The sequence below is a fragment of the Neofelis nebulosa genome, chromosome 6 (genome assembly GCF_028018385.1).
Source record: "Neofelis nebulosa isolate mNeoNeb1 chromosome 6, mNeoNeb1.pri, whole genome shotgun sequence".
Taxonomy (NCBI): domain Eukaryota; kingdom Metazoa; phylum Chordata; class Mammalia; order Carnivora; family Felidae; genus Neofelis; species Neofelis nebulosa.
Window position 1 is genome coordinate 42,148,245 of NC_080787.1, and position 287,372 is coordinate 42,435,616.

A 287,372-nucleotide genomic window follows, 5' to 3' on the forward strand; every position below is an offset into this window, starting at 1 on the left:
CTGGCTGCTCAGGAGGTCTTGGTGGGCCCTTTCCTGGCCCTACAAAGGGCTAAGCACAAAGGGTGACTGGGGGCGTGATGTCCCAAAGGTGTGGGAAGCAGATAAATATCTAATAATGTTCCTAGTGCCTTATGACAAGAAGGGAGAGGACCCTGACCAGCACCTGCCAACTCTGGTTTGCGGGTCTGAGGCTGAGGGGCATCATGGGAGCCTCATGGATCGCAGGATGTCAACACAGGAAGGATGCTGGGAGGAGCAAGAGGCTTTCAAATATGGTTTCCCTGCAAGAGAAAACTGGTCAGGTCCCCCTACCTGAAGGGCCTCTCTGTTGTCCGCTTTCGCCAGCCTCTCAGCAGCAGACATGACCCTCTCCCAGATCACACCTCTAGGTTCTCTGCGTCCCTCCTCCCACCCTTAGCATGCCCCCCACGCTCCTCCACGTGTCTGCCTCCTCCTCTGCACCAGGGGGCAGTCTCTGGGCTTCCTCCTGCTTTTCAATTACTTGTAAGCCAAGCCACAGCCCTACGTGGGTCCATGAGGGGGACTGCTCCAAGCCGCGCTGGGGAAACAGCTAACACAGCGGCCCCCCACTCGTTTGTTTGCCCGTGGGGGAAGTTCATTGGTCTTACTGAGCGCCCCAGGCGCACCTGGCCCCTCCCCTCTTTCTCCTGTAGGGACCCTGCAGCCGCCCCTACACCTGGCCACTAGAGGGCACCATGCCCTCACCACCACCCACCGATCCTTCCCTTTCCTATTTCCCTCTTCCTGGTAGAAAAGCCCCATCAGCCTTGGCACAAAGGAACCAGTGAGGAAATTCCAGGACAATTGAAGGGGCTTAAGTTAAAAGGTGTATGAAAGCTGAAAGGTGGATAAAAACGTGCGCCCGGCATTGTGCCAGATATCAGGGATTAAAAGATAAATAAGACCCCTAGCTGCCCACTTCTCAGCCTTAAATGGGAAACAGACAAGAAACGGGCAATAACTATGCAGTGGGGATGAGCCCAGGGAGTTAGAGAAATGTAGCCTGCTGAGGGAACATCCAAAATGTGCCCCTGCCTCCTGACTGGCAAGGGGCCCAGAGAAGATTCCCACAGGAGCCAAGTCTTAAAGGGTGAGCAAGGAGTAGCCAGGTGAAGGAGGGAAGGGCATCCCATGGAGTGGGAACAGCATGAGCAGAGGCTCAGAGGTGTGAAAGTGTTCAGACTGGAATGTAGGGTAATTAGAGCTATGTCATAGTCTAGACAACAGGATCCGTTCCTCTCCTTGCTGGTTGGAGGAAACCCCAACTATGCTACTCTAAGAAACCTAGCAGGGTTCCCTGGCTTTCCCATTGTCCTGCTCCCCTCCTCCTCCTCCTTCTCTTCCTCCTTCTCCTCCTCTCCAGCCTCCTCCCCCTTTTCCTCCTCCTCCTCCTCCTTCCACGAAAGGGGTGGATGTCCAAATTTGGGGGAAAGGAGCTACCACTTGGTCCTCACTGGTGCTCCCTGAATGCTGATCTCTGGTTCAGATATGACGACCATTCCCATTTTGCTCATGTGATAGCCAGGGCTCAAAGAGATCAAGGGGGCTGCCCAGGTTACACAGTGAATGAGCGACAAAGTGAGACTCCAGCCCCAGATCCTATGGTCTGTGCTGGATAGGAGAAGGGACCTTGCCCAAATGCCTTGTCTCCAATAAGGCTGGCATTAGCCATTTTTTAAACAGATTTTTTTAAAGCAGATTTTTAAAAGAAGTTTTCAGATTACGAAAGTAATGCATGCTCATTATTTTAAAAATCAAACAATATAGAAATGCACAATATTGATAGTAAAATCCCTCCTAATCCCAACTATCCCTTTCCAGATAACTACTATTCACAGCTTGGTAGCTATACTTCTGGATGTTCCCGTGGGTTTGCAAATATATATTATTGTACATTTTCTAAAATGGCATTAGGCTTGTCTGCAATTTGGTTTCTTCACTTAGTCAGTCTTGGACAACTCTCCATACCCCATGTGTACTGCTCTAGAAAGTGGAGTCTCTTGTGATCCCCATTTATCTCTGAGGAAGCTGGGCTCAGGGAAGGTAAGTTGCCCCAGGCACGCGGCCCACAAGGGACAGGCTTGTCAGCCCAGCAGGATCTGGGACGTCCAGCGGGGAGCTGCCCACAGCTACACCCGCCCACTCAACACTTTTCTCCCAGCAGCCTTGGCACCGTCGTCAGATGCTGGGAATTTTTAGGAATGGATTTTTGTGTCATTTGTAATAGATCAGAAATATCCCAGCAAGACAGATTGCCTGAACCTTTTGGGTGGTTTTCTGTGAGCTGATAAAGTCCTGTCAGTTGAAAATCAAGGCTCATCCTGCTGGTATGTCAATGATTTCCCTCCCCCCCACCCAGGAAGGCAGCCTTGGGTAGCATCTCTTTTTGGGTGGGAGGTGGCTGGGGGGAGGGGGTAAGGGCAGAGTGCAGCAGGAAAGACCAGCTCACCCAACACCCTCCTGGAATAGCCAAACTTCCAGACTGGAGGAGGCAGGCATCATCAGGATTCAACCAGAAGCATCCCTTCAAATCCCACCTCTCAACGCGTGGTCTTGGCATCACCTGGGAGCTGATTAGAAATGCAGAATCCCAGACTCCAATCCAGACTTGCCGAATCAGAATCTGCATTTTAACACAACCTGCAGGGGTTCCCTTCGCAGAGCCAAGTACGAGCAGCAAGTCTTTGGCAGTATTCCAGAGCCTGTAAAGCCAACCCGTGGTTTCTTTCCTAGATGTGTGTAGCTGATGTACTCGGTATTAGAAACTTAATGAGAGCTAGCAATTACAGGGAAGTTTCCAGGTACCGGGCAGCGCTGGATGTGTTTTGCTTGGATTACCCATTTAATCCTCCCAAGGACTCTCAGAGCTGGGGTCCCGTTACTATACCGAGAGGAAACTGAGATGCAGAGAAGTTACCTAACTTGCCTGAGGTCACATGCCAACATGCAGGTGAGCTGGGACTCCAAGCCTGCCCCCCAGAATGGTAACCACTTTACCCCGCTGTCTGCAGGACGGTGGGAAGACTGACACGGAGCTGTTCTGACAGGCATCTCCGGAGCGGCATTTCTAAGCTCTTGCCAATACATCTTGTTTTATTCTTCCCCCTCCCCGCCTTCTGTGTCCCCAAAGACAGATCACCTTAGAGAAGCCGAGAGAGCTCAGCATTGCGGAGACTGGGAAGCAACGGCAGCATGTTACATTTGCAAAACCCTTTATCATCCATCATCTCCCTTTATCCTCCAAGAACCAAGCGAGATGAGGCAGGTGTTATTATCCCCATCAGACAGATGGGAAAAAGAGGACAGACATGCCGAGTGACTTAGCCAAGGTCACACGAAGCTAAAACTAGCAGCTGGCTCTCGAAGCATTTCCTCTCTCCAGGCTGCCCCCTTTTCTAGAAGACTCCATCCCAGTCTCCCTATCCTGAAGGCAGCCTGTATCTCCTCTCAGTACTTCCACAGCTCTGTGGGGGAACCCAGTCCCCGATGGGGCCTCAGCCTCTCTCCCAGGCTGCCTCCTGCCTGAAGCAATTATAAATCACGGCATATTCCCTTCATTCAGACCTGATGTTTAATTCATCGCTATTCTGGCTGCTTTAATGCAGAATATTTATTCAGAGGAATAGCTTTGTTTTGCCTCCCAAGCTTTATTCTGTTTAGAATACCGTTTTCATTGCAGAGGGGGCTTGCTGTTAGCCAGCTTCTAGGACCCACCCACCCCCCCACCTTTCCATTCCCCAGGAGCAGCCCACCTCTGTCTTCTGTGGGGACCCACCCTGGGGCTGTGAGTCAGCTTCAGCTCCTGACCAGGAGTCCAGACTTTGCTGTTGTTGGTCCAAACACCTGACGTTTTCCATTTGCTCCCCGTCCCTTTCGCCCAGGCCACATGCCTGGTATAATGAACTGCCTGGCTTCCTTTCCCCTTGCTCCCAAACTCCACAGCTGGGAAGGCTTGCCACCCCCCCCCTACTGTGTGCCTCAGGTCCACACCCCAGGTGGACATCAGAAATTAGAGGGACCTGAGCAAGTGGTATAGCTGTCATGTTGCACCCTTGGAACTTCTGCCTCATGCCATTAACCACCTCTTCCACTGCCTCCAGTCTAGACAAACCTAGACCCTTGGACTCCTGTCCTTGAATGTCATGCCAAGGTCTTACCTTTGGTGATAGATCTCCTAGCTGATAATTTCCATCGTCCTGGCTATCAGCATATTTAAAGTCAAGAGAAAATGGCGAAGCCTACTAGGTGTCTGTGTCCAATACACATTCTCCCCCGCTTTTGCAGCAACAAGACCCTTAGCTGAACACCAGGCTTGAAATCCAGCTAACACATTAATGCTATATTACCTAGAATCCCTTGCAGCTAGGTGGGTCCATTTGACCAGGTTCTGGCCAATGAGATCTAAGTGTAAGTGTTATATAGGACTTATGTGAAGCCTTCGTAAAAAGGAGAAAGCACAATTTCCTTAATCTCTTTTCTCTTACTTGCTAGCTGAAACGTGGCTGCAAAGGCTGGATCTCTGGCAGGCATTTTAAGACCATGAGGTGGAAGCCACATGCAGGCTATAGGGGAGACGTAGACAGAAGGAGCTCAGGTCCCTGACTCTGAAGATTCACCCTGTTTGTGTGGTTGGCTAGTCTCTGGATTTCTTTTTGCAAAAGCGATAAGCTTCCATCTTGTTTTAGCTACTTTATGTTGTATCTTTTAGTACGTACAGGTAGTCAAATTGATTCCTAAGTAAGGAAGACACGGCATTTCTTCACCTGTTTCTTCATCTGACTGACGGGAACTGCTTACCTGCCAAGGCCAGTGCCTGAGCCAGTTTCAGATACAACATTTATGGATGTGACACGTGATAGGAATGAGGGACAGGAGAGATCCAGTTCAGGGAAAGGGGGCCTGGGACACAGAATTAAGGGTGCATGGATATCATTCAACCACTCACTGTATGGATGACAAGACTTGAATTTCAGACAGAATTAATCATTAGTCTGCCGTCAGAAATTCAGCCCACCCCTCCACTACCACTTAAGAGGGCTTGGAAAGCCTCAGAGAAAACCTGACATGCTTTCTAACCTCGCAATGCACTGGTCCTGACTGTAGAGTCAGAGCTTGCCTGGGTAGGGCTCTGCTCCTTTCTTCTGCTGGGAGATGTGTTACTTTAAGAAGCACCAGACTGTTCCTTATCATCATACAAAGCAGATGCAGGGGGAAGAATCTATCCTTTTTGGGGTGACGCTGCTCGTGAGGAGGTGAACTGCTTCTACCCTGCCTGAGGCTGGAGGAGGGCAGTTTTTCCATTTTTCTATCCCCAGCTCCCCCAGTCTGTCCATACAGGGTGATGATTAAGCACAGGCACTGAGACCAGACTGCCTGGTTCGAATCCAGGCTCCACCACTTACTGAATGTGACCTCAGCAAAACTGCTCAACCTCTCTATGCCTCAGATCCTCCCATCTCTACAAGAGATGATAATTTTTTTTTTAATTTTTTTTAACGTTTTATTTATTTTTGAGACAGAGAGAGACAGAGCATGAACGGGGGAGGGGCAGAGAGAGAGGGAGACACAGAATCGGAAGCAGGCTCCAGGCTCTAAGCCATCAACCCAGAGCCCGACGTGGGGCTCAAACTCACGGACCGCGAGATCGTGACCTGAGCTGAAGTCGGATGCTTAACCGACTGAGCCACCCAGGCGCCCCAAGAGATGATAATTTGTGCCTACCTCATAAGGTTACTGCAAAGATGAAGTTAGTAAGAAACTAGAGTGTTAGCTATTGCTATTGTTTTCCCATGGATTCTGGATTAAGATCCCCATAGGAAATGTCCACATTGAGGTGCCTGGGTGGCTTAGTCAGTTAGGCAACTGACTTCGGCTCAGGTTATGATCTGATCCCGTGGTTCGTGAGTTCGAGCCCCGCGTCGGGCTCTGTGCTGACAGCTCGGAGCCTGGGGCCTGCTTCAGATTCTGTGTCTCCCTCTCTCTCTCTCAAAAAAAAAAAAAAAAAAAAGCATTAAAAAAAATCAAAATGCTAATGCTGACATTGCATTATTTTGCTCCTTTCCCACATTATCATGTAGTTCCTTGAGGGGAGTGAGCTGGGCTTATCAGCCTTTGTTCTTGAGTCCTTATAATGATGCGTGGCACATGGTTGGTACTCCAACAAGAACTTGTTGAATGCAGCTGGGTAGGAGGGGATTTTGTCCTCATTCTTCAGATGACCACCCTCTCCCCATCTGTCCCCGTCTCTCCTCTCCCTCCTTCCACCCTCTCTCCCTCTGTCAGCCTCTCTTTTGTTGCTCCACCATCTTCCTCTCTCTATTTCACACTCTTGCTCTGTCTTCCTTTCAAACACTTGCCCTGCCCACTCCGGCCTTCGGACTAGCATGCACCTTCCCCTGCCGCCCGTGCCCAGCGCACACCGTGCTCTGCTTCCAGCTCAGCCTCCAGCTCAGCCAGCCTCAGCCCTGCGAGGAGGCCTCCGGTACTCAGCCCTGAGGATGGACACTCCGGCATCAGGGCTGGATGGGACCTTGCGCACCCCCCCCCCACCCCCGTCTTCCAGCTTCCTCACCCTTCAGATGAGGAGACCCAAGGCCCAGAGAACCTGAGGAGGCTGTCTTAGTGTTGCACTGCCAGTCTGTCCCGGAGCTAGGGTTAGAACCTGGGCTTCTCAACTCTCAGCAAGATGGTCATTTCGCTACAGCATCCTCAGCCTGACTGGTGGAAACATAGCAGGAGACCATGGAATGTTTGGTGGGTGAATGAATGAGGAGGGAGAAAACACCCTTCTTCTTTCCTGGAGCCCCTGGTGACCTGCTGGCCCCTGTCCCACTAACATAAGCATAGATGGCAGTGGGGACGGGGCAGTCCCTTTGTACTGAGGGGTCCCCAGAGGGGGTCCTGTCTCCACTGCCAATATACCTGTGACCTCTTGGCATGCATTCTCTCCCTCCACTGGCACCTGTGTGTGTAGAGACCATGTTCCTTGTTCTCTATGGAGAGATCTTTAGAGGTCTGAGGCCATTTTCTGAGACTAAGCCTCTTCCTTGGGAGTCATGGCCCTGGTCCTTGTCTCTGTGGTTCGTTGTCTACTCAGAGCCCTGTGTTCTGGCCAACACATGGCCAACAGTACAGTCACAAAAGTGACTCCTGTTGTGTTCCTATAGCTTGTTGCCAGCTCTGCACATTTTTTTTTTATATTCCACCATCCAGCTTCCTGTCATCTCAAGTTAAGAAGAGATGTCATGAGGAGCACCTGGGTGGCTCAGTCGGTTAAGCAACTGACTTCAGCTCAGGTCTTGATCTCATGGTTCATGGATTCGAGCCCTGCATCGGGCTCTGTGCTGACAGCTTGGAGCCTGGAGCCTGCTTCGAATTCTGTGTCTTCCTCTCTCTGCCCCTCCCCCACTTGTGCTCTGTCTCTCTCTCTCTCTCTCTCGCTCTCTCTCTCAAAAATAAATAAAATGTAAAAAAAAATTAAAAAAAAGAAGAGATGTCTTGACCTGACACCCCCTCCCCCCAGAGCCCAGCCCTTCCCTCTCAGTCTCCCTCCCCTGCGCCTCATCCAGGATGCCCTGAATGCTACCTGGTGCAACAGTTTCTCTCTTAACTGTTCTTGTTTTAATTCCATCCCCTGCAATTGGAGCCTGAATAATGAGTTATTTCACAGGAAGATTGATCTGGGTATTAGGGCATCACTTAGTTTGCCATTACAACAGCCAATTTTGGTTACATGCTCTGCTATGAAGGGGAGAGGGCCAGGCTGCTGGAGCTTTCCGAACCGGGGGCAGTGGTGGGAGGAGGGGTGCTGGGCGAAGGGGCAGAGGTGGTGGGAGTGGGGGAGGGATGGGGTGTAGCTGGCCTTAGCCTGCATCCCTATTCTTGGAATATGGTGCTGGGAAAGAAATTGGAAGGACTGAAAAAGGTGTGATCCTCTCTCAGAGAGGAAGATCCAGGTTTTGAGGCTGGAGATGCCAGGAGTGGGGAGGCCTCCGTCAAATAAACAGAATGAAAAAACCCCAAGTGAAAGAATATTCCAGACTCACCAGTATTTCAAGATGGCTGAACATCCCTCCCCACCACATCCCATACTAGATCCCCGGGGTCGGGGGATTTGCAAGCAACTTCAGGGCGTTCACAGCAACTCCCGCAGGAGCTGAAGTTCTCTTTGAACTTTGTCCTGTGGTTGAGAGCCCACCCCGGTACAGAGGGGGCAACTTGAATGTGGAGTCACCTGAGTTGAAGCCTAGCCTTTGGAAAAGGCCCCCATGCCTCTGAAGTTCATTTTCGTCATCTATTTCACAACCATCTAGTGCAGTAATGTTTGTGAAACGCTTGCTGTGGTACCTGTCCAGTGTTATATGAATGCTAAGCATTATTAGTGGTATCATGCACCACTAAACAGCCAATCTCAAAACCCGTCTATGATAAAATGAGTCTGTGGACACAGAGGGGAAAGTGAGGCAAGGCTACCTTATCGGGAGGCCCAGCACTGGACAAAAGCAATCTCTTTCCACTCTGGTCACTGAGGGACCATCCCCTTCTCCTCTGAGGACCCCAAATATCCCAACGACCCATGCACTTCCAGCCTGGCCTGTGAAAGAGATAACCAGAAGGCTGGTGATGATTTGTTTGAAGCATTTGGGTACCAGTAACAACGGAAGCTGAACAGGCTTTAGCTACATTACCAAAGCCATTAAAGTTAAAAACCACTAAACAACCACAGCTTGCTTCCCATCATCCACCCCACAGGCATCCAAAACAAAACCAACAAGAATGTGTTAGAATAAAGCGGACACTGAGATTTATTAATAGCCTGTGTTTGCACAGAGTTTTAAAAGCAAGACCCCAGGCATTGAGAACCTCACCTACCAGGCACTGTTGAGAAGCCCGGGGGGCCCTTCCAGAACACTCTCAACCCCCACCCCAGAAACCTCAAGGTCGGAAACTAATTTTTAGGTCCTATTATAAGAGACTATTTCTGAGCACAGCGACAGCATGGGGCATAGTGGGTGAGGATATCTTTGACATGGGTGGTCCACAGGGCAGAGTTGAAGACCCTGGGTCAGCAGAGCAGGCAGAAGGAGGGGGGATGCATGTGGAAACTGGGATTTGGGGGTAAGAGAGTCCTCTATGTGTGAGTAAAGGCGCTACGAATTCCGGGGCGGAAGTAGCCAACAGCATCCGTGTCTGCAACCAGCCCTCATTTTGCAATCATTGGGAGGCTCTACAAACAGGGAGGTTCTACAAACAGCATGGGTGTGCTAAAAAGTTTCAGATTCTCTGAATAGCAACCTGCTCTATACACAGAGAATAGCGCAGTCATCAGGGACCTGGTGAGCAGACGGCCACAGGATTCATACCCCAGGATTAAAGCCACAGACCAAGAGACCATCTGCTAGTGCACATAGGAGGGTATGGGTCAGTTTCAGTGTTTTAGTGACATCGTGGGCAGGATGGTTTGCCCAGAAGACCTGCACCATGGACACTTCTCTGTGTGGTACCTGCTGCCCTCGCACTAAAAGGATCAGAGGGCGGGCAGATTCCCAATCCCTTCCCTACAGCTTCGCTTTGGTCCACAGCGTAACAGGGCTCCTCATTGGAGCCTCTGGATGTCTGGCCGTGGAAGGCTTGGAGCATACATTATTAAGAGGGAGGCTGGGCTCCTTGCAGAAGCTGAAGCTGGTGCCAATTGCAACGTGCAGCATTGTTCAGTCCTTCTGGTTTACAGTCTGTTTGGACATCCATTATTTATGGCAGCTGAGTGGCTGTAGACAAGCTGAGACTCAATTAAGATAACATTCCCCTGCACAGAAGCGGTGGTTAATGCTGAGAAGTTATTCCAACTCACCCTTTACACTGCACAGAGCTGGAGATACAAAGAGACCAAGGGGCCGAGTTAGAGACACCCAGAGACAGAGACAGAGCAGAGAACAGAGAGATGGAAGGGGAAAGAGGGAGGCAGACACATCCTGAGCCCAGAGCGAAAGGTGCACCCTCAAAGGCCACCCCTGCCCTCGTCTCTCGCCTCTGTGCTGGAATCCCTGCTCCCCGTCTTGCAAGGTAGGGGCTGTGTCTCCTGGATCTCAGAGGTCCTTGAGCCGAGTCTCCCCATCTCCGTGGCTGCCCTCCCTTCCTTGCCTCATCCTGTCCTCTGCCGGTCCCGCATCGGCCTATCCCCTGAACAGGGGAGGTCTACCATGTCCGAGCACTGTGGACAGAGCCTGCCGGGGGGCAGTGGATGCCGCTGCACCTGCTGTGCTCCCCACTCCCCATGGCAGGAGTAGATGAGAGGTGGGCGGGTGGGGCTCCTGAGAGAGAGGGGCTGAGACAGTTGGAGGGAAAGTAGGTGGCAGAGAAGCGGCTCAGAGAGTTGGGCAGGGTGGGCCGTGAAGAGGGCTAGAAGGGAGACTGCGGAAGTGGGGCAGGGCAGAGGGAAGAGGAGAGAGTGTCCAGGCAGGTAGGGAGACGCCGAGCCTCGCACGGGTTTGGAGCAGGGAGAACCCACGACAGCAATTATGGCACCTAAGCAAGAGGCCATAAGTGAGGTGACTCTGCAACAGCAGCCGGTGGGGCCCTTACTGAGGTGCCTTGCACCTGCTGGTGGGCCCTTTCTTGCACCCCAGCGTCACACGGCAGGAGGACCTTCTGCCCACTCCCTCACAGCCCTACTCTACGCCCTTCACTGCCCGTCACCAGGCAACTTCTCGGCGTGAATTGCTCCCGATTTCCATTTATCTTTGAGGCTTTCAACTAAAGGGATTCGCGAGGAGCCGGCAGGTTCACAGGCCTAATCAGGCCTGATGCATCTCTAACCAGACAGGGAGTGTGCGTCTGGATTTGTCGCCCGACAGGTACAGATGTCGGAGGCTCTCATCCATGAGACGGAATCACTCTCGGGGATTGAGAGGCTGAGCGGGCGTCAGTCAGAGGCAGGCTGCACATTTCAAACAGGGGATGGAGGCTGCCAGCAAAGCCCCCTCCAACAGGCCCAGGTCAGCAGGCCCGGCACTTCGTAAACTGGATTATGGAAGCCCTTCCACCTCAGGGCAGTGGACATCTAAGGATGTTCCCTTTCTGTAGCATTCGTGTCACCTCCTCTCTGTCGGCTCACGGGTCCTTCCAGGCCAGGGCAGGCAAAGGCACAGATGAAGTCTCAGAGACTTAATATCTGGGCTGGAACCCCAACTCCACTATTCACTAGCTGAAGATCTTGGGCAGGTAGGTCACTTCCCTGCCCCAGGTCTGTCACCTGGTCTCAAGGTGTTGCAAGCAGCTGGTGCGGGTCTCTGCATGGTGGCTATGTCTTTTGTGCTCCTGTAGCATTTGGGGCCTCTGGTAGGTAATGCCATGGTCAAGAAGCCTTGGCCCTGTACTTGTTCTCTGTGTGGCTTCAGACAAATGACTTACCATCTCTGTGATCCAGTTACCTCCTGTCTAAAAAGGCCATAGTGACAGTGCTCACTTATTCAGGCTGCTAAGAGAGTCGATACCTGTGAAGCTCCAGGACAGGTGAGTGCACTGTGGGCCCTCAGGAAATGTTGCTGGTTGTTTTCTTAGTGGTGGGGGTGGGGAATATTGTGGCACCACCTCTATGACTTAGAAGGTTCTTGCTCGCTCATCTTACCTCTCCACATCAGCCCAGGAGCCCGTCAGGGGCTTGGACTGTATCCATCTGGCCTGGATCCTGGCAAGAAGGAGACGTTCCATGAAGCCAGTGTGATGAGTTGATAAAAGAGAAGCTGCCATGCAAAGATAATGTGCCACCATAATGCCACACAGATGCATGAGCTCTGTCTGGACTTGGCCTTTTGTCCACGGTCAGGTCTTCGGCAAGTGACTCCTCCCCTCCAAGCCTCAGTGTTCCCAACCGTGATGTGCTTAATACCCTCGCCTCAGAGAACCAACTTAGATGATATCTTGAAGCACCTAGTACAATCCCGGGCCTGTGGTGGGTACTTAAAACAATGGTGGCTGGAAGTGATCCCATGGAGACTCACCCCGGAAAAATGGTGAAGATGCCCAAGAATGTCCCACCCTTCCCTACCCAAGCCACCTGTCCCTTCTGCTGCCCTACACTACTCCAAGGCAGTGCCCCAGGCTCCAAAATGATGCAGCCCGCCCCTATACCCCCAGAGCCCTAGCCAACCAGCATTATTGGAGGGTGGCTGAGAACAGGTAGCTCCCACAGGTATAATTCTCAGGGATGAAGAGGTTCTATGTTTCCCAGGGCCACAGGCATTCACAGAAGGTATGGAGATGCATTCACCAAGTAGCTAACAGGCAAATGTTAATAGTAGTAAGACAATAGGAAGCCATGGGGGCCAGAAAGAATAAGGGGGCACAAGCATTCAAGTTCAAAATTGTGAAACACTGTGTGGGCCAAAGGAAGCATTTGGTGGTGGGCCCCCGGTTTGCCGCCCCTGAGACAAAGGTGTCTGGAATAGTGGGACTGGAGGCCGAGGGTTGAGCACAAATGGGGTAACAGCATGCCCCCGCCTTCAGATCATTCCAGAGCAGCTCTGAGTCTCCTACACCAGCGAAGGGAGCAGCTCCTCCCTGCTCCTCTCAAAGGCAGCCCAGGAGCGGGCCCCACAGAGACAGTGCCCCTCACGCTGCCAGGAAGGCCTGCAGCTCAGTGGCCATCTCTCCTCGGCACAAATCGAGGTCAGTCCTTTCCTTTCCATGTATAAAAAGACTTGGGATTTAAGTGCCAGTGAGTGATATCCGAGCAGCATGACAGCTACCAGCTTAAACTGAAAGCAAGAAAGGAAGGAAAAACCCATCCAGCAGCCATCAAGTCAAACCAGAAGGGTGGAAAGAAGCCCTGTGCTTCCACATTCAATCCTCAGCCACGTTGCCTGGGTCAGAAGGTGCTGGAAGGAGGCTGCAGGGGTGGGGTGTGGCAGGGAGAGGGCAGAGCGGGTGTTGACAGGGCTCACAAGGAGGGGCCCAGGAGGCACCCTGCTCCATCGGGCAGTGCACCCGTGTCTCTCAACTAGACAGACTAGGTTCAAATCCCAGCTCCTCCACCAACTAGCTCTATGACCGTAGGCACCTTCCTTAACGTCCCTGAGCCTTGGTTCTTCATCTGTAACATTGGGGTGAGAACTCCTTTTAGCGCTGAAGGGGGTTCTGCCTGTCACTCAACAGACAGCGATACTCAGCAAGTAGTATCTTTGATTTCTACCCACTGCAAGGTTGCCCACCACCAACTTCTGGCAGGCCATTTGTATCCGGCGGAACATGCCCAGTGATGGCCGCTCAGTGCAGGGTAAGAACGCTGAGCCTTTGCCTGTCATCTCCGATGTGAGTTTTGGTGTCCTGGGAAAAAAATCCAGAAAATGTTTCTACAGCATAGCTTCACTGGTGGTGGATACCAGAGAGTTGGGGCAATCATCTGATTAATAGGGTCCAATTAACAACAGTTGCAGGGACAGCGGCTCACATTTACCAGATGCTTGCCTGCGGGCACTGCTCTAAGCACTTAACCTTCAACCCTGAGGTTTAACCCTCATGACAACCTCATGCATGGGTACTACTGTTACTCCTACTTTATAGATGGGGAAGGTACACAGAGGGAGGGTGAGCAAAATCCCCGAGAACTGGGTGACTTGAGATGGGGACCAGAGTGGGTGGGGAGTCCGTGTGTCCAGGTATAGAGGGAGGGATATGTGGCAAAGGCTTCTGACCAATCTGGTATGTCAGCAGCCGAGCGCCAGGAATAGCACGGCTCATGCCCAGCTCACTGCTCAGAGTCATTTTGGCCTCCGACAGTCTCTTATTTTTAATTCTGTAGGGGGAGTGTGTGGGTCTGGTGAGAACATGGCCCTGCTGGCAACCTCTGCCTCCCCTCCCTCAGTGGGGTAGGCATGTCAGGCCCCGGGGCCTGGGCCCTCCCTCTGAGCCCCCCACTGCAGCGCCTCCTCCTTCCAGATTGACTTGCATCTGGGCTTCCTGGAGGCAGAGAGGGGGCAGAGATGAGACTTGCAGGGCCGAAGCAGTCTGGACAAGTTCCCCAGGAGATGCTCTTGACAGTCCGTGCATTTTTCCAGCCAACCTTCTTGAAAGGACCTGCTCATCCATCATTCAATCCTCTCCTGGATGAACTAGAATTGTCTCGGCAGCCTGACCCAGCTTGGCCCCCCGGGCTCACAGTGACTGTGCCTGGATTTGCCTTCCCATTTTCCTCAACTCTGGAGGAGGGAAGAGCCCTTGGTCTCAGAGCAAGGGCAGCACAAGGTTGTCTTTGAGGGGGTCTGCTGGGATTTCTACCATCTCTTTAGCATCCGGACCAATTGGCAGTTCCTCCCTGGCCACCCAGAGAGCCTCTGACCCTGACCACACCTACAGTGTATGGCTGTCTCCCACTGTCATGTCCTGTCACAGATGCCGGGCTCAGCGTCCACATTGGCCTGTGAATAAGGCTTGAGTCCAGCCCTCCTCAATTCAGCCCAGCATCCACCTGCCCCAACTGTGTCTATGTGTCCTATGTGTCAATCCATGTAGAGGACAGAAACACCTTGGGGAAAGAAAGAAGGAAAGAGAGAAAGAAAGAAAGAAAGAAAGAAAGAAAGAAAGAAAGAAAGAAAAAGAAACAAGGAAAGGGAGGGAGGGAGGAAGGAAAGAAAGAAAGAAAGCAACCCACCCCACATTTGACATCCATTCCGCCCCACCTAACAATGCATCCCCCACCTAACAATGCATCCCCCACCTAACAATGCATCCCCTACCTGACAACCCACCCCCCACCTGGCAACCCATCCCCCACCTGGCAACCCATCCTCCACCTGGCAACCCATCCCCCACCTGGCAAGCCATCCCCCACCTGGCAAGCCATCCCCCCACCTGGCAATCCATCCCCCCACCTGGCAACCCATCCCCCCACATGGCAACCTATTCCCCACCTGGCAACCCATCCCCCCACCTGGCAACCCATCCCCCACCTGGCAACCCATCCCCCACCTGACAATTCATCTCCCACACCTGGAAACCCATCCGCCCATCCAGAAACCCATTCCCTCCCTGAAAACCCACCCCTTCCTTCACTTGACATCCCATCCCCCCACATGACAACCCATTCCCCCCTCACAACCCATTTCCTCACCTGACATCCCATTCCCCCACCAAGACCTTGTGTCCTAAGGGCATTGGGGCCCAGACTGGCTAAGAAAACCTGCTGGGGGCAGGCTGCTGAGGAGGGCAGAAGAGGCTGGAGATAGGGGGAGCTTAGAAAGGATCTGAGCAGGTAAGAGCAGGAGTGAAGCACTTGGACTACACGGCAGGAAAGTCTAAGCTGGGCCTGCCCGTGGGGCTCAGGCCCCTGCCCCTCTGCTCTTGCCTCCTTAGCACCCCCTCACCTAGACCCTCCAAGAGCAGTTGAAGCCACAGCCATGCCAGTGACCTTGAGGCTGCACATCCGGCTTAATCCACATCAGCGTCAGTGAGGAGGCCTTGCTGTCACTAGAGGATATTTATAACCTGTCTGTCAGGCCCCAGTACCTGGCAGCCGCCTGGAAACTAGGCCACAGGAGCCACAGAGGAGGCAGGCTCTGCCCCCTGCCCCCCTGCCCCCCTGCCCCCCTGCCTCCGCAGGCTCCCAGGAAGTGGGATTGGAGAGAAAAAGCCTTTTGTCCCAGCCAGAAAACTTGCCCCGCTCCTGGGGCAAGTTTCTAGAAGGTTTCTAGAAAGGGCTCCATGTGTCCATAAGCTCACCTCTGGGCTGTGTCTCCTGCCCATTCATGAGTCGACTTTGGCACATGCTCCAGCTGGACACATCTTGCCGACATCTCTCCTCCGTCTCGGTGATCAAGCCGTACAAAAACTCTCAGTGCCTGCGGGCAAGTCAACACACCCCAGTTCCATGTCCAGAGCCTTCACCCACACGTGGAGGTGCGGTGTGGTCACTAAGGACTCTGACTGCTTAGGGGCCAGCACGGACTCCACTGTTCTCTGAGTGACCTCGAGTAATCTTATGTGAAATCTTCTGGGTCTCAGTTTTCTCATCTGTAAAATGGGACCAGCAATGAAGGCTCCATGAAGAAAAGGCTCAGAATGGCGTATGGCGCATAATAAGCAATCAGAGCGTGCTGGCCCGTACCGAAAGGTTTATTGATTAGGGATAGACATCCCAGAACCAGGACATCTGGGTTCAAATCCTGGTTTTGCCACTCACTGGTTGAGTAACCCCGTGTGAATTCCTTAACCTCTCTGAGACTCAGTTTCTTCCCCCCTAAAGTGGAGGAAGTACCTATCTCATGGGGTCATTGTGAGGATTGAAGTTCACATGGAAAGTTCTACAAATAGTGCCCAGCACATAGTGGGTGTTCAGTTAGTTGGAATATCATCAGTATCCAATGATCATTATTTGGGGCAGATCTTCCCACCAGACCTCCCTCCCTGCCTCCAGCCTCCACACTTAGCTGGCACAGTCGCTCTCCCCATGTGCTCTCTCTCTCCTCATCCCTCCCAATTCAAATGGGGCACTTCTGTCAGGCCCCACCTCTTCCAAGCAGGCCCCATGACCATTTTGGTGGACTTTGTACTACTTTCCTTCTCTAGTGCCCTAGGCCTGACCCCTGGCATGGTTCCCCTGAGTAAATCCAGTCTCTGGACCCTGAAGCACATCCTCTGCCTGGCTCGCCTCTCCTGCCCACCTCAGGGACACAGAGCCCAACCTCAAGCTGGGCAAACGGCAGTGGAGCCAAGGCTGTCCTTAGTCAGCCTTGTCCTCGCTGAGTCTTGACCTCTCTGCTTCAAGCTGGTGTCTGTATTCCTGGGATGGGGGACAGTGTGACCTGGCCTCCCAACACACACACACACACACACACACACACACACATGCTCTGTTTCCTCCCAGAAATAATTTCACATTCCCACTAATGACATTCCATTTTCTGGATTTTTCAGTCCAACAGAGGAACAGGCCAGCCTGCCTCACTGCTCCCCAGGAGGCGGGGCACAGCCAGGAGTTCAGGAGGAAAGGAGTAGGGCAGGGTGTCCTAGAAGTGGAACCCCTCCTCCCCTAGGAAGGGGTAAGCTGGTGACATCCTGAGGGGGCACCAAGGTGTCTCGTGGGCAAAGGGGAGACAACGGTCTTGCTGAAGGCTGAAGGACATCTCCGGAGGTGGAAAGAAACACCAGAGTATCATTTTCTTCTCTCCCTTGAAGGCCTGATGGACAGTGGTCAACCTTTCTGACCTTGGACTATTTAAAAAAAATTTTTTTTAATGTTTATTTATTTTTGAGACAGAGAGAGACAGAGCATGAATGGGGGAGGGTTAGAGAAAGGGAGACACAGAATCCAAAGCAGGCTCCAGGCTCCGAGCCGTCAGCACAGAGCCTGATGCGGGGCTCAAACTCACAGACTGTGAGATCACGGCCTGAGCCGAAGTCAGATGCTTAAGTGACTGGGCCACCCAGGTGCCCCCTGACCTTGGACTATTAATACTTGCTACCCTCCAGACCATACTGAGCCCCAGGCTCATCACAGGGCTCTTTTGACACTGCCCCCCCACCCCCCCACAGGACTGCCCAGACCCCAGAGTTGCCTGTCTCCCCAGTAGCCTTCACAACAGAAAGCGCCACATTTCCCAATAATCACCTCTCCTGGTTTGTCCCACAGAAGCCACCTTTGGCCAGGCAGCCCTTTTTCTTAGGAGCTAGGGCAAGGCTTAGTGAAGGAGGGGGTTTAGCGGGATGGGGAGGGAGAGCTTCTTTTGCACTCACTGTCTTCCCTGAGGGACAGACAGCAGCTGTCACCAGCCTGAGTGCTCAGCCCTTTCTAGCTTACCAGTCAGCCTGCCCTAAATAGATGAGGGTGGGAAGAGGCCCCTCTTGCAGTCCCGTCAGTGGCCATCTGCTTGGCCCCGGTCACTCTCCCTGACTCTAGTCTAGGATGGCCTGGGAAGGATCCTCACACTGGCATTCATGACTGAGAACCGAAAATTAGCCCCTCTCCCCTTTCTCTGTGAATTATCCCCAAGGATAATGCCTTCCCAAAAGAACGTTTGTCTAATGGAGGGTGCCCAGGCCAGGGCAGAGGGTAAAGAGAGACACCTTATAAATCCAGCCAAACATTAGTCTGTGCACTCCAGCCACATGCAAAGTTGCATCCGGGCAGTTCCTCATGGAATAGTAGGGGTTTGTGCAGGAGTAGGGGCAGGGTATTTATATAGCACGTGACAGCTAAGAGATGCCCTCCACACCAGCCTTCTGTGCTCTCTTGTAAGAGAGCCCTGGAAGTCTGCGAATCCTCTTGTGGGCAGGAACTGGGCCTCAGAGAGACTAGATGTCCACTGTCTCTCAGCCTGGAAGGTTGTGTCAGAGGCCGCTGGTGCCCCACCACATCTCCTTCACCAAGCTGCTGGAGTGTTGGTTGCCAATAGGTCATAGCTGTGCTTTCTCCAATGGATTGTCCTTACTTGACAGGACAGAAGCCATTTCCCGGGGAGACACTCAGGAGGTGAAAGCCCTCTGTCACACCCCCCACCCTCTGTAATAACCCTTGGCTAGTGACACTGCTGTCAGAATATGAAGGCTGGCCCCCTGTCTTAAGGTTGGAAAGACTCCAAGGGGCCATTCACGTTCCAGAATTCCCTGAGGGATCAGGCTCAGGCAAGACCTTGGCCGAAGTGGCAGCTTGGCCTAGATTCTTCTTCAGTCCTCTCCTGCTCCCTCAACAAATCACACACACACTGGAATCCCCAGCTCAGACTCTCCTCCAGCGAACCGAGGGCTAGAGCACAGGGCTTCTGATCCCCAATCTTCATGCTCTTGAGGCAGCTCCTGGGACATCCTGTGGGTGTCTGTTGTGGTGAGAACCCAGCTTTCTGCCAGGATCTCGTTTGGGCTCCTGCTCCCAGAGGAGAAGCCTGGTTCTTAACACTTTCCCTGTGAACTGTGAGTCCGGCACCTCCCACATCCCAGCGCCGGCTCCCTCTGCACGTCCCCCTCCCATCAAGCTGTGGCAGCCAACACCATGACTCATGTCCCATCCTCGGTGGGCCTCCAGATTACTACCCAGTGCCCTCACTTGTTAAACAGTACAGATGGCAATTAACTGCATGATACAAAAATATCCCAACCCTAATTATTTCAGGGAAGAGGCCAGGGACCATTAATAAATGATGAAGGAGAGTCTTTCCAGAGACTTCTTGGCCTGTCCCCACACCAGCCTGCAGAAGGCCGGGGAGTAAAGGGGACTCTTCCCCCACGCAGAAATCAGAGGCGCGGGCTGGGGAGACAGGCCGTAAAGCCCAGGGGTGCCACAAATTTATGAGGGAAAGTTGAGCCACTCATGGGAGCACGGGAATACAAAACTGTCAGGGCCACCACCCTGGTCCTGCAGACAAGCAGGAAGCAAATAACAGTGGTTCCCTGGATGTTTCCTGATGAATAATTGATTGTAGAATGCAATCTTGTGAATGAATTCTAGCATTCCTGGTTAGCCCCTCTACACTTACCCACCTGCCTCCCTTCCCCACCCTATTCCAGGTAGTAGACAAATTTTTTGTCTTCCCCAAGTTGTTAAGTGCCTCCACGCTTCGCCCTGAGGTGGGACCCATGGGGTCTACCCGCTGGGGAGCAGCAGTCAGCTGCTGACTTCCAGCAGCAGTCAGGAAGAATGGGAAGCACACAGAGACCTGAGCTGCTCAGGGTCTGCCCTTTGCTTGAACAGTGTGTCTTTTTTCCAGCAACATATCACAACAAAGCCTAGGAGAGAAAAAACGTTTTTATTCATGGATCCTTTTATGTGCCAGAATGAATGCAAATGCACACACACACATGCGTGCACATACACACACACACACACACACACGCATGGACACACACACACACCCTTGAACAGACAGGGGCTTCCATACTTTGAAAGCCTAAATATGAACATTGATATTTATGGGAGGAGAGATATTTGCTTCACAAGAGGACTTGCAACAGGGTTTCTTTAAACAGCAAGCAGCCAAAGTGCATTGAACACAAAATTTGATTTACAAAAATCTGATTTACCTGGAAATATTCAGAAACCCATGCATGGTAGGGGCGTGGATGTGTGTTTGTAAATGTGCAGAACTTGTCAGTGCCTCTTTTCATCCAGTTGGGGAGAAGGGTGGGCATTTCTGATGGAAGCCCTCCCCAGAGCTGGCTGGCTACACACATAAGAGGTCTGATCACAGAGCAGGACCCTTAGCTAGGACTATAAACACTAGTTCCTTCTCCACCTCCAGCTAGCAGAAAGGAAACCAAACCTTGTATCCCAAGACAACCACAGACCCAGGCAGGACTCTTTATTCTCAAAGAATCCTCTCCTTTTACCCTCCTAGCCCCTCAACGGTGCGGCCTTCCATGGGTATCTTGAGAGGAGTGGCTTAAAAGAGCTTATTAATCAACTCAATCAACTCCTTCATTCGAAAGATGAAAAACCCAGTGTGCATCTGACCTTGGGGCTTCATCCCAGCCATCCCCATGGTGCATGGTGAGGCCGGGACCAATAAAGATGGCTTCTAGGAGGCTGGCCTTGCTTCCCAATCCCCTCCAGCCCTGTGCCTGCCCCTCTCATTTCTTTGCTTTGCCTCCCTTCCCTGCTTCAGGTGGCAGATGTGTTCTTTGAGCTTTAGGTCACCTCTGATGCTCTCTTGATGAGATTTGAGCTCCCTTTCTGGTCTCATTAAGACCTCACCCCTCAGAGGTTATTGCCATGCCAACTGCTTAAGCTGGGGTCCCACAGGATTGCTTTGGAACCCACTTAGAGGATCTGGACACCCAGGGACTTGAAGATGGAACAAGGACTAAGGCTCAGGTATCCCCTAATTTCCAGAGCAGAACTTGTCCCAGCAGACAAACGTATATCTCTTAAAACCTTAGTTCCTTTTTTGTAATAACGATAAGGCTTCTCATAATAGCAAACACTTAATAAAAAGAACAGCTATGCACCATGAGGCAGGTGGTGTTCTAAGCCCTTTACTTCTGGTAACTCATTGGTTCACAACTCTCTGAAGGAGGTACTAGCATTACCCCCACCAGCACCATCCAGGGACCCAGAGAGGTTAAATAACTTGCCTCAAGGTCACACAACTAGTAGGTGGCATAGTAGAAAACTGGACCTGGGAAATTTGACTGAAGAGTCCAAGGTTTGACTCCTTGAACCCTTTAGGACCTGGCCCCTGCTAACATCTCCGATCTCAGGTCCCACCATCCACTGCCCCCCCTCCCCCTCCCTGCTACTGCTTTCCAGCTACAATCACCACACTGGTTCCTTTCTAGGGCTTCTGCCTCTGCTGTTCCCTCTGCCTGGAATGCTTGGCCTCCACACCTTCATGTCCCCCCATAAGAAGTTAGCTTGATGACCTCATCAGAAGCAGCCACCCATAGCTAGCTCACTGCGACTTTCATTCACTAGCATCGATTTGCTTATTTCCTTCAGCATTGCTCGCCACCTGAAATGACCCGACTTCAGAGTTTACTATTGCTGCCACTAAGGTGTAAAGCATGGGGGCCGCCATCTTGCCCCGCCAGTTCATGACGATGTGCCCTCGAACCTAGACCACCTTGGCCTGGCACATAGTGGGCACTTGATAATACCTATTGGTTGATGAGCACTCTGGTCATATACCAATATACACACACACACGGTCCACATGTTAGAATGTGCCCTTGAGCGTATTCACACTGGGCACAGACAGCCGCGTGTCTGTGATATAGTACTCTGCAGTGTAACACTAGATAGAAGTGGTGAGACCAGCCTCACGTACACGGGCTTTTGAGCAGCCAATGCTAAGAAACAGAATGCCTCTGAGGACAGATCCATAATTACCCAGCCTGGAAGAAGGCAGAACAGAAAATAGAACCTCTGTGTAGGAGCCAGAGTATCTCCACCACCTGGCCCAGGCCTTTTGTGTGGGTTGCCTGGAGAAATGGAAGACTTGATTAAAAGAGGTGAGAAACTGGCCCCTGTGAGGGGAAGGGACTGGGGTCACTCTAGTTTCAGAGTTGAGCTTGCCAAATATAGCTGGGCCGGACATGGGGCACCAATGAGGCAGGTCTGAGATCACCCAGGATGGAGTCGGGGGGGAACCCCCTCTCACCCAGGTTCCCTGGCCCCCACCTTATCATTCGCCTGCCAGGACTGTTCTGGGGAAGAGTGGGTGCCATCTGCCCTGAAAAGGAGATGGAGGGAGACAGGCAGCAGGGACCTAAGCTTATGTATGTTCTGACCCAGTGCCTCACCCAAGTTTGGGCATTCCATTCTTTTTTTTTTTTTAAGTTTTTTTTTTTTAATATTTATTTATTTTTGGTAGAGTGTAAACAGGGGAGGCGCAGAGGATCTGATGCCAGCTCTGTGCTGATAGGCTGACAGCAGCGACCCCGATGTGGGGCTTGAACTTACTAACCGCAAGATCATGACTGAGCCAAAGTTAGACACTCAATGGACTGAGCCACCCAGGTGCCCTTAGGCATTCCATTCTGACAAGAGGTATTTGGGAAATGTGGGATCATGCACCGTTCACCAGGAAGAAATGGATCCTGTCTGCCAGGCTGCCCGGAGGGGGATGGGCACCAGTCCCCAGATGAATTCTACCCATTGTTGCGTGCTCGTTACTACTCAAGATAATATCAGTGCTCCCTGGCATGAATAGTAGCCATGAGAATTCTAATATCAGATATGGGAGACCAAGCTGGATGGCCTCTAAGGTTCTGAATGTGCCAGTCTAGAGGTTCTAGAACCCTACACACTGACTATTATCACGAATATGAAGCAGTTGATGCCGATGTGCTCAGTGACACATACAATTAACATAAGGGAGGCTGTTAGCACTTCTACTCCCCGGTTCTATGTGTTATGTATTTAATTATTCAGTAATTCGCAGCTTATAAATACACAGCCCCTGAGCTAGATCTTTCTCCATTGCTGTTTACCAATTGGAGTCCTGAGACCACGCCCCTCACCCATGAAGAGCCGAGCAAGCCCCTGGATTTGAGCCTCTGAGAGAAGTTCCTGTGGCCCCCTGCCCATGCCCATAGGGGCGTTCCGCGTGTCCTCCCCTACAGGCCCACAGAACCGCATCCCCCCTCAACCCGAAAGCTAGGGTTTGTTCCTCTGGCTTCCCCTTCCTCAGAAAGAGTGGTCTGTCTTAACCCACACTTAGTTTGGACTCAAAGCAAATCTCTTCCCCTTAGTCACTTTCTCTGCTAAGAGAGCCGTGCAGGTCTGGGAACCACCGAGAGCGCCATGAATTCTCCCAGCTGTGACAGCCACCCTGGCCTGGGCTGAACTGTGGCCAATCCATCCTTGACGGCAGCGCCCTCCTCAGAGACAAGGAGACCAGATGAGACGTGTGGAAAACCTGCCCCCCATCTTTGTCAGCCAGAGACGAGCTCCTCAGGGAGACCTGTGAAGGTACCAAGGGCCCCAGCCCCTGTTCTTTCATGTCTCATGACATGGGGTGGAGTGTCTTGTGTTCAGCAAACCACTGAACAGTGAAATATTTTGATTTCTACACCTCCCTCACACTGCTGGTGGCTTCTGTCTTCTCAAGTTCATGGCCTGTTTGGGATTCAAAAGTGTAGGAATGAAGGAAATCTGGGGGGTTTCATTCATATCAATTCTGATGGAGGCATATAAGTTTATTGAAGGCTTCCTCAGCCCTGTCACTCACCACGACTGTGGCCTTTGACACAGAGGTTTAACGGCTCTGGGACTCAGCTTGCTCTTCTGGAAAATAGGTGGCCCACCCCACGTCCCAGGCTTAGTGAGGCTTACCTGGCATAGCACATATGAAGCGTTTAGCAGAAGCTGTGTAAAGAAGCATGAGCTCCTCCCTGCCCCACTCACCCCTTCTAACTGCTAAGGACCTTCCTCTTCATGCAGCCTCTGAACAGTCGAGTGAGGTTACCTCCTCAGTGCCCATCTTTCATCACAGATGCCATAGCGTGGCCCATTCAGTGCCCTTGAAACATTCTGTAAGGTCAGGTCTCAGCTCCTCCTCTGTCCCATCTTCCTGGGCTCCAGCTTTATCCCTCTCCCTGTATTTAAGCTGTCATGACTGACCAGAGACCATGACAGTTTTTATAAGGCTAGTGGTTCATTAGCTCCCCTCTCTGTCTTCTGGTTCAGGGGGCCGGCCCAGCTCCTCATCTGAGGAGGTCACAGCCTAGGTGGGGTGATGGGCAGGTCCCAGCCACAGGATACTTATTGGGGTGGGGGTGTCTGGGGCCAGGCTTTCTGACTGGTCCCAAATGTGACAGCTGCTGTGTCTTCAAGAGCATGTTGCACTCCCAACCCCTCTGACCTGGGTTAAAAACTGACAGGGAAGAGTGACAGATAGCAAGAGTCCTGAGGTACCGGTGGGATACGACCCCTAAAGCAGGAAGAAAGAACGCCCTGAGTCCAGAATATAAGCTTCCCTTCTTCAGAGTCCTAGCCCCTGCCTTTTTATGTTGACAGCCATGTTTGTCACCACTGTCACTCCAGCCATGGACTCCTGATGGCTGGGACACCAGAGTGGAGGAAAAACAAGAGGAAAAAAGCAGGGATCCTCACCCCCATGCATGCTCTGATTTATAGGAGTTCCCTTCGGGGTACCTGGATAGCTCGGTTGGTTAAGGGTCCGACTTCAGCTCAGGTGATGATCTTGTGGTTCACGAGTTTGAGCCCCGCATCGGGCTCTGTGCTGACAGCTCAGAGCCTGGAGCCTGCTTCAGATTCTCTGTCTCCCTCTCTCTCTGCCCCTCCCCAGCTTGTGCTCTCTCTCTCACTCTCTCTCTCAAAAATAAATAAACATTAAATAAATAGATAGATAGATAGATAAAGGAGTTCCCTATTCTGCTGCTGTAGCCAGAAGCAGAGGGTTTCTTCTGCAACTCTGCACCAAGCACCTGACTTTAGGTTTCAGTCTACACTAAGTTCTGCTCAGTAGAGACCCAAGTACAAAATATGCCCCACGCACCACCAGTCTGGTGGTGCTTGGACTCCTGGTTTCCCCTACCCCCCTAGTCCACTTGCCGGTACTTACTGTTCGGAGACTTCAGGTAGCTGCACTGTGTACTGTCTAGGTTGTATACTCGGTAAGGGAGAGAGGCGGCCATGTGTTTATTTCCTCTTACCTGGAACTGGAACACAATAAGATTTGAAAGCATTATCAAGTTTTAAAAGCCTTGGTCCTTCTCCTGCCTCCAAGAGGAAGGAGACAAGTCCTGGCTGATTGTCACATTATCCCATCTCCTCATGAAAACACAATCACATCTATTCACTTATTCACTCTCTTAACAAATATTTCTTGAGCACCGGTTCTGTCTGTGCTGGGCCCCTTCTAGACGCTGAGAATTCAGCAGTGAGAAACAGACAAAGCCACTGCCAGACGAGGCAGTCAGAATATAAACAAATAATTAAATATATAATATGTAGGTGATAAATACTATTGTGCAAAATAAAGGAACACCAAAAGATGAAAAGTGCCTTTTTATAAAGTGTGGACAGGCAGAGCCTCTTTGAATAGGTAATGAAATCTAAGGAGAAAGCAGGAAAAAAGTGAGCTCTCTCAGTATCAGAGGCAGAAGTATTCCAGGAAGAAGAAATTGCCAAGGCCCTTTGAGGGCAAAGACAGCATGTCTGGCATGTCTGAGGAACAGCCAGAGGCCCGTGTAAGTGAGCAGGGAATATAGGGCAAGGAAGAGTGCAGTTGAAGTTGAGATCAGGGGTTGGCTGGGGTGGGGGGTAGAGCGTGGAAAGATCACATGTGACCGTGAACGCGATTGTTAGGACTTTGGGCGATGTGGAATTTCACACAGAGGAGTGACATTATCTGACTTACAATTTAACAGGATAGGTCCGACTGCTGTTTTGAGAATAGAGTGGGGGCCAAGAAGGAAGCAGAGAAATCATCTAGAAGGCCGTTGAAATAATTCAGGAGAGAGAAAACCATGTATTGGTCCAGGGGAATCAGATGGAGGAAGTTACAAATGGTTGCATTCTGAATATTTGTTGAAGGTAGAGTGGACCAAGAGGGTTTTGATAGAGAGAGACAGTGAATAGTCAAGTTGGAGTTGCTGTGGAGACCATTTGGCAATCACCCTGCTGACTAGGAATCTCCAAGCCAACATCCCTGACATCATGATGTTCAGCCACTTAAGGAATACTCCCTGGGAGAGGGGATTCACTGCCTCACACAACAGCCTTACCCAGTCCCTTAAATTTCTTTCTTATACTCACTCAAAGTCAATGTCCCTATGTCTTTCTCTCACTGCTCCAGAAGCAATATGGAGCAGGTCTTCACACCTCCCACAGACAATCCTCCAGATTCCCATCAGAGATGTGCCTGGCCTCTCCCTCCATTCATATTCTCCATCAGTGCCGTTTTCTGTCCCTCTGGACATGAGCAAATGGAAGAAGAAGAAGAAGCTCTGGGTGTTCTACCAGGTAGAACTCCTTCTGGAACATAGTTCACAAATTTTGGCAAAGGATTCACATTCAGACCACAGATGTAAATTTGGCAAACACACTCATCTCCATTCTTCTTTCCAGGTGGGGAAAATTAGAGAGTTAGCTTCAGTCTTGCTTCCTTACCACTGAGAAAAACAAAGCAATTAGAAGTGTGCTTCCTTAGACGCCACCTGTCAGCATCCATGTCCACACCCTCTGCTTTCCTGCCCGTTGGAGTAAACAAATTATCTGCACTCCCGTCTCAAACCAGTCCCTCCGCTTTTCTACTATATCCTACCCCTTCTCACATGTTCAGGAACAGGGGTATTCCTAAAAATTGGAGGGAACAATGGAATAGAACTAATATTTTAAAAACAGAATTCAAGAACACTTTATGGAAATAGAAGAAAACTTAAATTTATGTAAAGGTCAACCACGTGCCTGGGCAAGTTGAGAATGATCAACTCAGAAATATAGCCTATACAGTAATTAGACTAGAAAGAAAAAGAAGCAATACTCAAGACCTCCAGACACAATAGTCATAATACCTCTAAAAGTATGAAAATTCTATTGGCAACAGGATATTTGAGAGCAACCTGTAAAGCAAGGCAAGAATGGAGCTTTATATTCAGATAACCAACAGAAAGGAGATGAGTTGTAAGCCAAGGACTTTATATGCAATATAGCTATCATTCAATTATCAAGGCTATTGAAAAATTATATATGCAAAGAGTGAGAGAATCCTGTACACATGAGCCCTTTTAAGATAACCTGCTAGATGAGGAATTCTGTCTGCTCAAGACATGACTGGGGAGTGGGGGGAAAAGAGAATGATGGTGATTGTGTAGTGTATTTAAAGTATATTTAGAGCATGTAGATCTAATAGTTAAACAAGGATTGGGGACAAAGGTGGAAAATAATTTGTAAATATCATAGGTTCTGACCAAGTAGAAAGCATGTAACTTAAAATTCGAGCCAAGAAAGAAGACAGAAAGAGGAACAGGTAGGAATCAAATGACACCATTTAGAATTCACAATCTAGGCAGATAATTCATAGTTGAGATAAAAGTTAAATAAGGGTATGTTAAAAGATATCAATCAAAGGTAACTAGTAGAGCAAAAATGTACACTTTTGTAAATATCAAAACAATTTTTATTAAAAAAAAGCAAGGGGGACATATAGAGAAAAAAGCAAAGTAAGCATAACATAAAATTGGCACCAATATATTTATTAGTCATGTCAATAAATGTGAAGGAGAGGGGCACCAGGGTGGCTTAGTTGGTTAAGAGTCTGACTCTTGGTTTCGGCTCAGGTCATCATCTCCCAGTTCATGAAATTGATAGCATGGAAAGCTGATAGCATGGAGCCTGCTTGGGAGTCTCTCTCCCTTTCTGTCTCTTCCCCTCCCTCCCTCTTGCTCAAAATAGATAAACATTTAAAAATAAATAAATAAATAAATATGAAGGATATTTAACTTGCTTAGTAAAAGAAATAGATTTTCAAAATATTTTACAAAGCAAAATTCCAGTTTCTTCTATATAGGATAGAGACATTTAAAACAAAGTGATTCAAAGGCTAAAGAATAAAAGAGGATAGGAAAAGTTATGCTATTTAAATAGAACAACTCTAAAGAATAGTAGTAAGCTTACTATTAGACAATGCAGAATTTAGACCAAAAAACATCAAACAAGACAAATAAAAACATATTATAAGGCAAAAACCCACAATCTACAATAAAATATATCAGCCATTAATATCTATGTACCAGATTACACAGAAACCACTTATCAATGAAATAGAAATGACAGCAATGCAAGGAGAAATAGATAGAAATAATAACGATAAGACAGTTTTACACACCACTCTCAGGACAAGAAGGGCATGTGAACAAAAAATAAGTCTAAATGGAGAAGACTTAACCAACATTAATGTTAAATTAGATTCCATAAATATGTATTAAATGCTGTACCCTTTAATAAAGAATATACTTTCTTCTCAAGCAGACATGAAATATTCATTGAAATTGATCATATGTTATATCACAAAGGAAACATAAGTAGGTTCCACATTAGAAATATTACAAACAATTCTCTGATTACAATGCAGTAAAAGCAGAAATAAAAAGCAAAAATTTAAAAAGCCCTTCCAGGGGTGCCTGCATGGCTCAGATAGTTAAGCATCCGACTTTTGATTTTGGCTCAGGTCATGATCTCAGAGTTTGTGAGATTGAGCCCCACGTTGGGCTCTGTGCTGACAGCACAGAGCTTGCATGGGATTCTCTCTCTCTCTCTCCCCCTCTCTCTGCCCCTCCCCTCTCAAAATTAATAAATAAAAAAATTAAAAAAATTAAAAGCCCTTTCAAAGATGGAGAAAAAGGGACTAACTTCATTCTCCCTCCTAAAACAATAACATAAAGTCTGAACAAAATATTTGAAACATACAAGACATCAAACCATGAAGGTCAAAGATCCTGAAGACTTGGAAACAAAGGAGATTAATTCTACAATTTTATCAGTTGAGTGCCTGGAGAGAGTTCCAGGCCCAGCTCAGGGAGCCCAGTGGACTGCCTACCTGACTGAAGAAGCTGAGAGTCTGAGGAGATCAAGGGAGCTTCAGCTCACAGGACAGAGTCCAAGAGAGAGGAGAGCTGCAGAGGGTCCCTCTCACGTATTCAACAGAATGCTCATCAGCACACTTGTGTGAGGAAACTACCCGTCTCAGTCCATTCAGGCTGCTATAACAAAATACCATTACTGGGCAGCTTATAAACAACAGAAATTTATTTCTCACAGTTCTGGGGGCTGGAAGTCTAGGACCCAGATGCTGGCATGGTTGGGTGAGGCCCTTTTCTGGTGGTCCACTTCTCACTGTGTAGTCCTCACATGCTGGAAGGGGCCAGTCAGCTCTCTTCTTTTATAAGGCACCAATCCCATGATGAGAGTTCCATGCTCATGACTTAAGTACTCCCCAAAGTCCCCACCTACTAATCCATCATCTTTGGGGGCTAGGATTTTAACATATGCATTTTGAGAGGAAACAAACATTCAGATCATAGCACTACCCAAACCACAGAAAGAACCTTTTAAAAGGATAAGCAGAAACATCTCCAGGTACTGTCACAGGACCAAGAGTAGTGTCTGCTCCAAGCTGCTGAACTAGAAAGCTTCATAATTCATGTAGAATTGTATAGGGTACTCAGAAGGATCTTGCCTCAAAGGTGGGGGATAATTAGCCCTAGACTGAACACTGCATTGGCTTTATCTGACAAATCTTTAATGCAAAACCTGAAAGGACTGAACTCTTTCCACATAACTTAACTCCATCTGAGAACAAAGTTCAGGAATAGTTATAGGAATACAAAAACAAATTAAAATTCATAATGTCCAATAAAAAATTACCTGGCCTGTAGAAAAGCAGGAAAATATAACCTATAATGAGGAGGAAATTCAATTAATTAAAACAAGCCATAACTGGGCGCATTGTTAGAGGTAGCAGACAAAGACATTAAGATAGTTATTATAACTGTAATCCATATGTTGAAAAAGTTAGTAGAGAGACACAAGATGCAAAAAAAAAAAGACCCAAATTGAACAGCTAGAGAGGAAAACTGCAATGCTTGATGTGAAAGTCACACTCGATAGGATTAACAACAGATCAGACACTAAAGAAGAAAAGATTAGTGAATTTAAGACAGCAATGGAAACAATCTAAAATGAAATACACAGAAAAAATCATAATAAAAAAAATGAAAAGAGTATCAGTGAACAGTAGTACAACTTCACTCTGCCTGCTATATCTATAATTGGAATCCCCAAAGGAAAGGATAGAAAAGGGACATACAAAAAAAAATCTGAAGAAATATTAGCTTAAAATACTCAAAACATGATAAAAACTAACTCACATACTCAAGATGGTTAACAAACTCTAAGCACAAGAAACACGAAGAAAACCACTCTAAGCCAAATCATAATAAAACTACTCAAAACCAGTGATAGAGAAACCCTTAAAAGCAACCAGAGAAAAATACACCTTACATGAAGAAGAAAAAAAGACAAGTGTGCTAGAAGATTTCTAGTGAGAAACAATGCAAGTAAGAAGACTGTGAAACATCTTGAAAGTACTAAAAGAAGTAAACTGTCAACCTAGTATTCAATTCCCAGTGAAAGCATCTTCCAAAAACTAATGCAAATAAATATGATTTTTAGGCATGCAGAGGTTGAAAGAATTCATGCCTGTAGAACCACATTACAAGATTTGTTAAAAGAAATCCTTCAGGCAGAGGAAAATTATACCAGATGGAAATATAAAATTTCACAAAGGAATAAACAGCACTGAAAACGGTAGCTTTATGGATAAATATGTAGGATTTTATTCTTATTATTTAAATCCCTTTAAAGTTAGTTACATTTAAGAGAAAACATTGTAGTGTGGAGTTTATAATATATGTAAAAGTGAACTGTATGGCATAGATAGCATAAAGGCTACTAGGAGATAAACGAAAATACACTATGGAGAAGTTGATTCCTATAATATATATGATGTAGTATAGAATCACTTAAAAGTAAATTGTAACAAGTTAATGATGTGTACTATAAATCCTAAAATAACCACTAAAATGGCAAAAACAAAGAATTGTAGATAGTAAGCCAACAAAAGAGAAAATGGAGTAAAATGTTCAAATACTTTAAAATAAAGCAAGATAAAGAGGAAAATAAAAATCACACACATGGAACAGATAGAAATCAAACTGCAAGATGATATACTTACACCTAACCATATCAATAACTCATTACATGTAAATGGTTTAAACACTCCAATAAAAAGGCAGAGATGGCTCAAATGCATAAAAAAGAAATCCCCACTACTGCTGCCTACACAAAACTTGCTTTAAATATAAAGATACAGATAAGTTGAGGCAAAGAAATGGGAAGGGGCATCTGGGTGGCTCAGTCGGTTAAAATGTCTGACTCTTGGTTTCCACTTGGGTCATGGTCTCGTGGCTTGCGGTTTCAAGCCCTGTGTCAGGCTCTGCACTGACAGTGTGGAGCCAGCTTGGGATTCTCTGTCTCTGGATCTCTCTGCCCCTCCCTCACTTGCTCTCTATCTCTCTCTCTGAATAAATAAACATTTAAAAAATTTTGAAAAGGTAAAGAAATGGGGAAAGATAAACAGTGCTAATACTAATCAAAAGGAAGCCGGAGTACCTATACCACTATGAAACTAAGTAGATTTCAGAACAAAGACTATTACCACAGATAAATAATGTACATTATAATCAGTCAAATGAGAGGACATAACATAATTTAGATTCAGGATGTAAGTTGTTGATTATATAATACTATTGTATAGATGCTAAGTTTCCTAATTGATAACTACCCCGCGCTTGTATAAGAGAATTTTCTAATTCTTAGGAAATAATTAATTATGAAGGAGTAAACAGGCACAATGTAATACAACTTACTATCAAATGAGAGAGAGATAAAGCAAATGTAACAAAATGTTAACCATGAATAGATCTGCTTTAGCATATATAGGAATTCGTGTACTACTATTGCAACTTTTCTATAAAATTTGCAACCAAGACAAAATAAATGTTAAAAAATTATATACACACCACTCCCATAACAGTCCTTATATAAAATAAATATCTCAATTTCTTTATTCCATAGCACTTCTGAAGTTCTAATATCAAATATCTATTAAATGTCTGTCATGACCTTCCCTCCATAAAAGTACAAGTTCTCAGGGACCTGAATAGTTGCTATTTTGTACTATGAGGTAATCTTGAATTTCTAGAACTATACCTAGCACTTAGTAGATGTAGAATTATTAATATTCTTGAATGAGTGGACAAATGCTACAATTGGATATAACAGACTCTAGAGTCAGATGATCTGTGTCCAAATCCTTTTTCTTCATGTTACTGGATACAACATGGGCAAGTTACTAAACTTCTCAGGAACTTAGCTCCTAATGAGTAGTTACCTAAAAGGGGTATAGAGAGTGTGATGTCGGCAAAAATGGTGGAGTATGGAACTCCAGAAGTCTGTTCCTCCACAGAAGCAATGAATAATCTGGCAAAAACTGTGAGAATCAACATTTTGGGGAATCTATTCAATGTTATACAGCAAGCACGGGAATGATTATTCAAGAAAATCACATATGAGCCTCGATAAAATAAGATATTTTAACCTACCTGGTACCATCTCCCACTCCCCAACTTGGTAGTGACCTGAAGGCAACAGTTGGTATTCCCAGTATATACCTGGAACCAGAGGGAACAGAAGAGACCTTATTCTCAAACAGTTGTGGTTTTTGTTTTGACCTGTCTGGTGACTCCTGGAAGAGCTGTCTCAAACAGCTGACTTTATTTCATCTACCTCAGAATGATCCCAGGGTTGAAGCAGCTACCCAGGGAGAATTTGTCAAAAATACTTAAAGTCAAATGTGTTAGCTGCTGCTTCCTCAGGCAGGGAATAACAGTTGGGGAAAACAATAGTCTAACTTAAAAGCCTGGAAGAGAAACGCTAGGGAATGAGAATAAGGATTTTGGAATGCTGCCACACATTTCTTTCTGGGAATCCAGAAAGCCATGCAAATACCCAGGGCTCAGAAAAGACCTGAGAAGGCCCTAAGCTCTTATCTCTGACTTATCTTCAGGCTCTGCACAAGCAGGAAGCAAAGGCTGAGATACAGTTGTAAATTGTCTAGCTGAGTGTTGAATACATGTCCCAACACACATACACACACACATGCACACACGCACCATCCACTAAGACTGGGAGGTTTTGTGTTTTTTTTGTTTTTTTAGTTCCAAGTATTTAAGGAAATTTCTGTGAAATCACTAGCTGACCATAAATCTAACAGAACAGACTTTAGTGGCCACACATGACAAACTGTCATAGGATACAAACTACAAAACTAGCTCAGAAAAGCCATGCAACAAACAAACAACAACAAAGGAAATGCAAATCAAAACCACCGTGCAATACCACTTCACACCTATTAGGATGGCTATAAACTTTTTTTTTTAAATGAAAATAACCAGCATTGATGAGGAGAAACCTGAACTTTCATGCATCGCTGGTAGGAATGTAAAATGGTGTAGCCACTGTGGAAAGCATTTTGGCAATTCCTCAAAAAAAGTGAAATGCGGAATTGTCATATGACCCAGCAATTCCATTCCCAAGCATATATCCAAAAAATAACTGAAAACATACATTCAAACAAAAAAAAACGCGTACACAAATGTTTATAGCAGAGTTAGTCATGAAAATCAAAGAGTGGAAACAACCCAAAAGTCCATCGACGGGAATGGATAAACAAAATAAGGTGTAATCATGCAGGGGAGTATTCTTTAGCCTTAAAAGGAATGAAGTACTAGTACATGCTACAACATGGAGAAACCTTGAAAACACTATACTAGGTAAAAGACAGCCAGACACAAAAGATCATATGTTGTGTGATCCTGTTCACACGAAGTGTCCAGAAGAGGTAAATCCGTCAAAACAGAAAACGGCTTACGTGTTGCTCTAGGCTAAAGCAAAGAATACGGAGTGACCGCTTGGCTTGTATGGGGCTTCTTTTGCGGGGAGTGACAAAATGTTCTGGAATTCAATAGTGGTAATGGTTGCACAACAGTGTGAATGTAATAAAAGCCATTGAATTGTACACTTTAAAATGGTGAACCTTAGGTGAATTCTGTCAATTTTTTACAAAGGAATCTGGGATGCTCAGGTATGATGATGCATGTTGAACTTTCCAGGAGGGAGTCTTTCAAAATAAGTGCCCAGGAAATATTAACAGATGAGCTCCCCTCCAACCAGCCTCTGCGGGTCTGAGTGAGAACCTGGTTCCCCAGGCCTTGCAGAAGGGGACGGGGGAAGCAGTAGACAATGGCAAAGCTTTCTTCAGGGTTCTGAGGCCCCATGAGCTGGATGAGCCTGGTCAAGCGTTTCTCTCTAGTAGAGGGTCTTTGGTTGGGTGGAGAATGTCAGAAATTGGTGTTAGTAGGGTCTGAATTGCAGTTGTGCCTCTAACTCTTGTGAGACCTCAGGCCAAGTGCCTTCTGGATGGTGCTTTCCTCTGAGGTAAGATAAAAGGGAAGTAAGAACTCAGGAAGCACAGAAATCCTGGGATTCCACGGCCTGGTAAATATAAAGCAGGAGGCCCAGGGGCTCCGTCCCCTTCCACCCTGCCACCACCTGTTCCGAGGGCCAAGGCTCCTAGGCAGCCCCCGCGCTCCGCGTATTCCAGGCCCTCTCCCACCTACACTGGTCCGCAAACTGCCAAACCCAGGACCGTTGGCAGGTTGCGGAGTTTCGGGGGAGCGGGAGCGGGCAGGGGGAGGAGCTTGGCCTCTGATTGGAGGAGGGCTGCGGGGGAGGAGCGGTGGGCGTGGCCAACGGCTTGAGCCCGGCAGTTGGCGGTTAATTTCGGGCCGCCCCTGGTTCAGTTTCTCCGCGACCGCTCTGAGTTGACTTCTTAGCCGACAACCCGGCTTATACGCACCCTCCCTATCCAGGGAAGATCAGAACTGCCTTAAGGATGCAGGAAAAACCCCGAGACCCAGGATGTGGGGAACTGGGCGCCGCCTCCCTTACCTCAGGTTGGTTGCAGAAGTTGCGGCCTTGGCGTCCCCAGGGCCACAGCTCTGTCCCCTCAGGGCGTGGCTCCCGCGCTGCAGGGCTGAGCCCCTCCCCTCGCCTCGGGCTCACCCTCGCAACTCCGCCCCCTTTTCTCCCTCTACCTCTGTGTTTGGTCTCCCGTGGCAGGATTCCATTCTCCCTTCCTGAGGAGTCGCCGCCTGCAGGCCATGAAAGAGCGCAGGACTCCGAGGACCCGGACTAGCCTAGCGGAGCCGCCCTGCCCCGCCCGGCCCCGTGCCCCGTGTTCCCCGGCGCCGGGGTGAGTGTCCCGGCCGCCCCTCTCCTCTCGTAGGCTGGCTCCCCCCGGGTTTTGAGGGATGTTCCGTTTCTCACCTCCCTTCCCAGCGTGAGGGGTGGAAGCTTGGGGTCAGGAGACCTCCTCTGCAAGGGCCAGGGGCTCCCATCTAAGCTCGGGATGCGGGGGCGGGGTGGGGGGACCAGGGAACCCTTTGCGAAATTTGCTCTCACCTGAAACGCGACGGAATAGTAACGCCTAAGTCAGAACCTCCACGCGAATGGGAGTGTCTTTTGAAAACAGGTGTGGCACACACTGCTGGTGGTTTTAACTTGGCCGCCTCTCTGTGTATCAAGTTTCCTCTCATTTCCTTTTGCTTTCACAGGACTGGTCACTGCCCACGGTCATCAGTCAAGCATAACCAAGAGTGTGGAGGTTATTTGTGCACGCGGTCATCTAGCCACTAGAAAGTCACCTTCCAGGAGCCCGCATCCCAGCAGGACCTTCCCCGGTTCCTGCCTTCCCAGCCTTCACCCCAGTGTTAGCTATCTGGAAAAGGGTCTGCGAGCAGGACCTGGGGCTCTTGTCTTGGTCCGTGCATTGCCCACACCCGTTTCCCCCTCAAGGTACTGAGTACTCTCCCTTCACTGAGGAGATCTGAGCTTGGTCCAGGCAGCAGGAGAAGACACAGCCCTCAGGGGTTAAGGTTCCTTCAAAGTCAAGGCTCACAGGATTCCTCAGGAGAGAGGGCCGGGCGTGAGCAGGAACCCGGCTGTAGGCGTTTGTAGCAGTGAAAAGGATGGGTCCCTTGCCCTCCTCAGAGCTCAGCTCAGACCCAAAGGCTCTTCCACTTACCATCAACATGGAAACTTGGCTCTTCACATGAGTATATTCTCCCTCTTTTGTGCATTATCTTGTTCCTCAAACCGCCCTTCCGTGAAGGCCTGTGGGGTCAAGGGGACTGGCCAGTCACGCAGAGGTGACTGAGCCCCGCAGACCTCAGGTCAGGTAGACAGATTTAATAAAGGCTTCACGACCTTGACTGTCAGGACTCGTGATTGGTGTGCGGGTTCAGGAGATTTGGATGGTCCTTTTTTTTCTTTCCATCCAAACAGGTGCATGGTACTTGTGCCACAGACACGTGGGCAATGAGGGGAGGCTGGGGGTGGGTGGGATTTTGAGGGATATCCCTGGCTCTTCCCCCTTCCCTCTTTGAAGAATGCTCCTCAGTATGTCAGGGAGGGACCTGACACCAGTCGATTTGCTAGACACCCAGCAGGGTTTTCTTTGAGCTTCTACATGGTAATAGGGCAAGAACCAAAGGGACAAATTTATCTGCCAGAATGTCAGGCCATTAGGAAGGATGTGGAAGGGGCTAAATAGTGATTCATATTGAGGTCCTGGGATTTCATTACTGTTTTGAAATTTCATTCTCCTAGTCCTTGATTAAGGATAATGGGAGAATTAATAAGAAATTACTGGTGGGAGGGGGTTGTCTTCAGAGTGGGGACCCAAGAGTACAGGTATCCTGTCAGTGGCCTGGGCTGTGTACCTGGCAGGTGGTGGGCAGCTTTGCTGGATCTCACAGTTGGTAGTGAAAGTCGTTGCAGAAAAAACATTCACTTGCTGGGGCTTTGGATGTCACCCAGTGCCCTGCCCCCTCTTCCTGTCTTGTTTTCCCACATGCCACGGAGACAAGAGCTGATCTGGCAAAGGAACAATCCCTAAGACTCCCCACATTGGGGCCCTTTCTCTGTGCTTTTCTACTCCAGTGATGACCACAGAATATTCTGGGAGTTGTCTTCAGTAAAGACTCAGGGGTCTCCTAAGGAGTGGGAATGGTGGAGTCTGTACAAAGCTAGAGCCATAATTAAGCACTGAGTTCATCGGAGCACAGGGAATGAGTTCATGTGTTCTTGTCCTTGGAGGACTTATAAATTAAAAGTATGGAATCATTTGTAATCAGAATAACCACCTGGCAGGGATATTGATGAACAGAGGAGAGCTTACTTGGAGACCTCTGATCTTTCCAGCCCCAAGACTCTGGGCCTAATACCCACATAATCATTAGTGTTCTGTAATTTATAACAGTGTTATCATTGATCCATGTCGTTAATCATCATGAATTGGTGATTTCTCAAATGCGCTGGGTTATTTGTGTATCAACATAGAGCTCTGTGATTTACAAACACAGAAATCCTTGGAGGTAGAGAGATGCCATGGCCATTTTACAGATGAGAATACTGAAAAAGACTCCACTCCCTTGGAGAGGGTATGCAGTGCACTTGCCCCATTGGGCCTGCTGGCTTACTCCTCTCTCCAGCCCCCACATTTGAGAAAGCAAGAACAAAAAAGCCAATAGGCCTCAGTTTGTCAGGATGTTTAAGGACTTTGAGGACAGCCTTCTACTTTTCATCACACAGGCACTGGGACAGACACAGAGAAGGCATTAAATATCTGTCCAATAGATTTCTCCATGTCTTCCATTTTTTAATGTTACAGGTCCTCTTTTAACCCTTGTGGCTCGCATCATCCTTCCAGATGATTCACTGAGATTCTAATGTCCTTTGCTGTTGTTAGGTAACTTTGGGGCACCTCCAATGATTGACTGATTACCCAGCTCTTCCCCTGACTAGTTCTATGACCTGCAGCATGTTGTTTATCCTCTCCGAGTCTCAGTTTTCTAGGTGGTAAAATGGGTGATCCAACCTGTGTGTCATGGGTGAGGATTATAAGAAATAGCACATGGATGCTTATTCCTCTGTTTGGCAAGTAGGATGAGTTCCCTTTTCCCTGCTTGCACAGTCCTTTGTGTTCTGCGAAGAGCTTTGCTATCTATGGTGCCTCACAATCAAGTAGGGAGATTCCTGAGTCTGCCCTTCCCTAGCTACTTCAAGGCCAACTCAGATTCTGTAAAACTTTCTGAAACACTTCTGTTCTTCTGTGCAACAGCTCTCCCCTCAATAAATTTACCCTGGAATAATCTGGAAAGCCAGGGGCTCATCACCCTCAGCCATTCTCCAGTCATTTGGTGTCCATCCCTTCATGAAGACCTGGAAGAGACAAGTGGATTTGATGGTGGGTCTATGCCTTAGAGCCTCTAGTGTTCATGGAGAAGCCAGCCCTTTCCTCCTTCACTAAGCTTTGATGTCCCAATGGGCCTCTCTTCCTAAGGCTTCCAAAGACTTCCTGGGGAAGTCTTTGCCTTCCCACAGGGAAGAAAAAGAGCATCAAACACATACAGCACAAACGCTCAAATCCCGAGAAGGACCTCAGATTCAGGGGGCCCCCTGCTTGCCTCCTGGCTTCACTAGGGAGTGGGCCTACAGGGACAATCCAGGTGGAGGCCCATCCCAGGCCTCTGCTCTGTGCCCTCTTCTAGATGTGGATGGAAGATGAGCTGGACCTATACAGCTTTGTCCTCCCAAGTTTTCCTCTGATTCTGCCCCTCACCTCTTCCTTACTCGTGCTTGCCTGATCCCTCTCACCTCCCCCCTTCCTTTGCTTAGCCAATAGCAGACTGTGGTCTCTGACCCCTATCCCACCCAGGGTGGGACTGGAGGGCTGAGAGATCTTCATGCTCATGGAACATTCCTGGCAGAGCCACCCTTCCCAGACTCATACTGCAACTCTCAAGAGCCCTATATCCTTTTGTATCTCTCCCAGACTTGGTTGTTCTCTTGCTGTGTGGATATTTTGTTTCCTTTCTCTGGGTGCCTTCCGGCCTTCACTTCTATTTTCTGCAGCAGGTGGGCATCACTGTAATGGCCGAGTGAGTGTGTGTGTGTGGGGGGGGGGGGGGAGGGTATAGTGTGATGGAAACACCAGTTCTGGGGTCTGAAGGTTTCATTTGAGAACCCCTTCTGCTCCATAAGCTCTATAAGAACTTGGAAAAAAAATCCCAAATAAATAACTTACATCTTCAGGTTGGAAAAGCTGTAAACTGGGGAAAGCAGTGATGCGTAAATCTGAGTTTTGGGGTAAGGAATGGAAGGCATGGGGCGCCTGGGTGGCTCAGTTGGGTAAGCATCCAGCTCTTAATTTTGGCTCAGGTCATGATCTCATGGTTCGTGAGTTAGAGCCCTGAGTAGGGCTCCATGCTGGTACTTCAGAGTCTGCTTGGGATTCTCTCTCTGCTTCTCTCTCTCTCTCAAAATAAATAAATCAACTTAAAAAAAAGAAATGGAAGTCATGGTTATCCATTTGAAAGAATTTACTTGAAACAGCGGGATGCTGTACAACCTCTCTAGCCCTGCTGTGGACTGTATATATCTCAAATGTCTCCACTTGGCTTTCTCCCCCACCATTCTGCAGACAAGTCTGGATGTAGGGAAGAAAGCCCAGTTGACCACCCCTGGAATCAGATACTCTTGTCTCAACCCCCTCCATCTTGTTTTCTACCCCAAACCAAAGGCAGAGGGGCTCAGGCAAGAGTATCTTGTTTTCTCATACCTGGCACAGATCCCCATTTTCCATACCTCAGGGGAGATAGAGGGCTCTAGAGCTCAAGAGGAAAAGTCCCAGAAAAGTCCCAAGCTCTGCTTCCCTAATGATACTGGCCAAGGCTGAACTAAACTAACCCTGTTTGCAGAATTCCTCAGAAGGCAGAGTCTCATCAGAACCCTGCAAAAAATGTGAGGATCAAGGAAGAATTAGACTCCTTTACTTGATGGCTGTTGGGGCCCTCCCCACATCCTCCCTCTGCAGTGACCCACAGTCCTCTCCATTTACCTTCATCATGGAAGCCAGGCTCTTTGCATGGGGGTCACCCTATCCCCAGCCACGTGTTCTGCTGTACCTCACTTCTCCCTCAAGTAACTGTGAAGTGTCAGCTCTACCCAAGGGGCCTGCCCAGCCATCCACTGCTGGATGAGGTGGAGTATTCCTCTAAAATTCCTTCTTCATTCCAGTGGGGACTAATGTGATGACTGAGAAGTAAAGACCAAACTGGGAGTCACTTTTCACCATGTTTGTGCTGGAGGGGACCTGGATGTTAAGGAGAGGTGGAAAGGGCTGGTTAGTGGGCTGCTTCAGGTCCTCCTACCATCCCATTGGGAAGAACTCACCACTAACTCAAGTACTGTCCCTAGGTGATTTACCTGGCATCTGGCAGAGCATGAGCATTTACATCCTATAAGGGAAAATGTCTGTTAACCCAGAGAAATGGAGAAAGCGGCTGGGAGGACTTGATGGTAGCCTTTATGTCATTCCAGAGTCCCATTGTTAGATTTTGGCTTTTATGCCAGACTTGGAACAAGGATAAAGGGTGAGCAGGGATTGGGGAAGTGATAAGTGAGGGAGCCCAGGGGTGAGGTCAGAGATTTTTCAGGTCCTCCTTGCTGCTGTTGGGACTGAGGATCTTGGAACATGAAGGAGCATTAGAGGCTGCAGAGGCTACCATGTGTTTCCTGCCCCTTTCTTGCCTCCTGCCTTTTCTCATTGTCATGGAGACCAGGGCTGATTTGTCAAGGGGACAGCATCTCCCCCTCCGAGATTTTCCCAGCTAAGTTCCCGGCTCTGTACCCAGTTTCCTACCACTATTCTGGCCACAGCTGCTTTCTGTCTGGCCTCTGCATTTCTTATGAAGGCAGGAATGATGGCTCCACAAGGCCCACCAGGAACACAGAGCCATAACCATCGGGCCTTGATCTGATTGGAGTACAGGGAGCCACTTCCTGCCGGGGTGAATTCTGAAATTCATCATGCACAGTCTTGCTTGTAATAAGATTAATAACAGTTTCCATGGATATCGAACAGAAGATTCTAATACCCATCGAGGGAGGTTCAAGTGGATGGCGTCTGATGGCTCTGGCAGCCCTGAGATTCTCTGAGTCTGAAATACCTAATATCATCACTAATTCTCTGTAATTTATACTAATGTTTTCAATGATGCATGTCATTAATAATAATGGCTATGATAATAGCCAATCTCAAGTGTGATCTATAGAACTACACAGTACTTCTGAGACATACTTACCAAAGTCCATACTTACCATTGGTACTTTACCAGAAAGGAAACTAGAACCAAGAAATGGCTCTGAATCCAGCTACTCCCACAGAATGGCCCCTCACCCACAGGAGCCATTGTACTTGCCTTGGGTTACTCAGGACCCCCACACCCAGTTCTCTGCAACTGCCTCTCTTTGTTCTCTCCATCCTGCCCCCCAACCCTGTTTAAAAGCTCCCGTGAGAGCCACTTGCCTCCTTCCACCCCTGCTTGATAAGACACAGGATTTCAGTCCTGACTGGGCACGTGTTTGGCACAGAGCCAGTAACACCCCCCCCCCCCCCCCCCCCCCCCCCCCCCCCCGCCATGTCAAGTTCCTTTGGAACTTAAAACCTAGCTAATGCTTCCAGCCAGAAGTGCCGCCTTGGGCATGTGGTTCTGGCCAATCCATCCATCCATTCATCCATCCATCACCTCCTGGATAGTGGGTTCCCCGAAGCTATACGTTATCTTAAAATAAATGAAAACAGACCCATCTTGTAAAATCAGAGATCCAGAAACTAGCTCATGTCCCTGCCCCTCAGGGAAACATAGAAGGCCCTCAAGGGCATGCACAGTGTCCTTTACTTTTATTTTGCTTTCTTTTAAAACCAGGCACAGTGTGGGGCACACAGCAGGTCAGCAAATGCATGTTGAATGCATGCAGCACTGATTTCTCCACCTCTCTCACTTTTTCTGCTGGGTTCAGTCTTCTTGAATTCAAGGTTCACACGCCAGGGTTCAGGCCTTTGACATGAAACCCAGCAAACTGTGTTTCTATTCACCTCTGCAGCTCTGCAGGTACCTTCGGTACAAATCCATTTATTGAATGTTTATCCAGCTCTGCCACTCACTTAACTATGTGATGTTGGGCAAGATATTTAACCCCTCTCTACCTTAGCTTCTCCAACAGAAATGTTAATAATAATACCTACTTCACTGTGTTGTTTTGATGATAAATTGAGATTATATTAAAAACAAAATCTTAGAACAGTGCATGGCACATAGGAAAATCTCAATAATGTCGGCTATTATTAGCAATTTAATTTTGCAGTTCAATATCCACTTGGAAAATGCTAACCTTTTGTCAACTTAATGAAGGGATAAAACTTTCCCGTAATTAGTCTGGGTAGGTAAGGCAACGGGCCCATCCTCGGTAGACGGGCAGAAATTGTAATCCTCCAGAGATCCCCAAAAGGAATGGGTGGAAAGTATGTAACAGGGATTACTGGGTGTAACTGAGATCTCAACTCCTTCTTCATAATATTCCTTCTCAGACAGTGAATGAGACACCTGCTTTGTATCAGGACGTACCCAGTCGGTGATGGAGGTGTGAGGCTCTGAGGTTTTTCTTCCCAACGTGGGAACAGCATCAGGAAGTTCAGCTAGCAGAGGTAACAACGGTTCAAGGAACAGGGGCTATCTTGAATACAGCATAGGGAATGTCCAGGGGAAAAATCTCACTCCCGCAACGTGTATAAATGCTAGACTCGCTGCTGGGTGTGCCAGGGAGCACCCATGAACACATGGCACAGAGGAGGTGGTAAAAGAAGAGGGGGTGTGCTCATCGTCACTTAACCAAATGGGCAGCTGGACGGAGCGGCCTGAGGCCGTGGGAGGCTGGTCAGTGGGCTGACTGGCTGTGGACCAGATGGGTTTGGGGATCCCATGGAGATGGGTGAAATTCCAGCTTCACCCCCTCATCACTAAGAAACCAAGCGGGTGCCTGCAGGAGGCACCGGCAGTGCAGAAAGGGATTAGGGAATCAGATCTCTCTTGCCCCAGCCCCACAGAGACTCCAGATGCGGGCCCAGAATCCTGGCTCTCGCTCACATTTGACTGCTGGCTAAAGGAACCAGAGGCTCAATGATCCCAACAAGAACAAGAAAATAGCCAGGCAGGAGCCTGAAATCTGCACCCATTTGCCTAGAGTTGGTGAGCTGAAGAAAGATGCCAAGTGTCCAAAATGAGGCCACAGGGCAAGATGGCTGTGCCCGTCAGAAGATGCTAAATGGCCATGATGGGCATCACAGGGTAGCTTGAGACATAAAGGGCTCCCCTCTACAGTCCGTTGGGAAACACAGCAATTCCCTCTGCCAGAGGCTGCAAGGAAGGGAAACCCTGAGTCTTGTAGTAAAACACTGACCAGCTGTGAGGTGGGAAAACTTAAATAGATCACAGAAGATCAGATCACTAAGATCTTGGGTTTAAGGCAAAAACAGGTATTTTTAAACTGTGAAGGGAGCCGTGTTCCTTTTAGGTGTTGGGAGAGCAACATGGATGGGTCTGATTCTATTACGCAAAGGTAGAAACCTCGGGTATTTACCCATGAGAAGCCTTGTCACAACAAACTTCCTGCTGCCAACCGCATCGCAGGGAGCGGCTGGGTTTGAGGATCGAGGTGTGCTATTTAAAACCATGCGTTGGGTTTTCGCCCGCTGTCTGCCAAGTCTTGTCTTTTGAAGAAGGGTGTCGATTTTACCAGCAGCAATTTGTAGCTATCACAATGGTGGCGAGAACAGAGGAAGCCCCGCCTGGCTCAGACCCTCACTGCAGACAGACAGACAGACAACAGAGAATAGAAGACACAGAAGGACTCAGGCCCTGCTTAGGAAAATTCAGTACCTACAGACTGTGGGAGAGAAGTTATTACTGGTGTTGGAAGGGGAAAATCTGAGACAATGACCTTCCTTTTACCTGGCTGGAAATTATATCCCTTTTAAAAAAGAAAAAGTGTGTGTCATTTCTCTTGGAATTTCAAGAGTGTTATGATGGCAAAATGAAAGCATCTCCTTTGAGGGGAAACTGAAGAATGCATCATTATCAAGAATTTGGGGAGGGGTGCCTGGGTGGCTCAGTCAGTTAAGTGTCGGACTCTTGATTTCTGCTCAGGTCATGATCTCCCGGTTGGTGAGATCTAGCTCCGCATCGGGCTCTGTGCTGACATCTCGGAGCCTGCTTGGGATTCTCTCTCTCCCTCTTTCTCTGCCCCTCCCTTACTGGTGCATGGGCACATTCTCTCACTCTCAAAATAAATAAACATTTTATTTTATTATTTTTTAATGTTTTATTTAGTTTTGAGAGAGAGAGAGAGAGAGCATGAACAAGGGAGGGACAGAAAGAGGGAGACATGGGATTGGACGTGAGCTCTTTGCTGACAGCAGTGAGACTGATACAGGACTCGAACTCACAAACTGTGGGATCAGGACCTAAGCCGAAGTTGGATACTCAACCGGCTAAGCCACACTGGAGCCCCAATAAACAAACATTAAAAAAAAAAGAATTTGGGGAAAGGGGGGTTGGACTATTGGTCAGAAAGCTTAATAATTAGGTTGGGCTACCTCTTCTTTGCAAAAGATCAGAGAACTGAAGCTTTTCTCAATCAGGAAGAAGGATCTGGGTGGGTAAGCCATACTCCTGGTAGGGACTAAGAGTTTAGGAAGAAGAAGAGGTGGGAAGATGGGTGTGGTCATTGGAGTGAGCTGTTGTGAAGCTTTCTATCTTATGAGGATGAAGTTAACAGGCTTTCAGGGCAGAGGGGACTAGGTGAGACTGGAGGTAGAAGGTTATTAAGCAAGGGACCTCCTAGACATCACCAGGGCAGGAGAAGGGGTGATCACAAGGATGATCTGAGCAAGACCTTCTGAAGCCTGGGGGGATCTTCCTGGCCAGGGGAGGGAATGCATTACAGGCCAAGAAGGGCCAGAAAGGCCAGTGCGAATTCAGAGGAAACCACTTAACAAAGGGACCTTTGCCTGGAGTCAACATTCTGAGAATTTTACCAGACATGGAGGCCAAACCAATTGCTTCCAGATTAGGCAGTAAATCTGAGTACTTCCATCATTCTAAAATATAATCTATAATGGACTGAAGGGAGGAAGAGAGAACTGGTGAGGCAGTGCGATGATATGGGAAGAGCGAAGGTTTTTCAGCCAGACTTACTGTGTGCCCTTGGGCAAGTTATTTAACCCCTCTGGGGCTCAGGCCCTTCATCTGTAAAATCAGCATAATAATATCTACTTTGGGAGGCTTCAGTAAGAAATGCCTGTCAAGTACCAACACAGTACCTGGAAACTGTAGGTGCTTAATAACTGTTAGTTTCCTTCCCCTCCCCAAAGCTGTGCTTGAAAGTCGATCATTATATGTCCAGTCGGACTGTCCAATATGGTGACCAGTACTAGTCACAGGTGGCCCTCAAGCACTTTACACATGGCTAGTCTGAACTGAGATGTGTTCTGAGTGTAAAAAACATACTAGATTTCCAAAACTTTGGTGGTGTGGTGGGGAACTAAACTTAAATGTCATATTTATAATTTTATAGTGATTACACATTGAGATAATAATATTTGGGATATATTGGATTAGCTAAAATATGTTATGACAATTAATTTCACCTGTTTCTTTATACTTGCTTTAATGCAACTACTGGAAAATTTAAAATGACTGTGGATCACACCATATTCCTATCTGACAGTGCTAATCTAGCCATTAGATGTAGCTAGGGTTGGGAAGCTGTGTTCCAGAAGTTTATTCGTTTTTATACTTTGAGTTTATGCTTTGGTTCCTTGTTCCAGTTTCCCAGGAAAAAACCCTTTTGAAAAAGTGTCATTCAGGGCTCAACCAAATGGGTGGAGGGACCTGTGCACCCCTGGTGGCTAAGTGTGGTGGTGGCCACAGTACAGGAAAAAGGAGGCAGGGCTGGTATTTGAGATAGAGAGGTACCAGGTGGGACAGTCAGAATAGCTGCAGACGGACCATTCCTTCTTCACCTGGAGCTTCACTCCAGATCCCTCTACCATTCTTTATTTCAGAAGGACGACCCCATTCTCTCTTATTTCAGAAGGCTCCCGTCGTATACACGAACTTGGCAGGGAGCAGGCTCCCACCAGGCAGTAATAAACACAGGTGCAAGAGAAAATGTCACTTCAAAGCCACCTTCGGAAAACCGCAGTTTCCAGAGAAATGAACAGCAGACATTCACAGATATGAGAATGTTCTTTTTTTTCTCTCTCCCAAGAAGTGTGGTTGGTTTTGTTTTTTTAGACTGTACATTTTACTGTACATTTTTTTTAAGCAAAGAAAGTTGGCATTTATATTCTGACCACAGGGATGTTGCTTTCCAAAAGCCCCAGTCAGAAACATGACAAACAGAAGTGCAAGTACATATCATGTCACGACAGAGCTTGGGGTCACTGACAGGAGTAGACAGTTGGTTCCTCCTCTTCCGGTGTCCACCATTTTCCCTCTGGGTGTCTGAACCCAAAGGCAAAAAGAAAGGTGGTATTTGGGCTCAATTCCTCAATGGCTACATTTAGAAAGACTGAAGGAGAAAGGTTCAGAGAGAAAAAGGAGAGAAGAAAAACTCGGGCAGGGGAAGAGGGAGGGAAGGAGAGATTTCCTTTCTAGTCACCCAATTTTGTGGTTGCCACCATGATGGGGGAAGACATGTGCTCTGGCCCCAGGACTGGCCTGGAAAATCAACTTGTGTCGGGAAGAGACTGGCCTGGTCTGTTAATGACTTTGTCAGGACCAGAAAGGGACTGGGGAAGGCAGAGAGTCACAGGAAGGACAAGTATGAAGACAGGAGAGTAGAAGGGAGGAGAGAGGAGGCAGGAGGGATCTGGGTCAGTGGAGAAGGACAAAGACAAGGGATTTGGAGGCTCCCGGGCTGGAGCCAGAAGGCAATCCTGCATAGACAGTTCCCCACCAGCTCCTGTGTGTTCCAGGTGGGTTTGGGGGCCGCCAGCTCAGCTCCGGGTCTGAGCCTATTAGAATCCTTCAGCAGAAGGGGACTCACCTGGATGTTGTATGTGGTGTGGTTGGCAAGTGGAAGAAGGGAGAAGAACAAAAGAGAGGCTAAAGATCAATGGCAGAGACTCAGAAGAGCAAAGGATGGGTTGGGGAGACCGAGGGAGAGGTAGTATGTTGGCAATGAGGAGAGACCTGAAAGATGGAGAGCAAGAGAGACAGAGATGTAGGAGAAAGCCCTCGAGATGCTTCTCATGCAGTATCTCCATGGCCATATGTCCTCTGCCCCCTCTTGACATGGTCTGGGGTGTGAAGGTTAATGCCCCTTGTGGAAAGGAGCCCATGTACCCTTCCCATCGCCATATGTCATTTCCACAGATGGATCCTCCTCAAGGATGTCATCCAGGAAAGGCGTCCCCCCATGTGCCACCCTGAGCCACCTTCCTCAAGGACAGACAAGGGATGGACTCTGGACACAGAAATGCCCGAGCCAGGGTGTAGACAGCATAATGAATCCCAAACACCACCCCAGGAAGTGGCCTGACTTGGTCACTAACTCACTGTGTGACCTTGGGCAAGTCCTTTATGCTCTGGGGGAAAGGGAGAGAGGGCTAAGGATGAGATGTTTGCAAACACCTCTTCAAACTTCAAAACCCTACCATCCTAAAAAGATTCAGATTCTCCCCCTCCAAAACCTCCAGAAGACTTCCTCTGTGTCCAGGAGGAAGCATAGCGACGCTCTGTACCAGCTTGTGCTGTTGGTACTGCTGATCTGGAAACCATAACATCTAGAGGCATGGAAGAGTTCATTTGTCCTTAGAACTTAAAGGGAATCCCAAGAGCTGGTACAATCCAGTATTTTGCGAATTAAGAGACTGAGGTCCAAAGAGAAAAAAGGTCTTGCCCAGTATGATCAGCTGGTTCTCCGGTGGTGGCTCCAGAACCCGAATGGAGAGCACTGGACTCCAAGTCCAATGCTCCTTTGGCCATCCCACTCTGCTTTCCTCAGAAACCCTCTTGGCCTGTCACAGGCTCATGGGGACTTTCTGTCCCAGCTTCCCCTGAAAGAGGTAAAAATCCTAAAGCAATTCCAAAGGTTAACATCCTTTATGCCCTTAGGTCTCATAAAGCCCTTCTCCCTTTCCCACACATAAGTCCTGGAAGTTAACCTTCTGGCTTAAGCTGATGTGACGGCTGAGGGGCATCATGTTTAGCAGAGGAAGCTGGGTCAGGCATGGCGGTGGGGGCCCATCCCTCCCCAGTGCTCAGGTGGTTGGGAATAACGAGGAGTCTGGGCAGGGGATGCCCTAGTCTTCCTTCCAAACAAGTGTGGGACCAGAATCACTCCCTTCTCTTGTCAACTGACAGTAGATAATCTCCCACTACCAGGGCTGCTGGGAACCCGCTCTCGCACGAAGAGTAAATTCTCCGTGATCTGTGTGAATGAAGAGGAGGAGTCTGGGAAGTGGGAAAAATAAGTTGAGGAATAAAAACAACACTGGAGCCATAAGCAATCCAAAGCCGCTTGCTTACACGCTACATTCGTGATTAGAAAGGAGGGAGTCCGCCTTTCCAAACACTCAGGGCTCAGTCCGACATTTTAGCGATCGAGTCCGCTTTCCCTGAGCACACCCCGGCTGGGTGGGGGGGGGACAGGCCTGGAAGGGGGTGTGGGTGGTGGTGGGGGCGTTGACAGGGAGACGAGACTGTCCCTGGATGTAAACATCACCATGGAAACTCCACAAAGACTTGCCAGTATAGATTCTTTCCCCTTTATCCACCCTGCAAGGGTGAGAGGAGGAGCCCCCCCTCCACCTCCCGCCCTACGGGCCTACACCGTGCTCTCCATCACCCACTCGGAGCTGCCAAATGTTCCCCGGGCCCCCACCAGGTCACTCTCCTCAAAGGGCAAGAGCATGCCGTTGACAGAGAGGCTGCGCTTTGTCCAGATGTTCGAGACCCTCCGAGGGGGGCTGTAGCCACCCGGGGCGACCCCTCCGGCTGCCGCAGCCGCAGCGGCAAAGTCCCCCATGTCGAAGGAGTGGCTGCGCTTAGCCTTGCCCTCCAGGGGCAAGGGGAGCAGGCTCCTGGCCCGAGTGGCAGGCGGCCCCAGCAGCGGCTCTCGGTCCGAGTGGTGGCCCCTGGCTGATGTCCCAGACCCTCTCCCGCCCGGAGTCCTGGAGTCCAGCAGCTCCTCCTTTCTCTGACTCTTGAGGTCCAGGGAGGCAAAGGCCCCCATCAGGCGGTCAAGGTTGGGCTTGGGGCGGGGAGCAGGCGGGGGGAGCCTCCAGGGGCCCCGTCCCAACCCTGCAGCCTCCCCGCTGCCCAGGGAGCTGGAGGAAGAGGAGTCGCTGCCTCGGGCCAGGTTGGCACTGAAGTGCACGAGCTCATTGCGCACCACCACCTTGGGCGGCCCCGGCACGGGCGCCCCGCTGGGCGCGCTGGCCAGAGGGGGCGGCGGGGCCCCGTTGGTCTGCGAGTGCACGTTGCTGACCGCGGCAGCTGCCAGCTTGCCTGGGGCCTCCTGGTTGCAGACTTTGTAGCGCACCATGAGGATGACGATGAAGACCAGGAGTGTGGCCACGATGATGCCGCCGATGACCAGGATCATGGTGCCACCCAGGATCTGGCTGTGCATCGACTGGCACTGTGGGTAGTCAGCCTTGGTGAAGAACTGGGCACAGCCCACGATGTTGGTGGCTGTGAGTGTCGTGGCCGTGTCGTCCCACATGGCCAGCACACACAGGTCGTAGCCGGTTCCTGACACCAGGTTGTTGACCACGAAGGCCTTGTTGGAGGCTGGAATCATCCTGGGGTGGGTGGACGCAGAGGGGGAGGACGGTGAGGGTCGGCAGAGGCGGTAATAGAGAGTGACGAGGACAGGAGAGGCAGGGAGAGGGAGAGACAGACACAGGGACACAGAGGGAATGAGGTGGAGCAGAGGAGAGAGGGACAGGTGAAGAGACAGGAAAAGGAAGGGAGGGCAGGTGACAGGAAGTTGACAGGAAGTTGTGAAGGAGTCCGAGAGGTAGGAGGTGAGGGGTGCAGATAAGGAGCCAGAGAGGGACGGGGCAGGGGGTGGGGATGAAAAAGGCAGTGACAGAGTTTCGGGGGTAGAGGGGTCAGCGAGAGGTGCACACACAGACCAGGTGTAGAAATACAAAGGCCAGGGGTGTGGAGGGTGGTTAAGAGATGGAGGTACAGAGAAGAAGGGGGACGCCTCGGGGAAAGAGATGGGAGAGGAAAACCGGGAGGGGCAGAGGGAGAGACACAGAGAGGCAGAGAGGTTAAAGGCTGCAGAAGCAGAGACTAAACCAAGGGAGCCCCCTCCCCCAGCCTGACTCCATGGTTCCCTCAGACTCTGGGAGGTGGTGGGCGCCAGGCCCACCCTGGCCCTGCTCGAGTCCCCCGGGGACTCTACCCCTTTTTGTGTCCTGGAGATTCATCCACACGACCAACCGGAGCCCCTCCCTGGGCCTGCGCTGTGCAGGGAGAATGCTTGCTGCTGCAAACCGGCTAGAAAGGGTCTAAGCAGAAGAGAACTGGAAGCGGGGCGAGGGTGTTGACAGAGGTGAGGGGCACCACACGACGTTGAAGATGGGAGGGCGATTCTGCTTCCCAGAGAGAAGGGATGATTCCTCCGTCATGGGCATAGCGGGCCAGCCTCATCCAGAGAGGCCTGGAAAGAGATTCTCTGCTTGGGGAGGCCTGGACTGGTCCCTCGGCTCTGGGAGGCTCTGGTGGGGCAGCAGTGTCCCATGCTGGGGCCCGTCCACTCTCCTGGGCCTCTCCCGCCTGGCCCCTCCGGCAGCCTGGAGGTAAACCTTGATCGTTAAGGCCCTGTCTGGGTATCAGGCCTTGTGACATCTCGGGAGACCATGCCTGTGTCACCCCATAAACACTCCTGCAGAGAGATTCACCTCGGCCTGGAGGGGCCACGTCCCTCTCTGCCTTTCCCACCGCCCCTCCTCCCAAAGGGCCCTCTGTTCTCCAGTCCCCTACTACTCAAGGGCTCCATCAGCACCCGTCAACCCCTCAAACCAGAGCCAAGCAGCTTAATTGAGATCTCAAATATGAAATACCGGAGCCTGAAAACTTCCACCAGGGAACTCAGCGTGCAGGATCGGAGCTGACAGGCATTTATTGACATCCCGTCAGTGGGCAGCCCCAGAGGCTGTTGCCTCCCTCCTCATTCTCCCAGCCTGCTCTGCTGATGGGGAAGCCACAGGGGAGGAAACTTTGTCCCCAGCCCCGCCCCTGGCCCATAGCTATAAGAGGTAGGGTGGTGGGGCTGGGGCTGGGGCTGCGGCAGGGGGAGGGGGGGGAGGGAGAGGAGGGGGACAGGACAGGGGGGAGGGGGAGTTGCACAATTGCCAGGCCTACAGGCCAGCCCCTTGGGTCTATCTGTTTCACCTGGGCATCACAGCAACCCTGTGAGGATAGGGACTGGTGCTGTCATGACAGAGGAGGAATGGCCAAGACTCAGAGAGGTGAAGTGACTGGCCTGAAGTCACACAGCTAGGACTGCTAGGAGGGGCCACTGGCCTTTAACGCTAGTTTCTAGGCCCATAGTCTGGGCTTGCTCCTTACCATGTGATAAACATGGGGGCATTTTTCCTCATCTCACTGAAAAGCCCGCCCCACCCTGTGGCTTGTCAGCCACCCCTTCCTTGGAACAGTGCCCAGAACACCACCGGGGCTCACACTCCTCCTCCAATAGGATCTCTGGTCTGCTGGGCCACCCACTGGGCAGAGCCCAAGGAGTCCTATGTGACCAGGGCCCCACAGGCCCCACTTCGCTTCCCCTCCAAGCTAATGATGTAAGTTGGAGAGGCAGGAGCTGTATACACCCAGAACACAGACGACAGTAAGAGCCAACACTACGTGTCAACTGTAGGCCAGGCCCTATTTTCTGTCTATTAACTCCCTTAGTCCTACAGCAACTCTCCAAGGTGGCCACTCTCGTGATACTTACTCTGCAGACAGGAAGGAAGAGGTGCTGAGGTAAGAGGCAAACATATACAGCTAGCATTTGGCTCCAAATTCGCGCCACCCAGCACCTTGCTGGGACATGAGTAATGTAAGAGCACGTCCATTCAAGGAGGGGATGGCCCAGCTCGTTTACTGAACACCTGTTGTGTGACAGGGTTTCCACATTCAGTATGGCATTCAACCTTTGCAACGATCCCAGGACACGGGGGATGGACCATGAGCCCAGAAATCCTATCGGAGTTTGGCTGTCTCCTCCTGGAAAGCAGACTACCACTACTGCTGATTAATAATAAAGAAAAAGAGGAGTTAACACCGAGGGCTGGCTTACTATGTGCCAGGCACTGTTCTGAGATCTTTAAGGGGATTAATACTCATAATAACAATTGTCATCTACATTAGACAGACAAGAACCAGAGGCACAGAAAGGTTAAGCTGCCTCCCCAAGGGCACCCAGCTAGTAACTGACAGTGCTGGGATCTGAACCAGGCAGTTGGGCCTCAGGGCCCCCACTCCTGACTACTGAGCCATCCTGCCTCTCAGACACTGCCCTATTTTCCTGAGGCCTCAGGGCAACTTTGTTTGGGCAGGACCCTGCCTGGCCTCTCCCCACCACCCCCCAGTCCCTGCTTCCCAAATCAGGCAAGATCAGAAGGTGATGAAGCCCCAAAGGGCTGTGTTGTTGACAGAAGTGCGATAGGGCGAGGCAGATCCTTGGCACCAGGGATGAGGGGTTGGGCTGGAAAAGCTTTGGACCTTAACTGGCCTGTCAGCAACAAGGCGGAGGAAAGGGACTACCTTCCAGGATTAAGAGCAGGGACGCAGCTCCTGGTTCCTGTGTGTGTGTGTGTGTGTGTGTGTGTGTGTGTGTCTACTTACAGGAGAGCCAGAGCCAGCTGGCTCCAAATAGCCTTGGCAGTCAAGTCTGCCTTTGCCAAAAAAACGGTAATTGCCGAACACTAACCTTGTGCCTGGAAGTCTGCGCACATTATCTCACTTAACCCTCCTGACAGCCCCCGGAGGGAGTCATTATCATCATTCCCAATTTAGGGAAGGGGGACGTTAAGCAGTTGTCGCTTCCCCTCCCTCAGGGGAGTGGTGGAGCTGAGGCCAGATCTGGATCCTCGGGGACTCAGAGCCCACACTTCTAAGCAAGACTGCTTCCCACCCCAGGCAGTCAGGGAGATGAACTGCATGAGAAAGTCATGTGAAATGGGCACTATTCAAACTCTAGTGACAGAACTGAACTCATCTCTGGCCCGGGTGGCCCTGTCTACCTGCTCATGCCCCACAACACAATCAACTGCTGATCCTCCCGGTGAGAGGTGGAGAGCCTGGGTCCCCCTTCACTGCTGTCCATGCCCCACGGGCACTGTGGTGGCAGGTTCTCCTTCTGGACTTCTCCCTGCCTTCCCTCTCCACACACACACTTTTGCTTAGGTCCTACCGTCTCTGGTGTGCCTGAATGCAGCAGCCTCCAAACAGCCTCCCTGCCTCCACCCGTGCTCCCTTAAAGTCCATGCTCAGCACCGCCATCCCCAGAGTGCTCCATCTGAAACAACTCTGGCCATGCCCCTTGCCCACTGAAACATTCTTCAAGGGCTGCCCATGACCTACAAGAGACAGGCCAAGCTCCCGAGCTGGGCTCCCAAACCGGACTGCCCATCACACTCTTGTCCTTCCGTTCACACACCCTCTGACTCTGCCCACGGTCTTTAGGAAAACACCTCGGAATCAGCTGGGTTCTTTAGGGGTAGAAGGCACACACACAAAGGGATATGTTACAAGGACCTCATTACAAAGGGGTAGATTTGGGGATGGGGGACCGCAAGGGAACATGTCATAACCCAGGGTTGATAGCAGCCAAGCTGTTAATCTAGCCCTGAGCATATCAAGGGGAGGTCACCAGATCCAGGAAGGAGAAAGACCCATGCAGGCCAAGCAGAGCTACTCTGTGTGTGGCCCACAGGTCCACGAACAGAGAGTACAGAAATTCAGAGTAAGCATTATGAAAGTTTTCTAGCAATTTGGCATCGGCATGACATCCCAGTGCATGATCATTTTTTGTGATAACTTATTTCCATTACATTCTTATAAAAGCATTGGTCTCCAACAGATTGGGAAACAGCGCAAATCCCTCACTATGACTAGCTTGAGAGGGACTGATCCAGAGTAGGGATTCTCAGCCTCGGCACTGATGACACTTTGGGCCGAAAATTCTTTGTTGTTGGGGCTGTCGCGGGCGCTGTAGGATGATTGCAGCATCCCTGGCCTCTACTGCCTGGACATGAGTAGCATCTCCAGTTGTGATGACCAAAGATGTCTCCACACATTGCCAGATGTTCTCTGGGGCCAACACACTGGAATAGAAAATTTGGTTGAGGGACAGAGGCAGCCAGGGGCAACCTTACAGCACAGGGACTGGCCAAATAAGTATCCTCCTCTCCACCCTCCTCCCCACCTTCTGCTGTTGCTCTCTTTGGCTGACCCCAACCAAAAGCTGGGGCTCATGGCTGCACACTGGTCAGCCTTCCAGGGCACACAGCAGTATAGAAGAGGGGATCTGGAGAGGCCACGCAGTATATCTGGCACAGCCATCAGGTCACAGCCCTCCTTGCAAAAGACACATGCTGAAATCCTCATAGGTTTCTTCTCTCCATCACGGAAACCAGCGACATCTCTGTTAGCAGAAAACATGAATTGCTATTTTAAGTTAAGTTGCCCCAACACATTAAATGTAACTAAGCTCGCGTGTTCTAAAGCACAATTTAAGGCTGCAACCCCAAGCACTTACCCAGGAAAAACAAAACAGGAGTACGTGGCTGCTCCTGGGTTGTTTTTCTTTTTCCCTATTAATATTCGTTTGGCATTCATTCATTCAGCTTCATACTGCCAGACATATCTATAGCTGTTGTCTACAGCTGATGCCGGAGGCTTAGGAGGGAATCATAGGAGCATGCCGGTTATCCCACTATTTGTTGTCAGGTCTGTCTTCCTTTCACCTGTCCCCACTCTGTGTGGCAAGGAACTACATTTCCCAGGCTCCCTTGCCTGTTCCCAGGCTCCTTGGCCCGGGGCTTCCAGGAGCAGTTGGCCAATGGGGGCACTGGAAGGAGGGTGGGAGGAACAGGAGACGCCAGCTGTTTCTTCCTCTTTTTCTGCCTCTGGTGGTGGTTTCCCATCAGTTCCTGAGCCCGCTCTGTGATCCCAGCTCCTGGGGTTCTGGTTCATGCCAGATAGATTTGGATCTCAGGTTCTGGTCATTCCGTCTCCAGTGCTTCCCACCACTGGGTGGGGGTGGATGGGTGGTAGTAGCTGTAGCCAATCCCTGGGTGCCTCACTGTGCCCTGTTGTTGACACCCCTCCCCAGCAATTCCAACCCCTGTGTAGCCCAACCCCTGTACTGAATTCCCCCTTAGATCTAAAGCGAGCTTTATTCTTCTCAATAAATCCTGACTGAATCCTATGTGGCACAGGAGGTAACCTTTCCATGACGAGAATGTTCTGCCTGTTATCATTTTCCCCTTTCACTTTGGGAAAAGACCATCATGGCTTCCTGCCGGCGGCAGCACATCTTGGCCTAACCTCGTGGAAACTCCAGCTTCGGGAAGCACTGTGCCACTTTCTCTGAGTGACTCCCCACTCCCCACATAAGCCGCCTTGACCCCTTTGCATCTAGCAGCCCCTCTTCCTGGAAATCACCTATCTTTCTCCACCTGGTGACCACGGCCCTTGAGGCCTGACCCAGACGTCATGTCTGCCCCCTCCCCCCCACTGAGAGCTGCCCCTGCCCTCCTCTCCCAGCGCCCTCCCTGCATTCCTCCCTTAGAGCTCTTCTCTGGCTCCCTGGAGGCCAGGGGCCATGTCTTATGTCTTATTCACTTCTATCCCCACTGTCAATCATGGTGTCTGGCCCAGAGTCACTGCTGAGTAAATATTTACCCTACGGTTGAGTGAATGAAAGAGCACTATGTTAAATGTTAAGGTCTAGACAAATGCGAGTGAATCTTATTTAAATATGACGACGGCTGGCTAATGGTGACTCTCAGACACCGGCTGGTCCTGCGGAGGTCTTTCCAGAGAGGCATTTTTCTATAGCCTTGAGGCTGACCGCGTGGCCTCCTGGCAACCTTTAGGGATGTGTATGGGTGTGTCAGTGCGGGCACGTCTGTGCATGTGTGAAATAAAATGTGTAGAACACGTCTGTGTGTCTCAGTGCCATCTGAGAGCTGAGTGTGTGTGTGTGTGTGTGTGTGTGTGCGTGTGTAGGTGTTCACATATATATAGTACGTAAGGGTTCTGGTCCCAGGCAATGTTAGTCACTGCCCTGCCCCTCTGCGGCCCAGGCCTCACCCCCTTCAGACACTCTTGCATGTCCCTGACACTTCTGAGGTGACTCCCATATGACCTCTCCCAGAGTCACTTGCAGACCAGGCCTGCTCTTTCCTAACTGCTCCCGTTAAAGGCACTGGGGGCATCCGGGAACAAATGGGAGACACGCTGAGTCTCTGCCTGGGTCTCAGCGCAAAGCCTGCGAGCTGACTACCAGACCTACTCCCTCCTCCCTGGGCTTGCTCTGGACCACATTCCCCCGTCTCCCTTGCAGTTAGGGGATTCCAAGTGGTACATTCTGGCAAACAGGATGTGTTCCCCGCCCCGAACCAGGCCTTAAACGAGAGGGACTGCCTGCCCCGCGCTCTCTTTCCTTTCTGCGGCCAGACTCGGGGTGTGGTGACCCGACCAGGCGGGTGACAGCAAGGCCCGAGGGGTGGTGGAAGCCGCTGCCCGCATCTCCAGGTGAAGAAGGCCTCCTGACTAACCCGGTTTACCGCCCTGGACTCTCAGGAGAGCGAGACATCAACTTTGATTGCGTTTGAGGCTTTCTGTGTTTGCAGCCATTTGTGGCAACCTTAGGCTCTCCTGACTAGTGCAGGCTCTGCAGATGGGACAGGGAGGGCCTGGGGGCTTGCTGCCCGCGTACATGGGTGCCGGCCCAGAGGGCTGAGTGTGTATGTGTGGAAGAGGAAGACACTGGTGCTGGTATCGACGCAAGAAACACAATCTCTGCTTTCTTGGAGTTGTCAGCAAATGCGCCTCTTTTTATCTCCAGCCCCCAGCCCCTCAGCTCCCCCAGCACCACTTCTTTGCAGGTGCATGTCCCCTCGTCCGTGATATACCACGGCTGCCCGCTGAGCCCCAGCACTAATTTGGAGAAGCCACGTCAAGCTGCCTTACTCCACTTCCCCGGCTCTGCACCCTCATTACCCGGCTCTTCAGAGAAGCACCAGCCTGCCAACCTCTCTGGCCGGCTGCGAGATCTCGGGGCACATGAAAGAGCCTCATTAAACCGAGGCAAGCGTCCCCGCTCCCCAGCCTCTCCTTCTTTCTGCAAGCCCCCAAAGGGGCCTGTTTGCATCCTGCACAAACCGCAAGGTGGAAAGGAGACCGGGCCGCTTCTATCCTGCATACAACTTACAGAGTACCTACCACGTGCTGGGCACTTGACAGTCACGGTCTCTTTGATTCCGTGCACGGGCGCTCTCGGTGGGAATAATTATCCCCATGTTACAGACGAAGAGACTGAGGCTCAGGCATACGGGTCACCTGCTCAAGTGCACACTGCCGGAAAATGGCTGAGCCAGTGCTGTAAGCCCGGGTCGTCAGACCGTGGAGCATGAGCCTCCCTATACTGAATTACCTTGAACTGAACTGTGCAGAATCCGACTTTGGCAGGAAGTGAGTCTTAAGAGTCAGGCTAACTGACAGCAATAATAAAAAAAAAATCGTGTATTGCTATCACGACAGCTTATATTTATTGAACACTTGCCGTATGTCAAACACTGTTCTGAGTATGCTACATATATTAACTGATTTAATTCTAATGGCAACTCTGGGAGGGAGGTGTACCATTATCCTCCATGTACAGATAAATAAATTGAAGTGCAGAAAAGTGACTTGCCCCAGGTCTCACAGAGGGAACATGTGCACCTAACCAAGGCTTGAACTCAGCGCTCTCACATTACTTCATGATAGTAATGCTCATGATAGCCCTGAGAAGTTCCTTTCACAATTATGCTCCCATTTTAGAGAAGGTAACTGAATTGCCCCGAGGTTGCACAGCTAATTAGAGGTGGAGGTGGGATTTCAGGGAGGGATGAGGGTTGTCTGGCTGCTTCCTTATGCTCCTGTAAGGTCTGAAGACTGTGAGGGAGCCATGTGGGTATCTGTGGGCAGTTTCCTCACAGAGGGAGCTGCCAGTACAAAGGCCCTGAGGTGGGAACAGTGAGGAAGCTGGCATGGCTGTAATAGAGTGGTGGGAGGGAAGAGTGACAGGAAATAGGGTCATCAAAGTAGTAGCCAGGAGCGAGGTTCTGGAAGGCTCGCAAATACGTTCAGTGCTGTGTTCCAATCCTGAGTGTTGGCTGAGTGCCAGGGTCGAGAAGGATTCTGAGGCTGTGTTCAAATTCCGTGGGACAGAGTAGCATGGGGCAGGAAGGATCTGTGTCTCAGATTTGTTGTTTCTGGTCTAGATCAGAGAATAGTTACAGAGAATTTACTGGAAGTACCGATGCAAGTGGTGGCCACCCTTCTTCTGGTGTCTCATGCCAGACGCCGGTCTTCCCTAAATGCCTGGCCCTGAGTGATAGCAAGGGAAGGCACATGGCCACTCTTTAGAATGGGATTATCATGGAGCTGGCGTGACTGGGTGAGGGCTCCAAGAATCAGAAGCCTCTTACCAACTTCTGACAAGGGCCAGGGGCCAAGGACCAGGCTCTGTCTCTGCCTTTCTGCCTTTGCCACTGCTGAGAACACAGGCCCCCTACCCCCTCCGGGTGCCTTGAGGCCCTCCGCAAGTAAAGAAGCCACATTCAAGATTACTGAGATTCTGAGGCAAAGGCCCCCCCCGCTACCCATTCCCACCACCCTTGGGAGAGCAGGCAGGGTTGGGGATCAAAGCCCTTGTTTATTTGGCCTCTGGGTGAACTCTCTGGCTCTCCTCCCCCTGCGTCTTCTGAGACAGCAGCCAGAGGATCTTGTTACAAGCCAGTCAGATCAAGTCCTTCCTCTGCTCAATGCCCCCAGTGAGGCCTGTCTCATGTGTCAAAGTCCTGGCATGGCCCACAGGTCCCATGTGATCTGCACATCTCCTCTTATTTCCTCTCTTCCTACTCACCCTGATCACTCTGCACCAGGGCCTGGCCTCCCTGCTATTCCTCAAACCTGCCAAAGGTGCTCCTGCCTCAGGGCCTTTGCACTGGCCATTGACCTTACCTCAGTGCTCTTCCACCAGGTGTCCATATGCCCACTACCTCACCGCCTTCAATTCTGCTCCAATGTTACCTTCTCTGATCACCCATTTAACACCACAGGCTCTCCCTCGCCTCTATCTTGGGTCCCCCATGCCCCTTACTCTGCTCCATTTTTACCCCAGTCCACTTTTATTGCCTGAGAGAAAGATGCTGTCATTGGCTTACTTACTATGCTTACTATTTTTTAATGTTCATTTATTTTGAGAGACAGAGAAAGCACGCATCAGTGGGGGAGGGGCAGAGAGAGAGAGAGAGAGAGAGAGAGAGACAGAGAATCCCAAGCAGGCTCCACACTGTCAGTGCAGAGCCCAACCTGGGGCTCGAACTCACAAACCATGAAATCATGACCTGAACCGAAATCAAGAGTCATACACCTAACCAGCTGAGTCACCCAGGCACCCCTTCCTATGCTTCCTCTTAATTATCTTTTGTCTCCTTCCAGTAGAATCTCAGCTCTCCTTCTGGAGACCAGGGTTGTTGTTTTTTTCTGCCTCTTTTGTTCACTGATATTTCCCCAGCCTTTAGAACAACACTTGGCACAAAGTCAGCCCTTAAAAACATTTGTTGGGCAGGTGAAGGAAATGCATGTTCTATATTTGCACCACCAAAGAGTAGCTACATGTGGCTATTTAAATGTAACTTCAAATTAGTTAAAATGGAATCAGACAAAAAATTCAGGTCCCCAGTCACGCTAGTCACATGTGGCTAGAGGCTGCCACACCGGACAGGGCAGTAGGATGCTGCTCTTCCAGAGCATGCTGGACAGCTTTGTTACGTGCTCCAGCAGGAGACAGGTGCTTTCCTGCGTGAGCCCTGGCACCCCAAACGGATGGGGCCAGCCCAGGGAACGCTGTCCGGTTCAGAGGCCACTCCTAAAGGTTTCAATAGAATGCCTGTGTTTCTCTTTCTCCCCACAAGCTCTCTCGGTGACTTTGGAAAGCTTCATCCCTTCTTTCTGGTTTTTCCAGCTTTTCTTGACTCCTCTGACCTCAGGGTTTACTGGGATCCTTCTGGGGTTTCCCTGGGCCGGGCTCAAGCTCGTGTGCTCCCAGAGTGCTCTCTTTGCCTTGCCAAACTGAAGTTTGAGGCCCCCACCCTCTGGTCCTCTGTTTCTACATCGTTGTTCCTGTTTTTCCACTTTCCGCCTGTTAGTTACAGTTCTGTTGCATAAGTCTCTATTAAGAAAAATCCCTGATAAATCCAATCCCGACGATAGATGTCACCCCTCCCAGGAATACCTACCATTAGAAAGAAAGAGAAGCTTCAGAGGCAGCCGAGGGCAGTGGTGATGAGCAGACCCTGGAGCCAGCCTGCTGGGTTCAAATGCTGGCTCGGCCGTTTCCCAGCTGTAATAACTTACCGTGGGCAATTTCTTAACCTGCCTGTGCCTTAGTTTCCTAAAAATACCTCATTTCTGTAAAATGGGGCATTTATAAGCTCTGCTTTATAGGGTTGCTATAAGGTTTAACGAGTCATGATTCACAAAGAACCTAGGTCGGTGTCTGGCACAGAGTAAGCTCCTCTTGAGGGATTGTTATATAAAGGAGTTGGTGATGCTGAACCAAAAGAAACGTATCTCTGACGGTGGAAATGCAGGCCTCGGGGATTTGTGCCTAACAAACCTCACACAAGCTAGAAAGCTGAAGACCTGGGGTGTGCCTGGGTCCTGGCTGGGTCGGTAGGGAGGCATCGTGCCTGCAACACTCACTGCAGGACATGTACCCCCACCCACCACGTGACTCCAAGAGTGTTTTCCAGAAGACAGGTGGTGACCAGTGTTAGTTAAACCCTGGCTGAGTGATTGCAGAGATGGCTGGAAATCAGGCCAAAGTGAGCCAAGCTCCAGCAGGCTGCCTCTTCGCTCCCCTCCCCAGAGGAAGGGCTTACCTGGTGACAGGTGAGGGTCTGACCCGGGGGAGACCCTTCCTTTGCTCTCTGACTCGGGAAGTGTGGCAGATCTGGCTGCCTGTCAGGGTATGGGAAATCGCCAGGCCCCGGGTTTGGCTGAGACTATAGTGTCACTGGGGGAGGCTGGCCCCGCTCCATGGTGCTCTTCCTCTTGGAGGGGTTAAAGTGCTGATACTGGGTCATCAGGGTTCAAAGCCAAGCACCATCACTTACCGACTGTGTGACCTTGGGCAAGCCACTCAACCTCTCCGTAAAGAGGGAGGTTTACAGTTCAACAGGGTTGCTATGAGGACTAAAGAGTCAGCACCTGTGTGCTCTGACCAGTTCCGGGTCCATAGCGAGCACTCAGCATATGCTAGTTGGTACCTGAGGAGTCATCTGGTCTCAATGGGGACGGAGAGATCAAGTTCCGGCCAGCTAGGCAGCATGCAGCCCAGCTCAGAGGCAGCCATCTGAGACCTGATGGTCTGTCTCCGTGTGGCCGCTGGCCCAGCTTGGTGACTCACCCACGTCTGCTGGTTGTTCCAGCCTCCCCTGCCGTCTCCACACACAGACCTCAGGAGCACTGCTGGAGAGGGGCATGGGTCCCTCTGCAACAGACTGTTCTGGCTATCAGCACTGTGCTCGCCACTCCGCAGGGGCAGGCCAGGCAGCCCCTCCAGCTTCTCACAACCCTGAGTGGAGGAGAGTCCTGGCCCACGTTGGGCCTTCTTCTTATGGGCCCCAAGCCACCCGCCTGGGAACACTCAGAACAAGGCGTTATTTATTTATTTTGTGTGGACACATCAGTGCTCCTCAAACTGGGCTTTGCTCTCCCATCCCACGTTGAGCTTTTTGCCTCTGCAGAATTAACATTCCCATTCCTTCCAATTTCCTCAGGGCCCCGGGTTCCACGTACAACCCGGGTGCTCCCCTCCAGTAGCATGCCAGGGTGGGTTTGGCCCTTCTCTCTGGGGCGGTCTGAGCACAGAGAACAGAGTCAGACCCCACCTTCCCCCAATGGGACATCCTACTTCTCTTGAGCCTCTTCCCATTCCCACCCAAGATTGCATCAGAGTTTCTGGAAGCTGCATCCCATCCGTGGCTCCGCACGGTCAATGGAAACGTTCTGTGATTTCCCCCAGGCTGCTATTAAGTCATGTTGTTCCATTCTGTTCCCTGGAAGCAGTGTTTCTACGATTGCAGACTTGTTTCTACCACCGCAGCCGACCCAGCAAGCTCTCCCGCCCGTGTCGGGCCTCTCTCTCTGGGTCTTTAATTTCTCTCCATCTCTCTTGATCCAGGTCTCTGTGGATGGGGAACTTCTCCCTGTATTTACTTGTCCTTCGCTCCCAGCCCCCAAGGACTGGGTTGGCATGTCTCAGAGGAAAAAGCGTGGGTTTCGGAATCAGACAGAAATCTCTCTTTGAGGGCCGGTTCTGCCCCCAACCGTGGGACTCCGGATCACTTTCTCCTTCCGAACCTCTTCGCTCATGTGTGAAATGAGGATAGCAGGACAACCTCCTGTGTGGGTATGAAAAATGAAATGCAGTGGAGATAAGCATGGCCGCCCCCTCCCAGGGCGGCTGGTTACCCCCGTGAAGATGACGATGATAGTTGCCTTTCATCTCCTTGAGGAGCTGAGAAAGCTTGCTCACTAACAATTCATCACTTACAGAAAAAATGCAGAAGGTGTCAGACCAATTACACCTCGCTGTAAACACAGGAGTGTTCAAACAGAAGATTCCCCACCAGCTGCGTCCAAAATGCACCGGAAAAGCTAACTGGCAGACCCAGGTCAGTGCCACCCAGTGATGTCCCTGAACAGACAGTTCCCCGCATTGTCAGATCCATAATTTCACGGTGGCACCACCCAGCGGCAAAGTCACCTGTGGCACCAGCCTTCTTAAAAATGTTATCACAGCGGGGCACCTGGGTGGCTCAGTTGGTTAAGCGTCTGACTTCAGCTCAGGTCATGATCTCCTGGTTTGTGGGTTCAAGCCCTGCCTTGGGCTCTGTGCTGACAGCTCAGAACCTGGAGCCTGCTTCAGATTCTGTGTCTCCCTTTCTGTCTCTGCCCTTCCCCTGCTCACGCTCTGTCTCTCTCTCTCTCTCTCAAAAATAAATAAACATTTAAAAAATGTTATCACAGTACTTGCTTCAGCTGCATGTATACTAAAGTTGGAATGATACACAGATTAGTGAAGCCCTTGCACAAGGATGACGCGAAAATTCATGACGCATTCCATATTTTTCTGAAATTCTGCCCCACGCTACACCGTAAGTGAACCTTGAGGACATTCCGCTCAGGGCAATAAGCCAGATACAAAAGGACCAAAATGGCACAATTCCACTTATACGAAGTTCTGAGAGTGGGGGGAGACAAGAACTAGAAGGGTGGCTGGGGGGAAGGGAAAGGGGAGCTGGTGTTTGATGGATGCGGAGTCACGGTCCGGAATACGGAAAGTTGGGGGATGGGCGGCGGAAGCACGAGTGTGGATGCATTTCGTGCCACCAAACTACACACTGAAAATGGCTAAAATAGTCAATTTCACGTTATGCATATTTTGGCACAATAAAATCAGTGCCCCCCCCCTTCCCTCCGCAAAATGCCATCACAAAGCAAATTCTGCCAGGAGGGTAGGAGGGAGGTTTTGTTTCGATGATGGTGCTGAAGTCAACGCTGACCCTTGATAGAAGAAATCAAGATGATGTGAAACCCTCAGTTATTTCATGGGTGAGTTTTGGGGTCCTGCCTCTCCCCCCAGTAATAATCCCCTCTCTGTGTCAGATGAGAAGCTCCCCGAGGAAGGGAACTGTATCAATCCCGAGGTCGAATCTGTGCTATGTGGAAGAAAGAAAGCTCACTGGCCATGCAATGTACGTACGCCTCTTCACAGCACATCTCCGAACTGCACTCGGTTTTCTTGCTTGCAAAATGGGTTAATAATAGCGATCATACGGTATCTTTGTGAAAATTAAATACAATATTTGCTCAGTACCGTGTACAGTGCTTGGAATACGTGTGTGTAATAAAAATGCTCGGATTTGCCGTCTGAAGATCAGGTTCCATTTCTGGCTTCGCCGTCGGCTAGCTGAGCCATCGGGAACAAGGAGGTCTCGCTCCTGAGAATCTCCGCTTTCTTGTCTGTTACATGGGAAAGATACTACTGCAACTGGACTGTTGGGAAAACCTAGGAAGACGTGTCTCCTCGGACGCAGCATGTTAAGCGGTAAGGTGGTCACGGATGTGAGGTGGTGTTTTTTGTAACAGGGACACTCAGCACCGGTGCACGAATCAGTGATCTGGAGACTGGTGCTTCCTTAAGGGCTGCTCTGAGCTGCGTGCCTGGAAGCCGGACCCCACGACCAAGTGGCATGCCAGACACCTGGCTGGCCAGGCATCATTCTGCTGTGGCCTCGTCCTGCAGAGAGATGTCCTTTTCAGCCAGTGGGCGGAGGGAGCCCACTCAGCACTTCTCCCAGCTGTGTTTCTGCTGATCCTCCCCCGGACACCTCTGCCTCTCACAAGCAGGCTGGCGGGAAGGAATTAAACAGGGGTAGGGAGAGAATGACCTCTGGAGTCAGATCTTGACGCAGTGCGGAGGCTACTCTGCGCAGCCGAGTGGGAGGCGGGGTGGGGGAACAGAGCTGTCCCCCGCCATCAAATAGCCTCAGGTCCAGACTGCATGGACAAGGCTCTAACCCTGGCTTTGCCATGGACTTGCTGTGGGGCCTTGGGCAAGGCACTTTTCTTCTCTGTGCTTCAATGTCCAATTCTGACATTCTAGAACTCTACAAGAATATCACCAGAAGAGGGTGACCGGAGCCAGGCGGAGCAGGAGGAGGGCGGGTGGGGTACAGCCAGCAAAGAGGGGTGGGAGCTTGGGCACCGCGTTCCCAACCATGAGCGCACAGAGGATTTGGCCCGGGAGTGACCCGGGCCGTGAGCTCGACTTCTGACTCCCCATGTACCAGCCGCCTAATCTTTACCCCTGTTACTTCACTTCCCAGAACTTCAGGCTTCTTGCTCATAAAGGCAGTTTGCAAATCTAATTTGCAGAGCCACATAAGGATTAGAAATAGTACATGCAAAACACTGGCATGCAATATGTACTCACTACATCATGTATAAATATAGTGAACGCTTACCTACTTTGTCATGTCTATCATCTCTCCCTGTCTGTCTGTCTGTCTACTGATCTTTGGCTGCAGCAACATCTTTCTCATAGAGAACACTAACACCACCTAACCCATCTCCAGGCAGGAGCTCTTGTAGTGGCAGAAGGTGAACTGTCTGGGGGCACCGGTAGGTCATCTTGGGGGCCAGGGTCTCGGCGCTGAGAAGATGAACCTTACTGTGGAATTTATTCATTAGCCAGAAGCTCTCAGGTGAGGCCGGCCTGGTCTAGAGGTGCCCCGTCCTGGTTCTAACTGGGATTACCTAAAAGAAGCAGTATTTTTTTTAAGTTTATTTATTTTGAGGAAGAGAGAGAGAGAGAGAGAGCACGAGCGAGTGGAGGAGGGGCAGAGAGAGAGAGGGAGAGAGAGAATTCCAAGCAGGCTCTGCACAATCAGTGCAGAGCCTGAGGCAGGGCTCAATCCCACCCATCGTGAGATCATGACCTGAGCCAAAATCAAGAGATGGATACCCAACCAACTGAGCCACCCAGGTGCCCCTAAAAGCAGCAGTATTATTACCTTCTCTGTCCCCACCCCTCCCCGGGCCTGGGACAGCAGCTCCTGTGCCGACAATGAGCACAGAACAGAGCCACTAAATGCACTTTGGTGTCCCTGCAGGATGGCTATGTGGGTCTGTAATCTCATATGGGAGTAATCACGTGAGTCAATTGGGTGTGAGTACATCACAGACTTCCATCTGTAATTTTCTGGGAGTCTCTCCAGCGCTGTTTGTTGGGGTGTATGGGTCTGAAGGTCCAGGAACTGGCTTGCCTTCCTCTCTCACCTGGTCCAGCTGTGGAGAGGCCAGGCTGGGCTGCTGATGGGGCAAGGCTGATGAGGACCCCTCCCGTCCTTCTTCCACAGACACAGGTAGGATGGAAAATGAAGCTCTGGGGAGCTCTGGGGGGAGGGGTAGCCGTGTAAGTGTGTGTCTGTTGGCCAGTGTGTGTGTGAGTGTGTGTCTACTGGCCAGTGTGGAAGCACCCTCAGTGTGTGAGCAGAGAGGAGAGGAGGGTGCTGGCATGAGCCTGTGAGCACATATGAGCATTTATTTATTTATTTATTTACTTTTGAGAAAGAGAGAGAGGAGAGGGGCAGAGAGAGAGGGAGACACAGAATGCGAAGCAGGCTCCAGGCTCTGAGCTGTCAGCACAGAGCCTGATGCGGGGCTCGAACTCATGAGCTGTGAGATCGTGACCTGAGCTGAAGTCAGAGTCTTAACTAACTGAACCACGCAAGCGCCCCACCTGTGAGCTTGGAAGTGAGGTGACCATTTGAATGAGTCAGAGCATTTGAGACAGTGTCCTTGAGGGGGCCTGTAAGGCTCCCGTCATCTGACCCCACTCCCTTCCTGTCCCATCTCCTGGACTCTGCCCCTCACTCCCCCACTGCAGCCACCCAGGCCCCTCACTGCTCCTCGGAGGTTCTCTGGCCTGGGGGTCTGGCCCTGGCTGTTCCTTCTGCCTGGAACTCACTTCCTGCAGACCTCTGCTTGGCTCACCTCCTTCAAGCCTCTGCCAGGGAGGCCTGCTCCGGCTGCCCTAAGACTGCAACTCGGCCACTGCCGCCAGCCCCTTACCCTGCTCTGCTCTACCTGCACAGCACGCGTTGCCTCCCCTACCTATATAATGAACTTGTGTACTTGTGTTGGTTGCCCGCTTGCCCCAGGAGGACAAGGATCTTGTGTTGTTTTGTTCACTGATGCCTCCCAAGCACCCAGAATGGAAGCATTTATATCCTGGCATATTTGCCTCCGGTTTCTCATTTGTAACGTAGGGACGATAATAGAAAGCTCTCCACTTCATAGGGCTGTCGGGCAGATTAAATGAATGAATACCTAAAAGCACTGAGAACAGGACTTGGCGCATAGTTCAGTGCACGTTGGCTATTATTATTATACTCCTTCACGGCGCGGAGTCAGAATGCAACGAGCGATCCAGGCGAAGAAGCCGGCACAGTGGCGGCCACCAGGTGAAGGTGCTCCCTAAACACCTCTTGCTGTATGCCCAGCCACCTTGTAAGAGTTCCCTGACCTCCCACACCCATGGAACCCATATTATCGGACCCCCTCTGGGTTAGGAAGTCAGTTATCAGTATATTCATCACCTTGTTTTAAGTTTATTTATTTATCTGAGAGAGAGAGACAGAGAGCACATGCATGCACAAGTGGGGGAGGGGCAGAGAGAGAGAAAGAGGGAGAATCCCAAGCAGGCTCTGCACTGCCAGCACAGAGCCCCATGCAGGGCTCAAACCGCGAGATCATGACCTGAGCGGGAATCAGATGTTCAACTGACTGAGCCCCCCCCTGCCCCCCCACTTCCTGCTTTTTTAAAAAATCAAGACAGGAAGCAAGGAACCCCCAGCCTGCCCACCCTGGACTGCCAGCTCCCGATCTTATAGGTTGTTAGCAGAATGTGGCGGGCAAGCACGTCCTCTGATGGGTGTGAGTGCAGTTCAGACCACGTGGAACCCCATCTCTGGCCCAGGAGTTGGATGCCTGGATTCTTTTTCCAGTCCTGCAACCCCTAATGGCTGTATGACCCGGGGCAAGTCCTGTGTCCCAGATGGGACTCTGGTCTTCCTGGGCACAGAGAAGGGTTACGGTTAGATCAGTCTTTTCAGGCTGGTCCATTCATCCAAGAAATGTCTGCGGAGCACCTGTTATATGCCAGCGCTGCTGGAGGCAGTGGGGATACAGCACTGGGGATACAAGTCCCTGCCTCGCGGAGTTGACATTCTGGGCAGGGTGAGGGCAGAAAATAAATAATAAACATAATTGGCAAATGAATATGTTATAAAGTGGACCATGCTATGGCGAAAAGGAAAAGCCTATTGGGTTAAAAGAAAGTAAGAGACGCCTGGGAGGCTCATTCTGTTAAGCGTCCAGCATCGGCTCAGGTCATGATCTCACGGTTCGTGAGTCCAAGCCCTGCGTCAGACTCCGTGCTGACAGTGTAGCACCTGGAGCATGCTTCGGATTCTGTGTCTCCCCCTCTGTGTCACTCCCCCGCTCACACTCGAAAACCTCTGTGGGGAGGTGGTCAGGAAGACCTCTTAAGAAGGTCTTATTTGCAGTGAGGGACATCTTACATTCTAGGAAACCATGAGTCTCAGTGATTCTTGGCACTTCTGCGTTCCAGGGAGAGCACTGTTTGGGATCCCCTGGAGTCCCCCATTTCTGAACACACTGCTCCTCAGCTTGCCCAGGGGTGACAAGGCCAGAAGACAGATCAGTCAAGTTCCCAAGAACGATGAGTGATTTATCGCTGTCTTGATTCACATTCAGATATTTTATGGCTCCTGTGGCTCTGACGGAATAAATATGACCTTTTATTCTTCACTTTGCTTAAGACTCAAGGTCAACAGCCCAACTGTGATCCACTGGCTGCTCCCTCCACTGGATGTCCGTGAGCCAGGGAGCCCCGTGGCTGTCAGAGATTCATGGCACCATCCTCCAGCCCCGCACCCCTGCCTGCCCCTTGGCACTGGTTCTGGGCTTCACCCGGCCGGGAAGGCAGTGGCCACCGTGGCTCTGGGGGATGATGGCTCATTAAGGGTAGAGACCAAGCCATAAATCTCCTCCCTCTCTCCTGAGTACACCCCATCACTAGGGTTGAACCCGTGACCCGCGTTTCATTTCAGTCCTGGGAGGAGGCAGCCATGGGGAAGGCCGATCGGCCACGGTTCAAATGGCAAGCCATAAATTAAAACGCCCCAGGGCCCAGCCATCACTTTCTGCAGTGTGGAGAAGAGGCAGAAGGCACACACGCCTCAGCTCGCAGGCCTCACACGGAATCCTCCAGGCCCTTTCTGCAGCGCGGGCCTCCTTCTGCTTTCACAGAAGCTATGGTTTTGTTTGTGAGACGTCACTGGCACTGCCTGGAAGTTCTGCCACCTGCCCAGCTGAGACCCCTCCCTAAGGCACCCACTTGCTTTCCCATGTTTGGGTGGCTGGGATGTGTTGGCCTGGCTCACACTTCCCCTTTCTCCTCGTGGTGGTTCTGAAGGAGAGCGGGCTGATGGTTCTGGGTTTGTTAATAGAGTAGGTGGCTGGGAAGGGGGCGATCTAGAAAGGAAATGTGGTCACTGGTCTCTGTTTTTCTATTTATTTATTTATTTATTTATTTATGGTAAGCTGGAAAGAAAGAAAGAAAGAAGAAATAAAGATAGAAAGAAAGAAAGAAGAAAGAAAGAAATAAAGATAGAAAGAAAGAAAGAAAGAAAGAAAGAAAGAAAGAAAGAAAGAAAGAAGAAAGCAAGCTTTAAAGCCCCAGTGTGGGGCTTGAACTCATGACCCTGAGACCAAGAGTCACATGCTCTACCCACTGAGCCAGCAAGATGCCCTAATTTTGAACATACTACCTATAACTCCAAGACATCCATGTCACCCCTCTCCACCCTAAGTCATGTCTAGGGAGGAAGAAGAGTGGTCAGGAACTCTCTGGAGGATGGCAGGCCTGGGTTTGGATTCTGGCTCTGCCACTTCCAAGATGGGAGACCTCACACAGCTTGCCTACCCTCTCTGATCCTGGAGATTCCTACCCTGTGAAGTGAGCATATTAGTAAGGGCTGCCTCTCGGGTCATGACGTACATGCCTGGCACAGTGGGGAGCACAAGCTAGCTGCAGATTTTTAAGGCATTGAGGTCCAGACCCTGGAGCCAGCCTGCCTGGGTTCAAATCCCAGGCAGAACACCTCAGGAAAGCTACTTAACCTCTCGGCACCTGAGTTTTCTCATCTGTAAAAGAAAAAAAAAACAAATAAGATAATAACAGTACCTTGGTCATCGATGTATTGGAAACATTAAATAAGCTTATACATGGTAGCCACTAGAATCATAACTAGCACATAGTACTTTCTCAGAAAGGTTGGCTCTTGGGGCGCCTGGGTGGCTCAGTCAGTTAAGCATCTGACTTCAGCTCAGATCATGATCTCAAAGTCCATGAGTTCAAGCCCCACATTGAGCTCTGTGCTGACAGCTCGGAGCCTGGAGCCTGCTTCGGATTCTGTGTGTCCCTCTCTCTGCCCCTCCCACACTCATGCTCTCTCTCTCTCTCTCAAAAATTTTAAAAAAAGAAAGGTTGGCTCTTATTGTCATCATCATTACTGGAGGAAAAAAAAACCACTTGCATTTACTTGGCACTTTTGACCTAATTTCCATCCATTGGTTTTGTGATTTATAATCCACTTACTTCCAACCAACGATATAAAATGAGTTGCCACACAAAAGCGCATAAAATGAGACAAGTAAAGTAAAAAAATATACATTTTATGGAAGATCAGGAATCAGGAAGGTTTGAGCTAGAGGCCCTGGGACCCCAGGATGCTTGGTTGTGCCCACAAAGCTGCCACACAGCCCTGGGTCATTCTGTCTTGGAAAGAGCCTCATACGGAGGAGGGGCTGTGGTGGTCTCAGAACAACGTGAGACGGGCAGGTATGTTAGGGGCCTCCAGTCTGGGTGGGACTTGGACCATAGGAGCAGAAAGGGCCGAGGCTGCCTTCAGATGAGGGGTACCCCCAACCCAGGAGGGGCTGCCTTAGTCCACATTGCTCTGGCCAGGCCACATCCAGCACACTGCCCACTGGACCCCACACACGCAGAGGGAGGGCACAACCTGGCACACCTCCGAGGCAGGGGAGCAGGAGACGCAGCACAGAATACACCCCAGGTCCCTTCCTGCTCCAGGGACAAGCATGGCGGCCCTTGACCTAAATCGCCTCCTGTGTCTCTTCATTGACCGTGCTCCTAATTTGACTTTCTGAATCACCTCCTCCAGGAAGACTTCCCTGACCTTCCCAGGACACTCTCTCACGTGTGCTTGCACAGCACTTATCCCAACTGTAATAACTGAATCAGTTAATCCTCAAGTACCAAGTGCTTTAATGTCTGTCTCCCTCGGAAATGTGAATTGCAGGAGGGCAGGGGGGTCCTGTGAGTGGCCCAGACCTGACATTAGAAGCATAAACTAAACACCTCTTCAATGTCTAAAGGTGAAATGCAAGAACGGAAGAAGGCAGGAAAAAAAGGATGTTGAATCTGAAAAAAAAAATGGCATTAGGCAGGCAAGCCCTGAGAATTATCTGCAAACATCACATGGACATATTTTGAAACAAGAATTCATATTATTCCTGATGTGGGTGCAGGCAGAAGGTAAGGGCAGGAGGCAGAGGCAGATGAATTTGGGGGGTCTGTCATAGGAACATTTTTAGCTAGAGCTCCCAACAGTAGTCAGGCTCCTGGAGTAAAAAAGGAGGGGGTAGTTTCTCTTATGTGGAAGTTCTTCCCCTATGGGGCCAGGTAACATCCTAAGGGTGTGGTGGGAGGTGGGGGTGATGGGTGGGAGAAGGGGTGGGCATCATGAGGATTCACAAAGAAAGGAGAGGCCTGGCCTGGATGACCTTGAACTATGCCTTTCTAACTCCGAACCTTTTTCAATCTGTGAGGGTAACAAGAACAAAGCTCATTTAAAGATGGAAGAACAGAGTCCAAGAGAGTTGTGACAGATAAATAGCTGGACCCATCACAAGACCTTGGCTTCCCCTTCGTCTCTCTGGGCATTTTTGAGCCCTGGGCAATATGTCCATGCAGCGGAACTGGGCTCTGAGGTTGCCTTACGACCCCACCCTGAACACGTGCCTCCTCCTGCTGCTGGGACCTCCACTGTGCCCTCCATCATGCACGTATCCTCTGTTGACCAGTCCCGGAGGAAGCCATGTCAGCATCACCCAGGCTTTTGCCTGTGCTAAGTACAAAGAAATGCATCTCTAATGGTAGAATTTCAGGCCCTCTGATCTTCTGTGAAGGAGGGGACTCTAGACAGAATGGGAGAGAGTGGGGTTTGGGTCTAAATCCTGGCACTTGTGCCTTAGGAAGGCAACTCCCACCCACTCACTTTTGCTGTAGGACAGAAGCTTCCTTCCAGCCCCTGCCAGAGGGAAAGAACTGCTGGGCACCAGCCTACCCAACCCGGGAATTTTCAAAGTCTCTCTGTTTCACTCAGACCTTCCTTTGAGCGACAATCAAAGGCTGGGGGAGGAGAGCAAAGCAGCCTTGGGAGGCAGCCCTTGGCACTGGCTCACACACGGTGGCATTTTGACGGGTGGTAAAAATATCTCTGGCGTTCAGTGCCGGCTGCTGCCACCGCCTTAGCTTCCAAGATCCTGTCTCCATGCCCAGGGCCTCGGCAGCCTCCCCACCTGTCCACACACACTCCAGGGGACAGAACGCGGGTCACCCAGCCCCAACCAGCAGCTACCCTCACATCTGCAACTGCAGCGTCCATCGCTGCGGCCAGGCACCAGTGAAAATGCACTTAAGAGCCACTAGAGGAGGAGATTTATTATCAGAAATACTGCAGCACATGCCTAATGAGCTAATTAAACAAGAACATAAATAATTACTCCCTATCAGAGTGAGAGGGTTGGGGGTGGAGAGGGTGGGGGATGGGACGCTGAGCGCAGAGCTGGGACAGTGATGCGTGAGACGTCTGCTCTGCAGGGGGAGACGGGACCCCTCTCCACTCCAGGCTTGTGCTGTTTCCCCAGCCAGGCAGAGGCAGGCCCACGGATTCCGCCAGAAAAATCACTACCTGATTTCCCTGCCCGAGTCTTTCCTACTCACTCCCTTGCCCACACCCTGATCTCCTTCTGCTCTCATACAGAGCCTGAGGGCAAAAGACAGAAGGGATGCTTCTCCCATTTTCTGGATGTGAACCTTAAGGAGCAAGAAGGTCTCAAGACATAGCGAAGACCTCGGCAACCATCTTGTAACTGGTCTCCCTGCTTCCACCCCTAACCACCTGAGGTCTATTCTTCACCTAGCAGCCAGAATCTTCTTTCTTAATCACATCACTCTCCCAACGTTCAATACCCCAGTGGCTCCCATCTTTTTCAGCATAAAATCCAAGGCCTAACCACAGTCTGTGAGCCCCTCCAGGACCCAGCCCTGTCCAGTCCTCTAATCTCATTTACTGTCACTCTTCCTCCAGATGCACTAGAATCCTTGCTGCTCCTCCAACAAGGCCAGTTGTTCCTACCCCAGGGCCTTTGCCCATGCTATTTCCCTTGCTGGACTGTTTTTCTCCTCCCATTGAGGTCTCTCTTCCAATGTCACTCCTTACAGGGGCCATCCCTGGCCACCCATATACAACAGTAGCCCTTCAGTCTGTGTCCCCTCATACTAATTATTTGTCTTCCTAGTGCACATATAAAATGTTTTGTCCCCCTCTCTCATAAGAATGTAAGGACTTTGCCTATCTTGTTCTAGCCCTAGGGTCTTGACAGAGTCTACCCCAAAACTCAATAAATTTTTGTTGATTGAATAAATGAAAATCTAGCTATCAACCATCAAAGTGTGGTTTGTGCCTAGACCATCCAGTTCCAAATCCAGACTTTCCTCGACTGCAGGTCATTCCTTCTCTTAGAACTTGATCTGGCTCCCCAGTGTCAACAGGTGAAAGGCTGACATTCAGGACAGGATAGAGCACTGGTTATAAGTTCTATCTCCACCCCCCCCACCCCGCCCCAAGCTGTGGGGACTTGTCAGTCACATCACCCACCACGTTTCAGAGTCCTCATCTGTCAGATGGCAATGCCACACCTCACAGGGTTAATGTACCAACAAAAAGAACACACAGAATGTTTTTAGGACAGTAACTGGGAGGTAGTAAGGGTTTAGTACATAGAGCTATTTTGTGTGGCATTCAAGGCTACCCACAGGCTGACCTCTCAGATCCTCTCTAAACAAACCTCCTATTATTTTCCTAGACTGGATCTTCTTGAAGTGTGGTCCCCAGGCCGACAGTATTGGCAACCCTGGGAGAATGTATTACAACAGCAGATTGTCAGACTCCACTCCAGACCAGCTGAGTCAGAAACCCAGTCGTGTTGTGCATCTGGGTGCCTACAAATGTGCCGGTGACTCAGATGCACACTTAGGTTTGAGAACCTGCCCAGAGACGGCTCTTCCATGAGGCAGGCCATGCGTGCTGGATTGAGTTGTCAGTCCTGTTTCGTCCCAGCCTAGCCATGGCCTGATGGTGGGTGAAGTACAAGCCTTGCCCCTTGACTTTGGGCTTGGCCAGGTAACTCGCTTTGGCCAATGGGATTTAGTACGTGTGGTGTCACCAGCGGCTAGGCGTGTGGCTCTTCTGTTGGGCTTCCCCTCCTGCATTTCTGCTCTCATTGCGAGAAGAATGAAGAACATACCTTGAACCGCTCCCACCCCTAGCTGGGCTCCAGAATGAGGTATGTAGGGAGGATCTAAACCACAGCCCAGCCCAGCCCAGCCCAGCCCAGGCTGGCCAAGACCAGCCAAACTCCAACGAACCTGCAGACACAGGAGTAAGAAAATGAAATGTTAATGGCTGTAAGCAGCCTAGATTTGGAGGTTCTTTGTCATGCAGCATTACTGTGGTAGCAGCTGACTAATACACCAGCAGCCCTTGTAGGTCCTTGACCAGGTCTTGCCTCTGCATCTGTCTTTACTAGTTCCACCTAAAATAGCTTGCCTTACCCTCTTGCCTCGAATTCCACTTATTTTCTAGGATACACCCAACACTCCACTCCACCTGTTCCCAGAAGCTCCCCTCCCCCCCTCCCGGAACACACCCTCCTGACCCAGGCAAGTGAATTCACTTCAGTTAGCTCATGAAAAAGCTCAAGTGGATAAAGTTCACGAAGCCATTCGTTTATATTTTAACCTTTTAGGCGGCTAATTACTACACTGAAAGGCCTCTTAACTCGGTACCATCGCTAACTAATTACCATGTTACAAGGTTAAGTGTTTAATAGTTCCCTGTGATGTTCAATTTCCCAACACTTATCTCCTTTACGAGGCAGTGCAAGTTAGTTCCCACATCTGGATCAGCACTTCCACCCACAGCATCAGCCCCGCAGCCAGAGAATGAGTCGGAGCCCATCTTGGGAGCCCACCCCAGCTAGAAGTAGCTCTCCCTTGTGAATAGTAAATGAGCTCGTTCGTCCACGTTGCAAAGTCTCCGTGGCCCTGCCTTCACCCTGAGCTGGCGCACCGCAGTCTGTGGTTCATGTGCCTCTGCCCACTCGCCCCCCGCCCCCACCACCTTGGCGACTTTGAGGATGATGGGCATTAATTTGACTTCATGTCCCGAGCCCTCCTGTCACCCACAGGATGCCCCACTCCAATCGCACACACACATGCCAGACCATAGGCCTAATTGGCAAGAACTAAGACATCCCTCTTTGTTTCTCTCTGTCTCACTGTCTCCAGAGATGAAAAAACAGCACTCACAAAGAGGCAGAAAAGCAGCCGGGATCATCTTCTTTCCCAGGCTGGCCTCAGCTACATGTTGGCTACTGGGTTCTGGGATTGAGTGGACAGGTGCCAAGAGGTGTTAATGACACCAAAGCTTTTCACCACCAAAGCTTTGCAGCGGCTGTAGCCTCCCCATCATCCTGTCCCCTCTCCCAGCTTCCCGGCAGAGGCCTGATTTTGTTTGGGGAGGCGACGTGCCTCACAAAGGACTACCTTTCTCAGCCTTCAGCAGAGTCACTGGGTGGGACTTCTGGGGGGCTCTTTACCCTCTTTACAGGGGCTGACCCATCCAGGAGGCGGTGCTTGTTTAAGTTTTGGTTTCCCAGAGGCAGACCCGGAGATAAGGATTTGAACGCGAGTAGTTTATCTGGGAGGTGGGCCCAGGACACTGTGGTGAGTGAGGAAATGGGGAAGAAAGTCCATACAGGGGGTTCCACTAAGCAGGTTACCACCGTAGGCAATTGGGGCTCAGTCCTCCTGGGACATCTCTCGGAGGCGGTGCCTGCTCGACCTGTGGGCTGGGCAGGCGGGGAGGCCCTGAACACAGGAGACATGAGCCACATGTTAAGGATTATGCCATTGACCTACAGAAGAAGCCTCAGTCCTTGAAGGCCAGGGGGCTCCCATACCAGCCTTGAACTACCTCCTTCTGGGATTCTGTTACACAAAAACTCTCCAAGTTCGAATTTGATTAATCCATTGTAGTCTGATCTCCGCCACTAGAAGCACTTGGCACTTTATGAAGATGCTCTTTGTTCACGTCTTGACATCTCCTTCCATTTCGCTACCACGTAGTGAGGTACGCAGGATAGTTAGTATTATTCCCATTCTGCAGATGGGAAGCCGGAGGCTCAGAGAAGGAAAGGGAGGGGAGATAACAAGAACCCATGTTTGGGGCCCCTGATCCCATCCTTGTATTTGTCACTCAGGCTCCACTGAGAGACCAAGAACAGTTACTCCAGCAACTAAAGCGTGCACGGTGCTTGAGTTTCCATTGTGTTTCTCACACTTTACCTCTTGGGAGATAACCCCATTCTCAGGGATTTTTATTTCGATGTTAAGGATGAAGCAAAGTCTCCGAGAAGTGAGATGACCAGGTCTTCTGGCTTCTCCCCTCACCGGAAGTTCAGAGACCAACCCCCAGCCGTGGGATGCACAGTGGCTCTGCCCACCGGTGCTGCCCACACACCTGATTTCCCTGGCATGTGGCATGATGCTGAATGCGCGTCAAAGTCACCAGGGGAGCTTTAAAAACACGGATGCTTGGGCGCCACCCCAAGCTGACTCAGAATCTTTTGGAGAGAGATTACAACTCCCCAAAAGATTCCAGCGTGCAGCCAAGGTCAAGGAACACTGGGGAGGTGGGAACCTGGGGCTTGGGGTCAGGACGCCTGGGTTTCACCCCTTCCCCACCCCTGGTGCTTTCTAAAAGGAGCTGGCTTCTGTGAACCCACCTGAGCAGAGTCTTGTCAGATGAGGGTTTGGAGGCATTCTGATGGCCATCAACACCAGCACTGACCCCCAGCACCAGACACTCCTCCGGACACAGCCCCTCCCTCTGTGAACCTTCTTTGGTTTTTTGCTGGCATGAAATAAATGATATCCCCTCTTCCACCCACTGAGTAACCAAAGGTATATAAAATTAACAAGGATCTGGTTCTCTGGTTCTTCCTTACCAGTGGGGGGAAAACCATATTTCAGAAGCAAGGCAGACTGGATAATCCCTTTACTCCTGCTAATTATTTCTATCTTCGGAGATGTCTCCAGCCAAAGCTGTTTGAGAATGAAGAGGGAATGACAAGTAGAAAAAGTAGTCACCTCTGAGCAGATGCCCTGAAGCTTTTTGAATCTCGGTGGTGTCATCTTCTTGTGCAGCACAAGAAAGAAAGGATGAGAAGGTAGCGATATGATTTGAAATACTCTTGGAAGGCACCCCTGAAAAATGTCTTCCCTATGCACAAGTCTGCTGTGGGTTTTGAAATTCCACCATTAGAGATTCATTCCTTTGGGTCTTTCAGAATTCCCAATTGAACTGCAAAAATTTGTGAGAGGGTTTACATCTTATACCTTTATCTCTTAAAACCCTATTAGATCATTTTTCAATTTTACAGCTCTCTTAGAATAAGGTTTTGAAGACTGGAGCCACAAGAGACAGCCTGGAGAAAAGGGCCTAGAAGAGGGGCAAGAAGGGAAAGTAGGAAGGTTTCTAATAACAATACATACTTATATGTGTCCAGCACTGCACAGTAGAAAATGAAAGATGTGTTTTCAAATACACGATCTCATTCAGTCTGCACCACAATCCCAGGAAATATGCAGAGGGGAATCTCTGTTCCCAAGTACAGGTGAGAAAATAGAGACAGAGGGCAATGAAACAATTTTCTCCTGGTTCCAGGACTAGTAAATGGTGGAGTTGGGGTGCAAACTGAATTTCTGGAAATTCTAGCTGCCTCCCTATCTTCTCTATAGTAATGGGAGTACATTGTGCCTAGCTTTAAAACACTACGCTTCCCCGCCTCCTTTGCAGATAGGTGTGGTCAAGTTATTGGCTGGGGCTTCTGTGAATTTCCTCCCCTTTGCCCTCTTGCTCTCTGGTTTTCATCTTTCCTGCCGTGTGTAGACAGGAGATGTGGAGGCGTCTAGGTGGTGGTTCAGTCAGTTGAGTGTCTGACTCTTGATTTCAGCTCAGGTCACAATCTCAGGGTTGTGGGATCAAGCCCCAGGTCGGGGTCCACACAGATCATGGAGCCTACTTGGGATTCTCTCTCTCTCTCCCTCTGCCCCTCTCCCCTTCTCACATGCTCTATCTCTCTCTAAAATAAAAATAAAATAAAATTTTTAGAAAGGGAGATGTGACAGCTAGAGCTTCAGCAGCCATTTTTGCACCACGAGGTGATCCTTAAGGACACAAACCATGTGCTGAGGATGGCAGAGCAGAAAGCTAGAAGGAGTTTAGGGCTGCTGGTGGCCATGCTGCCCATAAGACCAGACCTAAACTCTCTTCCACTGGACTTCTTTTACATGAGAGACATATAAACCCTAGTGGATTTAAGTCGTATTAAGTTTAGTTTTTCATCCTAATTGCCATTCCAGACTTCTGACTCCAGACTTGTTTTTCTCTGGGATGCCTCTAGCAACTAAGTTACTCCACAATCGCTCACCTGCCCTTATCTCATCTTGCCTTATTTTCTGTTAGCTGGTCCCAGGTGGCTATTTCTGAATGGGACCCAAGGTTCTTACTGGCACTCCTGTCATTTTCCCTCAATCCTACTAGGTCTTAGAAATGTGGGGGGAAATGGGGGTGCCTGGGTGGCTCAGTCATTTAAATGTTTGACTTTGGCTCAAGTCATGATCTCATGGTTCATGAGTTTGAGCCCCACGTCAGGCTCTGTGCTGACAGCTCAGAGCCTGGAGCCTGTTTCGAATTCTGTGTCTCCCTCACTCTCTGTCTCTCCTCTGCTCATGCTCTGTCTCTCTCTCTCTCTCTCAAAAATAAAAATAAACATTAAAAAAAAAAGAACAGTGGAACAACTAAAGCTGAAAGAGACAATCCCAGCAGACTCCCATTGAGTTATCCATCCTTCCCAGAAAGAGAAGTTACAGGTGCCACTCCTTAGCCCAAGTCTTAACAAAAACTCATGTGCTCTTAGTGAGATGTGCCCCACAGCATGGTAACTAGTCCCATGGTACCTGGGACTAGAAAGGAGACCACACTTCTAGTCTGATTTTTTGCAACTTTGGGAAATCTACTCAATTCGTTTGACAATCAGTTTCACCACCTATAAAATGAGCATCTGTCCTGTCCATCCCTCCCTTGTGGATGTCAGCTTTCAGTAACTTAACAGTGTGAACGAAACTTAGAAAACTATAAAATCCAAGGCAGGCTGGTTTTCATTGTGGTCCTGACCAGCAAGCTATAGGGAACTTCCCCCGACCCATGCACCCCTATTTCTTCCTTTACATCTTTTTCTTCTTTCACCTGTGGGAGCTCAGTCAAAACTTTCAGTAGAAGCTGGGTGTCTGGGGAATCAGCTGAGTCAAAGAACCTCTCTTCATCCAGGGGGAGGGTTTTATAGACCTGGGCTCCCCCTCTGTGTAGGGAACACGTGTTTCTCCTATCAGTTTCTCCCCCATCCACAAGGTCTCGGCTTCATTAGTAAATTTCCCTCCATCCCATGGTGGACATGGCTGTATTATCATGGGGAGGGAATGGACCTCCATTCAAGTGTTGATTGATAAGATCCTGATGGGGTGGGACCTGATGGAATTGGCCCTCTTATCCTTTGCCTCGATGGAAGGCAGAACAACAGTAGAAGATGCCCCCAGCGCCAGCACTGCAAAACTTAGTAGGGTGGTACAGTCTTCCCAGGATAGGGGTGGTGGTGTCATGTCTGACATTCATGGAAGAAGACGGCATGGAAAGGGGGGCCTGCAGATGGAACGGGGGTGGGGCATGAAATGGCTGCTGTCTTGCCCCACCTTTGGGGTCTCTCTTCTCATCATCCCCCACTTGCCCTACATGTTGATGACCATGGCATAATAAACAGCAGGGAGGCAAGGCTGGCTAATTCCACACTGTGTTTTAGAAGCATGCTTGCTGTTCCCCTGGCCCTCCTGGGGACAGTTGCAACATCATGCCTGGTGACAGATGTTCTCGATGACTCTTGGAGACAAGTGTTTGTGAATGTCACTTGGGCTGATAATGACACGCAGAGCACTTAACTTTCCATGTCACATCAGGGATGAGGCTAAGCTGGATGGGCTGCTGGCTTCTCCAATGGGAAGGGAGGCTCCCCTCTTTCTGACTCCTCTCCTGCCACCCTGCCTCTTGCCCTTGTGACCCCTCCTGGCTCTGACAATGCCCTCATTAATGTTGGATACTTCCTGAAAGGGCAGGCCCTGGGGCATAGAGATGGGAGAGTCGGCCCTCCCCAGTCACACGGGGAACATGCCAGGGCGCTGTGGGGCTCAGCCATGTGTACGCAGGGAAGACAAATGCCTTGGGAGGTCAGTGGGAAGCATTAGATAACTAGGGAGCTAATTATCTGATAAAAGAGCAAGACCCTATTTCATAGTCAAATTGAAATCCTGAGTTACCCATGTTTTGGGTTTGAGTTACCCATGGCTGCTCCCCCTTCCTGATACGCAGAATAGAACCTGATGTTTTCAGACACTGCTCACAGCATCCCAGGGCTTCTATGGGCCCTTGGTGTGGGTCAGTGGCGACCCATCAATGACTTGTGTCCAGTTCTTGTTGGACAATTTGAGTCTCTGCCAAAAAGCCTGTCTGTGACTTCAGGCCCTGGGGCTCAAACCCCTATGAGATAGGACACCCGAACCCTGGGAGGTAAGATGCCATAGTGGCCCCAACTGGTAAAAGCAGGTGTATTTAGCAAAAGTGATAACCATACTGCCTCAATCATGGGATTAAAAAGATCTTAAAAAGAGTCATAGACTACCAGAGCTAGGGTCATTTAAGTCAAATGTTTCCATACTCACCTAACGTCGGGCTGCCCACCCAGTGTCCCCAGCATGAAGTCAGCAAGGTTCTGCTTGAACCTTTCTGGCATGGGCGGCTTGCTGTTTTGTGGCAGCTCTTACTTATTCTGCTGTTGGGCGGCTCTAATGCTCATTTCCATTCTGTTCAGTTCACTGAAGGTTGATTCAGTAGCTGTGGGTGGGCCAGGACTTACTAGGAGCTGGGGTACAGAGATGAGTACACGTGAAAACACATGCTGGAGAGGAAGAAGGATACAACACTAAATTTCGCAGCCAGATGGACAGCAGTGAGAAAGTACATCAAGCTGCTGCCGTCGGGCTTTTTTCTTGTAATGGGCTGATGCTTACTTTTGTAAGTGCATATGCATGCGTGTGCGTTTGTGCGTGTGTTTTCCAATCTTTTACTCCTGAGTTCTTTGAATAAGCTCAGGGAGTTACGACTTCTTTTCTAAGTCCTCTCCTCTCCAAGGTAACTTTTGTCCATCTCACACCAGCTTCTAGAATCCCACTCTCATCAACTGATCTCTGGACACATTGCAATTGGTAAAATGATTCTTAAGACTGCGCCACCCTGTGCTAAACACTCTACATCGCTGCTCTGACCAGCTCGAATGATTCCGTGGTTAGAATTGTAATCTCTCCCTAGCTGAGCCTTTTATTTCTGTTAACACAATCAAAACCATAGGAGTCTTAGTGGCTCCATCACTTTGGGGCTATAATGTCCTTGAGATCAACTAAAACTCCAGAGCCCATGCTGCACAGAATTCCAGTTGAGCCAGATTTTCTTCACCCTGTGCTTGTTCAATGGAATCCTTGAACCAATGGGAAGACACATTTTCCGCATCATTATCCATGACAAGAGGGAAATGTATCAAGAGGAACAGAAATGGGGGCAGAAATTGAGGCACACGGTAGAGGCTTTGTTGCATGTTCACATTAATTTATCAGTCTGGTTACTTGAACAGTTTCAAGCCCATTTCACCATGCACGCGTGTCTCCATTTTGTCCCAAACACAGTGTGAGATTTTGTCAAGTGTCCTATAAAATTGTGAGGAGCTCTGTTTACGGTTGTGAGTCATAGCCAATGGAAACTCCTGGGATGCTTTCCAAGGGCACTCAGCACCCCAGAGATTCGACTCTTCTTCCCTGTGGGGCCACATGGGGGTAGGGTCTACCGGAGAATCGCTGTACAAGGAGGGTGTCAACCGAGGAGTGCAGCCTCGTAAATGGCTTGGAAGCACGCAGGTCTGAGAGCTGCGGGTCCACAGTGTCTCCTGAAGACAGATCAGTAATTAGGCAGGATTTTCCCCATGTGAATCCACGCTGGGGCCTGGCAATCAGCATTCTCTTCTCAGGGCTTGCCGCCATCTGTTGTGAAATCCTTTCTAGAACTTGGCAGGGACTCCATGCCCAGCCTAGCATCCTATGATTTACGCGGTCTATTCTTGGAAAAGCAGAATATCCGCCCTTTCCCCATCTGAGGCACTTCTCTTTCTGTCCATGCTGCCTCGGGACCACTCCCACAGCTCGAGAACCTCATCTAGTGTTCCTTTAGTCTTGAACGTGACCCTCAGGGACTGGGGACCAGCACTCATGTTCCTTATTTCCTTCTGCAAGGTATAGGGCTTTTCCTACCCAGGTGACTGGGATCCCAATTCTGTCTCTGCTACTTACCCCTGTGCAACGCCTTGGGCAAGTTTCTTATATGCAAAGTGGCATAATCGTAGCCCTCATCTCCCGGGTATAGTAAAGACTAAATGAATCGGTGTGCATAAAGCCCTTAAAACACGGCGCGCGGCACAAGTAAGCTCGTAGCACAGATTTGTGCTATTTGTGCTGCTGGTCTCCTTGCTGGGGAGAGTGGGGGCAAATCCGAAAAGGCCAGGCTGGCCCGCAGCTTCTGGTCTAGTCTCCCTGCAACCTCCTTCCCAACCTGCAGACTGCTGTCATTTTTCCTTCTTGCTAGAACAGGGGGTTAAAAAGCTCCCGTTCAACTGTCTTTAGCTCTCTCCACACAGCACCTTCTCCTCCTCATCTTTGGATACAGGCCTTTCTTCCCTTCTCTTGTACACTTTCTGGTGCACATCAGAAGCCACCATGCAGCCACCGGTGTCTTTTCTTTCTTATGGGGACAGTTCATTGTCTAAAACTTCAGTTTCCTTCCTGGAGTCTCCTTCTTTCTCAGAGTTGCTGTTAGGATGCTGGGCGGCATGAACACAGGGCTGAGTCTAGCAGTGACTCCAGGAGCGGCCTCATTTCAAATCAGTCCTGCTTCTTTCTGGCTGCCCGAGCCTGGGAGAGTTTCCTAATTCTCTCGGCCCTTTCCACGTCTCGCAGTATGCCTGGGAGCCCTGAATGTGACACGGCCTGGAAAGCCACGTGTCAGACCAGAGTGAGCAGACAGCCAAGGTGACCAGCGAGGGCCGCTCCTATCAACTGACTACAGACTCACTCTGAACTTTTTGTTTCCAATTTTAGAAATCTGTCTTGTTAAAGACCGAAGTATGTATTCAGCCCTCCCTTTCCTTTCCTCCCCCAAGCGCCACAGACAAGATAATGGTCTTCCTCTCACCATTACTATTACTTTTACTAATAATGATAGTGATGCGTGTACCCTGAACACCTACTATGTGCATGCACTATCTGGAAATCTTTCTGAGCTCTGTCTCCCCTGGTCCCCATGACTGAGCTCAGAGGAAGTCAGCAGTTTTTGTTGTTGTTGTTTTTATTCCGTTTTCTTTTCTTTTTTTTTTTTTTTTTAATGTTTACTTATTTTTTAGAGAGAGAGAGAGAGAAAAAGCAGGGAAGGACAGAAAGAGGGAGACAGTAAATATAAAGTGGGCTTTGCACTGACAGCAGACAGCCTGATGCAGGGCTCGAACTCACAAACTGAGAGATCATGACCTGAGCCACAGTCAGACGCTCAACCCACTGGACCACCCAGGCGCCCTTCCAAGGTTTCTGATAGATTCATTTTATTTATTTTTAAGAACCTAGTGTCTCCAGGTTCTCAATCACCAAATGCAAGCAGGTTGAACTCCCATCTTGAGTGACTTCAGAAGCAGAGCCCCAACCCCTCCTGTGTCCCTGCCTGGCTTTCTGGGTCCCCTGGGGAGGGGTATGATAGGGGCATGCTGCCTGTGTAATCCTATGCCGGTGCAAGCCTCAGAGCTGGTCGCCTTTCACCTTGACACTTCTCACCAAAGTCAAGACCATATAATAAATTCACAAGTGAAGAAATATACTTATTTTCCAAAGGTCAACCTCACAAGTTATCAAAGAGATGCAAATTAAAACAAGTTCCATTTCTTACTTATAAAATGGCAAAGATGAAAGTAATTATATATTCAATCATTGGCGAAGGTGTGGTCGAAATGGGCACTGTCCCCTTCCATAGGGAGGGGTCGATAAATATTTACACGGAATGTGTAAAGATTATAATTTACTCATGAAACCAGTCATTCAACCCCTAGAAAAATATGCCAAGCACAGCACTGAACCTGCACAAATCTATTTGTGTACAAAGAGCCATGGCTGCACTGCTTTTCATGCTGAAAATGAGAAACCCAAATGTTCAACAATAGAAGATTAGTTAAAGAAATTGTGGTAGAGGCAAATGGAAAATATTTTTACTACCATGGGAACTAAGCAAGTATAATGTTGGGTGCAAAGAATTAAGAAGTACAAACTAGACTGGCCATAAATATCATTTCGAATTGAGATAAAATGTAGAGAAAGAAAACGGGGTAACTTTAGGTGGTGGGATTACAGGTAATTCTCATTTCTCTTTGTCATTGTATTTTTCAAATTTACTACAGACTATTACTTTTATCATTAGAAAATTACATATGTGTATTATTAGGCTTAATGATCTATCTATAGATCTCTTTATATGTGCTCACATGTATATATTTAATAGGGTCTAATGCTGCCTTCTGCACATCCTGAGGGGAGGAGCTGCTGTCCAGACAAGCCAAGCATAGGCCAGTCAGGGAAGTACCCTGGTTTCTATCAGTTTCCATGACGCGCCCCCCTTCGGTCTCCGGGACTCCATTTGGTGAATGAATGCCTTCCTTGTGAGCTCTTCTCTCTCAGGCATCCTGATCCAGAGACTCAGCAACTGAGACAGAGGCCAGAAGAAATCTCAATGCTCTTGACCTCTCCTGCACCATGGACCCTCGGGTGTCTACGAAGCCCATGGGATCCCTTCTCAGAATAATCATTTTAAAGGCACGCAATAAAATACACAGGGTTTCAGGAGAGACCAGGCATTCCTTGAGCAGTAAGATACTAGGCCATATGCTTCTCGGTTAACGCAAACCAAGGCTGGCTGAGATGGGGACTCATCCGAGGTCAGAGCCTGGACCCTCTGGCCTGGATCTGTCCCTCTGTGAGCTCCTCTCTCCCTCCCTCTGAATGACTGAGGGGCAATTCAAGTGCAGCTTTTTAGTCTTAACCTCCCTTTCTACCAGGCCCAGGAAATGACCCCCTTGATCCTCACCGTAAAGTTACAAGGTCAACTTCATTGTCTCCATTTCCAGTTAAAGGAGATCATGCCCAGAGATGTCAGCACAGGTGGGCAAGATGGCCCCACCTCTAATATCCAGGGGGCTACCGTGACCTGCTCTTGCCAATCAGAGCTCATCCAGGGCTTCTGTGGGACCAGCTGGGAAAGGGACAGAGGGAAGCTCAGAGGAAAGAGACTGCATGGGGGTGAGCCAAACCAGAAGAAAATGGAACTTAGGGAATGTAAGAAACTCTGAGAATACAGGACGTTGGTGGGTCCTTTGATCTAGCTGAGCCCGAAGCAGCTTCCTGACTTTTACAGTACCTGGGCCAACACACTATGTCTCCATTTCCCCTTTTTCTTTTTTCAACCGCTTTGAATTGGATTCGATTACCTGCATTCAAATGTCCAGCCTAAGTCAGGTATGGCTTCTCCCCATTTTACAGGTAGGGAAAACTGAGGCAGCCCAGGAGAATTAAATGGGTAGCAAGTGGTGGGGTCATGATCCAAAGTCTACTCTTTCTGGCCTCAAAGCCTTAAGCATGACTACATGCGATTCCAGATGAAGGCCAGATTCATTCCTCCTTGGAGGAGTTAGATCCTTTGGCCAAGAGCTCCCCTCATTGTTCTTGTGTGTCCCCCACCTGGGGCTCAAAACCCAGAAAGTCCAGAGGCTCAGAGCCACATGCCCACCTATCACAGCCACGCCCTCAGAGGGCTGGTCCTTCTGACACGTATCTCTTGGGGCTGCCCCCAGGGCAGGTAGTCGAAGTTATTTCTATGTCCTCTTACCTGCACAGAGGACACAGTTTGCCCCAAGAATCCCACAGGCACCTCTGGGGAGAAGGGGTATAGGTGGGAACAGTTCAACACCCTCCCCATCTCCTCCTCCTCCCTCTCCTGCCAGACACCTCCCTGCCTTTGCCACAGCCCCCGGCTCACCTGTAAATCAGTACCTCATCGTCGGAGCAGTTATACTGCAGCTGGTACATCTTCACGCGGGGCGCCGACTTGCTGACCGACCACTTGACCAGGGCCGAGGTGGTAGTCACATCAGACACGAGCACAGCCCGCTCCGGGGGGCTTTTGGGCGGCTCCCCGCCCCCACTGCCTCCCCCTCCCCGACTGGTCTTGCTGGAGCCAGTGATGTCCGAGAGGCGGGACTTGGGGGGCGCCGTATGGCTGGTGCTGTTGCTGACATGTGGCAGCTGGACGATGGACACCTCCACCATGGCCGTGGCCTCCCCGGCGGCGTTGGCGGCGATGCAGGTGAAGGCGCCGCTGTCCTGGGACGTGGTGATGAGGATGTCCAGGGTGCCGTTGTCGTACACGGCGGTCCTTGAGGAGTTCCCCACCAGGCGGTCGTCAGGGGCCACCCAGTGGATGAGGGGGCCGGGGTCCCCGATGGCCTTGCACTTGAGCGTGGCCGCCTGGCCCTCCAGAACCAGCAGCCTGTGCGTGTGCTGGGTGATGAGAGGCGGCTCGCACACAAACTCCTCCTCTCGCACATGCCAGAAGTAGCGGCCCTTGAGGCCGCCGGGGGAGCCGCAGGTCTCCAGGTCGTCGTCCCGCTGGAGCCTCCGCAGCCAGAGCAGCTCACAGTTGCAGTGCAGCGGGTTCCCCCCAAAACTAAAGGACAAGGGTGGAGCAAAAGGCGTGGCAGTCAGGGCGGAGGCTTGGGAGCGGGCGAAGATGGGGTCCGGGGGCAACTTTTGCAGCCGGTTGGAGGTGAGGTCGAGGCGAGCCAGTTTCTGCAGGTCGGCGAATGTGCCCTCGGCAATGTGGTCCAGCAGGTTGTGGTCCAGGCTCAGCTGGTGCAGGTTGACCATGCGCCGCACGGAGCCCCAGGGCAGGCCGTGCAGGTTGTTGTAGGAGAGGTCCAGGTCCTCCAGTGTCAGCAGGAAGTCCTCGAAGGCCTCGTCGGCGATGCCACCCAGCTGGTTGTTGTTGACGATGAGGTGCTGCAGGTTGACCAGGCCCCGCAGGGTGTCCTCCCCAAGGCTGGGCAGCCGGTTGCTGTCCAGGTGCAGGGAGCGGAGGCTCTCGAGGTCCAGGAAGGAGAAGGGCTGGATGTGGCTGATGGTGTTCCTGGACAGGGTCAGGTCCACCAGCCCCGTCATGTTGGCGAAGTCCTGGCGGCCGATGTGGATGATGAAGTTGCCACCCAAACGCAGCTCCACCGTCCGCCGGTCAATGTCAGGGGGCACGAAGAGCAACCCCTTGGAAGGGCAGAGGGTCCCCAGTGACTCAGACAGGTTCTGGCAGACACAGTACTTGGGGCAGGCGTCGACCACAGCAAACGCCATGCCAAACGCCAGCAGGCCACCAAGCAGGGTCTCCATGGTCTGGTCACTCAGGCCGTGGTGCCTAGAAGGGAGGGACACAAGGTCAGGGTCAAGAGGCCACTTCCTAATGACCCACCAGAGCTTCACTGGTCACCCAAACCCCTGCCTTAGGGGGGCAGCAGAGAATGGCCTGTGCTCGTGCGAGGTCTAACCTCTTCTTCCAACCAATCCCTTTCATACAGTTCCACTCCCCCCGTGCCCTTAGTTATCATCACCTTCTAACAGACTATTTAATTTACTTACTAATTATATTTATGGAATATTTCTTATCTCCCCCACGAGAATGTCAGCTCCACAAGGATAGATTACTTTGATCTGTTTTGTGAATTGCTCTATCCCACACGTCTAGCACAGTGTCTGGAACACAGTAGGAGCGCTATAAATGTGTGGAATGAATGGAGGGACAAATCCATACCAGTGGTTCAAATAATAATCATCAGATTTGAAAAGTGTGTTATGGATGTATCTTGAAGCAGTTTTACTTTCTTTTTTTGTTGTTGTTTATTCATTTTTTTGATAGAGAGAGAGTGTGAGTGGGGAGCGGCAGAGAGAGAGGGACACACGGAATCTGAAGCAGGTTCCAGGCTCTGGACTGACAGCAGAGCCCGAAATGGGGCTCGAACTCACGGAGTGTGAGATCACAACCTGAGCTGAAGTCGGACGCTTAACCGACTGAGCCACCCAGGCGCCCCGCAGTTTTCCTTTCTTAATTGGTTTAGACTTAGCATTCCTTAGGAACAAGGACATGGACAGGGAGAGAGCTGACCCCTGGAGAACTGGTTATTGGGGTTTTTGGGGAACTGGTTATAGGTAAGTTTCACCATGGAGAGTCCATACAGTGGGTGAATCTTTGGGAAATGCAGAAGAGGGGTGAGACAGGAAGCAAAGGCATGAACTTCTTCTGTGCTGGGTCCTCTGCCCAGACCTTCAGGTACATCATCTCATTTGGGCTTTGGGAACATCTGTCATAAGGAAGGGCTTATCTGTGTATATAGATGAGAACTTGTCCACCGCTGAATAGCCTCCTTCAGGTGTTCACTCAAAAGTCACCTTCCCTCCCGACGCCCCACCCTGACGTGCACATCCCTTTTCCTTACTTTGTATTTTCTCCTTAAAACTGATCACGATCTAACCTCCTGTCTGTTTATTTTACCTACTTGTCTTGTTTAATGCTTGTCTTCTGCACTGGCAACAGAGCCCCAAGACGTAGGGGCTTGTTTTTATTCACCACTACATACTCAAAGGCCGAAAGTACTGCCTGGCACATAGTCTGTGCTTTTGCATGAATGGATATCTAGGGAAGGAAGAAATGGCCTTTGACTCAGGTCTTTGTGCTTCCAAATCTTAGAGTTTTCTCACTATTCCATGTTGTACTAGCTGTGGCTCCATTTATGTAGTGCTGAAAACATCAATGGAGTTGGACTTTTGAAAATCCCTGCACACGGGTTGTGTAGCCTCACGCAGACCAGCGCTCTCAAACTGCCTTCTAGCAGTGCAGACTAGGGTTCTGCAAGAAAGGCGTTCTAAGGCCACCGAGTTGGGGACACATTGCCTGCTCTCTCTTGCTCTCGCAAAAGCTCGATATGCGTTAGCAAGTGCAGAAAGGTTGAGAAATTCTGCTGCAGTAAAGAAAATAGATTAATGTTTAATTCTACATTGCTTTGCCTTTTTTAGCTAAAGATACTCTTTTTGGGGAGCAACAATCATTAATATCTTGAGGAAGTAGGGCTCCATAGCTCCCAGTTTGAGAAGCCCAGACACAGAAAAAACAGCCAGCTGATTTGAAAGGCTGTATGGTAAATTTAAAAACCTACTCCAATTAGATATTACTTTATTGTGAAGATGTGAATTTCATTATTGTGTCTATTTCAGGGTAAATCTCCCACCTAAGACCCTTCAAGGGCCAAAGACTTAATCTGTATTCCATCTGGAGAGTGTTGTTTCTGCTCAGCGCTGTCCAATAGAAATGTAATTTACTAGCCATAAATGTAATTTAAATGTTCTAGCAGACATATACAGAGTAAAAAAGAAAAAGATGAAATAAATTTTGATAATATATTTTATTTAAACCACTATATTCAAAATATTATTTCACATGTAATCAATACATACAATTATTAACAAGATATTTAACATTCTTTTATTTGCACTAAGTCTTTAAAATTGGGTGTGTATTTAATACTTAGAGCACATTTTAAGTGCTCACTAGCCATATGTGGCTATTGGCTACCATATTGGACAGTGTTGTTGGAACAGGTGTTGGCTAACTATAGCCAAGGGCCGAATCCAGCCTGCCACCTGTTTATGGAAATAAAGTTTTATTAGAACATGGTCATGTTCAATTCATTTACATATTATCTATGGCTATGTCTTATGTGTGTGTGTGTGCGTGTGTGTGCGTGCTTGTGGGCACACACTACAATGGCAAAGGTGAGTAGTTGCAGCAGATATAATGTGGCCAGCAAAGCCTAGAATATGTATTGTCTTGCCCTTTACAGAAAATGTTTGCCAATATCTGTTGTAGAGGATTTTTTCCCCCTCTTCATCTTGTTCATTACAATCACCCTCATCAAGCCTTTGCCAACACGCCTAATTCCACACAGTTCCGCTCTGGGTTTCCATGAGCAGCCATCCACCCTGCCAGTCCCTGCTTTACAGACCTGAGGGGTTATCATCCGACCCTGAACCAGGTCTCACCAGAGACATCCAGCCCAGGGGTGTCTGCATGTGAAAGATTTCCACCTGCCACCTTCCCTGTGCTCAAATGAGCTCGGGCTTTCTAGGTTCATACTTAGCTGGAGCCTGATAAAACAAACAGGAATCTTCTCCATCTGCGCTGACCCTCTTCTTATATTTTTAGCACAAGAACAAATCTTTGCAAGGGCTGGTTCTGGCCACTACCCTAGTTTATCTCTTACCACCCTCTGTTCCATCGCTCTTCTTTTCCCAGCTAGGCTCAACGTCTCTCACTTATAAATGCCATGCTTGATCTTCCTCCAGGACTTCCAACATGCTCTGGTTTCTTCCTGGCCTCTCTCCCTAACTCCACTCCTGCCTGGCCAAGTTCCTATTCTACCTCCGGGTCTCAGCTTCAACACCACCTACTCCAGGAAGCCTCTCCACAACCTCAACCAAATTAAACCCTTCTGCTATGTGCTCCTTATTCTATGCTTGTCCTACATACATGCTCACTGCACTTTTCATTATAATTCCTTAATTACTCAGCTATCTGCCTTCATAGACCGTAAACTCCAAAAGACAGGGACTTTACCTATCTTGTCCTCCAGTGCCTTGCACACACCCAGCTCATCGTAAGTGCCCCGTAAATATCAATTAAATGAATGAATGAAGTATAGTACTGAACAAAGCCAGTTTCTGGCATTGTCACTAAGGTTCCGAGGTCTGTATTAACACTGTTTAGGGTTCATTTGGTTAGTCAGGTGAGAAGACTATCTTTATGGAGAGGTGCGGTCATGGCAGAAACTTCAGAAACAACTTCTGGCAACCAACAGCTGCACTGCCCAGCATGACTCACCATGGTCATGGAGTCAGGGAGTCCATATGTCTCTGGCTGTTGTGTCTGCTCAAGTAGAGGTGAACAGTACCCCTTAAACTCACTGGGGATCCAGGGACAGCCACACCCAAGGATGTCCCTCCTTGGTTAAGTTGGAGGCATGCATGTGTGCATGTGTAGAGAGGGAGGTAGTGTGCTGAAAGCCTATGGTCCCAAGAGAAAGGCTTCCTCTTTATAAGCTCTTGTCAGTAAACACTGAAGTGACCCGAGGCTAAGCAGCACTTCCAACATTTACACAACACGGCATACATAGGAAGTGGTAATATCTGTCAGGTTCTTATGAGTCCAGGGCCAAGCCTGCTGGTGGCCTGTGCTATATCTCTTTGATTTGCCCCTCTGGGTCCTTCCTTTACCCTCTCTGACCCTGCCCTGTGCCCTAGAAGGCTTGCTGTCTGGGCTGCATCAGTGCAATGTGGACAGACCGCCCCATCCTACTGCATCCTCTGGGCCTGCCCATCCTTGGTCCTGTCACCTGCCCTCTGATAGAGGGTGGCAGTGGCCGCAAGCAGGGAAGCCCCGGGCACTTTGGGATGTACACCCTGCACAGGGCCCATTGTTTCAGACAGTTTTGTCTTTGTAAATTATGTTAACCAAACCTTATTTTTAAAAAGTTTGTTAAGGATTAACAAGTGTCTAATGAATTCAAATCTGTGACATAATAGAGCTGGGTAAATATATTTTAAGTAATCAGCATGGAAGCTTACTGACAGAGAAGGTGACTATTGAATCTTAATTAAAATTGTATTCCGAGAACCATCACTTATAATACTCCCATAGCCCAACAAAAAGCAGCTTAAACCCCAAGTCGGGAGGGAGGCAAGGGGAGCGTGTGGATGCACGTAATTAGTGCACCCCCAGAGTGGGGGCTCCCTCTCCTGAGCAGGGATTTGAGCTGGAAGGAGCCACTAGGTCCCTCTAAGCATGTCTGGATGGGGCAGGTGGCAGAGGGGAGCTAAGAGAGGGAGAGATTAGGAGTAGAGATTTGGTTTCAGGAACAAAGGAGCGAGCGGATGAAAGCAGTCAGGAGGGGCTATGGGATTATTTGTGGGCAAAGCTGAGAGAGGTGCATGGGGATCAGAAGCCAGGCAGTGACATGGATGCTGGTATCAAATGTCAGCATCAGCCTTCATGCAGAGGAATCTATCTGCAGAGGAGCAAGAGCTCGTCTGCTCAGAATGTCTATGAGCCTGGGCCTGGGGAGGGGAGAGGAGGGGAAGAGAGGGAGGGGCGGGGCAGGGGCTGCCTGGAGACGCAGACAGAGGACCCAGGAGAGGAGGAGAAACACTCTACCCAGGACCGGCAGTGCCCACAAGAATCTGCACAACTCTGGGCAGGAACAATGTCTCCTCCCTGCCTGGGTTTCTTCGGGTGGTTTTCCCAGCAACTCTGCAAGGTGAGTGTTGCCCCTGGTCCCTAAGGTATTCCTGTGCAATTAGGAACAGGTGTCCTTGCAGGGCATTTGTAGGGCCCCTTCGCTGGATAACCTTGTGCAGGAGACAACCCACCCTCCCGTACCTTGTGGCCTCAAGTATTGCTATCCCCATTTTAACCACTGGGACTTGAGGTTCAAAGAGGTTTGGGCCGGCCCAAACTCTCCCAGCTACCCCGAGAAAAGCAATGGTTTGAACTGAGGACTGTCAGGCTCTAGGCTGTCCTTGGAGTGGAGCAGGTCCCTCCAGAGGCTTCCATGTGCCTGGTGTACATAGAGAATCCTGCTGCTGCCACTATGGGATCGCTTAGTAACCTGTGACGGCCCAGCTGTTTGACTAAATTGGGGCTCTTGTGTTTCCTGCTTAGGGATGGTGTTCCCAGAGGCAGAGCCCTAACTGGCTCAGAAAGACCCACCTGTCAGGCTTCACGGCAGTGGGTCTCACACACACACACACACACACACACACACACACACAGGACGCACATGCGCACGCACACATACACACATGCATGCACATGCTTAAATATACTGGCAATAAATATAGCGTGTGGAACTAGGCTGATGGTTTGTAATCAGAATCTCCAGATGGGATTTTATATTTAAAACAAAAGGGAAAAAGAAAGATGAGGGCTGAAATCAGAAAACTAATGGACATGGCGGCAGAAACGGAAAGTTCCTGTTCCTTCCCTTGATGGTGAGACCACAGACTTTCCTCCCCACTCCCTCCGGCCCCTGGGCCCTGCCTCCCTGTCAGAACCACCTCGAGCTGTTCCAGACAGAAGAGGCAACATTTAGCAGATGGCTGGCACGATATATGTGATATCTCTCCACCCTGATTTCCATTTAAAAGATACCTTAGCAACCAGCCAAGGAGCCACCCGCCCCTGGAGCCTGTAAATCAAGTAAGATGCCTGCCTCGGCTTCAGGTAAAAAGAAATGGCCCCTCCAGGGTGCTCCCAGCCAGGAAAGTGTGAATTAATAAAAGTGGGAGGGGTTCAGATCTGTCAGGAGAGGCCGCTGCTTGCGCCTTCTTCCCAGACTCCCCCTCCTGGGGCACCTGCTGCTCCCCATAAATCATACCACTCCAGGCGAGCCCTGGAGGGACTTGCTCTGGAGCAAGGGGATGGGGAAAGGAAACCTCACTTCCAGACAAGAGCTGATGGGGCTGCTTTTTTTTTTTTTTTTTTTGGCCTAGGAGTTGGCAGGTGGTGGCCCTGCCCCCAGCCCCACGTTTGGCTCCAGTGCAAGGCTTTCAAGCCCTGTCAGCCCCATCTCCAACAACTCTACCTCCCAGGCCCTCAGGAAAACAGACTGGGGCTTCTTCTAAGGAGAAGAAAAATGAGTTAGCATTAGAGAGCTGATTTCCCAAGCCCCCTCTCTGATGCTGCCCTGTAGAGAGATCCTTCTAGAATCCTGAGAAAGAGAGGAGGGAGCAAGCTTAAGGAGTATGTGCTGGAGAGAGAGAGCTGAGACCTCAGAGTGCCCAGTCTGATGGGAGAGGCATCGTCTTTGACCTCAGGCAGCAACGCCTGTTTTGATGTTGGAGTCACAGCTTCTAGTGTGAATGGGGGAAGGGGAGAGACAGAGAGAGGAGAGAGAAAGAGAGAAAGAGAGAGAGAGAGAGAGAGAGAGAGAGAGAGCGCCAAATCCCAAGGGAGCCCCTCCGAAGGTCCTAGTTTCTTGGCTACAGAAAGACACTCATGCAGGATGGGCAAAATCCTTTGCCGCTCTGTCCCCAAGCAAACCTATGGAGGCAGAGGCCACATCCGGAACCCCCAAAGTTCTGCACAAACTACTTTTAAAATGCGGTCTGCGATAGCACAGGCAACGGGAACGGAAGAGGGTAATAATGTCTCAAACATCAAAAGGGCAGAATGAGCCCATTTAGGCTCTGTTTAAACTTCTATTGTGCAAGATAAGCAGTTGTTAGCATAAGTAAGTTATTAAGCTCAGAACCGCTTCCTCTCTGTTCTCAATGACAGCATTATGCCTCCGTGTTAATGCATCCATGATAGCTTTTATTGTGCTGCAATGTAATTACGTGTTTCTCTGTCTCATACTCCGTTCACCTGGGAACCCCTTCTTGGCAGGGACCATATTTTGTTCAGCTCTGAATCCCCAGGAGCAAGCTCAGTACCTGGCCCAGAGCAGGCATGTGGGACATGCTTGATGAGAGAATGAATGAGTAGTGGACTGAATGAATGAGTGCTCTAGCATGACCAGCTGAACCCCGGGGGCACCTTTGCCACCCCGTCCATTTTGATTTGTTGAGGCTGGAGAAGCGATGCCCCAGAGGGGAGCTTCCAACCAAAGCTTCCCCATGAGAGGGGTGGAGGATACATACCTCGGCTCCTCCCCTCCTGGGGTGGGATGATGCTGAGGCACGTTCTTCCGTCCCCTAGTGGTCCCGGGTGAGCCCCAGATGCCCTTTGCTGCCTCCTGCTCTTCTCACCCGATACTGGCTGTCTTCCCTTCCCCCTCTCACCTCCTACTCCTTTTCCTGGGTGTCCTGACGCCACCGGCCAAATAAGGCACTTGCATTCAAATCCTTGTTTTGGGTCCACTTCTGGGGAACCCAGCTCGAGGCAAACTCCTTAGTGATTACTCTCATACATAAGGTACCAGCTGAGCTTGGGCCGCTGTGGAAATGTCAGCTACACGGAAATAAAAAATGATACGAAAATCACACACGTTCTTGTCAATGAGACACACACACACACACACACACACACACACACACACGTAAAACTAGCAACTTGGTGAAGGAAGAAGATCTTAGCTCCCACACAAAGGACTGGCGGTAATGGATGAATGGCACCTGTCTTCTACCCAGCGTGTTCACGGCCAGCCCTCTGGTCTCCAGACCCGTGCGAGCCACTGTGGGAAGGAACGTGGATGACGGAGGCCCATGTGTGGACGCGTGTGGCCTGTGGATGCCGGGGTTGGAACGCGAACGGAGGGGTGTGTGTGTGCGGGAACTGGCATGTCTGACTGATCAGGCGCCTGCAGGCGCCTCATGTGTGAGTGAGGGGGTGCTGCATGAATGGAGGTGAGCAAGTGAGTGAGGGAACGGGTGTGTTTGCCTGAATGGAGGGCTGTGTGGGTGAAGGAGGGCCTGCTTTTAGGAACGGGGGCCTGGATGTGAATCAGGCTGCCTGTGAGCCGATGGCATGCGAGGCAGGGAGAGGGAGCAAGCTTGTTTGTCCGGCTTTGATGGAAACAAATGCTGTTTTGCTGCCGTGTCGTCCACCGCAAATGTGCTCCTCTCCATGGCTGCCGGTGATCCGTCCCTGCCTAGGGGACACAGACAGCCCACAGGGCTGGCGGCTCCCGGCATCAGTTTAGGCCTCAACCTCCCTCCCTGTTCTTGCTCGTCAGCCTCTATTCCGGCCCTTGGGTGAGTGTGTGGGAGCTCTGGTCTCACACAGAGAGATTTTTGCTTTTGATTCAGTCCTGACTTCCGAGATGTTTTCTCTAAAATACCCCCTGCCCCCATTCTAAACGCTTTTTTGGATTCTATCACCTGAAGACTCACACAACAGTCCTGCTCTGGAAAGCTTGGTGGACCACCCCTTTTGTACCTCAGAGGGAGAATATGGAGGGTATGGATCCACAGGGATGCCTTTCCAGGCACCAGGGCCTGTCTGGTCCTCTCTCCCTTGCTCAAAGCCTCCCCGCCAAAAATTCATGTCCAAGGACCCAATCCCTGCCATCTTAACCCTTTAATCCTTCCCTGCTTTAAATCACAGAGCACCCCTGGGTTCACAGCACCCTGCCCCCAAGAGCCCTGACCTTTCCCTGGTCCCCACACTCGGGGAGCAACCTCCGTGTGTGGTCCTCTCTGGGACTGGGCTAATGAAAGGAGCAGTGGGGTGGATAATTCAAAACGGCAGATAATCCAAAACTCATTTCCATTTGGCTAGGGAAGGTTCACACTATGATTTACTCTCCTCATTATGTTTGGCTCAGGCTAAAATTAAAATTGGCTTTTCTTCTTGAAGCCATCCAGGCTATAGGGTAGGCAATGACTAGATAGCATTAAAGTTCACTCCAGCTGGAGAACATAATTTAGGGTCGATATCTGATGAGGATATCAGACTTGAAGGTCACTAGAGGTAGAAGTTAAATCGCCCTCCTCAGACTGAGGCTCCCTGAGGGCAGGGCTGTGTCTCCCCCTCAGACTGGAGCTCCCTGAGTCAGGACTGTATCTCTCCCACAGACTGGGGCTCCCTGAGGGCAGGGCTGTGTCTCCCCTCAGACTGAGGCTCCCTGAGGGCAGGGCTGTGTCTCCCCCTCAGACTGGAGCTCCCTGAGTCAGGACTGTATCTCTCCCACAGACTGGGGCTCCCTGAGGGCAGGGCTGTGTCTCCCCCCTCAGACTGGGGCTCCCTGAGGGCAGGGCTATGTCTCCCCCTCAGACTAGGGCTCCCTGAGGCACGGCTGTGTCTGCCCTCCTCAGACTGGGTTTCCTGAGGGCAGGGCTATGTTTAGTGTCTCTATCCCAAGCATCTGCTCACAGTTCTGTCTCTGGGACCTGAAGCTAGCCTTAGCATTATCCTTCTGTTCCCTCTATAGCCCTTCTCCTCACCCCAGTCTTGGGGGCTCAGGTGAAGGCCAGACCTCCAAGAAGCAGTCCTGCCTGGTGGGTAGACAGCTGGGGTTCAGCCGGGCAGCCCTGGGCTGAGTATCATGCAAGTTCACAGGCTACTCTGAGAAGGTCTCATTACAAAGGCCTGTGGTTATTACCCTGCTCTGTTATTATGCATTCACCAGGACATCAAGCATGGCATATTTAATCTTGGGCTTCTAATAACACCTCTGATTATTAAAACAGAAAGAATTTAGACAATCAAATCGGCTTCTTGATGGGAGGGTTTTTCTTTTTTTTTTTTTTGCCTGTTTCATCTTGCCTGTTTGTGGTGGCGGGGACAGGCCTGCTTCCCGCAAGAAGGAACATGGGTATAGAGAATCCCATGTTCACCTCCAAGGTCTGTCTGGTCTTTCCTTGAACTTGGAACAGAATCCTCAGCTGATGACCAACCTCGACTTATAAAGTGACACACAAAAGCAAGAGGACTTCTTAGTCGGGGCTACTTTTGCTGTCTTATAACCCCCACAATTTCCCTAGCAGACAGAAGGCCTAAGAAAAAGCCATAAGAGAAAAAAGGCTTCCTCCCACTTTGTAATAAGGGAATGGAACAAGGTCCTCCTGTCCCTTCGTTACGATGCTCTCCTGTGTCCTCCCAGTTCTGGGGACAAGGGGCAGGGACACATTATCCCTCAGAGTCCTTGGAGGAAACGGCCGACAGAGTCTAAGGGCTGCCTGAAGGGAGTTTAGTGAAGGGACGATGTTCAGGGGTGTGGGCAGGGTTAGGGGAGACTTGGAAGGGTGGTGTAGCACCCAGGGAATGGCAACAGAGAGGATTTTATCCTTTTGCCCCCCAGGCCTGAAGGAGTAAAGACAGAGGACAGTTTTAGGAATGTGTTACAGCCATGGGAGAAGAGTCGGGCAACAGGAGTTGTGGGGCTTGTGTAGAGAACACATTCACTGACAAACTGCAGCCTGGGACGGAGCGGGCCCGGGAAGGAAGGGCCTCTCTCCCATGCTGCCCTCTCACCGCCTGCTGGTACCTTCCAGCAGCCAAACTCAGGAAGTCAGAGAACAAGGGGGCCTGCGTGAAGCTGCCACACAGGTCAGCCTCCCCGGCCGCAGGGCAGGGCTGTGGAGAGTGTACTTGGAGGCACAGATAGAAAATCATCTACACTCAGAAAGAGTGCTCTTCTCTCCTGTCAACTTTCCCAATGAGTTGGCAGATAATAAAGCCATTTGGAAGTGGAAGAAAAACAAGGAGGAAGCAGGAGGGGGGCGGGAAAAGGAGGAAGAGGAGGGAGAGAAGAGAGAGATTAATCCATTGGAAGCAATAAACCCCACAGATTCAAGGGCAGTAAATATGAATTCAATTTGGTTTTGCCATTTACAGTGCCGGCCTTCTTAAGCGCTGACAGGCTGATCAGATAAAAGTCACTGTCGCCACCAGGACGGCACATTTAAATTTTTATTGCAAACACCAGGCTCCATTACCCTGGGATTTGCTCTCTGCATTCCTAATATTGTCTTTCTTCGTGTTGGAATGTGAGCGTCCTGACTCCCACGTAAGGACTAGCGGAGCAGGAAGAGCGGGGTGCAGGGTTTCCAAGCCCCGCGTCCCCATCCTGGCCCTGCCCGGGACCCTCAGCAAGCCCCTTCTCTTCCTTGTGCCTCAGTTTCCTCATCTGGGCAATTTGGTTCTGTGTGTGTGTGTGTGTGTGTGTGTTGAAGGGGTCATCTATTCAAGTCCATTTCTAGCCCATTGGATGAGATTTCGGGTGGGGCAATGAAGACTCAGGCCACATGATCACCCCAGCCCGTCAAGAGTGGGAAATGGAAGTCTCCTCTCTGTCTTCAAGTCTGAAAGCCCCACAAAGTTTCTCTTTTTCCTTTTTTCTTTTTCAGTTTACAGACTCATCTCTCCCTTCCCTTTTTATCTCCTTTTTCCTCCTGTCCCCCTTTCTCTCCATGACCTTCCATCCTTCCCCATTTCCCTCTGTCTCTGCCAGTCTTCTTTGTCCTCTCCTTCTTCTCTCCTTTGTCCTCTTCCCTGGAGACTATCTGGAGTGGAGATCTGGAACACTGCAGCCAATTCCTCCCTCCTACGACTCTCTACCCCACCCCGACTCCCCCAGACAGGGGACCTGATTGACTCAGCAGCAGGGACTTCATCATTTAATCAGGCTTCTGCTGAGTACCTGCTGGGACGTGGGCATGCAGGACATGGGAGTGGACAGAACTGGACAGGACATCCCCCCTCTTCTCAGGAGGAGCTTAAAAATAACTACCTAGATAACTGTAACCCAGTGGGGTTGGGGGGGGGCACTGTTTACAGAGTGTCTGGTGAGTCTGGCTCCTTCTACACGTTTTCTCCTTTAAACCATTTGACAGTGTAATACTACTTGCCCATTTTACAGATGGAGAAGCTGAGGTTCAGGAAGCTGACAAAGCTTGCTCAATGAATTAAGACAAAGGCAAGAGGTAGAGCTGGACTCCCAACCCAGATAAACCCTACCCCACCACGGACAACACCGATCTCAAGATAGAAGGATGGCAAAATGCAATGGGAATGCTTCAGAAGACATTCCTCCTAACTAGGGCAATGGGACACTTCTGGAAGAAGGTAGCACTGATTGTGGCCTTACATGATAGGTGGTAGGATTTCAGCAGCTAGGGATGGTTGTCTTAATGAGAACATTCTAGAAGAACACAGATTCAAGGTGTTGTGGTAGTCTAACACAGCTGAGTAATTACAGAATTTTTTTTTAAGGGAAGATCCTTTTGGAGGTCCCGGTTTGAGAAGTGCTGTCTTAAAAAGCTTGACCTAGAAGCAAGGTGACTAGTGGTAAGCATACAGACTCTCCAGTCAAGCCACCTCATGCACTTGAATCCTGACTGTTACTAGCATGGGATCATGGGCAACTGGCTTGACCTCTCAGTGTCTTGGTTTCCTTGTCTGTGAAACTGGATAATTTCACAGAGTTGTGAAGATTAGCTAGGTCACTCCGTGTAAAACACACTTAAGCGGAGCTGAGCACATAGTGAAATCGCAAAACAGGGTCACCCATTATGATTCTTATTCTGTGACTGTCTTTAAGTCACAACTGGCTGTTCTCAAAAGCGTCTTTCGTAAAGAATGGATTTGGGATTGCCACTGAAATAGAAAGCTAAAACGTAAAACATATTCTAGAATTCTGCACACCCAGGGATCTCTGCCACTAGTGGAAGAAATTCTGTTGTTGTAGGTCACGTGTGTAGAAGTTAATGCAAGTAAAGCTGGGGTCAGGAAGCAACGCTTGAAATCTTCCTCCAAACTGGCTGCTCCCATTCCAGGGTCAGGCTTGGGGGTAGTTTGGGCATAGGATGCCTCTAGGCCCAGAGAAGAGGCTGAGATTTTTTTTTAATTTTATTTATTTTTTTTGTACTGGGAGTATTTTCTGCTCACTTGCTGTGCCAGCCACAGAAAAGGAGGACCCTCCACTCCCTCTCTCTGATCGCTTCCAGTTTGTTAGTGAACTCCTTCTCTACCCTGCTTCTTACTACCAATGGCCGCTGGAACAGCTGCTGTGTGCTACGCTCATTACACTTCTGTCACTTAGGTTATGTGTATTTAGTGGGCAAAATCATTAGCACCTATAAATATTTATTGAGCACCTGCTGTGCTGGGCTCCATACAGAGTCTGAATAAATAGTTCCTCTCTGTTCTCTAGGAGACTGCAATCTATTAAAGGCCAGATAGACCCAGCCATGAGGGAAGAGGGAGAGGTGTAGGGGACAGCTGACAGATGATAGACGCAAAATCAGCCCTGCCTACCTCCCCAAACTCAAACTCACAGAAAACAGAGCTGTGTCTCCCCCTCAGACTGAGACTCCCTGAGGACAGGGCTGTGCCTCTCTTCTCAGACTGGGGCTCCCTGAGGCACGGCTGTGTCTGCCCTCACACTGGGGCTCCCTGAGGACAGGGCTGTGTCTCCTCCTTCAGACTATGGCTCCCTGAGGGCAGAGCTGTGTCTCCCCTCAGACTGGGGTTCTTGAGGCAGGGCTGTGTCTCCCCCCTCAGACTGGGGTTTGCTGAGGGCAGGGCTGTGTCTCCCCACTCAGACTGGGTCTCTCTGAAGGCAGGACTGTGTCTCCCCCTCAGACTGGGGCTCCCTGAGGGCAGGGCTGTGTCTCCTCCTTCAGACTATGGCTCCCTGAGGGCAGAGCTGTGTCTCCCCTCAGACTGGGGTCCTTGAGGCAGGGCTGTGTCTACCCCCTCAGACTGGGGTTTGCTGAGGGCAGGACTGTGTCTCCCCCTCAGACTGGGGCACCCTGAGGACAGGGATGTGTCTCTCTTCTCAGACTGGGGCTCCCTGAGGGCAGGGCTGTGTCTCCCCTCAGACTAGGGCTCCCTGAGGGAAGGGCTGTGTCTCCCTCCTAAAATTGGAGCTCCCTGAGGATAGGGATGTGTCTTTTCCCTCAGACTATGGCTCCCTGAGGACAAGGTTATGTCTCCTCCTTCAGACTGGGGCTCCCTGAGGGCAAGGCTGTGTCTCTCCCCTCAGACTGTGGCTCCCAGAGGGAAGGGCTGTGTCTTCCCCTCAGACTGGGGCTCCCTGAGAGTAGGGCCATGTCTCCTCCTTCAGACTATGGCTTCCTGAGGGCAGCGCTGTGTCTCCCCCTTAAAAACTGGACTCCCTGAGGGCAGGGCTGTGTCTCCCCCTCAGAATGTGGCTCCCTGAGGGCAGGGCTGTATCTCCCCCTCAGAATGGGGCTCCCTGCGGGTAGGGCCATGTCTCCTCCTTCAGACTATGGCTTCCTGAGGGCAGGGCTGTGTCTCCCCCCTCAGACTGGACTCCCTGAGGGCAGGGCTGTGTCTCTCCCCTCAGACTGGGGTCCCTGAGAGCAGGGCTGTGTCTCCCCTCAGACTGGGGTTCCCTGAGGGCAGGGCTGTGTCTCCCCCTCAGAATGGGGCTCCCTGAGGGCAGGGCTGTGTCTTCCCCTCAGACTGGGGCTCCCTGAGAGTAGGGCCATGTCTCCTCCTTCAGACTATGGCTTCCTGAGGGCAGCGCTGTGTCTCCCCCTTAAAAACTGGACTCCCTGAGGGTAGGGCTGTGTCTCCCCCTCAGAATGGGGCTCCCTGCGGGTAGGGCCATGTCTCCTCCTTCAGACTATGGCTTCCTGAGGGCAGGGCTGTGTCTCCCCCCTCAGACTGGGGCTCCCTGAGGGCAGGGCTGTGTCTCCCCCTCAGACTGGGGCTCCCTGAGGGCAGGGCTGTGTCTCCCCCTCAGACTGGGGCTCCCTGAGGGCAGGGCTGTGTTTCCCCCCTCAGACTGGCGTCCCTGCAACAGGGTTGTGTCTCCCTTGATGCTCCTTGAAGACAGAGCTGTCTCCCCTCAGACTGGGGGTCCTTGGTAACAAAGTCTTCTATTTCTTCACCATGAGAGTACTTCTTCAGGAACACTCTATTTATACTTCCTCTTTGCAAGGGGCAAATCCCTCCCCCCCCCACTGAACTTCTCATTAACTTCAGGCTAAGCACATTCCCACCCTGTGGCTCAGCTTCTCCTGTGTAAAGATGGGCACTCATTAGCTTTAAAGGTGCTGTGTTGTAATGATGTTGGGCACAGACTCAGGAGTGAGACTCACCCCAGTCTCTCTTCTTCCTCCAATCTTGGCTGCCTTTTTCCTCACCATAGGCACAGCTATCAGTGTGTGGTCCTGTCTTCTACCTCCACTAAGTGGGGGAACTAGGTTTCAAGAACATTTTAAAAGCTTGCCCCCAAACCTCTCTTCTTCTGTGAACTTTGCAGGCTAATCACCTTGCAATTGGCTTCAGTAATTCTGGCTCTTCAAATGTAGATGGAATCATCACCATCTCATGGTGAACATTTGTCCACTGTTAACTACCTGCTAACCATTTTATGCTTTAACCTCTCACCCTTCCACTCACACCTTGTGGGGAGTGTGGTAAATACCCTTATGTTACAGATGAGGCACATGAGGCTCGGAGAGGTGTTCAGTGGTCCCTCTGGGCCCTCAGAGAGCTTTGTGGGCGTCATCAGTCTTGGGACTTTAGAACTGACCACCTATGTTCTCCAGGAGAGTCAACCAATGAAACATACAGAAGGCTCTAGTCAAACATCACTCAGAGTCACTTTATTGTCGAGCATTCCACGGACAGGGAATGGGGAGCTCACCTCAGAGTTTCAGGGTGAGGAGGCCCCACCCTGACATGTCTAAGGTCAGGGTGCTCCCAGGGTTAGAGCATAAGCAGGTGAGACACCAGGGGGCTGGGTGCCCCTGGGCAGTGTCCTTCACACTGGTGTGTGAATGCCTCCTCTTATTCACAATAATCACATGGCCTCGGGATTCAGGGGGCTTACTGATTTGGGGTAGGGGCTCACAATTTTCTGCTATCAATGGAAGAAACAGGATCAGGGCTTGGCTCAGGCAGTGAAGTTCTTGTCTCTCCACAACCCCTGGGGTTTAGTGAGCTCAGCAAGCAAGTGCTCCCCTCCAGAGAGGTAATGGGAAAGTCCAGTTGGACAGGTGGGAGGGCAATCAAATCAACCAGGTCTTCCTTGATGCCCAGTGCTGTGCTCTTCCTCCAAGGAGTGACAGTACAGAGACTCCTGGGTGTCCTCTAATATCCATTCTCTCCTTCTTCCCCAGTAAGAAGCCCCAAGTCTTATTTGCCTTAGAGGCCATGCAAAATAAAGACTACATTTCCCAGCCTCCCTTGTACCTAGGTGTGGTCACATGACCAAGTTCTAGCCAATGGGCTGTAAATAAACCAGTAGGCGGTATTGTAGAGGTTTCCTTAAAGAAAAGGCATACCCTTCTTTACACTTCTCTCTTTCCTAACAACTGAAAAGTAGATGCACAGACAGACCTGAGTACCTATCTTGATCCAGCAGTTGGATTATTTTGTTGAGGATACAAAACAAGAAACTAGAAGGAACCTGGGTACCATGGTGCTACCACATAGCCCTGGACTCCCTGCAGGTTTTCTTTTTAAGTCATATTTCCCTTCAGTGGTGCTGGGAGAAGGAAGGACTGTCCTCTTCTACCTCCTTGTCCCACCACCCACCTTTGCGCACATCAATGCCCCCATCCCTAACTCTGTGCTCACCCTTCTCAGGTGGGAACCATCGCCACATCAGCCTCTTACCTACCAAGAGCCCTGCATCCCCCTGTTAGTTCCTGGACACCCGAGATGCTCATTAGTGTTGCAAGCTCCTGGCCCATCAAAGTCACATGTCAGGAGAGAGGAGCGAAGGCGGGTGACATTTGTTGGTATTTTCAACTCGGGTGAAAAGAAACAAATTGCACTGGAGTTAAATGTCAAAGGCCCCTGAGCATATTGCAAGGGAGGGAGGGGCATTTCCTCATGGGGACAGACTCATCTGTGTCCCCGAATATGTGTGCTTGGGATATGCAACTGTGTCAGAAGCCTGCAAGGAAGGCCCAGTGGGTGGTGTTTGTCAATGTCCAGCTGCATCCCACTGCAGGCAGACTGGGCAATCCCCAAGTGAAGACACTCATTCATCATCCATCCATTCATCCAGAGAGAATTTACTGAGCACTCACTCTGTATAAAATACTGCAGTAGGTGCTAAGGGACACCCAGCAATGAAACAAATATGGCTGGTCCCCAACTCCTGGGAATGGTCTTTAGAGAGCACAGAAGGTGTATAAAGATCTAACGTTAAGAAGAAAATGGCCATCATCATTAGGGGTGCTGTGTTCTTTCAGTTCTCAGAAAATGGATGAGGAAAGATAACCAGGGAAGAATTTCAGAGGCTTTGCTATGAGGCCTGAAGGATGCACAACATTTAGACGTGCATAGATGTGAGTTGAAGGTCCTATGCACCTCAAAGATAGCATCAAGGCATGTCCACCCACATGACTCTTAGCTTTATTATCATTGCTCCCTCTAAACAAGAGGGAAGTGCCCCCGAGGGAACCAGATACATGTGACATAATCTAGCACAGGAAGGGTTTCTGGGATCTGTGAACTTATTCAAAGTGTGTGCTGAATTTTGTGTGACCATGCGTTTTTCTGGGAAGAGCATCCACAGCTTTCATCAGATTCTCTAAGGTGAAGGCGACTTCCCCCAAAGTTGAACCCCCATTCTAGAAGCTGGTGAGAAATAAGGCCTCACTGAATCTCAGACCATTACTTGTCTGACTGTATCTGCTTCATGAAGGGAGGTTGGAGATTTCCAGATATGCTCTTCCTGCACAAGTTCTAATTCCTGAGACCTACATTATGTGACTTACCTAAGAGGCTAAACCAGCCTCAGCTTGGGGTTGGGGGAGTCAGTAGGTGGTAGAAAACTCAGGGGAAGAGCAAGTCATGTTCTTCCCCAAGGAAGAAGCATCCTCTGCTTATGTCTGGCCCTGCAGTGATTGAATTATCAGCCTTTTCACTTAATGAGCATCTCTCTGGACCAGCCACGAGGCCTGTGTTGGGGAGACCAGACATTTCATTACCAGAATTCAGTGGTGCAATGTTGATCCTGGTTTCCTGACAATTATGAGAAGGAGCCAGAGTACCAAGCAGCATGCTTTTGTGAACGTCACCTTGTTCAAAACATACAGGCTCTTTTCCACTCCCCAGTCACATGTGCAGCTCTTAAGTGACCAGGGGAGGCAAGAGGCCCCTTGTAGGAGAACCCAAAGTACAAGAGGAAGGCATTTCTGGGATGCGCCCTTGGGCCTGGGCTGCTCTGGCTGCAGACAGATGATGAGACATATCACTGATTCTTTCCATACTAAAAATTAGTAACTCCACAGGCTGCCGGTAGACAGCCTTCCAAGGACAATCACTCTTTCATTTTGTCATTTCCAAGGGTACCTCTCCCAGTGAAAACAATATTATGTACACCTCAAATCACCATAGAGATCATCATTATTTTCCCTCCTACATAAGGAGAAACAGAAGCACAGGAAAAAGGCTGAACACATTGATAAAAACTCTGAGAAGACTTCCAAAGGGTCCAGTCTTCTGGGAAGTCTTCAGTGAAAGTCTTCTGGAAACAGAAGGCAGGGTACAGACCAGAACTCCTATGTAATGTCATTACATGTCAAACAGTACAGGACAGCCTATTTACCATTTATGGTAGCAGCTATTCTCAAGGGCAGAGTCATAGCTGGTCAACATCACAGGTCCAAGGAAGACCACATCCTGGGTCAACCATGCCATTTATTTGCTCCCATGATCCTGCTGACACCTCAAGCCAGCAAGGATCTATAATTAGCCACAGCTGTCAAAGCCATAATAGCCAATGGTATCAGTAGTCAAGATGATAACACCACTCCCTATCAGGTGAACTCTGGAATATAAGCAGACAAAGTGTGTCACTGTCAGACACGATTATCCGGTGTCTCTCTTCCCTGGCCATGAGTCCCAAGGAGGCTGTGTGTTTTAGATGGTGAGACTATAGGAAGACAGAACCATTAGAGGCCTGGATCTTTATGGTCCACATGGAGGATGGTCATTCTGAAGAGTCACTCAGGCCCCCCATGGATTTTGTGAGGATGAGAGGTAAACCTTTGTTGTGCTGAGGTACGGAGACTGGGGCTGCTTGTTACTAAAGTGTAACTAGCTTGGACTAACTAATAAATCCCTTAACTGCTCTGAGCCTGTCTTCTCTTTAATCACATGTGGGGGAAAACCTGTCCAGCTTTCATCCTAGGGTAATGTGAGGAATGGATGAAACTACAGACAACTGTTTTACAAACATGAACACGTGTCAGGTTAGATCAGAAAATGGGCTGGCACTTTCCCAGAATGGAGGCTTCATTGTCACCTGATGCTGTTTTTCCATGCAAGCAGGGATGACTCTTGGGTATGAGAGGGCAAGGGGGTGGGGGTTGGACAGTGGACATTCTCACGAAACGATGTACTGTTTAGGAGTGGCAGAAGCCCAAAGGGCTCAGCAACCCATGTTCTCTTTCGAGCTCAGCTCAGAGAGGTCCACAGCAAGCTACATATTGGGTTGCAAGTCCTGGCTCCACTGGTAGGTGATGGTCCAGAGCCATGTGAAATAACTCCCAACTTCTTCTATTTGCCCAACAGCCAGATTGAACAGAAACACTAAGCACCCTGCTTCTTTATGCTGACAGACCCCATCTTTCCCGCAAGGCTTTTACTCGGCACAAGGTACCGGCCAGAGACTGTGTTTCCCAGCCCTTCATAGGGTTAGGTGTGACAATGCGACCTTGTGTTCTCCAAAGAAAAGGGTGCAGAAATGACAAGTGCAACTTCTACATCCCTGTCTTTAAAGGGCTTTAAAAAGGGATCATGCTCCTCATTCCAATTCTCATGTATTAGAAAGCAAATGTGCCCTCTACACAGCTATCACTATGCAGGTGAGTACCACACCCATGGGGAGAATGAGCCACAAAACAGAAGGAACCCGGGTCTGAATGACTTTGTCAATCAAAGCTGCCCCGCCAGCCTGAACCAGCTAGCACATTGTGTGAAAGTATAATACACTTCCCTGTTCTTTAAGCCACTCTCTTTGGGGACTCTGTTACAGCAATTTTACCTATATCCTAACTAATACACTGGATAAAAAGAAGCTGCAGCAAATGTTTTACTTTATTTCCCACCTGCTCTCCAAGAACCCACAGGACCCACAACAAAATCAATCTTTCTCGTTTGTGAGCCCGGGTAGAAGGAAAGCCAGGTCCCTCTCCTAGGTAGGCAGGTCGGGGGACTCTGAAGGGTCTAGCGATCTGTGGGCCCCACCATCTAACTATCCTCATTTTCCCCAGCAATCCAAGGAAATTGTCTCTGCTCCTTGGCCACCACATTCTTAACCAAGTGGACAAAGTTTGTGATGGGGCTGTCATAGGAGTAAAGTCTTGGACCTGAGGAGCTGCCATTATAGGGGGTGACAGGTTCCCTGGGTCTCCCTGCCCAGGGTGAGATGAAATAGAGCAAGAGACTCCAGGAGGCTGTGTGTGATGTCACTCCCTTGTCAGTTGTGGTTAAATTGTAAACATGGTCTTTTTTCTGTAAATAGGGATATTTCGGGTATAGACACAAACCTGTGCCCTTTGTAATGAACTTCTCTTCATGCACATCCCACTTTTTCCTGCTTCCTAATGTCTTCCACTTTGTCTCGGCAGGTGTCTCTGTCTTCTCCATTTTTCAGGGCCCAGAACTAATGCCACCTCTTTCCCCTCAAAAAGCCTGCACACGCCCCTTGACCAGATCGATTGCTCCCTTCTCCAAACTCCCTAAGCACTTTTCTCTGTGCTTCTCTGGGGATACTTGGCACTTTGTAATGTGTAGATGGGTTGGTGAAAATGCAGAATAAGGCGTGTGCAGTGGCTAGAGAGGGGACCTTTTCACTAGATCATCTCAACACTTGTCTCGGGCACTCTGCAAGAGGACTCACATACATGATCTTTTCTTTTAAACAGTTTTTTTAAATGTTTATTTATTTTTGAGAGACAGAGCGCAAGTGGGGGAGGGGAAGAGAGAGAGGGAGACACAGAATCAGAAGCAGGCTCCGGTCTCTGAGCTGTCAGCACAGAGCCCGACACAGGGCTCGAACTCACGAACCGTGAGATCATGACTTGAGCCGAAGTCAAATGTCCAACCAACTGAGCCACCCAGGCGCCCCTCACATACATGATCTTGATTCTCCTGTCAACCCTACAAGTCAAGGTACTATTATGATCTCCACTTTGATGATGAGAAACTGCAGCACAGAGAGGTTAAGTAACTTGCTTGTGGTCACCCAGCTAACAGCTGGAGAAGAGACTCCAACCTTGGAAGCTACAGTTAGAATCACGACACAATGCTGCCCTCGTTCATGAGAGGGACGAGCAGGGGCCCATGAAGCTGGGCGTGAGGGAAGTGTCCACGCTGGGCACAAGAGAAGGTGGCTGCAGACAGGCACAGGGGCCAGTACAGAAGCCCATGCAGGCTCCTGTGTGGAGCTGTTTCCTCACAGGGGCTCCTGTGCTGAGGGCTCCTACCACCAGCAGGCATGAGCTTTGAGTTACTCGGCTGAGACAGTGAAACAATTCTGTCAATTAAGTCAAACATCTGGTCAATGTAGCGAAAAATCAGTCACCAGGGGTCTGGCCACAGACCCAAGTGCTCCTTGGAGCAGGTACACTCTTCTCCCGGGAGACAGAAGGAGGCTTCCCTAATTTCCAGACCCTAATTTGCATGCTCCCTTCTGATTGGTTGGTGAGACTCCCATCTAATGCAGTCCTAAGGACCTCCAGTGAGCAAAGAAGGGACAAATCCCGTGGGTTCTAAAATGTTCTTTAGGATGAAGAGCTGAATTCAGCCTGGATCCAAAAAAGCGCACTCCCCAGCCGGGTGGTAAGTTCTGTGCTGCCTGCTGTAGAAATGCAAATTGCCATAATAAATGCCGATTATCCCAATTACCTCTAATTGTCTGGCTTGTGTAGCAAGAGCATTACCATAGGAGAGGCAGATAAGGGAGACAGTGTGTTTAGCAGAACACCCTATCCAGGGAGTTGGGTTACAAATGAAGCAGGTGAGCTGGGCCAGGAAACACCCCGACTCTGTGGTCCCTTGGAGAGATCGCCACAGAAAGAAGAGGGGGCTGCGCAGTCTCCCAGCCGCTTGGGGCCAGCGCTGATGCAGTGACATCTTTTTGCAATGGCCATTAAATGCTATTTTAAAAATTGGCCATGTGCTGGAGAGATAGGGCAGAGAATATATGCTTGCTCTCCACGCCTCCTTCCTTCTGTCCAGCTGAGTCTGTGGGAGGCTGGTGGAGGGAACAACGACATCGTTTTCCATCATTGTAATGTAACACTTGATTCGGCCATTTGTTTAATCAGCCAGCCAGGCATTCAAGGAAGCATACACTATATACCAAGCATATGGAAACACAGCATTTTAAAGCCAAAAAGTGACGTTAGAAACTGCACATACCGTGTGTACAACAACTGTACCAGGTGATTGCATTCCTTTCAATAGCAAATAATTCATTGAACTTCTAACCTGTGCCAGGCACTGTTCTAGGCTCTGGGAACACAGCTGCAAATGATCGAGACAAAAAGACAATGAGCATCAATGATGATGCCTTCACAGAGTCCACATTCTAGTTTGGAAAGACAGAACGAATGAGATAAATAAAAAAAAAAAAGAGTATAATAGGAGGAGGGAGAAAAACAAAGCAGGAGAGCAGATGGAGACTGCTGATGATCAGGCTTGAGATCGAGATGTAATGTAACTGGGTGACTGGAAAGAAGATGACACAAAATCTTAAACTACAGTAACAATGATAGACTGTCCCTGCCTCTAAGAAACACACTCTTTTAGTCAATACCTGAATAAACTAGCGACAATTTGATACAAGACAGAAAAATGTGGTCACCAGCTATCTACCAGTACATTAGCTAAAGTCTTGTCCGTAGCTATGTAGGCTCGTTTTTTATTAGCTTAGGTAGGATCACAAGACTTGCTGGGGCCTCTTAATCCTGTTCCAGTATTGATTAAACCTGAGTAAATGCAAAACGTGCAGTTTGCACATACCCTTGCGAAATTAAAACCTTTCCATTTACTGATCGAGCAATAATTACTATAAAGCGCGGAGGGCACCTCGGCTAAAGCTAAGAAATGATTTCATTTGCCAGTGAAGAGAAAAAACAGGGCCTAAGCCATGAGTGTTAACCCTGGCTTGGCCCAAGGACAGAAGAGGAGGCGGCTTCTCGTGGGTGCTAGTGCCCCAGGCCCACGCCCCTGCCTAGCTGTGCAGAGGCACCTCTACCCTTCCCCGCCCAGGGTTTGAAGCCAGGCTACTTATTCCACTCCACGCTCCCTGCATGCATCACACCATTTCTTGCCCAGGTGTGTTTATTTGCTCACGCCATATCCTCTGTCCAGAACAGTGGCCTGCCCTTGTCATCTAGCCAACTCCTAAACGTCCTCCAATGTTAACTTGGGCTTTACACTGCCCACTCCAGACTGTGTAAACTCCCAGCTCAGGTCTCTACTGCTGCACTTAACAACACTGCATTATAATGATCTCACACGCCTCTGTCTCCTCCTCTAGACTATGAGAGCCTTCAGAGCAAGGACTAGTGTCTATTTCATCACTCTCTCACCAGGACCTGGTAAAGACCCAGTCTAACCAGACATTCAATTTCTGATGAATAAATAGATTAATTAATTGCAGCAGACCCCACTGGTGAGCTGCCCATATCCCTCAGTGCTCAGCACCTCTACGCATACTGATGGCTTCCTGCTCCAAGCATCTGCGACTCTGCCTAATGGCTTTCTCTGGGCACAGGAACTCACTGGGCTCAAGTGGGCAGACCGGAAACGCTGAGAAATTACCTCCCCTTGTAACCAATCTTGGATGGGAGCTGGCAGATTAGTATCCCAGGGTATCTGCACCCTAACCCTCTGGGAATACATCAGGTTACATGGCAAAGGGAGTCAGAATGGCTTCCGCTGGTTCCTGTTCTCACTTCCCTGCTTCTCTACCAGTGCTTCCTAAGGTCACCCCCAAATAAACTACCTACTTCAGATCCTCGCTTTCGTTTGTTTCTGGAGGAATCCAACATAAGACATTAATGAGTCGGAGGGACTAGAGAGATGTCTGACCAAAAACACCTGGGCTCTCCTGACCCACCTATGATTTGACCTAGATCTGACATGACAGCTTCAGGATCTCTGGGGCAATTAAGTTCCCCAGATGATCAAATTTTAGGAATCTGGAGGCTCAAGGGATGCCCTCCCATTCCCAGAGCTGAGGGGAAGCCCAGTGGTGGTCCAAACGGAGAGGTGGCCTGGATTGGATGGGGCAGAGGGGAGGGAAAGCAGGTTCGGATTTGGGGAGCAGGGGTGTGGGATGGGGTGAGATCGAACTCAGATGTGGGTGACAGTCAAGCTGTTTTTTGGGGGGGGTGGTTCTATGCATACTTATTCCGTTACTAAAGAAAATGAAATATCCAAATAAAAGTGGGTCACATTAAGACCATTGAAACAGGAGAACCAGGTCTGGGTGCCTGAAGTCCAAAGAGGGAAAAACTATCCAGTGAAAACAACACCAGCAAAGGGAGTAGGCCCAGTGCTGAGGAGCACTGTGTATGGTGGGGGAGGGGTGAGGCAGGAGAGCTACACCCCGCCCTTTCTGAGGCATCTTTTCTCCTCTCTGGCTTCCTCTGTAAAATGGACCCAGTGTTGGCCCTTTCTTCCTTCCAGGCCAACTTTGAAGTGCACTGAAGTGACATGTGTAGGTGACCTAGAAGAGGGACAGACGCTTACCTGGATAACCATTATAGTGGGTGAAAGGGTGCCCCCCCACCCAAAAAAAAGATCCATCCCTGTCCTAATCCCCAGAACTGGTGAATGTGGTCTTATTTGGAAAAAGGGTCTTTGGGGATGTAATTCAGTTAAGGTGATGGAACCAGTCTGGATTAGCCAGGTGGGCCCGAAACCCAACAGTAAGTGTCCTTAGAAGAGACCCAGGGAGAAGGTACATGAAGGCAGAGGCAGAGAGTAGAGTTCCTCAGCCATGAGCCAGCAGAGGGAGGGAAGGAGAGCCGGCCACAGCAGCACCTGGAACTCAGTCCTCTGGCCTCCAGAACTGTTGAGGGCAGACTCCTGTTGTTGGCAGCCCCCATGTGCGGTCATTTGTCACAGCCGTCCCAGGAAGCCAACACGATCATCACCTTGGTGTTCCTGCTGCTCACTCTCCGTGAGGGCACCCTCTCTGCAATCTGTTCTTTGCCCTGCTCTGACCCCGGCATTTCTTGGACTCCCCTTCCCAGTGGCTTTCTCGGGTTTGGTCAATGGGAGGCACCCACAGGAGACTGGAGGTGGGGGTGGGGGGGATCTCTTCCGGTGCCCTGCCATGGCTCCCAGCTGCTCCCTACGGATGAAGCTCTCAGTAGCACCCTGCTCTCGCCCCTTGCTCTATGGACTCAGGGTGGCACTGTTCCCTGCCCTGTAGTGATCGGGGCGACCGAGTCCCTCGGTCAGCGCTGGCGGTTAGTCACCCACTTGCAGCTGGGCCCCTGCCAGCCGCGGCATCCACCTGCCTGACAGACTGGGAACCCCAAAGCCTGTCCCTTCCTTCTGAATTCTCACCAGAGATGTCCCCACAGCTGGCAGAGTTTTCTTTCTAGACCATCAAACAGGGTGATCGCAGGCCCGTGGATACCTGAAGCCTTTGTCTGGGTCTCTGTTTCCTCACCTGTCACACATACACACCCCCCACCCACCCATCTTCCCTGCAGGACCTCACCTGGGACTTCCCTGCCCCAGCCCTTGGTCCCCAGGGCATGGAGGCTTGGGGTGGCACATCTAAGGAAACACAATGTCCTCCCTCCCCCTCTCCCATGCGACATAACGGAGACCAACAGTGAAATGGTGCCAGTGTTTCCCAGTTAATAACAACTTAAGAGGCTGTTTCCTGTCTGCAGCTTAGAGGGATTCCCTGAGGGAGGGAGGGAGAAAGAAGTCGAGAAATTCAGAAGGCCAGGCAGCCAGCAGCTGGGGGCAGGGGGGCTGTGACTCTCCCACCCCATCCCTACTCCCCAAGACTCAGCACCTGCGGCCTCCTCTGGCCTCGGCCCCTGCAGCATCTGCTATTGCTCTCACTGTTCCGCTCTGGTGGGCTTGGGGCCCACCTCCAGGAGGTGCCCTCCAGGAGGGCACCAGGGGCAGAAGTGGATCACGAGGGACCAGGGACAGGATAGAGGCAGGTGGCGCTGCACCCCAGATACAAACGGGAATGTCACAGCTGGAAAAATGTCAGAGCTCTGGAGCCAGCCCCTCACCCTACCCATGAGGCCAAAGACCAGGAGAGGCGGGGCCACAGCAGGGTGTCTCCGAGCCTCCAAGCCTAAAGACAGCATGTTGGCAAAGGAGAACGTGTCCAGCAGGTCTGGGCCTGACAGGAAAGGGGTGTGGGAGCTTATGACAAGCAAGGAGGTAGGACCTGGGGGCTAGGGGACCCCATGCTTGTGCAATCCAAGTCTGCAGTGCCGAGGATGGAGCTGGCCTACAAATAAATACCTGAGGGTTATCAGGCAGAAGGAATGGACTTGTTTTCAGTGGCTCCAGAAATGGAGCCAGGGAAGCAGGGTACAGGGAGGCAAGTTGGGGGCTCAACATCCAAACGACTTTTACAAAAACCCAAGCTGTTGAAAAATGGACTCCTGGCAAAGTAATGAGCCACCCATCATTGGATACATTCAAGTGAGGGCCAGGCCACCAAGATTCAGGGATGCTGTCATGGAATGCTCTGTAAAGGATGTATTACTCCGACTGCTAAAATCTCTCCCTAAGACGCTGTGAGGAGTGCTGTGTACAGAGTCAAGAGCACAGACAGGGGGTCAGTTGGCCCTGGTTCAAATCCCTGCTCTGTCATTGATGAGCAGTGTGGGTGGGGACAGCTCCCTGAAGCCCCCTGCTGTGAAATGGGGATGAAGATAACAATCCCCCCTTCCTTGGGCTGCTGCAGAGATGGAATGAGTTAATACTGCAGGTAATAGGTTAAGTGCTTGCTATAGTCATTACTGTTCGGACTCGCTCTTTCCGGTACCACAGCCGGAACTGCCACCCAGGCTGGCGGGGGGCCGTCCTCCACACGGACCCAAGGATTCCATTACTGCTTACACTGAGAGAGATGTGCTCTGTATTATGGCTTGTCCCACACCCGCAGCCAGAATATACTTGCCTGAAGGAAGAAGGTGAACAAAACCCCATTCCTGCAAGGCAAGCCTCTTAGGACGATGTCTGAGTGCCCAGAAACCGTGAGACCTAGTTGTGCACTTAGTGACCCCGGTTGCCCCCAGGCATCTCATGTGCTGGTGGGTGTGGTCACAGGGGCTCAATAACTTGGACAAACAGATGCCCCCACCCCACATGTGGGGGCTTGATAAAGTCAGTTAAGCATCTGACTCTCGATTTCGGCTCAGGTCATGATCTTGTGGTTGGTGAGATCAAGCCCCATGTCGGGCTCTGTGCTGACAGCGCGAACCTGCTTGAGATTGTCTCTCTCTCCCTCGCTCTCTCTCTGCCTCTACCCCGCTTGCACTCTCTCTCTCTTCCTCAAAAATAAATAAATAAACTTAAAATTTTTGAAAAAAAAAAAAAGAGATAAGTTTCCGTGTGTGTGTGCACAGGAGAGAAAGAAATTCGGGTTGTGCTATGAAAAAACCTGAATCTTCCCCACCTCTGCCCATCTTCCCTCTGCCCTCCTTCCAGCCCCTCCCATTTCTCTTGTCTTATTTCCTCCCCAGGGGTGGATTGGGTGTCTTTAGGTCAAAACAACTGGTTGAGTCCACCAACTCAGGAATCCAGCAGGTGGGTCTTGGTGAAAACCAGGAAATCTGGGGACGTCTTCTTGCAGTATGAGAACCACTCAATGTCTACCTGAACTTTTCATTCTGCTTCTGGCTGAGTTGATGTCAGAAGACCCCGGATGTCAGCCATAGCGCTGACTCGACAGAAGGGGGAAAATTTGTGGGGAGCAGAGGGGCCAGTGTGGTCATTTTTAGCCTTACAGGGATTCTGGGGGGTCCTGCCAAATATCCTTTGGGAGTGGTCTGTGAAGTACCCCCCCCCTCCCCACACAGATCCAGATTTCCCTGCGATGCACCCACAGCCTTGACCTTCCAAAGCCTAGCACACATATGCACTTCCTTCCAGGCGTATACACCTGCCCCTCCTCCCACACCGCGGTTGTTACAAATCACGTAAGAAACTGGGGCCTGTGGTGCCAGGGAGACCCAGTGGGGAGCCCCTGGTGTATCATGACCCTGAGCATTGTTTGACACAATGATATCGGTTTTCCCCTAGGCCTCTCTCCCGCCTGCAGCCGCAGCCCCCACCTTCAGGTCCCCTGGCAGGCTGACAGTCAAGAACCATGTCATTCCCCAAACCTCATTTTCACTGGCGTCCAACTTCCCATGACTGCGATTCTCCTTGGCCTGCGATCTCCTGTCTCTTTCCACCCCGGCGTTCACACCCTCGTTCCCTCCGGGCTGCGTCGTTCAACAGCTACTTAAGCACCTGTTTCTCGCGCTGTTACAGAAATGGGTCTCACTGGGTGAGATGCTGGGACAGAGGCCCTCCCTGCGCCACCGGAAGACGCACAACACACACCAGGGAGTCTCCACGCCTCTGTGTCTGGCCCCCTCCTGGCTCTCCCAGGCCGGATCACACCTCGCTTTCCTAGTCCCATGCCTCTGGGTCTCCTCCTCTGCCTTCTTTCTCCTTAAGAAAGGTGATCTCCTGGGCCCCAGCCCAGCTCTGGGGCTCTGGTCTCTGCCAGTTGGTGGCCGAGAGGGTGCTTGTGAACTTACAAGCGGCCCCCGGTTGCCACCCCTGGGCGAGAAGCCCTGTTAAGCATCTCAGGTAACGTCATGCCTCCTCACAGCTTAAATGTCAAGTCTCTGGGAAGCTCCTGGAAAGGAGACCGTGTGTGTCAGACTAGAAAGTGCTTCAGCTTTAAAGTCAGAAAAACTTGGGATGAAACTCCAGCCCAGCCATCTGCTAGCTGTGCCGAGAAAGTGACATATTCCACCTGAGCCTCCATTTCCTCACCTGAGCCATGGGGAAAGGATGGCGGCCAATGCCTGCAGGGTTCAGGCTGTGGTTCCAAGGGCATCAGACAGGTTAATCCACGTAATCCTCTTGGCAGCCCAGGAGGTGGGCATCACTATGATCATCCCCATTTTACCGATAAGGAAACTGAGGCAGCAAGTGGTTAAACCACAGCCCAGGGACACAGAAGTAGAGAGTGGCCATCCAGGTCCTCCATGGCCTGAATCACTGTCACATGCTGCCTCTCACACTTGCCCTGCACACTCAGTGGGCTGCAAAAACCCAGTCCCTGGCACATAGCAGGCACTCGGTAAATGCAAGATGGCCTTGCCATTGTTGGTAATTCAGACATGGGGTTTTGGGGCAAGCCAGTGGTTGGAATGGATGCAACGAGGGGAGACTATCAAACCGGGAAAAGAAGAGGGGGCACTTTCAGGGAGAGCATGCCCCTTCTGCATTCATTTTCTGGGGCTGCTGTAACAAATTGCCACAAACTGGGTGGCTTGAAACGACAGATATCGATCCTTGCACAGTCTGGGGGCCAGAAGTCTGAAATCAGGATGTCAGTAGGGCCGTGCTCCCTCTGAGGGCTTTATGCTTCATCCGGCTTCTGCTGGCTCCTTGCAACCCCTGGAGCCCCTCAGCTTGTGACTGTGTCATTCCAATCTCTGCCTCGGTTGTCACATGGCTGTCTTTGTGCTTCTTGGCATCTTTTCCTTTTTTGTCTCTTATGAGGACACCCATCTTGGGGTTAGGGCCCGGCTTAAATACAATACAGGTTAATGTCATCTCGAGATTCTCATTCCAAGTAAGGTCACGTTCTGAGGTTGTGGGTGGATTTATCTTCTGAGGGCCACCATTCAACACACTACACGCTCTTTTGACCCCAGCTGCTGCTTCTTCAAACTTGTTGAGAGGATAATGCTAGAAGACCCTGTGCTTTTCTGGGTCTGCCAAGTAAATGACATTGCACCTGTCAGCCACCCTGCGGCAGGAGGGAGATGGCCCCACCGAAGCTGCCCTTACTCATGGTTGGTGGGGACTAGAGCTTCATGAGGGGACAGTCAAGTGAACAGGAGCCACCAGAGGTCAGCATGGCCCCCGGAGTGTGTGAGAAGCCAGCGTGTGGCCTGGGCTGGGCTGGGGACCCCAGCACCAGCACGGAAACCGACTGACCCAAGCATAACAAGGGCAGGTTGCTGTTGTGCAGAGAGATGACAGCTGGACTCAGAGTGTCCCAGGGGACAGGGAACCGGAGGTAAGCCCAATGGGGCCGGAGCCAGGGGATTGGGCTCAGCACCACAGACCAGCACGGCCTGTGGCCTAACAGTGCCAGCTCCTGTATGAAGATGAGTCGTGTGCTGGGGCCGGTGGGTTGGCGATGGACAAAACGGGGTCCCAGGCCTCCGGGACTGGTGGGTGTCTTGAAGGAGCCAGGGATGTGCACGGGTGGGGTGCACAGAGAGTGCCGCAGGCTGTTCCCACAAAGGGTTTCATCAGCGTTGGCAACCTCAGAGATACTCTTTCCTTCAAGGGGAAGATCTGATGGGAGGTATAGGGAGCAGGATGGTGAGGCTGTGTGAGGAGCCCTGATCCCCTTCCCCAAGTGCTAAGACCGAGGCTTAGTCGGGTAAGCATCTGACTTCGGCTCAGGTCATGATCTCACGGTTCATGAGTTCGAACCCCGCATAGGGCTCTGCACTGCCAGTGCAGCACCTGCTTGGCATTCTCTCTCTCTGCCCCTCCCCCACTTGCTCTCGCTCTCTCTTTCTCTCTCTCTCTCTCTCAAAACAAATAAATAAACTTAAAAAGAAAAGTGGTTGCATGGCTCTTATTTTCTCCACTCTTCACTCTCGTGAGCCCTTAGGCCCTGTTGCACATTCAGTGGGCACTGTTCTCAAGGTAACCCAGGTGGACAGCGCCCATGGGGGTGTTGCCTCTGGGAAGGGTTTACTGCTCCCGGGTTACAGAAGGGGAAACTGAGGTTCCATGAGGGTTGGTGATTTGCCCAAAAATACCCAGATAATTACAGGCGGGCTCAGACGAGCATCCAGGGACTTAGAATCCCAGCCCACTGGGCGGCCTCAAGGGTGATGTGATTTTCCTTGGCCCTAGGTATGCTTGCCTTAGTGGGTTCCTTCCTCCATAAGAAGAGATTAAAAATTATATTTTACAATTGGATTGGTAAAAAAAAAAAAAAAAGATGAAGATAATCCAGACTAGATTAAAAACTAAAATGTCTGTTTCAAAGCCCCAAATTCAGAATGGGTCCAACCAGCTCAGTGTGGTTTTGGGGACCCCTCACTGCCCAGTCCCAGCCTGGCCTGGTACAGCTGTGCTCAGGCCATCTCCCTCCTTGTACCTCAGTCACATGGGGCTCCCTGTCCTGTCCTTGCCCCAGGCCATGGCAGGGGCTAAATCATCAGATGAGCAGGGCTTTTTCTTACCCAGTCCCCTGAGATGTCACCCGCATCTTGTTTGACCTATGCATTTCTCAAGACTCAACTTCCAAGCAACTTCCTAATGATACAGGCCAACTAGGGGCCCTCACTAGGAATTCCCTTTGTATGGAACCATCGTGACATTCCCTTTGAACCTCCCAGCCTCACTGTAAGTCTGAAGGGCGGGGCCCAAGCTCTCTGGTGGGCGGGCCTCCCACCCACACCAGCATAGCCTGGTAAGGAGCTGGCCACACAGAGAGCCCCGTGAGTGCTGAGGGAGCAGGACAGCCCCTAGGTCACGTGCACTGAGCTGCTTGCTATTTCCCATTCCCTGCTTGGAAATCTTGCTGTCTCCTTCTGCTTTCCACCTGGCAAATTTGTATGCCTCCTTCAACTCTCAGCTCAAGCCTTCTGCCTGGAGAAGCCCTCCCTCCTTTACATTTCCAGGCAGAGCCCATCTCTCCCCTTGCCTGCTCTCCCCAGTTCCCAGCACAGGGCCTAGGAGTCGCTGGTGGCCCATGGACACACTCCATCCCGGCCCCAGCCTACACTCAGCAGGGAGAAGAATCAGAGGTGGGTGGGGGCGGGCGGTGTCCTTTTTCTAGCCTGTCTGGGCTGGACCCTGAGGAACATCTCAGGTCAGGCTGCCAAAAGACCTAGACGTCTGGTTCCCCAGAATCTCTTCCCATCTTCTTTATCTTCTTTATTAATTAAAATCACCTTCAGTTCTTAATTAACAGGGAATGGATTATTTAGGTCAGTGGTTCTCAATCCTGGCTGCGTGTTAGACCTTAGGGGAAGCTTTTACAAAACTCCAAAGCCTGAGCTTCCAGCAAAACAATTGTGTCAGAAATGCTGGGAATTGTCCCAGTGTTGGTATTTGGGGGGTTATTTAAAAAAAGCTTTTTGGGTGATTTCTAACTACCAGTGGGATGGAAGAATAGTCATCTAGGTGGTGGGTTTTCTCATCAAAGCTGGCTCCCCTTTGTTCTCAGGATGTCTTTGTTTTGGCTCATTTTCTGAGTCAAGAGATCTCCTTGGAGGCTGGCTGGGAAGAGGCTCTTGGCTCTTAGAGCTCATGGGACAGCCCAGGGGACAGTGTGATCCAGCTGCTTGCCTTTGACAAGGTTATCTTCATTGTCTGTGGGCCCAGGAGGAAAACAAGACCCAGGGAGGTTGAGTGTCTGTCACAAGGTCACGCAGTGGATGGCAGAGCTGAGCTGATAAGTCAGGACTTGGTGATGGGCTGGGACAGAGGGGCTAGAGTCTAGGGGACAGAGCCTTGGGGGCGGTGTGATGCGGAGAAGCGTGCTCTCCCAGAACCTGGGGCTGCCGAGGTGTTCGGCTCCCTGCTCCCCAATAACGAATCCCAGCCTGGTCTGGGCACATCCTGTTGTCTGCTCCTAGGGAAACAGACCATGCTTGAGCTGAGGCTGGCACTTTCCACTCTCTGTCCTTCGCCAAGCTTTTAGCTCTAGGGGCACCATGCGAAACTCTTCAGCGGCGGAGTGCTGGCTGAGTCACCCGTGCTCCTCTTGGGGACCCGATGCTCCTCTCCGAGCCCAGGAAGGAGAGATGTTTAATTTATCAGACAATGCCACAAGATGTTGTTTACATGCATGCGGGGTGTAGCGCAACGCAGCAAACCGTGATATCTTAAACCTGTTTGCGGCTTCTCCTCCTCCGTGGGATAATTAAAGAGACAGTTTGGGTCACACGTGCAAAGTGGCAGCTTTGGGGTGGGAAGTCATAGAAATAACTGACGCAAGGGGAAGAAATGTCCCATCTGCTACTACCGTGACAGGCTCCAGGCCAGGGCCCACCCTGTCACCTCCCTCTTCCTCACGGATAGAGTGGTAGGGTGTCCCCATATTCTGCACACCCTTCCTTCCTCTGTCCCTGACCTGTGATGTGAGTGGGGGGCTGCGCCCATACTCCGTGCTAGCTACTATCTTATTTGGTCCTTGGAATAACCCTAGGAGGTAAACGCTATTGCCGGCCCATTTTACGGTAATGAGATTGTCAATGTACTCACCACCGTCCTGGTTAACACTGGTGCATATTTAACTCTGTGCGGAGCCCTAAGCACTTTACACACGTCAATTTATCTAATCCTGGCAACAGACAGCCCCATGAGTAAGTAAAATCGTTATCTTTACTTTACAGATGGGAGAAACTGAGGGACAGAGAGGCTGAGTAACTTACCCAAAGTCACACAGCTAGAAAGCCAAAGTGAGGAAATAATCTATTCATTTGCTGAGTGGGAACCACTGGAAATTTGGGGGCAAATAATATAGATGCAGCCCCATCGCTCACAGAGCAGGCAGATGAACCCACCAAGCAGCCTCTAGGTGGACAGCAACAGGGCTGGGACTTGAATTAGGCGTTCTGGTTCTCTGAATTCATTCTGTTCTTTGCTTGACCATAGTCTTGGTTCTCTCTCTCTCTCTCCCCGCTCTGTGTGTGTGTGTGTGTGTGTGTGTGTGTGTATGCATATGTGTACACATGCACACATTTGTGTGAGAGGTCAATCCAGAAACCTATTTTATCCTGATACATTTAATTTGGAACCTGCCAGTGTTTTTGGCTATCCAGCTGATCATATTAGCACGTCTCGACAAATATACCAATGGAGTTAAACCGAATTGAATCCAGCACAATTCCCTTCCTTGGGCTTCTACAGCCTGGAAATGCAGAAAAATTACACTCCCAGGAGTCAGCGTGGATACACGGTTGAAGGGCAGGCTTTAGAACTTTGTGTGGCTCAAGACCATATTCCTGCACTTACCAGCTGGGAAACCTTGGGCTGGTTGCTTAACTTCTCTTTGCCTCAGTCCTTTCATTGTAAAGGGAGAGAAGAACGGTTCCCACCCAACCGGATTAAATGAATATAAAGCCCTTACAACCATGTCTGACACATAGCACTCAATGAATTAGAGCTATTGTCATCACCATGATCATTACAGTTAATAAGAAGCATGTCTCACCATCTTTGTGCTGAAACACACTTGGGATGATTCGCTTTCCTCAAGCTGCCAAGTGGGAAAAACCCAGAGGAGGTGTATCAGCCTTCACACGCATGAACTGACACAGTGTCAAGGGCACTGGGACTACAAGGCAGAACACAGGGGATCCAGTCCCAGCTCTGACGTTGGACAAGGCACTCTCTCCACCCCCGACCGTGGTCTCAGTTTTCTCATCTGTAAAATGGGGAGTGCCCCATGTAACCTTCTAGGACCCCCCTCTGGCCCTCATTTTGTAGAATTGCTAAGAGTCTCTCTCCTATCCCCTTCCTGCTGTGAGCATCTGATGCTGCCACCCAGGACTCTGAGGGGCACTTTGGGGGTGGGGGCGCTATGGGTGGGGGGTCCATAAACCTGAGCCTGTGTTGTTAGCACCGTGTGGAATGAACTCCTCATCTTAAGGTAAGGAGGCTGAGACCCAGAGCAAGAACCCATCAAGTTCAGGGTAAGACTGGCCTGGGGCTGCCGGGCTGCTGGCTCAGCCCTCATCACAGAGCCAACCTGGAGCCCTCGGCAGGTTAAAGAATGTGCCAGGGTCACCTCGTGTGAAGGGTGGAGCCTGAATTCTAATGCTGGTCCATCTGGCTGCATGCTCTTTCTTCTCTGTGCCGTGGGAGGCCCTGCCAGCCCTGAGAATCCACGCTGCTGAGAGATAAGTTGGGGAAGATAGTTTTGGCTTAAAACCCATGATTTTTTTTTTTTTAAAGGCCTACCTTTAGGAAAATTTCAAGGACCCTTGAGAATTGATGTTGGGGTAGAAACATGTATCTACTCCTCTTCTCCAGAGCCATGGATGGAAGCCTCATGGCTTCCACAGGAAGGCTGAAATCAAACACTGAGCACTTGCTGTGTACCTGGCTTTTTTCTAAGAATTCGGTATATATTCACTCTTTGGCTTTTTTAACAGCACCAGGTTAGACGTTTTCTCCCTGATTTTCAGATGCAGAAATGGAGGCCTGAAAGGTGGTTTCCTACAGCTAGATGCTGGGAAAGCTGGGACTTGGCCCTACCTGTCCAGTCAGGAGCCCAGGCTCTTAATCACCACATAGGCTGTCCTATAGGTCAGGGATCATGTCTAGCGCCGGGAGATCTTAGAATCTGAGGCCTGACTCTTTGACTGGCTCACCGTGTGATCTCGAATGAGCCCATGACCTCCGGGCCCCTCATTCCTTCCCCTGGAAATAAGGATAAGACCTTAAAAATGGGTCACATAGAACCCCAACTCTCAGAGGAGGTCCGGTGGGACCTACAAGCACTGGCTAACTGCTGGTTGGGCGTTTACGGCCAAGCCTCGTTCCTCTGAAATTCATAGCAATTAAGATAGAGCCTAAAACAAGATCACCTATCTACATCTACAGGGAACGTTAAAAAAATTCTGGGGAAAACATGCACAGAGAACCTTTCTAGAGCACTTACATGTTATTTGCAACTGCCAGGCTAATTTGAGTGAGTCACCCATTGCTGATGGGCCCCTGACAAGTGTCTGGGTCTGTTCAGGAAGACAGATCTTCTGCGGGCTTGGGTCTGGAAGGAAGGAAACTACTTATCGAAAAGCAGCCGCTGGTTCACACTCTCATCAATGCAGACAGGTCCTCCTCTGAGGATCGAAATCAGTATGCATGTATGTGTGTGTGTGTGTGTGTGTGTGCATTTTTCTTGCTCAGGATCTTAGAAATTCCAGGGATGGAAAGCCGCTTAAACAATCTGAGGCCCAGGGACTCTAGCTGTGCATGTGGTCCCAGAGCAGCCTGGAAAGGCAGACCTAAGAAGATGGGACCCTCCTCCTCTCCCTTCCAGAGACTTGGTGAGTGTGCTGGATGGAGGCTCTCAGGGCAAGATCAAGGTGGGGGGTGCCCAGATATGAGAGGTCCCTATGCTGGGGCTGGAAACTCAGGCCCACAACCCAGTGAAGCAGATATCATTATTGACCCGGTCCCACAGTGGGGAAACCAAGGTACAGTTGCTAACTAGCTTACCCACACGGCTGGAAGGGACAAGGATGTTACGGAGCCAGGCAGTGTGGCTCTGAGAGTCAGAACTTTTGTTTCCTGTGTCTCCTGGATGCATGTCAAATGCCATGTAGATGAAGGGGGTACTTTTAGGCAGGGGGAGGGAGGATGGGGCATGGAAAATCTTGACCTCTGAAGTTTCGTCCTCCTGGTGGGCCTAAGTCTGAACAGGGATTCTCGGGGGGTTACCGTGCATAGAACCAGACCAGGCTGACAAGCCCTGAGGAGTCCCCAGTTCTCAAAATAGGATCTGGAAGATGGAGGGTAGATGGATCTGCCTCAGGAGAGGGAACCATGGCCTGGAGGTCCTAAAGCCCACATGCAGAAGCTTCACCACCTTCCTCAGGGGTTCAACCACATCCTCTCTTCAGGGGGAGCCTTCCTCTGACACCCCCACCCAACCTGTCTACCCAGCCTTCTCTTCTTGGCAAGGAGTGCAAAACCAGCAAATAAAATCTTCAAACTTGTTGTCCTTTTTCTTTTTCGGAGATGTCACTGGTCTGCGGTTGCCATGGTGACACCTGCCAGCTTCTCTGAAGTCAGCACTCCGCTACCTCCAGCAGCCTTGGCAGCCTCCCCCCCTGCGCCCTCCCCTCCTCGCCCCGCCTGTGCCTGCACCCCTCCCCTCACCTGCCCTCACAGGTCCCCGGGCCCAGCCTCCCATTCCTCCTGGCCAGGTGCGGTGGGTCAGAAGCCACGGGCGGGCAGAGTGGGAGATGGTTCGGGCTTGGGTCAAGGAGCACTTCAGAGGAACCGGGCACACAGGCGGGGAAATGACCCGTAGTGAGGTCCTGGGTGGCACGGGCCTGCCAAGGGTGCCCGGACATGCCTGAGTCACCCAAGGGGCCATGCCCACTCCACCGCTGGCTCCCTGTCCCTGCTGAAGCCTCCTCTGTCCTTTGGAGTTCTCTCCTCTTCCTCCAAAGCCTAGAAGGCTCCAGGGTGGTTGAGAAGAAAGAATCTGTGAAAACTGGTTAGCTTGACCCTTGGGTAAGCTATTTCACCTCTCAGAGCCTCACTTTCCCCATCCACAAAATGGGTGACTAAGATTTAACTTAAGGGTTGCTGTGGGGCATTAATGAGAAACTGAGTGTAAAAAACACGATAGATGCTGGAGGGACTTCCCTTCCCTTCTCTCTGCTTTCCCTTGTTTCCACCCCCTTCTCCTGACATTTGTTTCTCTCCCTTCTCCACCCCCTCCCTGCCCTGTCTCTTCTCCACTCCCGCCTCCCCAGGCTTTACTGGGAAGGCAGCTAGTGGGGCCAGCAGCACCCTCACAGCCTGGCCTCCATTCTTCCCGGAGTCATGGGGCTTCTTGGGGAAGGGGGTGGAAGATGCCCGGCCTCCAGAAGGGACAGCCCTCGTCTGATGGGGAGCCAGTGGGAGCACGAGAACAACAGTGATGGCAAGCGACAGCATTTATTGAGCACTTACAATGTGCCAGACTCTATTTGAGGATCTTTCGGTAAATCAGCTCATTTAATTGTCACATCACCCCTAGGAGACACTTACTATTGCCATCCCCGATTTTGCATCTAAAAAAAAAAAAAAGAAGAAGAAGAAGTGGCAGGAAATGAGGGGCAGTGATTCTGTGACATGCACGTGACAGGAGAGTAGGGGAGAGGGAGGGGGAGGCCTGGCAGCTCAGAGGCTGGAACTTCCCTTCCTTTCTTGCGGCTCAGTTAGCTTCGAGACAGGTTCTGCTGTGATATCGCAAACACACACAAGGAGCATCTGACTCCCGGGAAGTATTCTTGGTCCAAGTGCAAGGTGACCCCCAGAGTCTCTCCCACCATCTGCCTTTGGAGTCTAACAAGGTGCCTGACTCAGAGGGGATGGCTGTCTCTCATCCACTCTGCCCGCCGGGTGTGGGGCTGTCTCGTCATGCACAGTGGGCACACAGCTCTCGGTCTCCTTTGGCACAACCTGTACCCAGGGGTTCAGTAAAAGGCTTCCTGTTGCCCCTGAGTCCCCAGTGCCAAGGAAACGATCATGTTGCAAGGGCGAGGGTTTACTAGCGGGCAGACAGCAGGCCCTGACAGGGACAGAGTGTGGTGACAGGTCGAGGGACAGAGCTGGCCGAGAGCTCTCATCTCCGGAGGCCTCTGCCCGGTTACTGCTCATCAGTGTTTCTCTGTCCCTGGCTGTTGGCTGCTCTGATTCTGAGGAGGGGGAGCTCCTCGGTGGATCTGCCCCCACCTTCTGAGTTCAGAGCAGTGTCTCTGGATGGCTGGCCAGCACCTCTCACACTTAGAGGCACACATGAAATACCTGGGGACTCCAGAAAAAAAGGTCCTGATCCGGGAGGTCTGGATGAGGCCACAGATGCTGCATTGCTAGCTGTCCGGACACTATTTGCAGGTAGTGAGAGCCCAGATGTCCCAGGACTGCCCTTTAGGACCAGACTTTGAGAATCTAGACTCAAGGGCTCTCTGGAGCCACACAGAGCCTCCAGGCCTTCTCCTTCAGGAGCTAGACACTGGACAGTTCTTAGCTGCTGCTTACTAGTCACACAGGCCTGCCCGTGAGCACATTTAAACTAAGACCACGAGCTTTGAGCCATGGAATCCAACATCTGGTCCCTTCCTTGGAGGATGCAATCCTCGCAGACTCTGCTGGCCTCACACGCTGACACACTTGCCCAGGTGACAGCCGTACAGACAGGCTCTGCCATCCACACTCCTCCTCAGCCCGATCGCACAGAAGCTGACAGAGGTCAGGAGAGATGGGGAAGCTCGGGGAAGACACGCGAAGCATCCAAATGTAGTCTTGGCTACTGCAAAAGCCCCCAGATGAGGATCTGTGGGTCACAGCGAATCTCTAACGGAAGAGGCTAAGGATAGGGAAGAACCCTGCGTTTGCTGTCTACATCGCATTCCAACCTTGCTCGTTAACCTACTTCCTTTTGGGTTTACCCTTCTATCTACAGAAGGGTATTTCTCATCTGGATGGTGTCTAGAAAAGGTTCCAGTCATCGGGGCATGAGGGTCTGTGTGCACACAGACCTAGGAGAATGGATCAGATGACATCTCAAGGTCACTCACAAGTCGGAGGGAGCTATGGATTCCCTGCCATCTCCTGGGCATCATGGAAAGAAAAAGGCCCTTCCCTACTGCAGTTTGTGGTCTTGGCTTTGATTAAATCTTGAGATTAATTTTTCCCAGTGACAGAGTGGCCAGCCTGGAAGCCATAATCCCTTCAGTAGTTCAACATGTTTATGAGGGTGAGAGAATGCTTAATGCTGCAGTTAAAATGCTAAGCTGAGTAATCAGTTCATTAGGAATTTACTCAATATGTTTGCTGTCTGCAGCTGGGCCCTACTCCCCTGGATAGAGATAAATCAGCAGACAATGCAGCCAGTGACAAGATAAACTTTTCCCACTTTGACGGGCGACGCTCAGAAATGCCCTGGCCCGGAGGAGAGTTCTGGCCCAGCACCCCACGCAGTCTTGGACCAGGGAAGGCTGCTGGCCAGAGTCGGGGAGAACTCTTGGTGTGGAGTATGCCCAGAGGCTGGACTTCAAGTCCCCAGAAGAACACAGGGTGAATCGGGCCAGCTGCAGCTCAAGGGTCTTTGGTTATCATGAGCCGATGAGCCGGGGTGTCTTGGGTTAGGTTCTCCCAGAAGGAGACCCTGAGATAAGGAGTCGAGGGGACATAGTTTCCTGGGGAGGTGGTCCCTGAAAACACAGGAGGAGTGTAGGGGAGGTGAGGTGGGAAAGAGATGGCAGCAGATAAAAAGTGTGTTCTCAAGCACATTACAATGGTGGGTAACTGGAGCTCAGTCCCATTGGGACCTCTGGGTGACTGTACAGGATCCATATCAGTGTTCTCCCTGCTGAAGAATAAGGGATGGGAGGGCCTATCGGTCAGTGTTTGAGAGTGGCTCTCATAGTGAAATTCTCCAGCACAGCTGGCCTGTGTACCTGTCTGGGCAGAGCATGTGCCAGCGGCCAGGATAGGCCCTCAAGCCACAGATGCAAGGGGAGTGGGGCAGTGGGAGCAGGTGTGAACCAAAATGGTGGGATCAAAGCAGGACCCAATGGGACTACAATCCCCACAAGAGTAATCTTAGAAGAGACCTGAGACCCGCGGACTAATGCATTTCAATTTCTGACGCTAGTGAGGAGAATGGAAGTGTCTCTGAAAAGGGTGGGACGCCTGGCCCCCAAAGCACAAGGATTTTCTGGGGAACTTGGCAGGCTGGGGGCTTCATTCGGGCCTATGGACGGCTTCTGGGATGGCGGGTAGCTCAGAGGCACTGTGCCTGGGTCAGAAATGAACAGGTTGCTGGAGATGTGCCAGCCACTTCTCTGGGTGGAGAACGGCCAACAGAGATGCCCTGTGGTCAGGATGGAGCACCTCGATTGCAATTTTAATAAATCATCTGGAAGACAGAGTACACAGCGAGAGCTGGGAATCTGCAAATGGCACTAAGTTTTTTGGGGGAAGTGAAATGTCAAGCCAATGGGGATACACACTACAGAATCCCACAAGGGTGTGTGTGAGTGGGTAGAAAAGTGACAGATGAGATTCGGTGTGGGCAAGTGTAAGATAGTGTATTTAAAGACAAATATCTCAAACTCTACAGGACTTCCTTCTGAGATGATGCATACCACGGTGGTTTATTTTAGGGAGAGTGAGGAGGGGAAACAGAACTGACATTTATGGAGTGGCTACTAGGTGCCAGGTGTCCCATGGGTTTTGTTGAATTTTCTGCATGTGCAATGAGGAAACGTGGTTCAGAGGCATGGAGTAAGTTGCTCAAGGCCACATAGCTGGGGGTGGGGCTGAGATTCTGATTCAGTCTGTGTTCTGTCTGGTCTGTTCCCTGAGGATATGAGCCCGATAGGTGAAGGGACCCAAAGACCACCAGGGACCAGCCACATTAGGAAGACACTGGAAACAGAGATGCCAGAGGTGCCAGAGGCTCCTGGTTTCCCCTTCCCCTTTGGCCAGTCCTGCACAGTTTTTTTTTTTTCTCATTCTTTCAACAAAACTTTGTCCTGTTCCAGGCCCTTCTGGGCCATCTCTTTTCTTTATCTATTCCCTTTGCTTTGGGGAAATACCATCGTATGCTGATGAGTCTGAGTTCCTGTCCCCAGCCCTAGCCTCACCCAGAGCTCTAGACTCACAATTTGACTCTCAGGACATCTCCCCAGGGTGCCTAACAGGCATCCCAGGCCTATCAGGGCCATAAACAATTGCTTCCTATCCCTACCCCCACCCCCACCCCCAGCCTCTGTTTCCTTGGTCTTCCTCATCTCCAGAAATGGCAACCCCAGGGAGTCTATCCTTCCACCTCAACAAATTGAACCAGTCCTGAGGTCAATGGAAGGGAGGAGAGGTGGGCAGATAGCTGTGAAAGGTGTAGGACCCCTTGTTTTTGGAAAGATGAAGGTGTGAAGGGATGGTCAGAAGCCCAAGGAACTGTGACCTAGGGCGGTAAGCCATCAGTGGATTTCATCAGCAAATCCAAGGATGGTGGGATCAGGTGGATGGCTGGGATTAGGGGTCACCCTCAAAAGTGGGGAAAGATAGATAGAAGCAAACCAAAGGGGGCCCCAAGCCCACCATCCATTGCCAGACTGGGAGACCCACCCCCCTTCCTGGCTCCCTGCTTCTCTCTGTCTCATCTAAACCTTACTTCTTCTCTATGGTCCTGGGGCTGCAGGGCCATGAGAGAGTAAGCGGTCCCACCTCATGCGCCCCGGAATGGAGAGTGGGGCCCCCAGGCCCACCTGGCTGGTGTGCAGCAGGCCCCAGGCTTCCCAGCCAGAACAGCATCCCCAGTTCTTCCCCAGCCGGGGGATGAGAAGGAGAGGGAATAGTTCCTCTTGTTGGGAAGATGAAGCCAAACGAAAAAAAGCTGTAAAGTCACTGGATTGGAAAATGAGAAAGCAGAATAAATAGGCTCTTGGGAGGGAAATAGGTCTTCCCCGCTCTTTGAACAGGAATAAACAGGGAGAGTGCCTGTCAGGAGGGGACCCTAGCCAGGAAATAGGTGGCTTGGCCCCATCAGGGGCCACGGGGAGAGGGTGCCAGGGGGGCTGAATCTTCTCTCCAGCCCACTCCTTCCTTCTCTGGGGCCACCAGGCAGCAGGGACCCTGTCTGCTGGCCACCTGCCTGTCCTCTCCCCATCCATACCCTGCCTGCCCTTCCCTCTGCCTCTGCCTCTGCTCCACTGAAACAAAGACACCTCTCAGCCTCACTTCCCGTGAGAGGACTTTCTATGCCTCTCACTTCTCATACCTGGCCGAGGCACAGCCATATGACAGATTGACTCTCTACCTGTCCCCACACACCCTGGGCACCTGCCTGCCTCTCTGTCCCTTGACTGAGCCATTTGCCCAGCTTTCCGTGGCCCAGAGCGTGTAATCAATCTATATTTCAAATGTCTCCTCCTCCAGGAAGCCCCTCCCTTGATCCCTACAACCCTCAGGTAGAATGAATGCTTCCTCCCTGTACCCATTGCGCATCAGGGGTGATTCCAGTTATGGCACAAGCCCCCGGGTCTGGTCTGGAGGTGAAACACAACCCGTATAGAGTCTGACCTCCTCTGTCTCCTTGAGAAGAAGGTCCACTCCTGTATCTCCCAAGGCTTCAGCGTGGTGGGCTAGGTCATGACTGGGATCCAGGCTCATCCTGGGGAGCGGGACATGGGAGGAGCTAACCCAAGGAGGGGAAAGACTCAGCCACACAAGAGCACCTGCTGGCATATTTCCCCTGTCCCCCTGTGATACACAGAGGCACATAAAGACAGACAGATGGACACCCCCACACAGCCTGCCTCTGTCTCACTGCCTCTCTGTTTCCCTACTGGTCCACTTTATCGACTTAAAAACCAGTGATGATCTCCCACCAAAATAAAGTCATCACACAGCTAAACACCAGAGCACCCCTTTTGTCTAAGCACCCAGCGCTTTCCACACCTCAGCACTGTAAGATACTTCGAACAAGCTCGTCCAGCCCCTTTGCTTCACAGATGAGGAAACTGAGGCCCAGAGTGGGGCAGTGTCTGCATGAGGTGGCACAGCTAAGAGTGGCCGTCGGGGACACAAGGTGGAGCTGCTAACACCACCCCAGTTTCGCCTGGAGGAGGGGGACTGGGCATCCAAGATGGTGAGGGAGGGGAGGAGAGCTGGGCAGCCCAGGACGGACCCTGGGGACACAAGGAGGGCCGGCTTGGTTAGGAGATAAGTGGGAAGGGACACAAGTCACACTTGGTGCTCCCAGAAAACACTCTTCCCTGTTCTCTTTGTCTCCCTTTGAGGTAAATGCCTTCCCTCAGGGTCTGTCTTCCCTGGACTTCCTCTGCCTGATTTGGGGAAAAATAACAATGAAAAGGTGGAAAGTAGAGACCAGAAAGAAGGTCTACCCACCGGCTCCTGGCTCCTCCCTCATGTCTGTCTGTCCATCTGTCTCCATTCCCTTCCCCTGTCTGACTCACCCACCCTGCCTACTCCCTGCATGTCCCTTGGGGGCTCCCAGCTTCAGGCTTCCCATCAGGACCCCCTCACCCACATCTGCTCCTCCCGTGTCCTGCCCTCCACAGCCACTTCCAGAAGTCTCTCTGGGGGCCCCCTCTCCTGTCCCTGCCGTCTGTCCCTCCATCTGCCAGGACTTCCCAGGCTGGGGTCGGGAGGGCCCCTGCTGGCCCTGAGCCTGACAGGGAGGGAGGTCAGCCAGCCCCAGGGGGAAGGAGGGCCCTGACTGACCGGCTGCTTCTGGCAAGCCTGATGGACAAGTCAGGCCCTGGTGCAAGCAAACATCTTGTCAGTGTCCCTCGGAGGCCGGGGAGGAAATGGGACCAATTAATCCACATTTGCCTCTCCAGATTGGAGTACAAGTGGGGAGATGGAAGAATTAACCTTTTCAAAAATGTAATTTCATAAAATCATCTCACTTGGCACAGACTCTCTCTTTATTACTATTATTTATGGCCATGTCCGTGCCTCAGGCCAGCAGGGGTGTGGAGAGACAGAGGAGGGGCAGAGCGGTGGTGGCAGGGGGGGGCCCCCTGGGAGAGAGGAAGAGCCCCTCTGACCGCAGCCTTCATCACAGGTGACTGGCAGCTCCTCTGGAGAAGTGCTCCTCCCTGGGACCGAGTCTCCAGTCATTCCCAGCCATCACATGAGGGAACTGTTATCCTGTCCCTCCTCAGCCCCAAGTATCTCCATGTTGCCTCTTCTCTTTCTGGAGTGCACCAGGTCCTTCGGCAGCCCCACCGTGCCCAGGCCTGCCAGGACAGGAACATCAGAGGACCCACCGCCAGAGAATTGTTCCGAGGCTCGGACAAAGGGCATCAGGCTCCCTCTGGTGCCCACACGTCTGGGGTGAGGCAGCCCCTGGCCTTCCCCACCTCCATTACCTGCCTGACCTCCCAGCTTCCCTGGCTGCCACCTGACTCAGCCTCCGGTGACCCCTCATGTCCTTGACTCCTTCAGAGTCTGTGCTGCTCACCTGTAAAATCGGGGAGCATGCTTGGAGGCAGGAGGGACAGCGAGGTGACCAGTGTGGCTGCGCGGGTGAGGAGAAGGGAGGGGAGTAGCAACGAGGGTAGGGTGGGATCACACAGGGCTTTGCAGGCCATCCTTAGGACTTGGGCTTTTATTCTGAGCGAACTGGGAGCCAATGCAGGATCTGGAGCAGAGGACAGGCATGACCTGCCTTATATTTTCAAAACTGTTGCTCCTGTGTTCTCTAGGACCTGGTCTGCCCAAGCTGCTCCATTCCCTGCCCCGCAGATCTCCTCCCCCTTCCTGGGACCCCACGGCCCCCTCCCTTCACTCACTTAATAATGTTCACTGGGTGTCTATCTCAGAGTGTGCCTGAAAGGCAGGGAAGGAGAAAGATGTGCCCCTGCCCTTGTCAAGACCTCTTGCTTGTGGAAGAGATAAGATTCCCTCCCCAGTAGCTCCTAGAGAGACTACTAAGTAGCCCTCTAGCATCCCAGGCCCTGCCTCCACTCAGCCACTATTTTGCTGTGTGACTTTGGGTAAACGGCCTACCCTCCCTGAGTTTCTGTTTTCCCTGGAAAATCAAGGGTTTGGACCCTGCAGTCTAAGGTCCTTTCCAGGCAGGCCACTAATTCTCTTGGATCAATGGAGGAGGAGGAGGTGGAGGAGGAGGAGGAGGAGAAGGAGGAGGAGGAGAAGGAGGAGGAGGGGGAGGAACATTAGGGCAGGATTTCCCACAGGAGAGAGGAGCCCTCACCTGAGGTGGATAAAGCGGGGAGGTGAGGTTCCCTCCTCCCTGTCAATTCCAGATCCTCCTCTCCTTCCTGCTCAGTTGCACCCCCACCCCCACCCCGCAGCTTCCCCTGCTGCATCCCCTCCCCCCACCCCCAGCCCTTCCCAGCCCCCTCTCTGGCATTGAGCAGGAAGCACATTAAACCTGCCAGGTCAAATCAGATCAGCATGTGCAACAATTTAACAAAGGATGGATCTGGCGTATGTGTGTGGTTTTTAAATAGAGGTTCCTTGGTGCTGGTTGTTTCATGCAGAATGAAAACAATTGATTATCTTTAGAGCCACTTACTGAAGCTTATCGGCCTTGATACAACCGGCCTGGGGTTTCCAGGGGCCCAGCTCCGCTCACCATCTCTGGGGCCTGCAACAGCCGGGTTCTGAGGGAGGGGGTGAGCATCACAGCTCGGCAGCATGGCAACCAGGGCCCCTTCCTCTGCTGGGGGCCGAGCGCGGCAGATCTGGAAGGACAGGGAAACCGAATTCCTTGCCTTAGGGGAGCTTCCAGCCTAGGGCTAGTGTGGAAAGTGGACAATCACAAGTCAATGTACACATTCTAAGATGTCAGGTAGTAAGTGACACGTGCTTCCAGGAAACATAAAGTAGGTTAAGGACTTGGAGGCGAATGAAGGATGAGGCACGGGGGCTCTATAGACATACCGGTCAGGGAAGGTCTGTCCTAGGAAGGGACGAGTGAGAAGGCGGAGTTTGCTGACATCAGGGGTGAGGGGGAAGGGCTTCAGGGCAGAGGGAACATCCTGGAATCCTCTGGGCACTGGGGCCAGAACTGAGGTGGGGGTCAGTGACGGGAAGTGAGCCCCCTGCCCCTGCCCACCCATCCCGGCCTTCTGCCTCAGTTTCCCTGCCAGTATGCTGCTATACTGAGAGTCCTGACTTGTGCTCCGGCTCATCTGGCTGAGACAATGAGATCTGTGTGACACTTACCAGCCCTTTCCCATGAGCACAGGTACTATTTCCCGTATACCAGCTCAGGTGAGGCTCCCCTGTCCATGGGCAGATGGCTCAAAACCATGAAGGGATGTCCAGCTGGCTTTGAATACTGCCTTCAGCCTCCATGTCCCCCATTACTGAGCTTGACCTGTTGGTCTGGACATGCTCCCCGATACAGAGTCCTGTCTAGCACCTTTCTTCTCATAGGTGAGGCCCAGTAGGACCTACAAAAAGCCCCTGTGCTCCACAGCACCTCTGGAAACCCTCCAACTCTATCTCCCCACCTCCTCCTGATCCTTCCATCTCCTAGTCTGGTTTTTGTCCCACTGCCTTGCAGAGAGCTTCTGTCTCTTGGCCACACTGATGTCTTGCTTGGGCAGTCCACTTAGCTGGGTGCTGGCCTCACCCCTGCATGCTGACTTCCAGCCTGTGGGTCCATCCTGCCTTACCCATGTCCAGCCCAGGCTCTAGGAGTCTGGTCATGGCCAAGTCCCTGCTTGCAGTTCATCTCTGGACCCAGATCTGCTCCACCCTTCACCCCAGGACAGACCTTGTAGCTGGGTATTTCTCAGCCATCTCTTCATGGCTTTCATCTGAGCTTAGCCCCCTCTGATGATGGGACAATGCCATCCTTTAGTTCTGGGAAAGCCCTAGGGATGGGCTGGAGAGGAGCTTCCCGCTAATGCTGTGGTCAGTCTTGTGTTTTAGAAACCTCAGGGAGGGGCGCCTGGGTGGCTCAGTCGGTTGAGCGTCCGACTTCGGCTCAGGTCACGATCTCACAGTCCATGAGTTCGAGCCCCACGTCGGGCTCTGTGCTGACTGCTCAGAGCCTGGAGCCTGTTTCAGATTCTGTGTCTCCCTCTCTCTCTGCCCCTCCCCTGCTCATGCTCTGTCTCTCTCTGTCTCAAAAATAAAATGAAAACATTAAAAAAGAAAAGAAAAAGAAAAAAAAAAGAAACCTCAGGGAAAAGCAGCAGAGAATGGGAAGGGAGGTTTGCAGGGGTGATGGAGCCCAGGTCCAGTGGGAGGCAGGACACCCGGCTCTGTTCTTGGCTCTGCTCTTGGATAAATAGAACTCTTGTTCCTTACACATAAAACAAGGGCCGCTGGATTCCATCGGTGGTTCTCTGTGTGCCACGGACAGGTCCATGGAACCTTCTCAAAGCCCCCCCACCCCAGCCCTGAGGCTGGAGGTGAGAGGAAGGGGCTGAATCTCCCCCACCCTATTTCCAAACAGTAGCTATACTTGAACTTCTGCTGTTGTCTGAGCTGCCCCAAAGTGCTTCCTGCAAACAAGAGGTGAGAGTCTTCCAAAGTCTTTCAAAACCACTTTCCTGGATGGATGACTTTGAAATTTTAAGAATTAAAGATTAGTCACCAGTTGATGACCTCGGCACCTTGGTGTCCACACTGTCTCTCTCTCTGTCCCCACCAATATTCTGACCATCGTTCTCAACATCTTTAGTGTCCCTGCAGATGATCTGTCCAACACCTTGGACCCTCGACTCATTGACCACCCCCCCTTAGCACCAAAGATCGTTTCCTGCCCTTCCCACCTTTCCCTGCACATGGTCACACCGTACACCTCATCATCACCAGTAACAACCTCTCCTCTAACTTCTCCACCTCAAAATAGATACATAAACATAGTCTCGACTTCAAGGACCCCCTGTGTGACTTCCCCTCCAGGACTCCAGCACTCCTGCACTCACAATTCTCCCACCTGCTGAGACCCCTTGGTCCACATTCGTCTCGGTCACTATCCAGCAAACACGGTTCTTATGTTCTTTCATTTCTCAGCCCAGATTGCGCAGACCTGCCCCCAAACCATGGCTTTCCTAGCAGCCTGGATGCGCTTGGCCCCCCTCTCCCTCTTTCACAATCACCTGGAAAAACCGCAACCCTGGTTAAACCCAACAATCCACTTACTTGGCGCCTGCAGCCAGTCAGCTGACTGCTCTCTAGGACTCTGGAAAGAACATCACCCTGCCGCGTGAACTAGTTCAAGTTTATGATGAAGCCTACCTTTGAACGCGGCCAGGTAATGTTTCAGTACTTGCCTAGTAAATTCACTTTCTAACGCTCCATGAAAATTATTTCAAAAATTTCCCTCATTCCTCAAATTACCATTTTCTCTGCTTGCGCCCCGTCCCCATCACCGGATGACAGCTTTGATGCTCACTTCATAGAGAAATCAATGAGAAATCAGAAACCTGTCTCTTCTTCCCACCTCTAGTTCACCCACCTACCTGCATCTGTTCTCACATTCTCTGCCCTCTTTTCTGTTGAAATGGGTGGGGGCAAGAGGGAAGCATCCCCATCGCTTTCTAAGACCAAACCCTCCACTTGTGAACAGGATCCTGTCTCGTCTCATCTTCTCAGGGACTTTCTCCTGCAATGATTCCCTCTGTCCTCTGCATCACCACTGTCTCTCACTCTCTCTCTCTCTCTCTGGGTCATCCATTCCCCTTGACAAACATGTCTTGGTAGTTCACATCATAAAAGAAAAACTCTTTCCCTTGACCCCACGTTACCTCCCAGCCCCTTGATTTCCTTGACCTACCCCTGCCCCCAGCAAAAGATTTGCTGGTTTGTCCCATCCCTGTGGCTCCATCCCCACATCTCCATGGCAAAGGCTTTGATCAAGGTCACTAATGACTTCCTAACATCTCAAACCCAAATGTCAACTCTCTGGTTTTTTCCTTCCCCAATGTCCCCACAGCATCTGACACAACTGCTCCTATCTTCTTTCTAAAACGCTTTTCTAGCATCACACTCCCTTGGTTTGCCCCCAGCCTCACACGTCCCTCCTTCCCAGCCTCCTGTGCCAGCTTCCAGACCTCTACCGCCATATTGCCCCTAGCCACCATCCTCTAGCCCTCCTCTCCCCCTGTCTACACTCTCTTCCCAGCTGATCACATCCAGTAGGATCCTTGTATCTGATGAAGACTCTTAAAATTTTACCTCCAGCCCAGACCTTTCCCCTGGACTTTGTCAGAATTGCACATCCACCTACCAGCTTGCCATCTCTATGTGGATGACCACTGGGCATCTTGAACCAACAGAGAACAAATTCCCTCTCCTCATTCCACATCTGCCTCCCTTGGAGCAGTTCCCATCTCCAAAACGCCATGCCAGCCACCCATCCATCTGTTCCTGACTCCTCACACACCCTCCCCCCAAATGTCCCGCCCATCACTACGTTTCTCAGCTCTTCCTCCAGAATCTATCCTGGATCCAATCCCTTCTCACCACCTCACCGCTACCTCCTGCCCCAAGCCACCATCACCTCTCACCCGGACCACGACATTAGTCCCCTAGTTTATGTCCTTCCTATAATTCTGGCCTGCCTCCAATCTGTCCTCCACAGAGCAGCCGGAGGGACCTATCTAAACCGCAATCAGGTCAGGCCGGTGTACTGTTTGAAAACCTTTCCGAGGCTCCTGCTGCACTGAGGATCAAAACAGAGTTTCGCATTGCAGCCTGCAAGGCCCTGTGTGATTCAGCCCCTGGTGACCCCTCCCAGCCTCATGGTTCCCCAGCTCTGTCCCCAGCTCTGTCCTCAGCTCTGTCCGGAAGCTCCGGATACCCTGGCTGTAGCTCATTCCAGCCCTGGGAGCTTTACACTCGCCATTCCTTCTGCTCAGACCCTTCTTCCCCCTCCCCCTCCCCCCTCCCCCTCTCCCACCCCTACCTTCACATTCTACCTTCATCATTCAGATCTCACTTTCTGTGTCATTTCCCCTGAGAAGCCCCCCTCACCACCTGGTCAAAGGGCCTGTCCCTGAGCCCCACTGTACGTCACCACTTTCCATAACCTGTTCTCTCTTCTCTGTAGGTACTGAAAAGCATCTTGCTGATGTGTATGTGTGTGATTCTTTGCCTCCTCCCACGAGAATAGAAGATGCTCTGACTCTAATCCCAGCACCTAAAAAGCACCTGGCACACAGTAGGTGCTTATTAAGTCGACCTAATGGTCCTAGAACTCCAGTTCCTTGCTGATGGACCTTGAGAAGCCAGTTAATCCCTCTGTACCTTCCTGATCTATGACATAAGAGTTCTAATATCTATGTGCCTCCAGGGGCCGATACAAGGTTATTGGATGTGCTAGAGCTTTGCAATCTGTAAAGCACCATGCAAAGGCTTCGGCCCCTACGTGACTCTGTAGAAAAGGAGAGGTGTGTAAAAGGAGGGTCTCATTCTCACCTGCCTGTCTAGCTCAGAAACCTACTCTTTCTCGTTATCACCATTGCCTCTGTCCCTTGATCCAACCTCAGAGAGCCTCCTTCTGCATTGCTCCGGGTGTTCCTAGGCTCCACCCTGACCAGCAGACCACTCCCCGGCTCTCCACCTCTGAGGACCCCAGCATCCCTCTCTTCCAGTGTCTCCTCCAAGCATGCCAGGCCTAGCCCATGGCCCTGTCGATCTCTGCTTGTCCCAGGGACCCTTTTTGTCTTTTCTGCCCCATCCTCAGTCTAGCCTCCCCCGCAATGCCACCCCCACCCAGGCACCTACCTCCAAACCTGTCCTGTAGTTTGTTTCCCAGAAGAAGCTGACTAAGCATTTCTGGGAATCCCCCATAACTGCATCAGCATCTACTAAGTCCCAGTGCCACACAGAACGCACGGTGATATCTTGTCTCTGGGAGACAAAAAAGCATGCGCTTACAATAGAACAAGGATGGGGCAAGGAGAGGAAGCTGAGTGCCTGACAATGCCTCAGTTTCCACAGCTTCATGGAGAAGGCTATGCAGTGCAGATGCCCTAGATTTTCCACAACACGCTCCCCCCCTCCCCCGCAACACACACCGCCCTGTCTTCCTGTCTTCCCCAGGATTGATGCATGGCCTTTGCAGAGAGGGCCCTGGGCTCCCCAGGAAGCGAGGATGATCAAAAAAACCAGATCAGGACAACAACAGCAGGCACACAGGGGATTCTTGGGAAGCTAGAGAAATGTCACCTCCCCAGTCTCAGACCACAACAGCCATTTATCATCTTTACTGTTGGGGAGCAGTCCTGAGACAGAGCTGACCTTGAGGAAGGAGACAATCACTTATGAGGGTGGCTGCTGGGGTGCTGAGGAACCAGAACTATGGAGGGCAGGGTGCAGACTGAGGGAACAAGGCAAGGGCAACAAGGTCCTGACCATCGGCAGAGGACACTGACTGGACGACAGTGTGCCTACAGTGACCGCACTGAAGGCTCTGTCACCAGCAGAGAAGCCTGGAGAGACTGACTGGGAGAGAAAAACGGCACTGCAAGTGTAAACGGGAGATGGGAGGCAGCCAAAGGGTCTTCTAAAGCTACAAGTGAGTAATGAGTGTCTGCCAAAAAGTCCAGTCTTCTGCCCTCAGGCTCTTCCCAATAATTGAATCTAAGCTGCATTCATGGTTGAAGGGTCTACAATTAAGACCCAAATCCAAACACACCAGGGCTGTGGGTACAGAGGCCAGAGCCTGCAGGAGACAGTCCCAACATATTTATGAAGATATTTCTAGATATTTCTCTGTGGTTTCCATTTCCAGTTACTGACACTGTCTACACATATGTCTTTCCCCGTTTCTTAACAAACTAGCATGTATGCTTGCTCCCAAATGCAGGTACACCCAACCCTGACATTCCTAGGCACCACGCCGTCCAAGGGCATTGGTTCTCACACATGGTCTCTCACACGCTGCGCATATAAGCTCATGCTCACGCCCAGGCTGGCTCGGAGATGCCCCCGTGCGCATGCAGCCGCACACCATCACTGCGTTTGGCACCTGGGGTATGCCAGTGTAGGGAGCCGAGCAGCATCTCTGCCCTCGGGAGATGACATTCTGGTGATGCACGCACAGGGATGCACAGACAAGTCCCCTCTGACCCCTGCACACAGACTCATTCACGCACGTGCAGGTACTCCAAGAGACTCTGAACAAATGTTTATTGAGCACCTGCTTCGCTCCAGGAAGCGTGCTTGGTGCTGGAGATATACATGTGAGCAAGACCAAAATGGTTCCCGCCCTCACAAGTGTGCGTGCGTATGCACACACACACACACACACACACACACACACGGCTCTTGATGATTTTAAATACAAACCCAAAGTCAAAGCATTTTTATGATGCCCCAGGAAGCAGCTCACTCAGAGTGAGGAGTGGGGCCCCTCCCAGTTCAAAGCCAGATCTGTAAATTGTCCATTCCTTTCCCTGACTACGCGTTCCTCTCTTTTCAACGCATCCCATCATCTCCACTCCTTGCTATCATGTCCCTGCAATAATTAAAATGCCAAGGGCTGCCTGCAGCCTTGTGCTCCCCCCATGCTGCCTAAGACGCCTCCCAGCCTCCTGTGGTCAGGACAGGAGCCAAGCGTGCGTCCAGCGGCCAGGGATTTTTGCTGAGACATTACATTACAACAGAGTCTGCTCCTTCCAGACACCTTTTTTTTTTTTGCTCTTGCTTTTGCTTTTAAAGAATCAGAAATAACTTGGCTGTAAAAATGTGCTTTGGGCGGAAAGCTGACTCCCAGGGTCACAGCCCAGGAGAAGATTTCTGCTACACAGTTTCGGCGAAAATAGCAGGCGCTCAGCAATTTTTATTTTCCAAGGGATAGAGAGAAAATACAATTGGAGTGGATTTAGGGCTTCGCAGGGCTCCTCTTCGGACTGTGTGTGGTTTCTCTTTTTTCTCCTGCTGGAGAGTGGCAGCAGGCGGACAGAGAGTGGGCAGACAGAGATTAGAATGCCTAGCCTAGGGCCAGTCTTTGCATGAACCCAGTGACTGGCTGACCCCATACGTATCCAGGTTTGGACACCAGCTCTGCCTTCTGCTAGCTGTGGGAGCAGGAGTTTTGAAAAGCTCTCTGTGCCTCAGTTACTTCATCTGTAAAATGGGGAAGAATGGCACCTACCTCGGGCTGTCGTGAGGATTAAACAGGTTTATATATTCTGTATGAGACTACCGTGTAGATTTCCTTCAGAGGCGGCCCTGGCAAGTCCTCAGAGCATGTTGGCTCTTGTAAGGCTCCCCGTCCTTATCTGCACCCCTTACCTCCAGACATGTGGCATCCAGCTCCCTGTGGGTGAAGCCCCTCGCCCTGCAAGCCCCCCACAGCTGCCCCTCCAGCTCCTCACTCTGTGCACTTCAGGCCAGGGGTAGGTAGTTCATGGCTTTCCAGCTGGTCTTTGGGCAATTCAACATCCTTGCTGACTCTGTCCACTGAGCCCACACCTTTGGAAACAAGCCCCCCTTCAATATTCTGGAGGGGAGTAAACACAGCAGTGTACGAGGAAATAATCATGGCTGTATGTAAAGGTGTCCATGCAAAGATGTCCATCACAGTGTTGTTGTTTATAATGACAGAGAGTGGAAGGGACCTACAGGTCCAACTGTCAGGCATCAGGTGTGGCATCCAGATAGGGCACTGGCTTGCAGCTGTTAAGCCCAATGACAAGTGTAAGCATATCCACACCTCTAAGGAAACCAGCACGCCTCAAAGGCTGTGGACAACTTGAAACCATCAAAAATAATATGTGCGGGTTTGGCAAGAGAGAGTATGGAAAGACATACCCCAAAACGTCAACTGCGTTATCCTCGAATATGTGAGTTATGGATGGTGGTGATTTTTTCCCTTTGTATATTTCTGTGTTGTTTTGTTTTGTTTTGCATTCTCTGCTCTAAGCAAAAATCACTCTTTTGATTAGAAAGAAGTTTTGATAGTACTGGTGCAACTATCAAAAATAATGTTTTTGGGGGGCACCTGGGTGGCTCAGTCGGTTAAGCGTCCAACTTTTGGTTTCGGCTCAGGTCACTATGCCACAGTTCGTGAGTTCGAACCTCAAATTGGGCTCCTTCATTGGATTCTCCCTCTGTCCATCGCTCTTTGCCCTTCCCCCACTCAAGTGCATGCTCTCTCTCTTTCTCTCAAATAAATAAACTTAAAAAAAAAAACTGACAGGAAGCACAAAATGTTAACAGAAGTTATCGAGGATGATGGGATGATGGATAATTGTTTACACCTAAGAGCATTTTCTAAATTTTTTACAATAACATTGGTTTTTTAAATAATCAAATTAAACTTTCTAATTGGGAGCATCTAGAACACATCAGGAGAAAATACTCCAAGGTGTGGACTCAGCCCTGTGCCAATGTGCCTTTTTCTGCCCCCGATACTCTGGCTTGGGGGTCCCCTCCACTGGGACCATGGAAAGATGAGACTGGGTATCCAAGGGGGATGGGGTCAGAGAGATGGAGAGGCCCCGAACAGTCTGAACTTTCTGCCTCATTTATGTGTGTTTTAGCCTCAGTCCTTCACCCAGCACATCTTGACTCTACATCCTTGTCCTTTGCTGAACCCAGTGGAAATCCAGAGTGGGTGTGTCCTGCTCAGGAGACAGGATGTACCACGTGCAAAGGTAAATAGCCCTACGGTGTCAAGTGACAATATGCTTCCATCTGTCTAGAGCCCTATGGGCTCAGAGCACCCTCACCCACATGACTTCACTTAATTCCCACTACAACCCTACAGGTGAGCATCATCAGCCCTATGATGGGGAGGCTGAAGCCTGGGGACCTCCAGGGAGTCCCTCAGGATCAGCCTGCACTTCGAGACACCGCAGATCGTCAGCATGGAGAGCCATGGGGTGTGGCTTCAGACAGGCCTCGAAGGAGAGGAGGAATGTCAGAGGCAGACTGAAAGCCTGCTGGGCTGTCAGGACGAGGCAGGGAAGGAGGGCTGCAGTTACAAGCCCTTGGGAAATCTGGGCCCAGGTGCGCAGGGGGAGGCAGGCACTTGTCCTTTGTGTCCCTCTATCTGGAGGCTCCAGACTTCTGTCCTTCCCAGAAGGGAGTGGGGAAGGAACTGGAAGATGAGGCACAAAGAGGGAACATTCATTCACACCTTACGAGTGTTATTTGAGCACAACCACATGTCTGATCTGCTCACCCTCATGTCCCCCAGAGCCCAGAACAGTGGCTAGAACACAATGGTCCTCTGGAAGCATCCATGGACTAAGGAAGGTACTGAACGTGCTGTGCTTGGTACCAGGACAGTAGAGGAGCATGAGACATGGTGTCTGATCCCGTGGAGCTGAGAGGCCAGCAGGGGTGACAAAAATAGTCAACATACACACTAATGGGTGAGGCTTACAGACCGTCCTGAAGGCAGGTCCATGGCTCTATCAGAGAAAAGGACAAAGGAGCCAAGCTTGGGGGAGGAAGGCACACAAGTAGTGGGAGAATGTTCCAGACTGAGAACACATGTTCCTAGACTACACAGGAGGGAGCATGGTGAGCTCCAGGGACCGAGGCCATGGGGCCATGTGGCTGGGGCCCAAAGAGCAAGAAGGGGAGGAGGATGGGCGAGAAGGCTAGAGGGTGGACATAGCCAGCCATGCAGCCCTTAAGGGCCACATCATGGGTTTGGGAAATGATCTCAAAAGCAACAGAAAACCAAGGGTGATTTCGGTGGGGTAAGGGTAAGGGTGAGGTGTGTATGACATGATTCGAGTTGCAGTGTGGGAGGTGGATTAACCAGTCAAGGGAACTAGGGGAGGGGCAGGACAGAAGTGCATGAATCCAACAGCTAATCGTGAGATGAAATCGACCGATCGCCATGACGGACTGACTGTAAGCAGGAGTGAAGGGATTTGCAAACAATGACCCTTAGCTCCTTCCTTGTGCATCAGGATGGACACTAGTGCCACAGGATAGGAGAGAACACTGGAAGAAGACTATCGTTATTGAAGAAGGTCACAAGTTCTTCAGGGGAAAGGTGGGGTTTGGGATATCTTTGAGACATCCAAGAGATGTTGAATAGGCAGTTGAACATATAGGTGTAGGGCTCAACAGAGGCGTTGGTGGGAACCTGCATTTGTAGATAGTCCGCATGTGGACAGAAAATGAGGCTGCGCATGGATGAGATCGCTGAGGGAAAGGATCTGGCCGCCGCAGGACCTGGCCTTGCGGAGCCACAACTCCAGTGAGTCTGTAAAGACATGGCCAGAAATTTAGGAGGAAATCTGGGCAGGCAGGGTGTGTCACTGGAGGTAAGGGAGGAAGCTGTGCCAGGAAGGATGGGGTGGGCGCTTGAGTCGATGCTTTTCAGAAGCCAGCCCATTGCATTTAGAGACACAGCGGTCACTGGTGATGCCAGAAAGAGCCATTATGTTGGACAGAAGAGTGAAGGTGATTCAAATGGGTGAAGGAATCAAGGGAAGGAGGCAGAAGAGAGAGTCAACTCTAAGACGTGTGTGCAGAGGTAGGGAAAGATAGGGGCAGCTGCTGGAGGGAAATGGGGGATTAGGGAGGGAACAAGGGGTTCAGGCCCACGGATGAATGTGCTGGGGACTGGGATAGGGGCCTCTCCCAGGAAAAGCCAGATGCACACATAAGAAAGACCCACAGAGAAACATGCCACAAAGCTGGCTGTTGCATCGGACCCAAGTGACATGCCTATAACTTTAAAGGTTAAAACCTGGAAGTCTGCGATCGGTCCTGGATTTGGTCACTTAGCTGTGTGGCCTCAGGCAAGTTACTTAACTTCTCTGGACTTTAGTTTCTTCATCTGTAAATTGGAATAATCGTGGGGCTGTAGCAAATATGAAATGAGACAAAAGACATAGCGTGTGCTTAGCACAGTGCCTGGCACATGACTAAGTGCTCAATAAAGTGTGTCTCTAACCAATTCACCAATTTCCTACAGAAAGAGTGGGCTTCTGGGGAAATCAGGATGGGGGCGACCCCTTATGAGGGTGGAAATAGGAGTGAGGTCAGAAGCACGTTGTGGAGCTATGGGTAACTGAAAGCCTTCTTCCCGTGGCAATCCACTTGATCTAAGGACAGTGAAAGTAGGAAGGAAACAGGTTAGAACAGGTGATGGACTGACACCTTGCAGGGGTTGCACCTGGAGCCCAGGCAGAAAGCACCTGTTTTCAGCAAGACCAAGAAACAGACATGGAGGGAAGTCATGACAAGCCTCATCCCCCAGCCCTTTACGATTTTTTAAATGTTTATTTATTTTTGAGAGAGAGAGAGAGAGAGAGAGAGAGAGAGAGAATGAGCAGCAGAGGGGAAGAGAGGGAGGGAGGGAGACACAGAATCCTAAGCAGCCTCCAGGCTCTGAGCTGTCAGCACAGAGCCCAACATGGGGCCCGAACCCATGAACTGCGAGATCATGACCTGAGCTGAAGTCGGACTCCCGACTGACTGAGCCACCCAGGCGGCCCCCGTTACTATTTTTAAACTCTTTGATGTACAGAATCACATTTGATATTAGTATCTCCTTCATGGACGTGTGAGTTACAGTGACCAAAGGCACACAGGCAATACTCAAGTAGCAGCCCTGAGTCTGAAACCAGGTCTCAAACTCTACCCAAGACTATAGCTCCTGTCCTTATAAACCACCCTCCCTACCTACCTGGGTGGGAGAGCCCCTCACTTACTGCTAAAGGGATTTCACACTGAACTGTTTCCAGGGTATGTGACATGATGGTGGCCTGGGTTGGGGTGGTGGTGGTGGTGCAGAAAATGCACCTAGATCTTTGGAGAGGACAGTCCCAGATCCCTCTGGTGGCTGCCGCAAAGCAGCCAGTGAGCTCCCTCTGCAAAGGGGCAGGTCTGGGGGGGATCTGTCTCCTCCTCCTCCTCCTTCTCCTTCAGGCCTTGGTCTGTGATTGTTTATAACCTGTCAGCAGGGCCTCCGGGGCTCTGTGGGGGCAAGGGGCAGAGGCCCGGGTGGGGGGTGGTCAGTGAGGTCCCTAACATGAGAAAACAGTCTCGCCGTGGGTCTAATCACCACTTTCCACAAGGAATTTCGCTGTGTGTGCTCGTTTGCTTTTTAATCATCCTCTAAATATGCATTTCCACGTTATACCCTAATGGCACCCGGAGAATCATTAGGATCTGTTGGGACCACAATCCATGGCTTCGGAAGTCTCTAAGTATATAATTTCACTCCGTGACGCAGGTTTCTAAAAGTCCACAAATAACCATTTGCATGATAAAGTCACAACTCCAAAGTCAATTACAGCTAAGGCTGGAGAGAATTTATTTCCTTTTTGAAAATTAAAATGTGAAATCAGGAAGTTGCCACACAAAAGCCTCCCCTTGCCTGGGTGGGAAGGGGGAAGAGAATCTCGTGCCTCCAGGGGCCCTGGTTGACAGAGCGCTGGTTTGGAACCACTGGACAGTCTGTGCCGATGGTGTCTAGGGTGCGCTCAGTGGAGGTGGCTTTGGGACTTCAAAGCCTGCATAAGGATGACCTAACTCTCTCCAACTCCCACCTTAATTTCAAGCCTCCTAGCAGGGATTGGGGGTCCCAGCTGTGACTCTCCAGGATGGGCCTCCTCAATATGGCCACCTCTGCCGACTGGTCAGGTTGAGCCCCAAGACGCATAGCTATGTATGAGGGTCTGGGGGCCGGGTGCCTGGTGGCTCAGTCAGTCAAGTGTCTGACTTTGGCTCTGGTCATGATCTCATGGTTCGTGGGTTGAAGCCCCATGTAGGGCTCTGTGCTGACAGCTCAGAGCCTGGAGCCTGCTTTGGATTTTGTGTCTCTCTGTTTCTGCCCCTCCCCCGCTCATATTTTTTCTCTCTCTCTCTCTCTCTCTCTCTCTCTCAAAAGAAAAAATATAAACATTTGAAAAATAAAAAATAAAAAAGAAGGTCTGGGGCCCAAGTGACCCAGACCCTAAAGGTTGTGGCCAAGTGGCCATTGGCACAAATAGCCCCAAGTTGTTTCCTGTCTCAATATCCAGGATCTTGAAGGCTGGGCCTGAAAGGCCCCAATGAGGGACCCAAATCTTTCCAGGGGCTTGGGCACTACTTGCAACTGTATCCATTTCTACAAATCCAGGGCCAAAGGACATCTTAGTCCAGCACCCTCCCTGTGTCCCTGTGCAGATGCAGGATGGAGGCAAGATGCCTGATTCAAGGCCACTCAAGTAATGGGCAGCAGAATGGCTGTGGATGCCCAGCGTCCTCTGTTGGAGGATAAGACGTCTTCCATGCAATGTAGTGGTCCGGCATGGTTTTATCCAGACAACTGCCAACTTGAATAAAAACCATCCAGGTGCATTTTTGTTCTCTGCTCCTGTGGAGATGTGCACAGGAGCTTCGACTGAAGGCAGAGCTCTGACCAGAATGAATCTGCTAGCTCTCTGAAGCATGAATGGAACTATTTAAAAAAAAAAAAATACCCCCAGAAACAGTGCGCACTGGAGCCAAACCTGCATCCTGCATATTCTAAAATTATGTAGCTAGGGCAGAAGTACAGCCCGGAGCTACTCTCCAAGCTTAACGGGTATTTCGTTCAGTTGGTGTTTGGGATTTCGAGTAAGACTGTGTCTGGTCCCTGGGAAGGTGCCAGCATGCTGGAGCTCCCCATGTGCGTCCCCGCATGCCTTGCAAATTGCACCGTTTGCCCCCAACTGTTGAGTCATGTTGTCCCAGCCCATCTTCCAAGAAGTCACTGTCCCCCAGGCTGGGGTCAGCCATGTCTCCCTTGGAGAAGGAGCCCAGGATGCGGTGGAGAGAATTCTTTGATCAGGAGATCAGAGTTCCAGCCCCCACACTCCCAGCAACCAGTCTCGACAATTCGGGCGACTCACTTCCACTGTCTGAGCCTCAGCTTTGTCAGATGCCAGATGGGACTATCTGTCCCTAATTTGCCCGGCAGGGATGGAAAGCTGAAAGGAAAAGACCACAGAGTTTCTAAGTCCTATCCTTTAAAGGGGGAACATTGTTCACGAATTCTAAAGCACTACGCAGATCAAGGACCACCATTAATTTAGAAAGCATCGCACTGATAATCCAGGTAAGGGTGAGTAAAAGGTACTGATTGTGTGTCAGCTCCCCAAGCCCTGAACTTGGGAGTCACAAGCCAGGGCTTGACGCCTACACGGCTCCACTCCACGTCTCTGCTGCACTGAAAGAGCCTGGACTCAGCTTGCATGTAGTAGGCTCTTCATAAATGCTCACTGATGTGCCCAACCATTCCCCACGCCAGACTGATATTGCCCTGGTTTAGTTCATGATCTAGAGAGGGATTTATTCCCCATCCTCTAGACCCTAAGAAAACACAGGTGGGGATTTCAATGACTATTGCTTATTGAGTGCCTCGCCTGTGTCAGACACACGCTAAATTCTGAACACACAGTATCTCATTTAATCTTCACGCTGGCTTGCTGAGACAGGCTCCAGCTTCCAGAACTGAGGCAGACTGAGCGTGGGGTCCTTGAAGAGTCCCTGCTCTCGGCCTCAGTGCCAAACCGCCTCTTTTAAGGGTGAGCAGTTGAGACCCTCTGAACAACCTTAGTTTTCTCATCTGAAGACTGGGCAGAGTTGATGTTTCTCACTTATTGTTTTGATGGGTCACTTATTGTTTTGATGGGATATTAGGACATAAAGGAGAAAAGTGCCTCACCCAATGCCTGGCCCATTACAAGTGCCAAGAAATGCTGGTGACATCTTGTTTTGTGTTGACTTGTCTCTTTGTCAGGCCTTTAGTGGATTCTGAATGATCTGCTCACAAAATGCCCAGGCCCTTGACCCTGAAAAGTCTCAGATTCCATCTGAATCTGTCTAACCCTTAAGTCACAACTCAGAGTCAGGCATTGGGATTCTGATGCCATGATGACAATGAGATGAATAATAGCTAACAGGGGTGCCTGGGTGGCTCAGTCGGTGAAGCATCCAACTTCAGCTTAGGTCGTGATTTCGCAGTCTGTGAGTTCGAACCCCGCGTCAGGCTCGTTGCTGACAGCTCAGAACCTGGAGCCTGCTTCGGATTCTGCGTCTCCTCCCCTCTCTGCTCCTCTCCCGTTCACACTCTGTCTCTGTCTCTCTATCTCAAAAATGAATAAACATTAAAATTTTTTTTTAAATAATAGCTAACAATAGCTGCGTGTCTTTTAAACACGTGACACGTATTGTAATAGTCAAGGTGGGAGCCTCTCTTTTAACCGGAGAGGTGAGAAACTGAGGCATGGAGAAGGCCATTCCCTGAAGTACAGCACAGGGGTGATAGCAGGGCTCTGCAGTTGGGTCGAGTTGGCACCCACGCCTGGCTCTGTCCCTTCCCCTGCTGTCACCTTGGGCTAGTTACCTCTCCAGTCTGCCCCCACTTCCTCCTAGGCTTAGATCTGATCACCCATGCACAGTGCTGGCACCTACTACCATTTTATGATTGTTAACAGTGATGGTTTCTCCTGCCTGAGGACATGCCACAGGGACAGGGCAGAGCCAGCTTCAGCCTCCTGTCCATCCATCCTGTCCTGCCCTCCTTGACGACCCCCCTCTGCCTCTCCCCACCCCACAGCCCCCAACTGTCAGCTGCACCATCAGCCACACAGGAGGTGTGGGGGCTTTCCAAGGGGCCTGAACTGCAGGGGTGCCAACCATCCACCTGAGAGGACTTGGCTATTTTGCCTGTGCCTAGATAGCCTGTTTCCCCCCACCCAAGCCTCCAGCAGCACAGGCTCCAGAGTCCATTTAGAGTCAAATCCCTGCTCTACCACAACCTTGAGCAAGTGGCTTGCTCTGTGCCTCAGTTTCCTCTCCAGAGGTTAATAAGGGTGCCTACTCTATAGGGTTTGCATGAGGAATGAATGACTTAGTACCCGTAAGGCACTTGATGCCCTGCTTGTCATGAACTTAGTGCTCCAGAAATGCCCAAAGATGCTGCTGTAACTAATAGTAATATTCATGGCAGAAGGCACTGTATTCCGGACTCCAAAGCCTGGACTCAGCTCTGGCCTGGGAGCCAGCACACAGTAGGCCCGCCCGGCTCCTCCAGTGACCACAGCATGATCTCGGATGCTCCACGTCTCCTCTCTGGACCTCAGTGCCCACATCTGTGCAATGGTGGGGTGGACAAGACGATCCCCAGGGGTCCTTCCCTGCCAGGACTTTGACATCCTTTCCTTCTCAGGACCATGGCAACCAGGGTGGCATATTCTCCTTCCCCTGCAGGGGCTGTGCTGGAGGTGTGTGGGAAAGGGGGTTATTTGTCCATTCACTCACCCACTCCCTCATTTAGTCCACAAAACTTTCGGAGTGCCTACCCCTGGCGAAGTGGGCTCCCTCTTCCCGAATGACCCAGCCAGGAATGACACAGCCACAGAACTTCCTTCCTGAGCTCTGATAGGACCTCCCACTTAATTTCCCAGAATAATCTTGTTCTCTTAATACACGTGAGTTTCTGTAGCTATCCTCCCAGGCAGGACCGCTCACCGGAAAGAACACGGGCTTTGCGTCCAGCAAACTTGCGGTGACAGTCACCTTCCACACTCAGTAGCTCTGGGACACCCATTTGTGGGTTATAAACTCAGTGTAGTGGGTCAAACTGGCCTTAAAACATAATGAAAGAGCAGAGAGTGGAATAAAATGGCACAGAAATAAAGCGTGCTGCTCAGAGTAAAGGGTGAGCGTTCACGTGTGTGTGAGGGGAACCGCATGTGTCACCGTGGAACTCTGTCAAAGAAGTTTGAAAGCCACATACTTAGGGCACAGAATTTGACTTCTTGGGCCCAGGTTTCCTTATGTACCATCAAGCCAGGAAAAGCCGGGGACCCCCACCCAGTTGGGGACTCCCCTTGGTTGTCTGGAACCCCCGTCTCTTTCCTGATCATTGAGCCTCAGTTTGCAAAAAGCTGAGCCACCCTGCCACCACCACCCAAAACCCTGTGCCCTCCTTTGGCCCACAAACCAGTTGGTGAATAAGAACGTTCACAGTAATCCCACAAACGTTAATTGAGCACCTCCATCATGCCTGTCCTTGGCTAGGGCTCACTCCCGGGGCATAGTGATGAGTGAGAACATCAGGCTGTGGTGCCAGGGGGTTTGCATTCTCACAGGGGAAGCCAACAATAAACCAGCAGATACACACCCAGAATGACAGGCTGGGTTACGTGCTGGAGGCAATGAGAACAGGGTCAAGGGCGGATTAGGGATGCTCTTTCAGATTGGGTGGGCACTTTGATGGTTGTTTCCTGGCCAGCCTGTGGCTGGCAGAGTGCAGGGCTCTCAGTTCCAAGGAACATCGGGAAGGCGAGACTTACACAGGGGAAATAGAGGAAAACAGTACAAATAACCAGGTCAGTGCTAGATGGGGCAAGGCTAACTACAGATCTGGAAGGGCCAGCAGAGTGTGGCCAGGCACCCCTGCTGGTAAAAAGGAAGGGTAGAGCACTATGGGTAAACAGGGGGTCCAACGGAGAGGGAGGGGCAAGACCAGAGGGAAAAAGGCCAAAGGGGGTCTGATGCAGGAGGCCATAGAGGGTAGTCACCATGGCCACTAGTGGGGACAATGAAGGAAGACTCTCAGGAAACACGAAGGTCAGAGTTTACTCTGGTGCCAATAGTAATAACATTTACGAGGTCCCCACTATGTGCCAGGGGCCGTGCACAGAATTTTTCCTGTTAGCCAATTTAGCACTCACAACCCTTGAGGTTGTGAGGTTGTGAGGTAGGCATTATAACATTTCATCAAATCTAAGGCTCTGTAGATTAGAAGATAAACTGTTTTGATATCCCTAAGAAAGAAAGATCACTGCTAATTAAACTTTGACATGCCATAGATTGTAGGAGGCGTCCCAGTTTCAGAGATGTTAAAATAAAGATGTTAGAATCAAGGGGACCTGGCCTTGTTATCCGCAGGGAGCTGAGCCAGCAGGAGGATTTGTAACTTGCCCCCAGTCACACAGCTGGTAGTGGGTTAGGGGATCCGATCCCAGGCCACGTGCCTCTGGGGCGAGTGCTGTGCCCTGCATCAGCCTGTCTGTGAGATACCAGTCCAGAGAGAGGCGCAGTAGGTTTCTGAGAGGAGGCATGGCAGGTGTTTCAGGAAGCACGTGGGACAAACTGGAGAGGGAGAAGCCACCAACAGGGTGACGGAGAACCAGGCGTGCGTGGTGATGTGGCGGTCAGTCCAGGCGGGGGAGGATGGGGATGAGGGAGAAGAAAGGATTTCTGCTACCACGGCCCAAGGTTTCCCAGGAATAGGCAGGGTCTTTTTAAAGGAGAGATGCAAGGGGTATAGGTTTCAATAATTACAGCTGTCACTGACGAGCAAGGAGGGCAGGTGGAGACACAGAGGAAAAGGATGAGGAAGGAGCAGAAAGGCGGGGGAGAGGAGGCCAAGGAGGGAGGCTCCACACAGAGGAGGGCAAAGCGGGTGGGCGAGCAGCCAGAAGTGGCGTTTCAGAACTGCAAAACCAATAGAGCTCCTGGGGCGCCTGGGTGGTTCAGTCGGTTGGGCGTCTGGGTTTTGATTCCATCTCAGGTCATGATCTCATGGTTCTTGGGTTCGAGCCCTGCGTTGGGCTCTGCGCTGAGCATGGAGTCTGCTTGGGATTCTCTCTCTCCCTCTCTCTCTCTGCCCCTCTCCTGCTCTCTCTCTCTCTCAAAATAAATAGACAGACTTAAAAAAAAAAAAAAATTAGAGCTCCTAAGGGAAGAGGATTCTAACTGAAGTCAGATTTCTGGATTTAGGACCCAGATCATTAAAGCAGGGAAATCCCTGCCCCAGCCCAGTTCCCAGTGCATGCCAAGCCCCCACCAGGAGACCTGACTGCACAATTTTACTTATGGGCAGCAAAGGACAATCATGCTGCTATGTGTCCTGTGCCCAGGGGCGTACTTAACTTCCTGCGGCCCACCTCCCCCAGCCGCCCACCCCCGCTTCCTGCGATAACAAGGCCACATTCCCTCAATCCTAAAATGCTTACAGAACATCTCTGAAATCGGGATACACCTTACAGTCAATGCCACGTCAAAGTTTAATGAGCAGCAACGTTTCTTTCCTAAGGACACAAAAAATAACAGTCCATCTTTTAATCAAAGGAGCCTTAGATGCAATGAAATACTGTATTAGTCCCTTCAGTATCTCAGACACAACCTGTGTGTCTGTCTGAGCCCCAGGCCAGCTGGCCCCGCCCTCCTGGCTTGTCAGACTCTAGCCTGAGGGCCTCTGGGCCCCATTCAGCTCTGTCCTCAGCAGAGTCAGATTTCAGCCACACTGAAAATGAACACAGCAGAACCCAGATTCCTTCTGAGACCCCACCATGGCCCCACAGCTTTCTGGACCCATTTTCTGAGCTACCTTGGGACAAGAAAGACCCACTGAGAGGAAGCCACGGCCCTGTCCTTAATGCTGAGAAAAAGGGGGAGAGAAAATCCTCACCACTTTTTCGAGTAGGAAGAAATCAACTCCAGCCAACAACTGTCAGCTGGGAGATGAGAGCGAAGTAAAAAGAGAGGCCCCTGGGCTGGACAGAGTCAGGGCCTGCAAAATGCAGTCCCCTGTCCCCCACCTTAGCCAGGAGGAAGGCTGGCTTCTCTGTTTATAAACATTGTGACTGGTGCTTGTAAGGGGCATTTGTTTTGTATGTCCTTAGTGGCAGGGACTTATCAACTGATGGGGACACAGAGGAGGGTCCCAGAGCAGGTGCCCTGGAGAAGCCAGTGTGCCTGAGAGGCAGGGCACCATGACAATTACTTGTTTGCAAGCCCATGTGTTTGATAATAATATGCATTTAAGATATTGAGGCAGAGGGGGTTGAGCATCCAACTTCAGCTCAGGTCAGAGATCTCAAGGTTCCTGAGTTTGAGCCCCACAGTGGGCTCACTACTGTCAGTTCAGACCCTGCTTCAGATCCTCTGTCTCCCTCTCTCCCTCCCCTCCCCCTTCTCTTTCAAAATTAAATAAATATTTTTATAAAAAGATATCGAAGCAGAACAGCTGAGGAAGTACGTATCATCGCCTCTCATTTAACAAATATTTTGGAGCACCTACTGTGTGCCAGGCCCTGCAAACAGAGAACAGCATGGACAGTGATCCCTGCCCTCATGGAGCCAACATTCTGAGGGCAGAAGACAGACCACAATTGAGAAACAGAACAGATATGGTAATGACATAATCTGTGCAGAGGTGCTAAGTGCCAAGGAGAGAAATAAAGCAGGGGAGGGGAACGAGGAGCCCTGGGGTCAGGGGCTGCAATTTTAAGGGTGGTCAGGAAGGCTCATTTTAGATGGCAGTAAGGTCAAGGAAAACTTTCCCAAAGTGATGTCTGGGCTGAGGTTTGAAACATGAACAGGAACTCGCCAAACAGAAGGGGTTAGAGAGAGGACCTTCCCAAGAGAGAGCAGGCATGCAAAAGTCCACAGGTCTGGAAGCTCAGGGCTCCTAGGGGAGCCACCAGGAGAAGCAGACCTGACTAGGTCATGGGGGTCCAGGATGCCAGGCTAAAGGAGTCTGAGCATCATCCAACAGGCCTGGGGAAACTTGAGGATCCGAAACTGAGAAGTGATGTGTTTTCTATTTTCTGCTTTTAATAGGATCTGACAAGGACTGGGTATGAGAAAGTTCTGGAAAAATGCCAAACGGCATTCCCAAAGAACGTTCCACAGGGTACTCACACAAGTCCTAAGAACTCTACATGAAGGAAAGAGTCCCATTATCCAAACAGCTTTGGCAAAAGCAAAATATACATACACATACATGCACGTATACACCTGCATACCTGCAGGCTCATATTCCTTTTTTGGAAAATCACAATGCTGACCTGAGTGGTAAAGGACCTGAGAAGTCCTGCAGTAAATAAACTTGCAACTTTGGCCATACCAGCATTTTTCAAACTCACCTGACCACACGACTCTTTCATTTCTCTCTCCTCACACCCTCATAATACCCATGAACTTCTGGAGAAGCAGCAGATTGAGGAAAGGGCTGCTAATCAGTCCCCCTTTCCCAAGCTCGTCTCTTTTCCCATATGCAGCCCCCGCCCCCATCCTGTCCCTGGCTAGAGGCTCCATCTCTAGAACTCCTCAGCAGCAGCCCACTCTGCCTAGCCACCCGGCAGCCCCAGCCTACAGCAGGTGAACCCAGCACTCATGGTCACTCTCCGTGGGGATGGCATAATCCAAAACGGCAGATAATCCAAAAGCCATTTATTTTGGGCACGCTTAAGTGAGTTTATTTTTACTTCAGCCTTACCTTCCTAATTTGGCCTCACTCACCACATGCTAAAAAGAGCTTGCTTTTTCGAAACACACTGAGTGAAGAGGGGGAAGGGGACTCTGGGAGAGGCTTGGGGAAGCCGGCTGGGGAATTTCGTATGCACTGTGGCTAGTGTCTCTTTCCTCAACTGCATGTTGGAAAGACCTCCAGATTGGAAACCGTGCGGCTGATCTTATCCCTGGAAACAGTAGCCCCCAAAGAAAAATGAGCAGAATGTGAGATTTGGTGCAAAAGGCGTGAACTTGAGGGTCACACCTGCCGAGGTCTGAAGCCCTGTGTGGCAGATGTGGGGGGCTGGTCTGCCCATAACCCTCACCCTTTCCATGATGTGCCCAACTCCCAGCTGCCAGCACCTGTGTCTTTCTACCTGAGGGCTTCTCTGTACTGGAGTCACTTTGCTTGCCCTCATGGTGTGCCCAAAGTGCCGGGGAATCAGCACTCCCCAGCACAAGGGGTGTTCACCAATACCCCCCTCCCCACCTAGAGTAAGGTATAAATACCCCAGCCCACTCATCCTCTCAGGCGGCACAAATCTGAGACTACACTGAATCCCAGGGGTCCCCAGTGGAATTAGCTCCATTTGCCACCAGGGGTAAGTGACTTGAAAACCCAGCTTTTATTGGCTATGTTTCCTGCCCTGCCTTACATTCCTCCCTCCCTCCCTTCCTTTCCATCCTTCCATCCCCACCCATCAGTGTGCCCCAAGCCAACCTCCCAAATAAACTGCTGACACCCAAATCCTGGTCTCCAGGTCTGCTTCTGCTGGAACCCAAACTAAGAAACCCGGTGGGGGCACCTCCGGGCTGGGGCAGCTGGAAATGACGACTTAGCAAGGTCTGTCTGAGTGTCTGCTTTCCTCCCCCTCCATGAGAGAAGGTACATAAACCTTCTGAGGCTTATGAAGGTCCCCATAGATGCTGAGTAAACCTCAGCCCTGGTTTCGTGTCTGCACCAAAATCATTTATTCCAAGTCGAGCCTGGGAGGGTCACCTAGCAGACTTCACAGGGACTAAAATATCCACAAAGATTCAGAACCAAGGACAATGGCTGAGAGAAAAGATGCAGATTTCGGCTGTCAGGAGGCAGCCAAGGAAGCTTTAAACACACACATCTGATTTAATCTGTAGGCATGAAAGGATCACCTGATTTTTTACTTTATTTTTGAAAATTTATTGTATTAAAATTTTTTTTTTGTTTATTCACTTTTGAGAGACAGAGAGAGACAGGGCACAAGTGGGGGAGGGGCACAGAGAGAAAGGGAGACACAGAACCTGAAGCAGACTCCTGGCTCTGAGCTGTCAGCCCAAGAGCCTAAAGTGGGGCTCAAACCCGCAAACTGTGAGATCATGACCTGAGCTGCAGTTCTGAGCCGAAGTCAGACACTTAACCAACTAAGCCACACAGGTGCCCCGGGGATCACCTGATCTAATTGGCAGGCATCATGGTCATGCCACCTGTTTTCCTTATTAGGCAATAACCTGTCAAAGGGTTTCTCCCCCTAGCATCTTCCAGACTGTGGTCTTGCTGACCTCTCTCACCTACAGTTGCCACTCATGCACCCTACAGGCTGGTCCTGGCCTGTTCCCACTCAAGTCTCTAGGTTCCTGCAGGACTACGGGGTGGCCAGGAGAGGCACAGTCCCCACTGAGTGACTGGGGATGAGCCTTGTTCACTGGGTCCTCTCGGGAAAACACCCGCAGGAGTCTGGAGCTCCTCATCTAAGAGCTGGGACCTAAGGACCCTGGGACTAGAAACACCATTTCCCGTGATGGGGTCTTCACTTCTTCCCCAACCATTGTCATTGTATGGCTGCTTTGTACCAGGCCCATTTCTGGACACTTGGGATACACTGGGGTATAAACCAGAAAAAAAGTCCCTGCTCAGGCAGTACATACGCTCTAGATCTAGAAATCAGCACCTGCGGGAAAGGACAGCTCTTTGACTGTGTCACCCAGGTACTGGGATGTAATAAGGAGCCATCTCCTCTCATTCCCCCTCTCGTTCCCCCTCCCTCCCCACTGCCAGATTACAAGTGCCCCAAATCCCGGGCCTGAATCCATTCAACTGAATTGACACGTGGTCTTCAAAAGACCTGTCAAGTCAAAGACACGTTATCAAGCGGTGAGAACCACGTTAGCCCTGCCCTGTGATGCAGCAGGGAATGAAGAAGTGGTTCTGAGTGGAGAACCAAGGTCTGCAAGACAGGGAAAGTTCAGGATGGGCTCCTAAAATGCACACCTCTCCACGAATCCAATCTCAGATGCTTAGGACAAAAATCACGCTGCTTCATGTGTGTTTCACACCAGGCAGGGCATCGGGCCCCACTCTCTGACACAGACCCTGGACAAGGGAAGGGGAGGTTCTTAAACCCCCTCCCACCTGTGGCAGCAACTTTGCATGTGGATTTCTCTGCTCATCTTGGGGCACCTTCATCCCAACCAGAATCTCCTGCCCAGGACGCCTGAGCAGGTGCACTCACAGGAGCGCAGACTCATTTCAATATCAATCTGTGCAAAGCCTAATTAGTGAGGTCAGTCAGCCAGCTCTGCTCACACACACCGGCCAGCGGCACACACAGGATGGCAGGATATATGTGCGGCGGAGTTGGGAAGAACGGGTTATGGGATTAGCTGCACTTCAGGATTATCTCTGCTCCATTAGTGCGGACAATTGGGCGATGACAACAGAAATTGAATCAATCAAGGTCCACAAGTGCTGAGAGGGAGTGAGGGCGGATCCGACCAGTCTTCCTCTTGTCTCCTGCCCCCTTTTTGTAGACTCCTCATCTCCCAGCTGTCCCTTTTCCAAGGGGAAACGGGAGGTAAAGTACAAAGAGCCTCGCTTGGGCATCAGGCAACTTGGTTTCTACTATCAGTCCCATCCTTAGTTTGCCGTGTGACCTTGGGTCAAAGCCTTACCCTCTCTGGGCCTCCGTTTCTTCATCTGTCAAATGACAGGGCTGGACTAGGTGATGGCAGGGGCAATGGTGAATGCGGACTGTGTGCCATGAACTCAGCCTGGTGCTAAGATACCATTTTGTTCCCTGCGTTCTCCAGTGCCTGGCACATAGTTGGTGACCAATAAACTTTTTGTTCAGGCAACTCTTCCAACACCCCTATGAAACAAGTGTTGTTATGATCCCACTTTCCAGAGGGAGACACCGACACAGGGGAAAGTGATTGAATTGGAGTCTGGGCAGCCTGATTATACACTGGCATGCCCTACTCAGCTGCCCTCCCTGGATGATCTACTGAGTGCACATGTCAAACAGGGGCAGTGTCTTGGCCCGACACATTCCCGAGCACAGGCTAAGGCAAGCGCTTAGTAAATGCTTGAGGACAGGCAGCTGGCATCATTTTCTGTCTTTCCCTGCTGGCTCCACAAGCCACCCTCTGTGAGCCTGCAAGACACAAGACTCTTCAGGATACACCCATCCATCCATTTAGTCTCTCCTTCCCCCAGTATGAGCACTGAGTGCCTGCTGTGTTCCAGGCTCTGAGGACGTGAAGCTGAGGAAGTCAGCCCTGGAAGGTTTACCATGTTACAGCACAGTGCGGTGAGTGTTACTCACTAGAGTAACTGGTGTCCCAGATGAGGCCAGGGAGCAGGCAGGGTTAAGTGAAGGGGGGTGAGGGTATTACAGGCAGAAAGAGTGTAAGTGGAGAGTCCAGGAGGAGCAGAGCCCAGCACCCTCAGGGGGACTGCCCTGAGCAGTTCCAGAGGAACAGTAGCAGGATGCAGGTAGACGTGTGGGCAAGACCTGACCACGGGGAACCAATCAGGGCACCAATCAGGGCACCGGTACCACCTCTGCAGGGCAGGGGAGAGGGAAGGGAGCTTGCTTTCTGGGCAAGACTCAGCATTCTACATGTATTATCAATCTTGTTAATTGCTATATTTTCAGTGTTTAGGACAGGGTCTGACACATAGTAGGTGCTCAAGAGATATGCACTGTGTGAATGAATGCATTATTCTAATTCCCATAAGAGCCCTTGAAAAATAAGGAAACAGGTTCTGAGAGGTGAAATGACTCTCTATATGAATAAGCAGGGAGATGGGAATTCAAGCCCTGGTGTGGGTCCAAATCTGCCCACCCAACCCCCACATTCATGTTCTTTGCCGAAAGACTTTCAAGTGCCTCCCATAAAGGGGCAAATATATTGCCCCATCCTTGGCTTTGGATCTGACCATGAGACTTGCTTTGGCCAACTGAATAAGATAGAATGATGTGTCAGCCTCAAGGCTGGGCGTGAAGAGACCTTAAAGTCCCTCTTGCCTTCTTGTGCTTCTGCCACTGCCATGACAAGAGTGCACCTGGGCTAGCCCACAGGTCCACATGTAGGAAGAGAGACAGGGAGCAGAGTTACCCCGGCTGAGTCTCTCTATCAAGCCCAGCTCAATGCCACTGCTTTCTGCCACTGGGTTTGAGTCTTTGTTACTCCGCAATAGCAGACAAATACAACAGGTCTGTTTTTATTTCAGGCAGAAAAGTGACACATTAATGGTGTCCAGATAGCACACAGGAGATGCAGGTAAATCTAGGGTGGGTAGGAAAGGCTTCCCAGAGGAGGAAACATTTGAACTGCAGCTAGGTGATGGGTAAGATATATCATTCATTCAAAACACACTAACTGAGCACATAGTATGTGCCAAGTATTGTTCTGGGCACTGGGATTTTTCAGAGGAGAAGGGACAGAGAAGGGCATTCTAGGCAGAGGGAACAGCATACACAAAGGCTTGGCGGTCCTGGGAACAGTCTGGTGTACCTGGATAGAAAGGGACAGGTGAGGAGATGAGGTTCCAAGGGCAGGCGGGCCAGGTACAGGAGTTTGGGCCTTATGCTGAGGTGACAGAGACCCATGGCAGGATTTTAAGTAGTGTGGCAATGAGACGTGGCTTTGGCTTTAAGCCAGAACCCTCTGGTGGCTGTGAAAACGGTTAGCAATAGGCAGGAAGGCCAGCCAGGAGGAGATGCTGCCACATTGCTGACTGATAGCCATGGTAATGGGATGGAGAAAGGAGTGCAGAGGAAGAGGGGCAGTTTTGGGTACGGGCTAAGGGGGAGGGGCAGGGATCATGCTTTGGTCTCCAGCCTGGGCAACCGGGTGGTTGTGGGAAAATGGGAGGAGGGTCAGTTGTGTGGGTGGGGGAGAAGGGAAAACCTGGGATCATGCTCGCACTGGAGGGACCCCCTTTCCTTGCCTCCTCTGCAGGGTTTGGGGCACACCCGCCACCCAGCCTTCTGTTTGAGCCACCCAGAGGCACTTTGGCCTTCCTGTCCTTTCACTCCTCACCCTCCTAAGAAGGTCCCTCGGTCACGGCTGTTCCTGTACTTTGTGCTGACACAGTGGTGCCGGCAAGGACAGGGGCCTCTGGAGGCTGGGGCAGGGTGGCAGCAGGAGCAGGAGGGGCAGGCAGTGGCCGCAGCTGAGCCTGCCCCCTCTGCCCATCCCTGGCCTGGTGTGACCAGGTCGTCCAGGCAGATGCTTGGCCACCAGCTCAGAGCCCCCACTCCGTCTCCCTTCCACCCCCCACCCCCAGGATGGAAAATCCTCAGAGGGTCAGGGCTCAGCCACCAGGGACCCAAGCATCCTGCCACATGCATGGAAGCCAACAGAGCCGAGAGGGAGAAGGAATTAGAGAGGCAGTGAGGAGTGGAGGGCGGCAGGTAGGGGACCCACACCAAGGCTTTCGGAGATGTGGAGCCACTGCCCCTGGAGAGAGAACTGGAGTCAGAGGGGACCTTGGAGCCAGAGGGAGGGGAGAGAGAGAAACAGGGGCAGTGAAGTGCAAGTGCCTATGGAGGAGAGGGGGGGGGGGAAGATTCGCCAAGACAGTGCTGAGACACTCACACCGCCAGGCAGCAGCTGTGACAGGGGGGCCCCTGCTGGGGGTGGAGCTGTTCAGAGGGGTGCAGAGGAGGACATCACCAAGACACCTTTCCCCGAGGGCGCCAGGCCCCCAACCAGGATCTCAGGCACCTGCGGGTGGAGGCTGGGGTGGCCAGAGAGAGGGGGCTGCTTTGACAATTTGAAATAAAATGGGCACAGTGTTCTAATACTAACAGCCTGTTATTAAAATCAAGTGCTATTTTGCAAAATGCATTTGCCAGGGAATCGCTAATTACAGGCAAGGCGCATTTCTGTGTGTTGGTGCCGATTAATCCTGAACGGTTTAAGCAGTCGAATTTTATACATATAATTATCATTCGAGATTCACAAAACAGCAACAAGATGCTCTGGGACTCTGCCCTTGAGGGACGTTGAGGCCGGGGTGTCATGGCAGGGAGGACAGGGTGCACAGAGGTGTCCAGATGGGGAGATTCAACTGTGTGCTGAATCAAGGGCAGGTTCACCTTGACCTGCCTCCTTTCAATTTCTCACATCAAGGAAGGAACAAAATAAAGACCCTGTTGGAGAGGGAAGGTCACCCCCTGGGTCTGGGGGAACCTGGGACTCAGCTCGCAGGGGGCCACTAGCAAAGCTCCCCCACTTTCCAGACAGAGCCCCACTGGGAGATGAAGGGGGTGTTCCATTCTCCCTGAGCGTAGGTTTTTCATCTGTGAAATGGGCTAGCAGAGGAGTATGTTGAGTATCTTGGGGACGAAGGCCACGTCCCCTAAGACCGGAAGGAAAAGAGGGACTCTTCATGGGGTACTGCAGTGCTACTCAGTCAATGGAGGCGCAGGAAAATCAAGGAGCCTCTAGAGCAGATGGGTCCTCCCGGCAGAGGGAGCCGTGGGAGGTGGGGGGTGGGGGCGGTCGCCAGCCTCAAGGCATGCTGGGAGATCCTGCTGGAGAGGAGGCTGAGGTAAGCCCACGGCTACAGAAAGAAACAAGGGAAAACTAAATGGTACCGGAGGGCCACCTGGCCAGTCTGCAAGGAGAGCGCAAGTCGGGCGGGGCCTAGAGGGTGCCCAGGAAGGTGAGTCAGGTGGGCAATGACCAAGGGAATCTGGTGCTCCGAGAGGGAGCAGAGGGAGCCAGAAGGCTGAGTCCAGCCAATTTTGCCAGAAAAGAAGGCCAAAGGCGCCAGCCTGCCACCTGAAGCAGAGAATAGAGGTGTGTGATCGTGTGCTCCCGTGGGGAGTCGGATGAAACAGGGAGGTCCCGGCTGCACAGAGCCCTGGGAGGCCCACAGCCCCGCCCACCCGCCCTTCCCTCCCGCTGAAGCTGCGGGTGACCCACTTCACCACTGGAAGCCGGGGTGCAAGCCAAGGGAGCCTGCCAGCAAGGGAGTCGTGTGAAGGTCATGTGTATCTGCGTCAGAATGCCTGGGCCCCTGGCCTTCACTGCTTTCGAGCTCTTGTGAGTGGGGCCCAGGAATCTTCTGGGCACGACGCTCTGAAAACCACTGGCTTAGAAAGGTGGCAGCATCTATGGGGGAACCCACAGTATTTAGAGGAAACAGAATCCGGGGTGGGAGCCTAGGATGCTTTCCCTGAGCCCTGCCTCCTGTCTGCTTCTCTCGGCTTTGTGCAATGGTCGAGAAGTGTCCAGCATGGGGCCCCACTGAATGTGTGCATAATGGTCTGGAACCGACCAGGGGAGAGCAGGCACAGGACTGGGCTTGCCCTCTGAGCGACATTAAGGAGACCAAGCCCGTCAAAGGGCACTAGGACCCGGCGAGTCTCTGCACGGATAACCTTTTAGGCACATTTTACCACTATTGTTACTGTGCTACTTACTGCTTCAGAGGCTCCAAGGGCCTTTTGAAGGCCAGGGTGAACAAATGTGGTAAGACCTGTGAATGTAGCCTGGCACACAGTAGGTGCTCAATAAGTGCTCTGTATCTGGGATGTGAACCCCTCCTCATCTTCTCTCTGGCCACTGAGGACTCTGACCCCCAGTTTTGCTTCTTCATGGAGCCCCTCGATGGCATCGCCCACTGAACTCTCCACCAGTGCGTTTTATAAGGGCTCAGGAGGCACCCTAACCCTGGGCCTCAGCTCAGGTTAGGGAAGGACAATCATACGGAGTCACTGAACTGAGGCCACCTTCCCCCGCCCCCCCACCGCCTCCCTGTTTTTAGTGCTTTAAGTTACTGAAGGATGTTTCGGTGCTTTATCACCAATAGCCCTCAAGAGGAGTCAGCGTAACAAGACTTTCTTAGACCAGAGACACTGAATAATAGTTCAGTCCGTGCAGCACCAACTGTGTGCCAGGCTGGGACCAGACACTGGAACTCAGGACCTTGAGAGCTAGGTTCTACCGCTGACCCTGTTTCCTGGAGCCACAGACAATCACATAACTGGGCCAAGCCCCTCTCACAACAGAGCAGGAATGCAAATCCCGTGGCCTTGAAGAAATTCGAATACCTTCTGTTTCCACAGACAGCATGGAAAGGTGAGTTGCCTGGCCCCAGGTCACAGAGCGGGTTAGACACAAACCGGACCTCCAGGCTGCTCCTTCTCACTGCTACCCTGCTGGGTTTGTGGGATAAAGGCTATGAAGGACCAGAAAAGGGGCTAGGAAGGTCAGCCCAAGTCCTGTGTCACTTCCCAGAAGTTCTAGGAAAATCACACACTGTTTTCCTCATAATTGTAAGGGATGGGTACAGGAAACCTGAGGATAACGTCCCCATTCACCTGTTTTCTTATCACACAGGAGAGAAAAAATTTTTTTAATAAAACCACCTCCAAACCTTGATACCTTAACCTGCCAAAAACATATGCAGATTTAAATACACAGAGGGGCGCCTGGGTGGCTCAGTCAGTTAAGCCTCCAACTTCGGCTCAGGTCGGGATCGCGCAGCCCCGCGTCAGGCTCTGTGCTGACAGCTCAGAGCCTGGAGCCTGTTTCAGATTCTGTGTCTCCCTCTCTCTGACCCTCCCCTGTTCATGCTCTGTCTCTCTCTGTCTCACAAATAAATAAAGGTTAAAAAAAAATTTAAATACACAGAAAAATCCTACTGGGGTCAACTCAGCCATTGTCCTGCCTCCAACAGGTGTCCCGTTACAGGACAGATGAGCTGGTTGCCTTCTCCAGCCCACTCACTCCTCGGGTGTCTTGGTAACTGGCCTCGCGGGTCAGCCTCCTCCCTCTCCCCCAAATGGAACCCCCGGCCTTACCACATGTAACATCCTTGCAGCCCATTGCTCTCTTCGATTGTGAAGGAGGTGAAGTTTGGCCTCTGGTGCGCCCCTTCTGTGCCTTTTCAATCATTCTTGGGGGCCTGACTCTCACCCAGGCAGGGGACCAAGGCTCTTCTGCTCACCCTCTCTCCCCAGACCAGCCAGCCTTTAAACTATCTTTTCTTACCTAATGAAACGCCCTTTCTGTCAGTAAAAGATTGTGGGGAGTCAGAGCACGGTGGGGGAAATACTGTCAGGGGCAAGGGGCTTCCAGGCGCCCTGAGATCGGGCATCAGCAGAGACTTGCCAACAAGCTCAGCCTGAAAATAGCAGTTCATCCTTCTCCTGAACCTCCCCCCCGCCCCACGCCCAGGTGCTGCTCCAGGAAATGGAATCAGGAGGCAACGGTTCTAGAAGCTACAGCCTTTGTTCTTCTCTTTCCTGTGAGGAAGAGCCATAATGGTATCACAGATAAAAGTACTGCACTTGGGGTAAGGAGAACTGGGTTCTGACACAGTCCTGACACAGTGTCTGCATGGCTGTGTGACCTGAGGCAAGTCACTTCCCCTCTCTGGACTTCAGTTCACCATCTGTAAAATACAGGACTGGTGTGGATGGACTTCCAGATTTCTTCCGGTTCAGGCCACCCAGACTCTGATTCTGTGACAAGGCAAGGGCCCCAGCGAGGCTCCACAGCCCACCTCCGGGACCTTGCTGGTGACTGGGGAGGGGGAGCTGAAGACAGGAGCGTTGCACAGGCCACCTCTTGCCAGTCTCTGAAAGCACCCAGAGCACAGGGGTGGCCCTGCTGCTGGCTGGCCCCACAAGGCAAATTACAGACTCTCAAGGGTGCCTATGACAAATGACAACTAAGTGGTTTTCTTTCCGTATGCAAATGAGGCCGCCAATTTACATTCATTTGCACCTGATGGGCGCCTGAAATGGATGCATTTGATTTGTGCCTGATCTGTAAATGTCTAATTTATTAATCAATAAAACGTCATGTACAGGCGTGAGGATCCCCAGTTCCAGCCGGCCTCCATATATATGTAAATAATGCCATCTCTCAATCTACTTGTTATGTAAATGTTAATATAAAACTGACAGAAAAATGCATCTGCACAACTTTATGAGCGGAGGGAACTGAGATTTACGCACACTCACTGGCTTTTACAGTGACTTCTTCCTCTTTCCACTTTTCCCTTATGCCAGTTGACCCATCTCACCTCCTCCAGGAAGCCCACCTGCTCTCCCAGGCTTCCTACACTGTCAGACCTCCACCCAGAAGCCCTTGCTGTTACCTCCTGCACAGCCTTGGTTTTCTCTGGCCCTGGACCTTTGCCCCCGAGACTGCCCCCTACACTGCACTGTCTCCACCCGTCCTGCCCGCCATCTGTCTCCTCTCCAGATGGAGGGGTGTTGAAATTTACCCCTCCAAGGACCAGCTAAAAGTCACCATCTTAAACCCACAAGGATACCGAGCATGTAGGCACAGGGACCCTGCTGGGAAGAGGGAGGGATCCGGGCCCCGGGCCTCAAGATGCTCCTGGTTTAACAACAGCACTGTTTCCATCGCTGGAAGCCAGGTGCTGTTCTGAGCACTGCTTGTAGAATGATCTCTGCATGGAGGATGCCCATGGTGCAGAGGAGGGAAACCGGCCTTCTTCAGAGAGGTCATCTACACGCAGGTGCAACGTGATGGAAAGGGGGCTTGAACCCAGGCAGTGTAGTCCAGGGTTAGTCTCAAAACCACAGTATGGCCGCCTTTTCCCAGGGAGCAGAAAGGGTCATTCCAAGCCATGGAAGCCAAATTAAAACCCTTTTATAGTACTCAAAGGGGCCACAAAACAAACCTTGGCAAAGACAGAATACAACAGCCTTCTCTAGCCTGCCCTCCCAGGAAGGCAGCTTGAGTGGATCTCATAACCAACTCGTCTTTAGCACACTTGTTCCTCACACTGGCTAGGGCTCTCTGCCCTGCTCCTGAGCCCCCAGGGTCCCCCCATCACAGCGTTTACTTTCCCCCATCTGACCTCTCCTGTCCATTATGAGGTCAAGGCCAGCTCTTCCCGTGTTATCAACAGCCCCCGGAGCACCCAGCACTCTGAAGACGTGTTGAATGACTGGACCAGAAGACCCCTACCCACTCAAGCTCCTGCCACTCCTCTTCTCCCTGCACACGACCGCGTCCTCAACCCCAGGCTTCAGGAACCACTCAGCCCATGCTTTACAGATGAAACCAATAAAATGTGATAGATGGGGACAAGAAAGGGACTAACACCCGCCAATGTTTATCCTGCACTAGGGGGTTGGCACATTCATACCCGGGGCATGAAAGCAGTGTTCCCAGCATCACATACCCAGGAGAGGGTACAGCTAGGTTCAAATCTAGGTCTGTCCAGCACCAGGTCCATCTGTAGACAGGATCAGTCAAGGCCTAGGCTGGGTGACCTGAAAAGGGCTGAGAAGGACATCCCCCGCCCCCATCTTCCCTAGCCATCATCCTCACTGCCTTATATCCCACCATTAAAGATCTGGGACTCCTCTCCCACAGGAATGATCTCTGAGAGCCCACACAGCCCCGAAGCAGGAATCAAAGGCAAGAACGCAGTCCAAGTGGTCTGCAGGTTGGCCCAGGTCCCTGTTCTGTCAACACCAGCACTGGGTTTTGTGTTGTTGGTAAGGAGGGGCTGCAGGAAGGGGAGATGAGCACAGTTCTGATGAAGGCCATATATCTCCATCAAGAGGAAAAAAACCCAAACTTTCATTCAATGTTTTGTCTTCGATGCTCTGTTCCGCTGAGGGCGTAAACTTGGATTTGTCAGCAGAAACTCAGGGAGACAAGGCTGTGACACCAGTGGTGACTAAGGAAAGGATCCCTGAGTGCAGGACCAGTTACAGCTGGTCTGCAGCACTTTTAGGAATTCCTTTGGAAAATGGGTATTTCACTCGTCCTTAAAAGTAAAATGAAAGTTGACCTCCTCTGTACCGGAAAGCAGTTCTCTAGAAGCCACCTGAAGGAAAGGTCTAGAAGTACAATCAAGCTAAGGCTTACTTTTCCAGCCTCTTGTCCACCAATGCAATATTCCAGAACAGTCCAAGGTATGAATATGGGAGAAAAATGAAAAGAAAGATGCCAACAGCCATTGACGTTTATTCTAAACCAGAGGGATGCAAATTTCATTTTATTTGATTGGCCCCACCATCTATGAGGTGATATACTGTTATGCACGGGGAGATAAAGAGGCTCAGAGAGGTTAAGAAATTTATCTAGAGCCACACAGCTAGCAAATAGCAAAGTCAGAATTTGAAATCAGATCTTTCTAACCATAAAACTGGACTCTTTCCAGGACCCGAAGCCTCCAGTTACGGAAGGAAAAGGTCTGAGCCACTACAGATGATGTGCCAACCTGAAATAAGAATAGGAAGCTCGATTTCCAGATGATTTAGAAAGAGAACTAATATACACCTGGCTGCAGACACAGTGAATATGTAAGTGATTAAAGAGAAATGTACCATATTGTACTTGAGAAGAGTTTGAAGATCTTATGCTATAAATTATTCTACCCATTAATGATTGCTTAATGATGCTATTTTTAAAATAATTAAAACAAAAACACCTTAGGGCATTTGAAACTACATAGTTAGAGTCTAGATTTTGGGCCAGGTCCAGTTTGTAGTTTGGGTCATATAAAGGAGATCGAGGAACCTTCGGCCCACCAGGCATAATGATAATCGTAACTATAATAGCTACCATATGCGGTTACTAACTGCAAGTGTTTTAAACACATGAGCTCATAATCCTATGGAGTGACTGTTATTTCCATCCGTGGAGGAGAAAATGGAGTCTCAGAGAGGTGCCTGCCCAGCCCAAGGTCACACAGCTGGTTAGGACGAAAGCTGGGATGGAAATCCAGTCTTCTCTCGTGCCAGATCTCAAGTAACCCCCACATCATTATCCTAGCTTTTTAAAGAAATTTTCAAAAAAGAGTTATCTTAAAGGACACCTTTAATTTCCTATTGCCAATCCTTGAGCTCGAATGTGACAAAGATCCCCGGTGGCATCTCCAGCCCCGTCTGGCCAAGGTGGAGCCGCCCAGGGGCACCAGGCAGAGCAGGCGAATGCAGGGAGGCATAGAAGCACAGGGACCCCTGACACGCTGTGGTCATGGGAACCAGCAGGCAGGCGCACCTTTCCCAGCCCTTCAAGGCAGAAGTAAGGAGGAAGCTGGACTAGATGACTCTAAACTTTTTTTTTTAATGTTTATTTAGCTTTGAGAGAGAGAGGGAGAGAGAGAAGGAACACACGCACGTGTGCTCGGGGGAGGGAGAGGGAAGGGAAGGGGGCAGGGAGGCGGAGGAGGGAGGAGGAGGGGGGCAGAGGGGCAGAGGAAGGGAGGGACAGGTGGACAGAAGTAGGGTGCAGAGGATCCGAGGCAGGCTGTGTGCTGACAGCAGAGAGCCCGATGCGGTGCTGGAACCTTCGAACTGTGATATCATGACCTGAGCCGAAGTTGGACACTCAGCTGACTGAGTCACCCAGGCGCCCCTGGGCTGGTTGACTCTGGTGCTTAGATCCTGGGAGACCAGGCTTCTGTCTACCTTGCTTTGTCTGGGAACTCCTCTGGGGGGAAGGAGATGCCTCCCATCTGTCCTTCTGTTGCTATACTGGGGGGCCAGTGTGGAACCCCACTAAAGAGGCACAGCTCACTCCAGAGGCTGAGGGCCCTGGGCTCACAGTCTTCCAAGGGGCAGGCAGGGTCTTCTGAGCTGTCCGATCCTCTCTGCAGGAATTCTCCCTTGTGGATCCTCCAGGAAGCCTCCTAAAATGGTTATCCAACCAGTTGCACCCCTACCTCCATTCCCACCGCCTCCAGGACATATTCTGGGCTTAGTTCATTTGTGTGTCTGGGGAAGGCACTGCATGGATGGCTCTTGTTCCCCAGTAAGCAGGGGCTCCCCATGGGCATACACCTGCTAATTTGTCTTGATTTTCCCTCTCCCCTTTTTCTTTTTTCCAGACCTCAGGGATGTTCTCAGGATGGAAAATAAAAGATGCTGAGGTCACTGCCCTTTCTATCTTTTTTTAGAAAAAGAAAAAAAGTGTGAACTTAATGATGAAATTATTTGCAGTGCTCTGAAGGGTGGATGGCAGAGCAGAGCAACTCTGAAGGCACTGAAAAGAGGTGGGAAGTCAGTTGGCACTTCAAAGGACCCCAGGACCTTTGCACAACCCTGGGCAGAAGAGAATGGAAAGTTCCAATTGTGACAGAAACAGAAATTCCCACATCAGTGTGAGGTGGGGGCTCAGGGTCAGATTTATGGCAGTGGAAATAAAATAAAGCGTGATATTTATTGCCCCCCTACATTTGTGCACCCAGCTATCCACATTTTTTTTCCCGGAGTTGGTCAATGTGGGCTTAAGGGAAATGTAACTCATTTTAATATTTGCTTAAACCAAATGGAATATAGAAAGGAAATAAATCTGCTGTCAAGCCATCAAGTTGTACATTTTAAACCCAAAATAAAGGGCCTGATGGATTTACATTATGTATAGTTTCTGCCCCTGCTCTCTGTGTTCACCTTGCTAATGATATTTCATGAAAGGTGGTGGAGAGTTTGAGCTGTCTGGGCTCCACTCCCAGCTCTGCCACTTACTAGCTGAGTGACTCCGGGTCAGGTAGTGAACCTCTCTCTGCTTCAATATCCCCAGCCATAAAATGGGAGTAATGATTGGATGCACCCCATGGGGGAGATGTGACAATTTGATCAGATCACCTATGTGCATGCATGGCCCGGTGCCTGGCACGCAGTGAGTTTCAATACAGGGTAGCTATTATTATTACTCTAATTCAAAGTATTCTTATTATTTTTATGAACTTCCTAATTTCATGCCACAGATACCCCGAAGAGAAGCATAGATTTTCATTTGCTTACAAATCTTCCCTTATTTCCCTGGTTAGAAGTTACATATGGTCCCTATGGGTGAATGTGACAGGCCACATACTTGCTGTAACATGAGGAACTGGCAGGGCCAGGGGTAGTCGATACAGAAGGAACTCAAGCAGAGATGGTCTCTCTCTATGGGGTGCCAGCTGCCTGCTCCACCCGGACCCTGGACTCCGGGCCACCTGAACATAAACCCCCAGCCCGTGCAGGGAAGCATCCCCTTTCTTTACCTGCCCCTGTGGCTTACACAGACAGGTGGAGTCTAACCGGGATGAATGTGAAGTTCTACGTTTGGGGTGCAACAATAAAGTACACGGAACAGGACAGGGGAGCCCTGGCTCAGGAGCAGTTCTGGAAATGAAAAAGGGCCCCCGTTAACGTGGGGGCTGAGGGCAGGCAGTGAGGTTTGGAACAGCGGATGGGGACTGGACAGTAATGTGGTATGAGAGGAAAGCCCTGGAAGAAGGTGGCGGAGATGATGGTCACAATGAGGAGGCTTGGCCTCTCTGCAACATGTGACCTTGACATTGACCATGCTCTCCATGAAACCTCCTCTGAGGTTTTATCCTCTCCTTCTGACCACCCCTCTGCTTGCCCCTGAACCCTGGTGCCCCCAGGACCCCACCCTCTACCGGCTGTTCTATTACTGTCTGTACTCCGCCTGGGGGACCTGCTCACCCGGCCCTAGCCCCAGTGCACACTCCCGGTACCCCATTCACATCTGCTCCTGACTGCCCGCACCACCCCAAACCCAGCTGGACCCCCACCAAATTCCCTTCCGCTTCCTCCCCTGCTGTTACCTCTGAGTTCCCAGCATGGGTTACCGTCATCACTGTTTGCAAGGTTGCTCCAAACCTCACTCCTTTTGGGGAGGTGGGCAGAGAGGGGAATGTTTGTTAAAATACAAGACACATAGAGGAAAGTCCACATATCACAAGCTCAACAAATTTGCCCAAATAAACACATACAGAGAACCGGCACTCAGATCCAGACACAGAACCACCCCCCACCCCCACTAGAGGCCCCTCTTGCCCCTGCCCAGTCCCTCCCACAAGGGTAGCTACTATGTGGACCTCTGATCTGGCATCTGTTTCTGTAATTTACACAAATGGAAGCCCGCAGTCTGTATTCTCTCCTGTCTGGCTTTTTTCCTATGTCAGGAGGCTGCATCCATGAGAGTCTCACGCAGGGTGCAGTGCAACTTCAGACTGTCCCTGCTTTGCCGTCCAGTATCCTGCTCGCTGCTGGCGAGCATTTGGGTGCTTTCCACTTGGGGCCATATTGTGAAGACCAGGGACTGCCAGAAACATCCAAGAACACATCTTTCGGGCACGTTTCTGCTGCGTGTGCAGCGAGGCAGGAGCTCCCAGGGCCCAGGTGTGGGCAGATAGACGGCTGCAGTCAATTCTGCCGGTGGATTTCTGGGGGTCTATCCCAGCAAATCCTTCCTCCAGCCGCACAGAACTGCAGTCGCCCTTGGAGCTGTGTTTGGCTCCTCCCTCCTCCCTGTTCTCCAAGGAGCATTTACAGTTGTCTTATCCGTGCCTTAGTTTTTTGTTTGTTTGTTCATGAGACTGTTTCACAGGCACTTCTGGTCCTGCTGGTTCTACCCGTGCAGTTGGATTTTAATCCCTCCCCTCCTCTCCAGCCCCACTGTCTGTGCCTTACACCTGCCCTCCTTGTGTCCTGTTGGGGCCATCACCTATCATAAGCTTCCTTAGGAGCCTGTCCCAGCCACCCTCCCCCACTGGATCCTCCACGGCTCAGTAGGATCCTTCACACATACCCATCAGGGCCACTTTCTGCTCCAGAACCCACAGCCTCCACTCCCCAACCCCCACCCCAGGGGCCTAAAGCCAAGTCACCAAGCCCAAGTCTGGGAACACATTGAGGACAGGGGCATGTCTCTCTGAACAGCACCCGAGAGGCTTCTGCCACATATCTGTGCTTATACACCTGGGACAATCCAGTTCTCATTCTGGCCCCACCTACCTTTCCGATCGCAGCCCCTGAAGCCCCCTCAGAAGCCCACGCCAGTGGATAGCTGCCCACGGTGCATCTAAGTTGTTGCTCAAGTGTTAGTGTCCACCAGGCATTCGGGAAGTGCCTTCCCCTGTGCCTGAAATTCTTTCCCCACTATGCGACAGTTTTAGGCAGGGGATCATCCAGTCCTACTTGGGGTCAACAGATCCCGAAGGTGGTGGGATTGGACCCCTGGTTCACGGCAGCTCACCATGTTCACTCAAGAGTGGAATAAGACTGCCTCGTATTCACTCCCAAGCGGCTACGAGGGAGGGACTGGGCCACTGCCAGGCGCAATCATCCTAACATGACTGATTTAGAGTCTGTGCCCAGATCCTGCAGGACAGAAGCTGACACACACCCCCTCAAAACATCCAAGTGGCCACAGGCACATAAAGATGCCTGCCTGCCACCAAAGGGCCAGTTTGGGCTTTTTTCCAAGAGCCCAAGAGGATCCTCACTCTGTTCAGACAGTCTCATAGGCCCTTGGAGACCCAAGTGGTTTCCAAGGGCCAGGAAATCTGGCCTTCAGCTTTGCCACCAAGACTTCAGCTCTGTGGAGCCATCAGGCTTATATTCTTATGTTATAGTAAGTATCCAGTGGTCAGAATTCCTCATGGAAACCATGAACTTCAATGCTATCTTTTGACATTTGGTTGCCATTTATTATGTTATAGGCCTGCCACACAGGCTTTATCTCTTAATGTAAGAACTCGAGGAGATATAAACCGTCATTCTCATTTCATAGATGAACAACAGGCACAGAGAGGTTAAGTTACCCGCCCAAAGGCACACAGCTAGGAAGTGGCACAGCAAGAGATGGAATCCACATTGTTTGATGCAAAACCTATCCTACTGCCACTGCCTCCGCCCACTCTGCCTACAGAAATCCAGCACCTCCTCCAAGATGCCTCATTATTCCCTACAAAGCAGTTCCGGATTTCCCAGTCAGAATTAATTAATCTCTCCTCCGTGCACTTCATCTGAACTTTTATTATAGTAATTATAGCAGCCTGACTTTTATTATGATCGTTATTTACACGTCTGCCTCTCCAACGGGGCCGGGAGCTCATTAAGGGCGGAACCCTGTCAATTTTGTACCTTGAGCCCCAGGCAGGTGGGTGTTGAGCACAACACAGGTATAGTAATAGCAAGACAACAATGAAGGCCTCCTGTCTTTAGGCTTAATCCAGTCCTTGGCTTAATTCACCTGGACTGCAGGTCAAGTACCACAAGATGACAGGCTGCCTAAGGTTGTAAAAATGCAACAGAATGTGTAAAGGTCTTCAGTGGCAGAGACTTGAACTCCCTCAGGCTGAGGACATTCCTTGGCCTAGAAACCATTCACTAGGTTCATCCAGTGGGTGTCCACCTGGTTTTGTTCAGTCTCAATCTCTCAGTCTCTCCCAATCCTCCCCTCCTTCTCCTTCTCGCCTTTTCTCCATCGCCTTGTCCTTTCTTTCTCGTTCCCTTAACTGGACAAAATACAAAATCCAGAACCAAAATACATTTTCTATTACTTGTTGTACCAACTGAATTTTTTTTATCTGTTCCCTGCTCTAAAAAGTATGTGAGTGGGATGTTTTCTACTTTACTGCTCTCTTGCTTGAAACACACACACACACACACACACACACACACACACACACACTCAGGGAGAGAGATCAGATTTCTTTTTCCTTAAAGGACTCTCAGATAATCTTTTCTGTCACTTACTATTGATAGAAAAAAATCCCTGGGCTCCCACCCCTCACCCCCACTGAAGCCAGGCACAGCTCCCTGGCCTCTGGCTGGCCAGCCAGCCCACACCAAAGGCCCAGGAGCAGATCACAGAACATCCCTTCATGGGACAAAAAATAAAGGCAAACACAGCCTTTAGATGCGGGGACCTGACATCCTGACAGAGCAGGCTTGGCGAACAAGCATTGCATCTGCAAAAAAAAAAAAAAAAAAATGGGTTGCAAAAATCACGAGGATGAAAGGGGGTATCGGAAGCCGGGTGTGGTGCTCAGAGTGGCCTGGATTGAGGAAGGAGAGAAGAAAGGAGAGAGAAGCAAAGGTAGATGCAGGAGTGGCAAGGGAGAATTATACTAATATTACTACATTAATGCGATGAATACCCACATTCACTGGGCACTTAGAATTTGACAGGCGCATCTTTATGTATGGACTAGCTCATTGAATTCTCCTGTCGTAAGTATTCTTTACAGCTATTATCCCCATGTTCCAGATGAGAAAATGGAGGCACAGAGGGACCAAGGAGCCCCCCCCCCGCCAATGGTAACAGAGCTGGTAAATGGTGGGCCAGGCAGTCTGAACTGCACAGCCTGTGCTCAGACCACTTTCCAAAACTTCAAGGGGACTGGGAACCCTGGAGCCCAGTCTTAGCTCTGTTACCTGGTCCCTAGGGCCCCTGGGTAAGTCACGTGAAATGGGCAGGCTCTGAAGCCAACTGTGTAACTTCCCCATGCTTCGGTTTCCCCTCCTGGGAAGCAAGCTTCATAATTACAGATACTTCATAAAGATTTTGTGAGAATTTACTGACAGGGTACATGTAAAGAGCTTAGAACAGTGCCTGGGCTGAGTAAGAGCCTAGGACACATTGAGAATTGCTATTGCTATTGTCTGGACTCCCCTCTGTGGTCACTGTCCTTGGGCCCCTGGATACAGGCTATGGTCCACCTTGCTGGGTCAGTCTGAGGAGGGGAAAAGGAAGGGACAATTCTACTCTCAGGCAAGAACAAGATAGATGCTACCCACTGAGTACTTACCAAGAGGGTGCCCTGAACGTGTCTTCTAAAAACCCCTGGGCTAGAGGTACCATCATCCCATTTCACAGATGGGGTATGGGGTACCTGAGGCTTGGGGCGATGAAGCAACTTGCCCAAGGCCCACTATGGAAAACGGCCAGGCTGGGATTTGAACCAAGGTCTGTCTGACTCCAAAGCCCAGGTTTCTTTCTTTCTTTCTTTCTTTCTTTCTTTCTTTCTTTCTTTCTTTCTTTCTTTCTTTCTTTCTTTCTTTCTTCCTTCCTTCCTTCCTTCCTTCCTTCCTTCCTTCCTTCCTTCCTTCCTTCCTTCCTTCCTTTCTTTCTTTCTTTCTTTCTTTCTTTCTTTCTTTCTTTCTTTTTCTTTTTAATGTTTATTTATTTTGAGAGAGAGAGAGACACACAGAGCATGAGCAGGGGAGGGGTAGAGAGAGAGGAAGACATGGAATCCGAAGCAGACTCCAGGCTCTGAGCTGCCAGCACAGAGCCCGACGTGGGGCTTGAACCCACGAACCGCGAGATCATGACCTGAGCCCAAGTTGGACGTTCAACCAACTGAGATACCTGGACGCCCCATCCCAGGTTTCTAATTACCACTCTGGTCCCTTGGGGAGCCACAGGCCAGGTCTTGGGGCTCAGAGTCTCCCCAGAAAGCAAGATGGGGCCGAAGGAAAGGAGGCTCGGTGCTGCTGCCTTGTTCTGAGGTCATAAACAAACCTCTCGATATCTCTGAGTCTCGGCCACCTTGCCTGCCTGTCAAATGAGATGATGGAAGCAAATGCCCTTCGGGATGCATTCGAAGCATTTACAACCAGGCTGCATGATTAGTGTCATTATCATTATCATGACTATTATGACTGTCCACCCAGAGTAATAGGCGGGCAGCTGTGTCCTGACTGCTCAGGAACCGCTTAGGGCAGCCTGAAAGCCAGGCTGTGACCTGGACCCAAAGTTCCAAAGAGGAGACAGGGACAGGGCCCCGACCATCCCTGCCACTGCCCTGGAGCCCCGGGAGAACAGGAGCCGCCTGAGGTCAGGAAACATGCCACTGCAGCCCAGGAGACGTGGGCTCTGATGGGCATGGCTCCATTACCCACTTGGACCTGCCCTCCCCCCATCTGGTCACCCCCTTAGCGTGTGTCAGGAGTGTGAGTGTGATGCCGTCCTCCTGCTCTCCCGCAGACCCACTCTGAGCGCTGTTACTCAGCACAGCTAGAGGTGCAGACCAGGAGGGGGCGGGGAGGGGAGGTTGCTGATTAGGCATCAGAACTCTGATTATACCCTGCTCATCACTGGATGCGATGTTGCCAGGGAGTGCAGAGAACCCATGTCTGTCAAAGCTTCGTACACAATGCAGAAGAAAAATAATTCGATTAAGGAAAGAGGACAAGAAAGACAAGGAGAAGGACGGTGACCTGGTTTTGCAGCTGGCTCAGCGATGTAGAAACAGACGGGTCTGGCCCGAGTAGGGATGGTAGAAATACACTGTGGAGGCCCAGGATGGAGGGGTCAGGTGAGGAGATGGAAATAAAGGAGTCTGAGGTCAGGAGCCAGCTGCATGTGACCAGTCATGGGAGGCTTCTCTTCAACCAAGGCAAAGCAGGCAAGAGACCTGGGAAGGCTCACAGGGAGGAGGGGAGGAGCCCGGGCAAGAGTCTAGAGAGTCAGGTCCTTCAAGAACTGCCATTCTGAGGGAAGAGACGCAGCCCTGCCCTCGAGAGCCTCAGTCTGAGGGGGAGACACAGCCCTGGTGTCAGGGACCCCCAGTCTGAGGGGAGACGCAGCCCTGCCCTCGGGAGCCTCAGTCTGAGGGGGGAGATGCAGCCCTACCCTCGGGAGCCTCAGTCTGAGGGGGGAGACACAGCCCTGGTGTCAGGGAGCCCCAGTCTGAGGAGGGAGAAATAGCCTCTACCTTCATGAAGCCTGTGGTCAGAGAGAAGATTCAGAGTCACTGTCTTCCTCTAAGAGAAACCCAGGAAACCTCCTCTAAGTAACCCAGTTACATACAGGTTAACTGTTCCCCAAGGTCCAAGCGTGACCTTCTGTGTGTCCAGAACTAAACAGAATGAGGACCTGGGAGCAGATGGATTTTTCCCCAGCTCCACTGAGTTACGTAAATGAAAGGACAGGCCAAGAGTGAGGAGACTGAGGGCTGGGTCCACAGTGGCAACATGGAAGAACAGGGAGGATGGGGAGGGGCATGGTGTTGGCTGGGAAGCCCCAGGGATATAGGTAAACGCTGGGGAAACTCAAGACCTGTCCCAGGGGGGCAGGAGGGTTGGCCTGGCGGAGTTCTGTCCAGATTGCTGTTCCACCGCAGAGCCAGGAGGCATCCCAGGAGAAATCCCACCAGACAGAGAGCAGCTCGGAGGCCAGGGACCCAGACTGGGTGGAGTCTCTGAGCCTGTGAATCTCACCTCATCCCTAGGCAAAGGGGATAATGGCACAACTACTACTGTTAGTGTAAAGGCATCATTTATTGAGTACTTATCACACACCAGGCCCTGGTTCACAGCATTACATGTCCAAACTCAAACCTTACGACACTAGGAGGGAGGTATTATCATTATTCCCATTTCCCAGATGAGGAACCTGAGGCACAGAGTTTAAAACAGGCTACGATGATGAAGCCAGTACATAGCAGGGTTAGGGTCTCTGGACCCACGAGATCTGACATGGTGGTTTTTCAATCTCTGTTTAATGGCTTCCAAGGTTTCGGAGCTCACTACCGTAAAAGACTGCTATTTCTAGAGAACCTTCTAGCATAATCTGAAGCATGCAGGAAAGGCAGATCACCCTAGATATACAAGGTTCGTGAGGTAGTAACCAGAACACTGAGAACAGTGTCTGGCACATAGTAGGTCTTTAGGAATATCTATGGAATGAATCCAGTAGGATCCAGTAGAATCATTCCCTGGCCACACATCCCCTCACTCGTGGGCCACAGCCAGAGCACAGCCACAGACTCCACGCACATGTCACAACCAAATGTGGTTTGAAAGAGCCTCAGGAGTGGAAACCCGAACAAGGAAACTCCCAACTCCCAAGGAGCAAGTGCCATGGGCACTGAGGGAGCTGCCAGTGGAGCTGAGAACCTCCTCCTCCAGGAAGCATCTCTGACCACTCCAGCCCCGATTAGACTCCCACTGTCTTCACCTCTCCCCTGCTCCTGAGCCATACATGGTGGGGTTGCTTTCTGTCTCTGGGGGTAGTCTGCCTCTCCATTTGACCACAAGCTCCACTGGGGGGCAGAGACCTGGCGCCATGCTGCTGTCCAGACCCCAAAGCCTTGGCCCAGAATTGGGAACAAGGGAGATTTCCTCAGTGTTGAAGATGGATGGACATCAAAAGTCGTGGGGCGGAGGCCAGGGCACCCTACCCACCCCAACTCCTTCCACCCTCCAGCTGCAAATATGAGACCCTAAGACCTCCAAAGATTGATGGGGGCCTGCAGGCCCATGGAGCCCCTTCTATGCTCTATCATCTTCCTTGTGGCTCTAGTGCCACCCTGCTCAGGCTTAAGGGAAATGGATGGAAGAAACCCCAGGAACCGCGCCACCCCCATACACCGTCTCTATTCCATGGCTTCGGTGCTAAGGGGGAGGGGCTGCCTCTTCCAGTTCTCTTCTTAGTTATTCTGAGAAAGTGAAACTGGATAAACAATTATTTGAGCCTGGGCATTCAACGCTCTGGGGAAGGACAGGAAGTGAAGGGCTACCATCCAGGGGCGAGCAGAGGAAAAGGGGTTGGTACTGGCATCCCATGATGGATGGGAAGCCTCTGGGAACAGGCTCCCCTACTCCCAGGCCTCCTTCTGCATGGCTCCCAGCCACCTACACCTTCCCTGGGACTCAGTCCAGAGGAGAGAGCGCCCCCACCCGGGCTCAGAGTTCCTACACCCAGTGTGAATGAGGCCAATTAAGTGGAGCGGCTTCAGAAGAGAAGCCCTGGCATCCATAGCCCTCTTTCTCTCCTTTCCTGGCACAATGGTCGCTGTCTTCTCCCACTGCCTCCCATCCTCACACCCCACTCCCTACAACCCAGTCCTCTCCTCCCCCCATTACAGCTCCCGCTCCTCGCACCCAACCACACCTGTCTCAGACCCACGGTCCTCCTCCTGACAACCCCCCCCCATACCGTGGTCCCCCATTCTCTGCCTCCCTTCTGCGCCAGGCCCAGGGCTAGGCTAGCAGGAGGGTGCTCTGTAAGTCATACAAGCTTAGTATTCGATCCTGTCTTTTCTTGTTCAGCATAAGTTTTTGCATTGATTTTTTTCCTTTTAGAAATATTGCATTAAAAGATCATCTATCTCAATTACCTGTAGCATCCCCTTAAATTCTGCATCCAAGACAGCTACCCCATCCCACTCCTGCCCTGTGCACACTCCTTGCGGTTGGGAGTTCTCCCTCTCCAGGGACACTGGGCAGCTGACAGTTGCCACCCCCTACCAGCCCCAAACTCCTCCTGTAGAGTGAACCTCCCCCTCTATCCTCTACCCTGCCTGCCCCGGGCCAGATTTCAGGGGACAGAGGCTGATGAACGACTGTTAGCCACAGATATGTCAAGCCTTCCTAACCAGAACACCGAGACTGCCCTCTCTTTTTGGGGGTCACTGACCCCCATCCTGTCAACACTGCCCCAGAGGTACCATTTTCCCAACTTTAATCATCTCGATGTTTCTCCCCTGACAGCCACTGACGGGGATTCAGTGTGAGCCAATGCTAACTGTTTGGAGAACAGAGCAATAAATAAGGACAAAGAGTTCTTGGTGGTGGGGAAAACAGCCACCCTCAGCAGCCTTGGGAAGCTCCCAGTTTCAGTTCATGCATGTATTCAGTAAACACCCCTCAAGCACCCACTACGTGCCAGGTGGTGTTCTGGGAGCTGGGGAGACAGTGGTGAAAAAAGTAGAATCCCTGCCCTCAGGGTTCAGACGGGGAGGCAGAGCCACATAGCACGGATCTCCTTTTCCCCCAGACCTCACCCCTTTCTTAGCTCAGGATTCGGGCCCATGGTGCTGGGGAGCCCAGGATAATTGCCTTTGTGTCTGGAGCACAGAATGAGTGGCGACCTAAACCTCTGTGTCGGGTAGAGAGACTTCAGATGAGTGCAGGAAGCCGGGGTCTCAGTTGGGGCGTGGCCCATGCCTTGTTCAGCGTGGGTGCAGTGATTCCTGACTCAGTTTCCCCACTGTGACCAGGAGGGGATCATCCTCACTCCTTCCCTCGCTTCTCTGTCACCTGTCTGGGATGCTGGGAGATACCAGGAAAGGGCAGATGCTGGGATGCTTGACACCTGGCAAGTCTCCCTCGATGTGAAAAGATCATCAGGACCGAGGGCAGGGGTTACGTTCCTGGCACAGGCTGCAAACTGCGGAGTAGAGCAGTTGGGAGAAGAGATGCTGACCTTGACTTGGGTCTCAGTACCAGCTCTACCACTGCCTGGCTGCATTAGCTTGAGTACTCTGTGCCTCAGTTTCCTCGTTGGGTATGCAGGGAAAATGCTACCCCACACCTAATAGTGTGACTATAAGTAAAACGGTCAAAACAGCCCTGGGCACTTAATAAGTGGATGAATGTGAGCTTGTTGAGTGACCCTGGGTGAGCCCATCCCTCCTCTAGGGATCCAGTGTCCTGTGTATAATGAGCAGGTTAGACGTAGTTTCCCTTTCAGATGCCTAGCTTTTACAAAGCTCTGGAGCCTCTTCCCTTTGCACCCCCAGCACCAGACCCTCAGGATCCGCCTAATCCCTCCCATCAGCACAGAGGCCTGGACCATCTCCCTACCCAGGTGCCTTGGCTGGGGAGGAGGAGACCACTGGAGAGGTTTGAGACTATGTGGTTTTCTTTGTGGATCTGCCGTGATTGGCAGTGTGGGAAAAAGAGGATGTCGCCTCAAGGGGTTGCCAGCTGCCTCTGCTGTGGTATTATTGAGAGCAGAAAACATAATGGCATTTTCATTACGAAAAGGGAAATGCAGAGCGAGGCTGTGCCTTCTGCAGAGCATTATGCTTCTTCCCCTCCTAGTTTGGAGGGCAGCTCGCCCCGGCAGTGGAGGGAACAGGCTGTACTGGGGACACACATATACCACTGCCCCCAGGGGCCCCGGGAGTGCAGCAGTGGTCTGCAGAGCCCAGGGAGGTGAACTTCTCGGTGGTGGAACAGGGCATTGCAAATTAAAGTCCTTCCACGGCTCCCTCTTTGGGCCCAAAGGGGCCTGTCTGAGGTGGCAGGAGGCCATTGGGGTCAGGAGGGAATGCGCTTTCTCCTCAGGAAAGGAGAACGGGCGCTGGGAGCCCTGCGCCTACTCCCTGCCCCCTGCCCCCGTCCCCAGTTCTGCAGCAGCAAGACTGTGTGCACACCCAGGGCCGGCACAGACACAGGGTGGGCTCTAACTCTGCCACCAATGTCCCACCTCTCTGGTATAACCATCAGATCCTGGCCCTCTTTCCTAGCCAGCCAGCAGCAGGCTCCAGGCTCCCTGCGGTGAGCACCCTCCTCAGCCCGGGATGATTCTGCCCAGCCTGAATGCTCCCAAGTAACGCCACTCGCTGCACAGACTGGCACCCCCAAATATTCCCCCCGCCCCCGCCACCTCTGCTGAGCAACACCTCTCTGAGTATCCATGTGGGTGTGTGATACACCTGCCCATTCACTCATTTGCCTCCTGTTCCCCAAGAGAAATTATCTGTGCCAGCCCCTGCCCCCAAGGAGCTGAGCCCAGCAGAGTCTGTCCCCTGGGGGACAGCTGAGGACTCTTGTTCACCATATGCCCCAGTTCCACTGAGGTGTCAAGAAGTGATAGGGTATTCCCGGCACCCCAGATGGAATGTGGTGGGGTTGGGGGAATAACAGGCAGACACCGGGGAGCTGGCTGCATGGGGGGAAACCCCGGGAGCCTCGTCTTACCCACCCAGAGGGTGAAGATGGTGGAGAGAAGGCTCAGGGTGTGGGGCAGGGCCCAGGGAGACACGGGGCTCACTGGCGAGGTCCCAGACTCGCCAACTACAGGTGCAGGTGACAGGTCTCAGCTGCCATGCACGGGCATGGGCTCCCTTGCAGAGGATGCTAGGAAAGATCCCTCAGCTGTAACATCGGCCTCAGTCAGGGCAGCCACAGACAACCCCCTGCCCAGGGCTGCGGCACCTGCCCCCATGGCAACGTGCCCATCAGCTGGCTTCCACCCACCCCAGGTGGGTGCAGTCACTCAAACACAGGCACCTACCGGACCCCACAGTGGCATGCGGCATCAGACAGGCACAGAAGCTCACCCCAGCCTGCACGTGGCACCCACAGAGGCACACTATCTATAGACACAAACGTGCGGCTGAGATTGCCCCCCCACCACCCCATACACGTACACACGAAACGGTGCCACAGGCAGGCACACACCGCCACGCCCAGTACACATCTCCACCCTTGTGGGTGTGGCTACACGCGCAGGGACTCCGTCACACAGAACCGTACTCATGCGGCCACGAGTCCAGGCACTGGTCGTTCAAACACAAGCGCGCATGGGCACGCGCGCTCCCCTTCCAGGCCGGCTGCCACGCGGCCCTGACACTTGCGGCCAGCACGCTCATGCCCGTTCTGACATGTGAGGAAAGAGGGCTGTGTAAGGCTCGCACTCCTTAGGGAGTTTCCGACGCCCCTGGTCACCTTTCCAGGAGATGCAGGCTAGGAGTTTTCCAATTAGGGAACGGAACCCTGAGCGGTGCGGTGGCAGCAGGGGGTCATTAGGCACGGAGCCCAGGCAGTACTGGCGAGGAGGAGGAATGAACTGGGGGCGGCCCGGATGGGTGGGCCAGAGGCACTGCAGCGAAACGCAGCAAGCCAGCAAGCTTTTTGCGGATGGCTCTGTGACATCCGCATAGTGCTGATCCCGGCCTTGGCCTCGGCCTGTGGCCCTGGGCAGCAGTGGCTTCCTCGCTCCCCTCCCGGGAGAGTGACGAGCACCCAGGCCATGGCAGGAACCCTCCACCACATGCCCTTTGAGCCGGGATGGGTGGACAGAAGATGCTAAAGAGACCTGCTCACTCTCTCTGCATCCAGTGCCGTCCCCACTCTGACCACACCTTGCCTCTTTCAACAGGTGAGGCTGCTCCTGGTACCTCCCAACCTCTTAGCTCCAGCCAGAATATCCTTCAGAGGGCCAGGTTCCCCCGGCTGCTCTCTCTGCCTGGGGGGAGAGTCCCCTAGGTCTCCGAGGACACAGCAGGTGCTGTGCTCCCCAGAGTCGGCATAGCCACATTTTCCCAGAGGGCATCTGATACCAAAGCACCCTCTAGATGAAGGTAGGATTGCAAAGCAAGTGAATTCTAGGGACCAGGGTGCTAATTCCCAGCCCCTTGTTCTGCCACCTACACGACCCATCTGCAAAATGGGCAGCAAACCATTTCCAAATAAGTGCTTGGGTCTGATGACTTCTAGAATTCCTACCAGCTTTAAAAGCTGGCATATTCCGGATTAATTTTGAGGGGCAGATCTTCACGACATTATCAGGCACATTGAAAAGACCACACTTCTGTTCCCCCTCCAATGCATGGACCTCTCCCTGGCTTTTTCAGTCCCTGCCCATCGGCACAGAGTCCAGAGGGTCCGCCATCCCTCTCATTCCTGTTTCCCTGCTTACACGGATCCCATAAATCCTTTCTGGATGAAGCCTGGGGCACCTGCATATTATGCACACATATCTATGTGTGTGTACCTCTCTCATTGCCGCCAGAAACAATTAGCTAGGGTTTTGGCAGCTGAGTCATATTCTTGGCTCCCATTCAGCTTCTGGTCTGTGCACACCCAGGTGTCTTGCACATCTGTATCCTCCCCACCCCTATTTCTGACTACCCCCCCCCCATCCTAGCTCTGCTGTCCTCTTTCCTCCTCCCTCCACTCACCTAGAGAAACAAGCTGTGGGAAAACAAGACTGTGATTTTTCATCGTGTTTATAAATCTCTTAAGCTCTGCACGGGGCTTTTTTTTCAGCTCGAAGGCAGGCTGGAATGTTGCTGTTTTTGCAGAGAAAATCAAAGGAAAGGGATTATACTTATGGGTCAAGCCCTGAGCGGAAAGCAGCTGCATGCATTGGGGGCTTCCCTTGCTTGGGTATCTTTTGAATCAGCAAAGAGCCAGGCATCCAAGAGGCGTGATGACAAGGGACTCGACCTGGGTGTTTTGCCTCTTCTGGTTCATTCCATCTTGTCCTCCTGAAATGCCAGGCTCCACTGAATGTCGCCTATCCTTATCCTTGGTGTAGCAAATGCCTGCAGCCAGGTTGTCAATGCTCAGTTCATAAGCCACAGAGGGATCTGGGCCTGGCATGCTCACCTGGTCCCAGTCACACCCTGGGGAAGAACTCTGCTGGCCCCCAACAAGGAAAACCCCCACCCACCACTGTCCCCACCCTGAATTGCTGGGCCATCCATGGACTCTTACATGAGGGTGTAACTAGCTAGTTCTACCCTAAGCCTGGAGGTGCCTATCGAAGCAGGCAAGCTGGGAGAAAGAAGAGAAAAGGGAGGGGGGAGGGTTGGGGAGAGAAACTAGAACAAGGCCTCGGTCAGAGCTCAAACCCTCCTTCCCTGCAAACACAGTGACCTGCCTGACCCATGGAAGTCTGCCTAGTGTCTCACGCGTCCTCACTAATGCCAGACCTCAAAGTCCCATCTGAGGCTGACGCCTTGAGACCTGTTCTTGTTTTATTACTTAGCACAAACTTCCGGAGTCAACTTCAGGCTGAAATGAAAGCCCCAGGCCTAGCATCCTGGCGGCCGAGCATTTGAGGGTGGATTTGAGCAAACAGCCATGCATAATCCTGTGTTTCCCCAGAGGGCCACTCATTCTTGCCCCCAAAGGTATTTGGGCCCAGAGCTCCTCCTCCCAAACCCCACATTCAGACCTCTGAGCAGAAGAGAGCTGTGAAGTCATCTGCTCCAGTGCCTTCCTGTGACAGCTGGAGAGGAAGAAAACTGGCCCAAGCTCACGCCTGCCCTCTGCCCTCCTCTTCAAAACACAAACCTGCAAGATTAACGGGATGGCTTGTCTCCCTGGTTCCAGCAGAACTGGGCATAAGCTGCATTTTCATGGCGCGGAGAAGGTGGTACTGGCCAGAGACAACAAGTCCCAGCTCCGTGCTGGCTCCATGCCAGTTACCTCCTCTCTTTGGACCCCAAACCTCAGTCCTTATGAGGGGATAGAGCAAATGGGTGACAGAGCCTTTGCAGCCGTGAGGAGTGCAGATATGTTAACTGGACAAGAGCTGTCAATGGGCGGGGGATGGTGGGGGATCACATTAGAAGCACAGGGTCCTGGATTCAAATCCTGCTCTCCCATTTACTAGCAGATGGTCCGGGGTACGTCACTTCTCATCTCTGGGCCAGAGTTTCTGTACAGTAAGCCAGGGGTAATAAGAGCACGTACCTCGTGGCATAGTTATGGGATCAAATGAACTATTTCATGCAAAGTGCTTAGCTCAGTGCCTAGCACATAGTAAGGGCTTAATAAATAGTATCATTACCTTTTTCCTATTGGAAATTGACCAGATAGCAAGGAGTCTAGTCCTTTAATTCTGAGGAACTGAGCAGTGGGGCGTGGGGGGGGGGGTGCACCACAAAGGTGGGGTCCTCCGGCAGGGCAGGGCACTCAAGGCTATGGCCCCCGCAAGACCGCTCGCTCATGCGTAATGCAGAGCCCAGCAGCCGTAGCCACACTGCACACGTGTCCTGGGCAAAAAAGGGGAGAGAACAGGCCACCTTCATTGAAAACAAATTGATTGATTTGTATTCGCCGATCTTCTGATCTTCCACACCTCGGCATGCTAAGTAGGCTACTGTCCACGGGCCACAGAGGCTGGAGGCTGATGGGGACAGAAGGGAAAGGAGAGAAAGGGACCTACAGGAGGGGACCCCAGGAGGAGGAGGGGGAAAGTGGGAGAGGGGGAGAGAGAGGGTGAGGGGGAGAACGAGGTAAAAGAGGAGAAAGAAAAAGGGTGGACAGTGAGGAGCAGAGGGCAGGCGGGGAGGAAGGGAGGCCCAGGACCTGGGTTCTGGAGTTGAAATGCAAACTGGCACATTCTGCAAGTTCAGCAAATATCCTTTGGCCTGCAAGTGAGAGCTATTTTGCTTTATTTTAGTTTTTAAGTTTATTTATTTTGAGAGACCAAGCACAAGTGGGGGAGGGGCAGAGAGAGAGGGAGAGAGAGAATCCCAAGCAGGCTCCCCTCTGTCAGCAAAGAGCCCGATGTGGGGCTTGAACTCACAAACCGTGAGATCATGACCTGAGCTGAAATCAAGAGTCAGACACCTAACTGACTGAGCCACCCAGGCGCCCCAAGAGCTATTTTAAAATGTAAGTCCCATGAGGGCAGGGGCTCTTTGTTACTTTATTGTTATTATTATTTACTCTTTCTTAAAGTTTGTTTATTTATTTTGAGAGAGAGAGAGAGAGAGAGAGAGAGAGAGAGAGAGAGAGAGAATCCCAAGCAGACTCCACACTGTCAGTTTGAAGTCTGATAAGGGTCTCAGTCTCATGGAACTGTGAGATCATGACCTGCACCGAAATCAAGAGTTGACGCTTAACCCACTAAACCACCCAAGCGCCCCTTTTCTTTCAGCTTTGTATCTTCTGGTCCTAGAATTGTGCCTGCCCAGGATGGCACGTGAAAATATTTCCGTACAATCATCTAGCAGGAGGTAGCCCAGCGGCTTCTGCGTGTTCTATCCTGCACTTGGGGGCCGAGTTGGGGGGGTGCCCCAGAGAATCTTAATGGCTGACTTTGAAGATCACTGCTTGGCTGCGGAAAGAGGGTTGGGAGAGGGGAGGCAGAGATTGCAACCTAACAGCCCACAGTCAGGAGGCAATGGGCGGTTGTACTAACACGCGGCACAAGAGGGCAGCACAGAGACAGGGCCTTGACCGCAGCTGAGGATGTGGCTCTCCTGTGTGTGCTTGGTCCTAAAGGTATGGTACGTTCCAGAGGGTTTGTGCCAAACTATGCACATCATAACTCATCCTTCCTGGGAAAGGTGGTGGAGCGATTAATCCCAATGACCTGCTGATACTGACCCCAAGCCTCCCTGCAGCCTCTTATGCCCCCTACCACTGACAGCCAGACCCAGATCCATTAAGGACACAGGTGAGTAGCCAGCCCAAGTCCATAAACCACTTCCTGGCCAACACTAGTGGGGAGCTTAGGGGAGACCCTGCAGACATGCGCTCATTGGCCTGGCCAATTCTTGTGATACAGATTAGATGATAAGGTGGCACTCACCAGTTTTTGAGTCTGGATTCAAACCCCAGCTGATGTTATTGACTGTTTACTTTGTTCCAGGCACTGTTCTAAGCATTTTGCATTTTATGTTCACTACCCTATGTGGCAGGTACTACTGTTACCCCATTTTTCAAATGAGGAAACTGAGGCACAGGTGAAGCAACAGGTAGAGAGTCAAGAGTCAGTGGCAGCAGCAGGATTTGAGTTCACGCGGTCAGCCTGCACATCCCCGGCTCTCGGCTTCTACACCACTTATTTATATATCTTTTTAAAAGGCAATCTCTATGCCCAACGTGGGGCTCGAACTCATGACCCCGAGGTCAAGAAATACAGGCTCTACGAACTGAGCCAGCCAGGTGCTCCCCCTCAACATCACTTATTTAACCTCTCTGAGCCTCAGTTTCCCCATTTCTCAAATGAGGCTCATAATAGTATTTTCTTCCTAGAGTTACTGAAGGTTTGAAATCACATATATAAAATACTTGGTAAAGTAGGTATTCACAGCAGCTACTCTATTTTACTGACTTAAGAGTGTATTTCCAAAAAAAAAAAAAAAAGAAAAGAGTGTATTTCCACTGTAAAAATGGCAATAAAGCAAATCTTGATTAATGTCCGTGAGTGGCCCCAAACCATGGGGACTCTCCTGCCTCATAACACTTTTTCTATTATATTATTTAGCTTACTCCATCTTAGTCACCTTTGTTTCCCCTCCAGATCCACCATCCAGCCTTTTCTACCCTGATCACCACCCAGGGGACTGATCCATGTGTCCCACACCAATGGCCACCATGCTCACTGTCTTCCACTTCCCTTATTGGCAGGTCAACAGGGAAGACCAAAGGAGATGAGAGGGAGGAGGGAGAGTGGGTTCAGGGTCCCAATCACTAACCCCCCTGCCTCCACCTGACATAAACAGTTCCCTCCCTGTGAATTTGGTTGTGACCTTCAAGCAAAGATGACAGCTCCTTTTGGGCATGTTTCCTGGCACTGCTCACGTGGCCTCTGGGCTTCAGGAACCACCCTTTCCCTTCACCCTTTCAAGTTTAAGGATGGCAATAGCCTCCCACTGTTACTAGTCCCATGGTACTTCGTTATCCCTGGTTTCTCCATGTTACGTCCCTGGCTTTGCCAATAGTTCCTTTTTATTATTTTTAAATTGTTTTAAATGTTTATTTATTTTTTTGAGAGAGCAAGTGGGGGAGGGGCAAAGAGAAGGGGACAGAAGATCCAAAGCGGGCTCTGTGCTGATAGCAGCAAGCCTGATGTGGGGCTTGAACTCACAAACTAGGAGATCATGACCTGAGCCGAAGTCGGACGCTCAACTGAGCCACCCAGGTGCCCCAGTAGTTCCTTTTTAAATAACCCACTCGAAGTGTGCCTTCTGTTCCCTGAAGGCATCCTGACCAATATGTAGCTTCAACTAAATGGAACGAGAGAGCATCACGCTTATTGACATCTGGGCAGACTGTGGGTCAAATGTCATTGTAATACTTTCCAGTCGTGTGACCTAGGTAAGAACTTCAGTTTTCCCATCTATTTTTACATGGGAGTAAAATGAGGGGTAGAAATAGTACCCCTATAGGTCATTTTGATCCAATGCATGTAGCACGATTCTATAAATGATAGCCATCAGCATTATTAGCATTATATTTATATCAGGAGCAGTCTGGCTATCTTCCCCAAAGCCTCTGATTTTGGCTAGGAGGAAGCTGTGTGGTTCTGGAAAGTTGATTTCACCCCACCTTGACCCCAACCCACACCTTCCCAATGGATACATTTAATTCCTGAGATCCCAGTGATTGGTTACAAGAGGAGCAGAAGACCCAAGCAGGTCTATTCAGGCTGTGATTCAGAACTTGTTCCAAGACTGTTGGGAGAATGTGTTCTGCCTCCTTCTAGGTGGCCTGATCTATGGCCATGCAGCCTGCACCTGCCACAGCCACCTTGCTACTTCGAGGAAGGCCAGCCTAAAGGCAAAGCCCACTCAAAGACAGCAAGGAAATGAAGCCAGACTTCGGTGAATCCATGCCTGGAGTCCACACCACTTCCTTGTTACCCAAGCCAATAACATTCATTTTTAGAAATCAGATCAAATTGGATTTTTGTGTACTTGTAATCGATTGCATCCAATGGACTGAGACTTTGTACCTGAAGTGGAATGTTGAAATAACTGACCCTACAATGTCAGGCAGGGTGTACACATCAAGCCAAAGAGACAGACTGGCAAACAATAGAGTGTTGCTATCCAGGGAGGGCCACGGCAGACTGCGGCTTGCACAGCACTGGGGGCACCGCTGACACTCAAGGCCATTAGAGAATTGTGTCTTGACATGTCAACTTTTTTTTAATGTTTATTTATTTTTGAGAGGGAGGGAGAGAGAGAGAGAGAGAGAGAGAATGTGAGCGGGCGAGGGGTAGAGAGAGAGAGAGACACAGAATCCGAAGCAGGCTCCAAGCTCTGAGCTGTCAGCACAGAGCCCGACACAGGGCTCGAACCCATAAACCATGAGATCCAGAGACCAGAGCCAAAGTCAGACGCTTAACCGACTGAGCCACCCAGGTGCCCCTACAAGTCAACTTTCTAGCAAATGGCAGTCAAGTGACTTGAGAAGGGGGAGACTTTTCCAAAGTGGCACAATGATGCCAACTGCACAGGCATAGGTGACACCGGATATGATGAGGATGTGGTTTAACCTGTGCCTCATCTTGGATTGCAGCCCCTGGGCCTGATTTGGCCATGGCGGGGAAGACAAATTTAGGACGTTGGACTCCACGGACTACTTCTGTGCCTTCAATACAATGCAATGTCCTACAATACAAAGACAACCTTTGGTTCCAGGTGGCCCACTGAGAACATAGGGGGAGAAAATATATACGGCTTTGCCAAGAGAGGCTGCCACCTTTGGTTTGTAATCCAAATTTCTTGAGATTACAGTAATCTGGAGACTGCCAGGTGATAAAGTGATACTGTAGGGAGTGAGCAAAGGTAAGTAATAGGGAAGCCTAAGATTGGTATCAGGAGGAAGTCTGAACCCCCTGACCACACACAAATAAACTCCCTTCTGGGCACAGGACAATCCTTTTTGTTGTGAGGATGCAGCTGAGGTGTAGCCAGGGAGCCTGGGTGGCTCAGTCAGTTAAGCAACCGACTTGGGCTGAGGTCATGATCTCGTGGGTAATGGGTTCGAGCCCTGTGTCCGGCTCCGTGCTGACAGCTCAGAGCCTGGAGTCTGCTTCGGATTCCGTGTCTCCCTCTCTCTGCCCCTCTCCCACTGGTGCTCTGTCTTTCTCTATTTCTGTCTCTGTCTCTCTCTCTCAAAAAAAATAAACAGTAAAAAACAATTAAACAAAAAAGGCCGATGGGAGGTGCCTCCCTATGCAGAAGAGAAGGCCCCTGGGAGGCACAGGGAGGCATAGGGGGGAGGCAGAAGCTGTGACTCTAAGGGCCAGGATATGAGCAGAGCAAGGAGGTTACTAAAGAGACAATTCTCAAACTTAAGACTGACTCAGCAATATCTCTTGGCTGCTGTTATTGGCACACGGTATTGACTGGGAAGTAAATAGACTGGAAATCTAAGGTCTTCAGAGAGAGTTACATTGTCAAGTCTGGCCGGTAATGGCCCTTGATTGCTCAAACCTTGAGGCAATGCCCAAATTCCCAGCCTTATCTGACAGGAGGCCCCTGCTAAAGCAATACAGAAGAGAGGGGCTCGCAGTGCCTACCTCGCAGGGGTCCAGAGAGGACAACGGACAAGGGAAGCCTCCCACCCCACCCTGGCTAACCGAGGAAGGCACACGCTGTCCAAAGTACATGCTCTAGACCACAGACCAGTGACCACAACGTGGCCTTCCAATTTTATTCATTTTCCAAATGGAGGGGGTACGGTTTTGTTTTGTGATTTTTTTTTTTAATTTTTGCAATTCTCATATTCTCTCTCCACGGGTGCCAGTTAGGTGTGTTGAGGTGTAGGTAGCTTCTCATTTGATAAATCAGAGGCTGAAACATCAGGACTCTCATCTGGATAGGATGAAGCAACCCTGGGAGATGCTGGGTTGGGGGGCTGTAACCTGCAGCGGGGTGAAGCCTCACAATGCCTCGCTCTGTGTGTGAACTGAGCACACTGGATATATGCAGGCGTTGTTGAAAGTACACACGGAATACAAGAGCAGGTGCTGCAGCCAAAGAGGCGGACATCAGCATTGCCTCCCAGGGTCCGTGATGAAAACCCCCAGTTTCCATGTAGGACCTCCCGTGGGGCTGGGAAGCTGACTCAAACTCCAACTCCAGGTGGGAGCCTGTGTGTGACACCAGGCAGGTTAGTGATGGTTCAGGACCCAAGTCACAATGACTAGTTCTCAAGGAGTGTGTGATCCAAGTGAAACCACTAAAAGTGACTCTTGGGGACAAAGCACTCAGGAAGAGGTAATTACAGAGGTCAACTGCGTGCCACGGACTGTTCTAGACAATTGTGGATACTGTAATGAACAGCAGAGACATGGTCCTCGCCCTCCAAAAACCCACATTCTTCAAGAAAACACAGTATGCAGATGTGAGGCCAGGAAGGAAGTCAGCGGAAGAGGACAAGGCCAGCACACCAGGAGCTCAGGACACCAAGAGCCAATGAAAAATGGAGACTGGGGCCTGTTCAAGCTGTTCCTGCAGTCCACCTTACTCCCCAACTTTCCAAATACATGAACCGACACACGTCCTCTATCATCTTACCTAGTGGGAGTTGTGTTTTCCATTATTTGTATTTAAAAGATACACTGTGTGTGAATCTCTGGAGCTTAATCCACTTCTTTGGATCCCATCATCGCACCTAACCCCCTGGCAGGAGCACACACTGTGATTGGTAACATGTGTTGAATGAATGAACAAATGTAGACAACCATCAAACATGTGAGCAGATGTGGCTGCTGAGGACGGATTCCAGCACAGAGCTAGAGAGGCCACGATGCTACGACTGTACATGAGTTGTGAGGCTAGCCATGTAGGGTGACCGGGGAATTAACAGTGCATTCTCAATAAGAACAGCAGAATGTTTTATAAAAGTGGTTGCTCCCATCAGCTCTGACGTGCCTGGGACAGATTCAATTAACAGAAAAGATCAGAGGTGGAAGGAGGAGAAGGGTTCTAGTCCACGAAGTCCAAGTCCCTCACTTGACTGATGGGGAACCTGAAGCCAAAAGACAAGGCTTCTGCATCCACTCAGATGGGCAAGAGGTACATGCTGTTCCCATGCTGTTCCCACACCGGCTGGCGGGGGAGGGGGCAGATTTTTGTTCCATCCTTGAGTACAATGCTTCTCAAAGTGTGGTCTCTGGACTTGCAGCTCAGAGTCCCCTGGGAGCCCATTACAAATGCAAATTCTCTGGGCATCTGGGTGGCTTGGTTAAGCATCAGACTCTTTGTTTAGGCTGAGGTCATGATCTCCAGGTTTTGTGAGTTCCAACCCCTGAGTCAGCTCAGCTTGGGATTCTCTGGCTCCCTCTCTCTCTGCCCCTCCCTCCCTCTCACTGTCTCGTCTCTCTCAAAATAAATAAATAAACTTAAAAAAACACACAAAGAAATGCGAATTCTCTTGGCCTCACCCCAGACTTCCCGAATCAGAAACTCAAGTGGGCCCAGTGACCCCTGCTTTACTAGGCTTTTCAGGCGATCCTGATGAATCCTCAAACCAGAGAAGCACCCTTCTAGAATGGTGGTTCTCAAATCCTAATGTGCATGCAAGTTCCCTGGGGCTCTTGTTAAACTGCCAATTCAAATTTCACAGGTCCGGGGTAGGGCCCGAGAATCGTCATTTTGAACTAGTTCCCAGCAGATGCCAATGCTGCTGGCCATGGCAATGCTGTGTAGACTATAACATCATCCTGCATCTGTTCCCCGTCACGAGTGGTAACTGGAACCTTCTCGAGGTAGCTGAGCGACACAGTCTCGTGGGCCTTGGAAAAGTGAAATCCCAGAGACACAGCACACCATGAAAAAGGAAGATTTCCAGCTAAATCATTAGGTAATTCAGAAATAAAACCTAGGTCGCTAACCTCTCAAACCTTACTTTTCTTTCTCGCTTAAAAACAAAACAAAACATTTCATTATAAAAATAATATTGTTAAAAGATTTTGAGAAAAGGAAAGGAAGAAAAACACTCATACTCCAATCACCTCGGCTCAGCAACTATTTTTTTTTTCTGTTTGCATTATCCTCCCAATCTTGGCCTGTAAGTATCCTTAAAACAAATAACTGAAAGCAGGTCCTATCATGTACTAGGGGGTTTTCTTGACTAGAACAATTCTGCATGGGAGTGCTGTAATACTAGAGCCATTTATCCTAATCAGTAAAAACCCACACTTAATCACTTCATTAACATACTCAGCCAGTCAACAGTTAGCTGGAGTTACACTGTCTTGAATTTGCACCGATACTGTCCCCGTTCTCAGAGCAGGTGTGTGCCCTGGGCTCTGTGTTTTCTTCCAGCAACCATGCACTTTCCTTCTCATTCACTCTCCTCTGCCACTTAGGGGGAGGTCAGCTGCTAGCTCCTTCTCACCCGTTTCTAGTTCCTAATTCACCCACATCCCTAGGAGAAAGAGGCCCATCTCTGCCACCTGACTCTGTAAAGAGAGGTGGCTAAGGGGAGCCTGGATGGCTCAGTCAGTTAAGCGTCTGACTTCGGCTCAGGTCACGATCTCATGGTTTGTGAGTTCAAGCCCCACATCAGGCTCTGCACTGACAGCTCAGAGCGTGGAGCCTGTTACAGATTCTGTCTCCCTCTCTCTCTGCCCCTCCCCTGCTCATGCTCTGTCTCTCTCTCAAAAATGAATAAACATATAAAAAAAAAATAAAGAGATGTGGCTAAGTATCAACCAATGTAGATTGCATAACAAAGCAATTATGAGTTCAACACAACCTATTTATTGTGTTTTATTTTTATAATCCGCAAAACTTACACAGAGGGGAAAAATCCCAATATATGACCACATCCTTGAGGGGTTTCAAGCAGCTATGCAAATGGAGTCACATCAAAGGGAAGCCTGATCTGTTCCAAGTCAGGGAGGCATCACACACACCCAGGACATCCGGGAGAGCAGAGGAAACACAAAAGATCAGGTTGGGGACCTGGAGGACACCCTGTCCCTAACCAGGAGAGTACTTTCCCGTTGGTGTCCTGGATAGGAAGCCCGTGGGAGCACAGAGCGCAACACCCAAGAAATGCTCCCCAAATGGAACAGGTGAGCAGATATCTGAGTGGCCACCAGAGAACCGCAGTTCTCGATGAACCGCCCCGCATGCAATCAGGCGGTAAAGAGGAGCCGCTTGCATGCATGAGCACTCTGCATGCAGCCTGGGGTGGGGAGACAGGTGTTAGGTGAACCACGGGACGGGAAACTGAGGCACTGAGGCAGGGGCGAGCAGAGGCAGGCTAGGATCCGGGCTGTGCTCCTCACCCACTCAGAGGTCATCTCAGCAGATCATACTCAAGGCCACAGATGTCCCCCTGCCCCGGACACCGTTGCTCAAGGACCCAGAGAGGCCTTTGTCTCTCCCGTGGCTTCAGGCAGGCCTCTCCTGTCTTGGCTGAGCCTTCATAGTCTTCAAAAAATAAGTTACTCCCCCATGGCCCTCTCTCTTGAACCTACTGACCCACTGGGGTCCCTCCATCCCCACCCCCTGGGAGTCAGGGCTTTCTTACTGGGCACAAGCCTCTGCCCCTTTGCCCTGCTCTACTCCTATGAGGACTGTGGGTTATGCAAAAGCAAAAGGGAGTTTGTCAAAGAACAGGATGCCCAGAGGTGTGGCTAGGAGAACGTCAGTGGACCCAGGATACTGTGTATGAGGTCAGCCCAGTTCTGGAGGCTTCTGTCCAATGGACTAACCTCACACCCTCTTTGAGAGTCTTGTCTCTTGGGGCCTTCCAGCTCTGTGTTGCCTACCTTGGTTTCACCCAGGAATAAGCTAAAATTCAAGGCACATAGAGGGAGGAGTTCACTGACAGATGGATGGGATAGATGGATGGGTGGGCAGATGAATGGGGCAGGGGAGGGGTGCGGATGGATAGACAGATATATAAATGGATAGGCAGACAGACAAAACCATAGGAGGCAGCTGGGGTAGACAAACTAACAGGAAGCAGAAAGGTCCCCCCAAAATAGGTGGTTATTTTTACTCTTTTTTGTTTTATTGCCTGCTTCCCAAGAGCAGCCATTAATTCAAGGTAAAGTGGACCCAACAATTGCTCAGCTCTCCAGACCACTGCTTTGTAATCTGGCTGTCAGCTCATAACCACAGCTTCATAGAACCACTGGCTATTTAAGCTAAAATGAGGTCCCCTTTTACAGATGGATAAACTGAGGCCCAAGGAGGGCAGACGATAGGGCCCAAAGTCTCACACTGTTTGGTTTTTTATACTTTTGTTTATTAATCCTTCTCTGTCTCTGTCTCCCTCCCTTAACCCCCCTCCTTCTCTCTGAAAAATCCCTCTTGTCCTGACTTTTACCTACATACCTTTCAACTACCTTTTATCGCTGCCCAGACTGTTTCTTGGTTAAAAGTCACCCCCCCTTCCCCAGTAAATCAACCTACGAGCACAGTGGTTTCCACAGCAAAAGCAGGAGGTGAGGCCGACGTTCTGTTTCTGACAAAGCCACTTTCAATAATGTATAATTAATTATAACGTATAAAAGAGGCCTTTTCCTTGCCTGCTGGTGGAAAGTTCTTCCTGACATCTAACATAACTCCATGCTTCTTTACAGCTGATTAAATAATTTCCCCCATTCTCTTTTCCCTGGGAACGTAAGGCATTGTCTTTGTCAACTTCAGAAAGGCCAGTACAATTAAATGCACTCTGCAGGGTTGAGGGGGGCCCTCTCCCGCAGGCTCCTCCACCTTGGGAACGGGGGGAAGCTGGGCGGGCGGGGGGGCTGAAGACGAGCTCACCCACCAGTAAGGAGGTCAGGAGACCCTGTTCCTTCTCTCCCCCACACACATGAAACTGAGCCGGCAGGATGCAGGAAACCTTTCTCAGAGTATTGATCACAGAGGGATGGGTGGTGGCCACTGACAGGCCGTCTGGGCCCCATCCGGGAGGTAAGAGCCAGATGCAGTCACTACTCAGAGCCCCCTCCTCACAGGCCACCGTTCCAAGGGGGTCTGGGGGGAATCTGGAGAGACTGGCCTTGTGAGAGCGGTCCTGTATTCTCAGCCCCACACCCACATTCCCCTGCCTGCTTTCCTCCCATCCTCCCAAGGGCCTCCGAAACCTCCCCTCTGGCAGGAAGCCTCCTTGTACGGAATAGATGGGACCCAGTGGTGATTCTGGTCCAGCCCTCTCTACCCCGACTTGAACCCCTGCCACTGAGCATGCACTCACTCCATCCACACACCTCCCTGACATGCATCCTGTCCATGTAGCTCCTCACCTGACCTTGACTGCTTTCCTGTGCTACATCTTTCTTTTCTGCTGACCTCCATGTCATCTCAGACAGGGGGCTCCCTAAGAGCAAGAGGCATAATAAAAATCAGAATATCCTTAACAGTAATAATACACTGAGACTGTACTCTATTCCAGGCTCCATGCCACGCACATTCTCAACTTTCACTGCTCTCCTCAAGCTCCACCTGCCCTGCCCTTCTGAGCCACCTGGAAAGGGCCCCACCAGCTGGAGGGTCTAGTATTGGCCCAGTGGCTCTAACTTGGGATCTGGGGAGACTGGGAGAAGCCATGGACACCAGAGGGCCCTCCCAGGGGCCTTCCCCGACGTGGGCCCAGGCTGCATGGCCAGCTTTCCTGTCTAGCACTTCTATGATTACAGGGACCTAGTCCTGTATGAACTCAGGCCCATGTCTGGGCCCTGACACCTTGGCAGGCCCCTCTCGTCCTTGGCCAAGAGCCCTTCTACCCCAAAGGACTAATGTCATCTAAAGATGTGCTGAAGGTTGCAGAGCAGTGAGGATAAGGTGTGGAGGCCACGTGCTCCTCTAAAAGGGCGGGGCAGGGGGAGGAGGTGACCACTCTCACAGGACACTGTCACCCACACCCTGATTTTTGCAGGATATTTCACCATTACAGTCATGCAGAGACCACACCCTTGTCCTTAGGACTGCAGAGTTTTCCAGAAGAGAGAACAGGTAGCGGGCACGAGGTTACACAGCTGGATAGCAGCGAAGAGGGGACTGGAACCTGGTCTCTCCCTGACACACATACACATACACACACTCCTAATAATGCCCAGGGCCCTCTTCTGAATGGGTGATTTCTTGGGACTCGTATCCTCCTATCTGAGTGAACCCAAATTTGGCCCATACCCAGAATTCCTGAGGCCATGGCCCATCCCTGCTTGGATCTCCCAAGATCCGATTCCAGTCTAAATCCCACTCAGGGCATGTTTCCATTTGCCTAGCCTGTGTCACCTCAGACTGAAAGCTCCTTAAACAAGAGACATAATAGTAACCAGGATCATAGTCAGCACTCAGCTGTCAGGTGCGTCTCCCGGTCCCTTCCCTCCATCAGTGTGTCTCACACCCCTCCTGCCATTCTGCTATCACCACATTCCATGCAGGAGTCCAGCTGGCAGCCTGGTACAATCTGGGATAGCCTGGCCGTGAGCTCATGACAGAGGGCATCACACCATTCATCAGACCCTCCTTCACTCGGGGGCAAAGACCCCATGGGCCCAGCAATGTGTCTGATCTTTTGAGGGCTCCAAGGAAGCAGAGGACACAAACCTGCCCTCAATGCACTGACTGCAGAAATGATGTCCTAGTTCTCTCACAGAAATGACACGGAAAGGCAGAAAAGAAAAGGGCAGGAAGCAGAGGTGTGAGGGTTCAGAGAAGGGGTAAGGATGGTGGAGATGGCAGCTGGGCCACGGCTGCCACTACTGACCTTCACCCTGGAGAGCCCCAAGGAGACAAGATCTACGGGGAAGGGTCAGGGAGGCTCCAAGGAGGTCTTGGGTTCAGGGACAGGCCTTGGCCTTGAGGGACATCTATAAACAGAGACGAGAGTGCAATGTGCCCAAGGGCAAGAAACTGGGGCAGCAGAGGTACTATGGCTGGGACACCAGCCACCACATCAGGGATGCTTCTATACACCGTGACTACGTGTGCAGATCCTGGCTCTGCTGTGTGACCTTAAGCAAGTTGCTTAGCCTTTCTGTGCTTTATCTATAAAATGGGAATGAAAACAGCATCTACTTCATAAGATCCTTGTGAGGTTTAAGTGAGTTAATATTTGCAAGGCATTTATACCAGCGTTTGGTCCACAGTAGGGGCTATGTGAGACATGATTACTATTGATATTGATGATGATGATCTTTCATTGCACGGAAAGCTTTTCCATGTTTTGGGCAAAGATTCACTTGCCCATTTGCCTGAAAGAAGTAACCGATGCCAGCGGTGAGCAGCGGAGACCTCTGATGGGGTGTCACATGTTTCCTGACAACCCCTGCCCCCCATGAAGGGGTGGAGGAGAGGGGAGGAGGGGTGGGTGGGGTGGGGGGTTCTGGAGTTCCCAGGCCTGAATAAGCCAAAGTCCCCAGGGAAGCTGTTCTGATCACCCAGAGGGATCTTCCAACACCACACCTCCTTCAGCCTAGCTCCTCTGTGGATCCAGGCAGCAGCGACAGGCCCGGAGTCCAGGAATGGGAGGAAATCAGCTTACACCCTCTGCCCTCCCAAAGGGACTGATTCTCTTCTGGCCTGGCCAGTTCACGGCCAATGGAGGAACAGCCAGGACTTCCTTCCGCTGGGTAGCTGAAGGTCTGGGCCACTGTACTCTGCTAAGGGTCTGCTCCTCCCTTCATCAGGCCCACCCAGGCCAGGGGTTGCAAGATGGGGTCTGCAGTGGGGGTGGGCAGTCAGCGTGGCTATGTGGCTCCTATGGGGTTTAGGATGTTAGTGAGCTGAACTTGGGAAGCAAGCAGGTCACAGGAGGGCAAGGAGGGGAGAGAAGCCTTCTGTCTGAAGACGGTCCCTGACTTTGCAGAGTTTGGGGTCTAGTAGAGGAATTCAAGGGCAAACTGATGTTAGAATCATTAAATTTATTAGCATTGTTTTTTTTTTTAATGTTTATTTATTTATTTAGAGAGAGAGCGCATGAGCGAGGCAGAGCCCAATGCGGGGCTCGATTCCATGAACTGTGAGATCATAACCTGAGCCGAAATCAAGAGTCAGAGGCTTAACCCACTGAGCGACCCAGGCACCCCTGAATTTATTAGTATTTTTTTTTTTATTTTTTTTTCAACGTTTTTTATTTATTTTTGGGACAGAGAGAGACAGAGCATGAACGGGGGAGGGGTAGAGAGAGAGGGAGACACAGAATCGGAAACAGGCTCCAGGCTCTGAGCCATCAGCCCAGAGCCTGACGCGGGGCTCGAACTCACGGACCGCGAGATCGTGACCTGGCTGAAGTCGGACGCTTAACCGACTGCGCCACCCAGGCGCCCCTATTAGTATTATTAATAATGGCTCCTACTCCTATTACTACAGAGCTCCTACTCTGCTATTCTAAGCTCCTGCCTCCTGTCATTCAATCCCCATAAAACCCACTATGAGGTGGTAACGTCATTAGCACCTCTGTTTTCCAGATGAGGAACAGGAATGGAGAAGTGATGTAACCTGCCCAAGGTCCACAGCAGTCAGAGACAGCTCAGCGGCCAACGGCCAGGCTTCACCGAGACCCTGCACTGTGCACCGTGACCCTGCACTGGGCGGGGAAACAGAGGATGCTAGCAGTACACCCCCCCCCCTCACCTGCCCCACCAGGTATGCCAGCCTCAGGCTGACTGGGAAGGCGGCCCTCAGGAGTGACTTTTGAAGACGATAAGGATTAATGGGGACACGGAAAGGAGCATATGTTGGGGTGCAGATCTGAGCACAAAAGCGTGTCAAGATGGGGAGAGAAGGAGCCACTGAGTACGGTGGGGGTGGGGTGGACGGTGGGTGGGTGGGGGTGAGGGAGCGCTGCTCTGTGTCTCCTGCATTTGTCAAATGTAGAAGGGAAGCTGGCAGCCGGGGTGGGATCAGCCTCTAAAGCCTCCTCCTTCGGAGAGCAGGGCTGGGAGGCTTCCTGATGACGCTGTAAATCAGGGCTCCTAAGTAAACCCATTACCGCGCCTCCGGCGCTCAGTCTATTGCCCAATGCCACTGTTCGAGCGGTTACTCGAATTTAGTTTATGACTCCCGCCACGGTAAATCCCGACGAGAGCAGACAGGGGCTGCGGATGCAACAACCCCTCACCCTGGGAATTCTTGGCCTGGCTGGATCATCCCAGGCTGCAGCACTGAGAGCCCTTCCCAGCCTGGTCAGGTAGAGGGTGGAGTGGAGGGAGGCGGAAGGGGGAGGAGGGATGGTACTCACCCCTTCCTGTAATACCCAGACGCTGGGAAGTACCAGCCTCTGAGACCCAAAAGGGGTCAGAGATCCCGCAAGGGCCAGGTAGGCGGGGACTCAAGCCCGCCCCTCCCCTAGGCTTGTCCCACCCTTGCTGCCAACTGATCCCAGGCCCCCAGGACTTCCCCAGACTGAGAGCATGAATTCTGCCTACGTGACCCCACAGATCCCCACTGCCCCCTCCTGGGCAGGCTCCCGGTCCTGTTCACAAGTCCTTGTTTCTCCCTCTCTGCCGTTCCTCCAAGTCCCAGTCACGTGGGAGCAGCTGGTGCACAAAGGCCGGCCTCCTTCCCTCTCCCATTTCCTGGGGAACAGTCCGGACTTGGCCCTCCCCGAGCCTCAGACTGTTTTCACCATCTGTCCGCACACACCTCCCCCCAGACCGCCAGCTCTCAGAGAGCTGGGATGTGTCTCCCTCTCTGCATTGTCTCCGTTAGCCCTGGGCCCAGCACTCAGGGGATGCTCAGTAAACATTTGGTGAGAGAAGTATTCATTTCTGCAGCCCGAAGGTCTTGTAGTGTGGGAAACACAGGAGGTGCTAACTAAGTGTCTGTGGGCTGAACCAAGTCCAGCCTGGGAGGCCCTCTCCGACGGAGGCAGCACTCCAGCCAGCAGCAGGGGCCACCGCCAGCCACCCTCTCAGAGATCACGTGCTTGAGGCCCGCGGGCCCTTCCTGGGACCGGGCCAGGATGCTGTGAGGTGGGAGAACATCATCCGTGGTGGGGCAGCCCTGGTGGGGCCGGGGACCCTCAGCGATGCACAAATATGTGGGGAGCACCAGAAAGTGCAAGGGGCAGAGAGGGCAGGAGGAGGGGATGCCTGACTCCTGAGGGCAAAGGGTCTGGCGTGGCTAGCATGCTGCTAAGTGGAATGTTCTCTGTCTGGATCAGCGGACCCGAAGACGCTCCAGAAGGAGAGCTCCTCCTACCAGCATGCGCTGGAACACACAGCAGCTCCCTACAGCCATCACGCCACACCTGCCTGATCACTCCAGATCGGTGTTTATCAAACTGTAGTGCACTGGCCATCGGAGGGTCATACAATCAATGCAGTAGGTCATAACTGGCATGCTTAACAGATGAGACTAGAATCGAAGAGGAGAGGAGAGGACAGAACAGGGCATTGTACTTAGTAAGAGTGTTGTTTGATAATATTTTGTTTCCATTCTACATGTGTTGAGTATTTGTATATGTCAAATGTACACATCAGGATGTAATATAAAATACTTTTTCTTTTTTTTTTTAATTTTTTTTAACGTCTTATTCATTTTTGAGAGACAGAGTGTCAGTGGGAGAGGAGCAGAGAGAGAGAGGGAGACACAGAATTGGAAGCAGGCTCCAGGCTCTGAGCTGTCAGCACAGAGCCTGCCGCAGGGCTCGAACTCACAGACTGTGAGATCACGACCTGAGCTGAAGTCAGTCGCTTAACCGACTGAGCCACCCAGGTACCCCATAAAATACATTTCTTAATGCCCATTCCAGTCGATAAAATTTGAGTGCCACTAACATGGATGGTCCAGAGCACCCCTAAATCTACCCGACCCTAACTGATGTGTGTTCCCTCCCTTTCTGAATTGCAATTCAGCAACTCTGTGGAGTGATTCTCTGAGCTAAAGGATCTCCTGAGCACACTGACGCCTCAGTACGGAGCTGCCCTCACTACCGACTGGGGTGGGGCGGGGTGTCAACAGGGAGGCAATTCAATAGGATGTCAGGACATTCAGCCTCCAGGGCCCTGAAGTGGTGCCAGGAGTTCAGGAAAAGGGCAGCTGGGAGGAGCCCCTCTGATGCCCTCTGCAGTTGGCCCTGGGAACTCCTCCTTAGTCTTCCAGGGAACAGGAAGGAAAGGATGGCCTGAACCCAGGCCTTCTCCCCCAGAGTCATAGAAGGTCAGGGCTGGAGGGGACCTCAGGGAGCTTCTTCAGCAACCCTCGTTTTGTAGATGGGGAAACCCAAGTCCCCACAGAGGGAGGCCCAATGGCTGCTTGGGACGGACCTGGAAAGAGCATGCCTGTCTCCTAAGACCTCCCCATGAGCATTGCTTATTGCTGCCCAGGCCTGCCCTGCTCCTAGGGCACACGGGCTGCAGGCAGGTTACCCAGAGGCACCCTGTCCCTGCTGGGGGCTGTCTGCTGCAGATCCTGCCAGCTCTGGGGCGGGGTGGGGGATTGGGTGGGGAGGGTTCAAGGAGGGACGAGGACTCACGGGTCATTCTCTTCTCGGACTTTCTGGGGGAGGCACCTTAGCTGGAGGGTTTGGAAGAAGCTGCTCAGAAACGAAGGGCTGAAATGAGGGCGAGGGAGACAGCCATTTCAGATATGAGAAGAACGAGAGCCCTGGCTTTCCCCACATTGAGCCCTAGTGGGAGAGTCAGGGTGGAGAGGGAAGGCCAGTGAGGACAAGCCAGACCACGGTAAGGGGCTGGAGGAAGGGGCAGGCTGCAGCAGGCCTGGGAGGGGGCACCCCAGCTGCTCACTTCTCCCAGGTTCTGGGTGAACCCTTCTCCTGGAGTAGGCTTCCCCCACCCCTGTTCTCTAGCCTTGGGTTGCAGGGAGTCCAGGGCATCTTCCCTCCACCTGCTGACCTGCAGTCCAGGAACCCCTAGGCAGGAAACCTCGGTCTTGCTCATGCCCATAGCCCTAGGGCCCAGCCCAGTGTCTGGCTCCTAGCAGACAGGAAGTACCAGAAGTATTTCAAGAATGAGTGAGTGAATGAATGAATGAATGAATGAACATAGTAGAGACTAGAGAGCACAGAACCTGCCCTCTGGAAGATGACAGGCCAGTTTGGGCATGAGGACAGAGAAGTAGAGGAAAAGCATTTCAAATTGAACATACGATGAGAGACAGCTAAGGGGCACAGATGAGGAAGGAGGTAAGATCTGGGGGCAAGGTTCGGCTACAGCATTCACAGAAGACTTCCTGGAGGTGGAGGTTAGGGGAAGGTAGGGTTCGGGCATGGGGAAGGAGGCAGGACGGTGTGGTGCATGGATTGGAGAAGTACAGAGACATGAAGGGTGCTGAAAGGCCTCCTAGGGCTGGGTGAGTGGTCACAACCAGGGACTAGGCCAGGCCAACGGGGAGCGTATGGTATGAAGGGAAGACACACCACTTCCAATTTCACAGCCCCCAGGGAAAACTGGGGAGGCTGTCATTCTGCCAGGACCCTGTGGTTCCAGCCAGAGTTCATTGCAGTCTCCCTCTCCTGCTCCTGAGCCTTGAAGGACCTTAGCCACTGGACAAGCAGAGAGGACGGGCTTCCGGGTCCTGCTGACACGCAGGTATGAACCGGCAAGAAAAAGCTCTGAAAAAGGGCCCAGTCTGATTCTGCCATCTCTTGGAGGTGACGACTTTCCTAGCAATTGACTATTAAGCCTCCATTGTACATGCAAAGGCCACCTGCACGCATGCGACACACACACACACACACACAATGTGCAGCTTGCCCACGGCTGCATCCAACAAGGGGCAGCAGGCAAGTCTTGGGGGAGCCGGCCATGGAGGGGGTGAGGGTCAGTACGTGGGACTCTGTGTGGGTAGGAGTGTGTATCACATGTGTGTCTCCCTACAGCCTAAGTCTAGATTTTGACCAAGTGCTGATGACCCACCAGTTGGCTCCTGGCCCTACCTGTCTCTTCCTGAGGGTTGACTCTAGGGTTCAAGGGGCCCCACGTGTAGAGACCCCTCCCTGCACAACTGCACGGTACCCACTGACGGCCCAGGTGCGCATGGCGCCTCTCTCTGTCCTGCTCTCAGAATATCTGCCTCTCTGCCTCCAGTCAGTGTCTGTGATTCTACCTCCCTGTCCCTCTAGCTCAGATGCATAAGGAGGACAGCAGCAGGGCCGGCCACTGGGCCAGTGAACTCCTACCGTATCCTCCTCTGGGGTGCCCTTGAGAGTCCTCAGGTTTGCTGAGTCCTTGCTTTCTCATCAAAGGGAAGAAAAGCGCAGGGAGCAGAAGCCGCCGGGGGCTCCCTGTCAATCCACAGCCACTTATCCTGGCGCAAAGACCATTAGGGAGCAGTCGTTTTTAGGGGGTTCCATCTGGATGAACAGCACCTGTTGCTATTTTTAAAACACATTTCTTGTGACTAAGCCAGGATTAAGCTGAGGCAGAGGTAGATATGGAAGCAGCTGGGTCCCCAGACGGTCTGCCTTCCCTGTCAGCACTGAGGGCCTGCCATGAGCCCTGGAGGCCATGTCATAAACGGTCTCATCTCCTGGTCTGCCAGGAAGCAAGAATAGAAATCAGAGTGGAAGCAGTAGCATGGCTGTGGAAGGAGCACCAGTCTCCTAAGCGTCTTCAGCCCTGTCCCCGAAGTGTTCAACAGCTCCCCTGCCTTCATCATTTCCTCACTGTCACCCCCACAGACACACCCGCTGTGTGCGAGCAAGGTACTGGATGTGAGGTGATTAAGTTTCTAAAATGACTACCATCACACTTAGCAACCGTGGTCCAGGAGCTGGGCTGGGTGCTGTACAACATTATCTTATTATAGGACCTCATTTCATTTAATCAGTGGAACCGCTCTGCGAGGTAAGATCTCTTTTAATCCCCATTTGCTGGGTGAACATATTGAGGCTCAGGGAAAGGTGAATATACAGAGGCCTAGGGAAGTTATGTAACTTTCCCAAAATCACACAGCCAGTAAAGGAAGGTCTTAGGATTCAAATTCAGATGTATCTGATTCTGAGGTCCAGCCCCATGGCCATTAATCATCTGCTGGCCAGCTCCAAGAGCATCTGGTGTCCCGTGGTGGGACACAGGAGCCAAAATTACAGTATACACTTTCCATCATGGTCATGACCAAGAGTCAACAGCAATAGTCATGCAACCAACAATCACTTAGAGCCTACCTTGTGTGAGCTGCTGCCTGAGGGCCTGGGGATACAGGTGGGCAAGACAAAGTTCCTGGTCCCATGGCGTTTATTAATCAAACGTAAGGTTCATCTCTGATGCAACCTTCCCACTCACAGCTCCCTGAATCTGATCAAGGTATCATGTGACCATCACCACATCCTATTGATTTCATCACCTAAGCAGCTCCAGGATCTGTCCACTTCTCTCTGTCTCACTGCTACCACCCCAGTCCAAGCGACCCTTCTCCCTCTCCTGTACTATTCCAGTGGCCTCCTCAGTAGACTGCGTCCCCCGACCCCCACTATCCCCCAAGCAGCTTTCCACCATGCAATTACAGTGAGCTTTTCAAAATGTAAATCTGGTCCCCCTTCCCTTAAATTACAATGCTTCAATGCCTTCCCATTTGTCCTAGCAAAAATGCTTCTTCACTGCCTCTGATGCCCTACCTATCTCCCCAGCCTTTCCCTACAGCATGTCCACAATGACCATCTCCACCAGCACTGTGATCGTAATGTCCATCCCCATGATCATCCCGACCTCCTCCACTACCATCCCCTCCACCACAGCAGTGCTCAACATCACAGAAGCGTCTGAATCTTCGTAAAGCACAGCCTCCACGTGCGTGGCCACGCCGGGTGCTGTGTGCAATGATAGAAACAGGCAGCCCTGAGATCAAAGCTCTAACCATATGAGACGTGGACTCAGACACACATCATCATGGCACCTGTCTGTTCAAGTGAACGCCTGAAGGGGGATCTGGAGTTTCTAGCCTTCCGCAACTCTAAGAAAAGTTCCTGACCCATAGTCAAAGGGAGCACAGCTCTTCCTGCCCCAAGGCAGGATGTTTAACAGCCAGGGCCACCTGACAGAGGATTTGGCACCAGAGAAAAATCACTATAGAACCCCCTAACACTTCTATTCCAGCCAAACTTTGGGATCATGACCTTTGAGAGTGGCCTTAAAGAGAAACACAAAGAGTATGCTTACAGTAGAAAGAGGCAGGCACTGTACCCCAGAGCTCTTAGGATATTATGTGTGAGTTCTTCCATCTCCCAGCTTTAAGGATGAGAAAACAGAAGAGGGTCAAAGAGGACACCCTCTTGATCAAGGCCATACTGCAAATCCCTAGGACAGACAGGCTCCACAGTCAGCCTCTGAGACCCCGTCCCTTAGCCCACCTGGCCTCCTAGAGAAGAGGAAGCAGAGAGGGAAGACCCTCGAGAAGGGAACAGCCTCCTGCTACCCGGTCCTTGTCCCCACGTCCCCACAGGAAAAGAGCAGGACACTCTTTATCTGGGTTTTGGGCTTTTAGTTATCCTCCACCACTGAGAGGAAAAACAAAATGGTGGACACAGCCTATGCTGGCCAATGGGATGAAATTATGGGAGGTGGTGGGAGCTTCTGGTTGATGCTGCCTTGACTAAAAGGAGACAAAAGAAATTCTCAACTCTAGGTCCTAAAGAGCTCCAAGGGAGGAACCAGACCACTTTATTGCTTAAAGCCAGCTATTCCAAAGCCGTCTTGCCTTTGGCTTCCTCTCTGGGTCCCCATCTTCCTCCTCTCTCCTTCAGATCTCAGTTCCAGAAGAGATATGAGACATCAGGCAATGGCAGCTGGAGAGGCCAAAGAGATGGAACCCAAGGAGAGAAAAAATAATACTAAGTGGAACTTCCTAAACATTCATTGTGCACTTATTTCCATGTGAACACACACTCCTCACTGTTTTGAGGACTTTGTGTGCCTTGATGCATTTAACCCCACCACGGCCCATGATGAGGAAAGTGCAGGCTGGCCTGGCTAAGGTGGAGGTGCTGGTGAGGGGGCCTGGCAGAACTGCCCCAGAGACTCTGCCCCCACCCATGTGAACTCTCGGGGTTCTTCTGGAAAATCCCTAACAACTGCCACTATGTTCTTTGATGCCCTTAGACGGTCTGCTCAGGAACAGAAATGCCCCGACTAACTGCTCTGCCAGCTGCAAGCTGATCAGTTGACACCCCCCCCCCCCAAATGTGGAAACAAGATTCACCATTCCTGGGTGCTTTGCAGATTTTCCCCCTCTCCTCTGTCTTTTATAAATCCAGCTCTTGCCTTTGTAGTTGACAGTCGTCTCCTGACTGTCCCGTCCTATGAGAAATGTTATAGAGGTTTGCTGAAAGCCTGGGCTGTCCTTCCCCAGTACAGGTAAGGCACACCCATTGTGTGGTGTCTGCACACGTACTGTGAAACCCTTGATCCACTGGGACTGGGGAACTGTGAGCCGGCAGGCAGGCAGGACTTGGATCTCTAAGACGGTATACAGATGGTGGGAAATTGAGGCTGCAGCTTTTCTGTAGCAAGGAGACTCACATGCATCTCAGCTCTCAGCCACGGCAGCTGACATGCCCCATGTGGGTGTGGGGTAAAAAAAGTTGTTCACGTGGGCAGCTGAGGGGCCTCCCACGAGACGAAAATGAAGATGCTTTATTTCCTGTCCTGTCCTGAATCCTCCCCTAACGCTAAGAAACATGGTGGTAAATAAAGTCTATTGAATCCTCCGGACTGGATGGCCGGTCCAAACCCATGCGCATGGCTGGTGGTCCTGGACTGTTTGTGAGCTTTTGCCCCATTTTTACAGACCAGGAAAGTGAGGCACAGGGAGGTCAAATGACTTGCCCAAGATCACACAGCCAGTGAGTAGCAGAGCCGGGTTGGAACACCCATCTACACTGGGTGGTTTAGTGTGGTACAGTGGGAAGGACATGGGTTACTTTATCAAGGGTCCTGCCATCAAAGGCAGCTCTGGGACCCACATCCATGTGCAGGGGGTCAATGGAACACATAGATGGGAACAGCTTGGTGGCCAGGGGAAGTGTGACCTCCCCCTGCAAGCCAGGGGAGGGGAAGATTGAGCAAGCCTTCAAGCTGATGCAGGGCAAGAAGGCCCTGAGGATGGAGTCTGTTGCTTCGAGGGTGGACCAGCCCGGAACCTGGGCAAAAACTGGTGTATTCAGATGGCAGACTGGGAGGGCATCATGGAGGAGGAGGGGGAACCAGGCCTGGGAGGGGTTTCCCGGTGGGAACAACCAGCTTGGGGGCTAGTGGGCTGCGGAATACAGAATTTTCATTACGACTTGGGAGCCTGGCTTGCAATGCAGACAGAAAAGCCCTCTCTTGGTCAGGACATGATGGGGTTTACACCGGCCTGGGTTACATCCATGTGGGCTGTGGCTGCAGCTGGGGGCCGGATGGCACGCAGGAGTCCTGCACTGACCAGATTTCGCCATTCAGACATGCCAAGGAGGATTAAGTCATTAAACGGGGGACAAGCAAGTTGCCTTCCCTGTACAAGCCGGGCCCCGAACTGCTCTCGCAGTGGCAGGAAGGCCTCTGCACTCTGATCTGCGTGCCTTCAATTTCACTCCTGGGAATCCATCCTCCACACATCCACCCAAGCCAATTTCCTTACAGGCAAATCGGACCGTGTCATTCCCAGCTTAAAAGCCTTCCTGCCTCCCCACGGACTTCCCCACCAAGCCTAACCTGAGCTCCTCAGTATGGTATGTGGGGACCTTCCTGGCTTGGCCTTCCCTTCCTGGGAAACATTCAACTCCCCTGTCCCTGGTCTCTCTCCATACTATACCCCTCTTCTCCCTGCAAGGCCTTCCCAGCTGCAGGTGTTCTTGCTGCCATGAATGCCTGCCTCTCCCTTTCTCTGACGTCCTCAACCTTGCAATAAGAATCCCAGGAGGGCTTGAAAACTCCAATGGCCGGGCCACACCCAGAACAATTAAATCAGACAGTCTTGGGAATGGGGCTGAGGCATCACTGGTTTTTAAAGCCCCCAGGTGGCTTCAGTGTGCAGCCAGGACTGACATCCGCTATTCTCCCTTTAACCAACCCCGACCTACTCCCTTGAACATTCAGCCCAGGTGTCTCATCCAATCGTTAAATATTCATTGAGTTGGACACTGTTCTAAGCACTGGATATAAAAATAATAATGATAGCTAATATTGAGTGTTTTACACATACTAACTCATTAAACTAGAATAACACCTCTGTGGGGTAGGTACTATTGTTTCCCCCACCTACACATGGGGAAATGGGGACACAGAGAGGGGAAGCGACTTCCCCAGGGTCACACAGCCAGTAAGCACTGCAACGTGACCCACGGTCTGGCGGTCTGTGGCCCTCAGGTTGTTCACAGGCTGCAAGAGAAGCAAAAAACAAGCAAGCAAATACCAAGTAGAGAAAAGGATATGGAAAAAAAACAAAGGTGCCCTGAGTGAGAGCAGAGCAAAGGGCCAACTTTAGACTGGGTGGTCAGGCCACCCCCCAGGGGACAATATGTCAGGAGACACCTGCCGGGTGAGAAGGATCCAGCCAAGCAGGGTGTGGAGAAATGGTATCCCAGGCAGGGGACCCAGAGGTGGGAAAGTGCACGACAAGCTCTGGGAATTGTGTAAGTCCAGTATGGGGGTGGGCGCACCCCGGGGAAAGAAGCTGATGGGACCAGTGCCTTGCAGGCTACCTAATGAGTGAGGGTTTTATCCTGAGGGCAATGAGTCTTCAGCAAGGCCTGCAAGGGTGGGCTTCAGCAAGATCCCTCTGAGGGTGGGCTAGGGGGGTCTGGGGGCCCTCAGGAGGCTATTGCAGCCATTTAGGGAAAGGCAGCTGCAGTGGAGCTAGAGAGAATTGCCTCCTCCAGGAAGCTCTCTGGGTTCCTCACTTCCAGTGGAGCTCTGTGTATTTTAATGGCCTGTTTACCTCTCAGCCTCCCCCTGCCGGGAGGGGAGCACCTTGAGGGCGGGGACCAGGTCTAGCTTACCCATACAGCCCAGCAGCTGACCAATACGAGGTGCTCTGGAAACGTCTGTTATCTGCAAATGAGTTGAATGAAGGCCCGCCAGGCCAGGCCGGCAGCATCCTGAAGAATTTCATAGAAGGGAAGAAACCAGGAGAAGCCCCTCTGCTCACTTTCTCCTCCAGAGCTGGGGTTTCACAGACCTTGGCCAGAAGAGGATGCTGCACCCCAACGGCCCCCGGCAAAGCCCCTCACCCTGTCCTCGTGGATGAACACCTGATGGGGCAGCAGCGCCACAGATAACCGGCGGTGGCCAAGCCTGTCCCCTCCCCCCGCACTGCCACCAAACCCCATTAGGCAGGGCAATGGGGAGGGAGGTGGCCCCAGCCCAGACCCCTCCTGAAATAGCAGAGCCTCAAGGTTCCAGGCAGTGCCAGACACTTTAAATAGCCCGGGTTTTTAACTGGCAGTTTGGGCACCGGCTGCTGCTCAGGTTTCTCCAGGGAGGGTGGGGCTGGGGCTGGCACTGGAGCTTGCGTGTACCTCCATCTGCTGCCATCGCCACCACCAGGTGGGCCCCCAACCATGCGTCACCCCGCCTCTGTCCAGATTAGAGTAGGGCAGGGGCGAAGGGGCGGGAGGCTCAGTGGGGTCACCCAGGTGCCATGGACAGAGGGTGGCAGAGCTGGGGCCAGGGATCCGAGCTTCCAGACTCCCAGGCCAGGGCTTTTTCCATGGCACTTCTGCACCGCCCTTCAGAGCACCTGCCAGCCCCCACTGCTCCTTTAGGAAGGTCTCTGCTTAGCGGCGCTGAAGCTGCCCAGAGCACAGAGCACCCAGAGCTCACAGGGGAGCACCCCCCCCTCCCCGGGCAGCCAGCCAGGTCCTCCAGGGACAGCAGGGACCCCTCCTCACTGCCACAGGCCATTCTGTCTTTGTTTTGCTAACAGTATGAGGGGTAAGGGTGTGGGTCCAAATCCTGGCTCTGCAAAGTCCCAGCTGTGTGGTCCTGGGCTAGTTATGTAAACTCTCTCTGCCTCTGTTTCCTCACAATAAAATAGAAACCTCAGGGACAATAGACCTAAGTCCTAAGGTGGTTGCGAGGGTTAAATGAGTTAATAAATATAGAGTGCTTAGAACAATTCCTGGCAGGGAGTTAAGGGCTGATCAGTATAAATGTTAGTAAGAACTTACTGGGACACAGTCCAGGGACCTGGGTCACTAGGTGTGCCTAGGCTATTCACCAACCCACTCCATGCCTCAGTTTCTCCATCTGTTAAGTGGGGGAGTAATCTGTCCCTATGAGTGGCTCAAGGACAACCACAAAATGCCGAGAACTATGAAAAGGGCTTGGAGGTTAAAAAGAAAAGTACCTCACAAGTGGGAAGCTTGATGGGCAGGTGACCCCAAGGCAGACGAAGGGCCCCATAAATCACCCCCGACCCAGCAGGCTGCCTGGGTTTTATGGGCGCGAGGGGCCCAGGCCACTTTCCTGAACATCATTCGGAATTTATAGACTCTTGTCACTGTCTTCCCCAATACTTTTATTTAGTTGCTTCAGAAGCAAGCCTGGCATTAATAGAGCTTTCGCTGCCCTTCCGGGAAAACACAGCTTGTTCGGCAGTCAGTCCCCAGCTGGTGGGAGGAGGGAGCTGTGTGGCTGACAGAATGTCCACCCTGCAGTGGCCGCCTCCTCTACCTGCCAGGGGGATCAGGTGGCATCCCAGAGCCCAAGCATGGGAAGGAACCAGCCCTCTGCACGTGGGACCCAGTGATCACCGAGACCTCTTGCCTTCTAGGAATTTGAACTAGACTGAGCTCAGCTGGGGGGCCTCCTCCCACTTATTGAACAAGGAAACCACAGCAAGTGCCAGCCGAGAACCCGATGAAACCTCACCCCGCTTTTGCCACTCACAAGCTATGTGACGTTAGCTAGGTAACTTGACCTCTCTGAACTTCCGTTTTCTGCCCTGTAAACAGGGATAAAAGTACCTACCCTGTCTGTTCCACAGGCCCCTGGGATGAAGAAACGAGACTATGTACCACGGAGAGGAAGTGGGAAAAGATACAAGGGGAGGTGTAGCAGAGCATAGGGCCCTGGCACTGGATAGCCTGGGCTCGAATCCTGCTCAGCCCCTTCCTGGCTGGCTGCTAGGGGCCCAGGCCACTTTCCTGAACCTCATTCAGAATTTATAGACTCTTGTCACTGTCTTCCCCAATACTTTTATTTAGTTGCTGAGCGAGTTACTTTACCTCTCTGGGTCTGTCGCAGTTTCCTCTTTGGTACACTTTGGAGAAGATGATCTAATTCACAAGGTTTTATGAGGAGAAAACAGGAGACTGTCTCTAAAGCCTGCCAGGGCTCAGCAAATGTGGGCAGCTAAGAGAGGCACTGTCTCCAAGGGAGTCTGGAGTGGTGGTTAAGGGCAGTGGGGATCAGACACAATTGGGCTTAAATCCTGGCTCAGCCATATGGTTTCTGCAGGACCTGGGACTCATCTCAGCTGGCCTGGGACTTCCCTAGTTTTCAAACTGAAAGTCCTGCATCTTGGGAACCCCCTCGGTCCAGGGCAAACAGCCCCTTTGCTATTCTGATCCTCCATTTCCACTCTGCACAGAGAGAGGTAATATCTACTTGGCAAAGGTAGTAAGGAGAGAAGGCATGTAAATCACAGCACCAGCAAACACTGGTCTAGGACACACCCCAGGCAGATGCTGTCACACTTTGTAGATAATCACTCATTCCATACTAGCCACAACCTTGGAGGTCAGGTGCTGGCATGAGCCCCATTTTACAGAGGACGCAATTGGGCTCAGAGAGAACTGACCTGCCTGAGGACACACAGCACATAGGTGCAATCACTGAGATTTGAACCCAGCCTGTCTGGCCCCTGGGCCTCAATCACTGTCCTAAGACTTCCTCTCACATAACAAGTAGTCAATGGGGGACAACTTATTGTCAACTGGACAACTGGACAACTGAGCCCCTGGGTGGCTCAGTCCGTTAAGCATCAGACTTGATTTCAGCTCAGGTCATGATCTCAGGGTTCCTGAGATTGAGCCCCGCATTGCGCTCACACTCACAGACTGACAGCGCAGAGCCTGCTTGGGATTCCCTCCCTCCCTCTCTCTCTGCCCCTCACCTGCTCCCGTGCACACACTCTCTCTCAAAAATAAATAAACTTAAAAAAAAAGTGCCCCATAAATAGTAGCAATTGATAAGAAAAACAAAAAAAATGCATCACCCCTCTGAATGATATCCCCAGTTTATGTTCCCATGGGGTGTGAATTGATGATTCTGAGCCCGTGGGAAGGAGGGCAAGGGTCCCTTTACCTTATACTTTACATTTTCTCTGCTAGAGGCCCCTGAGCAAGGGCAGATGTTAGGGATCCTGGCAAGGGAGCCCGGGCACCCAAAGCCCCGCTTCACAGCAGGCCCATGGAAATGCAGATGTGCAGGCTGTGTGCCCCGAGATAGCTTATTTCCAGGAAGCCCAGCCCCAGCTACACCCTCAGGCTCAGGCCTCACTGCTCACTCTCCTTCCTCCCTGCCCCCAGCGGGGGCCACGCAGGTGCAGAAGGCAGAGGGGATTCCTGCTTGTCCCAGAGCACCTGTCTCCTCTTCCCCCATGAAAAGAGAGTGGAGACAGTGAGATGAGCTTCCCGACCACAGCAAGCTGCGTCACGTGACCCAGACTCAAGCCATGGCTGTATCTCCTCAGGATGGAGGTAGGAGGCAGAGACTATGAGGAGTCTGGAGAGGAAGGGGCCCTGGCCGCAGTCCAGAGTAAAGCCAGGTACACCTTCCAAATTTCTGCTCAGATGGGAGTCTCAGGCTGCAGAGGGCAATGCTCAGCAGGGACCCCTCCCAATCAGGGAGGGGACTGGACCCAGCGGAACATGCAGGGCCCCCAGGTATCACCACAGCTCCTCCTCTGATACCCACTGGCCTGCTGGGCCCTTGGGAGCAAGGTCTGGCTTGGAGATGGGCCTGGGCCCAAGCAGCTCTGCCTGTGATTGGAGCTAAAACACAAAGGGCGAGGGAGTCGATCGGGACCCCCTGGAGGTCAGGACATCAGCCTCCTTCCAGGGACACAGGAAAGGAGGAGGCAGATAGCCAGCAAGCCCCCTAGCCAGGGCTTCCGCCACCCCTACCCTGGGCCTGCTCTTCGGCCCTCACCCGGCAGCCCAAATTACCAGTCAGGTCCATGGCCCCGACCCTGGGGGCATTCCCAGCTCCCACAAGGGTCCCTGTCTTTCCCATGGGTGCAGCGAAACTGTTATAGAAACTGAAGGTGTATGAAGACAAGAATGCCACCTCACCCCTGTCCCTCTTGCCATCTCCAACTCAGGGATCACAACATATGACAGCCTGAATCGCAGATAAGAGTGTGGGCTCAGGAGTTATGCTTCTTGGTCTGGAATCCAAGCTTTGCCTTCTTATCTGCGTGACCTTGGGCAAGTTACTTGACTTCTCTGGGCCTTTGTTTCCTCACTTGTAAAATGAGCTAAAAACAGGGCCCACCCCCACAGAATTAATGTAGGGATAAAACCAGCATATAAAGCTTACGTTAGAATACTGCCGGGTCCACCATAAGCATTCAATACACAGAGGCCATTATCCTGACGGCATAATATCATATAATTCAATCCAAGCATGACCTGGTCATTCCATTAGCCTCTCTGAGCCCCAGTTTCCTCACCTTTAGATGGAGACAATTCTGCTTGCCCTACTTCCTCACTGTCATGGGGTCCAAAGTAGATAAACATGGCTACAAGCTGAGCTTTAAAAACTATCAAGTGTTGTGTATACGGAAGGGACAAATATATATACTCTAACAAATGTAAGGCAATACAAACATAATACTAGTGGGTTGTGATACAATGTAAGCTAATACTCTGCATTAAAAACTGAGTTGAGAAAGAGACAAGACAGATGGAGGAAGAGGAGGAGAGGCAGAGAGAGGTGGAGCGAGACAGGGACGGCGAGTGAGGCCTGAACGTCAAGAGCAGGGAATCAATGTTGTACTGTAATTTAAAAACCAATATACAGTAAATAGCAGCCCGGCGCCATCGAGCAGCAGCATAGCAGCGTGGCCCAGCCTGAGATTACTCACACCCGAAGCTGGGCCAGCCACCGGTGCCCCACCAGTCCGCCCTGTAAGTCATGATCCATTGCTCTCTCCCTGCTCAGGGTGATCCAGAGCTGCTGGGACCCATGATGCCTCCCAATAATGTGCCATATTTGCATGGCACGAGATTTATGGACCCAGCTGATGACATAGTCCTGGAAATGGGGTTGGGGCCTGGATTTCTCCCCTAAAGAGAGAGGGACTGGGGTGGGGCGTTGGTTCTAGGAAGCCCTGGCTTTGAGGTGGGAGCATCCTAGAGGCCCAGGCCCCAGTTGGCTCCCAACCCCTCCTTGCTCTCCTCCTAGGGCTCTGACCTGACCCTCTTCTGCTCTTCACCGCCTCCCTGATTCCTGTCCCTGCCTCCTGGTCATACACCTACTCCCCAGCACCATCCCATGTCCTACCCTAGACACTGACCCCATCATCTATTTCTGTACCCAACTTCCTCAGGGTTCCTGAAACAATATCTCCTGGGTGTTCCTCTGGGCCTGGTTTCTCCCCACCAGAAGTCTTCATTCTCTCTTCCTGTGTCCCAGCTCAAGGCTCATTTTCCTGCCACAGGTGCTTTCCCAGCTCCTTCAAATGGAAGGTCCCTCTTCCTAGGAGCAGGATGGGCCCTGGGGCATGGGTGTTGGAGGCATGGGCAGGAATCATGGCTCAGGGGGATTTCTCTCTCTGGCCTTCTCTTCACATACGGCCCAGGCTGAATGAAGGGGCTCTCTCTCATCAGAAGGTCCCCCTGTCTAGGTTTCCCAACCCCCTTAGAGCCTCCCACACATCCCACTTCCACCCCCACCCCAGGGCATTTTAACATTTTCAAAAAAATCCAAATAATATGTCCTATGGCCCTGCCACTGACTCCCATACCCTGAGGTACTTTGTTGTACAGACACAACCTTCTTTCCCCTGGGCCATGCTGTGTAGATCCAGGCTAGACTTGCAGACCTGGCACATGACATGAACTTCCTCCCACACTGATTACTTCCCAGTGATCTGACCCCGGCATGAGTAAAGACCAGGTGGGAGGGCCAGTCCCAGGGCCATCGGCCATCTTCACCCAAACCCTCCCCACCAAATTCCCCAGACCCCACGACTGAACACAGTGCGGCCATAAGGCAGAATGGAAACCCCACTGGACCAGCAACTACTTGGTAACCTTGGTGCCTCAGTTTCCCCTCACGTAAAATCAATATAATCATAACGTCTGTCCTGCCTGCCTGGTAGGATTGTTGGGAGGGTCCAACGGGATCATGTGGAGAGTATTATGAAATTCCCCAAGTTGTTGTATCATTTAAGGGGTGCTTATGGAAAGGAGCATCAGTTAAGTTGGTCTACAGTGTTCTCCATGCTTAGGAAAATGCCGTCATTATACCCACTATGAATAATGACAGCTCACACTTCTACAGCATTCACAGTGTACTGGGCACTGCTCCAAGCACTCTACATAAAGTAATCTGTTAAATTTTCCTAACGCTATGTGATGGGCACTATTATTATCTCCACTTTGCAGATGAGGAAACTGAGGGACAGAGTTCACACAACCAGGAAAACAGGAGACAGTGTAAAGCCTGGGAATGGAAGTCCCAAGGCCCCCATGATCCCTGCATGAGAAGGATGCCGTGTCCCTGTGGTTTAGCCTCTAAGTGTTCCAATATAATGTGCCATGTTTATCTGCTCCGTCCTCCTCTTTGACGTCAACTGCCCAAGAACAAGGAGCAGGATTTTCCCTATTGGAGATTTCTCAAGTGTCAGGAGCCTGCCTGCCCCATTACAAACCTCTCTGTGCTCCTCCCTGCCAGCAATCAACGTCCAGACTCTTGCCCATCGAAGGCTGGGCAATCCTCCTCCCCCGCCCCAAGTGATGGCCCTTATCTGTCATGTGCTTAGAAGCCGTGACCAGACAGAGGGTCTGGGATTTATGTCTATTCTGAGGCCTCTCCTCACTTCCCCTGCTCCCCAGCTCAGCCCCTGTGACGCAAGTAACCAGGCCCAGAGGAGGAAGATTAAATGGTCCCTTTAGGGCCAGCTGCCCCTACATGGGGACCATGACCCCCAAATCTCTTCATCCAGTCAGTCTGCATTTGGGTGAGATGGTTAGATGTCAGCTTAGTGATGGGTTAGAGGAGGGGTCTGGGAAAGCAGTGTGAGAGGACATTTCCTATGTGGTCTTCGTCCCCACCACTATCATCATCATCACCACCACAGTTGGCTTTACATCAAGCAGTTAATCACATGTGACCCTCAGCTGAGTTCTGCGTGCGCACGCACACACACACATACATACACATGCACGTGATGGGAATGCAGGTGAGGGAAGGCACTAGAAACAAGCCAGACTGGAGCCCCCAAGCCCCCTCCGCCGAGTCCCGGAGGCCACAGGCAGGGCTGAGAAAAGCACGGGAGGAGGACTCAGATGGTGGACGCGAGGGGGCTGCGTGCGCATGCGGGCTGGAGAGCTGATTCATCTCTGCAGCACCTGGCCCTCTGGGCGGCACACAGTAGGCGTTCAGGAGCTGCTCGCAGAGCTAAACAATCTGTGAGGACTGCCGACCAGCCAGCCAGGAGAGGGCTGGGGGACGGAGTCTGGGCCTGGTCACCAAATGCTGACCTGAGGGCTTGAGGGAGCCGGGAGGGGGCACACTGGAAGCAGTGAAAGGAAGCCCCACTCCCAGGGCAGGCAGCAAAGCACAGAACCTACAGCCTCAGGAGCACAAACAGGCGAGCCAGCAGAGGCCCTCATGATGACCAGGACTTGATCCCTCACGAGTGTTATGAGAAATGCCAGGAGAGGGCTTCCTTTGCCCTGTGAGGGCACAGCCCAGTCCGCTGCTGCACAGCACCTACCTCGGTAGAAAGGAGGTGGACTGGGGCTGCCAGGCCCACAGGGCTGATGCAGGGCGGCACTGTCTATTGCCGGAAGACTGATGTGAACCCAAGCTCCCAGGACCAGACCGACGCAGCCACACTCTGTCCCGGGAAAGGACAAGGTGCAGCTCCGTCGCCCAGTGTCTGCATCTCCTGGGACCTCAGGGACAGACAGCTCCTCCTGTCTCCCAGGGCTGCAGTGATGGGTGTGAGCGTGCCACAGCTCTGCTGTGATGGTGAACCTTTGCACGGCATCCCAAGTCTGGGTTCCCATGCCAGCTCTGTTACCCGTGTGGCCCTCCCGGTCTGAGGCTGGCTCCTCTCCCAGAGAGGGAGGAGGGCAAAACCGCATTCTGCCCAGGGACCGCAGGAGACCACGCACAGAAATGCTCTTTGTCAAGTGGCCAGTGCCATGCAGGGCTGGATGTCATGTGTCCCTGTCTTTGAAGGAGAAGTGGCAGCAATAGACAAAGGGAGTGTGTGCTAGTGTGTGTGTATGTGTCTATACATGAGAGAGCATGGGTATGTGCGAATGCGTGCAAGCGTGTATGAATGTGTGCACCACAGGTGTGTGTGCAGGTGCACATGCGTGTTTGGAGATACAAGTATGGGAGCGTATATGGGCACATCATGCATTTATGCATGCGTGTGTATGGGGGGAAGTGTGTATACGTGTGTGGACATGTTGGATGTGTGAGTGTATGTAAGAATATGAGTACGAATGAGTGTGTGCACAGGGGTGTCTGCTTGTGGGTGTGTGTGCACGTGCATAAAGTGCAAGTGTGATTGTGTGTGTGCACACATGTGTTGGAGTGGGAGAGGGAGACACTTGCAGGCACAATGCCACCCTGGGATGCTGGCTGTTCAAAACTGAACACGGTAACCTGGTAACGGGATTCAGGGCAGGTCTGCTGCAATTGGGGGGCGCCCAGCTGAGGGAAGCATCAGGTCAGCACTGTCTGGGAGAATAGGATGAGAAGGGGGCTGGAGAGCAAGTCACTTCCAGAGCCTGAATGGTTCGGCAGACATATCTTTACTCAGGCGGGTTCCGGGAACTATAAATCAAAGGATCAAATACCTGGACTGTAAGGCACTTGAGGAGCCCCAGGCCGTCGCACAGGTGAGGACAGAAAGCGAGACAGGCTGCCCAAGTCACTGAGCAAGATCCTGGCAGAGTCGAAGGGAAAACTCGTTCCAGGCCCCCCCACTGTCCACCATGCCCAGCCCTGGTGTCTTGTGATGTAAGAGGACCTCTAAACTTTAACCCTATGACCCCAGGTCACCATTTAGGCTCCTTCCTTTCTGTCCCAGGAGGACCTATATGGGTGTAACAATTGGCTGCATTAATGGGGGGCGGGTCACTGAATCAAAGCATCAACTTTGCTCGCCCTGGAATCTTCAATACCTTTTTGGAATGGTGGGGCCTCACATTATGGACCTTGTTGGGAATTTCCAGATGTTTCCAGGAGCTTAGAAAGTCAAGCATGCCTTTACCCTCATTGCCACCGTCCCGGAGGCTCCCAATCTCTCTCCCATCAGACTCTGAGACCCAAGCTGGAGTCTGAGCCAAACTCACTCCTCAAGCTTCTCCAAGTCCTGCAGGCTGAGTGACCATATGTCACCCATTTTGGGGACCAGAAAGAGTCATGTAACAGCATGGCCTAGTTACAGCTACAGTTGACCCTTGAACAACATGAGGGCTTAAAGGCACCCACTCTCCATATAGTCCAAAATCTCTCTGTAACTTTTGACTGCTCCCAAAACTCAATTAAAAATAGCCTACTGTTGACCAGAAGCCTTACCGGTAACATAAATGGCTGATTAACATATATTTGTATGTTATATGCATTATGTACTGTATTCGTGCAGTAAAGCTAGAGAAAAGAAAATATTATTAAGAAAATTGTAAGAGAGAATATGTTTACAGTACTATACCATATTTATTGAAAAAAATCTGCACACAAGTGGACCTAGACAGTTTAAATCCATGTTGTTCAAGGAAGAGCCTCCAGAGACACAGTTGGGGGCCAAAGTAAATCCACTCCCCCAGTTTATTTCACTAAAGCTGACTCAACAGGCACTAGATCAGGAGGGGAAGGTGAGGACAGTGCCACCTTTGGGGACAGGGAATAGGAAGTAAGTCTTAGAGAAGGGGATATCAGAAGACCAAACTGATTTGCATCCCAGTGAAGGTTATTAGGAACCTGAGTTAAGCCAAGAAGGAAGACCCCTGCATGCTGGCCTAGATCAAAGTGGGGTAGGGGGAGGGATGGGTTGAGGGGAGATGACCCAGAGAAAGAGGACTCGAGAGGGGCTCCACGTTTCTCTCACGTTGGTGGAGTCTGGGCAGAATGACTGAGGCTCAGCTCCTGCCAGTGTGTGGGCTGACACAGGACAGGCCAATAATAAATGCACTGAACTCTAAAAGAGCCCAACTTTGGGATGTGGCAGTCTCTCATGTTCCAGGACTTCCCTGTGAATACAGGAACCCCCTGCCCCAAGGAGACCCAGGGTCTATGGCAGACTATCTCATGCAAGTTGATACAACAGAAGAGCTCATTTAGTTACTTAATCCACTTGACACAGTTTAAAACCTAAGTCTTGTCTCTACAGTCCCAGTCTGTCCCTCAGGCTGGTCTGATCCCCATTAGCCTCAGCCCTTCGGGGTATTCAAGAAAGCGGGTCCAGATCTGTTCAAATCAAAGGTGACTCACCTTCTGTTGCGGGGAAGTAAGGCCACGCTCACCCTCGTGTCTCCTCTTCAGGATCCCTACACCTTCTACACAGCCTGCAGCTACAGTGCAAGGAGATCACCTGGCAAAGTAAAGACTGAGAGCTCAAGACAGGCATGGACCTAAACTTGCTTGCTGCATTTGGACTCAGGGGCTTAACAAGCCAGTGACCCTGCACGTGGCTGTCTCTGCTCTTTGCTTTCTCACCTCTTTTCCTCTGGCCCTCTGTTCAAAGACTAGCCTCGGGTTTGGGGGCAGCCACCTCCCCTCTTGATAAAATGAAGATGTGTATTCAGGAGGTCTGGGACAGGATGGGGTTTGCATTGCTAGTCTGCTCCCTGGAGATGCTGATGCTGCTGGCACAGAGCACACTTGGGGTAGCGACATGTCACAGTGAATCTGTCCTCCTCACCATCTCTGGGATTCTTCTAGCCTCATTGTAGTCCACTTTGTTTTTTTCCTAATCCTGGTCTGTTAGCTCTAAAACGTGCATTCTCAATGGGGGCACCAGCGCCCCCAAGGGGGCAAAAATCTGTTCTTGGGAGGGGTGCAAAAAAGTTTACTTCTTGTATATGAAGCACAGATACACCTATGGTATATAAACAGATCTATGGTACACCCATGGTATTAAAATCCACGCAGGGGTGCAATTAGGAAAAAGGTGTCTAAAAAGCTCCTTGAAGACAGTAGCAGCGGAAAGAGGGCCTAGAAACATCAGCCTAAGGAAAATGGCTTCTGTAGACTCCAGGGCCAACGCCTCCCTGATGGCTGCCAGGTTACAAAAATGATGTCTATGTCAGTGTGTCCCTTCCTAGCTGCCTGCCACTGATCCCACCCAATGTCAAGAACATGCCCCTCTTCTGCCTTCCCAGAAGGCACAGCGCCCACCTGGCTGGCCTGTCACCTTATTGGTTAATCTTAGTCCCACATGAAGCCGATACAATAGAGTCCACTTTCAGTGCCCTCGTACCTAAGAAGTATTACAGTTGACATTTTAGTGACTTAGGAAGGGGTCACAAATATAACCCTGAGTGCTAAGGGTATTATGCGATGTACGAAATGCATTCACGCATGCCATAAGCATTAACATCCTGATTCATCAGGATTCATCAGCAAGGAAGCACAAGTCTCCAGGGGAGGGAACACAGGGCAAAGCTGGGTCCTGTGGGCTTTGAAGTCAGACAGACATGAGAGTTGAGTGACCGCTCTGTCACGTACTAGCGACCGGGCAGGTCCCAACTTCTCTGAACCTCAGTGTTCTCATCTGTAAGGTCGAGGTGGGAATAGTGGTGATTTCATAGAATTGGGAGAATTCAATGAGATAATAATGTGAAGCTCTTAGCATGTGCCTGGCACATGATAAGCAACCAAGATATTGCTTCAGGAAGCTGGTCCTGATAGCCTAAGAAATTCTCAGAATGTCCATTCTGCTTGCTCACTACCCCCACCCCTGAAGCCTCCCAAATCCCCAGGAACCTCTAAGAATTTCAGAGAAAACAAAATCTGTCTTCTGTGAACTTCTATGGGCTTTTGCTGTTCCTGAAATCCTCACCTCCTCCAAGGAGCCCTCCTGATTGCCCTCACTCTGAGCAGGCTGGACATAGCCATGGTTCCTGGTCGCCATCTTCATATCTGACTGCCAGCTCCCTGACAACACCTCTTCTTAGGCATGCTCATTACGGTTACACCTCCATATCCAGTCCTATTCCAGTTGGCTCATTAGTCAGACCTTGCTAAATGCACCCTGGGTCTGAGCATCTCTTCCCAACTCTATTGACGGGACCCAGGTCCAGTCACAGGCCCTACACACACCCCAGCAGAAGCCGTGCCCATTCACTGGGTCTGCACCTGACCCCATCCTGGGGAGGCCACTCTGGGGGCAGCCAGAGGCAGAGTCAGGGAAGAGAAGGGAGGGGCTGGGTTCTGGGAGAAATTTCACACTCAAGCCTCGGACAGGAAAGGGTGACAGATGACACTTGTAAAACACAGAGCCTGTGCTTCCTGAGCAAATGTACGTGGCAGTAAAAGTCTGGAGCAAGTGAGAAAGAGGGAAGCAGGTGCCATAGCCCCAGAGGTGAAATTTGCTCTCCGAATATCAATTCCCAAAGTTTTCTGGAGGGTTTCCTGGAGTCCTTTAAAGATCAGTGTACCGTCCAGACAGCTAGGTGGGTGGGGAAAGCCAGGGGTATTAGTGTCCCCTCCCCCTCCAACCAAACACTCCTCCAGATCTGACCCAGGACTTGGGGGGCATGAGAACAAACATGAGGTTATCACACATCTATGAGGCATTGTGCTACCATGTCCTTTCACCAAATGAGAACATGGAGGCTCCAGTCGTCAGCCAACAAAGATGTGGCAGAGGCAGAGTTTGAACCCAGGCCCTCCAAGTGGAGGTTGCTTTCCACTGCATGCCAACTCTATCCCTTCAAAGCAGTTGGACCCTAAAACACCAATGGTGTCCCAAGAAAAACTGCAAAACACCCACACTGCTGTTGCTTCTGTCCAGGGTCCAATTCCACTTGGCTATCTCTGGTTGGTTTTCTTGTGCACTTGCACATCTCTGGCATCAGAATGGGGATGCCCCAGATGCCAATAACTGCTCATCTCCACCTCAGCCAGGGGACTTTCTGAAGGAGGAAAGACTGGCTGGAGACACTCCACAAGCCTGACGCGCGGAGGCCAGAACCCCTGGATGCTTGGTTTCACTTTAGAGCCTCAGCTGAGATAAGAGAGCTGACTCCCACTCCAGCCAAACCAGAGCTTGGGTGGCCAAAAGGCAGCCAGTTTCCCCAGTGGCGCCACCTACCTTGTCTGCATTTCCCACCCCATCCAATTCCTCCTCCTCAGTCTCTCCTCACGGAAGCTCCCTGCTCACCCTCTCTCAGGGCACACTCCCCAGCTGCTCAGATTTCTGGGCCCGGGCAAGGAGCTGACACCTGGGAGGAGCAGGGAGCCTGAGCCCCAGCCACCGCTGCCAGGCACCCGGTCCAGCCGGCCAGGAGCCGCAGCTGGGAGCCGACCTCCTCCCGGAGAAGCAGCGCCAGAGGCTGAGACCAAAATGCCAAGTTTGCTGTTTGTATTCCCCAGGGAGAGGGCCGGAAGATAAGTAATGATATTCCTGGGCAGGAATTAGACCAGAAACTCTAAATCGAGGGCTGGGCAGGGGGCCTGAGCAGACGCATGTGAGGGGAGGAAAGACACGGAACTCTGCATCCCAGCCAGAGTCAGAAGGGAAAGACGACATTCCAGCATCAGCAGAAGGGCCCGGGCAGCTGGCATGGTCCGCGGAGGCTGACAGGTTCAAGACCAGGCCCACACGAGCTTCCCAGTCCCCCCTGCGTGACCCTGACCCCCTCTAGCCTCCAAAGTACCCCACACGCAAGTCCCAAACTGGCTAGGCTCCACTGTACAGTGGCTGTATGAAGCCACGGGTGGCAACCAGCCTTGGCCACAACCCCAAGACTGGGACCCACACTCCCAGTCTCCCCTGATCCTGGGACCCACACACCCGGTCCCCCACCTCGGCCTCCCCACCATGAGTTCCAAACCGGGCCCTGTTCACGGACAACAGCCCACCCAGAACCTCCCTCCCACCATCCGCCTGGGTCTCTGGAACTTCACAGCTCAGAGCTGGCAGTTTCCTCCCCAGCCTTGCTCCTCCCCAGCCACAGGGGTCAATTTCGAGAAGCAGCCTGTGCCCTCCCCCAGCCCTACAAGGCCAATCAGCCCATTGCAGCCACAGCGCACCCCCTTCACACACACACACACACACACACACACACACACACACACACACACACCACTGTGGCAAGGCAGGGGTCGGCATCTACAGCCATGCTTATGACTCCAGCTCCCTCTCCCCACCAAGTGTCTGTCTGTCTGTGGTGTCTGTGATTCTCAGCTTGCACTTGGTGTTGGCTTGGCTCAGTCCCTCCGCAGTCTCCGCTCAGGCTCACTACTCATTCTTTCTGAGGCTCCGGCTTTCAGGGGCTCCGTCTCCCTCGAACTTGCTGCCTATGTCCTTTGTACTGGGGTGAGGGACGGGCAGATGAGCAGGACACCTCCCTGTCACTGCCGCGGGTCTGTGCAGAGCACAGCACTGCTGGCCTCAGAGCAGTCCATCCCTCTCCCCCCTTCCTGCTCAGGCCAACCTTACAACCAGGGCAGGGCTAGGTGGGAGACAGACCTACCAACCAGGCACGGCTAATGCCAGTTTCCATATTGCTTCATCATGCCATTCTGATGCCCCAAGCTGCACACACACAATCCCCTCGGATCTCCCTGCCTGAGGCCAGGATAGGGCCCTGTGCCTGCCCTACCTGCCTCCCCAAACTACAATGATGCCTGCCTTCCCTCCATCCGCGCCGAATCAACCCCTCCGCACCCAGCTCTACCCCACCCCACTCAGCCCACAGAGCGCAGGGAGCCCTGGCGTCCGACCCAGCCCCCAGCAAGAGCTGGAGCCAGGCCTCGCATGTGGGGAGATGCAACAGAGTGGTCTGGCGGCAAAGTTCTCCTCCTGCTTCGAACGTTGCCGTACACCTGAGGCTCCCGTCTCTCCCTCCTGCTCGCCGGCCTCGCACGGACCCATTCTCCCCGCTCCCAGCCAGAGTTTCACCCCCCCCCCCCACTCCGGGGCAAAAAAGAAATGAAACCTCCCGCGATAAGGATGGGCGAAAAGAGGTGTCCGCACGACTGCCCGGGTGAGGGAGTCCTCAAGTGAGAAAGAAAGGGATGCAAAGTTCCCGGTTCCCCCAGGCGCGTTCAGCCCCGCGCCGAGCTCCCCGCAAATGCCCCAATGGATCGCGGAGACGCGGCGGCAGGCGACCACTCACCTGGGCGAGGCAGCATCTACCCCTGGCTGGGAGGCTCCGAGGCCGGCTCCGCGGGGCGCCCGGGCTCCCCGGCTCGGCCACGCATCCTTCCCCGCCCGAGACAGGCTCGAGCTAAGCCCTCCGGCTCCGGCGAACGCAGGCAGATGGTGGCCTCGGACGTCCACGCGGGGAGAGCCCTGAGCGGCTTATTCAGTTATATCCACAGCATTTAGCGAAAAGAACGGAGGGAAAAGCACAACTTGTTCTCTTCTCTTCCAGATTAAAAAAACAAAAAACAAAAAACAAAAAACCCCCAAAACCAAAAATAAGATAATCCCCCCCTAGGAAGACGCCGGTAGGATTTTCCAGATGGAAGAACCCGGGGCATTCCCAGGGACCTCGGGCATCTCGGAATGTGGGGTGTCTTCAAGTTCAGGCGAGCCAGCCGGGGTGTGCGTGTGTGCGTGCGTGTGTGTGTGTGTGTGTCTCAGCGAGAGAGAGCCAGGCACTCACACCCACACGCACACACACAAACACACTCCCCCGCACTCCCCGCGTGCACACCGCCCCCCGCGCGCGCGCACACGCGCGCACCCGGACACACACACACACACACACACGCACACGCACAACGATCACACGCACGGATCCGGCAGGGAGCCGGGCCGGCTGCGGAGGCAGCGCGGAGCCGGCGGTGGAGAAAGCCCGGCGGCCGGAGGCGCCCGAGAACCTCGGGCGGTGCGCACAGTCCCCGCCGAGCTCTCCGGCGCGGCAGCCCCCAGCGGTGGCCGGCGGAGCTGCAGGAGCCGGGCCCGCCGCCCAACGCACCCCCTTTCGCGCCGACCTCCACCGCCGCCGAAACCGGAGGGATTCGCGCGGCCCGCGGGGGTGGCCTGGAGCCGGCGAGAGCCGGCCAGAGGGCTCCGCACGGAGAGACGGGAGGGCGGCGGGCGGGCCGCGAGCCCCGGAAGCCGGGAGGGCGGGCTCGGCGACCGAGCGGCGCGGGCTGCCCCTGCGCAAGGCGGGCCGGGCGGCCGGGGCTGCGCCGCTGCAGCCGGCGCCGGTGCTGCCGCCTCACGTGCGGAGCGTGCCGTGCAGCCTCCAGCCCCGCCGCCTGCAGGACGCAGACCCGCCGCGCCGGCCCGGGGCTGGGGGTGGGGGCTGGGAGGATCGCGCCCATCCAGCCCGGGGCCCGGCTCCGAGCCCCGCATCCTGGCGGGGGACCCGTGAAAGATGAGCGCCGGGAACACGCGCACACACAGGCTTAGACTTTCCGTGAGTATCACAGGGATCCGTGAGGTGTGCGGTGGCGCCAGCTGTTCGCACAGCACCTTTTGCAACTCTTTCCTTGTGTGATCCTCCTAGCAACCCCTCATCTGACATGGGAGGACACTGAGGACCGGAAGTCTAAAGCGACTTGTCCAAGGCACGTGGCAGGTAGTCCCTACTCCAGGCTGACTGTGGGCTTAGCATCAGAAGGTCGGGGTCTGGCCAGGGTCTCATCTTCCTTTGGTTATCCTCTTTACCCACTGGGATCAGCAACCAGTTCCTGGGAAGGCTGGACTGGGCTCTGCCTTACTGAGCTTCCCAAGAGGTACCTGTCCTACTGAAAGAAATGAAAATTTGAGATTCCTGCTGGCACTCTAGCTGGTTAATCCAGGGGCAGGGAAAATGTCTCAATCCATCTCTTCTCTCCTAGTGGCTAACGCCTCCCTTGCACCTGTCCCAGATACCCACAGGGAGGCACATGTGGCATGTGGCTTTGTCTCTGAAGCCCAGGATTGGCTCAGCTGGATAAATCTGTAATATAAGACCCTGCCTCCTACCTGCCTATGCACACAGGTGGGTGTAGATTGGCAGAACCCTCCGCACCCAGGCCCCATGTTCCGGACACCCTCTCCATGTGCATCCAGGGAAACTGCCATATCAGCCTACTTCAGACTCTGAAAAATAGGCCCTTCCCTGCAGGGATTCTGGAAAGCCTGGGGGGCGGGGGGCAGGGAGAAGGGCATGGCCAGGATGAAAGTCAAGGTATATCAGGGTGTGCTGGGTTAAGAAAAGAGAAGCGGAGCTGGGGTAGGGATAGACGAGGGGAGAAGAAATGGGAAAGAGAGGAAGGAGAAAGCTGGAAGTGCTTTGAAGGAGGTAGCAGATAGGGAGAAGAGTGTGAAAAGAGGAAGATGGGGGAGGGACAATAGAGGGGGAGATAGGCAAGGCCAGTATTTCCTCCCTTGCTTACCTGAGGGTTTTGCATACCACAGGTGGGGGCTTCTGGGGAGGGGGCATTGGGAGTAGAAGGAGGAACTGAATTCCAGGTTCAAGTCTCTGAATTACCCCAAGAGAAAGGGGCTAGGTTATCTCCTTAACCCGACAGTCACCCATGAGAGAACTGAAATCCCTAGTCGCAGGGATAAGGACCAGGCTAGCACCAGAGCAAAATGGAGCTGCTCTCAGAAACCAAAAAAGCATTAAGGGGGCATGGGGGAGGGGCCGGAGCCCCCAGAGATGCTGGAAGGATGCCCCAGTCCCTGCTGCAAAGTGAACCCAATGCCTCATCAAGAAGTTTTCCCAGCCCAGAGAAGGGAATGCATATTCCCTGGACCTGGATCATTTCTCTCTCTCTCTCTTTTTTTAATGCATATGCATGAAATGTATTTAAATGAATGGTTCGTTTCTTGCATTTTGGGTAATTCTGAGGACAACGGGTTTATTTTTCCAATTGCATCTGCTTTACCTTACCACTGAGCCCTGGGCCTGGATGCTCAAGGTGGCTTTTAGACTAACCAACAGTGTGACAACGCCTTCCCCTCAAAGGGGCTGGACGGTGTACTTTCTAAGGACCTGCCCAGCTCTGGGAACTCCCCAGGGACCTTGGCAATTGGAGCAGGGTGGGCACCCAGATGCACCTTGGGAGGTGAGAGAAAACCAGTCTGCAATCACCACTCATGGTGGGAAACCCCTGGAAGATAACCCCACTTCAATGATGGAAAGGTCAATGATGGTGGGTTTTTTGATTGCTCGAGCAAACCCAGAAGGGCTGGGTAGAGGGTGACTGCTGTGTTAACCACCTTCCTGCTTTTACTGATTGCTGAACCCCAGAGGAGAGCCAGGACTTTCCAAAGGGGTACACATGGCTGGGATAGGGGTGGAGGAACAAAGAAGAAATCTTGTACACAAGCCACTCTAACAATGGCTATTTATTTTCCACTCTTCTAAATAACCCTGCAATGGACATCTTTGTATCAAATTCTCCACCCAAATTCTTGTTGTGTCTTTGTTTGCTCTAGATCCCTGGAAGTAGAATTACTGGGCCAAAGGGCATGAATATATTTAAGGCTCTGGGTACAGTTTTCTTTGTTTCAGTTTGAGAGTCAAGGGCAGACAAATGATTTCCCAGAGAGCTCCTAGCAGGTGCCTAAGGGGTGTGCTTTTGCACCTCGAGCTGCATATCAGGGCCACACTACACACTTGAATATAGCTCCAATACCTCAACTTGAATTATCCAAGCTCCCCTGCCCCTAGCCATGACTCATCTTCCCCTGCCCGCCTGAGCACTCGTGACCAGCTTCACCCTATTGTCTGCATCCCTTGGCTTTCTGGCTGGACTCTAGACACTAACCTCCCCACTGCCCTCCCCCCCCCCCCCCCAGCACCCTTCTGGGTACATGGCTGGCTCCCAACACCCACTTGCTCAGCGGGATCACAGCTCCTGATCAGAAGAGTTCTCAGGACGGGCTGGAGTGGGGAGACCTTTAGCATGAGGAAAAGAAGGTTGAGTTGGCCTGGGCCTCCTAACAGATAGAACTATCTGTGCAAAGGACTATGAGGAGCCTCTCTAGTGTGAAAAAGAGAAGAAACTGGTATAAACAGAAGTAAGGGATTCAGATTAGATGGTAGGACAGAGCCACGTGCCTGAGTGTGTGGAGTCACAGGGTGGGAACTGTGGAGCCTGTCCCAGCAAGAGGTGCAGTCCGTAATCCCAAGAATGCACTAGATGCTTCTCAAAGTCTCCCATGGCACCTCTAAAGACTGACTTTGTGGGCCGGGGGAATAAGAGAGATCCTGGGGCACAGGTTCCTAAGACCGTGAGATCTCCCTCTACTGAGTCTACCATATAGGCTAGAAGCAGGGAACCACTCCTAAATTCTTAGCACTCCATTCACCCAGCTTATCCCACAGGCCTTGTAGAACTCGGGCACATGGATCCTCAGAAGCTGAGGCCCAACCCCAGAGTGCACTTTCTGGAGATGAAGGTCTGGTGCCTTTTAATCCTGCAGTGCCCTCCACCCCTCCTCCCTTCCCAAGTGCTGGAGTAAGTAGCAGCCCAAATAAATCTCTATTAGTATGCATATGTATTCCCAAATTCCTTAACAGCATGACTAACACCACCTACAGCCATTAGCTCCAGTTTGTTTTCTAAATCCAGTTTACTTCTCATCTGCAAGCCCTCTGTTTACTCCTCCCCTTCCCCAGGCCCCATAGGCTCCCTGCACAGCTTTACCCTCTCGCCCCAACACCAGGTCTGGGGCTGGGTGCCTGATGCATCAACAGGTCAGTGGGTCCTGGGAGATCATATCCAATCAACAGAGCAGTCTCCTCGAGTATCTTCTATGTACCACTGAGCACTCAGCTAAATACTATAGGGAGAAGAGAGGGAAGGAGAAGGCAGTCTCTTCCCGGAGAGAAAGGACACAAACCAGTTCTGGCACGGCGCCTTGCAGTCTATAAAGAGCATTCCCAAATGCTACCTCACTTGTTCGTCACAACAATCGCATGAAATAGATCATCATCCCCATTTTACAAACAAAGGCACTTAACGTGATGGCTCCCAGAGTTTGAAACTCTGAATGGATGGCCCTGGATTCCAAATTGAATCATCTGACTCCCAGGCCCCTTCCTGTGTACAGAGAAGCTTCTCTAATACTGTCCGGGATGCCACTCAGTGGCAAATTATCTGGTACAGCCTGAGGTGCAGTAGGCATCCAGCAAAGGGAAGGCCAAGGCCACCAGGGCTAGCTTGGTACAGAATTTTCAGCCTGGGAGAACCAGCCTGACAAATGCAGAGTTAAGAGACCCTGGGCTTGCAGGAGAGTGTGGGAGAAAGAGCACCAGAGGGTTAGATGGAGGGATCTGGATTATGGTTCTTTAGCGTGACCTTGCGCAACTCTAACTTTCTCTGGGTCTCACCTTCTCCACCTCTAAAATGGGAGAGCTGGAGCTAAATGATCTCTAAGATCCAATGAAAAGCAGTACAGAAAATAGCCATCCAGAGCGGGACGTGAGATGCCATGACTCGATGGACAATAGGCCAATGTCATTGACTTCTCTGGCTTTTGCCTCCTACCAGGGAATCCCCAGATCCTAAGGGTGGTATTGAAGTAGAAACACTGGGCTGTGGCAAGTGCCCAAGGGGATCTGGGAAAGATAAGATCTCTTAGCTCTACCCAGGCACTTGCCCCAGCCTTCCCCAGACCGCCTTGCACCCCCAGCCCCATTTCTCTTGCCATCGGGCACATAACAGCAGGCTTTCCAGGCAACACATTCGATGCGCTGTGTGCCAGCCACGCCTCTTTGCCCTGGACAATAGTTATGGTATTTAATTCTCACAAAACCCTGTGAGACAGATACTGTTCTTGTCCCCATTTTACAGGCAGGGAAACATGGCACAGAGAGGCTGAGTAACTTGCTAGGTCAGAGAGTTGGCAGGGGCGGAGTCAACATGCTATCCCTGGCACTTGAAATCCAGAGCCTGTGCTAGAAGTGATTGGTTGTGGAATAGACTTGTTTAAGGAAAATCAGGATAGGGAAAATCACAGTCCCAGTCTCCATCAATGGACAGGGCAGATTTCCTGCTTGCACACCAGCTCTTAGTCCCTTCCTTCACCTCTCCCTGCTTTCTTTTATGCATTGTTTGGAGCATACAGTCATAAGTATGTGGTTTGTTTTATAATCCAGTCAACTGCGGAAGCATGGCTGTTGTCATTTATGTCCCTGCCTTAGCATCCTTCACCCAAGAGATTTATCGCAGCAGGAATTGACTGACTACAAAATTCTTTCCGTTCCTTAATCAAGCCCTTGGCTTTTCTTTCAAAGGGACTTGGAGAGTGAAGCAGAAACCAACCCATTCCTGGTCCCGAGCAGGACAATAATTCAACTCCCTCTAATAAAACTGCCTTTGTAGGTTTCATGTGAAAAGTACAGACAAGGATTAAGGGAAAGAACAGCTGTGGCCCCATCCTAGACTCTAGTAGAGCCGACCAGCTCTGTATGACTACAATATCAGAGAATAAGGTAAAAGTGAAAAGTTTGGGAAAATTCTGTGTTTCCAGAATAGAGAGATCACTTTCTAAAATGTTTTCTGAGGGAGAGAGGGAGGGAGGGAGACAGAGAGAGAGAGAGAGAGAGAGAGAGAAAGAGAGGGAGAGAGAGAGAGAGAAAGAACACGCAAGTGGGAGAGAGGAGCAGAGGGAGAGAGAGAGAATCTCAAGCAGGCTCCATGCTCAATCCCACAACCCTCAGATCAGGACCTGAAGCTGAAATCAAGAGTCAGACGTTTAATGGACAGAGCCTCCCAGGCACCCCCTGAAGGGATCACTTGTAAAGCAAGGAAATCAGACAAGACTTCAAGGAGGCATTGACATCTGAATTACACTTGAAGGAAGGATGGCATTTTTCAGTGTGTAAAGAGATGAGAGAAACTGGTGATGCAGGTCGGGGTAATAGTACAGGTGAAGGCAAGGAGGCAGGGCAGGAAAGTGAGTGTGGGGAATTTTCTGGTGTGGCCAAAGCAATGGTGGAAAAAGGCATGGTGGTGAGAAATGGGGGCTCCGGATATAGTCTCTTGGTTTAAACGTTAAGTGCGGATATAGTCTCTTGGTTTAAACTTAAGTGCCCTGCCTGTAAGGAAAGTTACTTTAGGTTAGTTGCTGAGCCTCCTTGAGGTTCCATTACTTCAACACTAAAGTGCGATTAATAATAGTGACAATGTCACAAGCTGGATGAGGGGATTAAATGACATAAATGACTTTTGAATATTAGAGTGACACAAACTAAGTTTTCAAGACGTGTTAGTTATTATTACTATTATTATTTTACAAGAGCATAGCAGGAGGTAGGAGCAGACTCAGCCGTCAGTGCCTTGAACATGGAGGTAGTGGGTCTGGGTTCCTTCGTGCGGACAACTGGGCAACACTGTAGTGTTTTGAACAGATCTATGTAAGAGCTTCGTGGGTGAACTGATAGGAGAAAGACCTGACAACAGAAAAGCATTTATAAATGTATTCAAATAGTCCAGGTTAAGGGGGGAAAGGAGTCAGATTGAAGGCTATCTTAGTGGCAATTAAAGGAGGTAGATGGGAGAAGTAGAAAGAACCAGACCTTAGAGGGAACAAGACTGTGGGGTCTGAGGGGAAGGAGGATCATGGTCAAAGCTCACTGCACGTTATGAAGCTTACTCAACTGGAAGAGTGATTGGTGTCCTTGAGAGATACTGGGAGATGGAGAATGTGGGAGGTGGGGGAATGATGAGCTCCACACTGGACGTTTGGAGTTTGAGACCCTAGGTCCTCTTGTCCAGGACATAATTCAATAAATGGGTCTGGAAGAAATAGCCGGATGTAGAATGGAGGTGTAAGTAGAGCACATCCCCAGGGGAGAAAGCATAGAGTGAGAGGGAGGTGGGGGTTAGGAATTTACACTTATTTGGCTTTACTCCATGTGTGGTCCTACACTAGCCATTTTACACATATTACCCATGATCCTCTTCACAAAGCAGAAATCTGTTAGCTCCATTTTATGGAGGAGGAACCTGAGGCTCAACAAGGTTAAGTAGCTTATCCAAGGTCACCCTGGTAGAGAAGCCAGGCGAGGAAACAGAAAAGCAGCCTGCAAAGGGGTATTAGAACAGGCTCCTATCATGGGAATCAGGGAAGGTGAGGGGCTTAGAGTTTTGCTTCTCAATGTCCCCATGCCAAGTCTCACGTAGAAAATGGTATTTGTATGGCACATGGAGGGTATATGGAGAGGCTGTTCTTCACTGGATCTGATTTGCCCTCAGACTCCCCTGACTCTACATGGCACTGAATGAATCCCCAGCACTGAACGAATCAATATCTCAGCACAGCAGTAAGCATGGTGATATTGACAATCTCTAACAACTGGTACATCCAGGTACCAACCAATAAGAGCAAAGCCCCCTGCCACACCAGATACAGCTCTGTCTCATTGTTACATAATGAGGTCTGCCTTGGGGTCCTAGATCAGGGGCTTTGGCAGCCAGGCGGTGGAAAGGGGACTCTGGCAGTGGTTTGGAAATATTTCCATATTGTAATCACCCATATGGCTGAATGGTGCATCCCAGGCCTGGCTGTGACCAATATCCAGCACACCCATGTGCTATGACACACCAGCTAGGACAACTGGCTCAGAATTTGGTTACCTGGTGCATTTGACCTGGCAAAGGTCAATGAGGTCAATGGGTCTATGAGGATGGTAACTAGTAACCGTCAGAACTATCAGGTTGGGCGACTCAGAGGTCATTGGTGGCCTTTAAGAGAGCAATTTCTGCAGTGTTATGAGTATGGAAACCAGATTGCTAGTGGTTGGGACTGAGTGGGAGGTGAGGAAGTAGAGGCGGTGAGCATATAATACTTTTTCGAGAAGTTTAGCTGTGAAAGGAGGGTGGAAGGTGGGATGAAAGCTCAGGAGAAATCAGAATGGAGGAAAGACTTTCTTGGGGGTGGGAAACACTTGGGTGTAAGCCAGAGACAAGCAGCCGGTGTAGAGAGAAAGCAAGAAGAGATCTTCCCTGGGGGAAGGGAGAGGTAGGAAGGGTTCAGGCGTGAACCCTAGAAAGAGAAAGTCCTTCTTCTGCAGAGACCAGAGGAAATAAACAAAGGAAAAGGAGACGATTATGAGGTGGAGGGAAGTGATATGTGGTCTGGATCTTGTAAGTTGTATGGTACACAGAGAGAGGAAGTGGGATTGGAGGGGAGAGGGAGGTTGGAGCAGCCCCCTTGGGGATGAAACTGGCAGTCTGCCAGAGGACGAATATGAGTATTTCAGGCAGAAGTGAAGCCCATTGTTTTTATTTTGCTATGGTGGAAACTCAAGGGATCATGGGACTTTGTCCTGCAATTTATCAACCTGGAAATACCAGAAAGAACCAGCATGTTTGTGCTCTAGGATTTGGAGTAGTCAGGAGGGAGTAGGGATGTACCAACTGTGCAGTAAACTTTGGGTCCTTGTGAAAGATGGGTTATGGAATCCTGGGTAAGCAGGCTAGTGAGGATAGGGTGGGAAGTGAGGTGGGTTTGCTTTAAACAGGAGCTGGGGTTTAACATAGATGGACAGATGGAAGGATACACACTTGTGGCCAGAGCAAAGGAGAATAAGGACTTCTAGGTTTTTAGGATTGTACTGAATGTTGCCTGTCACCAAGAGACCCATACCTGCTCTTTCCTCCTCTCCTCTGTATTGCAAGGGTCTGGGCACCTGAAAAAACACTCATTTCCAAGACTCCCTTGCTAGGGTCTACTGATGGGAAGCACTCAAGTGAGATTAGAAGGATGAAGAATGTAGAAGCTATTTCTGCTTCTGGTAGCAGCATTGGCAGGGATGTGGGTCCGGGGAATCTGCCCAGTTTTAGCGGTGGTTCTGCTATGTCACTGCTCTGTCACAAAATGCAGAATCCTGGGACCTGGATTATGACACTTTCCCCTTTTTACAGTTTCATCTCTAGGAGTGATAATGGCTTCTTGAAGTTATCATTCTCTCTCTCTTTTTTTTTTTTTTTTGCTTCTATTTTTTTTTAATTTAAAGTTTATTTATTTTGAGAGAGAAAGAGAAAGCAGGGGAGAGGCAGAGAGAGAGGGAGAGAGAATCCCAAGCAGGCTCCTCACTGTCAGTGTAGAGCCCCATGTGGGACTCAAACCCACAAACCACAAGATCATGACCTGAGCCAAAACCAAGAGTTGGACGCTTAACTGACTGAGCCACCCAGGCATCCCTCTCTTTTTGCTTTTAAAAATCCAACCAACACCTTTGATATACATGTTCTCTATTAAATTCCCCTCTGTTCGAAATAACTAGGGTGCTTTCTGTTTTCCAAATGACATAGTTCTACCTCTGTTAGAAAGCTCCAGATGTCATGTGACATGTGGATGGCTAGTGAAGAAATGAAGGCCTTAGGATGGGGAGTACTGAGGTCAAATAGCTGAGATACCAGCGAGGTAAAGTCTTAGCATAAGAATCTATAATTGAGGGGCACCTTGGTGGCTCAGTCCAGAGAACACTCTCCTTACACCCAGCTCCCCAAGTTACTTTCCTCTGTACCTCCATGCAGATTTGTTTGTGATATGTTTGTCAAACTGGTATGTTTGTCATCCACTGTCCGTGCTACTCTCTCCTAAACTATGTCCCCTTCATAGTTTCCCCACCTATTCAAATCCCCAGGAATGTATTTTGCCCCCATGTTTTTGAAAGTTTTAGTCCTTCTTAAAAGAGTTTCTTAATCTGGAGCCCAGAATCTAAGGGAGTCTATAACCCCCCTGAAATTGTATAGCCAATTTCACATGTATACGTGCATGGTATTTTTCCCCTTGAAAGAGAGACTATTGTATCTATCACACTTTCAAAGGTATCCTTTGTTCTCTTCATCTTGGGTGTGGGTGCAGGGAAAGGGAAAGAACATCACTGATGAGTCTTAGGTACTTCACTGTCTCAAGGTCTCTAACATTTTCTGTGACCTTGAAAAAATTCACTTTTGCTCTCTGGGCCTCAGTTTTTCATCTGTAAAATGGAAAAATAATTTATGCCCTTTAGGATTATTTGCAAGGATTAGAAATAGTATAAAAGCCAACACAGCACCTGGCATGGTTGATTTTTAATGAAAGGCAGCTATAGGTATTATACTAGTTTGGGTTCCTGCAGAAACAGACCTTTAGATAGGGGTTTGAGTACAAGTATTTTATTTGTGAGGTGACCTAGAAAATGTCAGTAGGGGAGTAGGGAGTGAAAAAAAGGGAAAGAACCCAATAAAGGGTGTGTTATCAAGCAAGTATTTTCAGGAGGGAGTAGGGATGTACCAACTATGCAGTAAACTTTGAGTCCTTGTAAAAGATGAGTTATGGGATCCTGGGTAAGCAGGCTAGTGAGGATAGGGTGGGGAGTTGGTGGGCTTGCTTCACCAGGGAATCCATGGGATACAGTATAAAGCATGCTCTGAATTGCCCACCCCAGGGATAAGGAGTATTTTTGTCCATCTACTTGTCATCTATCACTGGCCAAGATCTTTCAGGGACATTAATTCTCCAGCACAACTGGCTCCCTTGACCAGGAACACATCAGACATAAAGTCTCAGCTGTTCATAGTAGCAACTTAGCTGTGTACAGGTGAATGCTCAAGAGATAACAGCAGGGCAATGATGGTAACTGCCACAGTGGGTAATAGGAAGCCTACCCCCATCCCCACAATCAATATTGACAGATTCCCCACTTGCTGTCTCATGAGTGCTTAGCTTGTCCTCTTTGCTCTGTGCTGGAAGAGCATTATGGTATATTCTGTGCACACACATCTGTCTCTCCAAGAGGACTAGGAGCTTTTTGAAGTCAGGGCTTCTATCTCATGCTAGTTCTCTGATAACTAGATTTGATGTGGTGGCTGATACAAAATGAAGATATCTGGTACATGTTTATAATGAATTAACTGCCCTTGGAATGGCAGTTTGGAGGTGTCTGCTGACCCCACTCTGCCAAAAGGATGGTACAATTAGGCATTCTGCACACACGGTGGGAGATTTATGTCCCCTCCTATTTCTGTGGCAGGTGCCTTTATCACAGCGTGTATGGTTCCCGAATCATTTGCCAAGGGATTCATGTCTCAATATTATAATCTCCAAAGTGATGATATTAGAAATTCAATTTTAAAAAGGAACTGTTTAGGGCGTCAGCACGTTATGATAATTATCTGGGAGGATCCCCCCCCCCCCCGCTTTTTCTTGAACTGCACTGGTAAGCTCTTTTTCACCTCAATACAAAGAACAGAGAGAATATGGACTATTTATGTGTATGTCCCCCACCCCCACCCTCGTCCCCATCTCCCATCCCCATATTGCCAACACATGGGGAGCGGTACTCTGTTCCCCGGAGCACATGCCTGAATAAGCCTGATTGCTTTCCTGTATTTCTTTATAAAACTTTAAATATTCATCGCGCCATCAAATTAAATGGGATTCTTTGGCTGTCATTCTTTTCAACACACTGAGTTCTTTTCTCAGGTACTTGTCCTACCACGGTTTAAAGCCTCCGGAGACTCGGCATTTCTCTAACATTATCCCTATAAGCTGGGCTCCCAATCAAGTGAGAAGGATGCTAATGAAAATAGGAGGGTGGGGCTTGTTGCTGAAGCTAGGAAATCAGTTGGGGGGTTGGGGGGCAGCAGAGAAAGTCCAGCTGGTTTCTCCTAGCTCAAAGGAGGAGGTTTGAGGATGAAAGGCCAGACAGAAGAGGACACAATGGAGCGGGTCAAAGGTGAAATGGAAACCACCCAACAGGTCTATTTCAGACTTCCTCCTTCCCTCTTCACCAAGTTTAAGGGCAGAGTTCAGGATTTCAATATTCCTGGGCCAGAAACAGAGCTGGATAGGTGACATTTTGAAGGCCCTTCTAGCCCCTCAAGTCATTAAATTTCTTTGTCCGGCAGTGACAGAAGCTTAACAAGAAAGCGCCGATGGGACTCTCCAGGAGAAATTGGGGAGGAGGGGAGGAGGGGAGGAGGGAAGCGTGAATATGCAAATCCGGCTGAATATTATGTATAGCACTGTGTTAAATTTCAATGCAATACATTATATTTTAATCTACTTCCTCTGCTTGTGCGGTCCCTTAACTGGGGAATCGATCAGCTAGCAGCGAGCTAACGTGCCAGGGACCGGGTCGTCATCTCCGCGCCGTAGCCATTCATAACTAGCCTGAATTTGGATAACGCGCCGCGAGAGGAGCCCCGCGCTGCGGCTGTGGCGGCTGTGGCGGGATCGGCGCGCGGCCGGGTGCAGGGGGCGGGGCGGGGGGCACTGCAGGCGGGCGCTGCTGCAGTCCGCACTGCGGGGCCGCCCACCAGTCGTGTAACTCACCGCAGTGCCGGGTGCGGGAGCTCGCCCAGCTGCAGGACGGCGTGCTTCAGGAGCACGCGCTGCTGGACAGCGCACTGCGCGCTAGGCCAAGCCTTCAAGTCTCTGAAGTGTAACATCCCCTGGACCGCAAAGATTGGGGGGAGAGGTCTTGGAGGGGGGGGCAATGGGGTGATCTGTGCGGCAACTCGCCAGCCGAAGTACCAGGTCGCAGCGTGGAGTTGGGTAAGGTCAATCTCCTCACCGGGCGTCAACTTTTGTCATTTGTCAAGCGTGGATTTGTTCCGAATGCTGTCAAAGGACCCTCAGTGTCCTAGTCACCTATGAATCAGTCACTTGTAAATCCAATAGATGCCTGTAGAAGAGTGGTTCTCAGACCTGGCTGGCCATCAGTATCACCTGTGGAGGGAGAGAAAATGCATATTCTCAGGACCAACTGTGGAGTTCTGATTCAGGGACAGCGCTAGGAGAGTGTGTATTTTTAATATGCATCCTGGTTGACTCTCCAGAACTAATCAGAGGAATTTAAGAAATACTGTATTGGAACACCTCTCCGAGTTTTTTTTAAATTTGCCCTCACATGCCCTGGCCTCACATCTGTGCAACACCCCCCCCCACACACACACACACACCAGCATCCCTGTGCACAAATGACTTATTCATTCCCCAAACTTTCAAAGCACTCATTATGGTCCAGGGAGACCTCGGGTTTCTCAAAGATAAACAGTCTATAAGAGAAGGCAATTGCTTTCAAAGAGGTCTTACTCTCACAGACAGGCAGACAGCTAACTATAATACAGAGTGATAAGGTCCCCAGTAAGGGAGTGTGGCTGAGTGCCATGGAAGCACAGATGTGTAGGCTCATGCCGTGTGCTCATACAATGGGGCAGATGGCTGCCACCCTTGGGCAGGGTGTCACTCTCATGGGCCTGCTGCATGGGTTTTTCATGCACAGTTACCTCGGTATGGTGGACAGCTCTCCATCTGTGTGGTGCATAGCATTCTGCCAAGTAGAGCGATAATTGCTCTGCTCATTCATCATGGGATCTCAGGGGATCCCTAACTTGCTGAAAGAGCTTCCTCCACCTAGTCTTCTGCACCACCATCATTCTCTTTTTATCTTCTCCTCTTTGCCTTCCTCTTTTTCCAAGGTTCTTCCTCTCTTCCTCCCTAGCCACATGTCACCACTCTGGTAGCCTCCCCTCCTCAGCAGAGTCTCTTTTCCCCCAACTCCGTTTCTTGTCCCTAGCTGCCAGATGCCATCTATGCTGAGGGTGGTTTGTAGTTGCAGCTAGTGAGGGAGCTCCTTGAAGAGCCAGAGTTGGATTGTTTATCACAACACATGGTGAGGGTGGGATGACATTTGACGTCAGCACAGTGACATTGGACTAGCTTGGTGCTGAGGTGGTAGAATTGGCAAAGCAGCCCCCAGGTAACAATCAAAGGCCCCAGCAGCAACCACAGCCAAACTGGTTCAGCATTGGTCACAGCTCCCTCTTGCCCAGAAGTCTACACAGCAAGACTCCTTCACTCCTTGGCAAATACTGAACATTTCCATCCTCCACCCCTGTTTGTCTTGCTTTTTCTATTTTGCCAACCCACCAGTTTGCATCTATTATTGTTCTTCTCTTCTCTGTTCTCATGGACCTGATGCTTTGGACATCCATTCTCAATAGTGTGCACTCTACAGACATATCCATTTCTCAATACCCGAACACCTCCCTCTTCTCCACTAGGTCACTCTGATTGACACCCTCTTCTAGGTCCTTCCATGTAAGTCACCAATTTCTTAGGGTCCATACAAGTCAATGAATGTGATAAGAAGGCACAAGAATCCTTTATCCCTACTCTGACAACTTTTTAATCAAACAAAGTGATTGTGTTATTGCCCTGCATGAACCTGATTCCTGAGCCATGTCAATTTTCACCAATAATGGTCATATTTTAAGACGCATTTTTGCTCTCATTAAGTAATGTTTGGAATGGATATTTCTGTGGTTGCTTCAGTTCTAAGCAAAGTTTCTGATGTGAGCCCTATACACATAGCATCAGGCTTACCCTAGTTTCTCCCTGGATCATGACTCATATTTGGCTTTCCTCTTGGAACTGTCCTGGAACATGCTTCCAAACTTGGGTAATTCCTTCTCCCTGAGTCTAAGCTCTGTTTCCCTTACCAGTCTATCTGGTTTTATGTCTGATGCTCCAAAGCAGAAGTCTTATCTAGAGCCAGGTCTATGTCTCCCACAGAACTTAGTGTACTTCCTTCATCACAAACTCCCACTGTTGTGTCCCACCATCACACTGGTTGCTTCCTTGGATAAAAAGCTAGTCCGGATCCAGCTCCTGTTCCCTAGTCTGCTCCCTATGCCACTGGACATTCTACTGGAAGAATTAGATGTGTTCCCATCAGTTACCTGCCCCACCCCCCGGCCCAACCCAGGCTTTCTTTTGCCCACTTGCTCAGTACACTGAATTATAATGACAACTCTTCAAGGTAGGTATTAGTGCTCCTTCTTTAAGGTGTAGAAGTTGAAGCTCACAGAGGTTGATTAATTTTCCCATAGTAACTAGTAGGCCTGAGACTATAACATAAGCTATCAGATTTCTTAATTTAGGAAAGATTCTCAGAATGTATGAGCTTTTAGCTTTAGAGGAAGGGAGAGTCAGACATTCAAAGGAAAAGAAATCTTTGTCTACTAGTCCTTTCAAGATGGATGGTTCTTCTCACTCCTGGTTTGGTCAAAGGAAGTCATAGAATTTTAAGGTCATTAAATATGCATGGCAGATGCTGTCAGTGTCCTGCCCATATCCCCTTAGCACTCACTGGTTCTGTGCCTGCTGAGAGTCTCTTATTGCAAGCACCTGCATCTCCCTGCCTGAGGGCTTTCTCTAGCAGTGAGATCATGTTCTCCCCGCCCCCCAGAGAAGTCTATAAATGCTAGGGATTTAGCACCCTGAGAGAAGCTCCCAATGAATGACAAATGTGAATTTAGTGATTAATTACCTTGTCACCTCTCATGAGGGACAACTCTGGAACACATATCTTACAACATCTCCCAAAAGTTTCCACTGAGATTGAAGCCCAGTTGTCCATGGTGGTAAACTGTTCATTTACAGACTTTGTGTTGGCTTATTTCCCTGTCTCACTTCCTGATTTGCTACTGGTGCTTCCTGGGCTCATGTCCCAAATAAACTGCTTGCACTTGAATCCTAGACTCAGTGTCTGTTTCTGGGGAAAGCCAGACTAAGACAGTCTGCTTGGAATCTGAGAGGACATCTGGCTCAACCACATCGTGACTAAATTGGGTCCCAGAGAGGGAGGTGACCTGCACAGGGTCACACCTGGCAGACCTGGGCTGGAGCCACAGATGTCTCCAACTCTTAGTCCAGCTCCCATTCCTTCTTGGGATCCCCTCTGGCAACCCTGGAAGCCACATATCACTGGGAATGCACCACCATGAATTGCTGGAACTGGTTGGAGAGTGGAGTAAGGAGGGCAAGGGACAAGTGAATGAGTGCAAAAAGCTAATAGTCCATAAGTGTCTTTATGATTCACCCCTATACTTTGTCTGTCAACAATTTCACACCACTCTGCGTATCTGACCAGCTATGGGCAGCAGGGATCTGAAGACCTAACCTAGGTTAATTACACAGTTCTCCTGAGACTTTGGAACCAGTGAGGTTAAGACAAGCTTAGCATCCGTGTCCTGGCAGGCTACTGTATGCCCTTTTCAAGCAGCCATTGGTGCCACTGGGCACTGGACTTGGTGCTGGAACCCAGGCTGGTCTAGCCAATGGACTGGTCTAGGTTGAGCTACACTAGGCTGCTGGGGCTTAGAGGCCCAGAACGTCATCAGGGACGGACAGGAGCTTTGGGGCCACTTATTTCACTTCCCTTATAGTGCATATGGGGGATGTGAGACCCAGAGGGTGGATGGGAATGCTCTGTTGGCATGATTATACCTGCTGTTTGAGAAGATCAAATATGTTGGTTTTGATTACCTGTGTCAATGAAAAGAAAGAGGAAGCTCATAGAATTCCAAATAGTATGTAACACAAAATAATTTCTATTTTGAGTGCAGATTGAATTAGAAGCCATATTGGAGGAAGGGAAGGGGCTGCAGGTGTACTTGTAATCACGTTGAGCTCTGCTTGAATGAGGCAAGAGAGAGAAAGATGGAGAAGGTAAGGAGAAAAGTCAGGAGGTAGCCAGCCTAGGATTAAGGATGCCCTGTGGATAGTCTACATGGGAATAAACCATAGGTACTTTTTCACCAGTTTTCACATTGCCCTACATGTACATACATGTGCACACACACACACACACACACACACACACACACACAGAGACACACACATGAATATGATGCTCCCAAAGAGCATCATATTCACCACATTTTCCCAGAAACTCCAACACCCTCATCTGCTTTTCAGTTGGCTACATGCATTCTGAAATCCTTCAAATCTGTCCATTCAACTATCTTCACCCATACCTCTGCTGCTGAGCCCTAGGGAGAAAGGGTATACATTGAACTGAGACCAGATTTTGGATATCATGCCTCAATGTGGCCCCTTATCCCATCTTGGGACTTGGGCTTGAGTAACCTCCTTTTCTCATTTTCTGTTCTAACCTTCCCTAACTTTTCTGAAAACGTTTCAACTTCCCTAATTTCTTCTCAGTGAGCAATAGGGCTTCCCTGTTAACAATGAAATATCAGGCTATCAGGCATAGATTCCCTCAACCCCATTAAAAATCCATCTGCTCTCACAATTATACATTCCTTCTTTCCTTCTGTCATAAAGGAGCAGGCATTCATTCCTTCTTCTGCCCAAAGGAAACCCTTCTATCCAGGATGAAGAGCCTTTCTCCTTCTATCTCTGTGAGGATCTTGTCCATCAATAATGCACCCTCTCCTCATCAACCTCTCCTTCCTACTAACTTTCCTTTCAGTGCAGAAGTAGGTTCAAGTTTCTACCATTTTATAAAGACTCCTTTAGCTTATCATCTTCTTTTTCACCTTCCTTTAAAAGCCACCTTTCCTTGGGGTACTTGAGTGGCTTAGTCAGTTAAGCATCCAGCTTTGGCTCAGGTCATGATCTCACAGTTTGTGAGTTTGAGCCCCACGTCAGTCTCTGTGCTGACAGCTCAGAGCCTGGATCCTGCTTCAGATTCTGTTTCTCTCTCTCTCTCTCTCTCTCTCTCTCTCTCTCTCTCTCTCTCTCTCTCTCTTTCAAAAATAAATAAACATTTAAAAGAGAGAGAATCCCAAACAGGCTCTGCACTGTCAGCACAGAGCCCAACTCAGGGCTCAAACTCACAAACCATGAGATCAGGACCTGAGCCTAGACCAAGAGGCAGATGCTTAACCAACTGAGCCACCCAGGCAGGTGCATCTTTGGGTACTTTAGAATTCATTCTTCTTCCTTGATTATTTGTGACCACAGTGGTTTTTCTCCTGCTTCTTGGATTATAACTTCTCAGTCTCTTGAGAACTCCTTAAAATTTTTGGTGTTCTCCAGTATCCTTCCTGCTTTTGATCACTTCTTCTCTATGAATTCTCCCTGGGTTAACCTACCTGTGCTCCTAGGATTCTCTCCTGAGTTAATTGCTCCCAAACACATGACTCAGAGCAGCCCTTTCCTCTAAAGCAGAGAAGAATATACAAAGACCTATGAACACCCCCATCGGATGCCCATAAGCACCTCAAATTCATCCTATGCTCCACAGAAATCATCGCTATTCCCCCACAAATGGCTTTCTTCTTTTATTTTCTATAGCAAAGAACTTGATTCATCCTTTACTCCATCCCCTACCTTTCCCCTGCCTTTTTATACTAATATTCCATAGGCTATGGGTCTGTAGTTATCTAATATCTACTCTCATGGCCACCCAACACACCTTTGTTTATACACTTTTTAATTTATTTGCTGTTCATTTGATTCTTACATGCTGGCATGTGTGTTCACCCGTCCGTCCTTGTTTTATTTTTAACAAAACACAATTCCAGGCATGGAAGAAGGCAATTTATCTTTAGTCATTTACACTTTAGTGTGAATGAGATTACTGACAGGAGTAGATGATAAGGGACAAGGGAAAAAGCCTGAGTGCTTTAGACAGTAGCTAAATGGAGAACAAAGAGGCATTCAGGTACAGAACCAGGCAGCTGGCACACTTGAGCCAAACTCTGCCAATTTCCCAATTTTCTCCCAGCCTTGGCATTGTAATTTCACTAGTTTCAAATTACAAGAAGCTTGTTATTGCTTCACTTCTATCTCAGGGCTGACCCATCTCTGTCTGGCTCACATTGACTGTTGCACTTGGGAAGATTTGAAGATTTAGGATAGAGTTGTCTGGTCTATAAACATAAGCTACCCCCCCCACCACCTTCCCACTTCTCTCTCTCTCTCCTTGCTTGCTTTCTTGATTTTACTTAGCTAGAATGTAATTAAATTTGAACTGCGGCCAAAGCCGATTTGTGAGACAAGCATTTGGTTAGTGATATCGAGCCAACCAGGTGAAAAAAACTCAGAAAAACTTCAAAAAGGCCAATAATCACATTGTGATTGAAATTCAGTCCCTCTCTTCTCATCCTCTCTCCTATTAACTCGGACAAGAGCTGGAATCCCTCTTGGGACCCTTGGCTCATTGCATTTCACAGATGGGTTTAGGTGTATATGTGCACACAGAGAAAGGGGAGGGCCATGGCATCCCTGCCAACCACAGCTGAGGAGCTCTAGTTTGACTAACATATTCCAGGAGATTAGAAGAAGACTAGAGTTAGCAGAATTAGGGAGTTAGGAGATTGGAATAGAGACAGTAATGGAGGGAAGATGAAGGAGCAGGGATGAAGGATCAGATGACTGGGGCATCAAATCTTGGAACCTGAGGATAAAACATAAAAAGAAAAAGAGTCAAAGGGGAAGGTCTTTGAGGAATATTCATTCATGAAACAGAAGATTATTAATGTTGGAAATGACCTCAAGTGGCATCTATTCTAATAGCCCTTCTCCATTTTCCTGATATAGAACTTGAAACCCAAGAAAGAAATAGCCTTCCCCAAGGTCACCTAGTGGTGTTCAATCAATCATTGACACATGGTGATGTGCCCTGTGCTGATGTTCTTGGAGCTTTGGAGGAGTGTTGAGGTATAGTCACTGCCCACCTGGGAAGTGACACCTGAATGACAATGAACACACCCCTCCCAGCAGCCTGCAGCCTCAACTTTGTGTGACCAGCAGCACACCTGCTCTAGATAAGCTGTGACTCTGTCCCTTCTTTTCCTAACTTTCCAGGTTCATTTCTGGGGAGTTCACTGAGGACAGCTAGGGACAAGAAGGAGTGTGTGTGTGTGTGTGTGTGTGTGTGTGTTCCCACAAACATACTGGGCAAGGAGGAGACCCTTCGTCCTCTATCGTTACCTTTCAATACCAGAGGGAAAGGGTCTGTATGATGTTTATTACTTTGGGTTCTACATCCCTCTTTTCTAAAAAATTTTTAAATGTTTGTTTATTTTTGAGAGGGAGAGGGAGAGACAGAGTGCGAGTGGGGGAGGACAGAGAGAGAGACAGACAGACAGAATCCAAAGCAGGCTCCAGGCTCTGAACTGTCAGCACAGAGTTGATGCAGGGCTTGAATTCACAAACTGCGAGATCATGACCTGAGCCAAAGTCAGATGCTTAACCAACTGAGTTGCCCAGGAGCCCCTCTCCATGCCTCTTTTGCCCTTCCTTAATGTGTCCAGCTCTTCATTACTCTCCTCTGTGAGTATGTCAGGTGGTTCTCTACCACCTACTGGTGGGCTGTATGTAGGCTTGGAAAATAGGAATCATGCTAGTACTCCCCTTGGATCCTTAAATGTCTCCGGTTGATCATATAGGTTTTATATACATACTTGTTGGATGGATGGATGGATGGATGGACGGACGGATGGATGGATAAACAATGGGCAGTAAATGAGGAAACAGAAGGCCTGAGAAGTCAAATAACCTACCCCAGGTCACACAGTAACTTTTGGGCAGATTTGCGACTAAAATCTAAGTCATTTGACTCCCTGCCTGGTGTTCCTTGTGGCCTTCATAGCACTGAGAGAAGGCCTTTAAAGACAGAGACAGATAAAGGGATCACCAGATAATGACTAACTTCTTAGTCAAAGCCGGGCCAATGCCCTTGCATGAAATGCCTTAGAACTTTTAAAAAACAAAGACCATTAAATTGAGTCCAAAGGTCTAGACTTTGGTCTAGTCTGGATTCTGATGTTGGGCGTACAAATCACATGATCTCTTTCAGCCTCAGTTACCTTGTTTTTGGTGCATGCTATATTTGATTGTATGGAATCCAAGGGCCTCTGAGACTTGGTATTTTAAAACCCCCTTATTCTTTATGCCAGTGGATATCCACCTCCTGTTAATTCATTTAGTCAATAAATAATAACAATGATAAAAATAATCATTATGATTGTTGTATTTTCCAGCTGGATGGGATGTTTGGATGGGAGGCTCTTCCTCCATGTTGCTATTTGGGGGAATTCAGAGCTAAATATAGCCCTGTTCCAGGCATTCCAAACACCATCATCTCAAATTAGGAAGTACATTTGCACCTCCTATCAACAGTCCTGTGGCAGACATGCTGACAACGCTGGCAAAGATGCAGGAAGACTGTTTCCTCCCATGAAAAAAAATCCATGTCTGTCTCCTAGAAAAAAACGGTCCAGAGATTCTGTGGAAGGACCGAATGGTGAGATAAAAGGGATGTAGGGATGCATGTCAGGATGGACTCTAGCAATCAGCAATCTGGCATGTAATCACTACTATTTATTGAGCACCTATTAGGTGCCAGGCTGTGTGCTAAACAATTTATATGTTTCCTCTAATCTTCATGGAAACCTTGAAAAATAATCTTTCAAGGCCACATAGCTTGTAAGTTACAGAGGAAAGATATGCATCCATGGCTGTCTCAATCCAAAGTTTATATATCGCAAATGACATTGCACAGCCTTTCTGCAACTCCTTCTTTCCCTCTTCCCTGGAACACAAATATGCTTACCATGTTTCTGACCCTCTGCTAAGCATACAAAGGTAAGTAAGACTTAGTTCTTGCTCTCAAAGACCTCCCAGTTAATGCTTAACTGAAAACATTAACTGATAATCAAAATACAGCATGACACAATGATAAAGATAAATACAGGGTAAGGTAGGAACATATTCCGGGGGTGGCTTGAAAAACTCCAGAAAGGAAACAAAGTTTGAGTCAAAACATAAAGGGTGACCAGCATGTGACTTGTCACTGAAGTATGAGATGGCAATTGGCAAGAAGAGCAGTGTGGGAAAGGCAGGGAGGACTGAGAGAGCACATTGGGTTGGGAGACAGCAATGGGTGCAGGTGGAGTCTCGCCCCCCCCCACTTCACCCCTGCAGCACAGCATCTCCACTCCCAACATCACATGGCACTATTAGCTCATCAGGGGAGAAGAGCCAGTTCAAGGTATCCCAAATTAATAACCTCTCTCCTACCTGCTTCACAAAATGAGAGAAGCATCAAGCCCTATCCCTGGGAGATCTCAAATCCCAGTTCAGGGATTAAAAACAAAAACAAAAACAAACGAACAAACAAAACTACGCAGAAACCTGGGTGGTGGCCTGGGACCGAATAAGCTGAGAAAATCCCTCCCCCTCCCCTGGCCTCCAAGCCACTCTGCAACCCTGGTGCCTGAGCTGGACAGTGTCTCCAGGGAGTTGAAGCTTTTCCAATTGAAACCAACTCTGCTGCCTTTGGCTCTTAACGCCTTCCCACTGGGGAGGGAAATGGATGCCTATCCTACAGTGCAGTATTCCTTTCTCCTAGCCCCTCCTTCTCCTCCTCCTCCTTCTCCTCCCCTGCAGGTCACACCCCTGCAGAGTTCTCCTGCCCCTCCACCCCATCATTTCCTCCTCTTCTACTTGGCCCCTCCCCACCCTCTCCTGCCTTCCCTCCCACTTCTCTCCCTCCACCCTCCTCATTCTTCCCCAACACCTCTCTCTCTCTCCAGCCTGAGCTTCATGATGTCAGAAAAGAAAAAACAAGCCACTTTTTTATGCTTTGTTTCTAAACCCAAGCCAATAAAATGCTCCTTTCATTTGAGGAGAAGGGAAGGCAATAACTCAGGCATTAGCAGGGAGTACAACACATTTATTTGTAGTCTTCGTGGAGCTCTGTGGGGCCAGCTCCTCCTGCATGCAAGGCCTGCTCCCAGAGCAGTGAGGTGTAAGACTCAGAAAATAGCCCAGAGGGGTGTGGAAGCAGCAGGTTGTGACTGAGCTGTGGTCTGATACTGTGTCCCCTCTCTGTTACACCTGTCCCCTCCCCTTGGAGCGTAACTGAGTCCCACCACTCAACCAGGACCTAGGACAGTCTCCATCGTCCCTGCACAAAGAAGGTTCAAATAGCCTGAGCCCAGCTCAGGAGTGGATTTCTTGGCTAGGCCAGACCAGCTCTGCCTTCCACCCCATCCTATAACAAGCTGCCATGAGCTGAGGATTACCCAGTCTGAGAGAAGACTCAGTTCCTGGCCTCAGGGATTCCCCAGTTTGATGGAGCCAGTACAGTTCATATTCTCAAAACTCTTCTGGTCTGATGGAATCAACACAACCCCTACCCTCAAGGCGTTCCCAAGTTAACAGCTCCCTCACCCAATACTTGAAGAACACTAGAGGGTGATGCAATAGCGAGAGAAGGCAAATGTTTTTTGGAGATGGGGTCCTGCTAATTATCAATAAATCCCAGCTCCAGACTGAACTGGCATCTTCATCTATGAACCAGGGCTTCCTCTCCTATCTTTTCCTAGCAACCTGCATCCCAGAGAGGCACCATGGAAATGTTTAACTCTCACTCCCCCAAGCATGCCCTTGGCAAGACGCTGGAATGTCTGCCTCTGTGGCCATTTCCACCTTCCCTTTTTCCTCCCCCCCCCCCCTGTGACGCTCACACCAATCTCTGCCTCCTAGATTCTCTCTAGAGCAACAATAATGGGGCTTTTTTTAGCTTCGTCCCATGCACTGCACCAGCTCCTTAACAAAATATCAATCTCCACCTCTTGGTTTTAGATCCACTCTCCTTTTTGGGAATTATTGGTTGCCAAAGACAAATCCTACTTCTTTGCCATTCTCATGCCTGGCTCAGATTGGCTGCACACATTGGGTGCCCCATTACTGGGATGTCAGTTGAATGAATACCTATAACCAAATGTGATTTGTAAACCTGCCCATAAGAATCAGCTAGCACAGTGGCTCTGGGCCTTTTAAACAGCTTAACATCCCACCTCCTGTAGCCCAAAGTTCCCATCAATGAGCTCATTTCTTGAACCCTCTATTATTAGGTTACATATCCATTTTCCAGATGGTGTTGCTGGCGCAGGGAAAGCCTGGGACACTGGCTCAAAGTCACCTACTGCTCTGCACTAGGAAACATGGTGAGTGGAAGGTGGTGATGGAGGTGGGTGGAAGAGGTGATGGAGGCCATGATATAAAGGGTAGGGGGCCCCACCTGGCCAGTGCATCTCCGTGAGTGTCACACCCGTCTCCTGCATGCCAGCTGCCAGGTCCGAGGTGCCTTGCAGCACTGATCCAGGCTGCTGCAGTGGTCAGAATAGAAGCCAGAGAGGCGGACCTAACACAAAGCTGACATGATTGTCACACTCCTGCCAGGGACCCTGAAGAGCTGTGAGGCTGGCTGCCAAGCAGTTAGGGCTGGTCTTTGACGATGGCCGGAATGGAAGGCCCCCTTCTCTGAACAACTGCCCAGAATGCAGATGACCCCAGCTTTGGTAGAACTGTGACTTCTCAGATCCCTCTACTGCAGGGCTAGCAAAGAGAAGACAGTGCTTATCACCATCCCTTCCTCAGTCTCCAGAACAGACTTGGTGTGGAGTGGGAAGGTAAGGGAGCAGCTCTAAGCTAGAGACTTTTGGCTCCTCAAGACAGGGTTCAGGCACCCCTGGGTGAGACAACTTTGGCTCTACCATCCCTGCTTCCTCTTGGATCCCCCAGATTAGTAGGAGATCAGTAATGTCCCACCTAGCCTCTGGAAAGCCCAGGAGACCTATGGGTAAACCAGCTATCCCAATTTGCCAGGGATCGAGGTGGGGGTGGCATGTTCCCTAGATGTGACATTCCAGTGTTAAACTAGCAAAATCCCAGGCAAAACAGGACAAGTCAGTGACTCTGGAGAAGTGCCTTGGCTCACCTGTTATGCGCCCCTGGCTCCTGGTTCCTCATCTCCTTCTTGTTCTGTAAGCATGTCTTTGGATGAAAATTTCCTTTTTTAGCATTTGTCCCAGCATAGAGGTTAAAGGGGACATGTTAGAGAAATGGATGAGTAGAAACCATCCCCATGGCCACAACCCACAAACACTGAAAGTAAATAATGCTGGTTTGTAAAGCACTCATGAGAGGTGTGTTAGAATGAAGAGGAAGCTGACTATCTTCTAGGGAAGCAGGTGCTATGACCAGGGGGCTGGGGCCCGTGACATTGGCTTTGGAGCTTTATCAAGGTTGCCCACTGCTCATCCCAGAGGACCTCAAAGTGAAGACCTGGCTGGGAAGAGGAATGTCATGGCATTGGAAGCTTTCAGTGAGCTGGTGCATGGGGAGGTGAGCCATCTCCCCCATGTGCATGGCAATCAGTGTCTGTATGTCCTTGCCTTGCACTCTTGTTCACGCATAGCCTTACAGAGCAAACTCTTCCTCCCTTTGTTGGCTCTTATGTTTTCTTGCCATTCTCACCTGATCTTGGAGCTCAACTCTTCTATGAAGTCTACCAAAAGGAGGAGTTTCAATGAATTTCCATTAGTCTTTATTTCACTTACAGGTGAGATGCAGGTACCTCGTTGATTAAGGGATTCCATTCCAGGTGCCCAAGTTGGTGAAGAATAGGTATCTTCTAACCTGGACCTTTCACATGGAGAGACAGAGCTCCTGAGGACAGGGCCTGAACACAGCTGAATGGATCTGTCAATCCTCAAATGTGACTGGGCGTCCCTTTCACCATCTGGCATGGTTATAGCATACATATTGTGATTTTTATTATAGTTTGCATTTAAAGGCTTTACAATATAATTTGAGCTATAATATTTATACTAAAATGAAATTCCTCCCCCTCTTCCATTATTGTGTATGTGTGTGTGTACACATGTGTATAAAATAAAATAACCACTGCATATTTCCTTAAAATTTTTAAAAAATCTTTTTTTATTTATTTTTGACAGAGAGAGAGAGATAGAGTATGAGCAGGGGAGGGGCAGAGAGAGAGGGAGACACAGAATCCGAAGCAGGCTCCAGGCTCCAAGCTGGTAGCACAGAGCTCCAGGGGGGGCTCAAACCCACAAACCGTGAGATCATGACCTAAGCCGAAGTCGGATGCTTAACCAACTGAGCCACCCAGGCACCCCATACATATTTCTTTTAATTGGGCATTTACAAACTAGGTTCCCAGACCAATCCTCCAGGAAAGAAAAAAAAAGTACCTTCAAGGTTCTATATGTTTGGGGGGAGAAGCAGAATAACGCTAATATTCATAAGAACTAATAATTAGCAAATTAGGACTCAAGGTATTTCTTTCTCACAGAGTAATCATTTGTTTGTCTTAAATGAACAAATGGGTTGATTACAATTATTAGCACGTGAAAGTGTTGACTGAGCCTCACTAGCAGCTGTGAAATGCAAACAGACGTGTGGAGACATAATCACATTCTCATTCCCACTAATGACTTTGATGAAGGCAGAATATCATACTAAAAACTGAAAAGATTCGCCTTGAGGTCATACGTTTGTATGAAAGTTCTTTAATTAATGCATATGTCATCTCTGTTCTTTGGGGCAGCCTTTTGCTGCAAATCTGTTGCTTAAAAGCTAAACATCCTAGCATGTATTATTATAAGAAAAAAAATTTTATTCCCCATAAATTTGGGGGTGTATGCAAATGCTTTTCCAACAATATTTTCCCCACACTTTTTAATGAAATATATACTGAAACAGGAAAAGAGCTTATCGACAAGCACCATATATTTATCACCTATATTCTACAGTGTTTTAGAATATTTGCTTTGTCATGTATCTATCATCTATCTATCCATTAATAAATATTATTTTTTGATGCATTTGAAAGCATATTATAGACAGCAGTTCAATTCACCTTTAAATACTTCAGCATACGGGGAGCCTGGGTGGCTCCCTCTCTCTCTGCCCCTCCCCTGCTCAGGCTCTGTCTCTCTAAAATAAATAAATGTTAAATACTTCAGTATTCATGTTAGTAATGAGAGTTTAATATTTGTTTACAGTTCTTTTTTAGGTGAAATTTACATACAATGAATGCATCAACCTTAAATATTCCACTTGATGAGTTTGGACAAATACACACACTTGTGTAACCCAAAGCCCTAGAACATTGCCATAGCTCTAGAAAGTCCCTTCACACCTCTTCCGTCAGTTCTTCCCCATAGGCACTGTTCTGAGTTTTTTCACCGTAGACTCAGTTGCCAGATCTTATGTAAATGGAAGGTTAAACATACAGTACGTATTCTTCTGCATAAGGCTTCTTTCATTTCATTTCTGAGCATCCTCCATGCTGGGTGAATCAGTAAATCATTCCTTTTGATGATGGAGTAGTAGTGCATTGAATGAATATATCACAGTTTGATTACACATTCTCCTGCTGATGGACACCTAAGCTGCTTTCAGTTCTGGGCAATTATGAATAAAGCTGGCATGAACAACACTTCCTGTGGACATATGCTTCCATTTCATATGGGTAAATATCCAGGAATGAACTTACTGGGTTCTAGGTTAGATGTATGTTTAGTTTTATATTAAAAAAAGAAAAAAAGAAAAAAAATGAAAAGAAAAAACTGCCAGAATGTTCCAAAGCAATTGTACCATTTTACACTCCCATCAGCAATATATGAGAATTCCAGTCCCAGATCCACATCCTTACCAACTGTGGTGCTGACAGTCATTTTACCTTTGAGCATTCAGATGGGATCGCAGTAGTATATCAGTGTAGTTTTAATTTACATTTTCCTGATGACTAATGATATTCAACATCCTTTTTTATGTGATTATTGGCCATTCACTTATCTTTTTTGTGAAGTGTCTGTTCAAATCTTTGTCTATTTTTATTGCATTGTTTGTCTTTTATTATTGAATTGCAGGAATTATGTATATATTCCGGACACTAGTCCTTTGTCAGATATATGTTTTGCAAATATTTCCCTCAATCTGTGGCTAGCCTGGTTTTTCCTCCATAGTGTTTTTTGATGAGCAGAAGTTTTTAATTTTTATGAAGTCTGATTTAACAACGTTTTCTTTTATGGTTATTGTCTTCCTTAATCCTGTCTAGGAAACCCTTGCTATCCCTAAGTCACAAAGATATTTTCCCAGTTCCTTCTGGCAGCTTTATAGTTTATGATCCATATCAAATTAATTTTTGTGTGTGTGTAAGGCAAGGGCTGAGATTAATTTTTTGTGTTAATATCCAATTCTTCCAGTGTTATTTGCTGAAAAGACTTTCCTTTTCTCCATTACATTGACTTGGTGCCTTTGGAGAAAATCAAATGTTTGTAGATATATGAATTTATTTCCAGGCTCTCTAGCCTATCCCATTGATATATTTACTGATCTTCATGTTAGTCATACTATGTGGATTAAGACAGCTTTTATAATAAGTCTTTGAGACAAATAGCAAAAGTCCTCCAACTTTGTTCTTTTTTAAAATATTGCTTTATATATTCTAAGTCATTTGCATTTCCATATAAAATTTAAAATTAGCATGTCAGATCTGTTAAAAAAAAACCTGTTGGGCATATGATTGGAATTGTACTGAATCTAAGGGGAGACTCTAATTTGGGGAGCCTTGACATCATGCCAATTTTGAGTCTTCCAATTCATGAACATGGGATATCATTCCAGTTATTTAGATCTTCTTTACTTTTCCTCAACATGTTTTATGTCTTTCAGTCTTGCATTTATTTTTTAAATTTATTCCTATTTTATGACGTGTTACTATTAAAAGTAGGATTTTAAGAATTTTTCTTCCTGGTATGTAGAAATCCCATTTCTTTTAGTGTTTGACCTTATATTTTGTGATCTTTCTAAAGTCACTTATTAATTCTAGTAGTTGTTTTATAGAACAAGTCCTAATTCCTGAGCACTTTCTATGTAAACAGCCAGATCATCTACAAACACAGTTTTCTTTCTTTCTTTCCAATCTCTATGACTTTCTTGGACTCTTCACTGGCAGTCATGTCCGGTACATTGTTGAATGAAAGTGGTGAGATGAATATCCTTCACGTGTTCTATCTTAGGAATGTTGGGAAATAATTCTCCATAGATCTTATGCAAGAGATTTCTTGTGCAAGAGATTTCTTTTCTGTAAGAGAAATGCTGACAGAGATACTAGCTTCTGGACTATCTTTTATTCTGAACTATCTTTTCAAGAATGTTTATATAGTGGGCCACCTGGGTGGCTCAGTTGGTTAAGCGTCAGACTGTTGATTTTGGCTCAGATCATGATCTCATGGTTTGTGAGTTTGAGCCCCATGTTGGTGTCTGCAGTGACAATGCAGAGCCTGCTTGGGATTCTCTCTCTCTCCCTCTGTCTCTGCCCCTGACCAAATAAATAAATAAACTTTATATTTAAAGAAAGAGTGTTTGTATAATGAACAGCCTAGGAAGACAGAGATAATGTCTCCCTCTGGAAAAGAGGAACACCTTGTGTGCTGTCCAGGATAGTCCTTCCAGGGCAAATTCCAGGCAGATTTCCATGCAACCTCTTATAAAAGATAGGAGTTCCCTACATTTAGCATTCCTCAACTGTGACACAAAACTACCTTGTGTAGAGTATCCATTTAGGTCCAATGAGACCTCAGGGACAATGATGAGAACAGGAAGCTCATGCTACCTGCTGTGCTGTGAGTAATTAAGTTCTTTGTTTCTGACAACAGAGGTCTCCTGTCACCTGTCAGCATCTGCTGTGGATCAAATCGTGTTCCCCCAAATTCATATGTTGAAGCACTAAACCCCAATGTGACTAACCCCAATGTATTTAGAAATAGAGTCTATAAGGAGATGACTAAGGTTAGGTGAGATCTTAAGAATGGGGCCCTGACCTTTTATGATTAGTGTCTTTATGAGAAAAGACACCAGAGAGCTTGTTTCTCTCCCTCTCTCTCTCAGACTCCCCCATCTCTCTCTTTCTCACTCTCTCTTTCTCTCCATCCCCCACTCTATCTCTATCTCATTCTCTCTCTGTCTCTCATTCTTTCTCTCTCTGCCACACTCAGAGGAAAGGCCATGTGAGGACCAAGTACTGTCTATAAGCCAGTAAGGGAGCTCTCACCTGAAACTAAACCCTGCAGGAAACTTGATCTTGGACTTTAACCCTGCAGGAAACTTGATTTTGGACTTTCTCACCTCCAGAACTAGGAGAAAATACATTTCTATTGCTCAAGCCACAGTTGGTGGTATTTTGTTAACGGCAGCCCCAGCCAACTAATACAATATCCACAACACTGTGGTAGGCTAACGTGTTAGCTTGCGAGTAGGGTAAAATTGAGATTCTTCATATTTCTTGACAAGAGGGAAAGCATTAAATCTTTACCTATTAAGTATAATGTTTGCTATGAGATTTTTGTAGACATTTTTAATCAAATTGAGGAAGTTCTCCTCAATTTTCAATTTGCTAAGAGTTTTTAATATAATTGGATGCTGCATTCTGTCAAATGCTTTGTATGCATCTGCTGATGTGGTCATTTTTTCTCCTTTATTCTGCTAATATAGTGAATTACACTGATTGATTTTTGAGTGTTAAACCAATCTGGTATTACTGGAATAAACCTTACATAGTCATGATGTCACATAAATATGTATGCATTGCTATACTCATTTTGCTAATATTTTGTTAAAGATTATTATTATTATTATTATTATTATTAAGGAATCTGTGTTCATGAGGGATATTTGTCCATTACTTTTTTTTTCTTATATTGTCTTTTTCTCATTTTTGGTATTAGGGTAATGCTGACCTCATAGAATTGGTTAGAAAGTTTTCTCACCTTCTTTGTTTTATGGAAAAGTTTATATTAGTCAGTTCAGATTGCCATCACAAAATATCATAGACTGGGTGGCTCAAATAAGAAAAATTAATTTTCTCACTTTTTTGGAAACTGGAAATCCAAAATCAAGGTGCCAGCATGGTCAAGTTCTGATGGGAATCCTCTTCCTGGCTTGCAGATGGCTACCTCTCCTCTGTGTCCTCAAATGGCAGAGAGAGAGAGAGAGAGAGAGAGAGAGAGAGAGCAATGGAGAGAGAGAAAAAGAGAGGCTCTATGGTGTTTCTTCTCTAATCCCATCATGGGGCCCCACCATCATGACCTCATCTAAACTTAATTACTCCCAAAGATCCCCTTCCCAAATACCAAATACCAATATTAGGGTTCAGGGTTTCAACATCTGGATCTGGGAGGGGGGGTACAATTTATTCCATTGCAGAGTTTGAGTAGAATTGCTATTATTTCATTCTTAAATGTTTAATAGAATTTATGAACAAAATCACCTGAGTTTTCTTTGTGTAAATGTTTTAATTACAAATTGAGTTTCTTTGCTAAATAGAGAGCTATTAATACTTTTCTAGCTATTCTTGAATCAGTTGTGGCAATCTGATTCTTTCAAGAAATTTCCATTTCATCTAAATTATTAAGTTTGTTGGGACAAAGTTATTCATATTTTCTTACCATCTTTTTTTAATTATCTTTAACATCTATAGTTAGGGCCTCACCTTATCCCTGATATTAGTAATTAGTATCTTTTAAAATGAATCCAGCTAGGAGTTTTGTTGTAGCTTTTGATGAATAATTTTTTCTGTCACCTCTTTTAAACTTCATTGATTTCTGCTTTTATCTTTATACTTCTTTTCCTTTCTACTTACATTGTGTTTCCCCTGTTCTGTTTTCCAACTTCTTTTTTTTATGTTTATTTATTTATTTTGAAAGAGAGAGAGAGAATGAGAGAGAGAGAATCCCAAACAGACTCTGCACTGTCAGCACAGAGTCCAATGAGGGGCTCGATCCCAAGAACTACGAGATCATGACCGGAGCTGAAATCAAGAGTTAGGTGCTTACCAACTGAGCCACCAAGGTGCCCATGTTTTCCAGCTTCTTAAGGTGTAATCTTAAATAATTGATTTCAGACATTTCTCTTTTTTTCTAATATAAACATTTAAAGCTATATATTGCCCTTTAAGCACTGCTTTAGCTATCTCCCACAGATTTTAATGTGGTGTATTTCTTACTATCATTCATTTAGAAATATTTTGTAATTCCTCTATAATTGCTTCTTTAATATATGATCCTTTAGAAAAAATGCTCAATTTCCAAATCTTTGTAGTTTTTTGGGTATTTTATTGTTATTGATTTCTAATTTGGTTTTACAGAGATCAGAAAACATATTCTATATACCTCCCATCTTTTAAATGTATTGAAACTTGTTTTATGGCCCAGAAAGTTTCCATCTTGTACCACATTCCATGTGCACTTGAAAAGAATGTGTAGTCTCCAGTTGTTGGAGGTAGTATTCTATAAATATCAATTAGGTCAAGGTAGTTGTTATTTCAAACTTGATTACGATTTTTGTTTCTGGTTTCCTTGCCTAGACCAGGGGATTGAAAACAAAAACAAAATTTGAGCTGCTTTGATCATTATATAAGAACATAAAATTATATAAAGCACGTGGTATATGCAACTTTTAAAAATTCCAGTTACCTTTCTCTTATGTGGCCCCTGAACCCTATGCCAGTCTCTCCCTGAGGCCTGATGATCAGTCAAGATGAATTTAATGAAAGGACAGACAGAGCTCCAAAAATGGAGGTATGCTTTTCCTGGCCCCTGTTCCCTCTCCCCAGTCATCAGACTCTGACTTCACTAGGCTTTGGCACATGGTCCTATCTTATCTGCTGCCTGTCTTAAAAAATAGTTGAGTAGAGTACCAGAGGATTTGTCAGGAAGCTGGGGCCAGAGAGCATCAGCCCTGTATGTTGCAGGTGCCACAAGTACCTTAACTCTAAATCCTATTTCCATGATGGACATCACTAAATGGTCCCAGCACTTCCTCTCAGAATCTGTGGGTGGTCCCCAGTAGTCATTTTCTCCTCCTTCTTTATTAATCTGTTATTTAAATAGATCCCACACCTCTTAGCTGGGCATGTGGCCTCTCAGACAAGAACTACATGGCTTCCCAACCTCTTTGGCAGGAAAGTGTGGCCATGTAACGAAGGTCTGCCCAATGGAAGTGAAGAATAGGGACGTGTGCAACTTTCTTGTTATGCGCTTACAGTGAAGAGGCATGTGATCCCCTCCCCCTTCTCTGGCTAGAATGCAGATAGGGTATTCATGAGCCATCATCTTGGAGCACCAAGGTAGAAGAAGTTTTGTACTAGGATTCTTGCACAGACAGTCGTCACACTAGGGCTTTTTTTTTTTTCCAGGAAGCAACTTTATTAGTGTTGGCACAGCTCAGTTGGGTTCGTACCTGAAGAACTGAGCCCCGAACACCACATGGCATAGTTTTTTACACATTTTCTACTTTTTTGTCTCCCATATGTGGTAACATACACAAATATGCAGTCTGATTAAGTGGTCTCATGTTACAAGGTTGTGAGGGATGTTGTCATGTATGCATAGCCAGGTTGCCTTGAGGTGTTTTGTTTTGTTTTGTTTTGTTTTTGTTTCTCCTTAGGGAGGGGACCCTACCACAGTTTGAGTTCTTGGTAACCTTGAGAGTGAGGGAAAGAAGGCAGTCTCACTTGCCCCAGATAACCCACTGTAAGATTTTTAGGTGGGAATAAAATACACTTCAATCTTATGTAAGTCACTATATTTTGGGGTCTGTCTGTTTCAGGAGTCTAAATGGAATTCTGACTGATAGTGAAGCTTTCCCACCACATAAGGCCAGATTAGCACTAATACCAATAGATTAGTATTTCTCTTGAGACCTAGTCATCATCCTGATTTAAGCTTTAGATCCAAACTGGGTAGACTATCATCTCTGTGAGGCCTGCTTGCTCTCTCTCTCAAAATAAATAAATAAACATTAAAAAAACGAATAACTGTCCACTACATCACCTTATGCCCACTATGACAAAGCACAGGGAAAAATTTGGTCAAGTTTCATGACCAAAACAATCCTCATGTCTCCTAAGCAAAATTCCCCAAGATTTAAAAACTGTTAGGCTACTGCTAAAGTTATGATGTATCGTTCTTTGGCTGCCAGGAAACTGAGCCTTGACCTTGGACTGCATTATTGCAAATGTATAACACCCTTGGCAGATGCAATATTGGGCTGGGTAGATCCCGCCTTCAGGGCTCAGGTACCCATTCCCCCAGCTGCTCGGTGTTGCCTGCTGGCTGCTCACCAATGAATCCTCCTGTAGGATTTCCAGATAAAATACAGGACACTCAGTTACATGATAATTTCAGATGAACAATATATCCTTCTTTTTAAAAAAGTGTAAGTATATTCCATGTAATATTTGGGACATACTTATATATGCTAAAGAAGGATTTGTTGGTAATCTGAAATTTGAGCTTCTCGTATATTTATTCACTCAGCCTGACAACTCTACCTCTGGCTGAAGAGATCTACTTTGCCCAATGTCATACTATGCCCCCCAGCAGCCCACATCCAAAGACTGATCCATGTAGGAGTGGAATGGCGTGGCCTTGCCCCAATTCCATTTTCATTCCACTTCTGGTTGTAGTGATTGAATCATGGCCCAGCTTCTACTCCTGCCCAGTCCTGCCATTTATCCTTCTCTTTTACAAGTGTAGGTCCCAAGAGCACCCCTAATAAACTCCTTTTTTAATGTTTTCATTTATTTTTGCACCTGTGCGCACATGCAAGCGGGAGCAGGGGAGAGGCAGAGAGAAAGACAGAAGATATGAAGCAGACTCCTCACTCTCTGCAGAGAACCCAATGCGGGGCTCGATCCCACAAACCGTGAGATCATGACCTGAGCTGAAGTCGGACACTTAACCAACTGAGCCACCCAGGCGCCCCATAAACTTCCTGATGCTAATGTCCTCGGACTCTGTTTCGTGGGGAGCCAGGCCTGAGAGGGGACATTTCAGACACAACCTTCCTCACTGGTTTTGTCTCCTTTACCCCTTTTTCCTTTTATCTGTGCTTCCTAAGGTATTTTATTCTCTTTTAATATATATATTTTTGTAAGGCCTTCCAGATTCTCTTATGGAACTATATATATATATATATATATATATATATATATGGTTATATATATATATATATATATATATATATATATATATATATTTGCATGAGAGATAGCCAGAAAGCACCCTGGAGGAGGAATCCCAGATCTTTCCCTGCCCCCACAAGTACCACCTGTGATGGAAATAAGTCACATGGCATCTCTAAAGCATCTATCTAAAAGAGCACGGTTTGCAAGATTTGCCCTCATAGACTTTCTGCACAAAGGCTGGCTGTTGGAGGGCTATGCACAGGGAAAGCCAGTAAACGACTCTAGTTTGGGCTGGGCCTGGACCCCAAACTCACTGACTCCTTACTGACAGCCTCAGGAGGGAGAGCAACTCACTGCATTCCCATGAGATGGAAGCCAGCATTCTGCCAGTGATGGGCATCCTCTGGCTGGTGTGATGCTGCCTTCTTGCATCTCTCTGCACTAATCCTGTGCTGATACCCTGATACGTCTTAAGAGATCATTGAAATGAGCAAGGAAGAGATGCCTCAGCTCTCTGGAAAAGCAGGAAAGGTGCTGAGCTCCTGTTTAAACCTCAGAGCCAAGCACCCACCTGGGATGCAAAGGGCGCTTAAGGACGGTAGAAATGAGCTCAAGGTATCCCAAAGGAGCTGGCTACTGGAAACGCTGTGCAGAAAGGGACTCAGGGGACAGTGGTGGTGCTGGAGCTGGCAGGCTGCCATCTGGGCAGCTCTGACACTCCCCCCAGCCCAGGATACAGGCAGCACCAGTGTGGTGGGCTGCCCAGGCTTGGACTCCAACGGCCTCAACCTTGGCATACATAGAATTCCCTGGGGACCAATAAATCTCTTCAAGTGGACCAGGCAGCAGCGCTTCCAAAAGTTCCCCATGTGTGGGTACAGGCACCTCTACAGACCAGCTCTGCTGCCTAGACCAAGTCTTCCTTTCCTCATTGGTAGCAGAGGTACAACCTGCTATGGTTGAGTTGAGTGCCCCAGAAAGATGCTGAAGTCCTAACCCCGGGCACCTGTGAATGTGGCCACATTGAGAACTGAAGCCTTTACAGATGTAATCACATCAAGTTGAGGTCATTAGGGTGGATCCCTAATCCAATATGACCAGGGTCCTTATAAAAGGGGGAATTGGAACACAGAGAGCTGTTCACAGGAAGAACGCCATGTGAAGATTGGCGTCTTGCTGCCACCACAAGCCCAGGAACTTCCAGAAGCTGGGAGAGGGGCCTGGAGCAGATCCTTCACTACTGCCTTCAGATCCGGGAGTGTGGCCCCGTTGGTGCCTTGATCTTACACTTCTGGCCTCCAGAAATGTGAGACAATACATTTCTATTGTGCAAGCCACCAGTGTGTGGTACTTTGTCACGACAGCCCTAGCAAATCAATACACCACCCTAAAGGGGTTTTATAAGACTTCAGAGTAAAGTATATAAAGCCTCTGACATTAACATAGGCACTCAGTAAATTATGATGATGAAGTTACTGTACTTTTCTAAGTCTGTATTTCTTTACATAATGTGGCTGTGTGGCTATGGATAAATTACATCATCTCTCTATGTCTCAGTTTTCTAATCTGTAGAAGGGGCTGAAGTGAGAGCACCTATGTCCACAGTGAGTTCTTGAAAATAGGATTGTGATGATGATGATACACAGTGAGAGGAAAGGACTAGATAATCCTAGAAACATCGCTGGCTAGAAAACCAACCCACAACTGCTTTCAACATGGTCGAACAAATAAAAACTTCTCTGATTTTTCTGCAAGTTGGATACAGAGTGAAACTTGTAGGGAAGATTGTTTTGGAGGTGCAGGCAGAGGAGTCCGTGTCCAAGGAGCCCTCAGGTGCCTCTGACATTGGGTCCCGGGACTCATCTCTGAGATGACAACTGCTGCCTGGTCTGGGGTTTGTCCCTTGATGGGTTCTCACTCTGGGGATTGTGATTGTTACAGCTCAAGAGACAATCAGATCCAAGTAGGTCTTAGTATGAGGGGTGCCCAGGGCAGAGACAGATAGCCCTGAGGAGCTGTCACCTGCAGTGGGACCCTCAAGCTCCTTGGGAAGCCAGGGACAGCAGGGGTCTGTGAAGCACCACCCTACTCATTGTGCTGAGCAACCCAAGGGGGCACTGGGGATGATGAAGGTGATAGTGACAATGTCTGAGTCTTCCTGTGATTGGACAACCAGACTAGCCCATACATACCAAGCTTGGGAGGCCAAGAGGATAAATCTGCCCTTTTTTATTGATGTCTTCGCCTTGTCCTCCCAGAGAAATCTGATTATCTGGGCTATGCTGGCAGATGTCAAAATGAAATGTTTGCTTCCAGGTCCCTACCTGGGGTGGGGCAGCTGGGGCTGGCTCCTGCTTTCCTGTCAACAAACCATCATTAATCCCTCTCTCTTACAGTCGATATCTGATGTCACTTTCCCTGGTTTATGTGGCTCGGTGACCTTCCTTTATTTTGTTCCTAATAAAGACAGCTCCAATGGGGCCGAGCCAGCTGCAAGCCCTTTAATTCAGAGGGTGTTAAATCAGAGGGAGCCTTCTGGGACAGCCAGCACCTCCTGGGGTCAGCGCCATGGGGCTCTGTCCACCTGTTGCTCAGGCCACCTACAGTGTATTCATGTGGCTGGGATGTGGTCCTTGCTCCTCTCTTGATAGGAGTTTCTTACTTTCTCTTGGTAAGTAGCTTTCATGGTTTCAGCTCAGCTGCTCCCAAGGGGCATCCTGGACTCCAGGGTTATAACTTCTCTAGGTGCCCTTGGTACACACACACAGTCCACCCTCGCTTCACCAATTCTGTCTCCCAAAGCCGAAAGCTTCTTACCATAATGGCTAAGACACAGAGGTTCTCAACCCTGGTTATGTATTAGTATCACCAGGGGAGCTTTAAAAAATACAGATGTCTGGAGAAGAACTTTACCAAGCACTTTACAAAAGAGGCTACCTAAATGGACAATAAACATGTCCAGGTACTCAGCTTCACTAGCCATCGGGGAAATGCAGAATGAAATACAGTGGGATCCCACCGCACCCCTCATAGGCTTCCTAAAACGAAAAGCACAGTTGATACCAAGACCTAGCCTGGGTGTAAAGACACCAGGATTCTCACATGCTGCTGGTGGGAATATAAATGGGGCAATCACAGCAGAAACTCCTTGGCAGTGTCTCAACAAAATGTACACATACCTCCTCACCCAGCACCTCCCTAAGGGTGTACCCTCAGACAGGCACACACATGTCCACCAAAAAGCCCATGTAAGAATGTTCATGGCAGCATTCTTTGAAGTAAGCCAAGCCAGAGAGGATTCTTGTGCTCATCAATCAGAGAACTGATAGAGGTGGCATGTTCATACAATGAGATTCGAGAGCACGATGAGAATGGACAAATGTCATGACAAGCCACAGCATGGATGCCTCCCACAGGTGTAATTTTCAAGAATGAGGCCAGACATGCCTCACAAATGGGCAGAACCAATCTCAGATGTCAGATGTGGGGATGTTGGTTAACTTTAGGGGGAGATGGGGAGGGGCCAAGGAGGATTCCAAGTGGCTGGCAATGCTCTGTTTCTTGAATTGGGTGCTAGTTATGTGAGTACATGAGTGTATCCAGTTTGTGAACACTCATCAAGCATGTACATTTAGCATTCATAGACTTTTCTAGAAGAATGTTATATTTCAACAAACAGACTTAAAAAAATACCAATGTCCAGACTCTATCTGCAGAGATTCTGATTCCATTAGTCTGAGCTTCAGTCCTGGCATGGGTATTTTGAAGTCCAAATGTGCAGCCAGGGCAGAGAATCCTGGATTTTGAGGGTAGGGGTTTGGAGTCTGAAGCAGTAAGCTTAGAAGACTTCCATAAACGTGCTTATGTGAGTTACTGAGTCTCACTGGATCTGTGCTGGCAGTGTTTTATTTATTTTTTTCCTTTGGGCCTTAGTTTCTCCTGGGGTAACATGAATGAGTTGGACAAAAGAGCCAATGTTCTTCCTATTCAAGAGATACCATTATGGACCTCTGAGAACCCATCAGGGCTACAGAGACCCACCTTCTTTGGCTGTGCATCCCCCCCACCCCCCACCCACAATCCATGTCCTGAAGTCCTGGATGTCAAGGTAGAGCCATTTTGGCTGATGGAACCGGAGTAGGTCCCCTGAGCCCTGGAGGTCTCTGTGCTCCATGGAGGCTGAAGCTCAGGTAAGAGAAGGGAGCCCACACTGATTTTATAAACCCTAAGCCTGACTTCTCCACCTGTCCTTTCCCAGGGAGAAAATGGGTGGGACAAAGAGTGCATGGGGAAGTGCCAGTTTCCCCCTCTGCCCAGGGATCTTTCTCAGCCTTTGATGTTCCTAACTTCTTAACACCCCAAGCCGAACCCCAAAGACCTTCAGCTCCGGATTTGCTCAGCCAGCCGGGAAGGGGGAAAGGCACTCATTCTTCACTTCCCCACCCACGTCCAGGTGTCAGGAACTATACACAGGTAGAGAGCTTGGAACCCCACAGGTTTAACTGGAACATTCTAGCTTCATTAAGCAAGCGGAAAGGGAGCCAAAGAAAGTTGGTAGGCAGATGTTGCAAGGCTATTCTGCCTTAAGAAAATGCCATGCCCCTAGCGGGGAATGAGGCAAGGGGCCAAGCTCAAAAGTTTCCTGCCCCCTCTGAGTTTGCTGAGGACTTTGTTCCTACATTAGTCATCAGAATGCTTAAGAATATGACAGCTTGGGGGCACCTGAGTGGCTCAGTTGGTTGAGGGTCCGACTTCAGCTCAGGTCATGATCTCATGGTTTGTGAGTTCAAGCCCTGTGCTCAAACATCATGCTCTGTGCTGACAGCTCAGAGCCTGAGCCTGCTTCAGATTCTGTGTCTCCCTCTCTCTGTCCCTCACCTGCTCTCTCTCTCTCTCTCTCTCAAATATAAATAAACATTAAAAAAAAACTTAAAAAAAAGAATATGACAGCTCGGTTCCCAGATAGGGGAGTGGGGGGCAAATGGATGTGGGGTTCAGCTGCCAATCAGCTGATAGAGCAGATGTCTGAGGAGGTGAGCCCTTCCTCACTGACTTTCTCCGGAAGCCAGGAAGCATGGGTGGTGGCCAGAGACTGTAACACTGCCCCAGGCCTGGCCTCTGGGGCTGGGGAGGGCCTGGGGGGTTCAAGGAGGGCCAGTCCCTTTAGTGACCTGCAATGCATAGTTTCCCTAAAGTCCTCATGCAGCCCATAAGCAAATTTATTCCATTTGTTGAAGTTAAAGAAAATGGCATTATACAATCTCAGCTTCGGTAGCTACTGAAAAGCCCGGCTCTGAAAGAGAAGGGAATCTGTGTTCCAGAGGAGCCAACGTCCTTAACAGCTGGGAGAAGAAAATTTCATCTGCCTGCAAATGCCGTGTGCTGTTGTTTATCGCCCCTGGACCTAAAGTGTTTCAGAGTTTCAAAACTGAAGGACTTTCTGAAGACCCGGTAGAGACAGACAGGTACTCCCAGAAAGTCAGCAAAAGCTTGCCTCGTATGTGCTATGCATTCTATGTGCATGGAAGGAAAAGAGAATAATAGGGACCAGGTACAGAGAGAGCGACACACAAGGTAACAGCAACACACACACACACACACACACACACACGCCCAATAACAAGTGGGGACAAAGAGAGATAGGCACCTCGAAGAGGAGAAGGAACAATAGTAACCCGTGCCTTCGGGGTGAATTATAAATACATGGAGAAGGGTATGAAAGTCATGAACACCACAGGTAAACAGAGGACATTTGTTTAGGCTACCTCTTCTCCCCCAGTGCTTGGATCCCCTCACTCATTCCTTGCAGAGCCCACAGGTCCAGAGCCTTTTACTCAGCCCCCACCCCCTTGCTCCAGATCCCCATCCTGGGAGCTACACCGGGATGTACTGAGTAATTCTCCAAATCCCTGTGTCGTTTGCATGTATACCCACTTGGCTGGGGCTGAGTCTTCTTACTGTAAGAGACGAGGCGCATGGCTCTAAGCCCACGTGTGGAGAACAGTGCAGTAGGGCCAAGTGGTTGGTTGGTTCCCTGAGGGCTGGAGGGCAGAACCACGATCTTCCCTAAATCCCTGACTTGGAAAACCCTGCTGGGTTTGGGAGAGGGGTCGCTGATGGAAGTACAGGTCCTAAATATATGGGGCTAGACATGCAAGCCACGGGGACAGAGAACACGAGATTCTTCTGATTGGTTAGAGATGGAGATGGAGGGAGGGAGATCCACCTAAGGACCCGTAGAATCAGAGAAGAACTGTTTCTTCTTGGCCTGTGGAGGCATGTCTCTGGGGCCCTGGGGGCGAGACCCCTTGGCTAAAATTCTCTCCCTGGTTTTGGATGTGACTTGAAATCCCTTTGCATCTGTCAGGGTGCTTTGGGCTGTCATTAACAGAGTATCTAATCAAAGCGACACTTACGAATTGCATGACAAAGATTAGAGAGGGACCATTTCAGTGCTGATTATAGGCATTCCCTGAGTTGAGCTCAGATTCAAGGGGGGAGGACACAGACCCCACACCTTGGTGGGAGCAGTGAGAACAAATTTGAGAAGCAAAACAAAACAAAATGGTGAAAATAAACATATATTGCTTTAGACAAGTGAATTTGGTCTTTTTAGATAGCACTCTTATGACAATCACCCACTGATGCGTCTTTCAAACCATGCCCTGCTGGGAGTCAGCCAAGATTGCAAGGTCGGACTCATCTGGAGGGAATGGAGCTACAGAAAGGACATTCAAGGGGGCCTCCCCGCTCCCGTGGTTGCTGCCCTCCCCACCTCCTGTGTTCTTTCCCTTCTAGATCACCCGCTAGGCTGAAGGAGCCCCTAGAAGCCCCTCTGCCCTTCTGCTTCTGCCCTCATGCTATGGCAGTTCTGCCGAATCTATTTGCAGACTCCTTATTACTGCCAAAGCTGCACAGTCTCTGGTGGGGCCTCCTCCTTTGTTGCTCGCAAAGCCTCCTCTGCAGAACTTCCTTTCTCAAACATTCCTATTTATTCTTTCTTTGTATAATATGGGTTCCAGAGCGGCCTCCTCCGGCCAGAGGCCAGCTCCGTTGGAAATCCCAAAGGCCAGCCAAGTTGGTGAGGCAGTGAGATATTATCTCCTGCCTTTCCTCTGGGTGGCTTTGACACCCGTAACCTTTCATCCATCAGCCTTCCCTGGATGGCTCTCCGCGGCTGGCCTGCCCCCCACTCCAGCTCTGTACTTGTTGAGGGCTCTGGAGTCTGGTTCCCACTCCTCGTCCAAGATAGAGTTCTGTTACACCTGGGTTCCAAGAACCCCCTGTATTCAATCAACAACTGAGTCTTAACTACTCGCCATATACCTGGCACTGTGCTGGACACAAGGACACACAGTCCCAGGCCTGCCCTAGAGGGGTGTGCACGCATAATTGAGGGGCATGGGTAGAAATAAAGATGTGTCATACAGTGTTATTACGGGGGTCTTCATATTTCGAAAGATGTTTCCTGAGCCCCTGCTTTGTGCAGCACACTGTGCTGGGCACTGAGGATACAGCAGTGGCCAAAGCAGATGAAGTTCCTCCCTTGAGAGCTTCAGCCAGAAGTCTGAGTACAGTGTGAGCCAATAAGGAGAGTGACATTCCCCTGAGGGGCTGGGGGTGCACGTAACAGATGTCGGTTCTCTCTCCACTCGCTGTCCCGGTTCGTACCCACAGGGCCACACTGCCAATGCTTGTGACTTGGCTCAGAGCTTTCTCCTGGCACGCAGGGTGGACCCCAACTGCCAGGGCATTAATGGGCCGGTAGCAGTCAGTGCTGCATAGGAGTCAGAAGGTGAATATCCTGGCATCCTCATCTTCAGATGGGACCACCATTGTAGTGTGTTCTACACAGTGGCCAAGAGGTCCTCAGTGGGATGGAGACCCACTTCTCCATAGTGGTAGCCACTCACTGACACCCCAAATTGTCTCCCTCCCCACGCCTGCCTTATATCCCCTTACTCCTGCTGGCATTTCCTGAGCTCGCCTCCTGAATAAACAAACTAATGGCAGCCAAATCTTTGTTCCAGGTTCTGCTTTGGAAAGAACCCCAAGATACACCTACTAACAAGTAGTGGTAGTAGTAGCAGTCCAGTGAGAGCTCACAATGTGCCAGGCCCCTCTTGAATTGCTTGACTTTCCTGATGCATTCCATCTCTACAATGGCTAAGGATGGCAATTTTCTCCACTTCAAAAGGGAGGAAATAGAGTCATGAGAGAGGAAATTGGCACAAGTTTTAGCCCAAATCCAGGATTCCAGGCCCAGTTCTGGACCGAGCTGCTCAGGGTATTGGACTAGAGCCTCAGTTTCCTCTCTTGCACCATGAGAGGATGCTCCTCGCCCACCCTCCTCACAGGCCTTGTCAAGCTATTGTAAAGGGGTTGTAAAGCTCCAGCAACAGACAGGGCATGGAAAGCTTTTGGGGAGAAGGAGGCTCAGCGTGAAAAGGAAGGATGAAGAATGTGCTGATCTCTCCTGGGCAGCCGCTCCCAGCCCTGATGATGAGGATTCCATCTAGGAGGGGTGAGATCCCTGTTCCTGCCTCTTCAAATTCCTGAAGCAACTTTGGAGTTCACAGCCCTGGGAAGTTTTTCTCCAGAAGTTCTGTCTCTTCTCCAATATCCTAATCTTGTGTTTGTTGATGTGTTTGTTTAAAATTTCCCCCTCGCTCTTTTTGTGGCACCTCCGAGGTGACTGAACATCTCTTTCCAAGCTACCAGCGGCCGGAAGCTCATTGAAGTGGATGATGAATGGAAACTTAGCATCTTTTATGAGAAGCGGATGGCCACAGAAGCTGCTGACGCTCTGGGTGAAGAACGGAAGGGTTCTGTGGCCCAAATCAGTGGAGACGATGGCAGACAAGGCCTTCCCCCTGAAGCAGGGTGTTCTGACCCATGGCCGTGTCCACCCACTGTTGAGTAAGGTGCCTTCCTGTTACAGACCAAGGAAGACTTGAGAAAGAAAGTGTGAATCTGTTCGGGGTTGCCCTGTGGGTGCTAATCTCAGTGTTCTCAACTTGGTCTTTGTAAAAGAAGGGGGGGTGGTTGTGGAGAAGATATTTCTGGATTCCCTGATACTACCAGGCCTCTTTTGGCTGGCAGAATCCACAAACATTTCAGTCTCTCTAAAGAAGACAATGTCCTCCAGTGTGAAAGCTCCTAAACACAGAGGTAAGAAACTCAGGACCAAAGCGCCCGAGATTCAGTGTCTTGTGAATCCACATGTCCTCCAACAAAAAGGTCGGTGTATTGCTTTGAAGAAACAGTGTGCTAAGAAAAGTAAGGAACAGGCCACAGAATATGCTAAACCTTTGGCCAAGAGAATGAAGGAGGCCAAAGAAAAACACCAGGAACACGTTGTCAAGAGACGGAGGCTGACCTCTCTGAAAGCTTCCACCTCTAAGTCCAGTCAAAAATGAGGTTTTCTAAGAGTGACAAATAAATAGGATCAGATATCAAAAATAAGTGAAATAAAATAAAATAGAATAAAATAAAATAAAATAAAATAAAATAAAATAAAATAAAATAAATAAAAATAAAATCTCCCCTTCAGCCTGGGGCTCCCTGAAGGCAGGGCTGTGTCTCCTCCCTCAGACTGGGGCTCCCTGAGGGCAGGACTGTGTCTCCCTCCTAAGATTGGAGATCCCTGAGGATAGGGATGCGTCTCTTCCCTCAGACTATGGCTCCCTCAGAGGCAGGACTGTGTCTCCTCCCTCAGACTGGGCTCCCTGAGGACAGAGCTGTGTCTCCCCCCTCAGACTGGGGTCCCTGAGGGTGGGCTCTGTCTTCCCCTCAGACTGGGGCTCCCTGAGGCAGGGCTGTGTCTTCCCCCTCAGACGGGGGTCCCTGAGGGCAGGGCTGTGTCTCCCCCCTCAGACTGGGGTCCCTGAGGGCAGGGCTGTGTCTCCCCCTCAGACTGGGACTCCCTGAGGGCAGGGTTGAGTCTTCCCCCTCAGACTATGGCTCCCTGGGGTAGGGCTGTGTCTCCCCCCACAGATTGGAGCTGCCTGATGGCAGGGTTGTGTCTCCCCCCTCAGACTGGGGTCCCTGAGGGCAGGGTTGTGTCTTCCCCCTCAAAAAGGTCCCTGAGGGCAAAGCTCTGTCTTCCTCTCAGACTGGGGCTCCCTGAGGGCAGGGCTGTGTCTCCCCCCTCAGACTGGGGTCCCTGAGGGTGGGCTCTGTCTTCCCCTCAGACTGGGGCTCCCTGAGGACAGGGCTGTGTCTCCCCCCTCAGACTGGGGTCCCTGAGGGCAGGGCTGTGTCTCCCCCCTCAGACTGGGGTCCCTGAGGGCAGGGCTGTGTCTCCCCCTCAGACTGGGACTCCCTGAGGGCAGGGTTGAGTCTTCCCCTTCAGATTATGGCTCCCTGGGGTGGGGCTGTGTCTCCCCCCACAGACTGGGGCTCCTGGAGGGCAGGGTTGTGTCTCCCCGTCAGACTGGGGTTCCCTGAGGGCAGGGCTGTGTCTCCTCCCTCAGACTGGGGTCCCTGAGGGCAGGGCTGTGTCTCCCCCTCAGACTGGGGCTCCCTGAGGGCAGGGCTGTGTCTCCCCCCTCAGACTGGGGTCCCTGAGGGCAGGGCTGTGTCTCCCCCCTCAGACTGGGGCTCTTGAGGACAGGGCTGTGTCTCCCCCCTCAGACTAGGGTCCCTGAGGCAGGGCTGTGTCTCCCCCCTCAGACTGGGGTTCCCTGAGGGCAGGGCTGTGTCTTCCCCTCAGACTGGGGCTCCCTGAGGGCAGGGCTGTGTCTCCCCCTCAGACTGGGGCTCCCTGAGGGCAGGGCTGTGTCTCCCTCTCAGACTGGGGTTCCCTGAGGGCAGGGCTGTGTCTCCCTCCTCAGACTGGGGCTCCCTGAGGGCAGGGCTGTGTCTCCCCCCTCAGACTGGGGCTCCCTGAGGGCAGGGCTGTGTCTCCCCCTCAGACTGGGGTTCCCTGAGGGCAGGGCTGTGTCTCCCTCCTCAGACTGGGGCTCCCTGAGGGCAGGGCTATGTCTCCCCCCTCAGTCTGGGGTCCCTGAGGCAGGGCTGTGTCTCCCCTCTCAGACTGGGGTTCCCTGAGGGCAGGGCTGTGTCTCCCCCCTCAGACTGGGGTCCCTGAGGGCAGGGCTGTGTCTCCCCCTCAGACTGGGGTTCCCTGAGGGCAGGGCTGTGTCTCCCTCCTCAGACTGGGGCTCCCTGAGGGCAGGGCTGTGTCTCCCCCTCAGACTGGTGTCCCTGAGGGCAGGGCTGTGTCTCCCCCTCAGACTGGGACTCCCTGAGGTCAGGGCTGTGTCTCCGCCCTCAGACTGGGGTCTTAGAGGGCAGGGCTGTGTCTCCCCCCTCAGACTGGGACTCCCTGAGACAGGGCTGTGTCTCCGCCCCCCCCTCAGATTTTGGCTCCCTGAGGGCAGGGCTGTGTCTCCCCCCTCAGATTTTGGCTCCCTGAGGGCAGGGCTGTGTCTCCCCCCTCAGACTGGGACTCCCTGAGGGCAGGGCTGTGTCTCCCCCCTCAGACTGGGACTCCCTGAGGGCAGGGCTGTGTCTCCCCCCTCAGACTGGGACTCCCTGAGGGCAGGGCTGTGTCTCCCCCTCAGACTATGGCTCCCTGAGGGCAGGGCTGTGTCTCCCCCCTCAGACTGGGGTCCCTGAGGGCAGGGCTGTGTCTCCCCCTCAAACTGGGACTCCCTGAGGGCAGGGTTGATTCTTCCCCCTCAGACTATGGCTCCCTGGGTTAAGGCTGTGTCTCCCACCTCAGACTGAGGATCCCTGAGAGCAGGCCTGTGTCTCCCTCCTAAAACTGGAGCTCCCTGAGGATAGGGATGTGTCTCTTCCCTCAGACTATCATTCCCTGAGGGGCAGGGCTGTGTCTCCCCCTCAGACTGGTGCTCCCGGAGGGCAGGGCTGTGTCTCCCCCTCAGACTGGGGTTCCCTGAGGGCAGGGCTGTTTGTCTCTTCCTCTGCACAGTCACAATATTGGTCCTGAGCATGGGCAGCTATAGGAGAAATCTTCAGGCTAGGCAATCCCACCTCAGATCCAAGAACCTCTGAGCAGCTCTGGGGACTGGGGAGTGAGGAGTCTGGATCTTGACCCAGACTGGTAGGGAGCAGAGAGTCTAAGTGTTAACTGAGGATGTCCTCATTCTCTTAGTGTAACTTTCCACTTGACTTATTTATAGTCCACACAGGGTGATTTACTGGCAGTGGTTCTGCCACATCCTGGGATCTCCGTTGGGGCAGGGGCTGGGGGAGAAGAGGGGTGGGGTGGAGAAGGAAAGAGATGGGATCTCCAGGACAGACGCTAAGTGAAATGTACCCTGGGCCCCCCAGTTCCCACGTTCCCACAAGAAGCTATATGGGCCAATCTGAGCTATTTCACATCATGTTTTCATACTGAAAGTTTTGGTACAGGACGTATTTCTGGAGGATGAAATTCAATTCTGCCTGGAGGCTTGGCCTGGCCCAAATCACAAGTGGATGAGACATGTTTTTGGCTTACAGGCCTTACCTCTCTAGGCCCTCCATTGTAGGGTCTGGCCTGCCTGTTCTTTTCCATCCCCCAACCTCAGAGCCCCGTCCCGTTAGTCCTGGTCACCCTATGCTAACGTTGGGTCCTCCAGATGCCCACCACCTGCTGAGCACAATTCCTTAAGTGGGTCAATCCTAGGGAAACTCACTGAGCACTCATGCTACACCAGGCTCTGTTGTGAGCAGTTCACATGCACTAACTAACCTTAGAATGGTTATAACCCCATTTTACAGATTTGGAAACTGAGGAACAAGGAAATTAGGTGATGTGCCCAAGGTCACACGACTATCAGTGGCAGAGAAGCCTGGCACCCAGGCGGTCTGCTCCTGGTGGTAACAGGGGATTTAGACTCCCCCTACTACCTGCCAGCCCCCTTCCCTCCCCAGATCTGGCTCTCACCTCCCTTTCCTCCAAGCAGCCAGCATCTTGGGCTATGCTACAACCTTCTCTTGTCTATAAAGTTTACCTGGGGTTGTCTGTGTTCCCTGCTAGCCTGCAGGCACCCTGAGGGCAGGCCCTTCCCAGCTGCGGCCAGAGGACCTGTCACGTAGGAGCTGCTCCAGTGTGCTTGTGAGACGGATGAAGAAGTGACTGGGGGGCAAGCTGTCACCTGAGCAGCGGGCTTCTCTGTTTACGTAGGTTTCCCCGGTCACAGAGTGAGGCCCCAGACCGGATGCGTGCACGGGTGTGGGCGAGCACATACGCAAGCATGTCTGTCCCCCCGTGTGGGCAAGTGCACGTCTATGCGCACAGGTGCGCATGCGTAGGTGCGCGCATGTGCATGAATGCATGTGCCTGTGTGGGTTATGCTGAGAGCCGGCTGTGCCGCGTGGCCTGAGTCTCTCAGCAGCTTAATCGTGCCTGACAGGTTGATTAGAGGAGAAAGTTGCTGCGTCTCTATCGCAACAGACAGGGTGAGCGTGTCTCCACTTAACCTTTCCCTTCACACAGGAGGGAAGGGGGTGCAGGCCAGGGCGGAGGAAGGGGTCCCGGCAAGGAAGGTGAGGCAATCTTCAGGGAGGCAGAGGGAGCTTAGGGGGCAGGATTTGCAGGGCAGGGGCAAGCATTTGCAAGACAAGGCAACCGGTGTGACCACAATGTGATCAAAGGGCCCCCAGGGTCCCTGCATGTCCCCATGGAGCTAAGCATGGACCTCTCTCTCCCAGAGGGCTGGGTGAGTGGGTGCTTAGACAATCTGCAGTCCAAGAGCCCATCTGGAGGCCCTAAAGCCTGGCTGTGCTGCGCTCAGGAGGGGCCTTCAGAGCCAGCCATCAGCGGGGGTGGTGCTGAGGGTCACTCTGCCTTCAGCTGGGAGCCCAGAGGAGGAGAGCGAGTTGATAGGGCTGCAGAAAACCTGGAAAAAGAGGATGTCTGTACCTCTGTCCTGTATGGGAGGAGACGACCTAGTGCCAGGAAAGTAACCTTCCAAGTCAGTTACCCACCCAGCACCAGTGGCATCTACCCCTCCTAGGGGCTCAAGCAGGTGGGTGCCCAAGGAGATAGGGTGAGAGTGTGCCCTGGAAGGGCCTTGTTGAGGACCCTTTCCAATCTGTCACTTCTGTCCTGGAGGCCTCCCAGGAGGGGACTGGAAGGGTCTCTAACTGGAAGGGTCAGAGTAGACCCCAGAGAAGGAAGCACCTGCCTCATCTGGGCCTGGGCTTTCCCCACAATCCCACTGTGTCACATGATGCAAAGCAGACCTCCATGTTTGATTTTAGTCCATGCTGCCTGGCTGAATAGGGGCCGTTGCTTTCAGCCACCTGAGCACTAATGTTCTGAATCATTACACTTTTTAAATTGAGAGTTTAGTGGCAGATCTTTTATGCCATCAAGCTACCCCTTATACTATTGTTTTGTAGAACTTCTAAATGTTACTGGTTAACCAGGGTAAAAAAAAGATCTGTGTATATAGTAGTATAATCTCAAATATTTTATTTGAGAATGCTTAGGGAGGAAAAAGAAAACTAGAACATATCCAGCAGCATAACAGTAGTTGTCACTGGGGAATTAGGTCTGGCTAATTGTTATTTATATTTCTTCGCATCCCTTCAATTTCATCATTAGAACAGTAGGTATTGCTTTCCTAAAAGTAGTAGGCCTGGTTTTGAATACAAGCAGGGTGTCAATTTGGTAAGCAAACCACACATAGCAAAATATCTTAAAAATAAAATAAAATAAAATAAAAAAGAAAGTAATAGTGGCTATGTTTTGAAGCTATGTGTGATGTTTTTCTTTCCTTCAATCTCCCCGCCCCCTGCCCCCTCCAGCTACATTACCAACACTGAGGGTACAGGGTGGGTGTGGGCATGGTGGGAAGAGGAGGGAGGTATTTCAAACCAGGAAGAAAATTATTCCTGCTATTCTCCCTCACCACCATCAAGAGGAATAGAGGAAGATAATTGTTGCTTTACCCAATGCTCTGGGTCTGGGTCAGAGGCCTTTGGAAGGACACACCATGAAATCAGTGCAACAGTCAGCAGGCCTTGTTAATGGCCTTCCTGAATCTGTTCCCTTCTTTGTGTCTCTGGCAGAGCTTTTGTTCCCATATTTGCCCTACTCCCAGAGGCCCCATGTGCAGGGCAGGTGCCCTATGCCCTTGATTAGTCTGGAGTGTTGCTCAGTGGGGCACTATTGGCATTCCAATTACAGGAAGAATAGCATTTCTGCCCCCAGGGACTGTGTGTTCAGAGGGGTCCCAGATGTAAGGACTTCTAAAAACTCTCCTACGTGCCCCAACGTCCCTGAGTGAAGCTGTTATGTCTTGGTTGAGGGTCACTGGAAGCCAACTGCAATGACTTCATTCCCCTGGCCAGTGATTTAAGAAAAAGAAGGTGTTATGAGCTGAATTGTGTCTCTCTCAAAAGATATGTTGAAATCTTAACACCCTGTACTCGTGAATGTGACCTTGTCTGCAAATAGGGTCTTTGCAAATGATTAAGTTGAGGTCCTTAAGGTGGGTCCTAATCCAATGTGATGTGTCCTTATAAAAAGAGGTAAATTTGGACACAGACATGTAATGCGCAGAGAGAAGGCAGTGTGAGAGACAGGGAGAGGGCCATGTAAAGATTGGAGAGATGCCACACAAGTCCAGGAAGTGCTGGGGCCACAAGAGCTGGAAGAGCAAGGAAGGATCCTTCTTCCCCTACAGGTTTCAGAGGAGTGGGCTGTGCTGAAACCTTGATTTTGGACTTCCAAGACTCCAGAACTGTGAGACAATACATTTCAAAGCCACCCAGGTTGTGGTACTTTGTTCCAGGAGCCTTAGGAAATGAACACAGCCTCTGACTCTATTTTGAACAATAACATTGGAAGGGAAGTGGATTGGGGGAAATGTTTTTCACTACTACAAAGAAACCCAAAGGAAACAATGATTTTTCTGATGATGATGATGATGATGATGATCTTATTGTGTCTGCCTGTGATGGTGGGGACTGCTGCAGCCATCTTGTGAACATGAGACACTAGACTGATACAATCAGCCTACGGAGAAAAAAGGTGGAAAGAACCTGGGTCACTGATGATTATTGTTGATTCTCTGAAACTTCCTAACCTTGGGACTCCTCATTGTATGAGATAATACATTCACTTATGGTTGACATCATTTTGAGCTTGGTTTTCTGTTTCTTATGCTGGAGTGCATCATCCAAGACAAAGCATACAGTATCAGTCAATTAACAACCTCAGTCTGAGACCAATGGTTGATGCCATCTGAGAAGCTGATAACAATTGATGGCTCAGCTAAAAGTCACCAAACCCTAGTTGTCAATGTTAGGTCTACGAGCACATGTCCCAGGAGAGAAATTTGAGGAAGTCGACTGCTTGTTTTTGTCTTAGTCAATTTTAATTTTTCAGAGATAGTCACAGAAGTGTAGAGAAGCACAGCCTGCCTGAGCAGGGAGAGAGTTCAATGTTCAGCTAATGCAGGGGTTCTCAAAGTGTGGTCCGGGACCTCTGGGAAACTATAAGGTCACAATTATTTTTTATAATCAAACTGAGATGTGACTTGCCTTTTTCACGCTTGTTCTCTCATGAATGTGCAGTAGCATGTTCCAGAGGCTGCATGACATGTGACCTCACAACACACTGCATGCAGAAACAGACATGAGAATCCAGCTGTCTTCAAATAAGGCAGACACTAAAGAGATTTCCAAAAATGTACAAGGTCACTCTCTTTACAAACTTATTTTGTAAAATACAGCTACTTTTCATAAAATACAATTTATGTTAACTAGTGATGGGTTTGTTATTACTATTTAAAAATAATAGATATTTGTTAAATTTCTCAGTTGATAAAAGTAGAAGGAACTCAAATAAGTGGAAACTCTATGGAGTCCTCAATAGCATGCAACAATGCAAAGAGGTCCTGTGACCAAATGGTTTTAGGACTGCTGATAAAGTGAGCCCAGAGTTGACCCAGAGCAAGGAGAAGGGGCTCTCCCACAGCTGGGACTACAGACAGGGGATGGAAACCAGATCCGCTGATAAGAATGGAAGCAAACACTTGCAGGTGTCTGCGACAGATGAGGCATGATGTAGAACCTTTACACCTGTCACTTAGCATAACTCTTACACCGACCATTCGTGCTTCACAACAACCTATGACATGGACAGGTCAATGCTACAATCCCCATTTGGCAGATGAGAAAATTGTGAATCAGGCAAGATCATTCCCTCCCCAGTGTCCTGCAGAATTTAAATCTGATGCCACTGCTAACATTTCTGAATCCTGTGTCTCCACAGAGTCAGGAACTCAGGTTCCAAAACTTCTCTGTGTTTGGACTTCAGTCCATACTCGGAGCTCCCTGAGCTCACAGGATACTCATCTGTAAAGTGGACATGATAATATCCAGGTTGAGTCAACAGAGACAGTGAATAGAAGAGCAAATGGTAAAGTCACTGTGATGGATATGACCAGTCATTCCAGCTGTGCTCTTTTGCGGGAACCATTTTTGGGACTACCAGCTCGTGACAATTAAAAACATGGACAACACTCTCATGATTGAACACACATACACACACACCAGCAAAGTGACTTGTGGCATATACACTTTTATATTTGTACTCAGAGATTTGTTTTAATCATAAATGTTTAAGTTCTTCTCCGTGTATGTGTGTGTGTGTGTGTGTGTGTGTGTAACACACATTATCTCAGCCGCTTTTGTGAAGGGCAAGGTTGGCCGAATCAGGTTAATAAGAGCACCAATATCCACGGAGCTAGAATGAACGTCAGCCCCAGGTGCTGGTCCACGGGCTCTCTCCTCTCTGGACCACAAATAGTCAACCGCACTTGAGATGACACAGGTGTTTTGCAAGCCTTTTCTGAGTCTTTCTCTTAAATAAGCACCATTTCCAGGCACTATTTTGTGAGGCAAGTAATAGAGTCTGAAGCGATTATTAGATATTTACTGTAGCAAAAGCATTGAACTGAGATGTGCTTTAAAAACATTAAACAGTAAACAAGGGAGGGGGTTAGCCCCTGGAGACAGAACGTGGGGACCGACTCTGGGAGATGCAGGCAGTGCTTCACGCTGAGGTCCTGAAGGCTGTGCCTTGGTGGTGCCAGTGCTGTCTCAGCCCTTGCATTTGTGCAAAGGGTCTGGCCTGGCTCAGGAGACCAGTATGCCACCACCTGCCGACTCTTCACCAGCATCTGTCCTCAGGCCAGCCACATGCCTTCTTTTGGTCTGTTTCCTTTGCTGTGTACTCTGGGTTGACCAGATGACCCATATCATTCGTTGTCTGTATAGATAAGGTTTCCCGTGGTTACACCACAGGGGGTTGGTGTCCAGAGGGGCAGAGGAGCAGGAGTGAGTGACAGGAGAGAGTGGGCTCTGCAGAGTCTTGGACCAGGTGTTTTCATGCCTCCTGTGACCTTCCCAGCACCCCAGAAATCCTCCTAAAGTGTGTACAGAGGGGGTGGGGGTGCCAAGAATCAGCTCTGGGAGGGGCAAATGCCAAGAAAAGGAGGCATGGACAGAGGGAGCGAGGCCCTCAGAGGGAGCATATGGGGTCATCTCCCTGCCCTCTCATCTCTCTAGGATGCTTCACCCCATAGCCCCCTTAGGCCTGCACACTTTGTCCCTGAAGCCCCTATACTCCTCATGCTTGCTCCCACAACTATCCCTGTCCCTCCACCCTCATAAACTGTCCTGCTCTCTCCCTTTCTTCTCTAGCTGTTGGCCTGGGCTCTCTGAATGGAAGCTCGTTCCTGTTCACTCACAGATCCTCTCTTGTCCTGGATGCTTGGGCACACCTAGTCCTCTGCTCTTGCCAACTCCTCATGTGATGGAAAGAGTTTCTGCTTTGCAGTCACAAGAAGTGGCCTCCAGACCCACTCTGTCACTCATTAGTGGTGGATCTCCAGGCAAATAGCTTATCTCCTCTCAGCCTCAGTTTCTTCATTTGTAATTCAGATACCTCACAGGATGTTCTGGTGGTTAAACATGAAAGCATTGTGGAAGCTGATATGGCATTTGCATGCTGTAATGTAGCTGCATTGAGTTCCATTTAATTTAATTTCATTATCCCCATTACCCCCCTCAAAGCCCTTGTGGAAATGGTGAGTTTTGCACACACAGGCATGTCTCAGAGAGAAAGTCCATTTATCTTCCAGGAAGCTCTTTGCTTCTACACACATACACATACACACACACACACACACACACACACACACACACACACAGAGTTGAGGCTCCAAAAGTGGGACTTGGAGCAAGACAGGTGGTGGGGAAAGGGTTGTATACCCCAAACGGAGGAAGGAAGGATACCCCACAGGGAGGAAGGAAGAGCAGGCAGAAGAGAGAGTGGGAGGAAAGGCCAGGGTGTCCTCCTGATGTTGTGCCTTGGCTTTGTCACCAGAATATCCATTACTGGTTGGAAGATACTCTTTATTGGCTGGATTGTATGAAACAGCTCCTGGGAAGTGCCTCCTCCCCACTTCCCTCCTCTTGGTACTCTTTTTACTCCCACATGCCACCTTTCTAGAATCAAATAACCCCGATCAGAATAAAAAATGAGCAAAAATGCGTGTCTGGGTCTAAGCTGTGCAAATCCCAATCCTTCCAGCTTCTCTACCCAAGCTCACCTGGGGTGGAAAAGGCTTTGTATTCACAAAGATGGAGGAAAAAAATGTTCCTGTCTGGCCATCCCGTTGCCACTCCACGTGACAAATGGTCGCACTTTTGCTGCCCGAGTCACACACGCCAGTAAATAGTACAGCCATAGATCCACATGTCTCATGTTTATGGCCTCTGTTCTAGCAGCATCCTTAAGCAGTTGCTTGAGTCCCTTACCTGTCAACAGGTGGAGTGGTCAGGGGAAGGGTCAGTGCCATGACCCTGGGGTTATGCTCTGGAGCTGGGGGGATGTGCTGGGGACCCTGGGCCATGGGCTGATTTCTGCAGGATCTCAACACCTGGACACAATACACCAATCTGTAGGGTGTGAGGCTGGTGGCAATTGTCTACAAGTTCCAAAGAGATAGGATGACACCTTTTGCTTTGTTCTGCACAATATTTAGCTTTGGGCAGGAAAGAGGCATCAGGAAAATCAGAGGACACCTGGCCAGGACCTAGACTAGAAGGAGCTGGAACAGAGGAACATGGATAAGGAGGAGGACGAGGGTAAGACCATAAAAGGTAAGGATGACAAGGAAAGAAGATAAAAGGACAGGACACTGGGTTGACCTCTCACCCTCCTCCCTCCTGTGCTCAGGACAAAGGGAAGATCTTCACAGAAAGCCACCCTGGTTAGTGAACATGTCTCCTACAAATGACCTTGTAGAACTAGTCTGGGGTTCTGGCAGGCAAGTCAGCTCCTGGAGCACCACTAAAAAATGAGTCTACTCTTTTTGGAAAGGTCATCCTGTCAAATGAGCAGAGAGAGACAGAGGGGAAGTTTAGGGTAGAAGCATTCTTTGTTGCAGAGGCTGATCCTACATTGTGGGGTATTTAACAACATCACTCTTCCCTACCCACTAGATGCCTATAGCACCTCCCAGTGTGACATCCAGGAACATCTCCAGGCATCACCAAAATTGCCCATGGTTAAGAACCAGCACTGCAGGGGCCATGGGCTTCCTGACATAGTCACAGAAATAGCCACTCTACCTTCCCGGGTCTCCAGAGGACCTGCCTCACAAGCTGGCCTCTCAATGTGTTTCTTCCACCCTTTCCCCATGTCTGATGGGACACTTCCAAAAACACCAAGAAGGAGACAGTTTGTATAAATGTTAAAGATGGATGCTTTTCTTCATCGGTCTCTGGGGTCCGCTCCTCAGACACCCTGCGGGGTCTGGGAGGGGCTAGAAATAAAAAGCGTTAGCACCAGTCAGCGGGAGGCAGAAGAGAGGAGGATCTGGAATTGACAAAGCCCTGCCATGGGGATGCTCTGCCTCTGTCCCTGGAGGGCCATGGGCACTTTTGTCTGCTCACCCGAGCAGGTGGAAGCAGAGGGCACCCATGGCTCTCTGTGCCTCCGTCCTTCCATCCATGCAATGGAAGGGGCTGAACTGGAAGACGTGGGGTTTCTGCCCAACTCTGCTGAACCACATTCTGAGATTCTCCAGCTCTAAGATTATAATTAGAAAAACCTGATCTTGTCGCACATCGAGGATAGGCAGACGTTCCATGAGTTCTCCCACAGTTACCTCTTAATTACCTGAACAAGATAGGCAAGCATTGCTAATTCTAAAGGAAAAGATAAATCAAACTTTGGCTGGCCCTCAGATGCAACATGAATCTCTTTCTCTGCCTGCCCCTGTCTCTCCCCGACCCACACAAATATCTGTAATAGCAGGGCGACCCCCTTGGACCCATGGAGAAGCTACATGCTATCACTGGTAACTGGGAGCTGACCAATGGTTTGAGTTAAATGTTAGCAATGAACACGAGCCTAATGTGACCTGAATGCCAGCTTAACATTTGAGAGTCTCCCAGCGCCCAGTGACCCCCACCCTCCTCACCAAAAATCTAAGAAAACACCTCTGCCCTCCATTCTGAATCTCCTAACAACTGTCCCGTTTTCTCTGTTTTCTGCTTCTCCTGCTCTCTCTGTCTCCCTATCACAGCCTCGGTGTCTCTCTTTCCACATGCATCTCTGGTGCCATCCAGCTCTCTCTCCTTCCTGACACCCCCGGCTTCCTCCCACCAATCACAACAAATTGACACAGAGTAGAGGCCCTGTCAGGAACATTATCTGCCTTTTCAGACCAAAGGGGTTTTCTTTGTGCATCTCACTGTGATTCATCTTCAGAAGGGATCGATTCCTGGGCATCCCTCTCTGCGTCTGCAGAAAAACTCTCTCAAGTGGCTGTTTCCCCACTCGGCCTGGACCTCTGGCTCTCATTGGGCAGCAAGCGCTCTGCTGTTCACCGGCCTCCACTCCTCCAGGAGGAAAATCAGCCAGGGGTAGGAGGAAGTGCTGACAAACACCACCCCCCACCTCCCGGTGAGCTACAAGCAGCTCCGTGGAGGAAAAGGTGCTGGGACGATGGGCCCTGGGATGAGAACCAGAGCCAGCGCCCAGCCGCCTCCACCCACTCGGAGAGTGTGGACTCCCATCCTGTGTGCTCCACATCCTGATTATTTATGGAGTTGTAAAGTGTCCTTCAAGCGGCTCATTCTTCTCAACAAGCTGAAAGGCTCGTGAGGGAAGGCGCCAGCCAAAACCGGGCCGCTCAGGAAGAAGTTGGAGGGGGAGGGATGCCGGGAGAGACCCCGCCAGCCTCCCAGGGCTCAACTTGCCCTTCAGGCTGACCTTGAAGAGTGGACACTGGCTCGGACTTCCTGTGCGTGTCCAGCTCTGAGAGCGAGGAGCGAGGGAAAGCACACGCCAGGAGAGGTGATCTGGAGCAGGTCCAGAGGCTAGGCAAAGACAGAGGGAAGTGTCAGCTGGCCTCACCACCACTGTCTCCCCTCCCTGGAGTTCCTTTGCAAGTGTTCCCACCTTTCCTATTTCGGGAGCGCAGTTGGACTTCAGAGAGTCTTCCGAACAGGGTGGCAATTCCATGTCAGGTATCAGACCCTGTTATGACCAGACCTTCTTCAAGCTCTCTGTCACCCCCTCGTCCCCCATGTGGGGTGGCAGGGGTCTCCCTGCCCTGCCAGGTAGACTGGGCACAGCCTCAACACACCCTATTCCTGGGTTTGGGTGAGCAGAGACCACTGGTCAAGTCATTGGGGCAGGGCTGAAGCTCTCTGGACTGAGGTCATGGTAGAAGCCATGAGGGTCCCCTTAGGCCAAGCTAAGGGTGGTAAGGAGCTCTTGAGTGTTTCTGACGATGATGATGGTGTCCCTCTGAGGCCCCCAAATCTGAGTTGGGGTAACATTGGGACTTCAGGAATGGATTTCTTGGCCGCATGGCATACTGACATCTGGGTCACGTTGATTATATTCTTGCCCATGTCTTTTGTACAAGAATACATCACTGAATGCATCAAAGATCTGAATGGAAGTGGACTGCGGGGTTAAGAGATAAGTCCTGGGAGGCCTGGAATGTGAGCCAACTGGTAGTGAATAACTCACAACACGCAGCCTAGGGCAGGGAGACTTTTGTTCCCGGCTTTAGGGATTAAATGGTTGGTGATGGAGAAACAGAGTCCCCCATAAGTTGGAATGGTGGGTTCACCAGGTTTGGAGTGTAGCATGGTGGGTATGCCCATGATGTCTGGCATCAGATGGACTGGGTTTGAATCCTGGCTCCAGAGCCAACAAGCTGTGACAACCTGGGACTCTCACTTAACCTCTCTGTGCCTCAGTTTTCTTAACCATAAAATGGAACCAATAGCAACCTACCTCCTACATTAGCTGTGAGGATTTAATGAGATAATGGGACAGTGCTTCGCCTACAGTGAATTGAACCTAAGTGTAACTTCTTGTTTTTACAGCTATTACGTGACTCAGAGGGCTTGAATTCGATTTCCACCTGGCTCTAAGCCCACCCCATGAGCCAGGTGCTTAATTTCTTCAGGCTTTGCTTTCTTGTATAAACTTATTCCTGGGTCATAGGGTTGTTGTGGGGATTCAAAGTAATAATGCACATGCACATGTTTACTACAACTGTACATGATTGTGCAAATGTGAGCTTTTCTCAGAGATCACCAAGTGAGAGGCAGGACTAAGAGATGAGGAAGAAAGGGAAGAGAGCCACAGGGACCACATCTAGATCATCAGGGAGGTATCAGGCCCACCACCAGAGGCAATCCAGGAAGGCTAATGTATTCATTAGCTAACCCTAAACACAATCACATGACTTCTCTTTTTCCAGGGAGACAAAATTCTAATAATAAATAAAACTCCCCATACACAGGTGGACACCTGCTTTCTTTTCCTTCATTCCAAGTGGAGATTATAACAGAAGGAACTTTAAGAAACCTTGTCTGCAGGGCCCTGGGAGGTGTTGGGATGTGTGGAAGGGACAGAACTTTGGTATCCAGGAGGCTGCCTTGACAGGGACGAGAGAAGCTGCATAGAATATGAGCCAAGTCCCCAGGGAAGGGGGCAGTCCCTGAAGCCCTGCCAGCTGGAACAGAGTGGCAGCGTTGTTCAGGGCCTCTAGGACTGACAGGCATGGGTTTTGGAATCCCCATGCTGTGTGGCTGTGTGACCCCCGCACACCACTTCCCTGAGCTTGAGCATACTTAAGAGTAAAACAGAAGCAATGATACCACCCGGGGTTGCTGTGACCATGGAAGCCTGGAGGAGGAGTTAGGGAAGCCACAGCTGCCACTGCGTCTCTGGCGCTGTCCAGCTTCAGAGAAGGTGATCTCCAGTAGAGCTCTGCAAAGTCCCCGGTGGGGAGACAGTGGCCACCTGGGACAGCTTAGAGGGAAGGGGGTGGCTCTGTCCACAGAAGCGTCCGGGCTGAGCACTAGTGGTGCTAGATGGCACTCACCACTGGGAGAACCACTCTGTGCTTTTGGGGGGCAGACTCTGGAGTGGAGCTGAGTCTACACCTGCCTTGCTCAGAGGACAAGAGGAAGCTGAGCTTTCGGTAGGGTTGGAACCCTAGGGGATCAGGACAGAAATTTCTCAAGGCAGCATGGAGGTTGTGCTGGGGAACCAAAGATATTAGGATTTTTATTTCAGCTCTGCCCTTGACCTGCTGTGCTGCCTGGGGAAATGTGCTTAACGGGTACTTGCCACAGTTTCCCCACTGAAAGATGGAACTCACATAAAATAATAATTAAAAAAAAGATGAAACTGGGGTACCTGGGTGGCTCCGTCAGTTAAGCGTCTGACTTTGGCTCAGGTCATGATCTCACGGTTTGAGCCCCACATCGGGCTCTGTGCTGACAGCTCGGAGCCTGGAGCCTGCTTTGGATTCTGTGTCTCCCTCTCTCTCTGCCCCTCCCACACTCATTCTCTCTCTCTCTCTCTCTCTCTCTCTCTCTCTCTCAAAAATAAAAATTAAAAAAATTTAAAAAAAAGATAAAACTCACAGCACCCCCCCCCCCAACCTGTCATGGGAGTGTCTGTGACAGGGTGTAGGTGTCAGCACCTGTTGACCAGTCCCATGGCTTCTCTCACTAACTTCCATTTGCATCCCAGGACGGGGCGACCCTCTGGAAGTGTCCAACGTGTGCAGGAAGGAAGGGAATGTTCTGAGTATAGGAGTGAGCAAAGCAGCTCATTTTCAAGTCCAATTCCCACTTTAATTGAGTTTTGCTGAAAAGCCCCATGCAAGCACTTTTCCTGCCATTTTGCCAGATTTGATGCTCACTGATAACAAAAATGCGAGGGGTGGCAGAGGACAGATTACTGCTATTGGCAGCAGGGCGAGAAGGGGTGGATGAGCAGTGGGCCTGGGGGCAGCCCTTGTAAGCAGAAGGGCCCCTCTCAATGCACCTCTCCCCACCATCCCCTGCTCGCACCCAACCTGCCTGGCACTCCAGGGGACAGGCTCAATGTAAACCTCAACCTCAGGGCCACCCTGGTGGA

At 50.5% G+C, this 287,372-nt stretch overlaps 1 protein-coding gene, 2 long non-coding RNA genes and 1 pseudogene across 4 annotated transcripts; 2 read left to right on the plus strand and 2 right to left on the minus strand.

Annotated features, from left to right (window-relative positions):
- Positions 1-19,612: 19,612 nt before the first annotated feature.
- Positions 19,613-35,215, minus strand: LOC131514165 (uncharacterized). 2 transcript variants are annotated; one of them, XR_009262957.1, is made up of 4 exons: positions 35,042-35,215; positions 32,635-32,703; positions 25,032-25,128; positions 19,613-23,563 (listed from the first exon to the last, which is right to left on the minus strand). It is a non-coding gene; the product is annotated as an uncharacterized LOC131514165 (long non-coding RNA). The 2 variants fall into 2 exon arrangements; XR_009262958.1 differs by lacking the exon at positions 35,042-35,215 and adding an exon at positions 34,643-34,733.
- Positions 35,216-46,291: 11,076 nt separating this feature from the next.
- LRFN2 (leucine rich repeat and fibronectin type III domain containing 2) lies at positions 46,292-227,658 on the minus strand. Its single transcript, XM_058733829.1, has 3 exons — positions 226,553-227,658; positions 86,667-88,091; positions 46,292-49,865 (listed from the first exon to the last, which is right to left on the minus strand). The coding sequence occupies exons 2-3, from the start codon at positions 88,064-88,066 to the stop codon at positions 48,887-48,889; spliced, it is 2,379 nt and encodes a 792-aa protein (XP_058589812.1). The 5' UTR covers positions 88,067-88,091; positions 226,553-227,658; the 3' UTR covers positions 46,292-48,886.
- Positions 63,397-63,496, plus strand: LOC131515589 (U6 spliceosomal RNA; annotated as a pseudogene).
- On the plus strand, positions 166,183-170,321 carry LOC131514167 (uncharacterized). Its single transcript, XR_009262959.1, has 3 exons — positions 166,183-167,333; positions 168,304-168,445; positions 169,975-170,321. It is a non-coding gene; the product is annotated as an uncharacterized LOC131514167 (long non-coding RNA).
- Positions 227,659-287,372: the final 59,714 nt, after the last annotated feature.

Excerpts from the sequence above, each read along its gene's own strand:
- LRFN2 (XM_058733829.1), bottom strand. The coding sequence starts at position 88,066 with ATGGAGACCCTGCTTGGTGGCCTGCTGGCGTTTGGCATGGCGTTTGCT. Across the intron at positions 49,866-86,666 it reads GATGAGGTACTGATTTACAG|GATGATTCCAGCCTCCAACA; the intron begins GTGAGCCGGGGG and ends CACCCACCCCAG.